Source organism: Pipra filicauda, unplaced genomic scaffold (assembly GCF_003945595.2).
Source record: "Pipra filicauda isolate LSUMZ 115617 unplaced genomic scaffold, ASM394559v2 scaffold3_size10097308_pilon, whole genome shotgun sequence".
Lineage (NCBI taxonomy): Eukaryota > Metazoa > Chordata > Aves > Passeriformes > Pipridae > Pipra > Pipra filicauda.
In genome coordinates, this window is record NW_024104532.1 from 6,704,151 (window position 1) to 6,992,508 (window position 288,358).

The window sequence follows — 288,358 nt, forward strand, 5'->3', positions numbered from 1 at the left end:
GTTTAATTATTAAGGGCTTCTCAGTCCACAAAGCCAAATTATGCTCTTTGATATGCAAGGAGCCCCTCCTCTGAAGCTCGAGCAACCATAGCTAGTCAGCTGTATGTAGATGGCCTTCAGGGACTGCAGTGTTCACAAGCCCAAGAGTGAAGGCAGCCTGTACCTTCAGAGTGGGTGGGCTTTGGGAATTGCAAGGCAACATGTTCCTGCTAGAGGGAAGAGTGGCATTCCAAACCTGTCTGGAGAGCACAGGTGGCCAAGCCTTGCAGGCAGCTTTGAAAGGCACAGCCTCAAGCCCATAAATGTTGGGCATTGTCTGTGCTGGTCTCTGTGTAACTCAGGGCCAGGGGACAGCACGTCACAGGAGGGACAGATGGTGAGAGGAGCCCTTTCCTCCTGCAGAATGTATGGAAGAAGGTTTGGGACCAGAGAGAGGAGATGTAGCTGCTGTCTTGCAGATCACTTATTTTGGTGTGGTTCTGAATTTTATTCCTCTCTGTTTAAAAACGGAAATAGATAATACACAGTGTAAAAAGCAAGATATGTATTGTCAGATAAGTGCATGAGCTGGGTACCAGAGGAGGACATGGAGCAGACATGCAGGCAGTAGTCAAGCATCTGAAGTAGTATTCTGCATCACTGGAGTCTTTCTGATTTTTTTTTTTAACCAAAATGGCACTTTTTGGACTCAAAGTTGACTTAGAAACATTCAATTTATTGAAATTATTTTTAACAGGATATATATACATATATATTTTAAAAGCTATTTTTCACTGGAACCAATTTGACAAGTGAGTACTGTGTGGAGAGAAAGGTTTCAGATCTGTATGGAAAAAATTGCTAGTGGAAAGAAATATTACTCATTCCATGAAAGGAGGTAGGAGATTTCTTTTCAACTTTAGGTAGAAAGCAAGCTGGCTTGGTAAAGTCATTATTTTCTTAAAAATGCATTCAAGATGAAATTATGAGTAAATACTAGTTGAGTTTGTTGATTAGGTTCAGATTCATTAAGAAGGAACATTTTCAATGAATACAATGAAATTATGCTGCAAGCTACATAAGGTCCCTTTATAGATCTTTCATTTCTAATGAAATATTTGAAAATTCTTTACCCTTTGCTGAAAATTTGCCTCCCAAACTGATTTTAGATTGACTAAGAACAGTGTTTTTGTTATTTTATTTAAAAAAAAAATATCACGGTTTAAAATAAACAAATAAATAAAAGAAGGCCCTTTTCCCCTCCCCACCTCTAGAAGAAACCTGTGGTAGCCGTGTAGTTGATTGCATTAGCACACTCATATCCGATTTTCCCACTATTTCCGTGTCTGTACTTTCACATTTGCTCGTGTCTGCTCTGGCTCGAGCTCCGGTGTCGAAGTGGTTTCGGTACAGACAATACTGTGAGTCCTTCTGCTGGAATTTCCAAAGAACAATTTCTTATAGAAGAGTTCTCAAGTAGCAGAGAGGGAATAGGGCAAATTAATCCTGACAGTGTCACCACTATTTTATCACAGAAGAGCTAAGGACAGGGAGAGGGGTAACGTGATGCCAGGTGGAACAGCCCCACCACAATCCTGCAGCCTCTGCCATTCTTTCGAGGCAATTTGTAACGACACTGCTCTGACCAGCACTTGCTGGATGTCTGCACATCCCACTCCCTGGAACAGCAGTTAGGGTTTGATCCCAGCTGGCTCACCCCGAGTGCCTGAGGTGTGTGCACATCATGACTCTGTTGTCTGAAGGCTGTGTGTTCTGTGCAGATCTGTTGGCAAAAGAGAAGTCTTTCTCATCTCATGCTAATTCCTACAGCTGCAACCACAGAGAAGCATCATGCTCTGAGCAGGCAAATCGATCTCTCAGAATGGAGGCAATTTCCCATTTTCAAGAACCTGTAATAAGATTAAGAAAAAAAAAAAGCCCCACACAAATTTAGTAAATTCGCTAAGGAGATTATTGAACTGAAGTCAGACAAGTTTGAAAGTGCATTTCCTGTTTGCCACAGAACTTCTGACTTTAGTTTACCAGGCCTGACCTGGAGGAAGCTTTTCTGCATGTTTGGCACTTCCCTTCTTTAGACAAAAGGTACAAATGTTGACAAATGGAAAGTCATATAGAAATATACGTACAGGTCAAATAGGTGTTTATCTCCTGGAGAAAACAAACTAATCTACTCAAGATACAGCAGATTCCTTAGGTAATGCAAAATATCCTGAATGTACCCCAAGTCTGTGGAATTACACTCAGCTAAACCTCAGCTGTGGCTTTGGCTCTGGCATACAGGCAAAGATTTTCCTGTTAGAAGCATGAAGTCTTCTGGGAAGTTGAGCTTCCCATTAGAGTGGCATCCATGGGACTTTAATTTGAATTCTGAAAGGTGTTGAGGTTGTGATGGAGCAACTCTGTATGGCATCACCATTCCCAGTTCTGAGCAACTCATAATTTCTTCCTTCAAATCCAGTTCCTTTGTAGGTGACATTTTCAAACAACAGCTTTTGAATGATATTTGTATTTGCAGTTACCCAAGCTGAGAAGGTGTAAAGAAGGAGTGAAGGTTTCAAAAATAATGTTGGAAATAGCTAAATAAATAAATAAAGTTTGGAAATAAAGTATTTGCATATGCTAGATATTATGTCAAATGAAATATATACTTTACATTTGGTTTTTTCACAAAGGAAAGCAAAAAAAACCCCACAACACTATATATTGCACACATTTTTTTTTCTGTTAAATTATTTGTCCATTATAGCATAAGTTATACTTAAAACTGTGCACATGCTTATTCTTTTGTCCATGATTTGGTCAGAGCTGCTGTACAGTGAATCCATTCAGGTGTGGAAGGTTGTGGATAATGTGCCAGGTAAGTTGTTACCTGACACATATCATGGAGTTCACATGACACTTGGCCTTACATTCCACACTCCCTGTGCTTCAGCTTCCTGAGAAAGCTGGAAGCACTCCTTCTGACAGGGAGTGTTGAGAGGGCTTGGACCTTTCTGCCTGAGATGACCCTGCAGTACCTGTGGTCTACAGAAATGCTAAATTCCCTTGAGATAAAAGCAGGCTGCTCACAAAACCTTGTCTTTCTTACAGATTTGTACTCAACTTCTACTTTCTTTCCTGAAGTACTTGTAAGGCTTTTTGCACTTTTCCAACTGCACTTGCAGAAGCTTTATGCTGCCTTGCTGGCAGGAATCTCAAAACAGCAGGTGCTTCCAGTGTGGGCTTTGCAGCGGGTGCTGACCTCTGTGCTCCTCTGCTCTTGGCTGAGCTGCCTTAAACCAAGTTTACAGCAAAATGTAAACCACAGAAGTAGATTTTAAATCCATCACACCCTTTCCAGCAAAGCAGCATTTGATTACAGCTTGCTGCAAGTGAGGCGAGCCCAGAGCCCAAGTGGATTGGGAGTGTTTTTTCTGGCTCGCTGTTTCTCTCCTGCGGTATGTGAGGGTTCTCCTAAGATGCTTGGATTGCTGATGAGCTCACCAGTGAATTCTAAGTCTGAAAAAAAATCACCTCAGAATGAGGCAACCATTGTTTGGTTTTGTTTGTTTGAGTTTTTTTAAATTTTTTAATTTATTTCCTCTGGAATAAGGGAAACATTATTTCTACTCAACAGATGTATCCTGTTAGCTCTTATTTTTGACCTTCATTTTGCCAGGCTGAAGCTATGGAGAATTAACCTTTGTCTTGAGAAGGTGGTGAGTTATTCATCAAACAATTATGCATTTCTACCAATACTAAGCATTCCAAGGTGCTAAAAGCCTTTTGGTACTAGGGACAAGCTCCTCTGTAAGGATGACTGGGTAAATCGGTGTTGAGCCTTGTCTGCAGGTGCATCACTGCCTCACTCAACCCAATTTCTCACAATATCCAAGAATTTGTGATGGATCAGAATAATTGTTTAACATCTTGAGGTTTCACTGACTGGTGTGTAGCTGAATCTAAGAGAAACATTTTTAGTGAACAGCGTGAGAACAGAGGGCTACTATTTCAATTTTGTTTACTGAGTTAGTACCTCAGCAAGTCAAAGTACTGTCAAGCCCCCACAAAGATCCAGCTGCTGAGCTCGCCTGGTAGGTTTTCTGTCTGTCACACAACTGTCAGTGTGTTCATTAGGCTTGTTTCAAAGAAAGGGCTCTAAATGTAGAAAGAAAACGATGCCACTGGGCTCAGTCAGTGTGAAAGGTTGGCTGCACTTTTACTAGCTACATGTTTTATTGTGTTACTGACCTACTTTAGTTTTCAGATTTTTTTTTTTAGTAGTAATTTTTAGTTGCCATTAATGCTGCAACTATCCTCCATGGGAGCATTTAACCATGAAAAATGCACATAGAAAATTGCTGGAATTTAAATGAAAGATACAGCATGCAGAAAAGTAATTTGATCAGGAAAATTTTTCATATCCTTTCATGGGTGAAGAATACTGAGTGCCAATGGTATTTCAAAGGTCAGGTTAAATTCACATCACGATGGCAGAGGAATACAGTATATCACTTGAAAGGGAAGATGAGTTATAGCTCAAATGGTGATTGTGTCAGATAAATGGACAGTATCTTGAAGGTTGCTTATAAGTATTTGTAAGTATTTATTGCTATACTTTATCATTAAGAGAAAGTCTGAGTGAATATAGATCCATCTTTACATACTGTGCTCCAGTACCTTCCTATACATAGTACAGGCTGTAAGAAGATTTATTGGCAATAATGACTGGTCTGTTCAGGGGAACAGGGGGAACTCTGAGAGATGAATGACTGAAAAAAATGTAAAAGGGGTATACTGCAGTCTGTCCAGTTATTAGCAAATGCATGCAGAGTTGCTCCATTTAATTCACTTTGCTCTAAGGGGGAGTCACTTCCAAGAAACAGCCCAAAACCTTGTTATAAACCCTTTTGGAACAGCTGCTCAGCCCCTGCAGAGCACGACGAGGCAGCCTCCCCTATTTACAGAGAACAGAGTCCTGCTAGACTCCAATTTGCTCTGCGGTAAGCGCTGACCCCAACACCCACTGGGAGAAGGGAATTTGAAACTCAGTCACTCAGCTCTGTGGAGGATTAAAGGTTCCAGTTTCACTCCATTTAAACGCGTGCTCAAACTTTTTTTGGTACCTTGAATTAGATTATCAAAATGGAATTAAATTTGAGAACACCAAAATTTAATGCGCAATGGAACTCTTTTTTTCTTGCCTGCCTCAATTATACCAAAAAGACCCCTGTGCTTTTTGTACTTTCATGGCAAGTGCCCAATGTGAAGAAGAAAAGACTATAAGGAAAATTAAGAGCTTCCCTTTGCTGGACTCCCCAGTAGCTCTCTAACTTTGAACAAATTGGTATCCAGAGCTCCAGCTTCAAACCCTGAAAGAAAGTGGCTTTGTCTGATAGTTTTATTATATGTTTTTAAACTACGTGCAATGAAAGAAGTGGTGATTTAGTGGTTCTGCAGTGCTTTACTGACTCAAGTTCAGATTATAACAGACTGCTAACCCCTATTTCTCACCTGTAACTCCAACCTATAAATTATAAACACGTTGGCACAATCGTTAGATTATTATTTTTTTATAGCTCTCAATTTACAACTCGGGCTGTCCTTGAGCTGGTTCTTTGTATTTGTTACAGTCTCCTGAGGGAGGATTCATTGACTGGTGACTCCACATTTTAGCTCAGAGAAAATTCAGTCTCATTGCAGTGTCTTCAATTTTTCACAAGGCCCTACTGTTCCTCATTGATTATGTACTGAGGATTAATTATGCTGTCACTTAATGTATTTACATGCTTGGACAATGTATTGGCTCACTTATTCTAGTATGGTCAGCATTTCCCCCTGGTTTGGGGCATGCTTGGGCTATTAATTGCTGGAGGAGCAACATGTTGCCATTAGAATGAATGGAAGGGGTTGGTTAGCAAAGTTGTATTTATTCACTTCATAAATCTATGAAGATATTTTTCTCTTATGACTCTTGAGAACTGGGCTGCCTACATCTTTTGCCTTGAAAGCATCAGAAATATTGGAGTTTCATGAAAGAATATTACTCTCCAGTAGATTGTTTTGCACAGGTCAGTGCACTGTCCAGAGAAATGTGATATTGTGCAAATCTGCTTTTTCAAATACACAATGAATGAAGTGGGATCAAATATGGGAAATGTGTGACATGGATTCTTACTTTTAGTGGTTGGAAATCTCTATCCATTCATCTGGCAGATCTTTAAAGATAGCAAGATAGGTGGATGTTAAATATATAATTTAAAATGTTTCTCAAAGAAGTTCAGAAAGAGAAAGGAAGATTTAAAATAGCAAAGAACTAGGCATTTTGGTGTACTGAGAATACAGTTCAGAGCCTAACTGTTCACACTGTGGCTGTGAGCTCTGAGACACAGCACTTCTTGTGTAGGCCATACTGTGCTGTGCTGCTCCTGGCTGGACATCTCTGGTTTGAGAGTCTTATGCCAGTAGACGGATCTGAGGTCAGTGTTCAGAACCTTTACATTGCTGGCCTGATATCAAGGCAGAAATTTCCTGTGCTTATATGAGGACACACCCTATTTTGACATCACGAAATTAAGATTTCTTATATTCAGAGAAATTCAAGATTTATGTCAAGCCACAGTTCTTTATGAGAGCAGTCTCCACCTTGTTACATGACTGCTGTGAACCATTGGACTTCTAAGGTCTCTGCCTCACAATCTTTCATCCTAATTTGATATCGAGGTGCAAGCCTCTTTTTGTTGTCATTTCTGTAGTAGCTTTAGGACACTGTGCTGATATTAAACCACCAGCTTCAGGAAGAGTTACTGCTCTGTCTCTCCTGTTGCTGTGTGAGTAAGAAGGCAGAAAACTGAGTCATCCTCTCATATAAGATGGGTTGGTGACACAGTGTGAGTGTGGTGCCAGTCTGTCTCACATGAAAACACAAGTGTGTGTGAGGGAACAGCTTCAACAAAAATTAACTATGTGATGGTACTAGTCTTACGTAATTCCTGGGCTAGACCTAATGTGTGATCACACCAGTCACTTGAAGGGGAAATTGCTGAAAAGGAGGATCTTGTATGAACTGCAAGAAAAATTCCTTTTCTTCTTATTTCTAGTGATGGCATTGTCACTGAGTGTGAGAGAATTCTGGTAGGTGAACAAGTTTAAGGAGACATTATCATTTTACCAAGAGTAATACAGTCCAGTTAGAATAGTTCAGAACACTATGATACCTTAAGTATCATGTGACAGTGTTCAAGAAAGAATTGATCTGGAAGAGGAAATGTTTGTCCCCTGGAGAGACCTGAAAAAGGAGGAGGGGCAATCACTCTGAGTAAAAGAGGGAAACCCAGGGACACTGCATGCCTTAGAAGTTTGGGAGAAAGGTGAGAATGGGAAGATTATTTAGATCTTTGTGTAGGAAAAGCAAAGGACAACTGCAGGAAGACAGCTGTAGCATTCTGAAAGCTTATTCCACACAGTAGGATTAGCTCCATGCAGTTCACTGAACAAGAGCAATGCATTGACTGCACGACAAAAGCAGCCTGTGGTTATTCACTGTCTCATGTTTTTTATTCGTTCTTCCCTTTTCTTTTACCTTTTTTTTTTCTTATTTTTTTTCTTCTTTTTTAGTACTTTTCCCCCCTTCGTGGCTTACATTATTTTACTTATCATGTGTGTCCTAAGGGATTTTTAAGGAGGATTGAGAGCTGTGTTTGTGTCAGATGGAGCCTGAATGCTAATTACCAGCTTGACAGGGTATAATAACAATACAAGAGCATCAGTGACAGAAAAAAAATGAGCAGAATATACAATTATTTTATAAAAGAGTTTCTTTCCTTGAGGGAAAAATCTGCACATTTACCATCTGTGACAAAGGAGATGTTGAACTGTGTAAGTGAATTACCCATAGCTCTGAGTACATGTGTGTATGGAACAGGATGAACTTGAAATGACATTAAGCAATTTTGTTATTGCAAGAAAAGACTAGAAAAGGTACTGAACTGCAAAGCTGCATTTTCCTCTTTCAAAAGCCTAATTCAGGTTGATAAATGAAACATGATGTAAAGCAGAAATACTATATAGACTATGGAAATGTTTATTATACCGCACAAAGCTTTCATTTTTCTTCATGCCATGTTCTAGATGGAAACCTACAGTATGTTGGAAGAAAATTGTAGAAGACCTAAGTTGTGTTGCTATTAATGATATGTTTAGATGGAGTTTATTCATGTACAACAAAAGACATTTTAGCAATAATAAGGGATGACTCCCAGCAACAAAATGCTCTTACTCTCAAATAAGTGTATTACCTAAAATTCTTCTCTCAGCTACCTTTATAATATGTGCTGCTCTCTGGTTTTCAGTCTGGTCTTCAGTTTTCACTTAAGTAGCATCAGAAAATTAGGCCATGTGACATTGCACAAATTAAATTCTGGATTTCCTCAGTTAACTTTTTCATGTCCAAGAGAAGGCTTCTTACCTTTGTACCCCTTGTGTATTTGATTAGAAATAGTCCTTCAAAAAAATCTTAGCTCAAGCCCTGTATAATTATGGGTTATCAAATGACAGCTGAATCTGGACCTTTCACTTGTGGTGTTCTTCAGCTTGCAAAAGAAGGTAACAGAAGTATGTTTAATGTCTAAACTGAGAGTCAGGAGACACGTCACAGGCATACCTGGTACAGGCTTTGAAAAGCAGCAAAGGGTTTGGGTCCGGGGTGCATGAGAAAATAACTTCCCTTGGGAGCCTTCCAATAGGGAAACACCTTTCCTCTTATTGATCTTCTCAGGCCACAGGTAATAGCAGTCATGACTGTACTACTAAATACTGCTTTGTAATCAAAGGAGATGAATCAGCCAAAAAAGAACCTAATTTTGTAAGAAACCTGGAAGAAAACCTGGAGAAAAGAATCAAAGAAGAAGCTGTAGCCAGATGGTCTAACTATCAGTCCTGTGGCAAAACCATTCTAAAACAGAGTAGAAGATTTGAGACAACCAAATACAAGCAGATGAAACTTCTGTGGTTCAAAGAAGTGTGTATACACTGCAGACTCAAGCACATTGATAATATCTAAATTTATATATAACCAGATATATAAAATAACATCTATCTGTTCACTTGAGTTGTGTTATTTTCTGTTCTTCCTCAAGAAGGACATCATCAGAACTTTCCTGTACTTCTTGGAATAACTTAGGCAGCTTACAGACTTTAATCAGTAACAAGAACTTTGCCTTGATCATTACAGGAGAAGGAAAATGCTGTTATCACCAGTTCACCACAAAATGATGCTCATGCAAAAATATTTTGATTCTGACTGTAAGGAGCACCTTATTGCATAGAACGGTGGGTGAGCTGTGATCTGCTTGGCATTACACAGCCTTCATTTGGCCAGTGGTTAGTTTTCTTCTCATCATACAGGTACAAGCACATTTTCTATATATGTTATTAAACCAGTGAGGATTTTAACTGAGATAAATAATGACAACCATGAAAAGCAGGTCTTTGATCTATAGCAGAAGTACCTGTAGACAGAGCTGTCATGGCACTAAATTACTGTATTCTTTTTGCTGTATTGAAGGAATATTATATGATCCCACTAGAAAGGCCAGTTGACACAAGGCAGGGAAGTTTAGTGTGGGTCAGCAGTCATCATTAACTATTTGAATACTGAGTCAAATATTTTAATAATGCTTGTCAAATATTTAGTAATGTAATCTGTTTTTTAACTTATATGTCCTTGCAGTTTGCTGTCAGGGAAAATAGAAAGTATGTTATTTGTCTTCCTACATTTCATTCTGCAGTCAGAGTTTGCCAGTAACAGTACTTGCATGATCTAAGGGCTAAAAATGTAAATAATATATATTTCCTATATCTATGGCAGATATATGACAAGCTGGCAGACCATGAATGAAGTACTTCAAATATTTTTGCCTAGAAAAGAGACATTACATAGCCCATGTACCCAGTTGCAGAGACAACTGGTAAAATCTTAGCTCGAAGTTGGCAGGAAAACTCTCACTGGCTGCACTGATGCATTGTTTTACACAATTATTGGAGAAATGCACATAACCAGATTCCTTCTTTATCATGAAACAAATGAATCTAAGCAGTATAGCATCAAGCCTCAGTGGTTAAATCCATCTTACGCCATACCTTTCTGCCTTTTAAAAAAATCATCCTTTCTAAATCGTAACTTCTGGGTATTGCTGTTTCTCTTTCTAGGGGAAAATATGAACTGTTTTTAACATTGCTCTCTTAACAATAGATAACACTTCCATTAAATACTCTAATACAATTAGAAAGCTCTTTTGCTTTAGCTTTATTAGGTAGGTTTATGTGTTCTACAAAAGTGTGTATTTCATGCAGGTTGTGACATGAGCTGCACATGAATATAGCAATTTGCAGGGATTTTTGATCCTTGTGTGGACCAAATTAAAGCATAGTTCTAAGAATTCCATGCCCATGCAATGTTATTTGCAGCTAAATGTGATGAAATACTAATGCCCTGAGCCAGACTGTACATTATTAACAAAAACCAGCCATTCAGACAATAGCAAAGTGTGAATTGTACCTTGATTCATACTGTTGCCCTCTGGTAGTTAAAAAGTTAAAAGGATGATACAAGTTTGAACAAATGGACAGTTAATCTGATCAGTAGTCAAGAGCCCAAACCTGTACCAATTTGAAATGTATGTGATTTCTCAAAGTTGCTGTTACTGTGTCCTTGAAAAACAGTAATTCCTTTATGCATCCCTACAGAGCAACACATTCCAGCAGTGTAGGCTCTTCTTCTACTATTAGGCAATGATTCCATTGAAATGAGCACTTCTTTGAGAAATTAGACAGTAGATGGTAAATTCTCAGATTCCCTCAATGTGGAATGTAGTTGTCAAAATACCGGCCTGACAGGGAGTAGGTTGAGCCTCAGCAAGGGTCCCCAGTGAACTCCCCCCCTGTGTGAGCTCCCCAGTAGAAATGCTGCTTTTTCCAGTTTTCAGTGCTCATCTATAATTTGGAGACTCTAAGCTATCAAAATAGATACCGTATCTCAAAGCTACAAAGTTGACAATTGGCCACGTACCTTTTACAAGCAAATATTTGGGCTTCGGCTTTCAAATTAGTCCATTATTTTCCTGTTAAAGATGACCTTGTGGATTCGTTGCTAAACAGCTCTTAGTGAGAAGCTCTTGCACAAAGATGGGGAAAAAAAAATCAGTTACCAGTGTTTGAAGATGTGATCATCAGCAAGCACATGACGGATTAGGGACAACATTGTGAGCATCTCTCCTGTTTGGGATTGGCTCTTGCTGGAAAGGGCAGGTGCCCCATGTGGAGTGTTCTCCACTAACTGGGAATGATGGTCAGTGTAACATCTGCTCAGTGCAGCACTGGCTGCACTTGTTGGAAAACTGCACCGAGCAGCTCAGGACAAAGTTGCTCTCTTTGTCTTCTCCACAATTTCTACAGAGTTCTAAAGCAAAACAGGAGGAGTCTTCTTAAACTTTTGTGTGAGATGCTCTTTCTCTTGGTTCTCAGCATTTTATGAATCTGATTGCTTTGTAGATCAAGGAGAGGAAAAAAACCCTGCAAGTTAAAATAATACTGTTAACAGTAGTATTAGTAATAAAAACAAAACCACTTTTCTAGTATTCCAATCTGATTTCTAGTATGGTAAATTTAAGAAGTTATTTCATAATTAAAAGACAAAATATTCTTTCATTCTCTGCAAATTTAATTGTCTCTTTTTAATTTTTTTTCTTATATTCGGAGCATATTTTGTTATATTACATTTCATATGCACATAAATAAAACTTAAAGAAAATTATTTGGTTTACAAAATCACACAGTGTAAGTTGGAAAATGTCATAATGGAAGTTGCTCATGCAAGTTAAGTTCATCTGTCCTGTACTTTCATGTTTATACAGCCTTTAATTGCATAACAAATAGGTATGCATTATTAATAAATCAAAATTACATAATGGCATCATCCTTATTTTCTATGTGACACTGTCCTTTTCCCTGCAGTCTCAGGCTGTGTTTGACAACACAAAGCATGATGGTGCAGCATTGTAGAGCTTACATTAACGTAATTTAATTTTTCGTGTCTGAAATATCTAAATTCAAAGTTTAAATAATATTTTGTGAAATGCATATGTACCCACCTTTTGCAACTGGTTTTACTCCACAGCTATACAAGTGTGCTTGTACTTATTGCCAGAGTTTTGTGCTTTATTATAGAGTTTTACCCTAGTCAAATGCTAGGATTACTGTTTAATTTCTTATTTCAAAAGCAGTCACACTTAGCAGCACCCTGGATTCCACGTCCCTGTTGTATTGTGTCTGACAAAGAACATAATGACACACGTCAGAGCTTACACTGTCCACTGGTGGAATTCCTGAGGTTGGATGTTTGGCAGTGGTTGTGTGTGTAGTTTGACTCATTCTCAAATAATCTGTCTGCTCTGGGTGGATAAAAGAGCCTGTGACACATTATATAAGAGCAGTGGTTTGCTGTGCTCCATATTGGCTGGCATGTTCACAGACTCCTCAGGGGGCTGTTACAGTCTAATATTGTTAAAAGCTTCAAAACCTCTCAAGCAGAACTCCCACTGGAGCTGCAGGGAGTTCTTCATGCCCAGAGCTTGCAGGATCATGCCCATGAATGCAGAGCTCTTTAGGATTCCCTGGGAAGAAACTACGACCCTCACAGGAGAAATGCCTTTCCCATTACTGCAGTATTCCAACCCCCTACGTATGCTTAAAGTTTACAAAATACGGCTGGGAAAATATAAATGGAAGACTATTTTTTTCTTCATTTTGTTTAGATTAGCTGTAGAATTAATGAGCAAAATCCTTTCTGATCCTGGGCAGATCCTGTTAGCCTGAGCAACACCAGGCAAGATGTGCAGAGCTGATGGTGTGACATTGAAGTAGATGAGCGAGGTGCTGCCTGGTTGTGCTTCTGTAGCATGAGGGAGAGGACTTGTCCTTCTCCTCCCTTCTTGGAAGAACAGCAGGTACTTTGGAGCATGAAACTTTCCTGTTCAGATGCTGGTTACAGGCTAACAGCACACCTAAAGCAGGCAAAGATAATCTTGTAGAACTCCTTAGGTCCCTGCTCGACCCTGAGCTGTGTGGCTGCTGAGCATCCCCCGTGGCAGAGTGTCCTGGGCAAAGGTGTGTGGGCAGTGCTGGAGCTGATCTGACAGGCAGGGCTGCCCTGGCTGAGCAGTGTGACAGCCACACCCACTGTCCTCCTGCTTTCCCAAACAACCCCTTGCACTGCTTGAGCCAGTTTGCCTCCTTGCACAGCATCAGCCTCACCTGTAAAATGTTTAGATAATATTTACCTTCTCCACAAGGGTGCTGGGAGAGTTAATCATGCCTTTAAAAAGCACTTTGGGAGTTTGTGATTACTGCTAGCAATATCTATAATGCACAAAATAACACAGCAATGGAAGCTCATTTGGTTTTTTTCCTCATTTGTATTTGATTGCCATTTCTGGTTTTCAACTGATAAATGACTTGCGAACTTACTAGCATAAAATCCTGCAAATGTGTGCCATTTATGGTCTTAAATACATGTGAAACTTTGTCTTCCCAATGATAAGCACTGCACTTGAAAAGGGAGCATCCCAATCACATTTGACCTGTTACACAAAGTCGATAGTGTCTGCAATTACTCTGCGATCCAACAATTCAAACCAATCTGTTTTTAAAGACAAATCATGCATAAACTCAAGCTAAGTAGTGGTCTCCAATGATTCTGATTCGTGCTGTGCTGACAAACCCTCATGAAAGCAGATAAGCTGTATCAAGAACTAATTAAGAGCAGAGTGTTTTATGCCTCCTTTGCATGAAATTAAATAGCAGCATTCTGGGAAGAACTAAAGCAACAAAATCCAGCATATTTTTTCTTATTCATACTTAGGACTTTAAAACACATTTCAGATTTTTCTGAAGCTTCAATTACTGTTTGTATCTCTGGGAAGTGAATGCCAAAAATGAGCCACAGGCAGCACAAGAATATTTCTCATTTCACCAAGTGTTTTGGTCTTGGTGGGACTATTTGGAAAAATAAGTCTAAATTATTCCTTATGGATTTAAGAGTAAAATTCTTGGCTTTCCTTAGTGTCATGCTTATTTCACTTTATTGATTTTTCAGTAGAGGCATCTTGTTCCTTCTTTGGGGAAGAACATAGTACCTGATGGACTAATCAAGTAACATTGGGCTTTACAAACTGTCAAAAAGAGAGTTGAAAATAACTTTGTATTAACTTGCCTCTCAATACCTTTACTGATTTAGTCTTTGTCCCAGGTATAGATTGCCCTAGCACTCCATGCCATTTGTTGGAAAAGTAGTTTAGAAACACAGTATGATGCCTGGAGTGAAAATTTGCATAGTGCCAGTAGTGACAGTGATTTGAACAAGTTGAATGTGTCCCAGTATATCAGCATTTTCTCCTATAAATTTGGTTAACAACAGAAATATCTTCCATTCCTAGGAACATTACTGTATTCTCTGAAAATAAAGTTGTCAGAAGATGTTGGAAGGGCATGAAAGTCTGTATAAAATCAGCTTTGATCAGAATCAACCTCCATCTAATTAACACAATGATCTACATAGCACAATAGTGCATTTTAATATTTTGTGAAGTCGAGGTAAGTAAAATAAGAACAGTGGTTCTACCACTTCTGGAAATCACAATTTGAAGATCACACAACACTTACCAAACCTGAGGCTTAACAATACCCTCATGTATTAAAGTTATGCCTATTTACAGAAAGGAAAGAAAGGCAAATGAACTGGGGATTGCTCTGGTGGCTTCATATTCAGAATGTAACTAAATGAGCTTCCACATAGACAGACAGACATATTTTTGTTTATTTTTCCCATATTTTATATTGTAATATGTTTTTTTCGAAATACACTTTACATTTTATGCCGATTCTTTAAAAATGTTTTCCAACTTCTTTACACTTGAAACAGATATTTGCCATGTGTCATGGAAAATAGCTTTTTGCAAAGGAGTACTGCTGCCTTCTTTCTACTTTTATGCCTTCTGTCTCTTTTTTGACATTTATCTAAAACGACTCCAGTGCATCCTGCAGATTTCAGTGTGACAGTTCATGGGGCAAGCAGTGGTCTTGGAGCAGTTTGGCTGCACTCCCAGAGGAGAAATAGGAAGTGGTGGCAGTTCTGAACCAGCCCATTTTAACTGCAGACACCTGTAACCTCAGCCTGCTGAGAGCAGGAGAGCAGGGAGCTCCCTTGAAAAGGATGATTCTGTGGGAAATTCTCTGTTGAAAGGGGTTAGTTGTCAGCTACTGGTGAGATTCATTAAACTAGAAAGTCAAAGCATCTGAATCACCCCAGCCTGAAAAATGTTCGTGGAAGATGATTTGCCAGTGGATCCAGTCATTAATCTTCATTCAAACTGAGTAATTTCTTTGTAAATTTTCATTCATTACTTATTGAGTATCTGCTATTTTAGAAACATAATTAAACATCAAAGTATTTTAGTCTAACCAGAGATTCCATAAAACTGTCCGTTCCATGAAACTGTCCATTCCATAAAACTCTCCATTAAGGACAGTTTTTCTCTAAATACTTTTTTTCCAAATTGTTCTGATGATCTGCTTTGAGCCTTTCATGTGAACACGGGTGATTCTTTTGCCATTATTAAAATTTCCATGAACAGGCAACCCTTTTCTTGAATGTTCCTTAAACCTTTGAGACACTTTTTTTCAGATTAACATCTGAAATTCAAATACATATGTGTGCACAACTTAGAAATGAGTAGTCATATCATTTGATTGGTGTTTTTCTTGTTCCCTGACTGGTATGAATGTTCACAGAAGGCCATATTTAAATGATCTCATCCTGAGATTAAAATGTATTTTCCCTGAACATCTGTGCCTCTAAACTGAATGCTCACGAGAAGTGACTATAAATGGGCTGCTCACATGTGCAATTCAAATGTGGCTCAGTCTAATTCAATTGAAGATTTCAACCAGCATTATTTTTGTTTGTTTTTATTTATTTCTTTTGACTGTATTTATTCAGCTTCAGTAGATCCCAGTTGTAACTAGTAGACCCAACTGCCTGCTCCAAAGACTCATGTGTTTCTAGTGCATATAGAAACAGGGGGAATGTTCTGTGACAGCTGGAGAAAGGTGGTAGGAAGATGGTCCTATAGGCAGAAGTAGACATTGCTAACAAAAAACCTGCTGAAGGAAGAGGTGATGATTTCATCTTCAATTATTTTCACACCTGTGACTGGGTCAATATATAATTTGTTCAATATGTGCCTCCTGCATAATATGGGTTTGTGGCGTGCTGATGTTCTGTACATGTCTGTACACATATAGGTTATGTTCCACGGATTGTCTTCCACTGTAGAGGGGAAAATGCTGATTGCTTTTTTTGGCAAATTCAGAGGAGTTCCCAGTGTTTTGAAAGGCAAAATGACTGACTCTTATTGCTCAGACTGATTTCTGTTAGTTATGCAAATGGAAAGGTGTAGATTTTTTTCTGTAAATGTCAACACCACACAGCTGTTCAGGTGGAAACCACCTTTCCTAAAATATTCTTGCTGCTTAAGCAGATCTTGTCTCCCTACAGTTGCTTTGCAATCTTTATAGAGGCAATCACCAAATAAAATTGTAATGTGTTGATAGGAAAAAGGATATTCCAATGTTCTTAATCTGGAAGCTTTCAACAATATCACATACATCTCCAAACAATTGGCTTAAGGAAAACTACCATGGTAGGGTAAAAGCAGTCAATGGACCTGAAGGTAATAGTTTACAGCTCAGTAGGTGTTACATATGGCATATATTTCAGATTGTTATGTATATTTATTTTATGTTAGTCTTTAGCAGTGATATATTTGATAATGAAAGTTTTAGGCTACAAAATGTATGTACATATTGGCAGTTGTTACAGGATGAGAAAGGGAACATTGATCCTCAAAAATAATAAATACCCATTATATGGTTAGATACAATAACAGTGATATAAAAACCCAAGCCTTTCCAGCTCTGCTTGGCTTTCACATTCTTCATAATTCCCCTTGACACCATCTCTAACTCACTTAACTATTGTTAAGGTGTGTGTATGTAAAGGGTTTTCATGTATGAGCAATAATGCACGTCTGAGGGAATGTGAATTTCAATAAACGTGGATGTGTTTCTGTGTGGTTTTACACACGTAAAAATATAGTCCTACTGCTTTCATTGTTCTCAAATTCCAAATCCCAGGCACTGAGCTGTGAGCACAGATGCTGTTTTCAGTAAGACAGTACTTGTCTATTCTTTGAATGTCACGGCAGATGTTTTACCTCGAGGTTAATATCTGACTTGCTTTAAATTCATGTGGGAAATCTGAAAGTTCCATTTCCTATCTCAAAAATCAATAGAAACTTAATCAGAGCTGCTAAAAACAAGTCCCAGTTCTTTTGTAAGAGAGAAAGTAAACAAGATACAAAATTAAAAGTGACAGAATATTTTACATGAAGGACATGAAGTGCACCACCAACTAAGCTTCAGCTCTGCAAGGCTTGTGTCTTTCAAGCTGAGGTTTGACTAGAGAAAACTCCATCTGGTTTTTTCCTATACCAAGGCACTATAGCACATTCAAGGTACATTTCAATGTTTAGTATCATGTAAACACCTTTTTTTATAGACATTAACTTTATATTGAACAGCTTGTATGGTGACCTGAAAGATATTCTTTATCAGAATCTGGGTGTTTAAGACTCCTCACGTGTGGTTGTTATTCACATGCATATGAAAACAGATCCCAAGTGCTTTATTGGTGCTCCTGCCCCAACAGATTCTGTGCATTGGCTTAATTTAGCTAAAAACTTGTCTTCTCTTTAGCCTAAACTGATTTATGCTCTGTTGCTTCTCTTTTCTTTTATCTGTAAGTGTTGTGCTGACTGGAAGTGTTGCTTCATGTCATTTGTCCTAAGTCTGGAAGGAAGTTGGGGACATATAATTTTAATCTCAGAAACAAAGGGAAGTTGGGGTGGCTGTGTTCAATTTTTGTTATCTGCTCAAGCTGGCTGATTGTGGGACATCCTGGTCACTACATAATGCAAGTGGCTTCAGTCTAGAAACAAGGATTATTCTGTCAAGTAAGATTGCACAGGTAAATAGAGGAAATAGTGTAAACTAAGAAACAATTAGAAAAATATGTCAGTGGGCATCTTATTTACGGCATCCTTTGTTGTTAGAACTTCAAGGGGTGCAGGTACATTTTGAGAGGAACTGTAGCAGTTTCTGAAGTAACCAAACAATTGTAAAGCTGCCAGCAGGGATTTCCGGGCAGTTGAGCCCACAAGATTTTGATACACGTTTATTAATGTACGTGGTCTTTAACAGTGGAAGGTGGTGCAGTGGTTGGCAGCCAACAGAGAGATACAAAGTCTGGGCAGGTCCCAGTCAAACAACAAGTAAGAAGAAAATTATAAGGCTAATGCTTATTGCAGATGGCTACAATAGTACAGGTGATAAGGAGACTGGTGGCAGGGTTGGATTCCAGTAACCATCTTTAGGATTATTGCTACTGTTCCAGTGAAGGACCATAGCTGGATACAACGCCAGAAAGATGTACTGGTTTGAATCTGTGCTTTAAACCTTTTATATGATTAAACCAAAAAGCGACAATTTCTGTTGGATAAAAAATTCCAAAGGAATTAGCGAAGAAAGAGCTTAGTTTGTCAAGTGGATTCAATTTTAAAAATAGAAACATTGTCATTGCTATCTTTCCCATCTTGCTTCTTAAAAACCTCAGAAACTTTAGTGTGTATATGAATTAATAGAATGAAAAAAAGCTGTTAACATTCTTGTCTCATTACTTAATTTAAAAAGTTCTTTTGCTTTCTTTAAAGTTAAATTTAAGAAAACAGAGCATTTATATGTTAATTAATAAGAAATTCAATAGAGAACTAGAAAGTAAGTAGTTAGACTACTTTTTTCTCTAGTAACTCTGTGAAGCTCATTAAAAGCTTCTTGGAACACATATGCATAGGAAAGAAGTACAGAGAAATCTTCTTAAGATGAGCTTGTGAGGAAACCTCCTGTCTTAAGAGACATTGGTATTCTCAAATGTATTGAGTCTACTCTTCTTAGAAAATCACATTAATTATACAAGTGATTTTGTTTAGTCCTTTGGGCAAATACTTGAGACAGTTCTCTTCGGGTCCTAGAGCTGAGTGAAATATTGACTTTTAGATCAGTGGCTGAACTAAAAAGTGCTTTTAAATAAGTATGTATTAGTCCAAGACTTTTAATTTGCCTTTTTTTTTCATCAAAATAAGATTGTTTAAAAGTAGGCTTGAAATTGCTCATATGGAGATAATTTTATTAATTCAATAAAACTTTAATTTTCTTCTCTTCAGTTTTTAAAATTAAATAAATTTCATCTTGTAAAGAGTTTCAGAGACAAGCTTTGAAACATTATTAATTTTGAAATATGTTTCCAAAAGCTCCTCTTTTATTTCCTGTTCGTTGCTGGAAGGGAAGTGTTTCTGGATTTCACCACAGACATCAAAGTCTGCATCAGGATGAGGCTCCATTTTTTTGTGTAACAAACTCTTGAGCAAAAAATCAGCATTGTTGATTCTACACCAAAAAAGAGCTGTGTTCTTGTTCAGAGTATCAGGATTTGGTGTCTTCTTTCTTTCCTCGTGACTCCTATAAATACATGAATCAGCTATAGGGCAAAATGACTCTGGTACCATAATGATGGTGTCATTTTTGTGCAGCTCTTCTTTGCCTTTATCATTTTTCTGAGATCAAATATGACTGTACATATTCAGTCTCTCAAAAGGAGTGTCCTTCCTGCATCCCAGTCTCAGTGTGTAGGAACACCTGGATTCAGGTGGGGCCCCAGTGACCCCAGTTGTCTTCATCCTCTCTGAAAACTATTTGTGCCGGGGGCTGAAACCCCTCCATCAACAGAGCTGTGGCTGGCACTTGGGTTGCTATGCTGTCTCCAAGCCATCTCCATGTCTCACGAGCAGGAGGGGCTCTTCTGTTACCAGCTCTGTTGCCCACAGCATTAGCTGAAAAATCCTGTCTTCTGAAAACACACTTTTGTTGCAAAAGTAAGTGCAAGGCCAGCCCTTGACACCAGTGATGGCAGCAGATGCTTTTAGAGAGGGCTCGCGCATTGTTCAGACCTCTTTTGCTAGCAATTACTGGTAACATGAATTATTTCACTGTGGTTATGAATGTATAACTTTTGGAAGAGCCTGATGTTAAAAGCTCCTTCGGGTCCCTGCAGTCACTGAGGGCACACTGACCTCCCTGGTACGTCAGTGCACACAAAGGCAGAGCAGGCTCCCTGCAGCTCCCGCTGTCCTTGCCTGCCGGCTGGGAAGTGTGGGAAAGGTTTGCAGCTTTGCCTGTTCCATGAAGAGAGGCTGAGCCAGCTTTCCTCTGGTGAGAGCCTGGAATCACCCTGCCACATGGGAAAAACATATTAGAAGTATTAACACTGTATTAGCTGCCCCCTGTCTGTCCTCTCAGAGCCTGGCTGGGGCTGTGGTGATGTGATCCCTCGCAGGTATTTATCGGCACTAGAAAATGTTAAAATGAAGTGTTTCAGTGCTGGCTGATGGGGTTTTGACTTGTGAAGAGCACAAGAAGAGAGGCTGCACTTCAGTGTTTACCCAAACCTGCTATTGAGGGATAGACCCCTCTCTCTTAGGGGGATGAATAAGGCTGAGGATGTCTGAATCTTGTTTGGCTCACTAGTGGTAGCTGAGAAAAATGGAATGATTTGGGAGAAACCTGTCTGCTACTGCATGGGAGTCCCAAATTAGGCTGTGCAGAGAACAGGAGGAAAACAGGTAAAAAATGGGGATTCAGGGGGAAAATAAACTATCCTTCTCCCCCAGTGGATGACATACTGGTCAAATACTGGGATCAGGGTCAGTGATTTGAAATTATTTTCTCAGAAGTCAGGAGAAAATAGCAGAAAACAGTGTTGTTTCTGAACTGTCTTTTGTCATTCCCTGACATATCCCATGTCATAACTGCTTTTAGTTTTAAGGAAGAAAGAATAATGAAAAATTACAAATAGGAAGAATAATGAAATATTATAAATAAAATAATACTAAAATCTGTTAAATAATATTCAGATATATTAAACTGAGTTCTAAATACTCATCTTAAATAGGAACATAAGACTAGAAAGTGATTGTTGTTTCCTTTTGACTTGAATAAAGTCTTTAAATTTCCTCCAATTTTATTTTTTTTCAGTTTGAACAAAAAGAGGGTGGTTTGGTTGTTTTGCAAGTTTACTTCTCAGTGGTTTGAATTCACTTCTTCATTATAAGACTGGCTTGGCTTTAATAAGATTTCAGGTTATTTGCCCAGTTTGTGGTCTTACACATCAGTCTTATTTCCTGTTTCTTGTGTGCACTGATCCTCTCTGTTGTACTTCTACTCATCTTTTCTTTGAGTCTTTACCTTTCTCACCTACACTGTTATTGTGCACAACAGTGCCTGTTCCCTTGTTATTATTGTAATAAAGCAATAATATTTAAGATTGAATTTTATTTAAGATTGAATTTTTTCCTGCTGGGGTGATCAGAACTGTGCTGAATACTTCAGATGACATGCCATGAGTGTCTTGCTCTATCCCTACTGGGAATAACTTTCAGAATCAAATTTCTTGTCACAGACATCTTGTTCACAATTACATTAAAATTAACCAAGACACCTATATCTTATATTGCTAACCCCTTCCTCTAATGAAAAATCTATGTAGAATCATAGAATCAATCAGGTTGGAAAAGACCTGAGATCATCAAGTCCACCCCTTGATGGATAGAATATTCTTTAAATGAATATTTAGAAAATGTCTATTACTGTTGTCAGTTCTGTCACACTGGAGGAGAGATCTTGCTGTCTATGTGAGATTGTCTGTTAGCACGTTTTGTGTAAAGTATTTGGTATTCATCTTTGTTCATTTCCTGTTCCCAACGTTTGCAGTTCTGTCAAGTACCATGTCACAGTCAGTCAAACTTTCCTGACTTTCAGCATTAACAATTCCTGTAGTCATGCACAATTCACACAAACTGCTCGTTACTGAGAGCATAATTAGCCTTCTCTATTGTGTGGGACACGGCGTGACACACAGAGATTAGCAAACAGGGAATGATGAATAGTTGGAGCAAACTCCGAAGAAGTGTGACAAGAGAAATGAGTGCTCCCCTGGCTCTGCCCTGTGCTGAGTACCTGTCTTCTAGGACAGCCAGAAGAGAAACAACATTGCATTTTGTGAGTTTGGATGAATTATTTCAGGAGGTGAGACTGTTTCAACTTTACAGGAGAAGCTTAACATTTGATTTATGTCACACTTCTGTCAGTCATATTTTGCTGTAACCTTATGGATTTCAGCAAAGCTATTTTGGGTTTATTCTACTGTAAATGATACCAGTGTCATGTTCTTAGCTTGAAATACAGAATTTTTATGAACTTCACAAATTAATGTTTCTGGTCTGGGATAGAACTGTGGTGTAGCTTGCAAATACAAGCGTCTGACAAATCAAGATCTCAAAAAAGAATGAGTTTTGCTGGCAGAGTTTTTGTCTTTTGTTCTCCCAAAGGGGTGATTAGTGTAACATGCAAAATAGTTCCAATTAAACTCAGAAAAAAGAAAAATGCCAGCTTTTTATAGAAGCTTTCTCCTGAGGACTCAGACCAATTCTAAGATTTACTAAGGTTGAGAAATATTTCATTTGTATCTGGTTGCTCAGTAAGTTCACAGTGAGACCTCGTGTGAGTGAGCACAAACCTTGAATCTAAAGAACTCTAAAAGCTACATAAAAACGAAGGCTGGTCTCAGCTTAGATACACCCTGACCTGTACCTGCCTTGGTCTTGTGTTGCTTTTCATCTCATTTTGCATTTCTAAGTGTGTGTATACATATAAAAACACACAAACACATATATGAACACACAAAGCACGATTTTAAGCTCTAATCTTTGCACCATGTTGTCATAGTCAAAACAGGAGAAAGGTTAAGAAAAAATCCCTGTTAAATTCTCTGCTCTGTTTGTAATGTCATATTTTATTTCAAGTATTTCCCGCTGGCGTTGAAGACTTCCAGCAATAACAGATAGCCCTAGTTTTCAGAAGATTTACTTATGGAGTGTTCACAAACAACTGTTTGTAAGCAAAATGGATGGTGAGCGAGAGGAAAACAGAATAAAGCACAGCAGCTTGAAGCTCTTTGTGTTTGAAAAGTCAGTTTCTGGGAAGGATCAGGGCTGTGTTCTGAGCGACATTCCAAGCAATGCCTTCTTTCAGCACAAGTTATTGGGAATGTGCAGTATTACCAAACACTCAAGATGGGCCCACAGTGGCTATGAGATCATAGAGACAAGTGAGGAATAATATTATGTGATTCCCAACTTCCCAAGAGGTTCTGTCAACAGGCTGAAGAAAAAAAATCCCCATAGTTCTGGGCTGCATTATAATTGTTGGGGTTTTTCTTTTAAGTAACTATTTTAATTATCTTACTTCTGTCACCTTTCTTTTCTTTCCCACTGTCTTTCATATGGACTTATACTACAAAGTGCAGGGAATCATGTGAGTTGAGGGCTTCAGCTCAGAGAGTTAAGTTATACCCATGGTCATGTACCTTGCTGGTCTGTGGCCACAAAGGTTGAATCTCCTAGACTTCTGTTGTTTCTTAATAATACTTATATGCTGAATTCTTTCTTTTAGTATGCAGTCTAAACTCTTTCAGGTGAAAGCAGGTTTTTTCCTTATTACCCAGTTCTTAAAAAGAGCTTTTGGTACTAATGGTTATTACTTGGTACTACTCTAATATTGCAACTTAATTATAATAATAGTTAACTATTAACTGTATAACTATAGCTAATTTGAAAGTGGAAAGTTGATCTTTTTTTTATTAGCAAGGCACAAAGAACAAAGGTTTTAATGAAAAACTGATTGTCTTACTTGATTTCCTATTTGAACACTGGCCAATTGGCCAGCTAGTCCAAAGGAATATCGGCATATCTTGATTATAGAAAAGGATACATTTTTTTCAGTCTATTTGTAAGTTGATGGCCCTGTTGTATAGAAATGCTGTTCAATATTCCAGGAAATCTAACTAAATAATACCCTTCAATGAAACAAAGAGGAAAGCAAACCCTTCATCTTCTGCAATGAAGATTGTGTGGTTGATAGAGGTGCTTTGTTCCCAGATAACGGCGCTGAGGACAATGAGATCCTTGTCCCTTCCTTGGGTTCCCAAGGGACTGTGCTGATAAAAATAATAACAAATCAAAATACAGCTTATATTAAAAAGCACAGCAGAAATGAACAGTCTCACAATAGGTGCCTATCAGATTGGTGTTCCTCAGCTACAGAGCTGACCCTGACAGGATATGGAGGAGGAAGATCAAAATGAAAGGAAGGTGAGCTCCTCCATGAGGAAGTGTCACAGTGAACACACCTGAAATGCAAATGACTGGCAAATAAAGTGCATTTCCCCCATATGGCCATAATTTGGAACAATATATGAAGGGAAATTAAGACCAAAATGTTACAGAAAAGCAACATAACAATTGGAAATAATTACTTAGTGGAAGTAACACAGGGTTGTGTTCTTAAAGGGTCTTAATTTTCAAAGGTTTATGCTGAAAGATGAACCTCTGTTTTTATGACATCCATTCCTCTCTTAATTCCTATGTGAGCCCATGTTGGCAGTTTAATGGGGTCAAACACTGCTAAACATTATATTCATTAACCTTATACAGAGTGCAGAACATTTATTTTCCTAATAAGTGATATTTGCCAAATAATTCTTTATAAGTTAAAATGGATGGTAAGGGTGTTACTTCATTGAGATCTAACAGAAAACAAAATAGGAACAGAAATGCAATGGTGTTACAATGCCTCTGTCCAAAAATCTAAGAGGTCTTCCCTGGTACACCCACACATCTGTGCAGAGAGTCCATACCTGCCCCTTTGGAGCACATCTGGTCATGTCCAGACTCTCTGGTGTTCTTCTGATGGCCTGCTAGCAGTCAAATGTGGCCTTTCTAAGGGAGGCCTTGTCTTGTTGTGATGTTGTGTATATATATGAAAAAAATTATTATGACAATTATTTTTGCACGTGATATGGTTTCAAGTGTTTGGAGTCTGATTTGAGCAAGGCTGGGACTAGCAAATGGTCCAGTTGTGGGATTAGAAGGTATGTGCTTGGAGCTGTGAGATTAAACACTGAGTAGAGGTCTGATACCTCAGTTTTTGTGGGCACATTTCTCCTCTGCTGAGCACAAAGCCCAGCTCTGCCTCTCTGCAGAAATGGAAAACTTCATAGGAAAGCTTGAGTTTAATATTGACATTATCAGTGGCTTTGTACAAGAGATTGTGTCAGCTCTCTGTAGGATAAGCCACCTTTACCTGATTGCATATTGGATGTACTAGCAATATCATGCTTCAGCAATATCAGTCTTCAGTTTATTTTATGAGGAGAGGTTGTAATAAATCTGTTACACCTTAGACCCCAATTACAGGGGGTATCTAAAATTTGCTGCAATATGTGTAAGTACGAAGTCTAAATTAAGAGAGATTAATTCCATCCACTACTTACACTAACAGGTTTAAGGGCTTGACTTTGCATAGTAACAAGATTATAGAAATGCCTGAAGGACAATTCTTGTATAAAACTAAATGTCCCCAAGTGATTTCAAGTTGCAAAAAAATTTGCCTTTCATCTTATTATTAATTGTATAATTAATGCATCCTGTGTACTGATAACAATAATGCCATGTAATTAATTTTTAAGAATTAAAACCTTGCCTTTATCCGGTCTCATGGTCCACTTTCATGTTTATAGCTGAGAATATAAATCCTCTTATCTAATTATAACATGACTGGTTTCATTGTTCAAAAGGAACTGCTCTTTATTATTTATTATTTCATTATGTTATATTTTACTTTATTATATTAATTATATGCTTTTCTATGTTCTTTAAAGAGACCAAAGACACAAAATTTTAAGACTTCTAAAGCTCATCAGTGCAATTTTGTGCTGGTTTGGATAAGGTGCGATATTTCATTTGTTTTCTGTGTCTGTTTTTGTCTTCCGTGATTACCCATTCTGTTTACAAAAAGGCTCAATTAGCATTTGAATAGTAAGCCAGAGAGCAGACAGGTTGAGAATTCTTATAGAACTAATTTGGCAGGCCTTCTTATCCCCCCCACCTCTCTCGTAGCTTTTTCTTCCTCTCTAATCAAGCTGCAGTTATTAAAGCTCGAATAAAAGAACTGATTTTTCCATTGCATTGACGCATGCTGAACACTGCCTTGCTTTGCTTTTTCTTTCAGCTATGCTAATTGGGCTCAAAGGAAATATTTAGTTTATAATAGCAAATGAAGAATTCATTAAATTCTAGCAAGGAAAAAAGTCAAGCAATGGAACTGGACGTTATTTTTTGAACACATCCTCCCTTTCAAGGTACTTGTCTTAATACTTACAAATGGCAACAATATTATTTAATTTTCAAACATAATTACTTTGGGAAAAGAAAAGTCAGAATCTGGGAAAGGAGGGAGAGATTTCTTTACAGTAATAGATACCCTGCAAAATCAAAAATCACAGAGGACAGTTGACTTCAAGGCAGCTCCTAAGGAAAAAAATGTACTGCTGTGTCTCCAGCTTCTGTCTTACTGCCCCTGGGGTAAATCAGGAGTGACTTCATAGAAATCAAAAGGCTTCCATTGACAAGAAAAGTCTGCAAAGCCTGGAATCGCACAAGAACAATGTTTTACACTAGATTGCCAGAATTTTTGCCTCTGGTCATACCTGAATGTCTCATAAGAATTGTCTTGCTCAGATTCAGACTGACATACAGTGAATTGGGGAAAGTGATTCAGTGTCTTGTGATTCTATTGTTGGCTTTGTGATTTGAAAGTGGAAACAGAACTTCTCAATGTGAGTTAGTTAAATTCAAGATTCTCATGCTAAACAAAACAAAATCCTCTCAGTTATGAAAAAGTAGTCTAAAGCAAGGGTTCTAAAGTAATGGTTTTAAGCAATGTCTTGATTTAGTACCAGTTTAGTAAAATCTAGAAGAACTGGAGTCCTTGGTAGGAAGTAGTGGTTATCTGAATATAACAGAGTCCTTAGAACCTGATCCAGTAAATGCCTCGATACCTGAGTAAACTGGATTAAACTGGGACTACCTGTAAGTAAAGGTTAACCCCAAATTTAGGTTATTTGCTGAACCGAGTTTTTAAAATCATTTGCAACTTCTAGGAATCGGCAGAAAGAGATTTCTGTCTGGATTTCTTTCTTCCAAATGGTATTTAGGTTTTCTAGGCAACTGGAAAGCTAAAAGTCTGCATTATCTTACAGTAGCTGAGTATTGCTGTGATGTCACTGCCTTCACTAGAGGCAGACCTAAATTATAGGGGTGTCAGAGTACTCTGAATGATCTTCAAGATCTGGAGCCTCTGGTTGTTTCTGTGACTGCAGAACTAAGCAGATCATCCTCACTGAACTGGTGATTCATCGGTGTGTTACAGGTTACACATATTGAAACATTTTTGCAGACAATGTATTACCTGAATCATGCTTGGTTAAACTCCAGTTATCCTGTAATTCTCCCAAGAACTCCTCCCAAGGCTACTTTGATTCCGTGAAATCCTTAGTTTTGCTGACAGAACTTTCCAGTCCCAGCTGCTGTCGTTGCAAGGCTGCTGGACTGCAGGTGGGCAGTTTGTGTTCACAGAGGTAGATTTCCTTAAGCAGTGGAAAGCCTGAGTTGTACCAATTTTCAGCAAATCTGTGCCTTTTGCTTGCATAATGTGGGGGCATAGACTAGACCTCAAATCTGCCTGTTCACTCTGAAGCTGAAAGGTCAAGTTTAACATAAGACTGGTTTGTGTGCAGAGGTGTCTCCCACACAGGGATTACTGTCTTTGTTCTAGGGAATATCAAGAGCAACAGTTGGAGTAATGAATTCCAAAACTAAATGAACTGTGTGCTCCATTCCATTAGAACGTCTAGTATGGGGCAGAATCAGCTACCTTTTTTTTTCCTACCTTTTTTTTTTCTTTTTAATTTTTATTCTTCTTTTGCCAGTGAATATTCCTTCCCTTCAAGTGTTTCCTTAATATGCTCACACCGTGTTCGGTTCCCAACCTGGTTCTGGTCACATTCAAGAAAAGGTGCTGCAGGTACTTAGCACCCATAAAATTACATTTGCTTCATTTAGGCAGCTAAATCGTAGATATTCAAATCGTGGTCACTGTCTCAGAAAGAGATTTATTTGTCTCTCATGGAGACACAGCTCTGATGAGTCCAATTTCTCTCGTAATGTATGAATGCCTCACAGAGGTTTAAGATATGCTGGTATCCCCTTGCTTAGTCAGGAAAGTTTTTTTTCCTGTGTGTTGAAATCTGAGGCAGACAGGGTTTTAAGTGGCTTGCTGAAGGTCTGTCTGTTTGTTTGTGACATGGTTCAGAATCAAAGATCTCTGCAGTCCTGAGAAGAAGCCTTGTTTGCATGGCAGTATTAGCACTTGACAGCCAAAATCAATTAAGTCTGAGTATTCTCATATTGCTACTGTGAGCAGGATAAGTCCAGGAGGGAAAGGTCTCTACTCTTGTGATACAACATGTCTGTATGTTGCTGGTGCTAGCACATGCACCATGATACTGTAATAGCAATAAAAGATGGAAGAGGATTGTGGACAGCTGGCCTAAACACTGATAAAAAAAAAAATCATTGGAAGCTTGGAGCTGAGGAATTTCTGAGCCTGCATAGTCACCTTTTTCTTTGTTTTTCCCTTTGGTTTGAACTTAGCTGCTTGTGAACTTCATTTTGACAAATGCTGCTATTTCAGGCTCTCAGTGCCAGTCTTGCATTGGTTTGAGAAGTGTGAGTGTGAGGTGTCTGGGAGTGCATCGCAGCTCACGTGGCATTTGGCTTGACTCAGGCTCATTTTACAGCCTGGAATTGCTGGTAAACAGGAGCACACTGTTGCAATTTCCATGTTTCACTACCTAGTGAAAATAGTGAAAATGGGCCTTTTTCTGCCATGGGGCTGTTTTATAGGACAGGTTGTCCCTTGTAAGGGATGTGTAATTTCATCCCCTCCAACCTGGATCTTTACATTGCAACCTTTTATTAACAAACCAGCAAACAGATCAAAGCTTTAATCATTGTGTAAATAAATGAACAGGCAGATCCCAGCAATGATAAGACAGATCAGACCGGGCACATCCAAACAGGCTGCCAAAATGTCCCCAGCAATAAGCCCTAATGCCTTAGAACAGGAGCACTACTCCTTCTTGCCCCTCTGCCGTGGCTCTGCAGTGGCTGTGTGGTCGCAGCTCCCAGTGGCCCAGGGCAGTGCCAGCAGTGCCAGGGCTGTCCCATTGCCCTTCCCAAAGCTCCCCAGGAGCTCAGGGCCCATCCAGCCTCCAGCTCCTCTCTGCTGTGCTCCTTCAGCTTTCCCTTTGCTCTTGTGCTCTGATGTTCCAGCTCTCTGTGTTCCTCCTCTGACCCGTTCTCCTTCTCCCTTGTGCCACTTATTGCTGTCCTGCTTTCCTGCCGTTGTTCCCTGAGCTCCCAGCACCTTCCAGCTCCAGGCTGCTCATTGTGTCCTTGCAGCTGCCGTGGCACAGGCAGATCATGCCCCAAGCTCTTTTGGAGCCCCTCACATCCCCTGCATCCCTCTGCTGCTGTGCACAGTCCTCATTCCACACACACTGCAGGCGTTGGGTGGCATCTGAGACCAAAAGGCACCAGCTTCTTGTCAGAGGGAGATGCTGAACAATAAATGAAATTAGTAAGAAACTTTCCACCGTTTCCACCTTCAAATATTCCAAATATTTCCATTTCCTGGCTGAGTCAGTAATTACCAATCCCCATAATGAAAATACTTATAAGTTAAAAACCCATAATATTTATATTTACTTTAACGCATATATTGGTAAATATTATAGTATATATATTTTGTATTTAGCATGTGTTCTGTATAATTACAGAATATATAATAGAGATTATATATTTTATATTACATTCACAGGCAAAATGAGGGCTTCACAGAACTGGTCCCAGTCCAGCATCACTTTCATTCAGATCAATTGATATTTTTTAATGTTTAAATGCCATTTTCTAACATGACAGCATTTTATTTTTGCCTGGTTCTGCAGCAGGCAACAGAAAACATGGATGTTTAATACAAATAGATTAATTTAGGAAATGTAGCTGGTCTGTCACTGCTGAAGGTAACCAGCTGCTTGCAAGCAGCACTGTAGCCTGTGTGAGCTTCAGCACAAGAAATAAAGTGACTTCTTTATGGCTGAAGTGTAGCTGTGTAATAGGGTCACTGGTCTACCTTTTGGGATTGAGGTTGTGCACCCTTTTAAATCAGAGCAGGAAAAGAATAAATCCACCTGCAAACCAGTTTTCAGCCATTGTCCTTCAGGGAGGACTTCAGTCCCACAGGACCAGATTTTAAGAAGTGTTTAGGAACCTACAAAGTGTCTGCAGGGTTGTGAAATGTGTCTCAGCCCCAGCAATAGGCGTCTGAATGACCTTCAGAGACTGGACGGGAGGAGGGGACCTGTGTCCTTGTGGAGGAGCAGCTGGAGGCCAGCTGTCTGGAGTGGCACTCGAGCTCTGAAATTTGTCAGAGACACCCAAATCTCTTCAGGCTATTTTTGAACAGTGGTTTTTTTGCATTACGTTGCAGGGAAAGTTGTTTTAAATAGATATATAATTATTCTGATTGCAATTTGCAATCCACTCCATTAAGCAACTCGAACATGCAGACTCTGCCCACAGTTAGCAGAGATGCCACCAGCTGGTCTTCCTGTGCAGTAGGTACAACTCTTACTTTTTAAGCTTAGGAATTTATTTGTACTGCCTGGAATCCCTTGCAGGGTAACCATGATGATAATCATTCTGTGTTTCTCCAAAAATGCATACGAAAATTGACTACTTTTACTTATTGTGTGAAAATGACCTCTGGCTTTATTTAGCTGTCTCCTAAACAAGGGGTGCATTTGCACACTGAAAATGAAAACAGACCCAAATAAACAAAGTGAAGTCTTCCCAGATGTATTTTCTTGAATTTTTATTCAGAGTGAAAATAAGAGATAGAATAATGATATAGCTAAAGAACAGATCCTCTGAAGACTTTATTAAGAATTCAGACCAAACTCAGGTTGGCACCTAAAAATGCTGCATCAAAAATGGGAGGTTGATTTTCTCATTAGCAGTCATTTCTTGCTGCTGTGCACACCTAAAAACTGCAAAAAGGCTTGAAAATTCCCCCTTTTCAAAGAAAGTGGAATTTTTGGCTTTATTTCTGCTCTCTTGAGTGCTAGAAGCAGCTGGAAAATTCATGGCAGCGTGTGTTCATACACGAATTTTATACGGGTTTCAGTTCAGTGAAGACATTCATGAATTGCAATTTTTTAAAAATCATGCCAGCCAGATACAAACACCTGTACTATGAGCAGCCTTTGAGGAGGGATGGAAAACTACATCAGCTGAAGCCTCTGTTTTTCATATCTAGTTCCATCTAATTACCATCCAGATGACAGTAGTTCCTTAGATCTGTCGTTAATTAACTTGAGCTTTTCAGGGCTGAGTTGGACTGAGAGAGTGAGACTTACACTGTAAATACTCAGCCCAGATTTCTGAATCCTTTTTGTATTCAAATGCAACCGATAGAGAGAAATAACCAGAATCACTTCAGCTTAAGCTCTGAATATGCAATAAGGAAATGGTAAACGGATGAAAAACGTGGCATTCTTGTCCTGTTAAGGTATAAGGGGGAGGAGGATTCCTCTTGTAGCAGAGTTTTCAAGATACAGACCAAACTGAAATGTAAGGGGAAGGTATAGCCAAGTATGTGCTATAATGAGATCTCCAGAAGAATATTGTTGAACAATTCAAAATTGCTTTCATTAGAAACCAGCTTTTCAAAATGTAGAGTTTCTTTCTGCAATGAAACACGTGAAATCAGCACTGTGTATATGAGGAAATGTGCTAAATTTAAGAGTAAAACTTGCATTTATATAATTGTTCACATGTCTATACCTGTGACAGGTTTCATCGTGACACTGGCACCTCATGCACGTGGTTCATCTGACTGATGAAGGTGGAGCTAATTGCAGTAGTAACATTAAACATGTGAAATCTTGGCAGTGCTGTGAACTCTGTAATTGAGTTTGTCTCAAAACTTTCATGAGGGATAGAAAATGCAGTCCTTGGCACACAGAACTCCTTTACCAACAGCCAGTAACAGAAGAAAACAAAAATTTTGATTATTTAAGGGAAAAGTGTGCTTAAGTTACATCTGATTGCAAATAGAAGTTTCATTTCCATCAAGTTTGCTTTAGCCTGGGAGGTTTTGTGATTGCTTGTACAAAAATGTTGATTAATGATCATCATTTACAAATAAATGTTTTTTCTGCAGTGCCAGTGGGAAAAATGCTAATATTTATTGCTTTCCAGCAAACGGTTTTCAGCAGGCCTGTCAGCATAACTAAAAATGCTTTACAGTGTTAAGGAAGATTAAGCTGACAGCAGGCCATTTTCTGTTGTCACATGAACAACCTTACATGAGGTTTATTTATTGAGTCGAGTGAAAATTAATTACATATATCAAAGGGGAAAAAAAAAGTGTTGATTTAATTTGAAGATTTGTTTACCTTTATTTGAACAGCCTGAAAGCTCTTTTCAAGATTAAGTATTTTAATTAAGTGAATTAATAAATTAAAGTGATTCAGGGTCATTTTCTAAGCCAGAGTTGTTATAACTTCAGAATAAATATTATTAAAGTGTGTAATTAAGTGACAATTAATTATCAATCCCAAAGCTGACTGTATCACATAAATCTTAACATTGTTTGTTAAAGGGAAACACCGCTGAAATAGTACAGGCAGTAGTCATTATTTTAAAATTTGTGTTCTCTTGAAGTTTGTGAAGAGGGAAGGAGTTATTTTCAATTTTAATGCACGCAGTGTTTCAGCTGCTCTTGCAAACTCTGGCAGATGGTAATTTATTAATATTCAATAGACCATAATAGAAAAGATAAAAGCTAGTAAAAGTTTGTTATAGCAGGTTCTCCTCCAGCAATAGGTATAAAAAGATGCTGGCACTTCATCACAAGCATATAGGAAGGTTTGGTGGCATTGTTCTAAAGAAATTAGCTCTTCTGTCTTAGAGTGAGAAAACAAAATTATTTCTGGCTCTAATTCCTTGTTTTTCAGATAGAAATTCCCAGCTGTACAGGCCAATATTGAATTTGTTTTGGAGATCTCCTTCATCAGGACTCTGCATTCCAATGTCCTTGAATTCTTTGAGATGGTCCTACTACTGGAAAAAATGTGGCTTCTAGACTTGCAGTAGTGTACGTGTGACACAAGCAGTAAAAACAAGGTAAAATCAGACAATATTTTCACAGTCAGAGACATAAGTCACGTTGCCTCACTCTGCCCAGACCACTGAACCTGAAATATTTTGTTCAGCTCTTTCAGAGCTGAGGAAATACATCCTGCCTCCCCTCTCCAGCCTATAACTGTGGCACTCACTCTCCTATGAGGAGAAAAATGTGAATTTTGAATCCCTTTAGGCAGAGCAAGGAACCGCACCCAAATTTCCCCTATTGTGGGTGACTTTTATATAAAAATGAGAGGAGGGATGCCTGTAGGCATAAGACAGATCTATGCTCAGCTGTAGGAGTGTCTCCCTTCTAAACAGGGCTTGTAGTAACACTTCCTGAATACACCCCAGTGTGGTGCTGACAGCTCAGAACACAAATATGGGTTTAGCTGTTGTTTTGGAGAAGGTTATTCTCATTTTTTCTGAGCCTGTGGGTGACTCCACGCTCAGGATTCAGATTGTCCCAAATCTCATTTTGAGGAGCTGATGAATGATCCCCAGGTACTATAAAAAGAGCAGAGGGAAGGGTTTGAATTTCACTCCGGATGTCAGATACCTAAAAATCTCTGTGCGCTTTGATTCTCTCTTAGTAAATTGATATCATAAAAATTGCCTGCATCTGAGGTGTTGTGAGAGCAAAGATAGTGAAAGCTTGTAAGGTGCTCAGGTGCCAAGGTAATGGAGGCTGTAGAGGAGCTGCAGATTGATGTATATTCTGAAAGAAATACTTAAAGGAGCCTGGGGATAACCTGGCTCCATTCAATCTCAAGAAGGAAAAGGAAATAAAAGCTGTAATACAAAGCTGTAAATAACAGAATTGCAATAGTCATATTCTTTTGTCCTCTAGGCTCTCCATATACTGGTACCATTGTTTGCTTATACAAGGCAGAGTTTTTCTCTTGCTGTCAAGTCTGATGGTATCTACTTCAGTAAACTTCACAGCTACTCACTGAGTTAAGTGTATGGTGAAGAGACAGAAAAACAGGTCAACATCGAGTCAGCAACTATTTTACAGACCTCTCAGAAAGACAGGGGAGAAAAAAGAGAGGGGAAAAAAAAGCAGTTTAGAGAAAATCTAGCATAAGTTGTCCTGAGATGATGCAAACCATCTATGAAATGCATAGATAACCTGAAATAATGCTTCAGGTTGTGTTATTTATTAATGGCCATGTGCTAATTTTCAAGAATGAAAAGGTCAGATGGATAGCCAGAAGTCCTTTATGCATTACTGCAGTTAGGAGGAGAAAATACTGACAGAATTGGGCGTCTTGCAATCTTTTAAATCCGAATTGACTTATGTGTGAATTATATATACAAACTAACTACCAGTTAGGTTTTTCATTAATCCAGCTACAAGTCTTGTTCAGCTGCCAACACCCCCAGGTTCCATGACCCCAACCTTCATCTTTGCAAATGCTGTCTGTCTGTGACTTCTTCCATCCTCTCTCCTGCTAAGTACCTTACCTTCCTTCTACCTCCATAGGACCTCGAGCTGTCTGAAATAGGAAAGTTTTTTGCTTTGCTCAGCCAGGAGAGGAGAGGGAAGGACCTGTTTTGACTTTGGGTTTGGTATGCACCATGGTTAGTGTTCCTGCTGTCTGCAGTGTACTTTTGTCATCTTGTTTAATTGTGAGTGCTGATGAACTTCAAATACATAGAAGTAACAACAATCTGAACTAATATTGCAGGAATTTCCTTACCTTTTTCCTAAACATAGAGATTTCCAAGTAATAGAGCATAATACTATTATGTACAGTGATATTTTAACGCTAGAAAACTGTGTTTTGTAACCTGTGGGAGAGGGGAAAGAACAGGCTAAAATTCAGAGATTTCCATGGTAAATACACATAGTAATTGTTTTTAATACACTGTGTGCACCAGGAACATGGAGAAATATGGAGAGAGGAATATTTTGTACGAATTTTATTAACTGTACTGATAGTCAGAAGCTGGAGATTGCAGTGTGGAGCAGAGTGAGAGATTACAGATCAGATGAAAGAGAGTGATATGGTGAAAATAATCCATTTCAGAGAAAGGCTGGTGTTATTTTAACATAGGATTTGTTCTTTGGGCTTCAGAACAGGGGTATGACATAGGATTCCGCAGAGGGAAGGGCGAGCAATGATTTTTAACTTTCCCTTTTGCAATATAACAAGCTCCCCTTTCGATATAGATTCATAATGGGAACTTCTCTTAGCTTCTATTATATAAAGATTTGCAAAGACAAATGAGACAGGAAATTAAAGGATTGAAAAGAAAGCCAAGGTAAGTTACTTACTGAATTCATATAGGAGGGAAGAATAAGAGGCAAGACGGTGAAGAAGGTGCTTTCCAACTTCTGTAGTGCTATCAGAAACTTATTACTCTGCAAAGATAATAGAGGAATCTTATTGTCCTCTGGGATGTTTTCTGGTATTCAGTTTAGAATAGTTCTGTGATAACAAATTCCACTTCTGCTTATGGACAGAGTCACTAATTAGAGAAAGGTTGTTAAAAGTATACATTTCTATGTAGAAGCTGTCTTCCAAACAGGAACATTTTCTAAACATAATGGGGGCAGTAGATTTGAGAGGAGACACTCAGGATATGTTTTCTTCATTCAAATGTGTAAGAAATTCAAATAATAGAGGAAAAGATGCAATATGGAATCTTCCGAAGAGTTTGGTTACTTCATGCCTTTGTTGCTTATAAAACATGTGTCTCCTGTTCTCCAGGGTTTAACTGAAGCAGAAAGCCCATTTCTGTGACTGAAAGTTCATGTGCACAGCTAATCTGGGTCTGACTGCTTCTGAATATTGTGGTGATGAGGACACACAGTCTTCTAAGTGAGCTGTTTCCATATTGTGACCTTTATAGGATTACAGTGTTTCTGAATTTTTAATATCTGAGACAAAAAAAAATAAAAATTATAGACTAGGCCTCAGATCAGCCTTTCTTCATACTTTATAAAATCTTTCATACTATCCATCGTATCTCTTCAGTAAGACAATTCCAAACTCCATTTCCAGAGTGGAAATACGTATTTCCTTGAGGTGAGACACGAAAGTTATTTAGCCAAATGACATATTTTCTCTAATTTAAGATTTAAAAGCACAGGAAGCCGCTTCCTATTAGATTGGTGCTGAATGTAATTGGAACTTTTGTATGCACTTTAGGGACCAAGCAAAATAAAATGTCATAGTCACTTTTTGAGCTCATTTTGTGCTCACAGAATGAACTTCCATAAAAGCTTTTAAGAAATTAGTGCTCATGTGCATCCTTCACTTCTCTGTCTAATATTCATATTGGGAGCGTAAACTGCTTCATATATCCCTTTGAAATGTTGGAGGAGAGCAAACATAGTTGCATTTTTCCACAGTTGGGCAAGCCTTAATCTCTTTAACTGATATTGCCACCCATACTGTAAGTTGAGGTAACGTGTTTTGTAATATGAAATAGTGATTCATTAGTAGCTAGACAAACACTCATTTCATATAGTCATGCAGCAAATGTCAGTACAATGTTATTTAAATGTTATGAAGCTTCTGTAAGTAACCATAGCATGTATAACTTTACAAAGAAAAGAACAAGAAAAAATACCAATATCCAAGTGTTTAAGATTCCCTTTTTTTTTATCTGAACATGGAAATAAAATATATTTTTAATTTTTTTGCATCCCTTAAAAAGTTGTGAGCCTATATAGTTTTGCTGATTTTTTAACCAGAGAATTATATATGAGTTTTTTCTTTTTACTGTGCTCAAGTCTGCTGAACATCTGTTAACATTTAAACCAGCTAAGATATGTGAGAATCTTCAAGAAAAGCAAAACCAAACCAAAACACAGAAAGACTTTTTTTTTCTCCTATAACATAGGGACTAGGGTTTTCTGCCTTCTCTACTCTTTTAAATGTCAGCACATACTCCTCAAAATAGGATAAATAAAATGCTACTGTGCTTATAAGTGAGAGATATTTTCATGTCAGAAACCACAGCTGTCACACCTTCTTCTTAGGCTTTCCTTTAGTAAGCACACTCAGGGACTCTCAAAGGTGACATCAAAAGCTTTTTAAATAGAGAATTAAAAAAGTGTCATCCTGTAGAATATTCCTCTGTCTGAGCACAAATGAAAAATCTTTGTACAGTCCCTTGGAAAATAATCCATTTTCCTTCAGAGTGTACATCTTAAAATTTGAAATAACGTGCACAAGTTCAAGCAACATTTTACCATTGTCCTTGCTGTACTAAACCCAGAAGGTTTGGCATTATTACCTTAAAAGCAAAGCTAAATCACTTACAATTTTAATATCCTGTCTGCATTTTCATGGATGTTCACCATTTGTATGCATATATGCACATCTTGAAAATCAAATTATGCCTTGTGGAAGTAGTATAGTGTGTGGGCATCAGTATAGTTTATTCTGTGTGCTGTATAGAGTGTGAGGTCATAAATAAGCAGTTTAAAGGATTTTTAACATTGATAGTAGTAAGCACCTAAAGGCCCAGGTACTGAACCAGCTGGATTCTAGGAAGCCCTGGTTTACTGTGTGGCTTGTTCTTCTGACCTAGAATGAGAATGAAAGACATTAACAGTCAGTTCAACATAAGTGGTTTCCTTAAATTTTTCTGTTTAAAAATAATCGAGTGCTCAATGACTTGGAGATGTCACACAGTAAATCCTCACTACAGTGAATTTTAAAAAGCAGTAATTCAGTGTGAGCTGTAATCACTGTGTCCTGCAATAAGGTTAGCAGTCATAGTGTGATGTAAAATAGATTTATCTATACATACAGCATGTCTGTAAAGTGCTTGCCAAGGTGTGTTTTTAAGCGAACACTGCCCTCATTCAGAAGTACTGGAAGTCACAACTGGTTAAGGTTCTTCTAAGACAGAGAGATTCCTTTGGCTGAGTTCTCTCACTTGTGTTTTGTTTTGTTTTCTCCTTTTTTAGAAATCCTCACCGCTGTGGGATGTTTTAGACTTTCTTTGGAAATTCAGTAGTTAAGTAGTTCTTTCTTGGGGACTGTAGCAGTGCTCTGAAAGTGTGGGGATATTAAGAAAGTACCAGCCCTTTAGTTGGTTCGAATTCACCTGATTTGAGTTGTCTGTGTAGAAATAGAATGATTACACAGTATAAGATCAATAACTTGTAAGAATAGTTCCTTGTTTTCATGGGTCCTCTGAGGCACCTGATATGCAGCTCCCCAGGATTCAGTCATGCTTTTTTCCCTTTTCTGGTGGTGTGATGTACTCTGTATTCTTGATGCCACCATATGTTTCCCTTCTGTTTCTCAAGGAACATCTCCATGGTTAGTGTGAGTCCCAGTTGGGGCTTTGGAAGCTTTCCTGAGGATCTCTACAAGTTAAAGAGTTGTGGGTTCCACAGCTGTATCTTCCCTGACAGGTTTTGTAGAACAACTACCTCCAGAATATTTCTTTCTTCTTCTTTCTTTATAAACACCTTTTTAAAAATCCTATTCAAAGACTAAGAGAGTCTTCAATCCATGCCAGTACTCTTTTGTTTGTTGAAAGACCATATGAGTTTATTTTCATCTCTTCTTTCATTATCCATTACCTGCAATCGAGAAGAAACTGCCCTTGCTGCTTTCTCTTTAACTACCATTATTCAACTGTAAGAAATATGCCACCAACCCAAACCACGTATTTTTGAAGAACTGGGATCATAGAAAAATCAGAAACATCCTTTTCTCTCTCTCTTCCTTGTCACTGAATCAAGAGAAAATAGCAATGTGCATCTAGCAATATGGATTGAGGGAAAAAAAAGTCTAAAAAAACCTCTCTGAAATGAAGAAAAAAAGATTGAACTTTTTATTTATTGTCAAAGGTACTTTAGGAAAGTTTAATAGCCTTTTTAAAATTCATATTGTAAAAAAGTCATTGATCAATAATTTACAAACAACTGTTACTGCAGGAGTTCTCATTTATGCAGTTTTTTGACCTTACACTTTAACAAATTCATCTTGATTTTGTGGCAATGAACTTAAATCAAAGATAAAAGATCAGTCGCATTTACTGTAGAACTGAAAGTTTCTGTATTAGGAGCACTGGCTGGACTTGACTAGACCACCTCCAGAAGGGGATCTCTTCTGAAATAAGATGAAAAGTCAGACTACTTGCTCTTTCATGTGTCAAGGGGGGTAAGAATTCTAGTGAACTGTGCAGTAACTGTCTATTCCCTACTGTGCACCAAGATTAAAATATCATTTTGACTGTGATCGTTACCAATCTGAAACTTCAATAGTTGTTCCTTAGAAGTGAAGATGCATTCATCTCTCATGCCACACAACATCCATCTCTTTTTCTGTGCTGCTTTTAAAAAGATCACTTACAAAACCTGATGGGAGAAAAGTGTGTATTGGTTTGGATAAAGTCGTGTTTTACATGTCTCTAAATAACGTTTGCAAAAAATTCAGATTTGTGAAGGAAGAAATATTACAGGCTGTTAATGGAGGAGCATTTTTGCAGCACCTATAAATACTTAATGTAACTCAGGAATAGAAAGGAGGAACAGTTAAAGAGATGGAGGTAATCCAGAAACTGTGCTTTTTGGGATTAGTATATTTAATTAAAAATTATAGACAAAAGACAGAGTGTTTTTGCTCTATAAACACAACAGTACTGGGCTGGATTTTGCCACAGTCAGCTATTCACACAACTGGGGTAAAAAGGTGGCCACTGCATTATATCAACTCCATACACTAATTAGTTGGGTCAAAATAAATGTCCAGTGAAGGTCCAAAACAACAGAGAATCATCCTCTTCTTTCTTCAAAATGAAGGTTCCCAATAATTCCATTTAACATGGAGAGTAAACACTGTTTAGTGTATTAGTCTAAAGAGGTGAATTTTTCAAGATGCCTTTTCATATTTTAGAGAGGCATTTGCACAGTAAAAAATAGGAGATGAAATGGAGTCATTATTTTGAGAGCCAAGGAAGGATATCCCACTAATACCTGAGCTGAACTCATCTCATCAGGGCTACTGGTGTTAATCAGCAGGCATCGTAAACTAATGCCATCTTCAGTGTTTGTAATTTCTATTTAGAGAATAACAGCATTCTCTACAAATTGAATTTGTCTTTTTTTTATTCACACTATTTTTTTAAAATGTCACTGAAGTTATCTCAGAGGAGCAGATCTGACAGGTCAATCACTGCAGATGGTAAGTGCTTTGTTAATTATACAGAAATTTAGAAACAATTGTAGAATGTCTTGCCTCAGGAGGAATTTCTCTCTTGCTCTGTTTGAGAGTAGATTTCCTCTACTGAATTAATTTTGTGGTTTTGTGCAGATAACAATCTCTCTGCTGCTTTGTAGGAATAACTCCTTGCTCCTTGTTCAAATATGCAACTGTAAATAAGCAGAGGATATTGCAAATAAACAATGCTTTTCTTTTTAAATAATGCAACGTGTGTAATTAGGACAGCGCAATTACAACAGTATACAGCTCTCAGTGTAACAATTAGTTTTTTGGTAAAATGTAATTTGTTCTAATGTAAATGTTTTCCCTTAACTCAGAAGATTCCCTTGAGTTGTTACAATAATAAGCCTATTTCTACGAATATATGCAGTTGCACTGTACATTCCAATACACAAATCAGAGAGGACAGCTACATTATAATAAGCTATGGGAATTATAAAGTCAGAGCAAAATGATATCAGTCCTATTTTCTGAGGGGAAAATATGCCCAAATATCCTCTTTCCATTTCTATTTTAATCCCAGAGATGTCAAATGCTTTTTTCCAGTTTGATTTGAATTTACTTGGAAAAAAATAGAACCGTTTCCTTGTGTTACACTGCTGCTGTGTTACCCTGTCCTCCTGGTGATGATATCTGACTTCTCTCCAGTCCTTCCACTGTTTATTCTTGGAGATAAGGAAGTGCTGTTATTGTCATTTTGCAGACGAGTAACTCAGCTTCATAGAGCAAAAGAGATCTGCTTTAGATTTCACCAGAAGTTTGTTAGGAAACAGGATTTCAAATCTCGCCCTCTTCTGTTCCTGTCAGCCCTCAAAGCATGACGGCAGCACAGTGCCTTTGCAGTTCTTGGTCATACACAACCAGTGCTCCATCCAGCTCCCTTCATCCAGCTCCACACACTCAATCCCTGAAAAGTATGGGGAAGTCATTTTTTTCATGTTGCCTCTCAGTTTTCCGTGGCTAAATTTAAATAAAGGGTGATGGTTTTGTCTCAATAAGCAGAATATGCCACCATTGTATAAGCAGGCAGTTTTAGGTCAGCTGAATTATTACTCCTGAAAGTGTCTGGGAGGTAAAAGAGACAGAATGAATGTAATTACTCAGCACAGATGGATGGGAGTGCTCAACATGTTCTGTGAAAAGTGAATTGTCTGAACCTGATTTTAGAATTGGCGTTTCATCCTCTTTGTACCAAAGTTTGCAAAATTTGGGTGGTTTTTCTTGCCAAACTGCCCTGTTGTCATTTTGAAGGCTGTAAGTTATTTAATCTAAGCCTGAGCCTGCAGTTTCCCATTGTCAATATTGCAGAGTGCTCAGTGAACAATTGATAAAACCCCACACGACAGTAGTAATGTGCAATGATTATAGGGCTGGGGGCTGCGATAAGCGTTGTCTGCTTTGGTTAAGTCATTGCTAATGAAACATCACAGCTGATTAAACTGGCAATGAGAGCAGTTCCCTATAAACAGGCTCCATTTTCTCGTTGGGTCTTCATCTCTCTTTCTTAAAATGCAAGATTTAAGCAAGACAAACAGAAATACTCTCTTAATTATAAATCACGCTAGAAATCACTTTATATGATCAGTGGCATGTTCTAGAAAGACTTTGTCTTAATTATATGTACATCACTACATTTCGTCCCCTGCATTCTAATAATAGAAAGAGTAGGAAGAAAACACAGGAAAAAAAGTACAACAGTCTCCATAAGTGCAGTGAATCTGAATTGATATTTACATTCATCCTGTAACCAGTCTTGGGCCTCTTCTTGAATAACAGTAATGGTGATCAAAGCAGAGGCGATCTTTGAGCTCTGTGCTTTCAAACTGCTCACTAATCACTATAATTCAGCAGAAAATAGGAAGAAAACTACCCTAACAAACACCACAATCATTGCTCTCTGAATAAAAGGGACTCTCACCAAATAAAGCCCAAGCAAGGTAAAGATTGCTCTATTACACAGTATGTCAAAGTTAAATACAGGTCTAAATCCATTCAAAAATTTAGAACAGTCAGTTCCCAGCATAGGGATGAGCAGAGAGAGGCTGCTTTGTTAAGTGGATAACCCTGCCCAGAGCCTGCTGTGGCATCACCACGAGTGACAGGAGTGTCTGTGTTTCTGCACAGTCCTGTTTCAGCCTTGACTCTGCTAACTGTGGTACTCAGGTGGTGTTTCATTTAATTAAATGCCACTCCTAAGAAGACCCGTGTACCTACAGCACGTGTACCTGGAGGAGCTCTTGGTTCTTCCTCCTCACCAGTTTGGTGTTTTTTCTGTTTATGCATGGAAATGAAGCTGCTTTCAGACACGAAGCTGAACGGTAGCCAGGTGCTTTATAACTGTGTTAGCTTGAAGCCCTCATGAGAAATAATTTTTCCTGGAAAAATAAATTATAACACGGCTAAGTGGTGCCTGACAAAGCTAAACAGGAGCCATGCTGCTCTATTGCAAATTCATCTGCAGTCTCTCGGTAGAAAGACAAATAAAAGCACTTCATCAAAATCAGTCAGAGAAGCACAGGAATACTCATTGGAGACCACTAAACTCTAAATACCAATCAATTTCAGCAACTTTTTTGTCAAACCTGCAGTCCCCTTAAGCACTGTCGTCTGGAACTGCCAGAAGATGCTGCATGATGTGTTGTGGGAATGGAGCAGGCGAGTGGCAGCTGAAAGCCTCTCTCTGACAGCCATAATTAGTGCATGTGATTATGTGTTGGTGTGGGTCAGGATTTATTGGAGTCAATGGGTGGGGCTTAGCCAACATTAAGGTTTTGAAACCAGGCCTAAGGGCTCAGAAACCTTATGCTCCATTTGAGAATTGGGCTCACAATTTCTTCTTACTCCATCGGCTATTTTTCATTGACCTGGGCATGTCCCAGTGGCCAGCAGGCATTTTTGTTGCATTCACTGTGAGTGCAGACAGCAGTCTTTGCACTGCCTTTGAATTCAAAGTCAAGGAAATATATAACATTTAGGGATTTCTGTCAAGGAATTTGCACTGATACTTTTTCCTGCCCAAAGAGATCCCAAAATTGCTTTACAGCCAGTGGGACATTAAATGTTATGACAGTGTTATGTCCCACTCGCCGCTGCCTTTGTCCTGCCATTCTTCTCTGTCAAACACAAAAGTAGTTCTGAGAAAAGAAAAACTTAAAAGTGTAACCTCCTCACCCATTTCTCTAAGCTGTGGTTATGTCTTTGCTATTTTAATGTTTATGTTTTTCAAGTCGGAAATGTACTTTAAAGTTTTGTTTAAACAACATCAGGTCCTGCAAAAGTGGCAAAATGGACAGAAATCAAAATAGCTTCTCTAACACCCCACCACCTACTCTGTCTGTGCCAGCTCCAGTTATTGTTTTGCCTTGAATAAAAAGCAAAGGGAACTCATCAAATGGGCTATGAAGCAAAGCACAGTACAATACCAGTACAGGTATAACTTGACTCTGAATTCTTTATAAAATAATCCAGCTCCGGCTGGGTTTTCTTCCCCCTCCTCCTGAAATTTTTTTGCTTTCCCCCCTATCTCCCCAGTACTCAACTGGTAGGTTCCTTTACTCTCAAGCCTTTTTCTCTGGGATCATTCCTTTGCCTCCATGTTTTTGCTTTCTTAACCAATCTCTATCACTTTTTTTCCCCATCTCACTATCTAGATATTTCTGCATTGCTTCATTTCATGGTTTCTTTATAGTTCCCATCCAAAACAAGACCTTATTTGTTCCTGTCCAAAAGATCTTTTTTGCATCCCTCCACCCCCCGCATTTTTTGGAATTACAAATCAACCCGAGCTCCACGTTTTTCTTCTGGGACAAATCTTGACTCCAGACTTCTTGGAACAAATCTGATTTTACTTGTGGATATAGTTTTCTCAGAAAAACAAGATCGAGTCAACAGAGGTTTCCAGCTATTATCTGCTGAATTCTGAGCCTTCAGTCTCAAGGCTGTGTGCATTGTGCTTTGAATATCCTGGAGAGCACATTTTGTAAGAGGCTTGTGGTTTCTGTGTGTCAACTGAATCGTGAAAAGGTGAGGGAAGCAGGAGAGGAGAAGGTTGTCTTAAGTGTTGAAATACTCACCTGCAGTGCTCTGCAGCCCACAGTTCCTGCACATGCTTTTAAATGTTAGGCATGAGGAGAGATGTATCTTATTTATTTATGTAGGTGCTTTGGTAAGAAAAGCAATACAAAAGCAGTCACTGCAAAATAACAGTGCTTCTGTTTGTTGGACTTACAAAAGGGAAAGTGCTTGGATCGATGTTCTGCTATTGTATAATCAACAATGCGTCACAATTCTGCATTGTTTTCTGTAAAAATTCTGTTGATCTCTATTACAGTTGTCCATAAAATTACAGGAAACGATGCCCACATTTTCTGTCACTTCTAAAGGATAAAAACAATATGTAGCCTCCTCTTAGAAACAAAGCCTTAGTAGATGGAATAGAAGGTTTGATGATTAGCTCTAATGACTTTGGTCCTTCAAATCCTGCTTCAGGTGAGAGTAGTGAGTCCCCTGGTGCTGAATTCTCAGCAGTAAAGAAGTAGAGGAAAACAAATCAGTAGTCTTCTTGCAGAACAGTGGCCTAATCACATCTGACACCAATTAACATCCTTGCTGATGGCCCTTTTTAGGACACAGTTGATGCCTGAATTACATGTCTCAACAGTGCACTGGTCATTTCAATGAGCAAAATTGAACTGGGTGGAAAGCCAAGGACAAAAAAACCCCACCATCTTCAAAAACATCAGCTTAAAACTTGTCCCTGAAACAGGCCTGTATTTTTAAATGTCACCATACGTTCAGCTGAACCATAATCAACACCAATTCAGCTTCATCCTTTGTCAGCAGTGAGTCATTTTCAGAGAAGATGTGAAGTGTGAATCTGCACCACTCAGAATTGAACTCTTAACATCAAATGTGCTTACTAGGGTTAGTCATTGCAAAAGGAAGAACTCCTTGTAGCTGAACATTTCCACCTTGTTTTTGCTGACTGTATAGGTTATTAGAGGTATCCTAGTAAAAAAGATCTGTGATTTTTAAAATGTGTTTAACTGGCAAAATGTGTATTAAAATGTGATAAATTTTATAAATATATCAGGACTTATGATGAAGTGGAGTAAGGGAGAATACTCTATTTTCACCATCTAAGAATGTCACTTTGTATTTTCCATTTCCTGGAATTCCAGGCAAAACCCGCTATGCTAACAAAGATCTACTGGACCTTTTTCAAGAGTAGCTGACTTAAAACGCAAGAATTTCTTGGCCTGTCTTACCTCCTCAGGTCTTAAAACATATCTCTGTACTGAAATGGTGTCAAGAGACACATATTGCTTAATTACAGAGAAGCATTTTAACAAAAAATACGTTTCCCATGCCTTCTTCAGCTCTTAATTGTTCCTGCCAATTCTCCACTACCATCTGTCATCAACTCCCATTTTTCTGTTCAGCTGAAATATGAGTGTAATACTGATTCCAAAATATCATAATAGAGTCTGTGTCCCCTTTGTACTGCATTTGCCTGCAGATAACTGCAGAGGCTTGCAAATCTTCTTCAAGGTTGCCAGTGGGTTTGTCAGTCTTTAGAGTCAAGAAGAAAAGCTCATCTGCTAGAATGGCTCATGACAACCTCATCTTTGATCACTGGGACAGTTTTCAAATAATGCATGTCCCCTCCAGTTCAGGGCAATTTTAGATCCCCTGTTTTACAGTGGGATTTTACCATCCTTCATTTTTTAAAAATACTTTTAATTTTTTTCCTGTTCCTGACCCAGGCATCATCAAATGTGAGAGAAGGTAATTCCCTTTGTCTCAATTTTCTGTTAATGATGACGTTTCCTCAGTGGTTTTTGGTTGCTTATTTTTTTCCAAACAATGAGCCAGAAACAAATGCTGGTGAGTAATAAGCCTAAAATTCAGGATACTTTCTGTAGAAATGGAAATTATATGGTTCACATTAGTTCACTTGTCCTTATAGGAATGTTTTTCCCCTTTTCTTCTTACTTGACATGAACTATGTAATTTTTTTGCTATACAGGTTGACTTGGGAATAAGTAGGAGCTTCACTTGTACATTGTCTCTCTAGAGGAGGGCACATCAGGCACAAGTGCAGCTGGCTTGTAACCAAAGAGATCTCTTGGCCTGCCTTGGCTGATCAGAGATAACTAAATCAAAATGTCAGCTTAAAAGAAATGAGTGGCACATAGAAAACACAGCCCAGGTACATCTGGGACAAGATTTTGAAATGTGGCCAATCAGAAATGACTGAAGTTTGTTCCTGCTTGCTGGCTGCAGACAGTCTTTGGGGAAATAAGTCACATCTCGTCTTTCAATTAGTAGGACAAACTGTGCAGATGTCACACCAAACAAATTCAGCCACATTTCAGAAGAGGTCAGTAGAGTAAAAGAAATCAGTATGTCAATGGTTTAGCAAAATACCCAGGGAGTTTTCTTCTTTGGTTATCCCAAAGTGGTGTGTTCTGCCTGGAGTCACTAAGATGGCTTTTCCAGGACAGCTGGACTGTCCTCACCGCAGCCGAGTCTCTCCTCCCATTCATGACATGCACCGGGACTGCGATAGAACAAAAAGTACAGTTTTAAGCTTTTTCATCCCCAAAATGTCCAGGCTCAGGTATGTGAAGATGGGCAGCTCAGCCTGTGGCCTTTTGCCATCCCAAGTCACAGCAGTGGAACACTCGGGGGCCTGGAATGCCGTGGGTTTGTTTGCCTGCTAATGAGCAGCCCCACACTTTGCTGGTTATAAGGCCCAATTGTGATTGCTACTAAGATAGATTTGAAGTCAAACTGATGCATAGAAATGAAATGATTGATATGTTATTTTTCTGAGCATAGCAGTGTGAACATTTGCTGTAAATTGTATTTGTTACAGACCCAGAGTTTTTTGGCAGTGACTCTGGGTTTGGATGGACTGGCTAAACAACTTGTTAAACAAATGGGTTTCAGTCTACATTTTGCAAATTATTTTGATTATTCAGTATAGTTTGGATGATTAGTGAGTTGCAGTTTGATTATTTCTGTTTTCTGACTGGCCTTATTTATTCAGGGGAATAAGTAACTCATTCCATCAATACTATTGGATTTCAATGTAGAATAACATTGGTCTGATCTTGTTTTCTAGACAGCACTGTGAATTTCTACTTGCAAAGGTACCATGTTGTATTTAATGATTCAGACAAATTATTCCTTACAAGTACTGTTGAAAATTTGGTTGCTAATCAATGCTAACTTAGATAATATGCAATTTTTGGAACAAATATACATGTGCATATGTGCTCACACACCCCTTCCTATCCCTAGATACTGAATCTGATTAGTAAATCAAGCTGCTGACATATCATTATTATCAAAAAACAGTGTTTCCATATAATTAGGCAGCAGCAAGTCAATCATAAAACCTGGCTTTTATTTTCATCTTCTTTGGAGTTTGCAATGAAATGGCAAAGACCAGATATATCTATAGAAACTGGTGATATATATGCCAATAATTTAACTGAAAAATATTTCAGGTAAACTGAACACATCAAAGGAGAAAAAAAAATATTCAGAATACGCTGCAGCAAATATGTGCATAATGTGAATGCAAATTCCTGGAATTTAGTTTTGTTAAAAACGAGTGAAATGAGTTTCTTTTCTTCTGTGCAGAATTTTTCTACCTGTCATTTGTGATCTGTGTCAATCTATGTGAGTGATTCTTTGGGCTGCAGCAAATAAGTCTGCCTGCCAAATCTTAACTGAACCAGCAGCAGTACTGCTTTCCCTGCTCCTGCCCCACCTGATCTCTGCAGAGGTCACTGGCTGCATATCACAAAGGCAAAACAGGGCAGGTGTTTACCCTTCAGATGCTGAGGTTCACAGTCCAGTGGAGCTTAGGGTGTGTACTCTAAATTACACACTTGAGGAGCCAGAATAAGCAGCTGCATAAGACGTGGTAACCCCCATCAGTGGGAGGCAGGAAACCTCTGCAGTTGTCCCAGGAGGATTCAGCAGAGCCTGGATTTTTCAAGTCAGCCATTAGTGACCTGTTACATTCCATGTGTGAGCTTCTATCATTTGGTCATTTAGTGTGAAGATGAGCTGAAACAAGGGTTGGGTTCTATTGTCATGTAGGGATGACAAGATGTGCTTTTCTCTCTGTGTTCATGATTTGCCTCGTGTTTATAATAAATCTATTTGTGCATAAGGCATAAAGAGGTGGGGTTGGGAGCATCACTTTGTCCTACTACCAGCTGGAAAGAAAATGTAAAAAAGATTCATAAGCTACTAGAGGAGAGAGCCAGGTCAGGTCTTCAGCTAACTGTGGTGATCAGCAAAGGGGCACATGTTGAATTTCCCATATCAAACAGCCTTGACAACTGGGATCACACCCTAATTAGTGGGATTAAGAGGAGAATCAAAGTAAAGAGGAGATGGTAGTGTAAAGGATTCTTTATTTGAATACAAACAGAATCATGCCTCTCTGACATGCTTTATAAGCCTAGATTGTGCTGCATGATGTTAATGTACTGCACAAGCCTGGTTGTGGATGAACCAGTCTCTAGATGGGTCTGTCTCTGCACTACAGGATGCCAGAACCACACCCCTCACACACACATCCTCAGTGTAGACTTGCAGGAACAGAAAGCAGAGAATGTTTCAGAATCTGGGGATGCTTCATCTTTCCATTTCTCCCGTTGCTGTTTGAGTCAGAGATCCCAGAACCAGCATTGCAAAGTGTCACTTCATGGTAGCAAATTGTCAGCAGCTGTTCCAGTGGGCCAGGTCGTGACTGAATGGTTTAAAATATTAAAGTCTCCTTGCAGTGCCAGCTATCTCATTGTTTGATACCAAAATGTTTGTGAAATACGCAATACAAACAAGGGAAGGAATGAGATGGGAAGGAATGAGGTGACTTTATTGTTAGTAATGGGAAACACCAATATCAGTATTTGACTGGTAAGTTTGTCCTCGCTCTGATGTACATGTGAGGATACATAGGAAAAAATATATGGGAGGCAAACTGTAGATGGATAAAAAAAAAGGAAGGAAGGAACAAAGTGGATGACAGGAAACTATTGGAGGAAAATTAAAATAAGGGAGTAAAGTGGGAGATATAAAACAAATAGTAATGTATTAGATGCTTAGCTGTACACTGGGGGCATCACAATCATTACTGTGGTGGCTTCACAATTTTTTTGTGATGCAAAGGAAATAATTTCTCATTCTGTGGAACTGGAGCTGATACATAAACAGATTGAATGACTTGATGGATGTCAGTGACAGAGCTGGCATTCATGACTAATAATATGCTGAAACTCTCTAAATTCAAATGTGTGAGCTGGTAAATGCTGAAAGGAAGAACATGTAAAATTATTGTTTACTTTACTGTCTGCTCTGATTTGGGCCTTGGATATTTCAGACCCTGTATCTCTTCTGCTAAATACCCACAAAAGGGAGATGAATACGATTTTTTAGTTCTATATATCTTGTATAACTTAACACTTGACAGTTGAGACCACATTTTCAAAATGACTCGGAACCCAAGATCTTTTTAATATCTTCTCAGGCATTTAATTTAATTAGGCTATATGAGAACTACATTCATTTGCATTCAAATGGGAGTCATACATTCAACACATTTGGGAATTTTCTCTCTCAATTCTTTTGAAAACCTGGAGCGACTATCAAAAAGTTGTATAGACTCAAACATAAATAGCACCAAGCATGAATCAGCAGTTGGCAGAGACAGCTCAGCTGAGTGCAGGATAATGTTGGAACCAAAATCATGGGTCACCACAGCAAACACCACTGCAAGTTATGCCTCACTATTGAATTTACCAGGTCATGTTTGCTTTGTTACAACGCCTCAAACTGGAGTTCCACTGAGTACTGTAAACGTACCTTTAGGCTCCTGTGAGCTAAAATCCCTTGAAAATGGGATCAAGAGACATAACTAGTGGGATTTTCAGCAGGAGGTATCATACATCACAAATTACAGTGACTCTCTACAGGCCCAGAAACATCTTTAACCTGTAAATATTTGATAATTTTACTCTAAGTAACTTCAGCCTTGACTTCTGTGCCTTAAGATAAAGACATTTATAAAGGATTCACACGTGAGCTTATTTATTAGGAAAGTAACAGAAACCTTTCTTTAGAAGACTTTGTAAAGTCTTCAAAACCGAGGGAAGTCACTGATAACACTGTCCTTTTTCAAATACATCTTCAGTAACAGGGCAAGCTACAATTCACTCTCAACATTAAAAAAGGTTTCCTATTGTGATGACAAAATAAAGGTAACATCCCAGACTTCTTTCTGGAGATTTTAAACACAGTAGAATATATGAAAAATACTGAATAGTCAGTAGTGGATGTTAAAATCAGGTATAAACTAAGTCTTTCTAAAAGAAGAATTTTCGCCAAGCATAAACATGAAATAACTTTTAATAAAAATATGATATATGACAATCTCCCTTGTGCAAGGAGCAGCCAGCTTGAAAGTCTCTATTGCCCTTATCTGATAGGAGTCTCAATGACTTTTCAGTGAACAGGGAGGTTTCATACAGGAATGACATTTAAAATAAATCAAGCTAAATTATTAGAGGCCCTAATATATAGAAAGAGTTGGATTTTACTGATAAAGTGCTTAATATTATAAACTGGAGAATGATATAGAGTAATTTGTCAGTTTGAATACATAACAAAATGCAACATGTTGCACCTTTAGTGTGCTTGTAGATTTTTGAGTTCTGAGGCTGAACTAGACCATGGGAAAGGCAGTGAAGTTAATCATATTTTGGTTTGCTTAGGAGACTAGAGTGCAAAAATCTGGGGGTTTTGAGGTAATTTCACACTAACCATAGAGTTAAACATGGAAGTATTGTTTCAGAATATTTTTATGTGGTCTTCCTTTCTCTTATATGCTAAATTTAAAGAAAATCGTAATCAGTTAGAGTTCACTTATAATTTTGTTTCCATTTATCATATGAATCACTTTAATAAAAAACCCCAAACAAACAAAACCATCACCACCAAAAACCAAATCCTTCCCCAGTTTTAATTCTAATCTCATGGGAAGGGGCATTGCTCAGAGCTCACCTGTCAGCATGTCCTGCAACAGGTACATTACGTGTTTCTCACGTCGAGCCCAGAGCCCTGCTACAGCTATCAGGGCTGTTCCTGCAATCTCTGTTTTATATGTAATGGAGTAGATGATACAAAGCAGGAGTTTTCATTTAAATGTTGTTCATTTAAATGGCCCAAGGGTTGCCAACCCCTTACCTCTTAGAAATGTTTTGATTTGATGCCAACTCATGAAGCATCTGTTGGCAGTGCTTGGAAAGTCACTGGCCTCAACTCGTCTTCTTGAAGAAGCATTGCTGTTAAGGAAAGCTACAGAGGAAAATTTTACAGTTGTTTTCTCTGCCAATATGATAAGCAAGTGCCATAAAAAAATCTGGATTAAAACTTCCCAACTGCACACAAACAGAATTAGTTTCTGTCTTTGTGCAAAGCTTGACGTGAGAACAAAAGAGGCCTTTACTCTTTCAGGAAGCTGTAGAAAGGTGATTGTTTTCCTTTTAGTTGTCAGAGATTATTACTGAGTGGCTATAATGCTAATTCCATTTCTAGGGTGAAATCAACTGTATTTAAGATTTAGAGGGAAGAAAATAGCAAGGCAACAGTTGAATGAATAATTTCACAAATAATTTAATTCCCATTCATTTTGGGTTTTGTTTGTACTTCCAAATGTGAATGGATGCCAAATCCTCAAACATAATTATTTTTTGGTTTTTGTTTTTTACATATTTCTCCTGCAGATAATTTCTTGGATTGTTATTTTTTGAAAATATTGCAATTGGTAATGTGGTTAATTACATTTCATATTCCTTTTCTTTCCTGAGTGCCCTACACAAGGAACCAAAAGGGTGTAAGTTAAATACGGAGCAAACAAATAACAGTAACACTTGTATATTATTTTACTAATAAACTAATTAAGCTTCATCTTCTCTATGCTCCAATTGCAAAACCCAACAAAAAGAGCAGAAATCCCATAACCCATAACAGGCACAGCACATGTCTGTGCTCCCTGGTTCACGCAGATTTCTTTCTGGCAAGATCACCTGGGTGAGATTCACAAGTGCTGCAAGTTCCTTGTGTCTCAGTCATACTCTAAACTTAACATCAAACATATTTATTTTGTAAATGTGAGCCTGATATTTTCTTTGGTAAATTACAGTGTTGGAGTGTATCAGTCACACTGAACAGAATGAGTATTACAGACATATTTCCCATATTTCCATAAACAAGGAGAAGGAAGCTTGTGACGGCAGAAAAGCAGAGTTAAATAAAATCAGTCTCAACAAAGGAGGAACAACATCATGGAAATCATATAGAAACTGAACTAACAGGCAAGAGCTGAAGCAGGGAGAGAATGGTAGCAGTGAAACAGGTTCATGCACAGGTTCTCTTTCTAGTGCAGGTATAGCAACCCATCTCATAACTAGAAAAACAAATTATGTCCTTTTCACTGACAGAGTTAGTTGTATTGGTTTAGCTGTTTTTGTTGTGGATTTTGTTGTTTGGTTGGTTTTTTTTATGACTAATGGGATGTATGTAGCTGCGAATTTGACACCTCAGTGTGTTAATAAACGTGGTTGCAGTAACCCAAGGTATAAAGCTGACCAGGTTTGTCACTGCAGTCCTAGCTTTCCTGAATTGGTTCTGACTAGGAAAACAGTCACATTTTTCTCAGGTTTTGGGTTTTGTTTTTCTTAATCCTGATCATTGCAATTAGTTCTCACAGTGTAGTTCTCAGGTAAAATTGGTAAAGCACTTCCTTTCTATTGTTCCTTTTCATTTATTTATTGTTATTTTTCTTCCCCCAGAAAGACTGGAAACAAAATCCTTTTTAATCTTTTGAGTGCATGAAAAATAGGATAATTGTACTTTCACTGCAATTTAAAATGGGGCAAAGCACATCTTGCTTAATCTGGAACTACAACAGCTGGGTTTGGGAAGCAGGAATACACCACGATGGCACTCGGAGCCGAGCAAAGATCTTGAGAGTTCTGTTACATACTGATCAGATTGTTCAGTGTTCTGAGCCTTGCAAACATATGTGTATGCACAGTTGGAGTCAGTGTGACATTTCAGAGTATTATTTTTTTCTTTAATCAACCTTTGAAGGAAAACCAAAGTGTGAAAGAGAAGGGCCATGGGTCTGCTAAAGGAGAAGTTCTACCAGGTGCACTTCAAGTTGTGGGAAGATTATGCTGGATTATGAGAGTTGACAATTTGAGGATTCTGCCTAAATATCACAACTATGTCCTTATGTTTTGCAAGCCCCTTGTTTTCTACTGCTTTATACTAAGGAACAGGATAGTGATGCTTTCAGAATAAATTTGGTGCTGCAGTTGAGCACAGGGGAAGATTTCTCCCTGTTTTTTTCTATTCCATATTGAAAGCTACTTTTCTGTCAGATCTCCTTAAACCAAGTCTGACAAAAAAAAATCTGGGATTAAAAAAATCCCCTACAATTAATTTTTTTTAAACTGGGTTTAGTAATTTCCCTTTCACCAACTTGGAGGAGATGAGAGAGTGCACTCTCAGGTTTCTAGATAACATCAAAATGAGGGAAAGGATTGATATGCTTGAGGAAGAGCTGCTGTGCAGCTAAATGGCCTGGAGGAATGGGCAGCTGAGACCTAAAGAAATTCAGCAAAATTCATCAAGGGCTTCTCAATATAGGAAAGGTGTTGATAAAGCAGAGCAAGTTCAGCAGAGGGCTGCCAAGATGGTCAGGAGGCTGGAGCACTTGCCCTGCAGTGAGGGGCTGAGGGAGCTGGGAGTCTGGACAAGACACAGCTTTGGAGGCAGTCAGTTCTTGATTAGATTGCAGCCTATTGGTGCCTTGGGGACATCAAGAATATGTCACCTTCACAGTGGTGTGTGGTTGGAAGGTCAACAGTGGGCATACATTGAGACAGGAGAGAAAATAAAGACAAACCTTTGGCATCCTGAGGCTGGCCAGGCACTGGAACAGGGAGGTCCAGCAGTCTGTGTTCTTGGAGGTTTTAAAGATGAGGCTGGATAAACCCAGGCTGACCTCAGAGCTGTTCCTGCTTTGAGCAAAGAGGCTGGACTGCAGATCTCCTGAGGTCCCTTCCAGTCTGAAATATTTTGTGATCCTCTGATTTTGACCAAACTAAGCAACTGATCATATCTATGAGGGGGAAAAAAAAAATCAAATCCAAATATGATATGAAATGAGCACATAGGGGCAAAAGCTCATGAGCTTCACTGACCTGAAACCAGAGCATCATATTTGAGTGCAAGTAAACTTATTAAGGATTTAATCTTAACAGTGGTGGTTGGACTCACAGAACAGCGATGTGATATGAAAATCTGTTCACTTTTGAAAGGTCTACTTACAGGACTCTCTGGTACTGAACAATTGTAAAAACGTTAGAAACTTTAGAAAGAGTATCATGTTCTAGTATGCTTAATATGTTCTTAATTACATTAAGTTATTGAATTCTCTAATTATAAGTAAGGGTTGATGGAGTAGACTGAAATCCATCCATTAAAAATGAATTCAGCACATAGGGGGACTTTGCAATTTGTATGTTCCATGTGAATACTGATCTATCACCCACAGACACTGCAAGATAGGGTAAATAGGGCCCATGTGCCAGACTGAGGACCAACAGACATGGCAGTCTGCTCCTACAGTGCATCCATGCTCTATTAATACCCTAGTATTAGGGTATTAATATATATATTAGAAAGAGACCTTGTTTGAAAACTTCCAAAAATTCCGTCTTTAATAATGGCAGAACTGTTGTTTTCCTAACAGGACAGAGCCTAAATATTTAAACAATCCGTGACAGATGTATTTTAAAAATTTTGCTTAATATGATAGGAAAGAAAAAGATCAGATGGAGGTGGTGTGTGGTGTCTACTTCCATGTTTGTAAGGGGCATTTAACTAAACCTGTAGGTTTGCCTTACACTGTGTATCAAAAATTACCCACTCATTTATACTCCTCATGCTCCCATAATACAACAAATAATTTCTAGTTGCTTGCATACAAAGTCGAAGGCAAGACTAATAAAAGGAACTTACTAGAGGTGGCAAAAGGGTTTTTAAATTATTCCATTTTCTTCTCTTTTGACCACATGTCAAAATCTTGCCTAATGACAGCGAGAGCAATTGTTCACCTGTATTTTGTTTGTTATGCTAATTTCTTGAGGCCACAGAGTAAAAGGTAAAATACTGGTAAAACTACTTAGTGAACCTGGTAACTCACACACATCTCGTTGTTATTAAATAAAGAAAGACAGTAAAAAAGCAGGGAGAGACCCTCTACTGAAACAAGGTGATTGGTTGCTTTATCTTGTGCCAGTACAAATATGACTTCAGCATATTTAACAAATCCTTTCTAGAAAGCAAATGCCAACCTTGAATTTACAGTTTTATCCTTTAACCTCTAATTGTATCAAGGATAGAGGCATATTTTACAATTTCTTCTCTGGTCCCAGATAAGTAATAATTGCCACCAGAATCATTAAACAAGTTAAAGCACTTAACTTCATTATAGTAATTCTTGTTAGTCAGGCACGTTGTGCCATTATCAGACCTTTTACATCAGTAGAAACAATTGATAAATCTGTAATAATTCTGTGTCTCCAAGATTGGATAATGATCCCTTGTAATTCTCTGACATGACACACACAAAGTACTACTTTTCAGTGTGTAATTTCTCATTTCAGAGAACGTTAACCAGACTGAAAAAAACCCCTGCTTTCATACAATCTGTTCAGTGGAATGTAAATGAATTTGGGGAACAGTTCCTTAATAAATGAAACACCATTGTGATTATTTTCAGTAACATTTGCTGTACTTAATGGTCCTATCCATCTAAAGATTTCTACATTTATCCTGTTTATAGAATGGTTAAAACCTTTATGGAGGAATCATTAATTTCCTTGCAAATGTCACTGACTTTGAATGCTTTGATCACTGGAAGATTAGCCCAGCCCCTGTCATCAGTTGTCTCTGATGAGTTCAGGCTGATTTACTTTGTACATCAAAGGCATAAAAGGACCACTCTGAGACTCAGTCTTTTTGGTTGCCCTTTTGAAGTCTCCTGAATACACATGAGCCATTTTGTTACAGGAGAATGAAAAGCCGAGGACCATTGCACATATGGTGGACAATGTGCATCTGGATTTATGTGGCCTTTCATCAGAGACACAGACACCTCTGGGATGTCCCCATGGGTGAAGTTAATGGCTCATAACCATAGTGATACTCATCAATATTAAAAAAGGAACAAGCTCCTCAGACATCCCAGTACAGAATAGTCAGAATTGTGCAAGGTGACAAAATACACATAGCTGCAAAGTTGGTATTTTTCACTTGTTGAAGTCTGTGAAGAAATTATGTCTCACACAGAACTGAAAAGAGTCAACCTCTTCATCCCGGGGATATGTATCTAAGTTTTTCATCTTGTTTCATCTTTTAAATTTAACTGTATTTGTATTTCAAAAGTATGTATAGAGCAAAAAATAACAAATGAAACCCTCAGTATTTCATTACACTTACAATAATAGCTATCTTTATGTGAAATGTGTATTGCAAACCTCTTTCAATTACCTGTTTTATCCTTCAAGCCAGCCTATAAATTAGGTATAGTTTTGCTCTAGGTTTTTTCACACAGTATTTATTAAAAAGTTTTTTTAAAAGCTTCCTTTCTCAGCTCAGTGTGTACTCAGTGTGAACTCCTTTCTCAGTGTGTATTGTTCTGCAATTGTAATCTCATGTGTTTATAAAACAAATGTCTGAGTCAAGATTTTCAGAAGAGAGTCTTAGAATTGACATCTTGAAGGCCTATTAGAGGCCCTAATAGGTAGTTTGATTTTCTAGAATTGCTGAGCAGTTTCCTTTAAAGAGGCTTTATTCAATAATGAAGTAATTAAATGGGAGCTTAAAAGGTTTTAAGACACATAAAAAAACAATGACATATTTTGTGTGGTTGATATGTCATAAGGCAACAGTAGTAAGACCATGGTAATCTTCACAGAACTAATCCTTATGGTGATCAGTGAAGGAAAAATATAAAGGGAGGTGCAGAAAAATCAGAACTCTCTAATACTAGAATCTGTAGAAGGCTGAAAGGTTCCGATGGCAGTGGACAAGGATTTTATAAAGCAATGTATCTGAGAAATTTGCTCTGATATTTGTATGGGTACGTGGAGACGTGAAGTGCCAGGCAGGTGAAGCCCCTTCTCTTACACACTACAGTTTGCACTTGGGATGCTCTGCAAAGAGCTGCTGAAAAATCAGTTTGACTCCAGGACTGTGCATGGGCTATTTAACAGGTCTTTAGAGAACCAAAAAACAAGGTAGAGGATTACTGAAAATGGTTAAAAGAGTGTTAATTGGAGTCAATGAGATGAAAGTGAGAAAACAATGCGCACAGTGAATGTAAAATTCCGATAAGGATTACAGCAGGGAATAAGCTGTCACAGTGTTTGAGACCTCCAGAATCCGGTTTCCACGGGCCTGGTCACTGTGATTATTGTATTTGTCACTATTATTATCATCATCCCTGGAGAGCCTATGTGACAGTCAGCCTAAATTTTCAGACGCAGTACAAACATAGACAGTCATGGGTGTCTGTCACCGTGAAGATTTTATGCTTCATGTAAAAGGAGCAAACCTTTGGAGAGAAAGAAGGAAGGAAGGACAGAAAGAGAGGGTGTGATGGGACTGGTACTGTAGAAGGTGTGGAAGGTAAAGCTGGCAAGAGCAGAGAGTCTCTCTAGCTGCTGTCATTTACTGCTGGCAGAAAATCATCTTCTACTGACAGGAAGGTGGATGAAGTTACCTGTATGGCCACTGCCAGCTCTCATTTTAATATTGTTTTCACATTCTCATTTTTACACCATTTTCATTTCCAAACGAAAATAGGGGCTATGAAGAGAGCAATAAATGGGCTCTTTTTTCCCTCAGTAACTAAAGTCTTTTCAGCCAGAGCACAGATGGCCTTCTAGCAGCCTCCTCACAGTGCTCCGCACTTCCACGGGCCAAACGTGCTGCTGGAAAAGACCATTTTCAAAAGGTAGCACATGCATTAGAGTGTAGTAGCTCTCTGGAGTGCCAATACATGTGTTAGATGCTTCATAATAGAGAATTTTTAGGACAATTCCTTTTTTTATTGGTCGAGAATTACAGTGAACTTTGTGCTGCATTTACTGTTTGGTGAAACACTACTCTAAATGCTACAGATGGTTTGGTAATTTTAAGTGCAGTACCTGCCTTTCCCCTTCAGAACCTCCTAATAGCCATTATTCTCTCACACTGAGAAACGTTTACATTTAAGGGAAGTATTTTTTATCCATATTTTCTTTTTCTTTAATTTTTTTGACAAAAAGACATGGCAACTTTCTTTTGTCTCTCTTCTGTCCACATCAACTCACTGCTGGGTCAAAGGAGATGCACATGCATGGATAGACACACACGACTTTCATGCCTGATTTGTGTGAAAAAAATCAATGAGAATCCCATCCTAGAATTATGGTGGGTTAATTTTATAGCAGCAGGCATAAATATCAACTGCTACTAAGAAGTTAATGGATTCAAAGCAAAATTATTACTGTTTTTCATCCCAAAATAGGGGTTTTTTAATGTGTCATAGAGACTTTAATAAATCCCTTTGGAATAAAGATTTGGGAAACTACTTTTGAGTTCTTAAATTTTTTACTTTTAAATATCTAAAGAAGACAAGTGCAGGAAGATTATGAGAGGAAAAATGCCTTTTCTGCCTCCAAGTGCTGTATTTGTGTTGGCATCTTATGTTGTGCCCTGTTGTCACAGCTGAAGTCACACCAAGATGCTGAGCGAGTTCTGTCTACTCAGAGGAAAGTGGCTGCTCTTCACAGTTATTTTAATTTACATCTTTGCCCTGTTACGTAGGATATTTCCATCATTATTTTTTGTGTCTCTGTGCATGTGTGTGTGATCTCTACAGGATGAAAAATGTTGTAAAGCTGTGGGGATTTTCTGGCACAGATGCATTTAGAGAGTGGGTTGCTCTGCATTGTTTAAAGCAAGACAGTTTTTGATTGTTTCCATGATGACTGGATGCATCGTTAACCCCTTTATTGTTGATGTCCTACAGAGACCTGATATGTAGTCTTAATTATTTTAAAAGACATTTCTTTGTTACTTAGCTGGTGATTAAAAGTAAATTAAAAGATGGCAATGGTAGACTATTGTTGTTCATTAGCAGATCTAAAACCCTAATCATCTAGTAAGGGACTAATTTTCACATAATTTTAAAAACAATAAGTACACTGGTGTAGAAATTATTTGTGCTGCTCCTAACAGTTAATTAACCAAATCACCAGAGAGAGAGAGTGTGAAAGTGATTATTTTCTATTAATCGAACTGAGAAATCTAAAGCAGGAGTCCCAGTCAAAGCTCTTAATAATGTTCCTTATAACAATAAGATGAGTTTGAACTTCAAGTGCTGAGCGATATTGAAGATTCTCACAGGGGAGTATGGGAAGGGCAAAGGCAAGAGCAAGGTGACCAAAACACTCATTCATTATTTTGCAGAGACAAAAGATGAACTATGCTGCAGGAGGCAGTGATGGAGTATATACGAGAACCCAGCCATAATTTGCAGAGCTCCTGAAAAGAAAGCATTTCTATAGAAATACTAATTAAACTTGGTTGAAAATTGACCTTTAAGACCAACCTTTCATGAAAATTTCTTGAGTTTAGGAAGAGAAAAAAATCTCAAATTTGTTGATTGAAATAATGTTTCAGTTCTCAGCATTAACTATTGTTAGTACTAATGGACCCCTTTTTTCCTCCATTTTCAGGCTTTTAATTGGGAAATGGTTGTTCATTCGGTGAAGTACAACAGTGATTGTTGAGGCTGAAGTCCTGCACTCTCTCAAACATTTTCAGAGTGGCAGGTAGGACTGATTATTGTTGAGGGTATCAGAGGACTCTCACTCGTGAGGAGGAAATACCTTCTCCTTGAAGGACCTGGTATTATTGCAGAAATGATGGAATAAGGGCATAACAAGACAAGGTTTTAATACACTCTTAAAACTGTGACTAAAATATGGACATTTTAAGAAAAGCAAAGGCACTTTGAATTTTTTAATGGGAAAACACAGCTATAAAAGAGGTTGTTTAGCTGCAGTGACACCTGTGACTCTATCACAAAAATTCTAACACTTCCAACCATGGCCCCCTGATTAAATTCATTAAATTTCTCAATTAAATTCATTAATTTCTCAACCCTTATAAAAATATTGTGTGACTCAGCACTTCAATCAACTTTCTGTGTCAGTTTACACAAGATACAGGTATGTAAATCTTGAAAGCCAGATGCAGAAATACACTTCTGTGCTCCTGGGGCTGAACACAGTGCAGTGTGATGGAGGTTCTCTCATGAATAGTAGCTCTTGTAAAGAAGAGAAGGGCCTTTTTTGAGCTCAGTATCATCTGTTTTCCTGCTTGGGAATGTTCCCTTATTAGCAAAAGTTGCTAAAAGAAATGAACCAAAAGGGGCAAAAATGCAGTGAGAGGAAAGAGATTCCTCCAGTCAAGTGAATAAAAACTGATAGTGTTGGCCCAGTTCTGCTGCTGTGGATGAGGTGAGAGGGAAAAAAAAAAGAGTAGAAAAGAAAAGAAAAAGTATGCTGAGTATTTTACCTGGAGCAGTAGAAAGGAGTCTCTAGTGTGGTCCTCCCTTGTGTGCAATTCCCTAGATGATGCTGTTGACAGTGGATTTAAGTTATAAATATTGTATTGTCTCTTCTACATTACTGTCTCAAATAACTGGATCAGCTTAGTTTCATGTCATTTGTTCTTTATAATTTTCTTGACTAATGATTTGATCATCTTTGTGTAGGTTAAAGTTTGCATATGTAGATTTATCTATATTTTCATATGTCTTATTACTGGATCTCATTTTTTCTTCTTTTTTTTATGAGCATCAAAAATTAATGTGAAGATTTATTAAAGCAAAAAATACTGATTATATTAATCTTGGCTTCTAATACTACTGTAGGGTCTTTAAATACTTTCCTTTGTAATCACAGTTTATTTATTTTTATTTATTTTTATTTATTGAAGCTATTTGAAAGAATTGATTAGTGCTTGGCTTTAAATGACTTTTATATAAAGGTAACAGGCTGAGTCGGTAAAGAAAAAAATGACCAGATGGTAACCTCAGTGTGGGATAGAGATGAATGTGAATCTAAAATGAGGAATGTCCCAAATAATGAGGGTCATTTGAGAGTAAGATGGTGTGTGCACTTTGTGGCCATGAATAATGCATCGATGTACCTCCTTCAGTAATCATGATGCATGAGTTCTCTATAGAAACTAGATCAGTTTTACATGGGAATCAAGTGCTTTAGGTACTTTAATTATTTAGATTATGTATCTGAGAGAAGAAAAATGTTTGAATTTCATATTCCTCCTTTTAGTCTTTGTGTCAAAGAAGGAGAAGGGTGAACTGGGGATAAAATCCTGTGTGACCTTCCCAAGCAAAGATTATTCTCTTGATTCTCCTTTTCCTTTCTACTTGTCTAGATGGCAAACTCTTCAAGTCTGCAAATGCGTGAACTCAAATTCCAATTCATAAGAACATCCTATCCCACCTCAAAGAAGCTGTGAAAGTCAGTTATTCACTGTGTGAAAAGTTACACATGGAATTGACACTGGAGAGTCTCTCTCTAAGAGAACAAATCACAGCATTTCCCCTTCTGTGGTTACCCACTTCTTTTGCCCAGAAAGAAAGCCAAGGCAAGAGATGTTCCTGTCCTTAGTTTTAATTTCTAGCCCAGGTAACAGGGAGAGGTGCTGAAACACAAGGCAGCTGAATCGATGAGAAAGGAAATGCTGGTGCTATCCAAGTGATTTGCCATGGGAGATTTGCTGCAACACGAATGCTGCTCAGAGCTCAGCTTGTGAGGTTGTTGATTCTGCACAAATTTTAGGTACAAGCCTTCCCTGATTGTTCCTCTTACGCTTACTTGAGCCAAACAGCTGAAATCAAGCACTTGCCAACTTTGGTACTTGAAACAATAACTGTCTCAGAGGCACCTTTGCCCCCACGGTCCCCTGTGATCTCTGCACTCTTGTCTTTCCTGTTTTTTGCAGGCAGTTGCAGAAGCAATTGTGTTGTTCTGTTTTCTTATGACGTGCAGAAGGGTAGGAACTGGAGTGGTTTGTAGAATCCTTTGCAGGCTGAGAAAATTATTTATTATCAAAAATGAATGCTCTCATCTTGCTGGGAAGACTCATTCCAAAAGATCTTCACTAAACAAGTCTTTTCTCCAAGGATAATCTCTCACATAGCACCTTAGCAGCATGCTGGTTTTGTCCAAATTATCCAATAAATTTTGTACTGATAGCTACTTCTAACCCACCAAATATCTTCCCTCAAGCTTTCTCTAGTTCTGTTACTTCCAGTATTTCAATCTGCTGGATTATAGAGTTCAGCTGGGTTTAATTCTACTCCCCTGAAATCACAAGTCTTTATTTTTGGTAGTGGTCTTAACAGGTATTTAGGGAAGAACTCTATCTGGCAATTTTTTTCTGGGATTTGAGACCAGACAGTGAGGTGGTGCTGGACAGTGAATGAATTTGCCTCTTTTGAGGCTCTTTGGATTCCTCTTGGTGTTGCAATGAGTTCAGGCTTATCAGTGGACAGGCTCTAACAATAAAAACGCAGTTACTTACAGCACAAATTTACATAATGGAATGCAGTTACAAAAGTTAAAGAACAAATTGCAGCATTAAGATTAAAGTGAGCCATACCAGTGGTATTTGTTGCTATAAAACCCCGGCTAAATTGCAAGGTTGGCTAATTGCCTTGTGCAGCCTCCCCTTTGGCTGGCTCTGCACTGAGAGTTACAACTTCTCTGATCTGACCATTAGCCACGGCTGTTAAACTGTCTGAGGGTTAAATATGAGACCAGCTCAGAGAATCTGCTGTAGGCAGCTTCTTTTTTTTCTGGCCCAGCAGGGTGTGAGGTTTTCCCCCTTCTCTTATGCCCTTCAATGCCTCAGATTGAGTGTGTGACGTAGAATGTTAAAGTGGGAACTACAGCATTTCCTCTTCTCCTGTCCCGTTACCATTTCTATTATGTGTAATAATTAACACTTTCTTTGCTTCAGGCTTCAAACTGTGTTAGCCTGTTGCAGCTTTTGAAGACACATTTTGGTAAAGCTTTATATCTCATATCAAAAGAAATATTAAATATATGCTCTGCTTAATAGATTCTTTTCCTTTCTCTTTGAGCATCGTGTAGAAACAAAACAGATGGCAAAACTGGGAACAGGATGTTTCTCTTCAAATTCACTGTTAATAGTAGGGTCCCTAGTGATGATCCTGCCTTTTTAAGAGTACAAGGACAAGTTATCCTTAGAAATAAGAGCAGGAAAATTACAAAGAGTCTAAGAGGAAAAATTTCTCTGTACGTTTTATTTAAAGCCCGCTGGATTTGTGCCGGGGGGAATAAGTTGCGACTGAAATTTTAAAAAGCCTGGATCACTTCAGGATACTTGCAGTTCCTACTAAAATAACAGTAATAAAATGTCATGGTTCAGAGCCTTCACCGACCACACAAGGATTCAGGAAAGCATTTTCCTCTTATCTACACAATGGCATAATTGGCTCAGGGCATTGGTGGAGATGCATCATCCCCACACAAGACAACAGGTAGCAAACTATTTGCTGAGATGGGACTGAAGGGACCAGTGGGCTGGCCTGACATAGCAGTGTTTGCAGACTTCGTGCTGATGTAGGAATATATTTCTGAAACTCAGATTTCCTGTGCTCTGGAAAACTCAGGACTTCATTCATCTGTCAGAAAGCAGGGAGCAGGAGCAGGGCAGTGCCACTGACTGTGACACACTCCAGGGGCACACACACCTGAGAGTGCACCTAAAGCAAGCCCTGCAGGTAGAATCATCTCAGATAAAGCAACATTTTGCAAGAAACACTGCAGAGAGAAAGCTCACACATTAAAATTAGCTGGTATCTGAATTAAAATGATTCTGAGCACTCACTGTCTTATCCATGGATTCTGTATGGTGGAGAAGTAGGACATTAGAACCTCAGGCTTTTGGGAACATCAGTTACTAGGAAGCTCCCAACTGACTGCTTAGGCAATACTCTTAGGTGTTCCAGGGGAAAGATTTTTTTTTTAATATGGCTGGGGGTGTAAAAAAAACAAGTAAATCTGCTACATCAGCTAATTAAATTCTCTAGATAACATGCAGTTCCATCAAGGAAGCTGTATAATGTATGCAGTAATGCTTTTATGCAAAAAATACCCCAGACATTTTCCTCACTTATCTTGGGCTTATTTCCACCTTATATTACACATTCTTCTTTCTACTTCTCTCAGTTGTTTTGATTTTAGAAGATGTAGTTCACCCAGACAGATATGCCAAACTCCTGTAAGTACAAATGGCTGTGCTGCTTAGCCCTGAAGGTACCACCTGGCACAGAACACCTTCCAGCTGCCCAGAGTGAGCCAGAGCCTCTTGCATCTCCTCTGACTGCTGTCATTCCTCATGTTGGTTCCAAGAGTCACCCTGCCAGCTGTCCCACTGCTGCCTGCCTTCAGGAGCCTGACAGGCAACCGAACTGGTGCACATTTTATGAATGAGCATAAACTTGGACTTGATGGCGCCTGCAAAAGAATTCAAAGGACAGGGAAGACTTTGTTCAAGTGCTGATATGTCTTTGAAAGGGCAGCAAAGCAATTTTCCCTCCCTGTAATGCCATCAACCAAAAAACAATCAAACTAGAACTATAAAACAAACCCACATCTGAAATAAATGTTCCATGGCTTACATACCAATATTTATTTGCTTTTAATTCCAGAGCATGCTTTCAATTAAGTAGGTTGATTTTTTTTTTAAAATATATTTTCAAGACATATTTTTGATAGTCCAGCATTATGGTACAGTAATTTAGAAAAATCCAAAGGGGAGGATGTATTAATGGTTTTAAGGTTAATGACAGCTTTAGTCTATTGGGCTGTGTCACACTGCTGTTAGGACTTTGTCCAGCAGCAGCTGAACACATCCTTCATGCTAAGGACCAAACTCCCAGCCCACTACTGCTTCTGTTGATACTGACAGGTAAAAGGCTTTGCTCAAGATCATACCAGGCTGGTGTGGGAGGCACAAGGAGATGAAAGCTTGACTCGAGGTATATATCACCCAAAATAATGCAGGGAGCAAAGAAAAGTTTAAAAAATACCTGTATTGACCTTGGTTTATAGAGTACACCATAGACACAGGGTTTCTGTTTCAAAGGGATAATAAGTAATACAGTGGCATTAATTTTAGTATATATATAAACTGCCATATCTTCATTTTCTTTTTATCTTCATTCTTAATCTTCTTAACACAATAAGAAATGTCAGGAGTTTCTAATTTAAAATTAAAAATGGGTGTGAAACGTCAGAGGTTAAGAATCTAGTAAGTTTGCTTGACTAAGATGGGTTTGTATGAACCTGTATTAGGTGCTAATGGCACACATCACTAGAGACATTTAGGCATCTGAACCCCTTTGATACATCTATTTGTATATCTTTAAAGTGCTGAGCGTAGATCTCATTAGAATAAGTGACACCATCCAAATAGTGGTTAATTGCCTGTTATTCAGTGCATTCTTAGGGTAGGGTTATTCAGACAATTAGGCTTTAATATAAACTTTTCACCAGCCTCCATAACAGATCTGTTAATTTGTAATGTCATTTCTCCTCTCCTTCTGTCAGTTTTTTGGCTGTAAAGAAAAACTTCAGTGGTACTGTCAGTCTTCCTATCTGCAGCTGAATTCCTTGAATATCCCTGAATCTCTAATACCAGTAACATTTCCCATGTCATAAGCTCATCTTGGTTTTAATTTAAGGCGTATGTCGATAGCAATTCAAAGATTCCTAATTAATTGTTCTTGAGATAAATCTGGAGAGACTATGAAATCTCCATTGTTTTTGCAATTCTTTGGTTTTGAGAATGTCATAATAGCTGGCAGTATAATTAAAAGAGCTGGTTTGTTATCCTGTGAGTCTCCTGAGATCAGTTACACTTGTCACACAAAAGAGTCAACCCACATATGGTGGAATTGAGCTTTGGATTGTGACTTGCAGCTCTATAACATGATGGTTTCTCATATCATGAGCCTTGGGTATCAGTTACAAAATAATAAAGTAGCTTCTTATAGTTGCTCTTTATAAAAAAAAACAACCTGTGGTCTTTCAGGCTTAATCTCATGTCCAAAAACTTGACTGCCTTTTTATGAGCAATTTTCTCTGATTTTAATGATCAGAAGAACTGAAGATTTGCACTAACTTCTCCAAAACATATGTGGTTACCTAATAAGCTGTTCGGTTCCTCTGAAGGGATGTATAGTTATTATGGTGCTGAGGAGAGAGGATAAATAAGCCAATAGAAGGGATAAGGAAAGATGATATTTCCCCTTAGAGGCTAAAGTTAGTCAGGTTCAAATTTGCAAGCAAATGTGCAAGGTTCTGTTCACTAAACCCCTCTGGAGCAGGACTGCAGCTTTCTATTTTGTCACGCCAGAATAGATGTTAGGAAGACTTGCCTGAATACAATGCATGTGTCCTTTCAGATATTCCATCTATCTGTCATTTCAGTTCGAGTTTGGATGGCTGACTTTTGATTATTGTACAGATGTGATGTGTGCTTGTAAGAACTACACAAATAGCCCTTATTCCACCACGTATCGATTGTCAGCTCCCTGTCTAATACATGCTGGTGGGATTCCTGAAGTCAGCGGGCTCCTTTCTATCATGAGACAGCAAAGAGCTCGTTAGGAGTTTTGTAAACTACTGCTGCAAGTTTTAACTCCCACAATCATGACTAATAACGTGACCTGATTATTATTCTGACACAGCTTTCTGCTGCTGGAGAGTGTCTGGTTTCCCAGGCCCTGGGCAATGGGGGATGACATGTGATATGATGCAGCGAGTCCAGACTGCAAAATGCTTCAGCAAAACTTAGTGGGTGATCTATGGAGTGGGACATCTGTGGCAGCTACACTGGAAGCTGCTCATCCATCTTTTCATGTGGTGATAGCGAGCCCAGATAACTAAATCTATGAAAAGAGTCACCGAGGACGTTATGGAAGACAGAGTGATGAGGCCCTGGGCCATTGTTTAGACGTCTTGGGACTCATTCTGCTAAGGGAAAAAGAACACTTTTCAGGTTTGCAGTATGTTACAGTATGTTACAGATTAAAAAACATATCAGCTTCCTTACAATAGCTGAAACCATCACCAAAATTTCTGAGGTGCAGGTAGATCCCAAACAAAAATGAAGTTAGGTGTTTAGATGTCAGAGGAATTGCATACTTTTGCCTAGAATTTCCATGGTGTTGGAGATAATAGGAAGTCTTTTATTATTATCTAGGATCGGATAACAATTCTCTCTAGCCTGTCAGGTAGACTGGAAGGCAGCATGTGTTTTTGCTCTCTCTTCTCCCAGTCAGTCCCTTTTCATTTTCATTTTAGCATCCTGGCATCTTCTACGCACCCAAAATGCATTTTGGCATCCTCTAAGCATCCAAAATGCAAAATGGTATCCTGGCATCCAAAATGCATTTTGGCATCCTCTAGGATGGTACAATTCCCCAAGACTGTTGGATTTCCCGCTGCTCATGTCCACAGACTGTTTGACCTTTTGACTTATTAAAAATGTCTAAATAGTTCTCATGCATTTAGTACTATTTGAGGTATTTAGGTGGAAGAACAACAGAGCAAAGGATCAGTCATATTTCTGAATGAACAGGACTGCATTTGATATGTACACTGTTAATTCACAGGATTAATTTTAGTAACACTATACATTGATGGAATAATTCATACACTATAGTTGTGTAGAATTCTGAGAAAAGTAATACAATAACTTTATGTTTGTTATTTGGAAAACCTTGTCCATTAAAAAATTAAGGCAGAATTCAGCACTCTAGCTGTAAAGCTGGTGTGAGTGTGTGCTTCAGGATTCTCAGTTCAAAGCCCTGAAATGCAAACCATCCGAGAACAGTGTTGCAATAAAGGGAGGCATTACAGCAATATCACTGGCTTTTGTGCCTTCATAGGTTTGCATGAATGTTTTGGACTAAATTTGGTTGTAATTGTTCACTATACACTCAAATTTTCATGCTAAGATATGTTTAGTTTAGTCACTATGTTTAGTGAATGGTCATTTGATGGGTGCTCAGTAATTTTAAATAGTTTGGTGAAGGGCAGGGCAGGAGACTGCCAGAGTAAATAGCCAAAGGGATGAGAAAAAAAAAAGTAATAGGTAGTGAGATGGTGAGAGGTACATGACCTCAGAAATAGCATTGTTCAGAAGGTGTTTTCACTAGGATGGGTCCTCACAGCTGGGCAGCTGCTCGTATTGCTTTTCTGCTCTGGCACAGCAGGGGCTTGTAATTGCCCAATAACCTTCCCTTCCACTGGCCTTTGCTTCTTGCAGATTTGGGCTGGTTTGGGCTGGGGTAGAATTAATTTTCTTCACAGTGGCTGGCATGGGCTGTGTTTTCTATTTGGGCTGGAAATAGCTCTGATAACACAGGGATGTTTTCAGTGTTGCTGAGCAGTGTTCACTCAGTCAAGGCCTGTTCTCTTCCCCCCCCAAGCAGTGAGCAGGCTGGGGGTACACAAGGAGCCAGGAGGGGATTGACCCAAGGGATGTTCCAGATGGGAAGTGGTGAAAGAATTCCTTGTTTTACTTTGCCTGTGTGTGCAGCTTTTGCTTTACCTGTTAAACTCTCTTTATTTTAATCCAATGCTCTTCTGACTCTCTCCAGTCCCACCAGTGAGGAGAGTGAGCAAGGAACTGAGCTGATGGCTGGGGTTGAACAGTGACTTTTTAGTGCACTAAAATAAGCCAGTGGGCAGCTTTCTGCAAGGAAATGCCAAAAGAAAGAGAAGCCTGATGTTGGGTGGGAAAAGGCAGCTGTAGTGATGAGATGTCCAAAACTTTGGCTAATCCAGTGGCATTTTGATGAAAGTAACCTGCTGTCCAGAGGTCAAAGAGCAAGAATGCTGAACATCCAGAGTTTTGCTGCTTTCTTTGCAGTCATCAGAAGTTAAAAACTTAGAGACAGTTATCAAATTTGTTCCTATTATCTGCGGGATTTTTAATAGTAGTTATTTTCATGAAATTAAATTCTGGTATAATAAATGTTTTCCTCAGTAAAATACTACATTTAGTGGGAAAATACCTGTTAGGTTTATGGATTTTTTTGATCGTGATAAGGAATCTTGCCACGTACTTTCTTTTCCTGTGGGAAGAAAGGTAAAAAGAAAGCTGTTCCAAATATTCCACTCTTTCCATCCTACTGAAATATCAGGTGTTTTAAGCTTTGTTTTTAATAACAAATCAAAACTTTAGAAGTTATTATTATAATTGAATGAAAAATTCCAAGATTGCTTCATTGAAAGCATTATAAATTTTCTAGTTAATACCACAGGAATCATAAAAGACACTAATCTTTGCAGTTAGTTGGAGACAGAATAATTTAATGCCCTCATTTTTTCTATGGACTCAGTGAAGGCACTTATCCCACAATAAATTAAGCTATGGTTTCCTGTGCTGCCAACTGCAATAAGATGAAGAGACCATCATGCACCCTGAAGTAATCAGGAGGTTTTTTTGCCTTTTTTTCTGCGTATTACAGGTGAGTTACCTTAATGACTGTAATTTTGGAAGGTTCTCCCAAGAACCAAAATCCCTTCCCTGGTACCTGAATTAAAATTAGGTTGAACAGTGTGGTAAGACGATTAAGGGGGCCTTTTTGTGTATGTTAGTTTTGTGTTTCCAGACACAAACTAATGTAGCCATACACTTGTGTAGCTGGAGTCCTAAAATACACACATCAGGAACGGATCAATGCAGAGTTTACTACACTTCTCCTGGGAACACCTTACTAATAGTAAACTTCATGGCTGAGAGAGGGATGAGAACTTGTGCACTAAATTTGATTTTAAAGTAATGAAGACTAGAAGAGCTATGTATAAGCAATAACAAGAAAAAATTTCATTTTTCTTTAATATATTTTCTTTAATGCAATTATGTTTTTTTCTTATGCATATCCAAGTGCTTGTACAAATTCTTTTTCTTCTGGGTTTTAATCAGAAACATGATGAAGAACAGAGATGTAGCTCTCTAATGATGTTTGTTTCCCTCAGAGCAGCATGAAGCAGTTCCACATTTTATGGAGCTGCTCAGACAACTTTCTTAATTCTGAAGCTTGATAACTTTGAGGGCTGATCACTTGGAGGATTCATTATCTCAGTGTGAAGGGGCAGTTACATCACCAGCTCTGTCACAGCTGGCCCTCACCCAGCAGTGTGTCAGAGGTTTAGTGTTCAGCTGTTTCTTCCTTTGGTCATTGCCGTGTTTATTGTCAGGGAGAGGTCATGACTGGTTCAGTTGTTGCTCATTTTACAGTGTTTTTTATTACAATAAATCCCTGACATAGATTCAGGCTGTAGGTCTCCTAATGTGCTTCAACCTTTGGCACACTAGTTTGAAAATTGTATTACTTGAATACATGTGCACTGAGGGTTGAAAATGTGCCTCAGCTTCTTAATGGCTAAGCATTTTTGAAAATACTGCTATTTGTTTATTGCAAATTTGCAGGATTTGTGAATCATAGTCACACAGCAGACTCTGGGCTGCACTAGTGTGTCTGATTTTAAGCATATGAAGAACAGTGCAGAGTGAAGAACAGTCAGAAGCAACCCAGAGGATGGAAAAAGATATGATATGAGAGAAAATATGATCTCTCAGAAAAGACTGACAGAACTGGGCTTGTTTAGATGGGAAAATACAACTGACATGAGAGAGGATACCAGTCTTAAAAGGAATAAAGGTTATCACCAATAGGAAGGTAATAAATTGTTCTCCATGTCCATTGCAGGTCAGGATACGGGACAGGGCAGCAAGCAATGGGATTCTTTCTCGGTGAGGGAGCTTTACATTGGACATCAGGAAAGAGAAGCAACCAGAACCAGTTTTCTAACTGTAACAATAGTTAAGCACTTGGATGTGTCACCCTGGGATGTTGCAGTCTTTTCCACACACCAGAGATTTTCAAGAACAGATTAAGGAAACAGCTGTCAGAAATCATTTTAGTGTAGCTTATCCTGCTCTGTTGAGGGAGATGGATCTTATGCCCACCTAAGGTTTTGAGGTACCTTCCTGCTCTATACTAGAAGACTTAATGAACTTCATTTTTTTTTTCCACAGAAAAAGAATCTGTCAAATTTACTTTTTCATGGAATATGTGAGTATAGGGATGTATTTATCTTATCCAAAGATATTCCTGAATTATTGCTAAGTCATTGCTAAATTATTTTCCAAACTAATAACTATTTTTCTCTCTCTGCTCTCCATTTTAAAAATCCTGTCATGCTACTTCTTTTAATTTTTGCCTCTGAGAAATGGGAAGCAAGGAGGAAAATGGTAAGCATTAACCCTTCGTTTCTATGTCAACTGCAATTGCTATAAAGAAGTGTCTTGACTGCTTTATGCGGATAAGATTCAAGAAATGAATTAGATTTTTAATTCCAATTCAAGTCAAATATTTCACTTAGTCATAGTTCTACCATTTAGCAAATGTGTCACAACTCAATCTTCATTTTTTAATCAATAACCAATATCCAGACAATGATGGGAGCCAACTCAGCTACTTATTCCAATCTGTACTTTTATTCCTCACATATCTTCTTTAGAGGTGAATTCTATATGTTTTCTTCCTTAGTGCAGGATAGAGACTTTATAAGTAATTCCAATAGTTCTGCATTCCAGATACACCTTCCACTCATGTTTGAGACATTGAGTATGCAACTTCTCTTAACTATATCTTGGTATGTGGGTTAATTATGTCTTTTATGTAGTAATAACATAGAGATACGTTGTGTGTACCTGCATATCAAGAGTGGCATTAATTACCATTCCATCTAAATGGAAAGAAAAAGATGCTCCTTGGTAGGTACTGTTCTGCATAATATGATGTTTTGGAGAATAAAATCCTAATTATCATGATATATTCTATATGGGATGTAGGATTCTGTTTGTACATTTTGATTTGAAGATCGAGAAACCTGTTCTTGAAAGGGTAGGAGGGGACTTCTTCCATGATTACTTTATGAAATATTGCCCAGAAGCTGCCTCTCGATGTATGTGTGCACACACATACACACAAAGCAGGTAAAATTTTGCCCTAAAAAGCACTCTGGCCTTATGTACCAAATTCATTCTTTTTACGTTTGATTCCATCTCTTCCTTCTTTTCACAGCTTTAATGAAAAGGGAAACTAATGAGAAATATTTGCAATCCTGATTATAGAACACTGAGCAGCACCAGCTCTGAGCACATGCAGATATGAATCAGCTCAAATGGATCTTTGATTGCCCACATGCCTTTATACAGGTTGTGATTTGTGATATCAGGGAAGGCTAGAAATAATTTTCAATACATTACATTACAGTGCACTTCAAATCTGCTGTGAAAAAAACAAGTGTTCTGCTAGCCTGTTGCTATCCCTGTTATTATGGAATGCTTTAGGAGGTTTCCTTTTATTCATACCAGTTGTGTGGTTTAATTTAAAAGTCACAGGAAGCATCTAACTTTCTGCCTTCATGTTAAAAGGGTACTTTTTAAAAATGGAGAGAACTCAGTCATTGATTGGGGACACAAACAGAATAAATAAGCCTTGTCATTGCATGTGTGATGATTTCTGATTTAAATAGTTTTTCATTAAATATGAAATGTCCAAATTACCAAATCATTTGTTAGCTGCATTATAAACCATTTTACAGTACGTCTCCAGCATCTTATCTCCTAGCTGCAGGATGTTTGTGGATAATGCTGCCTTCGTGTTAGACAAGCAGACAATAATTTGATTGTTCTGTTTGCTATTTTGTGCAGAGCAGTACTTTAAAACTAAAATTCTTTCATGTTTTGTGCCGTGACAAAGTCTGTTGCTTTTATTTGTTGGTCCATTGGAAAGCTTCGATATTATTGCTGTAGATCTTTTTTTCCTTTAAAGTTTTTCCCAGCAATCAGTTTGATATATGAGCATTGTGTAAGCCTGATAGTCACACACCTGCTAGATCAAGAGTGGGGAATCTTATGTTGCCCAAACGTGCTCCTCAAGCATTCACTAGGATGGCAGCAGATGCAGGAAGATGGTTTCCAGTGTGAGAAAGTAGACAGAAGTAAATCAAGGGCTGTTAGTTCTGTTGTCATTATAGGTATTGATGGATATGATTTTTCTAAGACAAGATATTTGTATTCTTAATGCCTTTTGAGGTGACAAAATATGTTGAAGAAATTTTTTTATATATATTTTCAGTGTCAGCACAAAAGTAATTGAGTAAACATTGTTACGGTTCTGATTTTGGTGAAAAAAATGTCCCCCAAAACACATTTTCAATCAGTGGCTCAAAAGATAATGAGTTTGTTTCCAATTTAAGTGGAGCCAATGCTTTTTTAATTACTAAATGTGGCACAGTTTCCTAATAAAATAAACTTGTTTATAATCTCAGTTCAGAGAGGATATTTGAAACTATGAAACTATTTTGTGATGCTTATGATCCTCACTGCTTCTGTTCATCGTGGGTTACAGTTTTTTCAGGATATGTCACACTCTCTCTGAGTTTTTGCTGGTTCTGCTAGAGAGCCTGGTTTGATTCCATCAAAGCCCAAAGAGTTTCCAGTTGATTTTGGTCAGTGAATTCACTGCAGGTTCATCGCCCTGGAAGGAAAACACGATGCTGCTGGAAGACAGATGAGTGGAGTATATTTTAATTTGCTATTTCAAATCCTCTTATACTGTTGGTGCACAACGCAGTTTGTTATTGATCCCCAAATGGTGACAGTCTTATTGTGCCTCTGGATGTGTGACTGCAAGAGTCCCTCCAGCCACAGCCTCTGTACTGAACACCCTCAAAACCAGAGGCAATGCAGCATCCACCTCCTGCCTTGGAAAGCCTCCCAGAATGGAACCTGGTGGGCAAAGGGATGAACTATCTGATTTTCTGAGTGTGGCAGGTTGTGGTAATGGTGCTTGTCTACTACCTGTTTGTAGCCTGGCAGAGATTTCAGTCCCACCCCATTTCCTAATCTACATATGCTGTGCTGGGCATATACAAGTAGCTGCCCCATCTGTAGTCATGTTTATTTGTTTTAGAGAATTCAACTGGCATTAATTTACAAAAATGAGGAAGGGTTGCCATCTACAATTATTAATTAGCATGCACATCTGCCGAGAAGGTGTTTCCATAAGCCTGTCTGAAGTACTTTATTGTTGTTGTTTTTTTCATTTGAGGGGGATCAATGCTAATTTTCAGTGTTTACCAGCAATCATAGATGACTTGCAGTTAAAAAGCCATCAGCTCTGTCACATTTTTCAGTGAACAGAATCCCTTTCCAGATGGCCCTTCATTTGGATAATGGACAGCCTAAGGGGATAAAAATGTCACCTGTTGTAGCAAGTCAACAATATTAATAAAAACAGAAGAATAGACCATTCATAAAATGGGAAAGAGCCCAAAAATAATTTGTGAATTACATACTGAATGTTTTTTGGTAGCAAGAAATAATTCACAGACATCCTCAAATCTGGTCATTATTGCCTTTGCACTAGCTGTTACCTTGCTTTTAATCATGAACTAATCTAATTTTTCTTAGTGTGTTTTCTGAAAAAAGAAAATTTATGAGTGGTTACATTGTGATTATGATTGCAGAGAAATCATGATTACAAGTAGGTAAAGAATAGATTTCTTGGCTTGTCTCTTCCACTAAATAATTTTGAAAGGGTTTAACAGAACATTGAGATTGATTCAAAATACTGGAATTTATTGGTTTATTTTCCTTTAATAATTCTTTTCTTAAAAATTACGAATTACCAAGTGATATAGCAAATATTTACATTTAAAATAACATTGAGAGTTGAAAAAAATATAAGAACCATCAAGATTTTAAAGTCTCATATAAAAAAAAGTATTTTTAAAAAAACCTCAGTGGTTCCTTCTCCCAGTCCAGCAAAATTTAATGGCTTTCTGAAGCACCCAGCAGTGGCTTAGTATGCCTTTTTGCCAAACAGTGCTTTTATCTGAAAATTTTTGTCCAGCAATTTTGATAATCACAGCTATCTTGTAGTAATAATTATAGCTGGGAATACTCAAAACATATATTTCAATGTTTTCTGATAATTATAGCTAAGTGAAATAGATAAAAGCCCAAGGCAGGAAACCAGATCTCCAAGTAACCAACCCAACCTGCTCTAAGAATACCTGAGTTCTTGCCCCACATTATCCACTGAAGGGTTTCTGAGTTCTCTGTCCACTTACAGAATATTTGCCATGAAACACCCATTATTTTTCTCATACACTCTCCTAATTATGCTTCCCATGAAAGCAAGAGTTAATTTATTCATAATCCATCTCTTCTTTAGCACCTGAGGGCACTCACTGACAAACAGGTGATGTACACGTAGAAAAATAATTAAGTGACTGTCTTGGCAAACTCTCACCTTGAAGGAAAACACCAGAGCAAATGGAAGGAGCTGTGTCCCCCTTGTATTTTTATGTATTTATAGTCTCATAGATATTTGGATGATGATTCCCTGTCTTCCATTCACAGACTTCAGGCTACTCTGCTGCAGGAGGGTTTGTTTTTTTCATCTTTTCAGCAATTCATTCAGATCAGAGATAACGTTTTGGACTAAGGTACCTTACCAGATTACACAATAAGAGGAAATCCCATGTTTCTCTTTAATAATAACACTGATTTCTCTTCTGGAGAGAAAAAAAAAACAGATGTCAGTGACATGATCTTCACATCCAGTCAAGAAATGGGTCTTAGGTGCATAACAGATACCATAGAATTTCCAATCACAAGCACAGAATTTTTAATATTTTTTTTTAAATACTCATGCTGTGCAAAGTGGTTTTACTAATTACCAGTGGCTTTCAAGGGATTCATGCTGGGTATTCAGCCCCGTCCCTCTAAAGGAGGTAAAATTTCTACTGTAAGTATATATTTACTTTTGTAAAATCCTACCAGAATTTTCCAAAAATGCATAGAAGGTAAAAATGTAAAGTGATGAAACCCATGGAGTTACACGGAGTCGTCCTAAATAAGTGAATTAAAGTGGTGCAAGGATCAGTAATAGTGCCTACAGCTGCCAACAGCTGCATCTCTAAAAAGTTGTATATATTTTTTTAAGCTAAAACATGTTAATTGGAAGTCTTCTTTGCAGGTGAACAAATGCTGAACATGTTGCATAGAGACAACCCTCCAACCATCTGGAGAAGAAAGTGTTTTCCCTTGGTATTTAATGACCCCTGGTTAATGTAAAAGCACTGTTTATGGGCCTAACAGAGATCAGTAATTAGCTTTTTGTAGGTAGGAGGTAGATTGAGTTAATGTGAACTCTGATGGTAATGGAAAAATCCAGAGTGAGATCCTCAGAGTGGAAATCATTTGAAGGAATATTCTCGGGAAAAAGGAAAGGAAAGGAAAACCTGTGAGATCCTGATTAACTTAAAACATATTTTGGAGTCATGCTCAAGAATAATTGCTTTACAACTTTTTTTATGGCTACATATTGATTTGAAACCTATCAGGGGCCCACATTTTATTTTTCTGACTATTTTTCTATATGTATTGTTTAAACTGAGTGTAGATTAGACAGCTTATTTTCAGGGTAGAACCAGATGAGTTTGAAAATCTCAGTGTCTGTCAGCTTTACGATCTGAGTAGAAGAACCTACTAAAACTAAGCATTGTCACCACAAGCAGCTGATAATTCCATTCACTTCTTCCCTCCCTCAGTGGTGTTTGTAGCCAGGCAGATGTGGCCTTCTCCCAAAGGCACTGCAGCTGGAAAACTTTGGCACTTCTTCAGGGTCCTTCTTGCCATTGCTTTTATTTGCTCTTTTATGAAGTTCCAGCCCCCAGTCGTGTATATTTGATCATGAGAGGGTCAAAAGAAAATCATGTTTGTCATCTTTTTTTCTTCATCTTGAGCTTCACAGTGGGCAGAGCACTGTGCATGTGATAACAAAACTTTGACTTCCCACAGTAATTATTCTCTTATTATGTGAATGGGATACAAACCTCTCCTTGTGGTACTGAAAAGGTGGTTAGAAACAGGTGGCTTTATAAGTATGTAAAAAATTTATTTCTATTTAAAAATGAGAGAACAACTGAATTCTAATTACCACCTATGGAAGCAGCAAATAGACTCTTCAGCTTTGAATTTATAAGGAATTTAGCAGGGATGTAGACACAGAAAATGTCAAGAAAATGACATAGAATGCAGACATCCAGGGAATCTCCTGTTACTAATTTAGTAAATTATACTTAATTGGGCAATGTTTCAGTCAGACCAGCTTGTATTTTTTATTTACACACAGAGAGTGTATTTGTCAAAAGAGCAAATGCTTTGATATTTTGCTTAAATATTAAGTCCTGTGAAGGACACTCTATCAGCTTCTATATTCAGTGCTTTGGTTTTCCCTGTTATTCTGAGTATCTTTCTCATCTGTGTATGATGTTAAAAAAATCTCTTGCAGAGTATTACAAGGCTATTTTTCCACTTTGAAGTGTATTTTCACTCCAAGATCAGAGTACTGTGAAAATAAATAAATTCAATACACCATCTATATGAGAACATGACAGATTAATTTTGGGTCTCATTATGTGAGTGTCAAAGCCCTACTCGTCCTCTCCAAGGTAGGATTTCACATCATAAGTTCTCAAAAAGCCAATCTCATTTACAAAGAGGCTCTTCTAACATTTACTGTTACTGTCCAATAATTAGCAATATTTTAATGGTGGGTCAGCTGTGAGGTTCCATAAAATATTTAAATAGAAAGAGCAAGTTAAAAATTCCTCTGCACTCCTCCAGCCTTTCCCTGGAGCTTAGGTGTGCATTTGCTGCACAGATGGTGCAGCAGCAATATCACACAGTGCTGTCAGACCCCTGATATACGTGGTGCAGCACCATGAGTGCAAGATAAATGAAAGCCTGAGCTGCACATTTCCCAGTGTTTTAAGGATTAATTCTGCTCTTTATTGATCCACTGCTGCCTCCTGGAAAACTTCAAAAAGATATCTCTGTGAGAATATAATTCTACATCTGTGTTATACTAGGTGGTGTCTTAGTTAACTTTAATCATTTTTCATTAATATTGACATTTCTTTGAATTTGTGTGATATTTTTTTATCCTGAGGAGTTTGTCAGCCGTTGGGTCTGATTCCATCAGATATCATAGTCACGTTTTGAGATGTCAAAGGCTTCCACAATTTATCTCTGCTCTTACAAGGCCATAGTTCAAGTGCTTGATTTTGTAAGGCCTTGTACAGTCTTCAAATTAAATTTTGGGGAATTTTTTTTTTTTTAATTTTTAATGGGTTATATTTATTTAGAAGGTTCATAGGTGTAGTTATTATGTCTGCACATATGTTACAGGTAACTATTAATTTTTTGGCACACAGTATATTGCACCAGGGCTAATACTGACCCAGGGAATGACTATGATTAATGGGTTGAGCTTTGCACTTTTCCAAAGCTGCAGTGCATTAGAGCTATCTGAGCTTTTCTTGCAGGAGAAAATGGACTTTGGGACCTCCTCGTGCATCTGCCCAACCTTTATTGGAACTATTTTTGGACTGTCTGGTCAGTGCTGTTATTTCATTTAGGTTATAGTAGTTTCTAAAAGTATCTCTGCATATTCATAGTGAGGGACCCTCATCTAACCAAGAATTCAAAGTTAAATGGGCAAAGGAAATGAAGTTACTTTCTCTGCCATACAAGGAAGGAACCGAGTTGTAAAAAACCAGGTGATTTGCCCAAATTTTACAATGAATCTCTATATAGCCAGTCTAAATGATTCCTTATCTGCAAAATACAGTGCCAGAGTTCTTCTCTGCTGCTATTAATGAGTATTTATGAATATACAAATATTCATTTTGTGTTATCACCTTGCTGACAGGAAAGACCGGTACCAAACAATTCTGAAGGAAAGGCAACCAAAGCTGAGATTAACAAGAGGCCGTCTCCAAATCAGGACATCCCAGCACCTCTTGTGCATTCCAAAACCACTCTGCTCCTATTACAGAGTGAAACACCTGGTTAGAGCAGGTTATCTGAGGTCATGTCAAATTGCACAACAGAAATTAAAAATAAAGGTTTTCCAAGAGCCAGATGCTGGAAAGAGTAGAATGTTTATCATTCTCATGGGCTGGTGCTCCGCCAGGAGTTATAAAAATCAAATTTATACTTATTGCACATTATGGGTTCAGTAGTGTTTTGCTAGAAGGGAAAGGGGGGTTTTGCAAGCTTTCAGGGAGGAGGTGATGCTGCAGTGTTTCCTACCTAATGCACTGTAATACCACATCCATTTTGCACTCCCTGGTTGATTACTGGAGGGCAGTGTTCAACCTGCCAGAACAGCGTGGCAACCGATGCAGGGGCACAGTTAAAAATAAAGCAGAAGGTGCTGATGAAATATAGTGACTTTGAAGCAGTGAGAAAGCTGTGCCCCCGGATCAATGCTGGACTTGGTCAGAGTTGTGGCAGAGGGCTTTTCTCAAGCAATCACTCTGTTAATTTAAGATCATTGGTCTGGAGAGGCTACAAGAAGCTGAATAGGTATGAAATGCTTTATTGTGTATCACCTGCTCTCTTCTTTCTCCTGTACTGAAGAATTTGAAATGTGCCTATTCTCCTATGAAATCAGACTAGGCATAAAGAAACTCCACAGTTTAAGACTAAAAAACCAAAGTGCTAGTGCAGTAATTTTCAGCCAGTGAGGAATGAAATACTCTTTAGCTTAACTAATTTAGTTCTGGTTTTATCAGTTTAAAACCAGTAAGGATTTTACACTAAGCATTATACAACCGGTTTTGTAACAGTTTTAATGTGGATTACATTTGATCAAATGTCAGTTCTGTGTCATTCAACAGAGTGGTTTTTTATCTCAGAAGGAAGGAGAGGCCCAAATTTGTGCCCATTGTCTTTGCCAGCAGTTTTATGACTCTGACAGATGATGGGGATGGCAGCGCTCTCACCACTCCTCTCTCAGACATTCCTTGTCCAGTGCAGGGAACTCTCAGCTGTTCCTGCATCAGCTACAAGGTATCTTTAGATTCTTAAGCTGATCCAAAGCAAAACTCTTGACATGTGGCACCCTTTTAAATAGCTACAGAGCAACCACATGAGGTACTCAGAGAGGGACCAGGTAGGCAAGTGGGGGTCAGAATTGTGACCTCTGTCTCCAGGTGAACTATTCTACCCTTCAGTTAAAGCAAGGTGGTAAATTAGCTGTTGAAAAATCAGAGTGTATGTGGAATCCTTAAAATCACATGCCCAGAGTGGCAGTCTCTGCACTTCATGTCCCCCTAGACCATTTCCTGCACATCACAGAGCAAACAGGTTGAATGAGAATGTTGTGAAATCCCTTGTACGTGTGGTAATGGTGCTTCACACAGGCATGGGAGAAAATAAAATGGCAATTTGTGCAGGAGCTCAACATTATGTACAATGCTTATTTTTATTCAAAGATATCAAAGATGTTTTCATATCTGAACTCTTTTTCCCTTTTATTCAAATTGGCTTTAGCAGAACAAAATGATTATGAAGCCCATTAATCTTAATTTTTCACACTGAGATTCATTTTGCAGAACTGGAAGCTGCAGAAGTGGAACCATCCGCCTCTTTCTCTGTCACTAGGATATCTAAATACAATGCAGATTGAAAATTAAATACAAGAGACAAGATAGCAGTTCTAATAACCTAGTAATTTCTAAATAAATAGACTTAGATTGATGGAAGAGAAAAAATCTGTTTTCCCTATAATGCATGATCGTAGTACTTGTATAAAAAGTCTCATGTTGATTAGGATTTTCTAAAGCTTTAAATTTATTCCTCCAGTCTATTTAAATGTATTTGAAGTAGAACTGATACTCTACTATCTTATATCTTCTTCAGCTACTCACAGGAAGTTGTAAACTGTGGCAGATTTGAATGGCACTATTTCAAACCTCCTTTGGGGAAAATAATTGAGAACTAGACTTAGTATATTAAAGAAATATTCACTTTTCTTAATGCAGTATGTAACCTCCATGCCGTGCATGCTTCCATCCAGCAATGTAACATTAAATGCTGTGATATTTTAAGAAGATTTTTTTGGATTATGCTTTACTTAGTTGATATCAATTATTATCTAAGAAAATAACAAAGGAATGTTATTTCCACTAACATTTTTATCAGAGAAGAGAAGGGGTAATTTTCCACTACTGAAAGGTTTGTGTTTTGCAGTGGGTGTGCAATAGTAGGATGGAATTCAAAAAATTGTTGGTTCAGAGTTAACCTGTATGCCTTCCTGAAACTGAATGAGTATTATTTTGTATCTCTTACTTTTATAATATAATGTTTCAGTATCCCTAAAAAAACCCAAAAAACCAAAATCAAAAAACTCCCACTTTGCTTGCTTTCATTTAAATTCGAGTGATTCAAACCCATCCATTTCATCTGACATTGGTGGAAAACTGGTCCAAGGTACATTAAAATTTGTCATTTTCACAGTTCAGTTCAGCAACCTTACTACAAAAATTTTAGGATATTCAGGTAATTTTTGAAAGTGTTATTTCTAGGTAAACTTTAGGGGATGGACTACGAACTTCTCACAGGCATTTTTAATCTGTTAGTAATTACCGGGAATGTTCAATAGGAACTTTGTAGCTTTTGCTTTGATTAGGAAAGCATTAACATACTTAACTTACGTGAGTGCCTGGGAGACCTCTGGATATGTCAGCAGCTTTTCAAATTGACTCTGCCACTGGATGACGGCAAAGGTGGATTGGAATCATGTTCAAGTGCTTCTGTTCCTTACTTTCCAAGAGATCCCAGAGGAATGTGCTGGGTAATTGCTCATTCACTCTGAGAGCTCTCTCTTCATTATAAAATAAATAAATGAATAAAAATGAAAGAGGAAATTGCACCATTTGCTAAGTAGACCAGACATTACTTCATAATTGTTCAGCAGAGAAGAGGGGGAACCAAATCCTGTGCTCTAAACCATGCAAGCACAAGAGAAGAAATTAAGAAAGCCTCTGTATCTGTGCTGCAGACAACTGTCTCTGTTTCATCTACCTACTAGGTAAGGAACTTCCCCTTTGTAAAGCCATTTCACTGATCAGCGTTAGACTGGATAAATTTAGAAAGCTGGAACAGAATGGGTCATTTTCCAAATCCCAAACACTGTTGCAGTTCCCTTTTTGTAAATTAGTGCATACATGAGAGGTATTTGTATATGTCAGTTTTATTACGACTCGAGGAATGTATAATAGCCAGCTAAGATGGACATACTACCTAAGTGTAGGGGTAATTTTATCCTACCATTTATGCTTCTTGATTTACCCAGCATACCCCAGCAGAGTAGGATGGAATAACAACCAGCTCTCTGTCATGGTCTGTAAGAGAGTCCCGTAGCCATTAAATCTGAAATGGCACCTGTCAGAAGCAAGGCTGCCCCAGCCATGAAGAGCACAGGCAGCAGCAGAGGAGAAGGCTGAGGTAGAACTGATGTAGCACTTGGTGTTTAGGAAATGAATAACACAGGTTCTTTTGAAGCCTGTGTCAGATGCCTTGTTGTGCAGCAGATGTGGCAGGTGGGCTCTGGGATCTCTTTTCAAGCCAATCAGGACAAGTTTCAGAAGAGAGAGAATAGCTTATAATTTGCTGCCTTCCTAATAAAAAGAACATGTGAAAGAGAAGAGCAATTGTCTGCTGGGCTGTCTGAGGAACAGACATCAGAACTCTGCGGGTGCACGAGAGTGTAGAAAAAACGTCATGTTCGCAGTGTTGCCTGACAGCAGAAACAAGGGTATTGAACCAAGGATTTTGTAGTGGACAAGGTTGGATGGAAACAGTTTAAAAGCCAGCTAGATAAGCCCACTCAGGGCTACAGCCTGCTTTGTGATCCAGGACACAAATAGACACTTTGCTTCACTATTCCTTTGGATTACAACAACAGAGTTAAGTTTGAGGCTGTGTTGTTTCAGGTGCCTTAGTGGTTCGGTGGTTTAAAATTTTATTTCCCCGCTTTCCTATTGTAACATTAACTATTACCAGATTCTAATTTGAAGATCTAGGCAAAGAATCATATGTTTCTGTCTCAAAGTTAGGTTAGACAGCGTGCTGATCAAATTTCCCTGACACAGGCTGGCTTCTGACATTGTGCAGACAGCACTGGGGTTCTGTGCTGGTCTAGGAATCTAATGTCACCTGCAGATTAAACCTGAAACACATAAACAAAAGTCTACTGAGAGACAAGAGTGCTTCTCTGTTTGCACAGTGTTCATAAAATAATATCAGGTTGGCATTGGCTAAAAGGGAGATTTAAGATAACTCACTGAGGATTTGGAAGAAACAGTAAAAGGATATTCAGTTAAAATGTGCTTGCTTTTCAGTGACCTCTCCATCATCTTTTTTACTCTTTTGTTTTTCTAACAAGAACCCAGAGAAGACCGATACAACCCAAATATGTGATACTGTGGGGTTACAACAGACTGCTTTAGAACAAACTTGATAGAGCAATAAGCCTTGCCATTTGAAGCAGTAACAATCTGGCAGTTTCCTCTCCCAAAATCTCCCTTATGTTTCTGATACTTCCAATTGCAATATGTAAATTAAAATAAAGCTAAAATCAGAATAGTCATGTGGCATAGAGAGAGGCCAAAATTACAAGGAGCTACAAAGGTTTAGGATGTTTCTCTCTTGTACATGGAGGTTACCAGGATTGATGGCATGGAAAGCTTGGGAATTCCTCAGCTGCTTCAGCTCAGTCAAGCATTGCTTGACTAATGTGTTGATCCTATGGTTTGGCAGTGTTGCTGTATTGGTGGAATCTTCTGGCATTTTGGGTAGGGCCAGATGAAGGTCTCTGCTCGTGCTCACACACTGCAGGAGATCTTCCCAAGTTTCACATTTAACATCCTCTTTTATGCAGAATGCCCTCAAACTCTAATCATAGGAAGCAGAACTAAATCTTTAAAAGGTACCCATTAAAGATCTAAGTATATATATACACACATATACACATATACATTGTGCTTTATGTGTTCTTACTTCTATGAGAACTGAGTTGTATTTAAGAATAATAAACATGTGGAACCAGATTATTGGCTTGGGGGATTTTTCGTGGCCATCACAGGAAGAGGAAAATGTGGAAGATTATGTCACAAGATGAAATAACCCACATATGGATGGGTTTGTTTTGGTAAAGCCTATGAAAACAAAGGTGTGGCTATCATCTTTTTAGTGGTCAGTTACACAGCATAGGTAAAAACTCTCAAGATAGACTTAAATATTTATAGTTGCATCTGTTCATTTTAACTACACATATAAATACTTGGGAGCAAGTGACATTGTGGTAGACCAAATAATGGATTTTAATATCTTTGAGATGAGTAAGCTGTACCCTGAAATACAGGCATCTGAAACCATGACAAACGTACCTGGAATCATTGGGGTCAAAGTGCTGATCTTAGAAAATTTTGAGGTTCACTGACTTCTATTATGTATTAACCTGTTTATGTGTCTGTGGCCAAAGAAGCCCCTCACAAATACTATGTTACTATGAAAATGCTATGAATATGTTATGTCAATTAAAAGAAAATGAAAAAGAGTTGGAAATGAGTTAGCCATAGCCATGTATGTCTCAAAAGGAATTATATTTTCAAGCTTCAATAAACTAATGTGGAGTGGGGGAAGGCATTCTGCCCGGCATTAAAGAAGCATATCGAGATAGAAAATAAAAAACAAATCCAAGCTTATCCAATTTGAAAATATAAGGCTCACTTAACTCTCATAATTAAGTGTTTTCTGAGTAATGACTTCTGATTTAAGTACTGAATGATCCATATATCATCTTGATCTGGGTGGAGGAAATAAAATCTGACAGAGGTTAGTATATTTTGAAAATATTTGCATTATCTGTTTTCCAGTGAGAAACTGAGCAAGTACAAGCATTAAGGGTAATGAAAAACAAAGTATAAAATGTTCTGAATGTGGCCAGTATGAATACTTGATCAAAAATGTGACAATTAAGGAATCATGAATTTTTTTTGAAACTTTACACAGAATAATTTTTTTAAATTATCATAAGAAACAATGGTAAATGCTTCTGCTCTGCTATTGCTAGTAATATTTGCTAATGAATATTTGAAAATACAGGTATCTCACATATAATTCTACCAGTCTGTGAGGAGTATACTCTTGACAGAAATAAGGTGTTTTGATTCACCAGAAAGAACTTAAAAATACAACAATAACAAAGTAGTGCACAAACGTAAAAAATAGTGGTGATATTTTTATATGTCCATATAGTGAACTTTTTGGAATATATTATGTCAGTCCTCATTTATTTCATCTTGAAATACCCAAACTGTTATTACCTGTATTACATCCAGTCTTGGAACAATCCTAAAACATTATTATTGCCCAACGATGTGAAGTCAAGTGCTTATAAATAAAGCCTCCTAAGCAGAATGTAAAGAAACCCACATCCTAAGAGTTATTTCTGATGGAGTACAGGGCATTAAAATGCTGCTAGATGATATCCCAGCTTGGGTTTAAAGAATTAATGAAGAACAAATGTTCTAAGTGACATGTAAGCATGAAATTCTCTCTGTGGGTTGACCTTCATTCTTCTGCAGTTAGTTAATGAGGATTCTCTTTGTTATCTTTCTTGCTGAAGAACCTCAGGGCCTTGTATCATTATTGAATGAGCACAATGTCACCTCAGCTGGCAGAAATGTTTTGTCTTTTGTCAGGAAAAGAAGTTTCCTCATGTCAGCTGGTGAAAGCACAACACGGCAACAAGCAATTGAGACCAGACATTTCAATTCAGCTACCTTAACCCAGTGGAGATGTTTAACCTGCTGTAGTTGTTTTGATCAAAATATTCAGGCTTCATTATTCTGTGACTTTTGCATCTACTTCTCAAGTTTATGATGCATTGTTATAAATTAATGATAAACAAAAGCATTTTATCTGGAGAACTGCTCTCAATATTCCCCTTTTAGCAGTTAATTACCATTTGTTGCAGAACAGTATGAATTTTTTGAAATGAAAGCTTAAAGAACAGCTGCTTTTTATCTGACTCTAAATGACAAGTGTATTGTTAACTGTCAGTGGATCTTGTGAGGTGGGGATCACATCTGCTCAGAAAACTGGAGCTGGAACTTGGAGCTTTTCTGGGAACTGTATCGGATTATGCAGAGCTATATAAGGGGTAGAATGATAATTGCAAGTTTCATCTCACATAAGTGTATTATTTTGGCACCTATGGCCATTATACACCACAGCAGAGCCCCCCCTGCACTCCTTTCCCCCCCCCCCCAAAAAAAGAGCAACTCTTCTATCTGTATTTAAAAGTGGCACAGGGTGAAAATGCACATGGAAGGGGAGAGAAGGCAGTCATTGAAAACAGTATAAGGAAAAGTTATTCATGAATTATTCATGCAGGTGTATTATATACAAGATATGGGAGCTTATCATGGCCACACAGAAGATCTCTGTTGAAGGAAGGACAAGGTGTGCAGGTAGCAATCGGTAAGAAAGTTTTACAAATAAAAAGGCAAAGACCTTTTTTTCATCCTTTTTGGCCAGTAAGAAAAAAAACTTGACACTGAGGAATGCTTTCCTCAGTTTCCTGTCCTGGGGGGACACATGGAGAAAACCTTTTTTTTTTTTTTCTTTTTATTCTCCCCTCCCAAAAACCCCCACCAAACCAAAAAACCACAACACCCTCAGAGCCCCATCCAACCTGGCCTTGAACACCTCCAGAGATGGGGCATCCACAACTTTTCTGGGCAACCTGTTTGAGTGCCTCACCACCCTCACATTAAAGAGTTTCTTCCTAATATCTAATTAAACCCTACCCTAGGTCAGAGTGAAGCCATTCCCCCTTGTTCTATCACTCCAAAGCCTTGTCCCAAGTTCCTCTTCATCTCTCTTGGAGCCCCATTAGACACTGAAGGGGCTCTGAGCTCTCCACAGAACTTTCTCCAGCCTGAACAACCCCAGCTGTCTCAGCCTTTCTTCATAGCAGGTGCTCCAACCCTCTGAGCATCTTCATGGCCCTCCTGTGATGCCATCAGGCCTCTTTCCCATTCCACAGACATATTCAGATTTTAATAAATCACACCAGGATCAGTCTGCTCTCTGTCAAAGCTTTCTGTGAGAACAATCCTAGCTAAGAAAAAAATTCAGTGATCAGGCTTTCCTTTTCCTTTTCCTTTGGAAAGTGAGAGACATTGGAAAAAATTTTTACTCCAGTTAACATTTGTCTGTTTTCTACTCAGAGACATCTTCTCTCACTCTTGGATTTTGACCAGAATTTTATTTTGCCACTTATTCTTTCAGAAGTGTGGGGGAGCTAGGATATTACAAAATAAATTGGTTGTGATAAAACAGATAGGAAAAAAAATATGGTTGGAAATTTCAGATCACTCCAATCAGCTGAACCTTTGTGTGAGATAACAGTGATTATTTTATTTAAATAGGTTTGCCTACTTTAATACTGTGAAGAGCAATACTCAGTTGTAGTCTGTGACATAAGGTAATGAGCAACCACAAATGAGACCTGAAATTATATGATCTATTTAGAGGTTTTCTTATGTTGCACTTTGCCTTTTAGTCACTTTCCCTTTTTTTAAAAAGGGTATTAGACACATATTTTCATCAATCCTATTTGTTATTAATATATTATGGGAGAGAATGGCATTTGTGAGGTTTGTTATCCCAATATTCAGCTTATCTTCAATCCCATAAACTGCATTTTTGAGCCAACAGGCACATATGTTTTGTTAAAGTCATTAAAATAATGCTGTATTAAATACTTATCTAAAGTAAGACAAGTACAACTGTGTTACCTTCTGGTTATTAGGATACATATGTCTAATATACATTAATTTTGGAGTCCCTTAGGGGACAGCCTTGTTATTAATATAGCAAAGAACAGCTGAGTGAGCATATGGTTTATTAAGACATGCTTATATTAATTATATGTGGATACTGTTCAAAAGGGTCACTGGTCTATAACAGACAGACCCTTTGTGATCACTGCTTTGAACCTCAGAGCTCAATAGGATTACTCTTGATCCAATCTATTTGTCTCTGGCTAGAAAAATCATTATATTTGTGTCTGGGTTGGAAATTAATGAAACACTTCAGAACTTAAGACCGTGAAAACTCAAGCAATTAATGAATATGCAAAACTGAAGGAAATTTTGCAGGCATGATGAAATTGCATAGAGGAAGGTCTAGAGCTCACATATTTCTCTAATACCTTATGCAGCAATCTGATCCATAATGCAGCCTTACAAATGTACATAATAAAGCAGAATAACCCAGTAGTTGCAGGTCAGATTTAAAAATCAGTTACAGTCCTGTCTGCATGGTTTCCATCCTCATGGTGCTCAACTGATTTGCTTTTTGAATATTACAATTCCTGTTCTGTTACCTAAACCCAGTGAAAATTGATGATGATCTGTTATTCTTAAGGCTGTTTTTCATTCCAGGAGATGGCACTTTCCTCACTGTCTCCTGCAGTGCATCGTTGCATCTTTTACTGGAGTGCCAGGCAGAAGACTGTGTAAGCCTGAAAATAAAAGTAACGTGGATTTAAACTTGGAGAAGAAGACCCAGTGTGGAACAAGCTGAGGACCACTCAGTTTTATATTTCTTCCTCTGGCGTTAAAGCTTCTCTGATCCCAGAAAAGGTGCACTTTGGGCCCAACCCCTGGAATCACACGTGCCGCGTCTGCTGGGACTTATGACGAGTTATGGACTCCCAGTGATGCAGCTGGAGCACAGCAGGCTGGGCTTGGCTTTTGCTGTCCCTTGGCTCCTGAGCAGGTGCCTGGTTTGCTGCACAGAGCACAACTACAGGAAAAAAATGCACTGAGAGGAAAGACTGCTCCCTTAATGTTTCTCCTTGTTCTGTGGATACCATAAGAATGCCATGTTGGATCCTTTCCTGTGTTAGCAGAAGCTGACAATTCAAACATAATGAGCTGGGCCCCAGAACTGTGAAAGTAAACCAGTGCAGTAAGAGCAATCTTTTAGTAATATTTTCTACACAGTTCATTTTCTTTACATTTCTTGAAAACTCAGACGTACTTTTCAGTATTACTTCAAGAGCATTAGGGCAGGATCTATTCATAAGTTGCATCTGCAGCCCTGCACCTGTCATGCAGTTAGTTGTGGGGCACTGAGGCATTAATATAAACTCAGCTGTGAGATGTGGAAGAGCAAAAGTTGGTCCGAGTGTATAAAAACAATGTAAACACTTCTGTACTTCTGAGTTTATCACTAGCTTTGTTAAAATTTTCCCAGGATGTTCAGCAGCCTGTGTGGTTGGGTGGTCAGGAAGGCAGTGTGTCCCAGGGTTCCCTGCTGAGGATGAGGGGGCTCTTCCTGACTGGGGGTACCATTCCTGTGACTTGCCTGAGCCTTGGTTTCCCCAGCTGTGAACAGAGAGAGCACCCATACAGCATTGTGGACATAATATAAGAACTGTGGGTCTTGATGTGGAGCATTTCAGTTATCCAAAAAAACCCTGAGGGTCTTTAAGCCTCTAGGATCATTTCTTAGGAAAATATTATAAAAATCTAAACCCTAATGTAGCCCAGCAATGAAATGTAATTCTGATTTATGATTATATGCTTGTTCTCAAAAGTTCTGAAGCTCCACTGTAAAATTATTCACAGAGAAGAAATTACCATCAACATTTTGTTGCAGTGCTTCAGAGACCACAAGAGCAAAGTAAAGGAGCTCTCCCTTGGAGTGGAAAACAAACAAGCCACAGGTGTCCAAGGGGAGGTGCAATTGGAGCAGGGTTTGTTGGCAGGGGCTAGCAGGTGTCCAGAGTTAGGCTGAGCAGTTCCTTACACAACCAGCTGGGTAGAGAGTCAATAAACACGTTCTTGCCTTCAGGTGAGAGGGATTAGTTGGGGCTCAGTTTGCCAGTCCTCCACAGAGGGTGAGGGAAGCACGTGGCAGTGTGGGGTCTGTCCCTGCCCCATGAACCCCCTCTCTCCTGGCAACTGCAGGGGCTCCTTGGGTTCACAGCTTGGGTCTGTCTGAACGTTTGCCACTGCTGAGTTGTGAGGAATAGCCTGGAAAAACATGGGAGTGCTGGAGCTGCTTCTGGGAAAAGAATTTCTTAGGTCCCCCTGGCTCAAAAAAAGGTAAAAATGGCACGTGGATGGTCTTAGTTGATTTGTTTGCATTTGGCTTGGTCTAAAAGCTACTCTCAGTAGATGAGTTGGCATTTTTCTGTGCTGTTTTGGCTTTAATAAACTGTTTCAAGGTGTGTGAGGGAACTACCTGCTGTTTGAGATATGTGGGAAGGTGGTCTCTGCACCATGGCTGAGGTGCAGAGAGGCTGTGGGAGATGGGGATTATCAACAGCCTTTTGGCTGCAGGTCTGGCTAACCAGGTGAGTTTTAATAATGTATTTGGTAGTGCCTGGTTTTTTTGGTGAGTTACTTAAGGAGAAACAACAAAATAGAGATCTTGAGGTTGGAAAGTATGGTAGGAGCAAACCACAGAGGGGCACATGAGACAGCCATGAGGTAACTTGCCTTGACTGGGTGCTGATATCTTGGCAAAGACGAGGGATGATAGTGCAGTGTATTGACCTTGTGGTGTGGATACTCCTAACAGACTTAGAGATGTTGTACCTAACTCTGGGTTTGTCTAGCTCTTTAAATGACTTGCCAACATACAGCTTTTTTTCTTTTTTTTATTACCCTTTAAAACAGGGGAAGCATTTTACAGTGATATTCTGAGAGCAGCCTTTGATAGGGAGCCCTTGAGGGCAGTCTCTCCCCTATGAAGAAGAGGCTTTAATAGTTTTAAAGGTGAATTATATGTAATTTCTTATTTCAGCATTTAGTTTTTAAACCTTTTTAGTTACTGAACCTTGTAGCTGAGCTGAAAAAAATGAGGGGGTTTGTGGGTATTTTTTCAGTCACACAGTGTATGCAAAGAAAAGAAGTAAATGTAAGTATAAAAACAGTAGGGCATAAAACACTTTATTGATCTCCCAAAATATTCTTCATAGTCTTCAAGAGCAAATAAAAAGACCTGCTTTATTCAGTACAGGGAGGCATCCATTGGTTTCATAGGAAGATGCAAACATGTCTTTATAGAATGTTTGGTGTCTGAAATGGAATATGTATCTCTTAAGCTTCAAAGTTCTTTTGTTATGTGAGTTTTTTCTTAACCTAATTAGTAAAGACTTCTGAGTGTTTGGCATATATTAAGTGTCCAGGCAGTTGGAAAACAAAGCTCCTAAACAGTGCTGTGGTTGGTAAAGAACTGCATATTCTGACACTTTCAGACTGAAAATACTTGAAATGTAAGGAGCTGAGCATTTGAAAATTGACATAATTCCATAAAGTTTTAATACAAGAAGAGCCAAATGTTTTACTTTAATCACACTAGAAGAAACAGCTGAGGTATAGTGCAACAGCAATAATTCCAAGCTAGAAACCTACAGATAATCTACCTACAAATTATATTGTCAAGAGAATCTAAATACTTTGTATTGTAGTCTAATACATATTAATTTGAGAGCCCTATAGGGGACAGTCTTATTAATACACAGAGGAACAGATGTGATAGCATATGGTTTACCAACTTGTATTTATGTTAATTCTATGTAAATAGGATTTTAATAAGGTAACATTAGTCTATAGCTTCATTTTCCTAATATATCTTTCTTCTTTTAAAATGATAATGAAATCATCTAAATTGGGGTCTAGGATCATAGTAGGTTAGTGGGAAGAGTCTATTTTATGTAAGACATAAAAGTGGGTAAAAAAGTATCCCCTTTTGAGCATTGTGTCATAATTTCTTCACTGAAAGTATAAATTGGAATTATTTTAATTCACCAAAACTACAATTTCCAAAACCACTGCTTGATACCTACTTTGATACATTTTTGTACCAAACCCTACCTGCTTGATAAGTTTTTAAATTCTTAGCTATTCTGTGCTGATTTTTGGTATTTTGAACTTCCATTCAACTGCCCTGGAGAAGCATGCAAAATCTTGTAAAACCCCAGAAAATTTCCAGCATCACCTTAAATGTGATGTCTGTTGAACTTGCTGTGCAGCTCCTCTCTTGCTGTCAGTTGGGAAAGCTGTGACTGTGTTTCTGAGTGAGCTCAAGCTTCTCAGCAGCTTTCTCTGGGGCACTGTTTTTTTTAATTATGCTCCCAGGCACTGCTTGGAGCCATTTCGGTCTGTGATGAGCCCAGAGTAAGCAATCTGTGTTCCTGCAAGCAGGTGAGGAAGTGAAGTACTAATCAGCACCAGTGCTTCAGAGGACTTTGGAAAACTTTCTGCCTGCTATTAGGAATTTCTGGTGAATCAACTTTTCAAACTATACCAGTGCAGCTCAACAGAATTGTGTCTTTGAGGTAGGGCTAAAGTTCTGTTTCTCTGGCCTAAAAAGCATTCAGTTGCATTTTCTGTAACTTCCTGTTCCTGACTGAAAAATAGAGGTGAGAATTTAGTACTCCTCCTAGTAGTTAAGAGACATGGTCGCTTTGTTCAAGAAAGAAAAAAAAAATTATCTGAAACTTGTTTTTTATTTCTAATACTCTGTGTTTTGGGATGATTTGCAGGATGAGAAGTGGAAATGCAAAACTTGTTTAAGCTTAAATGTGAAAATGCAGTTTATAAAGGAGTCTAACAAAACTGTGCTGTGCAGGTGTGTCAGAAATACATTGTTAATACTGGGTTTTATTTCCCCTCCAAATTTAGGGAGGCTGTTTAGAATATCCTGTGTGTCAGAGTCGTGTGGTTATGTCTTGAGTAAGGAAGCCAGCAGTAGGATTTTGCACTGTAATTGTTTGAAAAATGCAGATGGAAGTAATAATTTAGTGTCAATGCCACAAAAATTTAGGGTGCTCTGCTCCTTTCTGTTCCTCAAGTCTTGGGTGTGATCTAGGACCCAAAAACTAACTCCCCACAAGGTTCAAGTCCTGTGTTGGGCTATTAGAGTCACTTCTACACTGCAAGTGCTGAGCTTCTGGCCATCACTCAGGGCTTTAAGTACAGAGAGATGCTGTGGAACTCCCGGTGGCTGGGTTGGTACTGTGGCATCTGATGGCTGGTTGTGTAGCTGCCTCAGCTGATTGCTGCATTCCTGACTTCGTGCTGGTTGCCTCCTAGCTCAGTAAATGCTCCCCTGGGACAGTTCTTACCATCATCCTGGAGGACTTATGTTTTGCCCTCAAGTTTCCACTGACTGCCCAGGGGCTTTGAAATGCTCTGCCCCACAGTTTGTGGTGCTTTCCACGTGCCTGCACTGCCACTGATCACAGAGGTGGTGGGCTTCCTGACAGCTGAACTGGTTTGTCTGATTGTCTTGCTTAATGGGAAACAGATTGCCATGCTGTGATTGTAAAAGGCACGACACAAAGACAAATTCTGTTCCATTCAATAATCTATTCCATTATCTGTGGGCCATCTAATAACGCACGTGTTGTGACAGGTGAGTCTTTCTTGCAAAACTCTTCTTCAAAGGTCTTGTAAAGAGGAGCAATAATGCACAGAAATCACAGAATGGGTAAGGCTGAAAGGCACCAAAGTTGGTCATCTGGTCCATCCTCCCTGTTCAACCTCTTTAAGAACATATGGAAATAGTAAATACGTGTTTGGGCAACATTATGGAAACAGCACTTAAGAGACGAGAGAATGAAAATGTTTTTACTTTTTGATTCCCTAGACAGATAAGCAAATACCCTGACACAGAGTGAAAACTAAACACAACTGAAAACACTTGTGAGTCTTGTATTCCTTTGTCTATATTTATAATAAAACATGTTTAAAGTGGTCAGCAAGCAATATTTCTTCTCTCCCCGTGAGATACATCTTTTCCCATAGTAAGAAACACTGGAGATTCATAATACATCCAAAGTGAAAGGACAGTTTGTGTCATCAGCAACAGAGGGATATCGGATCGTACATCTTTACCTGACAAGAGGTGGCAATTTAATCTGACAAGTTTGCTGCCAATGAGGACAGCTTTAGGAGTTCAGCTGCCTCGGTAAAGATTTGACATGTCACTGAGGGATGTTGTGCACAAGCTTGACAATAAACTGGGACTTGCTAATGCAGTTTAGGGTTGCTGTGAAAATTTATTAGAAACCAGAGTCTGTAAAATTACTCCAGAAATGTTTTTCTTTCCTTGCTGAATATGTGTGATATTTAATGCACAGCACACGTTTAAAAACTTGTTTCCTGGTCATGTAAAACAAATCTATTGTAATGCACGTGAAATGGCAAGGAATTTTATTAGAGGCATGTGAGAATAAGCAGAATGAGAGAGCTGCCTTCTGGATGCAGAGAAGCCTGTCCAAACTGAAGGTCTGACTGCTGAACGGATCTGTCCTGCTTTGAAATTTTACTCATGTGCCTGGAGAAGGACCTAAGTGGCCTGTGGATTTTAGATGCATGCAAACCCCCAGGTGATGTCTGAGGAGCTCTTGCTGTTGGACCCCAGGATCATATGGGTGCCAGGGCAAAGCTTGCAGGCAGCTTTTCAGCCAAAACTCCTTTTCCAAATGCCCTTTTAGGTCTGGGTACTATCTGAACATAAAGCACAAATAATTTCGCATTTGTTTCACAAAAATAACTAATTCATTTCAATATGAAGTGAGAGGAAATTACTTTATATGCAGCTAATGCTTCAAGTTTGATCTGGGGATTTTTGAGGTGTTTGGGATGGGGCATTCAGAATCCCAAATGGTGAAGCAGAGCTCATAGCAGTTCATCACTCTGGGATGTGTTGACAAATGCCACCTGGAAGGATATTAGTTATGAACTCACAAAATTTGTGAATAAACTTCAGAATGAGAGACGCCTGTGCATAAAAAAAGGCTGTGAAAGCATTGAAGGATCTGCCAGAGTGCATTTTCAATCACAGAGCCTTTTTGAATCGTTTTCTTGTTAGCTCTTGATAGCCCTTGGAGAAAGGCATGTTTAATACTCCTATCTTTCCTAATGTGGATGTCTTTGTAATTTCTAACGAGGCAGCATCCTGAGATTTCATGTTAACACAAAACAGGATCGTTGCTTGAAGATTTCATTGATTGCTGATGCAAGATGAATCATCACACTCTTGCTGCACACTTTGTGACTTCAACTGAGGTGGATGTCTGGGCCCAACTGTCTGTAATAGTGTTTGGATAGACTTTTAGAGTTGTCAATATTAAGGTGGGTTATGATACCAAACTCCTGACTGTTCTTTCTAATGGCTACCTTTAGTCAAAAGGGGAGTAAATGAAATGACAGTCTCTTGCAGTGTAGATATAAATTGGTACATATCAAGGCTGGGAAAGTCTGAGAAGGGTGAAAAGCTGGTTTGGTTTGTCCTGATTTGTTTCTTTTATATTCTGTTAGTACAGAAAGAATGTATTGATCTCACCAGCTAATGAAAAGCTTAAACCCTAAAAACAAAAATCTCCAGAGAGTCTTTCCAATGACTTTAAAACACATTACAACTAATTAGGAAACTGAGGTCAGTGGTGGCCAGAGCCAGTCTAAGAGTGTAAGAGGGAGCTGTACTCAGGGTGGGCTCACACTTTCCACCTGACTTTGCTTTTTCTGCAGGCTCTCTGTAGCTGCAGTTGCTCACTAATTACACACTTTGGCTCTCCCTTTGGCTAATTTCTGGCATGTGGTGACATCAGCATTCTAATATTTTAAATAAGAGTGCTTCATGGACTTTGACAGCGTGCCTTGGCAGCTGGGATCTTAGTGGGGAAAGAGGCTTGAAAGAAGGGCATCCAGTTGTGTAGATTAGTGTTTGCAAGGAGAAGCTCTTTTAATAAAATTCCTTGGACACCAACTAGTATTTTGCAAGTGATAATAAAAGGTTGAAAGTCACTTAGGGAACATGGGCTGTACTTGATTTTATGACATTAGGCCTGATGACTTTGTTTTTATTTTCTCCTAACTTTTGAGACAGCTGCTATAATGCTGTCACGTCTTGACCATTGAACTGCAGAGAGTCATCCCTGTTCAAAATCAAGTCATGCTGGGGGAGAGTGTTAAATTCTGGTAATGAACAAGAATATCCTGCTTTGCTTGTAGTGTAACTGTTAGAACATAATCATAAGAGATCAGAAATTAAACTAGTAAAATCCAGGTGACTTTTTTTTTTTTGTTCAAACAAATACTGTAATAATACCTTTACTACCAGACTCCAGGGGTTTTGCTGAGATGTCAGAACTGTAATTCTTTAGTAATTATTTCGTGGGAGGCAGGTGGGGTATATGTGATCTACCAGAAAGTTCTGGCCTTCTTGGACAGGTCTTGCTGTCATGTTGATTGTTTGTGTCTGTCAGAACTCCACAGCTGCACCAGTGCTGAGCCTGCAGCAGCCCCCCCAGCCTCGAGTAGTGTCTCTGCTAGAGGGGCTGGCAAGCTGCAGTGTGCAGGAGCAGGTTATCCAGAGTCGCTCTGGGAAGTGCATTGCTCAAGCTGTCTTATCCACCTTTGTGCTCTTTATTTGTTTCTCTCCCCTGCTGCTCCGGGGGGATCAGCTGCATGTTGCCAATTAGGCTCATCAGCATTGTCAATAACAGATGTGGAGCTCCTGGTAATCCCCCGCCCTTGTTAGTGGACTGCAAGGGCTTCTGGCTGTTTGTGATGAGATTTAACCCTTATCCCCCTACAGGGAGCCAAGTCACTCTGTAAAAGACCAAGAATAATTTTTTTCTGTTCTGTATTTTAAGGGTTCTTTTACCACTGTCTTAGTCCCAGTTGGTTTGATTAGACTCTAGTTTTTGCTGTGGGTTCCAGCTTGCAGGAAAACGTAATTAATTTCGTCGCAAATCAATGTGAACATGATATTTGAAGAACTCTGCTTCCAGCTAAAGGTAATTGCACAAAGTTTCATTATCTGTCAAGCAGATTATTTGGACATGTCTTGAAATGCAAGCTGCAAGCAAAGCTTTTCAGTTACCAACCAGCATCCCATTACAGGGAAAACCTGGAAATGTGTTTATTAGACAGGGTGCTCAAAGACTTCGACTTTTGCACACTTACTGTCACTTTTGCTGAGGGCAATGCACATTCTTTATTTATTCCAAGATAAGCCAACTTCAGTGCTTGTGCTACAGTGATTTTGCTCCTCCCAGGGGAGTGATTCAGTTTAGGGAGAATGTAGCACTCGGAGACTTTTGCAAACAAGTAGAAATCAAAGCAGTCCAGACTGTAAATTTGTTCCTGTGAAAATCTGTCTTGCAGGGTATACCTTTCTTGGGAGGAAAAGTTATAACTAATCTTGACACTCTTGGCTATCTTACTAATTGGGGAGTGGTTGAATCAGGAACCTAAAGATTTGTTCTCTGACCATTAAATTAGAGTGGCTGAGGGTCTCAGCACAGTGCTTGCATTTTCTCTTTGAGCTCAAGAATAAAATTGGAGGCCTGCCACAATATTGAACCTAAATTACTATCTAATTACTAGTAGTGTTAAGTTAAATATTTAGCATCTGAAGTTACTCTCTCATAAGCAATCTCTACAGAACCAGACATACATGTCCATAATGCTATGGACCCTTGAAACTATAAAACAAACATGTAAACAAAGTCTCAACTGAGTGTTTTGTGAGCCATTTGCTGCTCTGAGCATCAGCCAGTGACAGGATAATGCTACTGAACCTCTACCTTTAGGTGCCAGTGGCAATAAGCTAAGAACATGAAAAAAACATAGCACAAAATTGGAATTTAATTTCAGAAGATATCCTAATCTTAATTAATTTATTTATTTTTAATTTGTCAAAGAGTCTAGGAGAGTCTCAGACACAATTTCTGTCAGGAACATGAACTGGTCTGAAATGAGCTGAGAGTATTTGACTCATCTGAATGGCAGCATTGAGCAATAGTGCTCACCAGTAATAGTCTTGATGCATTTAACTATTGAAATTGTATATCTGTTCTGGGCTACCTTAAAATCTAAACTCAGACTAAACCAAAGCACTTTGCTGGTGCATTTTTTTTTTTCATTGATCAATGCACTTTTTTCAAAGCTGAGCAGAACATCCCAAGCTTTTGTTCAACTTAGAAACTTTAGTAGAAATTTAAATACCAATAACAGCTTTGCCTCACAACACCATGGCTGATGGATTATTGATTCATAACAAAGTTTTAATCCTCTGGATATTGAGTAAATTATGAAGCTATTACACTGATATCACTGCATTTCATCTCATTTGTCATTAGCAAGTTACAAATTATTTAACTTTGCTGCTTTGTCAGCACAACTTTGTTGAAATTAGATTTGCAGAAATTAGCATGTATAACAAAACTTTGAAGTGAGTTATGAATCACTTAAATTGAGTTATCAGTTGGTGAATGCTTGGGAGTTCATACTGGAATTCTAACTGAGAGGAATCCAGGTTTTTTAGAAGGTAACATGTAAGTGTCAGGTCTTAAAAAGGAGTTTAAAATAATATTCTGTACAAGGATGAGTTAATTCTCAATGATTATTTTCCTGTGTATTTTGCTGAGCCCATTGGGACCTGTATGTGAAAAGCATTTTACAGAAAAATGTACACTGGGGTGAATGTGCAGGTGTATTTATGTCACCCTATAGATGGGCAGAACAGAGGGGTTTCTGAAGGATATTAAGTTAAAACAAAAGAAATGCCAGCTGCATATGGGTTGTGCAGACAGAGCTACCATACTCAAAAATCACATACCCTTACCTAAATTAGGATTAAATCACAATTGTTGCATAGCCCTGTGTGTTGGTTTGTACTTTCTTTGTATGTTTGAAAAGTGGATTTTCATTTACTCCTGCTACCAATTCCTCAGTTGATATCTTAGTGTTTCCCATGGCAACAGATTTCTCTGTGACTGAGCAAGTATCATTTTCTTGCTTTGGGTCTTAGGAGTGTTAGCTAAGGTATGAATACAGAGCCTCAAACAAAGGGCTGGGAAAATACAATTTTCAAGGAATTCTTTCTTTGAACCTTAACTGTTGGGTTTTTTAAAGAAAAAAATAATTAAATTGGTGTATGATTTCTTATCCATATAGTGCATCTAAATGCTGCAAGGTTTGATAACAAGAGTAAGCAAAATGGCTTTAATGCTTGGGGTCAGAACTCTTGTGGAAAGTTGAGTGAATAACTCAACTTGGTGGCTTGCTTATTGCTTTTATGCTTGACTTGTGATCACTTTATCACTTGGGAGAGATGGTGTGATGCTCATTACATAAAATACAACATTATTCTTCTCTCTTTGTAGAAATAATCTAATTTTATTTTGACTTTTGTAGGTGGTTTCTGTGGAAAGGCCACTCTTTGCCTGATAAGTCCTGTAATTGTAAGTTTAGCCATGCACACTACTGCTGTCCTGATAGAAGCATTCTTTTTAATCCCCAGGAATTACATTCACAAAATGTGAGATATATCCTAAAGAGCAAAAGGCTTTCTTCCAAGAGACATGATGTTGACAGAAAGGTGTTGTAGTGAGTTCATCTTTACTTTTCCTGGGTTGTTTTATTACGTTTAATAACTCCCCCAGGCAACAAGAGTTAAACTTGCGCCGCTGCAACTCGAAGCATCCACACTAAGGGATGTAAATAAAGCTGAAACAACTGTCTGTCTCACAAACAGCAAGTCAGAAGCCATAGAGCACTGTCATGGATTTCTGCCTTGATGAAAACTTAAATACTGGTGATAGGAATTTCTTCTTGCTGCCACCGTTTGAGTTCTGAAACTTTAGAGTGTCGTGGATAATTTGACTGTGCTGTAGACAGCTACCTGAGTCAAGTTCTGGTTCACTTCCTGTAAGTGGCATGAACTGCCAAGCTGGTCTTTCTTCAGAAAGCCATAGGTGCAAGTTCTTCTCTGTTAATGTGTTCAATTAAACAGAAATAATTTAAAAAAAAAATAATAATGATAAACCAAAAAGCAATCAAGACCCTTGTGCAAATTTTATTCTTAGTAGAAAAAGAGTAGCTCTACCAAAAAGCCAGAAGCAGATAATAATGAAATCACTAGGAAGTGTATTATATGACACTGTTGCAGATAGAGAGCAGCCAATTTTGTGCAGTTTTGCAACCCTGAGTATTGCAAGGGCTTTGCACCTTGACCATCCAGTCACTTGATTTTTATCCTGTAATATCTTCTACCAATCTTAACCCAGCATATGTATGTCGCTAAAAATGGAGTTGTAGCAGAACCTCATTCTGAAAATGTGAGCTTGTTCTTATTTTTGTGTCATACTCTGCCTTTATTGTCACTTGTAATGTAGAGATTGGAAATCAATGAGTTTGACTCTACTTGTTTAAGTGCCAGGATATTTTCCCACTTTTCAAGTGAATGTGCTGTAGCTCTGTGATAAGTAACATCAAAGCACATTTTGTTAATTTATTACTTTCCACAAAGTTTAGTGTTTGCTGCTCTGCAGCTGTGTTTCTTGAGCTTGTCTTACCTCTAACTTTTGATACATGATAAATAGGAACATATAATTTCAGTAAATTAGTTAGTCGTTAAGTAAGATGAATATTGTTTGAATAACCTTGCCAATACTGGTTTATCATTAAAAATGAAGGAGCTGTAGAAAACCTGGTAGAAGAGTAGTAGTGAACTGTAAGTGTATTTATAAAAAGCCATACCTGCTGGTTCAAATGGACAATACTCACCAAGTGCTGGTTTTTGCATGCACAGTGTGGATGGTCATCCAACATGGATAGGATGAATGTTTGAAGTGGCCTGAAATATTATGCTTTAGTCCAAGAGTTAGTTAATGTATTGAATTTTTGTTGTTGTTGTTCTTGATTAAATGGTGATTCACAAAAAGATACATGAAGTCCCTAAAAAAGCCCACTGGAAAGCATAACATTTGTCAGGCAGTAGTCACTGCTGGTGTCTGAAGGATAATATTATTGCAAATGGATCTAGCAATGGTTGAATTAGCACTGAGCAACTCCTAGAGTTTCAAGGCATTTATTCTTCAACAGGATGCAAAAAACTGGAAGGGCATCTCTTCATACAGTAATTTTTTATAGTATATATTAAAAGCTATTTATTAAGGCTGAAACTTGAACACAGCACAAAAGCTCTCATCTACTTTATGTTTAGATAATATTGTATGATTGATAAAGCATGATATTGATAATTCATCACAATAAGAAAAAAAGATTAAAATCTTTGTTTAATAGGATTGTTTTTCATCATGTATTGAATTATGAGAACCCAATATCATAAATCTTTGTTAGAGAGGGAGGATATTTCCTTTGCAGGTCTGCTGATCAGATTTCTGCAAAACTGTTGACATGTCAGAAAATGGTTAAAAGAGTAGAAGTACAAAATACTTGCTTTCAGCATTGTGTAATTAGACCCAGCTTGCTTGGGCTGCCAGCAAACTCCTGCAGAACTATAACTGTGTGTGTGGAATCTGCTTTTAAAAATGTGTAGTTGAGAGGAGAGGACTTCCAAAGCACCAATGGAAAATTGTCCATTCCCAAGGACTTTAATCAGCCATCCTCTAGGTAGTGGTCAATAATGTTTTAAGGACTACTTAAGGAATAATTGCCATTTGACTATTAAAGATGTTCAGTCTTGCTTGTGTAAAAGGGTTTTGGGCAAACTGGAACACTTTCCTTCCAGGTTTGAAGATGGAACCCAATATTACAGCCTTCAAACTGGGCAACAGGCACTGCATGTCTTATATTACTCCTGTGTTTGTGAGCATAAGAGCAAAAGTAGGAAATGTCTTGGAGGTTTTTTGGTTTTATTAGCCCGTAACAGGTTTAAGAAATGCACATCTAAGTATGTCCAACTATTTACACAAACCATTTCCATTATTTTATACAGATTTGCACACAGCTTATTTTTGCCTCTTAAATACGGAGCACTTCTTTATCAAGCAGCAGCAAACTTTATAGTGCTTTGCACCAGTCATTTTAGTGTTACTGTAAAACCTGCTTTCCCCTTGCACCTATAAAACTCAGAATTTGCTGCAAGCTCAGTGGAGCCATTTGTAATATTATTTTAGGTTTAGTCTTTATCATGAGCCCAATGGGCAGATTTACTCTAGAAAATGAGACTTGAGGTTGAATGGGAATTTTTTGAGAGTTTGCTACAGGGACAAAAGTTTTTGCTGTTTGAATATATTTCTACTTGCTACTATGTTTCCAAAGTAATCAGATTTTAAAAATAATTAAGTTTATTAGTCAATCATCAGAGTAGTATTTTGAAGAAGATATTACATTAATTAACATGCAACTTAATCCTCTGTGACTTTGTTTATATGAAGCACTATGATTTATAAAGAAGTATTCATGAGGAATGCTCTTTGAGGTGGCTGAGAAATGCAGATCTACAAAGTGCTCAGGCCTGGATAAGGTATCTTTACACTCATTTCAGAGTAAAAAATTTTGATAGAGCAATTAGAAATAAACTGAATGGTTCTGGTGTACCTGGCAAACTGAAATTAATGTAGTGCATTAATTCATTATAGCTTAAGCTTCACATTTAAATATCAAAAATGCAGTCATTGTATTTGCAGATTAGCTCTGTGTTCTTCTGCTTTCTCTGATATGTGGGCATCTGTCATTGCTAATCTTAGGGAAATGTAATCAGAGAGTTTTATTTCTTTTATTTACAGCATTTGCAGCTTTTTCCCTATGGTGACAAAAGCCTTATGAAGTTTTTTGCCTCTGGATCTCAAAACCATATAGATGAAGACCTACCCTTGAACTGTAGCTATGCAATGAGTTTCAATGGCAAAAAGTTCTTTATTGTTAATGAGTAAACCAACTGAGTTTGTATTTTGACACTTATGAAATGTGAGGGAAGGGGAAAGCACAACTTGGTTCCATTAAAACGTGACAATTCCACTTTAAGTATTGGTTTTGAATAGATTTAGGAACTTAAAGCTCATCTCTCCACCAAAAGCTGTCCCTTAATGGATGTCGATTGCAGGAATGCAGTTCTGGAGGTGACCTGTGGGGGATCAGGCAGAGGCAGTTCTCACCTAGGGCCTGCTCAGTGCTGCAATCTGCATCTGGGCTATGGCCTTTTTTTAACATTCTCTTGTACTCTGTCTTTTACTTGGCTTTTTGTTTGAGTCCATTCAAAGGCTACTTTTAAGCTTTGCAGATTGCACATCACCCTTAATTCTGCTTCCGTGTCCCTGGATTTTGTATTTGTTATCAGTAGGGATTTTTCCTCTGCTGTAATCTGGTTAAACTTGGGGCTCCAGGAAGTGAATAACTGATCAAGTGATTGTGGAAAGTGAGAAGAGGAATTGACTTTTTTTGATTTTTTTTTTTTTTTTTTTTTTTCCTGGGCATCCTGTAAGATAATACTTGCCTTAGTTACTGTGGGGGACAGGACCAGTCTGTCCTGCACTGGAGGGTGCCTGTGGCACCAGGCTGAGCTGGGCTATGCCTGGGCAGGCTGGAACACGGCAGTCTCCACACCAGGATGCCAGCACAGCTGCCCTGCTCCAGTGTCAGGCTGTGCAGCCTGTGGGCTCAGAGCAGTGGCTGTGGCAAGGGCAGGTGTCCGGCTCTGTGAGCAGACGCTCCTGCATCTGGGTGCTGTTTGTCACTATAATGACTTGGCTTCTTACCATCTCATCTCTGAACTCCCTTAATGTGCTTGTAACCACCAGCCCCCATATTGTGGCCACAGATTTGATTTATGGGCTCCTGTCCTGCTGACCACTCTGCTGGAGCTTCTGGTGTGCTGCTAAAGCACATGGAATGTTTGATGTGGCTTTAAAGCACCTGAACAGTCTCAACGTTACGGTGCCCAGATTGGGGCAGTGAATAAGATCCTCTGCCCCCAACATATCCTTATCCATTCCTACCTTGGGTCACATAGCCAAAAATAATACTGACAGTCATAAAAGAACTTCATAATTCCTGAGAGCTATTGGCAAAGACCAGTAGCTGCACATGAAGTTTGCTTCATTTGTTAACAAATGAGTGAAAATAAGCGAGAAGATAAGACTCCAGGTAGTTATTTACTCAGCTCTGCAGCATAAGTATGTGATATGTTATTGGAATGCTTTTCTCTTGACCTTCATCCATAGCACCCCTTCTTAGAGGGGATTTCTGTCTGATTGCCTGAGGATGCAGGATGGTTACATTTACATAACAAAATCTGGCCTCAGATGTTTGTAAAAGTTTATTTTATTAACTACTCCTTGAATAATAGTTTTTACTCCAGCTGGTGTACATCTAAGCTGCTTCTAAATGTGGCCTATACTTTTTTGAAACCAAATAAAATGGACATACAGATATGAACGTTTGTCAGGGAATTTAAATTTTTAACCAGGTTTTCACTTGCCAGGTTCCTTGCCTGGATTTTCCTTAGTGACATTCCCGGGGGAAAAGGCTGAATACTAAGGATGACTGTTCTATACTGAGTTCCTCCAAACACTGTTAACAAAACTGCTGCAAGCAGTATGTTGGAAAGGGCTGGTGCTGTTGAGGCCAGGTGAGGACAGAGTTCCCCAGGCAGCCCTGAAGGGCTGTACAGGTGAGAGCAGGCAGTATCAGCTCGGGCTGATGCTGTGCTGGCAGAGAAAAAAGGACTGGGACTACTTTATTTGGACAAACTCTCTTCTTCCCCATCACATTTTTTTTTTCAAAGAGGGTTTTTCTTCCCACAGGGATTATGGTTACTGAGAAAAAAACTTCCCCAAAAGGTGATGCTTGCATCACGACCAAAACCACACAAACTGCTGAAGCACACAGTTTCCAATTGCCTCACATGAGAGGTGGGATGTGCTGCAGCATGTCTTTTCCATATTTACTTTTTCAGTTTTTATTTCTTGTTTCTGAAATTTCAGCAAAATTCAAGTCCAATTGTCAACCAAAAAAAAAAAAATCTGATTCGAATCTGAATCTGAATTTAGTTTGTTCCCTTCTCTCTAGTCATTGCTGCACTGTTTTATAAAAATTGCTTATTGCTAAGTGCAGTGCAAGCAGGAACAATCTAATTTCTTACTGAAATGGTTTAGAGTTGCCTTTTTTTTTTCAGTGGAAAAAGTGCTAGAGCTGACATAGCAGTATTAAAGGACCAAAATGGAATAGTGCATTCATGGATCAATGAGCTAAGTGGAGAAGATCATGAGGAAACTAATTTATGGAATGTAGCAGATACATTATCATGACTGCACACTATGTGTGTTGTCCTTGGTTATCCTGAATGTTTCAGCCTGTGCAATGCAGTGGGTGTGCAAGTGCACATTTCCCAATACTGTGCACAAATATGGGATGACTTGGTTTGTTTCATAAACATGTCTTTGCAGGGAAGAAAATCCTCCAAACATTTTTGAAGGATAAGTCTGTCCAATGACAAAGAATGACAAAATCACCCTTTTATAGTGCTAATAGAGGTGAGTCATAGGGTTGATTGTTGACAAAAGAATGGTAGCTTAGACTTGCTACAGTAAATTAGTTTATCATTTGTGGAAATGCCATTCAGGGCACTTGAAGAATGCAGGGACCTTGGAGAGATGTTTTCCTCAGTAAAAACTGCAGGTATTTTCAGGAGAAAGTAAAGCTTTGCTGTGGAGAGTTGTAAAACTGCCACAGGGCATAAACAATGTTTGAAATGCATTCAAACACACTAGTCATGAATTATAAATGTCATTGTGACCCTTCCTCAGCAAACTGGCCACTGGGGTTAACTGTCATCTAGTCAGGGTTTATGACCCAATGGAAATGTGCATGTTGGCTTCCTTTATGGTTCTGCAGCCCTGGGGGAGCTGCCAACAGCACAAGGAAATAATTGCAGGCAGGGAGATTTGAAGAGAAGAAAGAGGAAGGAGATCAACTTTCTAACTTTATTTTTTATTACATTATTCCATTAAGGGGGGAAAAAAAATCAGTCCTGTAAATAATAATTAAAAAAACCCAACAGTTTAACCTGTGAACAAAGAAACTGTCATCATTGCTTTTTTTCTTCTTGTTATAGCTTTTGATTCATATGGTGTTTATGTCTTTAATGCTTTGTAAATTAATTATGGCAAAGCAAACTGTAAAGCTTGTGCCCTTTTGTAAAAAAAAAAATAAATTAGTAAATGTGCCTCTAATGTTGAGAACTTTATTTCTGTGATTTTATGCACAGTCAAGAGCCTTTTTCAGGAGAATACAAGTTGAGATAGAAACTATAATGCAAACAACATAATACAGGTTGATAGAAAAGAAGAAAGGCATGTATGTCTGTTTGTGATTGTATGTGATAAATCCCAAAAGAAATGAGGGTATAATATAGAATTGAGGGTGTGATATACTGAGCCTCAGGGGGGTTGCTTTCTGTGTGCTTTACTCCCTAAAGCAATGATGTTTTCCATGCCTTTACTATTCTGAGATAGATCTAAAAGTTGCTTTTGCTAAAACAACTAAAGGTTTCTTTTAAAGTCATCAGCTTTGCTAACATTTACAGCATATAAAGCCCAAACGCAGTTGGGCTGTGCAAATAAGTTGAAAATAGAAACATTTCTGAGCGTGAATGGGATTTGAAAATTGCCTGGTAAAGCCATCAGTGGCTGGTGTTGCTATGAATATAACACACCTCTGGTGGTTCTTGCTGTATAGATCTGAAAATGAGGTGACGTCTGCTGTATCCCAGCAGAAAGCTGGAGTGTTCCACAGATTATACCTGGTAACTAAAGGGTAATTTTTTTTTTTATTTTATTTTTGTTTTCTTTTGATCCTGCAATGTTTGTTCTCAAACCAACCTAACTGTCCTGGACAAATGATTTTACTGTTTTGGAGGGTGTGCTGAGAAACCAAAGCACCTGTAAAGGAATCCCTGTGTTCTGGTTTTTAGATTTGCTCTGCCTTTGGGAGAAATGTCCTTTTTGCAAAGTTACCTTGAAGTTCCCCTTTACTCAAGCCAGATTAAGGTAAAATGCAAATAAAGGATTTATTTTCATAATACCCAGAATACACAGCACAGTTGCAAGTGTTTATATAGAAGATGTAGATGAAGGAATAAATGGGGTGATGGAGAAGTAAAACTGAAAGTTCTGTCTTCAGTGTATCTGTTTTATTTGCTGTAACTGCTTTCCCTTTTTGTGTGTATCTCCTATCTCAGGGAGCATTTATCAGAAAGTGACCTCTTGAATGCTTTGGATTGCTTGTCATGGTTTTCATTTCTGTACAGTAATTTTTTAGGATGCATATGTGACAAATGGTAAAGGTGACTTGGAAGTAGCCAGTTGGTAATAAATTACTACTTCACCCTACTCGTTCTGAATTGAATGGAAAACCACTTAATGTTGTCTGGTATATCTGTAGCAATCAAGTCAATCTGTGTGGAAATCTTGCATTTGCAATTTTAAATTGCACATTTTTGGGGGAGGAGAATCATCAAACTTCTCAGTAGTTTCCTATTCCTGGATAGATCAACCCATGCCCTTCCCACCCCCACCAAAGACAGAGGAGTTTCCTAGTTATTCAACAAATGTGTGTTTAGTTGGCAACAGAAGAATTCTGTGGGGTTTTGTTTGGTATTAATTCAAATATCAAAATTCACTATTTTCTACCTGCAGTAGGTGAACCTGAGTCACACAGTGACTGTGGACCTCAGGCAGTGTGCTGGGAGCTGACCCTTCAGCATCCCCCTGGGCATCAGCAGCAGTTTGTCAGCTGAGGTCTGACTGGGGCTCTTGTCATTGGGGTTGCCCCCAGAGGCCTGTTTTGCCCCCTACAAGGAGTGTTCAGGTTAAATCAGAGGAACAAAATAAGCAAGTTGGTGTTGGGTGCACTGAGGAATGTTCTCTTTGCAGTGCTCTTGTTTGGAGTGCAGCACTGATGGCAGATGGGAGGTAGATGAGTTATTGTCAGATGATTTTTTTTCAGTTAATGATTATGCAGTGCTTTGAAGAGGTAAAGTGCTATATCACTGTTAAGTATTATTATTATTATTATTATTCAGTTCCCAAAAGATTACAGAGCAGATAAGGTTTTTATGGTATTTTTCCCTTTTTTTTTCTTTTTCCAGTGTGGTTGAAAGCAGAATTTGAACAGGGCTCTCTGGCTGTGGTGGTTTAAATGTGTGTGATTTAAAAAAAGATTGGATGTGATGTTTCTAACTATCTCATTCAAACTCATTCCAAAACACTTCATCTTCTGAGTGAAACAGTTCTACTGCCTGAAAATTAATCCAAAACAAGATTCTGTGCTAGCTGTGAAGCGCTGGATTGAGCTAATTCATTTGTTGGGTCCAATCCATCCATACAAATGCCTGTAATACAGATCCCGCTTCTCGTGTCATTGCCTTCTTGAGACTATGCAAACCCTGCACTGTTTTATCATCTTTAATAAAAATTGAGCCAGGGCTAAGCATTCTGCACTGATTTCTGAAGCCAGAAGGAAGACAGGGAGAACAATAAAGCTGTAGAGGCTAGATTACTGATGAATTTCAACACTTGAAAGTCTTTTTTTCCCCCAAAAAAAACAATAACAAGGGTGAAATTGTGCTCTTCTGTAATTCTGCCCATAGCAGGTGTCACATTATACTGCATCTCTCATCAATATGTGTTAACTTTAACCTTGTATTATGACCTTCTTTCCAAGTCCCGTGGCTTCTAGAGGGAGAGCCAAACACAGATAGATTTGGCTTCTTTGTTCCCTTTCTGCAATGCTTTACAGATAGCAATGCACATTCATATATTTTACCTCTTAAGTTTGAAGTAACATAGCTAAAATAAATTTTCAGTGAGAATTGTTGCAGAATTTAGCCAAGAGAAACAGTTGTTTCGACTCTGAGGGAGACTTTGATTCATGATTTTGAGTCAGTGCATGCAGTACACCAAGGATCTAGTATTTAGATACTGAGTACAAGTGAAGTTAATGTTGAATGCGCTGTGATTTTTTGCTAAAAAAATGGTGATGTCCAGCTTCTTACCATGTAATTTGCTGCTAGTTGGAGTGTGCTTGAAAAATCCTGCTTTTCGACATATGTGGTTAAAGTTTAAGTTCTGATGAAGTTTCAATACTTGACAAAATCCTGTCAATTTTGGTGAAATTTTATTTTGAGAGAGGGAAATATTTCAGTGAGGAGAAAGAGTAAAACACCATCTTTGTTATTTTTTTTTGTTTGTTCTGTTGGAGAGTGATAGTTTTAAATTCTGAAATTTATCATATTGAAATTTTAAATGTTAAAAATTCACAGTGAGGGAAAAATTCCCTTGACCTTTTCTTTCCCAGAAAATAATGAAATCTTCATGATCTAGATGTATCTTCTACAAAGCTGTTCTTTTAAAATGAAAACTTGTTACTATCCTACAAAAAAAAAAAAGGGAGATTTCACTTTGAGGATAACAGATTATTTTTTTTCAGTGACAGTTATGATTTCTGCCTTAAATTGATTACAGTTGCATATGTAGGGAGGACTCTTCTGTCAGGTATCCAGTTTCAGAACAAGAGGCAATTTTATATTTAAATATAAAAAATTCTATGTAAGCCTAGGAGAGGTCTTTTCTACTGTCAGGGTGATGGGCCATGGTCAGAGGCAGTTGGGAGAGCTCTTGGGGATGTTCAGAATCAACAGGACCCCCCCTCTGAGTGTCCCATCACAGCTGTCCCTGCTCTGAGATTGGGGTGGAACTCCAAGTACCCTGTCGAACTTCAATTATTTTCTGATTCCATTATGTGGAATATATTCCAATATATATGTATATATTTCATATAATTCTTTTGAGTTTTTTATTTTTGTATTTAAAATATGACACTTGACAGTGTGAAAAGGAGTTGAAAGAGGGAGGCCGTTGCACTTACATTGATTTGGGGTTTGGGCTTTGCTTGTTGTGGATCTTGCTGCATTTCTCATTTTCACACTGTTAAATATCACTGTTAGGTGTGCTGTTGAACTTAATTGAATGTAAGTCTTACATAAATTATCTTTTTGTGCCTCGATTAAAGGATGTGGGTGGATGAAAAGATGACTAGAGATTTAGATCTGGAATAGCCTTAGATCCATTGGACAATGCAGTGGTCAGGTCTGAAGAGGTGGGAGATGAGTACAGTTTGAGGCAAAACTTTCTTGGAAGATGTTGGACTATTTCTTTTCAAAAATGTAGTAGCACAAGCGAATATGCAATTTAAATAAGTTGAACTGCAGATAAAGCAGCAAGGTTCTAAACAGCTCAAATTTGCAAGTGTGTTTCAGTGTATTTTATGCCCTGTGAATCTCAAACTACCAAGCAGCCTAATATGCTAATACTGTGGAGCAAAATTTTTTTTATCTTATTTTACTTGTTCCATAGCCAGTACATTTGCCAGCCAACTTCTGGCATGTGAAGAAAAAAGTGAATTTGTCATTAAAGACTGAAACTTGTCCCTAAATTCTAACAGTAATATAAATGTAGGCAGGTCGAGCTGGATAATGTACAATGCATCCTCTGCTGATTAATTTGTCTAATCTAATTCTGTCTGATCTGGTACCTGACTTATTTAACACTGCAGGCCTGAGTTAATAATGTCTTCAGGGAATTGGACACTGTGCTGGTTTGAAACCATCCTATTTGGAAGAGTAAAAGGGGACAAGGGATGTCTTTATACTTTGGGACCTTAGTAATAAGTTGCAGTAGTCCATGTTCCTACTGTTAGCCTTAATGTAGTTAGTTTTGGTATTATCAAAAGAGCAATTACCACCTGCAGATATGATCAGAGATGGTATCAGAGAAGAGGAACTCAATTTCACACTGAAGTTTAGCTTAGACTTCTGTATCTGAAACATCAGTACAAAATTGGGTACACAGCACAGTTGTGATCTGCTGTTTCTATTTCTAGATGTGACTTGTTAAGTCATGATAAAAGCTGCAATTACTATAAATAATGTTTACATTACAACTCAGTGGGAGTAAATGTGGACTCAGGATAAGGAGAGGGTTCTCCTCCCTGGGAAGGGGTGAGCCAGGCAGATTTGCTCTCAAATATAACAGGATTTAGCAGAAATGATACTGCAGAAAACAGTTGTGAACTTGGAAAAACAAGACCTCTAATGAGTCATAGCTGTGAAAATTTGTGGGAAATCAGATCTGAAGTGCCATTCACTTTATATGTCCCCTGTGTGTCCATTCTGGATGTGTTCCAGCAACAAAATGTGAACACATGAAACATAATGATGGGTAAGGTGAGGGCCCAGCTGCAGTGTTTTGTTGGATACAGATACATTACATGCAAATTCTCAACGTTGGTGTCATTTGTTGGCAACTAATAGATAATTACTTTTAGTCAGTTGAGAAACTGATAACTCCTGTATCACTCACCAGCACCATGTAGAAAGAAGTGTGTTGGAAAGCTGAGAACAGTATTTGAAACTGCTCATGCTTTCCTTTGACTTTTGGCACTTGTTCTGTGTGGAGTTTCATATTTCACCAGGGATCCCTGACATGCTGCTCCTTATCAGGTTTGTACTTTGATGCACAAGCTGTGGTTGGGTCGCTGTTTGGAATGAACTACTGTGCACACAGGATTTGTCACCTTCCCTGTCTCCTCAGGAGTTGTGCATTGCCCTCCTGGTTGGAGGTGAAATACTGAACTCCTGTTTGGAGGAGTCAAGACAAACAAAATGATGGGGGCTTGAGGAAAAGATGTCATGGGTCAAACTGAAGGGAAAATATTTTTGTTTTTCAAATAAATGGGACTCTCCACCATTCCAGGTCAACTTCTCCTGTATTATTGCTGGAAGTAATGTTAAGTCATTCCTTGCTACATATTCTATAGTGTCATGGAGAAAGCAGATTTATCACTGTCCATGGGCTGAGAAACTTGGATGCAACCACAGCTGTGGATTTCTGGAGCTGTGGCATTTAGCATCCCAAAATAACTTGATGTAGAATTTGCTCCTCAAAGCTCCCCTCTCATGCCCACCTGGAAGAAAAGCCTTTGAATACTCTTACATTTGTACTGTGTGAAATTTTTTTGGTTTTCTGTGCCAGCCCAAACAAAGCAATGGGGATGGTACCTTGGATGAAACCCTCTTCTAGAAACTGGGAGTTGCATCCAAGTTGTTTGTGGAAGTGTTGTGTGCATATACCAGCAGTGTGGCAAAATCAACTTGGAGAAGTAAGAATGCAGGATTTTGTAGTGAGTAGTGTGTTTCACAGCTCAGGTTGGCTCCCAGGAGTGCTTTGTCTCCTCTTACATCACATTTTACCCTTGCTGAAGATGATAGGTGGACCATGCTGAAAGAATAAAACTAACAATTGTAGCTCTGGGACAACATTCTAGCTACCTCCTTAGCCCTCAAACATGGAGATGCATGAACTGAGTTGAGACACTTTGATACCTTACACCGGATTCAGAAGTATATATGTTGTCAAGAATAGTGAGTTGGGACAAGTTTACTTTTGTAAAATGACAGAGTAAACTGGGTGCAGTAAATGGTGAACCTTATCTAAATATTGATTTATTTAATTAAATGAATTGAAATTAAAAATTATTATTTATTTAAATGGTTAAAGGACACCTACAAACCCAGACTTTCTTCTCCTGACAGTTGGGATAGGTGTGCACCACCCTCTTGCCGTGGCTGAGAGCTGGCAGGTACCAGCCAAGGCTGACTGAAGCCACGTAGCAGTGCTGCTGAGATGCTGTGTCTGCACTAATGTGCCCTTATCTTTTTGTGATGCTCTCCTGGACTGCAGGGAGCAACAGCCTTTTCTTTTCGAAGTTGAAGCTGTTTTTTGTTACAGTTCCAATTTGGAGCGTTTTTTTGTTTGTTTGTTTGTTTGTTTAAAAAGCAGTGAAGTCTGCTTACAATAACTTTCCCAAGTGGTTTGAAAAGTAAGAGCACCCTTACTTCCTGATAAAATACAGGAATAGTTTTTGGCTCAGATGAGGCCAAAAAAACTGTTTGAAAACAAGGAAGAAACCTCCAAGATGGAAAACTGTTTCCTCTTCCAGCGTGACAAATAATTACAGTGTGCTGATTGTCTGGTTAAAGCCCCGGAGCTCGAGCCCCGGTGCCCTTGATAAGGTAATCCTGCAGGCTCTCTAATGGCCATGGAATAATACCGGGGAGGAGGTGGAAGGACTAAGCTGCTTAGGGCAGGCACTGCCTTTGTTCTGTGTCGGTGTAGCCTCCAGGGCACTGGGCTGTGACCAGAGCTCCTGGGAACTCTGGAATACTGATCCTGTGGCAGTGCAGAGCTTGGAGTGTGTGTGTGTGTGTGTGTGTGAGGGGTGTTTGCTTGCTTGACTTTTTTTAACCCAAGCCAAAACATACAGCCCAGCCCCCCAAACACCCAAACCTGTGTTTTGGAATACCTGTGTTTTTGGTTTTTGTCAAAAACCTGTGTTTTTGAATTTTCACTGTGGAATAGGCACTGATTATTTCCATTTGTACTTTGGATTTTTTTTTTCAGTTTTATTTTAGGAGCTACTGTATTTCATTTTTCCTTCAGTTTAGCTTTTCTATCTACCTGAAATACCTTCTCAATATTTCACTCTGTTTAACGTGGTCAAAGGAATGCTGCCTGAACTCAGTACTGCATACTCTTGAAAATCTCTGAATGGGTTTCCAAGGTAGTCATTAAGGTTAGCTTCATACAAAAACTAAACCACTAAGTGAAATCAAGGATTTAGTAGAACTTTTTCAAGATTTGAAATGTTTCAAGATTGCTACTGGAGACAAAAATAAATGACAAGTAATAAAACATTGGAACAACAGGGTTTCTTAATATATTCATTTGTTGCTTATATAATATTACTGTGCAGATTTAGTATTTGACAGAGTTCCACAGAGACAAAAAAAGCCTCCAGAACACCCCCCCCCAGCAGATAGGAGAGCTCACAAGAAAAAATAAAATATTGCTGCCGTTGACCACTAGGTGATAGCCTTGCTCAATTTATTCATTTTATCAAGGTCATTTATATAAAGATTAAAAATGTTGCACGCTGAAGCTCTTAAAGAATTGGATTCATGAAAAATAAATCTTTTCTTTCATGAACCTCAAACCAAACTTTACTATTTTTCTGGTTTATAAATATTTATGAGTCACAACACAACCTTTTCCATTGCTGTATTGGATTTATTTTACTATGATTAGTCCCCAACAAACATACAACAGTGCACAGTAAATGCACATATACTTATCTTATTAGTCTGCCTCAATGACACCAATGCAATTAGAACTGTTGGGTTTTGGTGTAGACTGAAGCATTGACATTTTAAGTTTGATTTTTATCACTATTAGTCTTTGCAGCCAAAGAGAGACTAAAATATTTTTCCTGATGTTGCTAGCTCATCTCTTGTTTAAAGGGCTAATTTTTAAGAAAAATCATCTTTTTATGTATTGAAACATTGACACAGAGATGTTTTGATTTTGTGAGAGGACTCTCTCAAATCGGGATCATAAAAGTGCAAAATATGTTTAACACTTGAAGCATTGAGTCTTCTCAAAATTGAAATTCTTTCTGAAGAATTTAATAAGACTTGTCAAGACTTGGCCAGCAATAGCCTATGTGGCTTTGTTATTGAGAAATATCCAACATTTATAGTATGGGGGCAAACCCAGTAACTCTGAAGTGTGTTCCTTAGATCCAATAATACATTAACTTTAATTTTTATAGTACTATTTTATTAATTCTTAAGATTACTCTATCTATTTAATGTAGTATTTTTGAGCAGTAATAAAAACTTCTTGATTATTTCTTTTCTAGATCAAGAAAGGGGTAAATACTTGTGAGTACTTTGCATTGCATTCAGTACAGCTTTACTCTCAGTGTCTTTCCTTGGATGTGCTGACAGTCTGACATTGAAAAGTATCTCTCTACATGCCTACCTTTACTTTCATGCTAGAAATCTCATTTGAAGGCAAGTGTGGGAATAGACTAATTCTATGGAAATATTATGCATACCATTGTAGTGTTAGAAGTGAAAGCAGGACTCCAGAGAACATGCTGAAATCCATATTCTATGAAAATGTGTCCTTTGAAAATAGGCATTGTTCGGGTTTCATTTATTTGTAAATCATCTGCTGAATGCTCACACCAGGATCTTCTCAGCTTTGCCAGAATTCAACTGCCCATTTCTAAAATCACTTTCACATTCTTTCCTGTGAAGCTCTGGGCATCTATTGCTCAGGAACTGGGTGGAATTTTCTGAAGGAATTGTTGTGGTCCAGAGTCAATGATCCACTAATGATACCTGCATTCCTGTCCCAGTCCTGGCAGCAGCTACTCTTCCTTCTCCTACCAGCCTTCAGAGTGTGCTTTCTAAAAGGCAACCAAATCTGCTGCTAAGGTTGTGTTTATCACTGGCTTGTGCTTGGGGTGCTGGCTCCTGGTGCATTGTCAAATCGACGTTGAAATCAGAGAAACTTGTCTTACCTATGGCCTTGATGAAAATAAAAAATACATAGCCTTGCTTGCTTTGGGGAAGTGACTTCACTGAGGCCGTGATTCAAAACACAACTAATCCTCTCTGCCTCTGCTCGGTAGAAAACTTTCCTTGTACTCCAGAGGTGAGTGTGTGATGGGTTTTAACCTGTGGTTTATAGCTTCAGGAGATCACTTGCTTTAGACGTACTCAGGTCCCAGTCTTCTGTCAAAAGACTGTTCCCTTTTTCCAGGCAGGACCATTTTAAAGTACAACCATATTATATGACATCTGTCTCATCTGATTCTCCCCTGCCTCATTGCCTCATTGTCCATAGTAGTTCAAAAGAGTAAGTGTAGTATAGCAGATTCATGGGGCTCAGAGCCCCTGGGAGGAAGCAGCTTGAACTGGCCACACCTGCACACCCCATGTTCCACATGGGGAATAAAAGCTACTGAGGAGTCTGAATTAACTGAAAGAGAGGCTCAGAGAAGGTGACTTCAGAGAAAACAAAGAGCACTTTCGTTTTTTAGCTTGAGGAATGTCAGTCTAATGTCAAAGCCATCTAACCCATCAATGTATGCAAGATTCGGCTGAGAGAGGATAGGAAGGCGAAAGCAGCAAAAAGTAAGGAAGAAGGCAAAATATTGCTGTGACACTTTGTGAGGAGTCAGGAAAAATGAACATGTGCAGCCCTGGATGGCTCGGCACTCTGTGATGAGCAGCTGGGAGGAAAGCTAAGTGGCATCTGCAGTTGGGGCTACATTCCCATGTATCACACTCTCCATTTAGAGTACAGCTCATTCAGATACAGGCTGATGACTGATCTCAAACTTGCCCCCCTCTTTTTTTTTTTCCCACCTTTTTTAATTTTTCTTTCCAGTTCCTCCTGCTCGCCCCAGAGCCAGCAGGCACTGGAGAGCACTGACTAATGCTGTGTCAGTAAAACTGCTGGACCTTGGGCTACTCCTGTGATTTCTCACAGTTAGCTGGCTGAAATTCCATTTTCTAATATCAGTGGATGGTTAACTTTACTAGGTTTTGTATTTGGGTCTGAAATAGGCTTTTTTTTTTTTTTTTTTAAATAAGGGGAAAAAAATAAGTGCTGGTACTTGTAGAGAAAATTTGAACTCAAAGGGGGAGATACAAGATGTTTTGCTGTCATCCTCCATAGTTCCATTCATGTTACAGTCCCGTGATTAAGTGAAAATGAATGAACTTTTACTGGTGCCTGTAGAAGTCATGTTTCCATGTGTTTTTCCTGGTCTTGTGCTTCTGTGAGCTGTTCTTTTCTTATTTTGTTAGGTATTGGGAAGATAAGACTAGTAAATGATATCCTGATAAAGCAATATGGCTCAAATCCAAGCCTGATTTAGAATTCATCCTGACTTTGTAGCCATGCAGTGAGTATTTGTGTAATAACTGGAAAAAAAGTCCTAGAAATTAATGACCTTGTGACTGGATCTCTGCTTCTAAGAGAAGATTCAGAGGAGGATCCTATCCCTGTTTTCAATTACTTAAAGGGATTTTACAGAGAAGATGAAGACTTCTGAAGGGTTACAGCAAAAGAGTAGAGGAAAACAGGTACAAGCTACAAGAGAAATTCTAGTTGAATGGAAGGGGGGGATCTCAAAGTGATGGTAGTCAGCCACTGGAGCAGAGTGCCAAGAGATTTTGGATGATTTCCATCCACGGACATGTTCAGAACTCTACTGAATATACAGCAACCTAGTCTGGCTCTGGGTTAAACTTGAGATGATGTCTAGAGCTCCTTTCAAATCTAAATCAGTCTGATTCTAGTGTCCTAGAGAGTGTGGTTGTCTTTGCTCTAGTCATGCCACCTGGAACTGCCAGTGTGAGAAAGCCCATGGCAATCTCCAGTGACTTGCAGTATTCCAGAGTAAAACTGCTTCCTGTTGTCAGGCTGGGGGACAAGTGCATGGTCTGAAGGGCTCAGCAGTGGTATAGCACATGCCTTTTTAGGAAAAACATTCTCAGGTAGTGTGGTACTGGCTGAAAAAGATCTCTTGCAAGATATTTCACTGCTTCTGTGAAATACATTCCCTGTAGAGCTTCCTGCTCTACACAGGTAAAACAAGGAGCAGGGTGGGCTCAGTTCAACCTGAGATCCAGAGACTGGGGCACAGGCTGGCACAAAACCGCTCTGGAGGTGATTTGTAGCACCCTTTAGGGGAGATTGGTGAGTCCTTGAGCTCAGCATGAGCCGGTGGAACTCTGCTATGGCCTTGGGCACAGCGTGGCAGCACAGCACAGCTCCGGGGTTCCCGTTCCGAGGGAGAGCAGTGCCTGGGCAGCTGGCTCCAGCCAAGCGTGGGAGCATTCCTACTGCTTGTCCTTACATCCACCTCCTGAAAGCCATCCTGCAGTGCTGACCCCAGTTCTCTGGCGTGTTTCCTAGAAAAATTGGAAAGTGTTCATCTTCCTGCGGGGTTTGTCTGGGAAGCAGTCACTTTTGTATGGATTCCATGGGAGGTGTGTCCGTATTTTGAAATTCCTTAGGTAACCAACTAGACCTTCAGAAGAGATGCTGTGGCTTCTGGCACTCATTTGTTAGAAAACTTATTAATGACTGTACAGCACATCATATGACACTCTTCATTTTTGGTGCATGTCATGCTGTATTTTCACGTGTATATCACGTCTGGTTTAGATTCTAATTACAGTGTACGTGCAGCTATTAGAAATCTGAAGCTACCAAGTATTTCAGTTTTTTAATTCTTTCCATGTATTCCACTCCACTGAAGCTGCACAGAAGCAAGATTTCCTGTCATTTTTAACTCTAACACAAACAATAGCAATTTCTCTGCTTCAACAGATTAAAAAAAATAATTATACTGTACTTGAATAAAATAATCTATTTCTTCTAAGTAGTGTGTCAAAAGAAGTACTGATCTTTTGTGTTACCCACATCTACCCAAATGTCTGAGGTGTGTCCAAAAGAGCCTTAAAGAACAAAAAAAAGCTTATTTTTAGAGGCCGTATTTCTTATCTAGAGTATTCATTTAGGGATATATGTTATGATCTACCATCCTTGAACTCATGATGGTAATTTAGGAATGCTAATGATTGAAGCATATATGTATTAGTTTCTGGAAGATTTGATGTCTTCTTGAATAATCCAAATTATTTGCCTTCATAGTTGGACCATGAAAACAATTCTGGATTTATTAATAAGTTAGTGAAATATAGACTTTCCCATCTAATTTTTTTCTGGAGAGGTTTTATTTCAAAACTGAGATGTGAATGATATATCAGGTAACATTTACTCTGTAAGTATTGTACCTTCAGTTGTATTTCCATAACTGGTTTAAACAGGCCTTTATATTTCTTAATTTTTAAAGTAAAGATTTGTCCAGGCTATGAAAGCTTTGTGTAAAATGGTTTGCAAATAGATACAGTATCATGAAGTTTTCATGGGTTTGCTGGAAAAGGTTCCCAGAACCAGCTAAAAATCCGCTTCCACTGGTGCCAGATGATAAAATGTGACAGGTTCTGAATCCTACAGAATGCTACATCAGACATGTAGAACTGGAGGTTCTTCAGTGTTTCAGTTTGCATTTAGGAGTATGAATTACTTGAAAAGTATCTCCTTGGAAGTTTCATTCAGAAGCATTATTTCCATGTCAGGAACCTTTCTTACTTTGAATTTCAGTGAAGGGTTTGTGCTGTGAGTTCCTGTACTCCAGTGTCTTGTTTTCTGCAGTGATAACAAAAGCCATCTGCTGTCGCACACAGTTAAAGGCTACTTTTTTTGCTTCAATACATATACCTTGCCTATTATATTGTCATGCAATTTAATGTATGGCACAGCTGGTTGCTTAATAGCATTGGATATGAAAATAAAGTGATTGTGAAGTGGTAAAGGTGTCGCTGCTTCTGTTCAGTGCAATGTAGCACTGGGACAGGGAAGGGCTCCACAAGAGGAACAACATCAACAATTATGATGACCTCATCTGTCTTGATCTTAAATTTCATCTTTATGTATACAGGAGGGAGACATTCGTGAGAGACCAGTGACTGTGTTTCTCTTGTTTAATCAGTAAGGATGGCTTAAGTCAGGAAAGAGAATTAGTAGAAATACAGTGTGAAAGCTTAACAGGTGGTTGAGGTGAGAGTCTGTTAGTTCTGGATCATATCCAAGTGACTTGCATAAAGGTGTGAAAAGTGTATTAGGGTGGGGGAGTTAGAGCAGTCTTAGAAGATGGACTTTAGGAAACCCCAGTTGCTGACTGAAAAATGTAACTGAGACCTGTTACTCCTTTCTCTATTAAAAAAAAATAAATAAAAATTACTCATGCTTTTAGTATGTGGAAGAAAGGTAGTGCCTGATATTGAGCAGAGACTTTCATGTGTGGCTTGTCCCGGACTGTCTGACAGGAGACACGTGTCCTGATGGAGTTAGTGCAGCCATTCAGGTGGGAAAAGGCTCTGGCATGGGAGGAATTGGCTGCTACTGCAGAAGGGAAATATGGACACAAAAGGGCTCATTTCTGGCTTACCTAAGAGAGCAACAGAGCAGCCTCAGTGTTAGTGAGGGCAGCATTTGAACCCTGATATAATGCTTCATTAGTACGTGTGACTGCTTCATTAAACACTCTGGCACAACAGAATAAATGTGCCATCCCACGATGGAAGCTGCTACCTAGTAATGGACACAGGGACAAAAGGGCAATTTCTGATGACTATGAAACAGCCTCGTGCCTGAACCTGCTTTTAGAGCAACTTTTGGGCAAAACAGGTGAAAATTCTGGTAGATTAGTCATGAGTGTGCTCAAAGACACCAACACATCTTGCCAATCACTTGACCATACCATGAGATTTTCTAATTAGAGGTTGACAGAAAAAACCTGTCAAATGAGGTTTTTTTTTTGTTGCACAGCTGCACAGCATGCTAGAACCAGGGTCACAGAAACTCTTACTGCATTAACATGGAATTAAATGTTTCAAACCAGCCATTCGAGTTTAGAATAGGAATATAAATTCTTGTCAGATTAATTTAGGCCAGTAATTTCCACTTCCCACTCTCCTTAGTTCTTCTGCCCTAAAGCCTCTAATGTAAATCATAAGTATTTCATTTTTTAACAAACCTTTTATACCTTCTTATGTCTGTCTGCATGTGTGTAGTATCACAAAGTACTCTCTGCCTGCAGCTGTGTGCCTCCCAGGCACTCTGTAGCAGAAATAGTAAATAAGCAGGCATAATAGCTGCTCTGCCCATGTGAAAATGTCTGTCTTAACATGAACTTGGTGGAAAAAAAAAAACCTGTTCCAGAATAAGGCTGTTATTAAAAAGAATATTGTACTATATTGTTATAACTAAGAATACTTATTCCTGAATGAATCCATTCTAATGCTACATAAACAATCTAAATCATTTCTGTTTTGACAGGGAATTTTCAAGCTGCCTTTTCCTGACATAATTTTCATTTTATGTTCTTTCAGGAGGAAACATAGCTGGTTCTCATCAGAGTGCATCAAATACAGCACTCCTTCTGGTAAGAATATCTGATTATTTAAGTTGTATTATAAAATGTAGTTCTCTGGAATCTGACACATTCAGCTGGTTTTTATTTTCAGTAACTGCATTTAACAGTTCTATCTTCTTTTCAGCAGCACTTTAATTCTTTTTATTCCTTTGTTCCTATCTCCTCTGCTTTCTGAATTTATTCTGCAACTTCATGAACAATGCTGTAAATCTTTTTGCAGTGAGTATTTCAGACAGTCACAAGCAGCATGTGGTATGTGAAATCCAGGCATTCCAAGATTTACTTTTATTTATCCTCTTGTGTTTCTATTCAATTTGTGAAGTTTTTGGCACCATTAGTGGTGTCAAAATTGAGCATGCTGCCCTAGCAAGACAAATATAATAATGAATTTTTACTGGAAAAGGAAAATGTTCAGGAGACACCTAACTGACTCCTCTGTGTTTTGCCATTTTAAAGAACATACTACAGGGATTTTTCATCCTTTCTCTTTTGAAGTGTGTGCTGTGCTTCTAGTTCATTGATCTTTGCACCAACTTTAGTTTTTCTTTTTTATTAAAATTATGCTATTGATATTTAGGATGGTTTTGAAAGCACTGTCTCTCTAGTTCTGTCTTATTTTTCCTTCTGTGTTTTGGATAATACACTTCATGTCCTGGTGTAGAATACTGTTGTTGCACTTAGTCCTGATGCCACAGCAAATATTACTTCTGGATTATGTGGCTCTGGAATTAGTGCTGGTACATAAAGATCTACCATTTTGCCACTTTTCTTGCTCTATAAATCCAGAAGCTGACTGAGCAATGAATTTTGTGTATAATTTTGACAAAAAATTAGCAATGGATTATTATGCAGCTGACTGAGCTCTATTTGTCCACCTTTGCAGGGGTAAGAGTTGTGCTTGTTGTCATTCTGGCACTCATGTTCCCTTTTCTTATTTATTTATTCCCTTTATTTTATTTCCAATCCTAAGAAGGCACTTAGGAAAAAATAAAGTGAATGTATTCTTGAATACCTATGCTAGAGGTCCAACTATTTGAATTATTCCAGGTAAGAGAATGATGTATTTGAGTAGGAGAAACAACTTCTATACACACAAGGCACATCCACAAAACTGCCTTTGAGCATGTAGCCTTCATTCTTATTTGAAAATAAATAAATGATAGCTTCTTACACAGCACAGAACCACTCAGCAGATGTGCTTTGGCTGCTTTGACCTCTTCTGATAATTCCTTGTGCTCCACTCTCTATCTGAGTTTGAACAAAAATTCTTCTGTCTTCTGACTCTTAGAATTGCTTGGCTGTGTTGGATCTGCAGTTATAACAATTCCTTTTTCTTTTCCCTCTGATAAACTGAAGAGGGGAGGAATCTACTGCTTCAGGTTGTTTCAGAAGAGCACAAAGGAATATATTCTAGATCAGACTGTGGAACAGGACATATCTCTTCCTTTTGGCCCTTCTGTGTTTATAAATGGAATGTTGAACTTGAGCATGGGGTGGCCATCAGGGATCACAGAGGCCCAGATATAATAGCTATGAAGCATAGAGGCAATGCTACAGGAAGGGAACAATTCTTAAATGTGTAACTTAAGAGAATTAGGCTTGCAAAGGCGAATTATCCTCTCCTAAATACCTGTCCTCATATTTCAGTGTAAAACATTTAAGGGCATAGTGTATAAAATCATTTTGTGTTTAAAACCAAACAAACAACAAAACCAAAACAATACAACCTTCTGAAAGTTATGTATCAGCCCTTGAAACTGACTCTGAATTAGAGAAAAGTTCTCAAGTCGACAGTGCTTCTGTGACAATGCAAATATTTTTGAGAAATATAATGTTACTACTGAATTGAAAGTGCTGCAAGCAAAATATATGGAGAGGATTAATAGACACAATGCTTGATGTCAAAATGCATTTTTTTTTTTTTTTTTTAGTTTTCTGGATCTATAGAAACTCTTTTCCTCTGTTCAGAAATAGAAAAATTGAATGCTGACCCTAAGCAGACCCAGTCACTTTAGCTGTGTAAGCAAGGGGAGGGGCGAGGGGGGAGGAGGTTTTTCATCTTTTCTTTGCTGGTGATAACAAAAGTTCTATTTCTTTTTAATTTGCCAGTCTAGGAGAAAGGATTTTATTTATTTATTTATTTATTTTCAATGAATGCGTGGGATGACTTGAGTTGCTGAACTCTATTTTTATGCCCCCTTCCTATTACAATCAGACGATTTATTCAAAAAACCCAACCCAATTCTAGTGTCGTAGCTGGTACTGCAATCTGTGGTGAGAGCTGCCTTCTGTTGTCTGTGGAGATGACCTCCTGAAGCCCTTCCAATCTGAATTATTCCATGATTCTCTTGATTCATACCAAAGTGCAGTTCTGTGAGCCTGATTTGTAATGAATGGTTTGCAATCAATCATAGCAGTCTGAATTATGCTCTCTGTGGTTCATAAAAGGTTCAACTCCATCCAATAAGAGCATGCACTGCAAAGGGAAAACATGGCATGTTCCCCCCAAAGTTTAGTAACTCTGGCATTAAAATCTCCTGCTTGAAGTTATGCTTTGTGCCTGACTTAAAGTTTTGGGGAATTATGTTTATGTGTGTGGATAAACATTAAACCTTAAGATTTATGCTCTGTTCTACAAAAAATAGTACAGAACACAGTTGGGTTTATAGTTGGGTATCAACCATAACTGCCTGTAGTCAATCTATTCACAGATCTGTCTGTAAAGTCTAATATACCAAAATACCTACCTAATATACCTAAATCCTTGGGATGAGCAAACAGAAGATTCAGATGAATATGTAGCCACTCAGCAGCCCACCTTCCTTGCTGTCAGGTTCTTATTTGTTTTGTTTTGCCTCTTCTTCTAGGATCCTTATTGTATCCAAAATGCCACCATCTTTGCTCACAGCAGAGGGAGAAGTGGGGAAAGCATTTATGTTTTTCTTATTTGAAATAGTCTGTAGAGGAACCCCTTGTTCATCCAAAATTGCTGAATATGGGCGAATGTTCAGATTGATTGAACTTAAACTGACCTTTTTGCTCTTCCAAAAGAGGTTTTCTTGTGGTTTAGTTCAACAAAACAGTCTTTGTTACCTTTTTTCTCATACAAAGTAAGTAGTCCAGAAAAGCATGTCTTCTACTGCCTTGAGTGAGTTTGTGACAGGGTTTGTATTCACATGTATAAATCTAATCCAGCAATGGGTATTATTCATCCTTGTTGTTAGTACTCCTACACCATCATTCATCCAGTGATCTCCTATTACAAACAATTAATTGACTAAACTGCAAGACATAACAGTTCTGTTCAATGTGTAAGAAATACACAGTGGTCACTTCACACTGCACTGCTGTGCAGTCACTTCATCTGTGTGCCCTCAGATGATCAGTGTATCCAGCTGAAGCTCCACTGAGAATTCAGAGAGCTGAGAATGTAATTATTATAATTGGCATTTGGCCACTGTGCTTGGGTCAAATAACGCTCTCCCAACAGCATGAAATGGGGAAATTTTTGTCTTTCCCAAAAGTTGGGATCCTATTTTCTGCCTTGAAAAAAAACAAGTTGCAGAATAAAACAGCAAGCCCAACTACCCCCAAAGAAACAAACAAACAATAACCCAAAACAACCTGTGGGAAACTTGGAGACTAGACTGTGTCTGAAATGACAAAGTATCACCTGCTAAATGACGGATACACCTTTGCATTACTCAGGTATTGATTTAAGGTTTCTCCAGCGTTGAGTGAAATTAGCTCACAGCATTTACAGAAGTTTATCTCAAGACATATGATAAACTCAAGTGCCTGGGATATTTCAAATACATAAGTTGATATCAGCAGGTGACACTTTATACCACTGTGATTTAAATCCCTCACAAATCATTTGGCATCAGCAGGAAAGAGAAGTAAGTGGAATTATTAATAGGATATTGAATGAGGAAGCACCTGTTTGTCCAGATGTTTGTTTAAATAGATAGGTTTACCCTTCCACTACATAAAACAATTAATGATTGTGTTTACAGTCTTAAACTGAGTATTTTTCAAACTAGAGATATGTAAACCTTAAATTATGAAGATTCAAAGGGCAGAATTAAGAAAAGAAAGATAATTTCAATATTAGATTATCTTCATATTTCTTAAAACGTCTTTGGTTGCAATTCCATTCAACTAAAATCTGTCAATGAAATAACATTTTCAGGAAAGTCCATTTCCCAAAAAGTCCATCAGTTTTGATGCTATTAATTTGACTGTCAACTTCAAGAAATGTTTAACTGGACCAGAGCTAAGATCTTAAAAAGTTCTGTCCTGACATGTACAATCACTGTGGGTTTGCTGTTCCAGAATACCTTGGCGAGGGGCAAGTGCATTCCAGCAGTGGGATATGGGATGTGTCCCATTCCTGCCTGGCTGCAGTTCCTGGGGGAGGTGGGGGGTGTGTCCTGCTGCAGGATGTCTGATAGGGATGGCCTTGGTTCCAGCCCCTGGAATGTAACTCTGTGAATACTCCTGAGATCAGCAGGAGAGTCTGGGACATTTCCTGGTTAGAATCCAGGCTCATATTCCTCCTCTGGTGAACATTTCTTTATCTATGCAGGAAGAGCTGCTCCCAGCAGGAGATCAAGGCAGATTCTTTATGTATCTGTGTCTGACATGCTTGTGTAGGGTTGGGGAAGGGTCAAGGAAGGGGTTGCACCAGTTTTCCCATGTCAGTGCCCTCATTAGTTTTGCTCCCTGCTCTGATTCTGAAGCGCTTCCCTCATTTGTGAGCCATTTGCATTTTAATAACAGGAACAAGGGAATAACCCTGTTATGAGGGAATTTTCACATGTTTACAACCAAGAGAATTGTAAGTATGATTTACATAAAGGTATAGGTGAATCTTTCTTAAACTACAGCATGTGAAACTCAAGTGCTTAATACTTTCTCAGTTCTTTTAATCAGACAGAAAAAAATTTGATTCCTTCCTTTGAGAAAACCTGGCAGCAACCCAGTTTTTCCAGGATAAGGCCAGAAGTAAAACACAGCTGCAACACTTGTCTGCTACTCTTTGTGAGCCAAAAATTTCCCAACACCCTCAGTTTGGGATTCTATGCTTTTACCAGGAAGAACAAGAGATGCAGGTCATACTTATGAAAATAATTTTGAGTTTATCCCATTCACATTTATACTTTGAGCCTTTTTAAGAAGAATCTTGAGAATCTTAAGAAGAACCTGCAGATGGGCAGATTTATAAACTAAACTTGTATTGCTAGAATTAAATCTCTTGAAAATCCCATCTTAAAAAGACTGACAGAATTTCATGATTCTTGATGTAGAATCAAAGATTTCTATTATTTCCAGTGATTAACTTCCATAGAAACGCTGTGAATGATGTGATAATGGCTCGGGATGGGTTGGATCACACCCTCCCTGACCAAGATGAGCAATTATCAGTTAGGTGGTGGGATAATTTCGATTGACTGCAGTGTCATGGAGCTCTAAGAACTGTAGTCCAAAGCCTTCCTAACCCTGCAGCGTGAGGAGGCAGCAGGGCTCTGAAGGGTTGGGAGGCAGCACCAGTGCTGGCACTTGCCCTGAGGACTGGCCTGTTTCTGTAGCTGGTACCTCTGTACCAATTAGGGCACTTATCATGGAAGTATTCTTTTCCATCAGTCAAAAAATTCCTCTTTTCCCTACACAGCTGCCCTGCCCGGATTTTCCTTTGGCTTAATGCAACTCAACAGCATTTTGTTAGAAGAGGGCTTGCTCTCCAGGAGTTGTTTGGTTGGCTGGGTTTGGGGTTTTTTGTCCCCCTGCTTTCCTTCCCAGCTGCTCTAATAATGAATTTTCTCTTGGATTTTTTTTACACGAGATAAATTCATGATCCTCCCTTTGCAGCATCACTGAATAACAGCATCATGCACACACACAGAGCAACCCCTGTCTTAATGAGCTTTTTATTTCTCCAAAAGCCCTTAAAATGCTTGTGGCCCCTCCTTAGGGGAGAACAGTATGAGCCAAAGTGAAACAGTGGTGCAGTTTGTGTGTGGGGCAGAGATTTACAAAGAATTTTGAAAAAGAAAATTAAGCAGTTTGCATTAAACCAGTCATCCCTCAGCTGTTGCCCAAAGCCATAAGAGGCAGGGCCACTGCTCTCAGAATCCAAAGTTGTGGCATTGAACAATTCCCTTGTTTGGCTCTCAGGTGTCCAAAACCCGCAGTGTAAGGGAGAGACTTTGGGTCACTCTCAAACACAAAAACACTTCCTGTGCGTTCCAAGGCAAAGGGACTCAAATTGTGTAAGAGTTTTCATATTAACCCTGGCTTGATTGTGGAACACTGTGATGATCTCCCATTATTTGGGGATTGCTCCATTATGAGGTTGCTTTTTGAAATCTTAAAACTTCAGCTTTTGCATCGATCACATTCCATATCCATTTATGCACTGGATTGTCTTTGCTACATAAGCAATTAGTTGAGAAAATTAAAACTATTCCTGTAAAAGAAAAGAAAAAGGCAAGACGAGTAGTTAAAAGAAATACCATTACAGATGTAGCTTTGCCATTAAACTCTGATTTATTTGCTATTTTGCTACTGAACATAAGATAAAAAGGCATACGAGTAAGAAGTATTTCAGAGGAGAGATAAACCTTAATAGGATTATGAGTTTAATAGCAAAAGAAATAAAATTTAACTCCTCAAAGTGCAGATGAAATTCTAAAATTTCTCCTTTCCCTTGAATTAAAGGTGGGGCAGGGTGGTAGATGGGGAGTTGTTTGAGGATTTTTTTTTTAGTGAATTGCAGTGCAGGTGAAAAAAAATAGGGCTGACTGTTTGGGGATTGAACTTTGAAGCAAGCAACGGAAATAATGCTGTTGTCTCTCTGATCCATAAATTTAAATTACGGTAAAAACAACTGATGCTTGGACAAAGTAGTATTTTCTGATATAAATTTTGAAACAGAAGTCTAGGACAACATTTTTCAATTGAGGTATGAAACAAAAACTTCTGAAGTTCTGGAGAGAAATAATTTAATGAGGAGTGATTTTTTTTTTTTATTTCAGTTTGGCATTTAAATGCAAACAGTTCTTTTTCAATGAATTTAAAGTTAAAATGTCACTTCGTTTTGGTTTGGCGGTTAAAAAAAACCAAAATGACATTTCAAAATGAAATAAAAATATCATTTTGAATCAATGTTAATATGAAAGGTCACTTGGTTTTCATAGCCAAAAAATCCTTCTGGAACAGATTATTTCATAGCGAAGCAGGAATTGCTATTTTTTTCAAAATGTCTTATAGGAAAATGTAAATTATTTTATATGTATGAACAGCAGCTTTGTTCACACTATTTGAAATATAGTGTTTAATATGTTTTCTGGCTGAATCAAAACTATACTTTGTTTGAATTCCATATCTCTACTGTCTTAGAAATACTTTCCTCTGCGCTTGGAGCTTAGTTAACAATGCAGGCATGGGGTTCCTACCTGACACTGGACAGGCTATCCCAACTTTCTGTGCCTCTCAGGTGTTCAGACTCCTGGGAATGCCCTTCCATCTCTCCTGACTTGGAGATGCCAGAACTCCAGGGAACTGCACAAGGGCTGGTGTTACCTCGTGTGGCAAAAGGAACCTCCTTTGCTGTCATTTGATGGTTGAACACGGGGCGATCGGGGCCCCTCGCCTCCTTGGGGTCCCTCTCCTCCTAATCTCAGCGCTACAGTAAATTCACAGCTGTTGGGCTGTGTCTGCACAGAGCTTCAGCCCTCAGCCAGGGAATGTACAAATAGAGATAAGGTTATACTGAAATGTGGAAGAGTTGTTATTTTCCTCACTTCCTTTCCCAAACGAGGCAGCCTCATACCTTGCTTTGCAGCGTGCTCCTGCTTGTACTACAGAAATGTTTACCGTTTTGCTCAGCTTTTGCAAGCAATTACTGAAGATGCAATTTTGTGCTTAATGAGCAGCTGAGCACTGAACCTTTTAAAAAAAAAAAAGCTTCCACTCTCCAAATATTAATTAATCTTTCAAGTTAAAATATCATAACCAAAGCTTCCAATTTTAAACACCCTGACTCTAAATGCTTTTCATTTTCAAATGGTCAGATTATCTATTTTCTTGGAGGGCTCACATGCAGCATAGGCATAAAGAAGCAAATAAGCCCAAGAAGCCTTGCAGGGTTTTCTTATTTGTTTGGTTTTGTGTGGTTCCTTTAGTATCCCCAGTGCCCAGTGGTTTTCCATATTAAGTTGTTATTAGTCCAATTGTAGCTGGAGACTGCCCAGCTCTTCCCCTTCTACAAAGACCATAGAAGGTCTTTGACTGGTGGTGTTTTCCTGCTGTTTGACTTGTTTTCCTGCTGCTTTCACCTCAGACCAGGGCTGGCTGTTGGTCCCTCAAGTTTTTAATACATCCAAAAGCACGGATACCTTCTGCACCTTCCCCTCTGGGGTATAGCAAGTATTAACAGGCAGTAGAGCAGGAAGGAACTTAAAACCTCTAGTGTCTATTTCTAGTTAATTAAAATGGATATTTGGTGGGAATATATTCAGTTTTGGGTTTTGTCAAAGTAGTCAATGAAAGAAGATAAACTACTGTAGTTTTCCACAGTTTGCACTTGAAAAGAGAGAAAAGAAATACTCCAGCTGAGTTCGTAAGTCTTTCGGTTTCTTTAGGAGCTTTTGAGTGCTCTCTGTCCTTTCTTGGTTGTCATTGAACTCAAACAGTAGTTGTACAAAGCCAGTGCTTTAAACATCAGAAGAAAGAAAAAATAGGTGTAGATAAATCGAATTGGTTGATATTTTGCATTCATAAGGTGAATTTTGCAGAGAAAGCAGACCCAGAGCCACGTGGGTGCTCAGGACTGGAAGCTTTGCCAGTAAACCAAGATGTAAATGGAAGAGAGAATGGAATCTCCTTTAGTATAGGCCATAACATTAGAATCAATTTCAAAAAGAAAAATGCAACCCCATATATATATAGTGTGTTTCAACAGGGAAACAAATAGACAAAAGAAATCTTGCAGAGTGCCCACTCACCCCGTTGGGAGGAACAGCAGCTCGTGCTTCTCTGCTGCCAGCTGGGATGGGTCTATCCAGCAGAGAGGGGGAAATCCCCGCTCTGAAATGGCAGCAGGGAGAGGCAGGAGCTTACAGAGTGGCTGTGCTACAGCACGGGGAGCCTACAGGTCAGGAAGAAATGTGCAGGTTTTTGTTGGTACACAAAATTTAGCTGTTTTGGGTACTGTGGCTGTTGGCAAGTGGACCCTTTAAGAAATACCGACTCTCCTCTTGTGATCCAGCTTGCATTAGTGTCTCCAGAGAATGACAAATGGTTTTTCAATTATAGTACGTCGAAGGCAGTGCTATTAGTGATGTCAGCAGCAGGAAAAGTACTGCGAAGGATGTGATTATGGCATGTAGTAATTCTTCACTGACACTGCTGTACCTGTTTTGCAAAGCTAGAAACACACAGTGGGCAAACAGAGTTGCACAGGATCTTGTTTTTCATTTGTTTTCTTTTCAGGATTAGATGCAAAAGTACAACTCAGTGGTTTGGTTTTTTTTTTTCTTACTTTGCTGGAAACACCAAGAGAGAATAATGTGGGGTCTCATGTCCTTGTGGAGGGATGTTTCAGTTTACTTCTAACTAGTTTATTCTGGCAGTCAGTCTTGTATAATTAGGAGAAACGAAAAACATACTAACAGTATTTCAGAGCTGCTTAGTGACACCAATAAACTGAACATGGTATCCACAGGTTTCCAGCTATATACAATGAAGTAAATGTCATGCTCTTTACCTATAAAAAGTGAAAACACACCATAAGATTCAACTAGGCAGGGAGAGATATTAGTAAGATCTTTGAGTTGTTCTGAGCACTTTGAGCCATAAATAAATAAATAAAATACATTCAGCTTGTCAGCCTCTGGGTAAAACTGCTTTCTGTTGTTGCAGCCCTGTAGGTAGAATTACTAAAAAGTGTTAGTAGAAATACAAAAGTGAAAATACTTTAGTATTTGTTTTTCTTTTCTTGCCCTTCTATTGATGCCTAAATTTTGCATTCATTGCATGGCTCTGTTTGAACAAGCCAGAGGGCTGAGATATTGATAAAATGTTGATATGCTCTGTGTGTGTGTGTATATATATATATAAATATATATATATAGGACATATATTTGTACATAGGCTTTTGCTAGGGAACCTGTACATGCTAAAATGTGGTCAAGTAGGGAAAGCCCTTTTTCCAATTCCCTTTTTTGTTCCTTGATGCCTTCTTGAAACAGGGTAGTAGTATAAAAATGCATCTTGAAGATATTAAATTTATAAGCAAGGTAGTGTAATTTTTTTTTTATATTTTATTGGCTACTGCGTTATGCTGTAATAGATTCTCTCAGTGCTATCTAATCTTAGAACTGTACCATGCAGTGATACCTCTATGAATTATTAATTCCTAAAAGGGTCATATCAGAGAACACTTTCAATGGGATGGTTCGAAATGGAAGTGCAGCACTGGGCAGAAAAGTGACTGCTTAAATGGGAGAAAAACTCTTAGCTGGCATAAAGACTATATTGTATTGTGCTGTATTTGCCTTTTTCAGGAGTTGTATGTGTGCATGTTCTGCCCTCAAAGGCTTGGGGTTTTTTACTTTTTCCTTTCTTTCCTTTTTTGCTCTTTTAACTTCTCTGTGTTGCAGGATCTGAGTGTGCTTTCTATTTCAGTCTGTATTGTCAGCTGAATTCTAATCAAAAAGTAATAGCAAAGTCAAAACTAGGAAGATAGATAATACTTTCTTGGTAGTACTTGAGGCTAACAATATCCTGAATTCCAATATTTTTATTATGAGAAAAATTAAAATACTGTTGTGAAACCATCTACAATTGCATACAGTCTTTATTCTATGCACTGGAATTGAGAAGCAGGGAGACTGCTGCCTCATAGAAAGGATCCAACAGCATTTTTCCAGACGACCAACAAGAAAAGGATGTGCCACTGAACTTGCTTTGATGTGTGTGCTGGAGAATGTGGTGTTGGCATTGGCCGTCTGGGGCTGGCCGTGTTCTCAAGCCAGGCATTGATATTTCAGGAGCTTCCCCCAGCAGGTCCAGGTACCTCAGTACCTGCACTGCAGTGGCTGGAAGTGCTCACACAGGGAGGGATCCAGCTCTGGGGAAGGAGCTGGACTGACACTCAGTGCAGAGATTAATTTGCGTCTTTAACTGGTGAGGCTGTTTCTGAAGTGAACATCTGACCACAGCTTCAGATTTATGAGGCCACGTTCTGTGTTGTGTTTAATGCACTGGCTGCAGTCGGGTGAAAGATTCACCTGTGGCTTCCTCTTGGTTGTTTACACAGCCTACGAGATTCTTCAGGAGGGTAATCTTTGGACCTGTTGTGTCTTTATGAGCTACAATTATTTCAAGATTTTTCCTTTATTGTTAAAGGGAGATTATATAAAAAATAAAAGTATATTTTATTTGATCTCTTAGTGTAATATGTGAATTTAGGCCCATGGTGCAGATACTGTAAAACAAATTCAAAAATGTCCTATGTTTCAGTGGCTTTGCTCGTATCTTGGAAGACAGAAATGAGGGTCTTCTGTGTGATGCATGTCTGTGTATTTGTAATGTATGGCCATATGTTGGTAGGGGGTGCCATGCATGTCTTTCAACATGAAATAATGCTGTGGGTTACAACTATATTTGTGTTTTTCTTATTGCCTGTTTCTCTTTGAGCATCTAATAGGTTCTGCATGTTTATCATAGTGATGGTCCTTCATAGCAAGGCAGAAGCTCTAAACTTAGCTTTTCCTTTTATGAGGGGAAGAGCATTTCTCTATTTCACCTATCTTTCAGTCCTGAAGGATCAGGTGAGAGGCTTTCCTACTGGCAAATATGCCAAATAAACAAACTAGTCTTTTTTGTAGCTGCACTATCAGTATTTTTGATACACTGTTCCCAGAGCTAATTCAATTTTCTTGCTGTTAAAAACTGTGTTGGAGTCAATGAGAGCTTTGCCAGGATGAGCAGTAGAGAACATCCCCCACAGCTGCACAGCCCAGCAGGTGTTGCTGCAAAGTGCACAGGCTGCTCCAAACTTGGCCAGGCTTGTGTCTCATGGATGCACACAGAACCCTGGGACCCCTCAGCTTCTCCTGGAAAACCCCCCAGCAATTCAAGTTTTGCACTTCAGATATGCTCAGACGTGAGACTCCCCTTCAGTTGTTGTTCAGGCAAAGTGAAGAGCTTAAACATCATCCTAGGGTTTGTTCATTACTGAATTTACTTATGTATTTTGCTGACTTTTTTTACCAGAAAAAGCTGGTAAGTTCCCCCTGAAGTTATAAAGCCAGTAGATCAGGGGACTATTGAACACTTTTTTATCTTGCAAAGAGACTACTGCTACATTAAGTTCTGAGTTATGTGCTGACACAAATGGATTGCTGGGTTCTTGTAAATTTTTGTTAATGAATATCTGCTATTGTTGGGGAAAAACAGTTTGTGTGAACTCTATTCACCCACCTTATTTTTAAGACTTCTAAGTAAATTTATGCCCGGTCTGAAAGTTACACCTTGCAAAGGAAAACCTCTGAATGTGACACAACAGAAAGTGGCTGCAAAGCCACTGGAGGTGTTTGTCCTCCCTGCAGATTGGCTGCACTCTGTATAGATCAGTAGGATATTTTAGTCATAAACAGATGGAACATGAGTGACGTTTCTGGTCACCTCTACAGACTAATGTTTGACACTGCAAACAGAAGTAGGTTAGAACTTTGTTGATGTAAATGCACAAATAAATCTGCAGCTTCTCACATTGACCTGCAACGATAACAAGCAGATGTTTTTGGCTTAATGTTTGCTTGTGGAGATTATTACCACAGGTTTAGGTAATACATTTATGCTGGCAGAAATAATAAACATGATTAAAAGACCTCCTTCAGCGAGTCTTGTCCCTGCCGAGTGAGTTCATGTTGAAACTTTATTGACAACTTGACCTTGAAAATCAAAGATAATGGTCCTTTCTGACACTTCATTTACCTATCACTTTATTAGCTGAGGGAATCTGGCATGGAAACATTAGCTAGACATAATTAATTTGCATTGATGACATCAATCAACCTCTGTTTAACTAATATAATCAAGTGCTGTAATTTGTTTCCAAAAATGATAAAAGCTTTAGTACTTCGTGCCCAAAGACAAAAAGAAGAAAAAATCGGAGGGGGGGGGGGGTAGTGTTATGGAGAGGAAGGCATATTTTTAACAATTTAATTATTGCAAAAATGCTGTTCTCATTACATTTCCTTTCTATCCACTACTATAAATTCCCCACTCTTTCCATGTGGAGAATATGCAGTGTGTATCCACTCTGCAAATAAAGAATAGTTGTGCCATTGACTACACAATGGATAAAAGTGTGGAGGGAGCAGGAGGGCAAACAAATGTGGCTTCAATAATACAAAATTTAAACAATACAGGCTGAGTAGAGGTCTGTGATAATACACACCAAGCTCTCTTTTGGAAAAGCTTTTTTCTTGTTATAGGGTCGGAAGAGGAGGGCAGCCAAATCTACAATGATAATGTGAATATCTTATTGCTGTAGTTGTGTTAGTTGCTCCTTAAAGGGTCAAAATACTGTAAATAGAAGATACTCTGAAGTGCACCTATAATTATCTAAATGTCTTGCATAGTGATGAAAGACAGCAGGTATCTTCTGAAATGATCTTTTGATAGAGATTATCATGTTAAAGGATTTTTCACAAAACTGTTTTTTCTGTGTAGCTTTCTTTGCCTGAAAAGATCTTGATTAGGAACTCAAGGCAGAGGATGGAGTTGTTCTAAAGACTGGGTTCCTTCTGTAGGGAAATTATTAATCATATTGAGATTAAAAAGTATTTCTTTAAAAATTACTCCATGCTCATGGTTGAAGTAAGTTTTTTTTCCGTGAAAAATACTTGTCTGTAGCTCGAAGCAAATATAGAAAGTGATTAATTCTCCCTAGTTCAGAGATAAAAATGAGACAAAGCAAGTCAGCACAAAACAGCAACCAAACAGAGGCAGGAAAAACCATAACACAAGTTCTTTGTCAACAAATATCAAACATAGAAGCAACACCAACTTTTACGTTTCCTTTATGATATTTTTCTTGGAAATACACACTCGTATGAAAGAAAAGCATCTCAGTAACACAGACGATAAGCAGATATTTTGATAGAAGCAAAAGAAATGACTTAATAGGTAAAGTAGTTTAGATTCAGCTGTTTGTATTTTTTATAATTCTAAAGCTCTTTTTAAAATTTCTTTTGGAAACACATTGTCAAATATTAGAATCTTTTTTTCTTTCTAGAGAGAAACAATGTAGCAATATGAATCTTAGAGTAATCGAAGGGAATGGATCAGAGTGGCTCTGTGATCCTGCTCTCACATGGGGAGTGTTTCATAACTCCCCATGGCTTGAGACAAGTGATGTTAGAGCTCTCCTACTTCTTCGGTATAATTACATTATCACTGATCCTGTTTAGTTCTCTGGCTTGCTTGCTTTGATCTCCCCTCTCTCATTCTGTTCTTATCCAGCTCTTCTTTTTTACTTTCCATGTTTATATCAATGTCCTTATTTGTTATAGTTTGCAATGGCTCCTTGTCCTTGTTCCTGTGTTTTTGTGTGCTGGCCACTGTCTGGTTTAGACAGCAGGCTGCTTATATAAGCAGGTGAATAGCATATTCTTTGTTGAGAGTTCTGTATCTAAAACACTGAGTTTGAGGCCAGGGGCTGTTGGAGTTAGTAGAAGTCTGGATCTAACAACTTTTTTCTTATAATTGATTTGATTTAGGAGAGGTCATTTGTTTATATAGTCGACCTCCCTCTTTTTTTCTATATATACTTACTCTATTTTCCCAACTTTATTAACAACAAACTTTCATCCATATGCTTGTGATCTGGGTAATACATGCCTGGAGCAGGTGATGATTCTGTCACCCTTTGGGGAAAGGAATAAAACAAGGAGTTAATGTATCACTGTGGCTAACTAAGCTGCGAAGCTCTGCAGAGCAGGTTGAAGTCTTTGTGTTCCAATATTCATAACCCTCAGCTTGGTAAATTTGAAGTTATACCATCACTTATCCATTACAGGAGCAAGGAAACTGTTTACTAATCTGCTGCAGAGAAACAAAAGGAGGAAGCATAACCTCTAGCCAATATAATAAATGAATCATTTATACAGGGCAGTATAAACACTTAGCTGTTTCCATTCCTGTTTCTTTTACTGAATTATTTTCCCTCATTTTCTCTCTATTTCTGAATGCTGTTCATATTAAAGGGAAAAAGGTCTCTATCTCCCAACTTTATTTCCTCATTGTTATTCATTGGTCCAAAGAAGCAGAGATGGGCATCTGAGTTTATTTAATCAGTAGCTCTCTGCAAGGGAGGCTTAGGAATCATCTCTGTGTATCAGAACTGATATGTAGCAATGCCCGTCAGAAGAGATTAGTAGGTCCATGTCGAGGTGGAAGCAGCAGGGTAGAATGAAATCTGAAACTGGGTTAAGTAATTGGGTTCTTGTTCAATAAAAGTGCTTGTTTGTGTGTTGTAATGAAAGATCTTTGGTGCAATGGATGTCAGAATCCAAATATCCTTCGGATTTTCTGATGGATAAAGCGATAAGGGTGAAAGGGATTTAATTTAGGACTGTTGAAAAACTTTAAAGAGATTAGAGAAATTCGTAAATGTACTCTCTCCCTCTCTTATCATGGTGGCTTTTGTGACTTACCAGAACCAGGCTGGGTGGGGAGAGGGACCCAAGGTCAGGGTTCTGATTTGGGGTAGGGCTGCTCTGGGGATGATGCTTCTTTTCCTTGCACTTGAGGTGCAAGTGTAGAAAGGCTAATGAAGAAATTTTTGGCTTTGTTTGTGTTGTGTTATTGTAGGATGACTCTATAATATTTTTTTTTTTCCAAATTCATGATCTGCAGTGCTAGCAGTTTTTATTTAAACACTTATTTTTTCATTTCTTCTTTTCTTCATTTGAAGCAAAGATCTGTAGTAAGTGTAGGTCTGTAATAACTCCACTGACCATTTCTCTTAAAGCTAATATTCTTTTTGCGGTATTCTGTGTAGATGTGGTAACTTTCTCTGACTGCTAAATTGTATTCTTGTGAAACTTTAAATTCTCCAGATCATTAGATGTGTTTATATAGAAAAAATTAACAAACATGTAAGAATGGAATGCTGAGGAAACAGGTAATTAAACCTTCCCTGCCTTTGAGGCATTGCTTGTAGTATTATCTCTCTGAATCTTTTTTCTCTGTCTGCATAGAACTACAATATCTAGCTTGGACCTAAGTTTTGTCTGGAACATGACTGTCTATAAGGGTTAATTTTCCCATTACTAAATCAGCTTTGGAAAAGATATAAAACTCCTTGGAAATAGACGGGTGATTTTTTTTTTTCCCACAAAGTTGATTTAATGTACTTATCTAGCCACAGATTCAGAAGAGTTAAAGGGTACACTAAGACCAAAGGTCTCTAGAATTGAAATGTTTGTTTTTTTGAAGCACCAGTCCTTGGAATACTCTCCAATTTGACACACGTGGGCACACATTTGAGGAGAAAAAGCCACATACTTCGAGGAGTGTGAGTGTGAAGCACTTCCCTTGACTTGTTTATGCTAATGCTTATTTTATAATGTTGTTAACCTCAGGCATTCTGACATTGCTCACACCTCTTGTCTATGGCATCCTCTTTTCTTCCCTTTGTTCCTTCGGATTACAGGATGCATTAGGGACAGTTTTTTTCATGGCTTTTGCTGCAATTCCAAAGAGTAGAATCTAGGAATAAATAGAAATCTTTCATGCTTATTTGTTCTAAGGGTTCCTATAGCAAACACTTCCAGCATTGTATTATAAAAATAATCAGACTTGGAATGGTTGTGAGAATGCTCTTTAGGTATCTTTAGTGAAGAGAAGATTTTACTTTTGGTTAAAAAAAGAACAAATCACCACAAAAAACTATTCCTTTCACTCTGGTACTGGAGAATACTCTGCAAAAGATGGCATCCCCTGCCCATGTTGTGATTATCATATTCTGTCTATGCCCTTGTCCACAAGGTCATTGTAGTGGGATAGTCAAGGATTTAATCAAATTTAAGGGTAGATAAGTTGTTAAATGTTTACAATTTCTGCAGAGAAGCACATCTTCTGATCAAGTCTTTAAATCTGACATCTTGCTTTTTCTGAATCGAGCTTTGTCTCAGGTTCTTTGTATTTCAGTTTCCATGTGAGCATAATCGAGTAGCCAGAAGAAGCAGTCTCAAAGTCAGAAACTTTTCTTTGGCTTGTGAGGTCAAGGATGGCTGCAGAGCTCATTAATTTCTGCTGATACTGAGACCAAGTGCTTCACTTAATAACTGTATAACTGTTGCCTTTGCCTGCATGTGTAAAAGGAGATTTTCAATATTTATTTCCCCTCTACCAATGTGAAACTCTACTTCTCAGCTGACAAGTTTAAGTCAGATGATCAGATTGTCTCTGCTTATCTCCATCTCAGAGCTGCAGGAGCCAATATAATTAATGTCCCTGTTATGGAGGAGGGAACACCTCTGCCCCCCAGCTCATGCCAAGGCCATTTTCTCCCAGCCTGGCAGTCAGGTGTGGAGATGAGCTTTTCCTGGTGGGAACTGATACCTTAGGAACAGCCCTGCCCTTACAGCTGTGTACCTGGTTGAATGGTGTTCATTTTGTCACCTGGGGATGGGCAGAAAAAGTAGTTGTCACCCATAGTGTCCAAGGAAAAGAGGTGTCATCAGCAACAGTCTGATTAGTGGAGTAAAGGGCTTCCTGAGCCCAAAGGAGGGAAAAGTGTTTTATTCCTCTCCCTTGGCGTGTACTTTAATTGGTATCTCGTATCTGTGTGCTTAAACCTTGATCAAGTTTTTAGCTTGTACCCTCCAAAGTCCATTCACTGCTTCTGTTGGCAGGGGACACCAGAAGTCCACTGAGCTCTCAAATGGGAAATGCTTTTCTTGCAACCCTCTGGAGTGTCCTCTTGTTTTGGAAGTGACTGCTGGCAGCCTGTAGCAGTAGCTTGTGTGTTTGATGAATGGTGGCTCTCACAACAACATTTGCATTAATATTATACTGACTTTTTTAGTGGGCTGGGTGTATCAGGTACTGCTGATATGTATGACTAGTGTAGCTTTTCCAAGCCATGCTGCTACTTATCTCTGCTTTCCTCTATTAATGCAAACAATTAAAATTAAACACTTTTAGAAAAAGCAGAGCTGATTTTGGCATCTAAGCTTGTATTTTTCAAAGAGAGTGGTTAATAGCTGGTCAAAATAGTTTCAGGTAGAAAAGTGTACTTATTGCTTCTTTTGTGCATTTTTATACATTTAGGATAAGATTGTTTCATGAAGAGAATTATTCCTCTCTTTCATTAGCAGCATATTTTCTAAGCTTTTGTTCACTTGAACGTTACAAAATTACTTGATAAATAACTGCAACTTTTTTTGTTGGGTCAGCTAGTGCAGAAAAAGAAATGCATTTCTCAATACTCTGCTTCCAGAGATAAAAACGTTTATTATTGCAAAAATTGCTTATGTTTATTTTGCTTGTTAAAAAAAAAAAGTATAAAAAATTACCTGCTTCAATTTCATGCAAAAATCCTCTCTGAGGATGAAGTGTAGTTTCTGGTGAAAATAGGATGATTTGCCCTGCATCAATTTCTGTGTTTGTATGTCTGTGACACTTCTACAGCGATGAAAACCCACCCAAACCAGCTTTCAATATGCCACCTCAATAACATTTTTGTGAGGGATTTAACCTACATTTGAGTTTGTTGTCAAAATATGGCCCATGGTAAATTCTATATAGTTCCATTTTTTGAGCTAAAGATTTCACAGGTAGCCAGTTCCAGTCTGACATCCCCACTCAGGCCAGGGACTGCAATCCCACTCACATGAGGAGAAGCACTTCAGTTTGTGTCACTGTGTCCTCCTCCCCTCCCATGGGAGTGGCACTTAGCATTTCAAGTGCTTTCACTCACCTCACTGGGGAAAAGGAAAGTCAATACTTGTGACCAGAGATGTGGGCCTGCTTTGTTCCCTGGAATGAAATTGTTAATGCAGCAAACTCTGTTATAAAGTGTTTTGTTTTTTTTTTTTCCTTACCAGAATATATGGTCTATATTAAAAGCAGCCAAAGTGTTTCTTAGCTGGCCAACCCTGTACATTATTATTTCTAATGATACAGTGCCAAAAGGGTAAAGCAACTTTACAGACCTAATGAGAGGGGGTTTGTCTCTTAAAACTGACATTATTGAACACCTTCGCAAGGCTGGTGCTGATTTAAACCAGCTTATGTTCTCAGCCACAATATTCAGCCTGTGGTGGTTAATCCACAGACTATGAATGAGCTGTCTTTGTAATGAAAGAGATGCTAAGAAAGATTTCTGAGTACCAGGAAAAAAAGTAAACTTTAAAGTAATTGATGTAAAATTCAATATTTATCCTGTGCAAGATTCAGTGCCAACTGTTTGAAAAATATGAATAGAGGAATAGCATGGAAAATAGTGCCTTTTAATACCTGTTCTGCACAACTGTGTAAAGCTTTCTTTGCTCCTTTTCAGTGCAAATTCCTACAGTATTTTACTTCTTCTAACTGCTGTTTCATCAGTGGGATAAGTTATTTTCAGCTTTCTCAGCTTCAATCTCAAATGCTATTAATATTATCAGCTAAGCAACGACTCTAAATTCTGGTGGAAATATGGATGCTTCAGATAACTATAAATGATGGCCCTGCCCAGGAAGAAAAGGGAAGGAAATATTCCTCACAAAGTGAACAAGTAGATGAGAAATCGCTCCCATTCCCTTCCTCTGCACTTGTTGAAAAGAAGGAAATCTTGTTTTAATAACTAAGTATCATACTGAGGAGGAGAGTCACCTGCAGTAGCTCTCCAGGAACCATAAATCATTTGTCAGAAATGTAGCTAACACTCATTTGATTATTCATATTTACAGAAGGTCTGTTAACAGAATGGTGGTGGAAAATAAAACCCGTAGTATTAACATACAACTAGAAATAGAGCTACCTTTTTCTTTTTAGGGAAATAGCACTGTAAAGAATATTTTTCATGACATATTTATCAACACTTTTATTTAGGGAGAAATAATCGGCACAACTAATACTTTTGTGAAGTTAAATGGATAGTTCCTCTACAAGTTGAGTTTCATCATACAGCCCTCGTGGAAATAATTAAATAATGTTTTAGTATTATAAGAAGCTCTTGTTGAAGAAATAGAGGAGCTGATGACTTAACATTATCTTACCTCTGTCATCCCACAGTGCTTAATATTGGATTTTAAGCTGTGCCCCCACTGGGTAGCAGTTTTTATGCTGACCAAGAGGAGATTGCCTGTAAACTGCTGTTCTTTAGGGGTAAAAAAACCAAAAAAGCCTTGAACTTTTCTCTTATTATTGGCAGTAACCACCCAACTCGGTGCCTGCCCTGCAGAACGAGCTGTGCCAGTGGAGCTGATTGAGCCCTTTCTACCAGTGAACACCTTTCTGGCAGAGCTGAAAGGTGCTCTTTGAGGGGTACCACGAGAGGCTCTGTCTGAGGAAACCCTGGAAAAAGAGAACTGTGCAGATGATATATAGAGCAGACAGGGAAGCACTGTTGTCTGTCATTATGGGGCCGGGTCTTTTTTTTTTTTTTTTTGATATTGTTTTTCAAAGCAGCAGAAAGCCCAGCTTAGAGGAATTTGAGAGAAAGAAAATGTAGGAATTCCTACATTGTGTGCTAATCCCAGCAGTTGGTAGTGAGGGTTTGGGCTGTGATCTGATGGTGATTCCAGTGCTACCTTTCTGTCAGGTGCTGGTGCCAGGTCTGGAGCACGACTGTGATCATGGCACTGCACTTGGTGCAACATTTCAGTCCACAGCATTTCTGCAGGTGCACTGACTTTGCTGAAACTCCTGGGTACTGTTGTTCATGATTTTATAGACCTGAGAGACAAGAGAGGCTGAGCTGGGAGGTAGTAATGTACAACTGACACTTGTATCAGGGCTCTTTGTGAGTTGTGCTTTTCCCCAGTACCATCAGACCAGGGCTAATGTGGAGGAAAGCACATGAGCAGAGCTTTTATACCAAGGAATTTAAGGGTGATTAAGACTGGATCATAGAAAGCAATGAAGATAAAATAAATGTCTTCAGGAAATGTTGCAAGTTTCTGCTTATGTACCACCACTACAAAAGCTGATGGCATATCAGTTCAAGCCTTTAAAATTCTGCTAATCCAAACCTTGTCTGCTCTTTTCTCTCCCCTTTTTCTTCATTATACTGGTCAATCATCCAAGCCATAGTCTTTCTTGCTCTGGAAATTTCAAATAAGATGAAAAGAGAAAAAAAACTGTAATCAGGACAAGTTTGAAGGAAAAAAAAAAAAGAAAATTCCAGCTAGGGGAGAGAGAACAGGGTATCATACAAGCACTCAAATCAAAGAAACAGTGAATCAAGGGATGCCTGTCTGAATGCATGACACAGGAATTTTTGTGATGTGTAATTTACACAAAGGCACAATTTATATAATGTAGTAGCTGAGAGCATGCAGTTGTGTGCTATCAGATGAATAATTGGGTTTCCACAAATCATGTGTCAGGAGCTCTGGATGGCAGCTAGGAAGAAAAGAGAAGATAGATGAATAGTCTGGTAAAGAGAGAATTTTATTTATAAGCAGCATATGAAACAGTTTTGACTGCATTTTCCACTACAAATTGATGTCTGAAAACTTTCTTTTAAGGTTTTTCTTTATAGGAGAAAAACTTATGTGCAGGAGGAAGCCGTAGTTGAAGGGAGTTCAAAGATTGTTCTCATTTAATCTGGATAAAAATCAGAACACAGGGAAATGTTTGTCCACATCTTAAGTTTTTTGAATGCTTTAACAGAGGACATATCCAAGCTTCTTTAAGCTAAGGATTAAGTAATTGGTGTGATTATCAGTGCACTGGAGGGAAGCTGCTTTGTGTTGTCTGCTTAGTTGATTCAGGAAGGCAGCTGCCCTGGATTGTATAACAACTTGGGAAAATAAAACTATGTTAAGCTGAAAAAATCACCTCTCATTTAAGTATTGCTTGAGAGAGCTATGCTATGACATGGTACATTATAAACTGCACAAGACCCCTAATATTGAATAAAAAGTGCAGTAAAATGGCTCTGCTCCAGCTGAAATCTCAGGCTGTGCCATGAGCACAATGTCTCTGCCTTTGCAAGTTTTAAAACTGTGCAGAGCCTCTCCCTGGTGGCTCTGGCTGTCCCACAGGGCAGGGAGGGCCCTTTCTGCAGCTTGTTCTTAAAGCAAAGTGTGGGCAAACTCCCTTCCATTCCTTTGGCACTAATGCAAATATCAGCTGAATCTGTGGGTAATTTAATTTATAGAGAGGAAATTCCCATCTGAACTTTGGGTCTCGGATGTATTCCTGATTTTTTGTTTGGTTTGGTTTTGATTTTTTTGTTTGTTTGTTTGTTTGTTTGTGGCTGGGGGGAGAAATGAGGGAAGGGGAGAGAAGAAAGTGTTTTTGAGAGACCATTGACCGTGGGATGAGCTCAGCTGGTCAGAGTGTGATGCTAATAACACTGAGGTGGTGGGTTTGATCTCTGTATGGCTCATTCACTAAAGAGTTGAACTCAATGATCCTTGTCCATCCCTTGTAGTTTAGAAGATTCTGTGATCTGTTTGCTCCTTCTTTTTCTGGAGCTGTAAAGGTAGAAATTGTAGAGAACACTACAGCAATGATTTTTTTTTTAACTTGTTTGACTCATCATAATATTCTACAGTCTTCTTTAATTTGTTGTTCTGATAACTATTAAATGATTTTGTTTGGCTTCACTAAATCTTGCGAATGAAACACCAGTAGTGACTTTCATGGTCAGAGTCGTGTGTGAAGGTTAGTGGAAACCTGCAGTACAGAAGAAAACCGAGTTACACTCAGTTCTGGTTTGTTAGCTTTCCTCATTTTTAGAGAGAAAAGGGGAGGAGGAGATGAGACTGCAGGAGCAATAGGTATGATATAAGGCCCAAGAAAGCATAGTGATTTGGAAAGTCTGAGTGACATTGACCCAAATATAATCTTGCTAGTAGCTTTCTGGATAGGAAAAAAAAAATTGATTTTTTTTCCTAAGCTGCTGCTGTATGATTTCTTAACTCTTGAGGTTTTGCTTTTGGTGTATTGATCTCTACTGATGCTTATCTCTCAGAGTCTGCATGAAGTCTATCCCAAAGACTTATCTGGACAACCCTTGAGTCCACCCCGTGCTGCTTCCAGTTGACCTCAGTTAACCCTCCTGGCTTTGTCAAACACCAAGTGCTGGTAGGAGAAGTCAGCCCTTCCCCCTGGAATTATGATCATGACTGTTGTGTACAAGACTTTGCTGTCCATGGAAACTTTTGCTTAGGAAGGCATTATTGTAGCCCAGATCGTTGAGGCACTTTGGGGGCCGGTTGGTATTCCTGTCCAAATATAAGGACTTAATCCCAGGTTTAGTCAAGGTAGGTTTTCTTTTGGCTTTTCTTTGCATTTTCAGAATGCAGAGGTGCAGATTGTAAATCAGGAATAGCTCTTCTGAACATAATGCACCAATATCAATATAAAACCAGTATAAAAGTGATCAGAGTCTATTCCTCAAAATGCTAATTTTATAAGGTGAAATCCATATCTTGTGACAGTTTTAAGACAAAAATATATTAACTGATTTATTTAGTAGCTTTTTAAGGTCAGAATGGGTTTTTTAGCATTTTTACTTGGGATAAGGGTTATAGGTCCCAATTAATAATGAAAGCAGAAGGTAATTGGAGTAGACTGTATATATATATATATGTTAAATATTTATGGTATTCCATGTATTAATATGTAAAATTTGGAGGCAGAGGAGCAAGAGAGACTGAAGTATTATTCCTTTTATTATGGTTATCTGAAATAGGTAGTATCTGACTCTACAGCTTGTTCATGTCATCCGACATTCTGTAGTAGATATGAAAAATCAATGACAGAAGTAGAAGTGTGTAAATACATATAAGACAGTATAAACAACCAGCAAAAACATATTTCACAGAGAGCTCGTGCTGTAGTGTTTTGTAAAAGGCATGGCTGGACACTGAGATCCAAGAAGGTGCAATTGCACAATGATAAAATTCTTAGTACTGGCCCATTCAATCACTCTCCAAGGTATAAGTATTGTCTGTGACCTAAAATCTGTTCCCTGCCTCCACAGTAGGACAGAAAGAGATTGGTACCTTCGCATTAAGTAAAGTAAATGACCTTAAACTCCTTGTTTATACCCTTTGCTGAGATAAATCAGAATTCAGGGAGGAAAAAAAAAAGTATTTTAAGGTTGGATTTTCAAAATGTAGTAATGAATTTGAGGTGTTTTCCAAAGTCTAAACTTCTTCAGAATTGTTGACTTTGCTACAACTTCCACTATCCCTATTAGTCATATAACAAAGAACTGCTCTGAAACACTTTTTGTGCCCTTAGTCAAGCCTCAGTCCTTCTATGAGAATTCATGAGAATTAATGTAGATCCTCTGAAATCTTTCTCAAGAGGGTACATTTGTGCCTTGATGCTCACAGTGTGTGAAACAAGTGCGGGATTTGGATTAATATTTTGGAACTCTGAAAGACACTTGTTGTTTTTCAATATGCAAGCTTTGTGGATGCTGTTTATCTGTACAGTGGCTGCAGAGATCTGTGTGAATGGAAGCTGAAATGAGTTTACTGAACTGGATGGGGAAAGGGGCCTTCTGAGGGTATTTTTAGTTTCTGGTGTTTTGTGGGATAAGAAGAGACACACATTAATCAGTGCATCAGTCACTGCTATATGCACACAGGACAATATATTATTCATAACTGTGGCCTGAAGATAACAAAACTGATCTCAGTTTCCATAGAGCTGAGCCTTCATAATGTCTTCTCATCATATACAAATGACATTTGATTAGCACTCACAGATAGAATCATCTTTATGTAAACTTCGTGCTGCAGTAGGAAACTGCTCAGTTGCCCTCTTTGAGATAAGGCTAAAAATACATTTCCTTTAAGAGACTGGGCTTTTAATGTGGAAAAAAAAGAGCAGGTTTAGATTTTTCACACTAAGTGCAGATGCTGTTTGATGCTCTCAGACAGGTTTTGGTGGTACCCTTTCTGCCAGAGATAACATTACTGAGTGTGCCTCTATAGCTTTAAAATGATTTGGGACAAGTTATCATTTTCTGGGGCAGTCAGCTGACTATTGTGAAGCTGGACAAGTAGAACTGGGCTAATTTTGTTGATTCTACAGCTTCCTCTGCTTCCAAACAACATCCATGCTCAAAATGCAGCAAGTTACCAGCACAACGGCTTTTATTTTGAATTGTGTGACATGCATGATTTATTTTAGTTTAGGAAGTTGTAAAAAATTTCTTTATATGCAGGAGATGTAAGTGGACAGAGGATTAAAAAATAAGTATTGCTTGTGTATAAAATCTAAATGTGAACTTTTAGAGAATTGATTTCATTAAGCATTTGTAATGCCGAAGATGTTGTGTGCATGCCATAGTCAGACTGCTAAATGCATGATGAAGCATTATCACTTCCCTTAGGATTCAGAGAATTAGCTTGAATGATTCTGGATTATTCCATTTTAAAAAATGTGTCACCTAGAGTCATAAAATTCCACTGTAACTTAGTCTGAATGAACTCTTGCTTGAAAGTGTTAATAACTACTGCTTTATTGAAACGGTGTTAAAAAAAGAACTTAGGAAAACATTATATCAAATATAAATTAAAATGGGGTTTTATGATAGTGTCAAACTGCATCAAGGTTGTTTTTTATTGTTTGCTTTCAAATTTTTAATTTAGAAATGACCTTTCAACAAATAAGCACTTGGCAGTGAAAAATGATGTCACAGGAGCACATTCCCTTTTCCAGTGCTAGTTGAACTACATGTATAGAGTGCAAGCAAAGTGTAAAATCAATAAAGGAAGTTGATTGTTTTGTAATATCCCTCTATTTCCCCAGCAAGTCATAATGACTTGTTCTGCCTTTTGCAGTACAGAGTGCATTCCTGCTGTTATAGGTAAGAAAAGGTGTTTGCACAATACTTTTCAAATGTGTCGATGGAAAAAATTGACTACTTGAAGGTCATTAGATTTTCTGTTTGCTTTCTTTTACTGGTGTTTACAATTCAGGAGTGAAAATAAACTTCTTAATCTGCTTACATAACAGGGATATTTAAAAAAAAAATCCGTAGGAAAAATTTCCCCTAAAATATTTGACAAATCTTAACCACTCACATAAATAAAACAAAAAGATCAACTCTAAAACAGTTGTGTGGGAAGAGCTCTCTTTTATGATGTACCAAGCTGAATTTAAGGATATAAGTCTATTATCTGGTAGAAAGTTCTTTGCAAACTTGCACATATTAGTAGTATTGAGCTTGGTGTGGGTATAGATGCACTGCATGTGTGAACATGAGAGCTCATTTATTACCTTCTCTTTAAATCCTAAGGTCTAAACTTTGGTGTCTCAATGGAGGACCTTCTGTACTGGGGTCTTTAGGGTCAGCCTGCAGGAGAAATTGGAGGAAGATTGATCCTGCTGTGGGAATGATGAACTTAGCTGGCATCTTCTGAGTGCTTGTTCCATAAAGCTGTGTGGAAGCACATGAGGAAACAGACTGGTGAAAAGCAATGTGAATGTATAAAAAAGGAAATCAGCTTAAACCTTTCTACCTTTTTGCTGTGATGGAGGGGAAATTTTTAGCAAGTCACAGTCCCTATTGAGGAATCCTGATATTGTGTGTGAGTTCCCTAGGGTGTGTTCTAATCATGCCTCTGCTCAGTCTTTTCATACATGGTCTGCATAGTGAAATAGAAACTATGAATGGTACATGTGCAGGTGAACAGGGAGGAATTATCGCTGTATTTAAGGATACCATTGGATTTCAGGGAAGCCTTGATGAGCTTGAGAACAATTTTATGTTGTTTTTTGGGAGAAAGAAAAACAACCAACCAAGGATTTTTTGGTGAGGATGTTGACCATATTAGTTTTGAGGATAAAAAGGTATGTAATTAGGAAACATAAACTCTGGAAAGAATCTGAGTGCATAAGAGGGATCAGATACTCAGTGGTTCCCAGAAAAGACAAAGATACACAAACACAACCATAGTGATGCCTCATGAGTAGAAGCATAAAGTTAAATCGTATGAAATAAACCTTTTGTAAAGTGCACTTTATTCAGTTTTGGGCATCAGACTTGGAAAAGTAAGACTGGTATTACTTGGAGAAGGTCTGGGGAGAATTAAGAATAATCATAAGCATCAAACTCAGTATTTTCCAAGAGGAGAGGAACTGGCACTTTTGGGTTAGCATAGTGGAAACTGTGTAGACTCATCAAAACTCAGATATGTGGTCTGCCACTGCATAGAAAAATGAAGATCTATTCTGATATTTATTTGGAAAAAGCAGAGAATATATCTTGGAGGAAAATTTGTATTAGTCATGTGAAATCCTTTTCTAACAGTAAGAGCTGAAGCATTAAAATATTGCTTTGGGAAACTGAGGAAGCATCATTATATAGAAAACCTTTTAGAGCAGGTTATGCAAATTTCTTTCTGAGTCATAAGCTACAATGAATGGATTAAATGGTCTAACACTCTTTCCACCTTACATTTTTTTTTCATATTCTGTGATTATTGTATCTTTATGCATAAGGATATGGTATGGGTAATAAGTCTTTTTGGAACCAATCTCTGTCTCCCTGAAATCGCCAGAAAGAAACTCTAATCCACAAATGACTGGAATACATTTATGTCAGTCATGATTTTGAGCTTCTTGCATTATCCTTCAGCAAAGTTAAGTGAATAATTTGTCCTGGTAAAAATGTTAATGGAAAATGATTGCTCACTCTGCAACTCCAGAAGTAGGCACAATCCTAGGGAATGTATCTGGCCAAAAATAACTGAGGAGTGCTTGTACAGTTTGGTTAGAAAAGTACATCAGACTTTGAGATTACTCTGTCATTAGTGTGTGGGGGATTTATTTATTTATACTCTTGTTATATTTTTCCTGCATTGGCTCTTGCTTTTCATTTTATTGGGTTTAAAGGATGCCAAGTTTAACATTTTTAACTCCCTTCGAACTACAGAATGTGGGAATAAATTCCTTTTTATTGCCTTACTCTTCAGTTTGCTTTCTCTGCTCAAAATTACAGTATGAACCGATGCAGGTCAAAAGTTTTGTTTAATGAGAGTTGAACATTCTCGCCAATGAATACAAGAGGAAGAAAATGAGTTTTTCTTATTTATAGGGATGTTCTGCAGCAGGCAATCCAAATACATTTTGATTCAGTTCAGATTGGAATGAAACTAGAGAAATTAAAGATCTAGTATTTGGTATAATGTTTAGGGCTTAGCTATGCCCCATATCAACCCTGCAATATCTGTTACTTCTGTTCTTTTTAAAAAAAACCTGTAAAACCAAAACAACTTTTAAGCTTCATGTTGGAAGCGGATTTCGCAATGAATAAAAAGCTTAGTAGAAGTTGAAGTCTGAAATTCTCCAAAAAGCAACTTTATGCAGATTTGTAAAATCACAGGCATATGATAATGCAATACTATTTCAAATTACTTTGCTCTCCCTGCTGGAAATGTAGGATCCTCTAAATAATGAGCAAAGTGTGGTGTGAAAAATTAGGTGTTTTGGAAACATTAAGCAAAAGAGATTTGCAGAGTGAATGAAGTATCCTGCCAGGATGCAAAATTATTTCAGGCCAAGAAAACTGAGTCCAAGCTGTTAGACATACTGTGGGTATCCTGTTTGGGCAAAGGAATGAAATGCTAGATTGGAACATTCTCTAAAGCTTTCAAACCCAGCTGGTATTCGATTTCACTTTGTGGTTGCTAGCACAGTCACACTGACAGAAGTTTTCAGCTACACTTGGCAACTTCCAGAATGCTGTTCTCCTGAGGGTGATGAAATTTGCTCCCAGAATCAAGTCTTGAAAGGTCACGGAGCCAAACATGTCAATAGAGTCTGCCTGAAAGTGTTAGGCCTGAGAATCTGATCTGATCAGTGCTCTTAATGTAACTCTCTGAATGTCTTAGTGAGCTGCTAATTGCATGTTAGAGAAGAAATGTGCAGTTGTTTCTCTTTTCTTGGCCAGGTCCTGCCTGATCTCACCTCAGAAACTGTAGAGGAAACAGGTCCATAGTGTGGATGACCAGCTACTCCTGGTCAAACCCAGCAGTGCAAGATGTATTGCATGAAAAAGAGATATAAACCATATAAAATCTATGTAGGTCTGTGAAACTCCTCTTTAAATGCCAGTAATACTATGTGTGTAAGAAATAGTGCATGCCTAGCATTTTAAATAATGGGGATCATGTTTTAATTATTGTGTTAGATTGAAGTAATCTCTGGTGTTGTGCAGCTTTGTGGTCGTAAATTCTGACAAAGATATTGTGCTGAGTGGTCAGACTTGTTACTGCATTTTAAAATGCTGCAGGCAGGAGAAAAAGTGGAAGTCACAATTTATAGGCTCAAAAATCATAATTTGTCAGAAAACAGTAAATTTAAAGATAGTCTGTTGATGTTTAAAACCTGGGAGACAAAGTTTGTTACGTATGCAGAAATTTTATTTCAGCAGAGATGAAGTTGTTAATTAAACTGAGGTAGTGAGAAATATTACCTAATACAAATTACTTTTGGAAACTGAACAAGATGTCAAGAACAGTTATCATGATGTGCACTCATAAAGCCATTATAAACTTGGTTGACCACAGCAAACATTTTAGACTTTTCACTTACACGTGTATGGTTGAGTTTCATCAAAAACTGATTTTAAGGACGAGCAATATCAAATCATTGCACACATTTGTGCAACTTGACTTTGTTCTTGGCCATGGAGGTTTTGATTCAGACTTTGAATGGACAGAGAATGTGCATGGAGAACGTCTGACTCGCAGAGTAAAAGGGTAACACCTGAGCTCCAACTGCAGCTGAAGCTGCCAAGATGGTCCCTCTCAAGCACACAGAGGGCAAAGGGAATGAAGCTTGACATCTGTGGCTCCAGACACTGTTTGAAAGTGCAAGATAATTTCCCACTTCCTGCCTGCCCTCCCTATTCCTCTGCCTGCTGTTGTGGTTATTGGTTGAAACCTGAGAGACCTGACAGGGCCTGACTAGGTGTGTGGCCGTGCTGTTGAAATGGAAAGGAGCTCTGGGGCAGTGGGGTCTTCACGCTGGAAACAGAGAGCAGATAAAGCACATCCCTTAGTTACAGCTGCATCCTATGGGATTCTGCAGCTTTATTAACACTAGACAAATTTGATACCCGGTGGCACAAAACATATTGTTTTGTTAAGGAAGCTTTCACCTGCCTGAACTGCAAAAGCCATGTTCAAACCCAAAGGATTCCTTAACTAAAACTTCTATGGCAGTTTTTGTATATGAAAACTAGAAAGCTTTTATGGACACAGTGTGTCACAGGTTTCCTCTAAAGAAGGGTATTGGTACTGTCCCTCTTTGCTTTTGGAAAACATTGAAGTACGTAAGACTTGGCTAATTCCTGAAGAGAGGTTTTTCAAGGAGTTTTTTCATCCAAAGAGGTTTGGATACTTCTGATTAGGATCTAGGTGTTCAGGGCTCTGGAGTACTGTGTCCAGCCCTGGGGCTTCCAACATAAGGACATCGATCTGTTGGAGTGATTCCAGAGGAGGCCATGAAGATGACGGGGGGCTGGAGCACCTTTGCTGTGGAGACAGGCTGAGAGCTCAGTTGTTCAACCTGGAGAAGAAAAGGTTCCTTGGAGACTGTAGAGCCCCTTCCAATACCTAAAGGGGATCTGAGAGAGCTGGAGAGGGACTTTGGACCAGGGTAAGCAGTGGCAGGACAATGGGGAATGGCTTTAAACTGACAAAGGGCAGGGCTAGGTTAGATATTAGGAAGAAATTCTTCCCTGTGAGGGTGATGAGGCACTGGCACAGGTTGCCCAGAGAGGTTTTGGGTGCTCTAACCCTGGAAGTGTCCATGGCCAGGTTGGACAGGACTTGGAGCAACCCAGTCTACTGGAAGGTGTCCCTGCCTATGGCAGTGGGTTGGAACAAGATGAGCTTTAGGGTCCCTTTCAACTCAAACCATTCCACAAGTCTATGTAATTTTTACATGGTGTAGAGTGTACTCTGAGGTTGTTGATCACCTTCTAAATAGAAACTTACTGCTTAAGGAATGGCTGAAAAAGAATGAAATGCTAGTGAAAGTGGGTAAGGGCTAAAAATCTGTATTTCAATAACTGTATAAGGCTTTAGGGGCCCATTTCTTATGAATTTAAATATTTGTTCTATCAGTGATTGAAAGAAAATTCTGGATGATCTTAGGTGGATAACTATGGCTATGACATGCAAGCTTAATGAGCTTTGTTACTCAGTACATAAATATCAGTTAATTCATGCCTAAGCTGATTATAACTGTATTAAAAAATTCCCTTCTGTGCTGAAACAATTAAAGATGCATCTGTACTTCCTTGGATGTGTATTAAAATGCATTTCTATTTAGACATGAAGTCAGCACAGAAGTGCATGAGTGTTATGGAAGGCAGCAGCAATAGCTGTTACTGAAACTTGATACTTGAGGATAAATAACAAGCATTTAAACTGAAAGATTCTTTTTTTTCTGAAAATCTGGCAGGTTGCATCATGGTTTTCCTTGGTTTTGGGAAAAAAAAAAAGGAAATATTACACAAAAGCTGTGTTTATTTCAGAGTTGTGTACTCTGGGGAAGTAATCCTTTGCAATAACCAATCCTGTTATTTTACTCCTTTTGCTGTGCTCTGCAGTGTCTACATGTAGACCATCCTTTTGCTAAACTGAATCTGTTATTCAGAAACATTTCATTTCGTATACCAACGTCTTAGAATGTCTTTTCAATTTCATGTGTTAACGGCAAATTGGTTAAACAAACATTTCATTTGTATAGGCACCGTCAAGGCTGTAGTTTTAGCTATGGTTGGTTACATGTATTATATTGCTCCTGATTGCAGGGTAAATGAACACTTAAAACACTTCTACTGTGAACAAACTTCATTATGAATGTAAAATTAATTGCCCACAAGTTTTTTTGTCTCATAACATCTTTTGATGTTCAATTTCTATGGCTGGGCACTGAGCAGGCTCCCCAGGGCAGTGGTCATGGCCCCAAGCACGACAGAATTCAAGAAGTGTTTGGATGATACTCTGAGGCACAGGGTGTGACTCTTGGGGATGGTCCTGTGCAGGGCCACGAGCTGAACTCGATGATCCTTGTGGGATCATTCCAACTCAGCATATTCTGTGATTCTGTAATTAAAATCACTCACTCAACAAAAGCAGAAGAGGCCAAACATTACCAAAGCAAGTTTGTTGAAAAAGTCATCCTTGCAAACTTAGAACAATTCTTGGCACGTTAATTTGAGTCTAATTTACAGCTAGTGTTGAAAATATTGCTGTTTCAAAGCTGTCTTTGTTAGCATATTTTTGAGATATCAGAAATTAATAATTAGCAACACTGATGCTAAAAATGAATCAAAGCCTCCCTCTCACTTTAATAAAGCACTGCTTTGCTGACATCTTGAGAGACCTCAGTGTTCTCAAATACCTTTGTTTGCTGTGAAAATAGAGGGTGGTGTGTGTGGTTAGTCAGTGGGCAGTGAATAAAAAGTTACCAAAGGAGTTCCTCAGAAACTTTAGCAGCAGAATTTTTAAGGTGGTCTGCACTTTCCCTATTTTTTCTTAGGCAGAACCCCAAGGGGCTGACAGTGCAGACCAATGGTAGGATTAAGGCATTGAAAATAAAAGGTCTGCAGTAATTTGCTTTCTCCCTGGCTTGACCTGCTAGCAGAGGTGAACTGCTGGCTCTTCTCGCTGAGGCTCCCAGCTGAGGTGGCTTAAACAGTCGGCAGGGCAAGTGATTGAGGCCACAGTGTCAGGAAAATGATCGAGGAGGGGAGGACTTGCTCTCTGTAGAAGGAATGTGGTGTTTCCCTGACAGAAACAGTGAACAGGACCTAAGGCTGTCACTGGTGTCACTTGGTTGACCTTGCTGGACCTGCAGTTTCCCTAAGATGGAGTTGTGCTGAATATGATTACGTTTTTCTCGCCTTGCTGTCCTACAGTGTCCATACGGCTGCTGTACAGCATGCACAATCTTTCCTCAGTGTTGTGTAGCTCACAGGGTCACTGTAACTGATCCTCATTTATCCTAAATTACTTTTTATCAAAAAAAGGGTCTTGTCCTCTGACACATCCCCTACTTACACTAAAAATTGCTTTGGTCATCAACACGTGTTAAACATCCATTCCTCTTTAAGTTTCCCCCTGGGGCACCTGCTGTAGTCCAGGTCCCCTTCTACTGTGCTCAGGTACAAAGTTCTGCAAGTTAAATTTTATATGTATATATATATATTTAGCACTATAGGTTGCTGAACAGGCTTGCTGAATAAACAATCAAGCTTGTCCTACAGGAACCCACTACAATAGTGAATGTGTTATTTTTAAAGTTCTGCATAAACCTTGCTCTGATTGGTGTCTGGAGGACTCGAGCTATACTTTTCTGTAAATATTATTTGACTCAAAAGGCATAAGAAAATACTAAATGAATTTTGTCTAGTGTATGTAACCCAAAAACCAATGTGAATTTCACATATCTAGTACAGCAAAACATTTCAATCAATTCATACAGTCCAAATCTCACAGAAAATGATGGAAATCAGGAATTTAAAGCAAGAAATCCAGAGAAAGTGTCATTAGTTTAGAGAACATCTTCTGAGCAAAGTATCAGGTAAATTATTCATTCTGATTTATTTGCTCAACTTGAAAACCTTCTGTGATGTTACATTTCGGCTCTACAAATGTAATAATTTGACTTTTAGGAATATCAACTTATGTTCCTTATTACATCATTGCACTTTCACAAAATCCCTCTGCTTGTTATACCAAGTAATTGTTTCTATCAGCATTATCTACTCCCTTCTTATCCATCATCTCTCTGAGAACATTTATTTCTTTGCCAACTCTGTTTTATGGTGTCTGCATCATATTAATAATGGCACAGATGGAAAAGTTCTGTGAGGTCACTCAGTACAATCCATTTCCTGATGCAATGTTGGGCTTTTATATATTTTCCAATATGTGAAGCCTGATGGTAAATGAGTCAAGTGACTGGATTTTCACAATCTCATTCAAGTCTTAATGCAGTATTTTTTTTTCTTCTATCTTTCTCCCCTTCTACCTTCTTACATTTCTTGCAGTAGCTAAAAAGTGCTTCTTGACAGATAAGAAATTGCATAGGCTTATGAAATCTGTGGCACAGTGTCAAGCACATCACATCCTTAACAGCATTATTAATATGTTAACAGGTGGCAGCTTATTATTGTTCAGTGCTTTAAGTGTAAAATATCTCATACTCTTTTTTTTTCTTTTAATTCACCTTTGTAGTTTCCAGTTAATTTGATTAACAGCTTTGGCTGATAGCTTCTTAAATTGTTTTATTTCACAAAGGCAAAATACAGTAGTTTGAAATTCTTTTGGTTTTGATTCAGCTGCAGCACTCGGTTTGGCTTTTAGTATGTACAAAAATCTAAATTGAATGATTTTTGTTTATCAGTTTCAAATAACTCTTTAATCTTGATTGCCTAATAAAAGTGGCAGAAAACAAGGAAATGAAAAAGGTAGGGAATGTCAGAGCAACTGAAGCTTTTGCTTGCTCCAATTGTAAAAAGTAGCTTCCTGTATCTTGTCAGCAGGCATTGCATCAAAATAAGAGATTTTAACAATTTACTGACTGATGTAGCCACTTTTATGCTTTTTACAAGCCAGCTGTTTAGAGTGGTGAAAATTGCCACAATAGAGATCTGGAATAAAGCAGGAGATAAACTGCTCTGTTCAGACCAGCCTATGCATTTGCTCTCCATATCATCTCTTTGAATATTTGCCTTCTGTTAGTTATTCTGTTAGTGTTATACTGATTTTTCTACCCCAACCACCTGATTTACATATAAAATATATAATGATCAAAAAATTATAATTTAAAACGTTCCAAAACTATGAAAGGAAAAGGCCATAGGAGGCTCAGAGATGACCTTTTCAAACATGAAGAGACTTTCCTCCCTCTTGATGAGGGGAACAGATTTCTCAACTTGATCCCGTGACCTGGTAACTTGGTTTTATGCCTTAAATGCTGAGCTGCTCCTCAGTCCCTTCCTGCTCACCAGGACAGTTGTCTGTACCAGCCCCACACTGCTGGCTTTGCTCAGGTGGTGCTTACACTGCAAGTCTGACTGTTCCCTGCACTTTTCCTTCTCCCACTACAGGCAGCAGGTCACAGACACACGTCTGTGGTTTGTGTGTCAGGGGGATGCTCTGTATCCTGATTTTCTCTTTTTGCTCATATAACTGATTTTTCATTTTGAGTATCCTGTGGAATCGCTAATTCTTTAGCAAGGGCTTAGAGTTAAAATAATGTTAGTATTAATATACTCAATAAATTAAGCATTCAAATCCACAGACATACTTCTGTTCAGAGTCGGTCTAATAATGCCAAAAATTGTTGTGGTCTGGCAACTGTCCTTTCAAGTTGTATTGGCCAAGTGACTTAAAGTATTATGGCTGTTTCTTTTCTCATGTTTCATCTAAATAAGATCTACAGGAGAAAAATTCTCTCCTACACAGTGTTTGCAGAGTACCTATGGAACAGAGCATTGTTCTGTTTTCTTCTGGAATATAAATTTCTTTTGCAAATATATAACAAGGAACCTATAACTATTGTACACAGAATTCCCTAGTAAGCTTCCTTCTTAGAATGATCTTCATTTGTGCATCTCAAATACACTGGCAGAGAGCCAGTATTAATCCCTCACCCTCTTCTTTTCACACACACAATGTACCCCTGAAAATGCAGGCCAAGACAACCCAGATGGGTAGTCTCGATTTTTAGTAGAAATTCTCCTCCTATTAGAAATTCTGCCTCATAGAAATGTTAGTCCAATTTTATTTTAATAAGGCTTCTCTATGAGCAAATTGGCTCACTGCAATAATATATTTCCAGGGTAAATGTGTTAACATGATTGTACTGATACCTCTATTTTATTTAGGAACTAGCAAAACCTCTATCTGTGGAATCAACTGTTTTACCAACATAGTGTTGTACCTAGAGCAGACATGATGATAGTTATACTCGGTGACATTTTTAGGGTTTATTATAATTTGCAGAAGACACCTATTCAAACTATTTGAAATGTTAAGTATATGTTATAGTTCCACAAGCACTTAAAGGTAATCTAATCCTGCCTCTGGAGGAAGCTTTTCCTTCCCTTCCATCCGTTTGAGCTGACTCTGAAATGAGCCAAATGAAATGTTGCTATGGTTTAAGCTGCCTTTCTTCCTCGTTCCCTGGTTTGATTTGAAACCCATCGATTCCCTGTGTGGGTCGTTTCAGGATGGTTTGAGGGCTGGCACAAGGGAGACTGCAAAGAGGGGAAGTGAGATAAGAGTAGCTAAGCATGAAAAGGGCACCTTTTGCATCCGTGCAATTTCCACCAGGTTAAACTACTTGCAAAACTTAGTGTTACTTATGATGTGCTCATACGGTGTTCAGGGGATGAAGTGGGGCACAGGGTTATGTTTAGGGATCCTCCAGCTGTCTCATTAAAGTTTCTAATACATTTCAAGGGTATTAGAGTATCATCCAAACACTTCTTGAGCTCTGCCAGGCTTGGTGCTGTGCCCACTGCCCTGGGGAGCCTGTTCCAGTGCCCAACCACCCTCTGGGGGAAGAACCTTTTTCTGACATCCAACCTAAACCTCCCCTGACACAACTTCAGGCCATTTCCTCAGGTCCTGTCACTGGTCCCCACAGGGAAGAGATCAGTGCCTGTCCCTCTTCTCCTCACAAGGAAGTTGTAACTGCAATGAGGTCTCCCCTCAGTCTCCTCCAGGCTGAACAGACCCGAGTGCCCTCAGCAAGGAAAGGGGTTTCAATCTCCAGTTACTGGGGAGAGAGGTCGGGGATTTTAGTTTATAAAGACAAAGCCCCCTAGCATGTGCTTAGGGGGCAGAGGAGAGAGGATTTGGAGGAGAATCCTGATGAATGCAGGTAGTTTTGGTAGCCTGCACACCGGGCAGTGCAGATCCAGCTCGGTGGTGGGAGCCCTGGCACACCCAGGGGTTGCTATGGCTACTGGCACTCCACAGGCCGGGTGTGGAAATCGGGGAAGAAAAATGTAGCTGCTGCATTCGAAGTTATGACACTTGCTATTTTTCTGTTCTTTCTTTTAAAGGTTGTTAACTGTCATTTTTCACCCAAAATTGGCTCTTTTGGCGAGACTCAGTGTGGAATTTAGACACTCCCGTGCCTTTTGTGTGAATTCCTAGTTTGATGTCATTGGTTTTTTGCCTTGGGTTTTTCTTGGAAGGATTTGAAGAGAGGAGAGGACAGTGAAAAAAGAAAGAGATTTTACTGCAGGACTGATCCTTTTCTTGCATGTGTTTTCTTTCTGAAACAGTATAGGTAGTGTTCGTATTTAAAGACTAAATATCCCTCTTTTTAATCCAAATTAATATGGCTCAGGCTTTTATTTTGATATCCAGTATACTGAGTTAAATATTAATTATGATTTGGACCCAAAAATATTAAATAAGTGTTTGAAGAGCACCTAACAGCCCACTTTGTATCAGCACTCACCTGAATGCTGGATCAGATTCTGATGGATTCCTCAGATAGCTACAAGAGTACTGTAATATAATACATGGAACATGATGTGACTGAAAACCTTTCACCTGTCCTAGACTGTGAAATAAGTAATTTCTTGCAATTACCCTGGAAGTGGCAGTTTTATTCACAAACAGAATTTTTCTAAAATTCAGTGAAAGATGTATATAAAAACAATTGTCGTGACTCTCACAGTTGATGTTTAAGCCACAGTGGCCTTACACATGAATGCTTAGTGATTATTTGAGTGACATCCTTTATTTAAAGAATATAATGCCCTTTCTCAAATGCAATGTATTGAAATTCTTGCTCATAGGGAGAGAAAACAAAGGCAAACAGTCTTCCAATTAAGTGAAAATGTGAGTGTTTGCTAAATGCAACAAATGGAGCTGATGATTTGTTTTGTGTGGGTTCCATTTGGTTCAAATAAAATAATTGTTGAGAACTATTTTGATGAATATTGTGAAATGTTTAGGAAAAAAGTGAGTAATTTTTATTTTGAAAAATATGTGCTCAAACATACATAGATGTATAACATACATATCACATATATATGTGTGTTCACACATGTGTGTAAATGAAAAAGTTTTATGTCTTTGTAAAAGATTTTAGATTCAAGAAAGTTCAAACAATCCTTGTATTCTACCCTTGTGCCTACTGGCCATTCCTTAGGATAGATCACGTGTAGTAACTTTCTGGATGCCTGGAAATATTCCTCCAGAGATCTATTTTGTTCTCTTTAGCCATCATTGTCCAGGAAAATATAATTAAGATCACAGGAAAGCTCAGGAATTTTTCTCTAGTGCCTCAATGCAGTAACTCTGCAGCTGAAAACTCTTGTGCAGTAAATGTGTAACAGGCTGTGAAGTTTTGTGTGTGATTTCTGACTTGAGATCCCTGTATAGGAATCTGAAAAAACACATTATGTCTAAGTATTTGTGGTGTTTTGAAATAAAAATCCCCAAAACACTGTAGAAAGGATTCTATTATCTAGTCTTGTATTTGTGATTTCAACAATATTTTAGTTGGGTTTATACGTGGTTTTCATTACTAAATTCGGTAGTACCTTTAAGTAATAAAATGATAGGTGTTAAATAAAAAGTCCAAACACACCTGTAACAGGCAGGATTGAGAACTGTGCTGGGTGTTTTGGGTGTTTGTACGTGCATAGCTAAGGATGTGCTTCTCAGGGTTTGACTGAAATTGCTAACAGGGTCAGATCACCATTTTGTCTTCAGGCAATAGTTGGTTTTAAAATGTGTCTCCTCTATTATTTTCTCCCTGTGATGTCAAGAGAAAATAATCATCTTGATAAGATCAACTAAGTAGTGCTTCTGAGATGGTGCTGAAGTCCAGCACCACGATTTACCCACAGCATTTGAGCTGCAGTTACTCTGCAAACACCATCTCTTCGGAGAGCACGAGCAGGAGTCTGAGTAGTTTCTTGGGCTAGTGAAAAATTATATGGGTACATTCATTTCCTTTATTGAATGTGCTGTTCTGTGCATTTTGGGCCTGAGATTTTCAGCAATATACCTGGGAACTGTAGTAGTAACTGAACCTTAAATCCTTTCCAAAGCCCGGCATATGGTACAGTTTATATTTTCTCTACAAAGCCCTTGGTGGAAATAACCAAAAAAATTTTGTTCCATGTCAAAATTGTCCTCGTAAATATCTTGCTGACTTTTGTCAGGCAATGCTGTCATCCTCTCTTATCCTTTTATTGATACTTTACAAAATACTCTCTTTCCCTCTTAACCACACAAAGCTCCATAGAAATTACTCAAAACCCCCTATCCTGCACAAGGGTTTTATGTTCCTCCTCTCCAATGTTTTGAAGTGCTATTGCAGTGCACAGAAATTATTTGAGGTTTATGTTCCACTGATATTACAGAAGCGTGGCTGTCGACAGCAAGGTGGGAGAGGGTTGTGCAAGGAGAGTGGTGTGGATGTGGGATGGGAACCAGCAAAACTCTCAGCAGGACATCAGTTTATTCTGCCCCTTACGTGTTGTTATAATTTTTCTTGCTCAACTGACAGTTGACTCTATGCCAGAGTCTTCCTTGCACTAAAATTCTTTTGCTTCTTTCAATTCCCTGTTAATTTCTTTATGTTGGTGCATTGAATAAAATAGAAGTAATGCATGACCACATAACTAAAGAATGGATTCTAATTTTGCTGGGAATCCTGGGTAATAGGAACACCCATGATTGTCTGAGTAGTGTAAAAATAATCCTAAATATATGAACAGACAACAGCGTCAAAATTGTAGCTCAAACCACGATGACTAAAGAATGCACAAAATAAGCAGTGTTAAAGGGTATAATCTACAAGCATTGGTGCAATTACAATAACAAGATTTTTTTTTTCCTAGATTTAAAATCTGTAGAGCTAAATTGCCTCTAGATGTAAAGTAGCTTGCTGATGTATGGAGTTTGAGGTACAAATTGGTCTTCGAGTGTACCTGTGAAAAAGTCCTTACTCTGAACTTGGTAGAACTGCCTGATGATGTGTGAGTTCACCCTCCTCGCTTCTCTGCATCTCTTTAGTCAGCTTGTCACTTCCAGCTCATGCATCTCCTGTAGCCACAGGTTTGACAGTTTTTGTCCTTGTGGTGCATTCAGTTTTCTCTAAAGTCTCTTCCTTGTTTATAGCTGCAGTTCATCAGGCCTGTGTACAAGCATGTAGACAGTATTTCTTTCCATGTATTTTCAAACCTGTTTATTATTTCATGCAAATATACAACTTCCCTAGTTTGCCCTTTGAAAGAACTGTGGCATTCCAGAACGTTTCTTCACATGGTGTGTTTTCAGTGAATTAACAATTAGGACATATGTAAATTAATTTTAGCTCATAGGACAGTAGAGTTCTAAGGACTGACTGGGATCTCTGAAATCTTTCCAAATTAATCCTTGCCTCCTCTGATATGCTAAATAGATTGTTACCCAGTCATGCAAAATATATTTTACACAAAGTTAGAAAATTGTATACAGTGATTAATTTAATTATGGGTGGACAGCCAAGGGCTTACCTCATCTCGGTTAAATCCAGTGCACTGAAATTAGATCTGTGCATAGTTCTAAGAAGTTAATTTATGGTCATAACAGAGACTGAAGGCTTAGTGGAATTGTGCATTATTCAGAAACTTTGTTTATTAAAAGTATGTAGATGTGGTAATTTCTGACATTTTATATATTTTTGGAAAATTATAAGAAGAAATTTAACCAAGGAGATATAGCCCATCCCAAAATATAAATATCCCTTGATTCACTTTTTCTGGATCAAAGGGATAGGTGCTTAGAAGACAGAATCATATGGCAGCTAGCCAAGACCTTCCAGCGTGATATGACTAAATTATCAGTCTGTTTAATCAATGCCCCATATCCTCCTGCTGTAATAAAAATATAGTTGTGACTCAGTTTAAAAAGTTGCACTTAGTTTGCCATATCTTTCTATTTGGTATTTTTCTCTCCTTTTAAGTTACTGCTCAAGTGATTTATTATGGGTGTCTTTTATTTTTCTCATCAAGGTTAGAGACGGTTGGTGAAACCTGGAATTTATTATTCAAATTGTAATTTGTTGATTGCAGCACATTAATCTTTCCCAGGTCATAGAAATACAAATCTGCTTTGCACAGAGTAACAGAGTGAAATTGCCAACATCTGGTTAGAAGCTCTTGGGGAGTTATCTCCATTTTCCTCAGATCTTTTCAGGGGTCTCTCCAGTTCCTCTTCACTGGCTTTCTTATTTATTGCCGTATCCTACTTCCAGACTAGGGCAATATTTTAATATATTTTAGATTGATGACATCCAAATGTCATCATTGACATTTCATCATTGAAATGTGGTTTCTCTGTTTTTCCTGAATGTGCAAGAGAGACTGCACTACCTCACCTAGATTTAATGTGAACTTCTGTTCACACTTTGTCCAGTGATCCTCCTGTTATTGGAGTGCTTATGTGGAGGATAAAGAAATTACATGACAAAAGCCTTTGGGATAAGTTAATTAGAGCAATTCAACATAAGATGTTGTTGCAACATATACTGTGCATAAACTACATATCAGTTACACAGCATTTTAGCTGTCCTTGGATGTCAGTAAAATGCTGAAAGCAAAGCCTTCAGCTGGTGGCCTTGACAAGGTTTCATGCTTTATAACCTCCCCCAACCTTCATGTTTTATGAACAGTCAGGTTTCCATCTCTGTGTGTGTTGGACCCTCCTGGCTCCTGCAGTTCTCCCTGTGCCTGTCACTGAGCTGCACTGCCCAGTACTGCTGCAATTTGATATCTGGTCCCCAGTCAATATTCAAATTATCATTGCTGAGTGTCATTAGGTCTCTCGAGAAGCTTATTCTGGCTCTGGCTGAACCTCAAGTTCATTCAAAACCAGCTGAAAGACCACTTGATTTCAGCTTGGTTTGGGATGTACCTCTCGACCACGTTGAAGGATGTACAAGCTGCGTGTAGGATTTTCTCTTGTTTTCTTTCTTCTGGGACTGTTTAAATCTTAAATATATATTATGGAATAAAATAAAATCCCACTATTTCAGTTTGTCTCACAAACCTGATTTTCTGCTGGGACTCTTGCTTTGGTGACTATCAGCATAAAAAATAACAATGAAATTTGACACATGGGCCAGCAGCTGCTTTAGTCGAAGAATGATCTGTGCAAGAAATAGTCAGGAGCCTTTGGTGAAATATGCTGATGTAGCTGTTACTCTTAGGAATAGATACAATAAGGTTCAATTACCAAAACTTCACTTTTACAAGCAGTGTTTTCTTTCTTGAGTAATTTACATCTGAATCTATGTGGTCTCCAAGCACCAAAAGATGCTTCCTTTATCTTCCTTTTTTCCTGTTTGTTTTTTTTGGATAGGAAAGCTGTATGTTTGGCTCCAATACTTACTCAGATATGAAAGGTGATGCCAGTGAGCACAAGCAGTTATCCTCCAGAGTAGAAAATATTTCTCTGGGGTGTCATGATTTCTTAAACCTCATAGAAATTTGTGTGCTGTAATCACTGCAAATACCCAAACACTGCCTTTCTCCTGAGCTGTTTCTAGCCCGTGCAGTGCAGTGAGTCCTGAGCACCACTGATAACTCCTGTGAGAGTCAGGGTGGTGGGCAAGGACAGCCCAGGTTTGCAGCTATGATGTTTATGCTGGGGCACAAGGCTTATCAAGGCATGCATTTATGTGCTTAGATAGAATCTGGAGTAGATGCTCTGTAACAACTAAAGCCTGCAAGAAAACCAAGATTTTGAAGCGGTTCAATTTTTTTAATAAGCCAAGATCCCTTATTTATGAATGTTTAGATTTTTCCCAGTGTGAGAGAGGCTACATGTCATGTTTCCAGATAAATTGTTGACTGATGATTTTTTTTCCAAGAAATACTGGCTTAAGAAGAGTGATTATTATGCACAGTAGGTATAAATGAATTATTTATCAAACATGTTTCTGTTCTCAGTGAAAACACTGCTGATCTGTTTTTCTAAGTGCTTTATTGTAGTCGTCATTTGCACACAAAGCAAGTCTTTACTTAAGTAAATGCTTATCACCATTTTTATGAAAAATGAAAGATAAATTACAAACAGAATTGATCATGCTGTTTTGATCATGTGCCTTTTTTTCAGTAAAAAAGTATACTTTAAAAAAGAACCAACCAGAATCAAAGAAAGAAAACCAGCTGTGGAATAGATATTTTAAAAAAAAAATTCAAAAAAGTTGTCCAGATGGTGGGTGAGTAGCAGCAGTTGCTGGCCTTGCTTCAGTTGAGAGCTTGCTTTTGGGTCATCCAGATTTCACTGAAGTATCCTGTCCAGTTTTGCATTCTCCTGGGTGGAAACCTTTCTGCCTCTCATATTGGAACCTTTTCTTTCTTTATAAAAAGTGACTATTAACGATCAATTTTTTATCTCTGGAACTTCTGTGCGCAACATGCTTAGCCAGTCTATCTCTCTGACCTAGTTAATAATTTAATTTTAAGTGAAAAAGCTGAAGTGCAACACACTGAAAAAAAAAAAAAAGAAAAAGAAAAAGAAATTTTCTTTACCTTCCTTGTCTCAAAGACTAAGAAATACTTTATTCTGTGGCTCTGTCATCCCGACTGATTTCCCTGCTCACTGACTGTTAGCTGTTCAGAGGCATAAAGTGCAGTTGTGAAGAATTTTGAAAGGTTTCAGTTTGTCTTTGCTTTGAATGGAAAAGACCTTTTGCTGCCCCGCTCATCATGAAATATTTTGAATGCATAAAAAGAGTAGTTGGTGAATAATCACACCACTTCATACAGACAAATAATTCTTAGTGTACAGCACTAAAGCAGTATTTTAACTCTGAAACAACACATTAGAGTTTCAGCTTTTGGGGGACTCCTGGAATCAGATTCTCCTTTAGGCTGGAAACACCTCTCAGGTCATTGAGTCCAGCTGTTAACCCAGCACTGCCAGACTCGCCTGGTGTGTGTTGATCTCAGTGTTTTTATATGGAAATAATTCAGATAATGTCATAAGCGCTAAAGGAAGAGATTGGAAGCATTAAAAGGAACTGGGCAAATAGACTTTCACATGTAAGAAGTTTACCTAGAATGAATAGTTGAAATTTAGTTGCCTGCCTCCAGGTTGGCTCAGGCAGGGAGTATGCTGTATCCATGCTGGCTGTACACGCCTCTCCAGCTGAATTTGTGGCAGGATTTTGGTGTATTTCTGGGTAAATTAGATGAGAATGAGGGGAATCAGGTAGGAAAGGCAATATGTGAGTCTAGATGTGCAACATCATAAGCACTCAAACACAACGTTCAAGTTAACAGCCATTTCCCTTGCTTTTTCACTGAATTTTGGACTCTGAAGAACAAAATACAGTCCTGTAGGAGTAACAAGAAAGCAGCATGTTTTTAGTCCTTAATACTGATGCATTCTGGGTGGCTGCTACTGCATGTTACCAACTAAGGTGCAACTTAATCCTCTAGAGATCAGCAGAGATCAAAACTGTGATCTATGCTTGTTAAGTCAGGGGAAAAAGGTACATAGCAAAGAAAGTCAGTTTTGGTTTTAGTGCAATCAGAAAGAATCAACACGATTGTAGGGGCTGCACAAACCTTCTAAAAGTGAATGAAGGCAAACCTTTAAGTCTATAAAAAATAAAAAAATGAAACCTATCACTTTTCTCTGAATAATTCTAAATTACGGAGGCGAATGTGCTCCTAATGCTCTTAGAACGTTCACTTCCAGAGAAATGGGTGCCATTTTTGCTATTTGGAGGCACTGCTTTTATTAAGGCAAGGAGAAAACTTGGCTTTTCAGTGGGAAAGGGGAGGATGTTCAGCTACCCCTGTCCCAGCTGTCCCTGTACTCTGGGGCCAGGGGATTTTGAGGAGGGGGGCTCTCTCAGGAGCCTGGGTTTGGGCCGGAGGTTGGTGCTGGGGGGTCAGAGCCCAGTGCCCAGGTGTAGAAGACTCTCACATGTGGGCATGTGCTTTAACAGAGGGGATTAAAACTAACCTTTTCTTTTCAAAAAATTTAGTAGCCCAAAGGTCAGAACATAGTAATGGGGAACTGCTTACATTTCAATTTGAGGTGTTACATGGTGCCTTAAAGGATAAAAGCTAGGTGACAACCATAAAAACGTTTACAGCTACACTAATTGACCCCTGCTGTGATTTGTAGTTCTACTAAACAGCAATGTAAAAAAAAAAAAAAACACAGTAAACAAAACCTCCCACATTCTAGAAAACTGTCAGTTGCTAAACATACATGAAGGGATTGTTTAGCCAGTTTTTTTTACAAGCTGTCAGGCTATAATAAGGAGTTTGGAAAGACAGATAACCCTTCCTCTGCAAAGTTGATTTTGACTATCAGCTTTAATGAAACAATTTGCCTCCTGGGCATTTGCAAATCTCTTTTCAGCTGGAGTACTTAGTCGATAGGCACAGACACATAGAGTGATCTCTGAGGCTGAAGGAGTTAACTGCAAACATGGACCCAGTTTTTAAAGCATAGCGTGCTGCCATTTTTTTCTTGCAGGAAACTTATCCAAGCACAGTAACAAAACTGGACGTTATGGAAAGAATATTTTTGTTTCTGTGAATTGTAATGAGAAGTGTAAGGAATAACTTCAGAATGAGGAGGAAAGAGGCATCGCCTTTGATCGGTTCAGAAGGAGCAGTGGGTTTCTGAGCTCGTGTGTGTCATGCAAGGAGGAATGAGATGCAATCAGATGCTCTGATCTATGAACTAGTCAGGACAAGGAATGAGCATAAAAGAACTTTTTTTTTTTTTCCTTGGAGTATGATATTCCAGTTGTGATGTAAATGGTGATTTGTAAAGCTGCCGAAATAAGTGACAAATGGTACAATGTGGTTGTCAAGGTGTTCGTTAGTACATGTGTGTCAGCTGTGGTAAAAAGATCAGAGTGCCTTGTTCTAATAGGGAAGACTTCCAAGAACAACTGTCAGCTGATTTCTGACACCTGCAAGAAGACAATTAAGCTAAATTGAGGACATTGTTGGGAGGTTTAAAAAGCTGACATTATGCACTATAGAAAAAAATTTCAAGAGAAACTTGACACAAGTTGAAACCTGACACCAGCAACATGACTTGGAGAGAGCAAACCTTACAGTCATAGATAGGCATTCCTAGAATAATGAAATTTGTAGTATCCCTCAGGAGTAAAAATAACATAACAGGGGTCTGCATGTCAGCAACTCACCTGCAATCTTTTTCCTAAAAGTTTTTTTCATCATCTTTTTCCTCAAGAACCATTTTTTCCTTGTTATAAAAACAATCCGTGTGAATCACATGCACAAAGGAATATACCACAAGAGAACATACGGCAAGAGGAAATCAGCAAAGATTTATCCATGGTAAAAAGGAAACTTAAACAACCAAAAAATAATGAAGGCTTAGTGCCAAGAGAGTTTACATGTCCAGAAAAATACAGCAACCATGGGCATTTCAGAATGTTGCACAGCTAAACACTGTGTGACTTCTGAGAACATGTGGATTGAGGTGGTCTGGAATGAGACTGCACAACTTCTGCCTTCACTGGGTGTGAATGTCTGAGGTATGAACAAGAGAAGTCCAGGCATGCACGGTGCCAGACATCTTTTTTTTTTTTTTGGGGGGGGGGTGGGAAATCAGGACACTGTCTGTTCCAAATATGAAGGGCTGAATGTAGTTTGGAAGTACTGGAGGTTATGGAAGGAGGCTTCATGGTGTTTCTTTTGTCCCTGCCCAGCATTTGTGCAGTCCTTGTTCGAATGAAATTCCTTTCCCCTGTGTAGCTCTGTAAATGTGAAAACACCAAGAGAGTTCAAGTCATTCACTAAAGGAGTACAGGCTGAAATACGAAGCTTTGCTTTTGCCAGACAGGAACACGTAATAACTCTGAGGAAACTGTTTTCACCGAGGGTCAAAAATGATAATGAACCTTTTTCTCCCGCTGTCTCTGGAAATCTTATACCTTAACGCAGATGCGATGCCTGGAGATTTTCCCAGAAAGGCTTAAGTAAAATTATTTATTGCCAATAAAAGCAACAAAGTGTTATCTACCTGCTGGTGATAAATTTAGGATTGATGGGATGAATAAACTGAGGGTGATATAAACTTCCTATGCCAAGATGAAAACTGAAGGAAGAGTTAATTCCAAACCAGACTGTAGATTTAATGGTCTAAGAAAATGATGTAACTACTGTAATCTTCAGTAAGTTTCTCTGAAACAAATAGAGAATAATACACAATAATCTGAAACAGGACAACTTAAATATTTGCATTCAGGAGACTATTTTGGAAGGCAGGCTCTCTGTAGACATCTTTTATACCTGCAAATATAGCATAAATCCATTAAAGGATTTTCACACAACAGAATGTGTCTTAAAAGGAGAGTTGTTTGTTTGTTGGACTCAATTCCCAGATCTCAATATATGGCAACAGTAATAAAAATAGAGAGATTGAAGTCATCAAAAAGTACTGTTTCATTGAATCTTTACCATTTGTATTGTGGATCATTCTCTGCTTTTCTTAGCTTTTTACCTATTATTTCTAGCCAATTTTCTTTCAACTTTTCCCTACAAAGCATAATTTTTATTGTTAGAAGGGTGTCTCTTGATAGTAGGGAACTTCTGCAATAGTTACACTGGAATGCATTTATTGAGCTTCATAGGTGTGAAGAAGGTAGGCACATATTGTAATCTTACTGTGTCAATAGGTTGAGTAATATAAAATGTTAATATATATTCTGAGTGGTTCTTCATTTTCTCTCATTATTAGATACCATTGTACAAATGCCTACAAATGTATGGGAATTGGTATTCATTCCTTCACTGACATGCTTTATAATTTCTGAAATCAGTTCTTCCTTGTTGCAAGGAAATAAGCACTTCTTATGATCATCTTTTGTGGGGTACATGTGATGTTTATTCTGAAATTGATACTTGCAATTTATTATAAATATTTTTAGAAAACAGAAACTGTTTCAAGGAATTAGAACAAATCAAAGCTGGTATTTCCCACTTTTTTTTCTCTACTACTTTAGACTTGCTTTACAGTGTGTCAGTTTTTGAGGTGTCTGGACAGAAGAGCCTTTGTAAAACTGCCAGTCAGCTTAACATCTGGAGTCACCAGATATCTGGCTTAGAACCATGAAGGGTTAGTATCTCTCAATACTGAGGGCACTCAGATGGTACATTCATAAATACAAAGTGGTATACATTGCAAAAAAAAAAAAATCCTTATTTTAATCTTTTGATAGTGGGCTCTGAGTTTACTGTGCTACATAGGAATCATAAGAAAAATTCTGTGATTACATTAGTGCAGAATTTAACAACTCTCAGATGAGTTATTTGAAGGTAGGAATTAGGAAGGAATAGAGATGATACCATCATTATTGCATGATAAACTTCCATACTACACCTGCATCCAGAATGCCTTGTAAAGGCATGGATAAAGTAAAGTTTGTTAATAAGAATATAGTGATTACTGAAAAGGAATAGAGCAGAGCAGCAAGGAAATACAAAATCAACTAAGGTGAGGGTTCTTCAGTCTGCAGGAGAGATGGGCCCTATCAGAGAGATTCGTGCAACCAAGAGTGTTTCTGAGGAACCAAAGGCACCAAAGCAGTTGCAGTAGACAAGCAGCTAATTCAAAATTTACCAGAAGTTGTTTTCTTACTGAATTACATTAATTTTAGAACTGTCAGCATTTAATGATAGCTTCAAATGGACATTATATATTAGTGCCAACACCCTTTCTTCTCTCAGTGAAAAACTGTGAAACTTGCACATGAGGTTTCTGGTTTTCCTTTCAGAATGATTCTATGGAGAAGCACTCCTGTGGCTGCATTTTATAGGACTTTTTATGCACAATAGGAAAGCTAAAACTGACTTTTCAGGAAATCACAGATTCACTTAAGCCCAACTCTGTTCTTTGCAAAAGCTGGAAGAGCACAGTCTGGAGTCTTTGGTTCACTTGCTCATGAGCTCTGCTGCTTTCAGTTAAGCCCTTCCTCAAATTCAGATTCACTGTTATTCATCTCCTACCTTGTTTTCCAAAATCATATAGGAAGTTTGTGATTCCTCCTTTAACTTAAACAGCAACACCTACAATGAAGTGAGGAAGCACATACCTACCTGTTACACTGGTTTAACAGCTTGTCTTGCCCACATTGCTATTGATTTTAAAGTAGGATATGGGTTGCTATAGCAATCCTGTACTTTAACATTCAAAGGAGGATACCACTAAACCTATTGTTTAATAAATATGAGAAACTGAAATTCTTAGGCTCAAACTTTCAAATATGTTCTAAAGTGTATTTTCAGTGATGATTCATTTCGGTTGTTGAGAAGTTGATGATAAATTTGTAAAATTAGTGTCTTGTGCATTTTGTGCATGTGTCTGACCCGAGACGCTTTTCTCCCTGACTGGGTTGCTCATAACAAAGAGAAAAAGGATCAATTTCCTGTATGTAGTCTCAGGGCAAACTTGTCACTTGTGGAATAACAACCCGAAATGGGTGACAGCGCTCACACGAGCTGCTTGACATCCAGGCAGGTGCAGGAGCCCTAGGAAATGTCACACCGTCAGATGCAGCTTCAGAAGGCACAACTGGCTAAAAAGCTTTTAGCTGCAGCTCTCACCCCAGGCCATGGCCAACACCCCAGGCCACGCCATCCCCTGGTTGAAACCACTGCTGAGCTGTCACTTTAATAAGTGAGTAGCCACTTTGTTTTGATCAGCATTGTCAGGGTTTATTTCAGAAGTGATTCTGATTCCATCTCACAGCCTGGCCCGGCCAAAGTCACTTGGTACAATTTCAAGGTGAATTTATTCCCTCTTTATAAAAGTTCTATGCATGCATATATCAAGACAGTTGAATAAATTGAAATAAATAGACTTGGAGTTGCATAGTCTCCTAGTAATTGAAATAGTTTCCCCTCAGTATATTTGTAGTAATAATGCTACCTTTATGAAGACTGGACTGTCTGCGGATGGGAAAGTGTGGAATTATCATATTGATAACATATTTGGAAAATGGAATTGGGCCTAATATGTTGAAAAGGGCAGCTGAAAGTTGTCCTTGCCTTCAGCTTAGCACTGAGGATAAAGTTAGATGAAAGCCTACCATCAAATGATGCTGCATAATTAATTCCTTCTTCCAACTCTAAGTTTTCCTCTGTTTTTAATGCAGATGTTAACTTTCAGAATGGAAAATCTAATAGATAATACATGTAAAGCTGATTTCTCCTTAACCCGTTTTATACAATCTTAGGATAGGACAAAGTGAAAGATGTCAAGCCTGTATTGTTCTGTTTTTTTCTTGTTTAGTTGGTGCATTTATTGGTAGATCGGATTAGAATGAGTGTTGCAGTGTCAAATGTCCATGAGTTCCAGTCTTCCTCTTTGTTTCATTTAAAAAAAAAAAGAAACTTTCAATGTTGAAAATATTTTTGTTTATTCAGAAAAGAACTTAAGCTGAAAAAAGGCATAAAATGTTCTTACTTTTCTATTGGGAGAAAAATGAACAGAAGTGAGGGAAACAGAAGGCATCAATTAGAAAGCAACAGTTCATTACTCAGGTGGCTTTTCAAAGTTGGCAAGTTCATCAGCTGTCAGAAGTGCAATTCTGATTTGAGTCTGTTTTCCAAGTACTCTCAGCAGATGTTGCCAGGGCAGTGGAGGTTTTGAAAACTTTTCAAAAGTAGAGTTTTGCTGTTTCTTTATTATGCATGTAAAACAAAGCCCCCAAAACCCCAGAGTAATTATCATGGCCATAAGAGATGAAGACACTCTCTCCTTCCTCCTTGGCCTGCTTTAGTGTCTTCAGGTGTCCACCACTGACTTTGATTCAGGAAGAGCTGTAATCATGATGAGCTTCCTCTTCCGCATGAGGATCCCTTCCCTATGTCCTGGTAGGCAGGAACTTGGAAAACCTTGCCTGCTGAGGGGTGGATCAGGATTTATTCCTTGCATTCTTTCCCCAAGGAGGAAGGACTGTGTGACTGGTCCAGGCTGTAGCTGCTGCTCAGGCTCTCTGGCCTTGTCACAGGGGGCTTGGATGCAGTTTGAGTCACTTGAATGCAGCGTGGAGAAAACCCTTCTTCTCACCCAGTGGAGAGTATGGGAAGGGCAGGGGAAGAGGAGGGATCTACAGCAGAGTCCCAGGAAGGGAAAAAGCTAATTAGTCTGGCAGCATAAGAAAGGAGGCAATTTAGCAAGTGAAACTTAGTAATGAGCATGCACTTCAATGAGTCAGGGAAGACAATGAAATGCTCAGTTTTCTTTTTTGTTGTTTTTACTTTTCATTTTCACTAATCTTCATACAGTCTTAGTTACTGTGTTAAGAATTAGCACAGGAGTGGTTTGAGTGCTGATGTAGAATTGTCAAGATTGGGAATTATTAAAAAAAGTGGAATTCCAAGTTTTCCACAGAAGTCAGGGAAAAAAGAACTGTCTGAAATGTCATCTCCAAAAGGCCATTTGTTTTATGTCTTTTCAAATCATACCATTTGAAGGGGAAGAAAAGATTCTTGACAATAACCTTGCACAGTAAGTTTTGTTCTAGGGCAAAATTTTATAGGTAACTTTAATATCCCCTTAAAAACTGAAGTTTTTATAGTGGCATCAGCTCCTTAACTGGAATAAACTGTGTTGCTGTGATAGGAAAGAAATATATGTTTGACTTTGGGAGATTCATCTTTTTCCCAAATCTTGATTAGTAGGTGGCAGGACAATATAGCATTGAACTGTATGCAAAGATAACCAAGATTTGCAATATGAATCTATTACCAGCATAAAAGATGAAGATGACAGTTGTAATCTCTTCAATCTCATAATTTACTTGAGTTCTGGGAGAGTTTGAAGTGACTGAAGTCTCTAGGCAGGGCTTAGTGATTTGAAAAGCATTATACGCAAATGTGAAATCTAAAAGTTTTAGTCCCTCCTTATCTGGAACTTGTACAGCTCAGGGGAACTGATCTGCTTTGGGAATGTAAAGGAAAAATTATGGAGTAACTACAGTAAATCTACTGTAACTTTTTTCTTTTTTATATCACTTCTGTATAGCAAGCCATACTTACTGAACTGCACAGCTCCAAGAGGCCAAAACCAGCAGTCATGGCAAGCTTGGGTTAAACTCATTCCATAACATTTGTTATCACATGATAACAGTGCAAGTAACACATGGACCCAAAATATTTACGGGTTGGAATGCATTGGGATAGCGTATCTTGAGAGGTTTAAATGAAGTAGTTCACTGTTAATTATTTCTAAATACTTACATGAAAACAAGGGAATTCACTAAACTTCAGTGCAAGGGAAGTATGTATTACATCACAGCTGTAAAAGGTGATGGGTGGATGCTTTTTTCCAAATTAAACAAGGCTTCAGCTTGTGACATTTGTTTGATCCATCTTCTCTAGTGACTAATTCTCTTGACTGCTGCAATCCTAAACAGTTAGAGAACTAATTCTGAGCAGCCAGGAGTGTCTCTGTCAGTATTTCTTTATAAAATTCTGTAAAACAACATCGATTTTTCACCATTCACTCATGTGATGCTGCAATTTCATTCTCTTCAGCATAGCTAATATAGATTTACTTGTGATCAAAATCAGCCTCTATAAGTGCTGAAGTATTTCACTAAAGGTTAAACAGATCCTTCAGAAGTTTTATTTCCCCATCACAATGTAAACATTTTGATCCCCCGAAAAGTCTCTTTGGAAACAAAATGCATGCAGGATTTGGGAAATTGAACAGATGGTTCCAAAATTAAAAGAAAAAAATGAATTCAAAAAATTTGAGAGATGTTTTGTTTATTTAAACTTTTTTTCCTACTTCTCTCAACAAAACTCACCAAACACTGAAAAAGCTTGAAGACGTTTTCTTGAGGCTATTTTAGAATTGAACTATTTGATGTAGTAGTTCCGATGTTCTATTTTGATTTGATCTGTTTTCCTGAGCACACCTTGGATTGCTCGATGCTCTTAGGCAGCTTCCTTGGGTTGGGAACACTGCTGGATGTGTGGCTTTGTGGTGTGAACTGAACCATGAAAATAACACTGTACCCCAAAACTGTGTTTGGAAACCATTCTGAAGCTTTCCTTCTGCTTAACTCCAGATCTGTTTGAAGCCTTATGGGAACTGTGCAGAATTGACTTTTGTTGCTGTTTCATTATTTCTTTAATCAGTCATCAGCAAGTATTAGAAAAACCTCATTTAGGCAATAGCAAGCAGAAATACAAGGAAGGTGCCTATTAGTAATACACAAAATCCAACAAATTTTATATAATAGCCTGAGCAATCAGATAAATTAATTTTTAAAACTAGTTGAAGAGAAAAATTAAATAGATGCATTTATTCAACCATGACCATTCTGAGTTTCATGTCTGCTGGAGTGTCAGTCCTGACACATTATTAAAAAGATCAGATTAAAATAGGAAGAAATTTAGCTAATGAAACTGCAGGGAAAAAATTCTGTAATGTAATTGCTTGTTACAATTTTCAGCCTCCTGTCTGCCACCTGCCATGCTCTAGTAAACTGTATTTTAGGAAAGGCCATTATATAATAACTTTTTATATTATAACAAGATTATGTTTTCTTGCATTGACATTCAAGCACAAACATTTATAATTAACTGTGGGAATACGCCTAAGCTGTACCTTGTTATGAGTGATATAGCTGTTTTCAGAATGTGTACTGTACCATTGCCCTTTCTAGCTCTATCTCTGGCATGAATAAATGTAAAATTTTTGACGGTGTACAGACAACAAAGCAATCAAAAGAATGAGAAGATATGAAAGAGGATTTGCCAGAACTTGGGTTTCCTAATTGAGAACTCATTATCAATTAATGTTCTCTCTGATATTGTCCTTGTGAAAAGGTGATTATAAAAATAATGCCATTTACTGGTTTCATCCACTGCATTCTAAAGGGATGAGTAGATTTTTCTTGTTGTTGGTTGCTGTAGTTGTGCTGCCTTACCAAGAGGACGAGTGGTTCTGAAGCTGCCCCACATGGCCACCTGTGCCTTGACACTTGTTAAGAGACTGATGATTTGAGTAGTTTTCTCATCAATTGGTATTGCTGCCAAAAATCATGACAGTTGGGAAACAAGGTTTTTAAATACAGGATCAAAACCAGGAATTGGAGAAAAGCTGACTCCATCATTGTCCTGAATTGAGACACACACTGTTCCTCATTCCTTCCATCCTTCACCTTCTTCATTGCAGCATCAGAGCTTTTGCATTTCCAGTGCATAGAGGATCCTAGACAGGATAAGAATGAGAGAGAGATCACAGCACTGCTGAAACTAAGGGTGGATGGAGCATAACACTGTAAAAAAGAAATCTTCCAGGAATATACGGTGGTTTGTGCAATTCCTTGTAACCAAGTTAAATATCACATTGCACAGGACACCACAACTTGTTTGAGCTGCAAGAGCAAAGATATCTTATGAAAGATGTTCTGAAGGACTTTAACCCCTTGTCAAACAATGTACAGGCCAAGAAAAACCTAGATAGGTTTTTTAAATTTATTTAGGATTAACTGGAAGACCTCTATTTTTCTGCTTAATGCTGTGCAATAATTATAAATTTAAAGGCACTAAGCAGCACTACACAGGCACTTGTTGAAAAATTTGATGAACTATCTGATATCTAAAGCTGTTTCTTTGATTTGAAACTGATATTGTGGGAAATTAGGTTATAAACTCCTTCTTTAAGCCTGCTTCATGCTATCAGGACAATTTACTTGAAATTCTGGAGTCAGTTGGCCAACTACAAGGCCAAGTGATGAGCCAACGTGATGATTGTCTGACAGCTCTTCAGGAGTTCCTCACGCTTGTATTTTTGGGTGGGTAGCGTGGTTTCAGCGAATACAAGTAATCTGGTCAGTGACACTGGAATTGGGTGTGGTGCCAAAGGTGAACTGCAAAAATAAGTATTATGTGAAGTGGGACCTGGTTTAAAGAGGACAAGTCTGCTTTTCTTTCCAGGTCAGTGAGAGAATGGTCTTCTCAAATCAAAATATCCTTCCTTCAGCACATTGACTGTTCTCTGAAGCTTTTCTTCTACTGTTAAAGGTCTCTAGCATTGTGGGTTTTAACATCATCATTATCCAACTTCTGAATCTCACAGGTCTGCCAATCAAAACATTTCTGCATCAGGCACTGCACAGATACTTTATAGACAACTACTTAGCTGATTTTTTGTGACTGTGCCTTTACTTGGTGGAGTTTTGGTGGTTTTTTTTTGTTGATTTGTTTGGTTTTGGTTGAGTTTGTTGTTTTCTTTTTTAATTGATAAAACCATTTGAAACTTGTTATATGCAACCTGTTATGAACAGTATAGAAGGAAGGAAGCAACTGTCAGGCTTCAGTGAAAGCAGTCGATGCCCTAACATCACTTATCTCATGAGACCATTGCTCAGCTGTTTGAATCCTGCTGTGGCAACATCACAGCTTTTAAGGCAGTGACCCAAAGGAAGGTGGTCCTGCTCTCAGGAAGGGTCTATTTTTAGTGGCAGTGAGGGGAGAAGGAGGACAAGGAGATGGGAGAACTGCTAGAGGGCAGTAAACAACAGATGATTCAAGTTGGATGTTCTTTCCATTATTTCTGGCACAAAGCAGTGGGATAAATTTAGAATCTTCATTTCTATACCCCTGACTGTCTTTAAGGTGAAAAATTACGGAACTGTTGAAATGTTGACACTTTCCATAGGAAATAAAAAGTCATTTATTGACAAAGCGTGTCCGTGTTGCTTCCCCAGCAATGCAACCCTTCGGCAGCACAGTTTTGTGCATGTTTATGAGGCAGGTCCTTCTCCCATAAGTGAAATACTTCAGTGTTGCTGTTAATCTTCAACAGTTATATAACCATGTGTCTGATCAGCATATCTTCTTTATGTTGTACCTTGCAATATTGTAATATCACATTGTTATAAGAATTCCACAGTACTTAGTCAAGTTATAGCTACATGAGATGAAAATGTAGTGGAGATTCACTGCAGGCATAGCTTAGACAGATATTTTTATGTTGAAATGTAAATTTCTTTGGTGTAAACTTACGCTGCTGTAGAAACAAAACTAAACTTTAGTTATATTCAGATGCTAAATCATTCACAAGAGAAAAAATATTCTAGTTTAAGACTTGGTGTGATTAATTCTGTATGTCAAGAGTAAAATGGTGTATTTCTCTTTTCACAGGAAAAACAAATGACCATTAGTTCTAGCACTGACTTCTGATTACAATTTTTCATCTTTGTTTATTTCACAATTAGTGTACATAGATTAACAATTACAATTCCTGAACCTGATAATTTATGCATTAGTATTTAGCCCCTGTCATGTCTTTAATTTTTGCAATTAATTGTTTTAATAATGGAAAGGTTAATTGCACTATTCATCAGAACTGCTCGCTGTGAAATGGTAGACAAATAAGAATCTTTAAAGATAAAGGGCATGCTGAGTGCTCTGAGCTGTCATTCCAGCCCAGGGAAAATCGGGGAAAGAGCCAAACAGGTTCACTCAGTTGCTGAGATTTCAGGCATCAGAACTGATTCCATTAAGGCAAAAAGAATTGTACCACATTACAGGTCACTAAAAAAAAAAAAATCTTCATTGAACAATATCTGATGTTCTGCTGCCTGCACTGTGGCAGGGTCCATAGACATGCACTGCTCCTCAGCTCGCTTTGAAAGCTGCTGTTTAAAGTGCGTTTTCAAATATCTTTAGGACTCCTGTCAGAACCTGAGTGCTGCTTATGTCCTGATTAATCCTTTTTACTACAAGGCCAAATTGTGTTGCTGCCTGAACCTGTCAGCCAGCTGCTGCTCAGCCATTAGAGCTGGGGTAAAGCAAATGCATAATTAGTGTGTACCTCTGGTTATACAGATACAAAGTGCTTAATGACCCCTTATTCTAAACATGAATGAAATATGCAGGTGTAAATAACTGCAAAAATGACCAGACTGGGATTTTCAAGTCCATTTTAGTTTTGATTTATTGAAATATTTACCTGAGGAATTGGTTCATTAAGGTGAGAAGTGGTTTGTCCTGCTATAAAGGTGCGAACTTTTCATCTTTTTATATGTGTGTAGTAAAGTCAGGGGCAGCGTGTCCTTAAAGGAGAAGACAAATTATAATTCTGGAGCCAATCTGAGACATTTTAACACAGCCCCTTGGTAATCTTCATTCATGCTATTGACAAACCATACCCATTTTGGGCACAGAAAAATCAAATAGTGTTTAGTGATCAGAGCTGTCGGTCAGTCAATGAAAATTGTGTTTTATAAAGTCGATGTAACAATATTAACAAGACAAGTGTCACTTTTTCTACAAACAGGATTATAAAATGGCAGAGTTTATTGAAATTTACACCTTAGCATCTGATTTTCACTTTATGTGTATGAGTGTCCCAATTTGCAACTGGCCATAGGATTGCTACCAGTGGTAGACTTACTGAGAGAAACTCAAGACAATTCCCACCTTCAGTTAGACAGACATAAGCTTATATTAGTGCAGACTTTTCTCAGGACATGTGCAAAAAATAATTTTCATTCCCTTTAAATGAATTATCACTATTAAGTTGTGCAATAGATTCTAATTTTATTTTCTGTGTAAGAAAGTAGCTAAAGGACCTCTGAAAAGCACCAGACTGATTTCTAATCCAACTATGAACACCATAAACCATAAATCTCCAATAAGAGTATGTTTTCATGATCCAGATATTTGATAGGATCCTCTCAGGAAATACACATTTTCTCTATCCCTCAATATACTTTTCCTTTCTATATTGGGCTAAATCAGTAGTATTGTGCAGAAAATGAAAGTGAGGGACAAAAAAGACACACTGAAATATGTGTGTTAGAAAATAAACTTGATGATAAATAGCCACTAATTAGTTTTTGTTAGATGACAACCTTTTAACTTTCCTTTTCTAAGCTGTATTTCATAATGCTCCATGTGATTACATCTGGACTGCAGAGATGCTTTCCTTAACATAGCTGTAATTAAGGGTCTCTCCATGTAAACAATTTTGCTGCAATCTTTGTTCCATTGGCATCAACGTAAAATATTTTATTTATTTTTCTGGGCGTGAAAATTATATCTGTCTTTTCTAATTGCACCACTTGTTTCATTTCTCTTCTCTCAGCCCACAGCCTGACTGCCATTTGCAGCTGACCAGCGCTTTTCATTCCAAACACAAAACATACTCCAAGAAAAGAAATCAAATGCTTTTATTAGGTAGTTTTCTGAATTCCAGTACAAATACTTTTTACAAACTGTGTATGTGTGTACATATATATTTAATATATAGTTCTGCGGGTTTTTCTTTCCGATCTTTTGCACAATTTTTATTCTTCCTGTGACCTCACAGAAGCTGATATTCAATATCAAGGACTCTGACAAATGCAGGACACCAGCTATTCAGTCACACTTTCCTCTGGATGTGATGAAAAACAGGTTTCTCAGCTCTTGATGGATATTGGCTGAGAAATTCTCAAGTCTGCACTGAGAAGTTCCAAAGCAGAAGGGTCGGGAGGCTGCTCTGGGCTGGAGGCTCCATTCCACGCTTAGATGGCACTGCTGGGCACGTGTCTGCTTTAAATAACAGTGTCTGGAGAGATGGGTGCAAAGGGACACAGATGTGATCCATCTGAGGCACTGGAATTGTGCAGGAACAGGAAGGGATAGTCAGGATGGTGTAAAGGCACAGGCTTGCCCTGCAGTGATGGACCCCAGCTGAGGGAGATCTGCCCACCCTCCCCCTAAGGAAGCAAACTATGAGAGTTTTGTTAAATCTCCACCAAATCTGTGAGTTACTGGTGTATTGCTGGGTTTGGTTATAACCTGAAAATAGGCTCAGCCTGATAACAGTGACCCTCTGTATAAACAGGAGCTGCACTCACAACAACAGTCCAGTTGCAGTATCATGACCTTATCATGAAGTCTTTGAGGAAAAAACAGTTTCTTTGTGTGTACTAGAGGTTAACTTATGGATCCTCTCACTAATGTAGGGTGGAGCTATTCTGTAAGACCCAAATGTTTCTTCAGTCCATTCTGCTTCAAGGGAAGCTCAAGTCTTGCTTTACATCCCGTGTGGCACTTTGTGAGCAGGGCTGCCCTCAGCCTGCTTTCCTTGCAGGGCACTGGGCTGTGGCTTTTGCAGGGGTTTATCTCAGTGGTCACTAATGCCCAGCTATGGTCCAGCCTGGCCCCCTCCACGGAAATGTCTGTATCACCCGTTGTGGAGCAGCATAACTTGAGCAAGAGGAATTACTTGCCTGCACATTGCTCTAATCAGCTGTCCAGTGATGGAATAGTGAGAAAAAATGTGCTTTTAGGTCATTGTTGATCTTGCCTGTTATGAAGAATTTTGGTGTAGCCATAGATGTTACTCTAATTAAAGAACACAAGTACTAACATAAATTTAGCATCTGTTTTCCAAAGAGAAATAGTACTCGGGGGTTTTTTTACCTAGAGATGAGCTATTTCCTATGATAGATTTTTTCCTAGGACTATAAGCTGCCTTTACAGGCATCCAATGAAAAACTTAACACCACTTAAAAATAAACCTTGCATTAAGTATTTCTGGCTGAAATGCTGTTTATAACAGTATAGTGCTAATTATGCCTGCTTTTCTTCCTCTGATGTAGTGTGATTCCAGATCATATGTCAGAAATTGAACTTTCTGATATTTATTAATACATTTAAGTGATAAGCAGAAATTACCTATTGGAAAACATAATAACTACTTATATATAGCAACTGATCTCCACCACAAAGATGGATTTTAAGCACCAAACAGAAGGTTTTGTACTTTGACTGTGCTGATGCTGAAGGCATCAGTTAAATTAGAATCCTTTGATATGTTAATTATTTATTGTTGTAAATTATGCATCCTCTAAAATCAAAGAGACACATAACCTATAATTTATTATTCATTTAGCATGAAAACTTGTCTTCATATAACAATTTCTCTGTTAGGTATGGAGTTCTGATATGAAATAAAAGCTTTTAATATGGGCTACAGTTGAAACATAAAAGAGGTTGAGGTTTTTCTGAACATGTGAAAATGATCTCTCTGACACAGTTTAACCCCTACAACTTTGCTAAGCTTTTAAGTTCACTGGATGATGTACAGTTATGGATTCATTAGATGTGGGCTAAAAGTGACTGGAGTTTCATTTGTGTACCTGTTGTTAGAAGATGGCTAGGTGGAACTGGGCTTTGTTAGTGCAAGAACTCTGGAGAGCAGCTACATGTGTTTTCATTTGCAACAAATTTTGCAAATCTTGATTGATTTTTTTACATTGAGAAGGAGGTTGTGAAATTGTAGGACTGTGTCTGACTTGGTCTTTGCATTTGTTTTATTCTGTTTCAAAGTTTAGAACAAAATTACAGGTTTTGAATTCCAGACAAACCAAAAGAACAGATCTGCACTGCAGGATTAGAAACTGGGGATATTTGTGCAGCTGTAACAAAATTGTAAGCTTTCTCAAACCACAATTTCATGTCTTCATCCTCCTCTGTGCACTGGGCATTCTCTTGGTGTTGGAGCAAGATGTAAAGTAAATGCTAAGTCTTACTAAGATCTTGGAATTTCTTAGAGACTTTTTTGTTCCAGAAGAGAATAGAAGGGGATAGGCAAGATATGGTTCTCTTTCTGACTAAATGGAACAGGAAGTGGTTATGCATATGTCATACTCATGTACACAGCATGTACTGAACACACCATAAAGTCTTGGGGTCAGCAGAGAAAGAGAGGTCCTATTGAGTTCTTAATTCTAAGATTTTGTTGTAGAAGAAGAAATGCTACGTTGCAAAATAGTTTAGCAGAATGAGTTTTAATGTGAACGAAAAACTATGAATAGAAATGCAGGAGAATACAAGTAATGACTATGTTCTTTAATTTTTTCAGCAGAATTGCTTTAATTTTCTTATGATATTAAATGCCTAGGGAAATTTCAGACTTGTACATTTAGAACTTGTATATAGCATTTATAGTAACATATTTAGAATTACTCTATATGGAAGTGTGTATACCAAATGTAAAATCTTCATAGAAAGAGGTAAGAAATCTGTGTAAGAACAGGTTTTGGAGAAGTGCCCAATTCAGCAAGTCTGTGGCATCCTCCCTTGATCAGCCAGTAGATTTTTCTTCATCTGAGCTGTAACAAAGTTGTAGCACAGTAAGAGTGGGAGCGAAATGTGAATGCTAAATCCATCATGTGATCTGATGAGATTAAGATTAAACTGGGCTAAAGAATATGAGATGAGGAAAAAGTCCCTAGAGCATGTTTAAGCACTTAAATTTATTTTCTATACCTCTGTTCTGGCCAAAAACAGTGGACAAAAACATTGTCATCTCTAAGAGTATCTTCTGAAGAGTTCTTCCATGGGTGAGGATGTCCCTTCTCTTATGTTAAGCATGCAAGACTCGTGCACATTTGTACATGAAAATGAAGGAAATGTTTGTTAACAATTTCCACTGACAATGGAAAACTGTCAGATTAAGAGAAAAAGAAACATAAGGTGATAACAGTAAAGTTCTTGTAACAAACCCTACATTCCATGTCATTTTGCCTTTTAGATGAAGCAGTGCCTTTCCTTCTCTACCCTAAAACTCTTTAAAGCTGCTTGTGTTCACACTGATTTTTTTTGAAGAGAAAAATGATCTAAAATAAGGAGGAGTTTTTCAATAGTTCTTGCAAACTCAGCAGGGAAGCCAGGGGCTGTCAGCTCTGTTCTGCATGTGAAGTATTTTGAAGAGCTCCAGAGCGCAGCTAATGTTTCTGAGGCTTCCTTAAGGAAAGGTCAGTGCAAACTACAAGAAGCTGTAGGCAGCAAGTCAAAATAAGAGACAAAATGTATATTCTTCCATCTTTTTGGTCATGTTAACAAGCTCAGCTATTCAGTGCTTTTAATGGTCAGTGTCAAAATAAGAACATCGTCAACCATCTTGTAGAGATAATGCCAGTTGTTATTTGCATAAATGTAAGCGCTCTGTATATGTGTACACAGAAGTTCTGGTGTAGTTGCCTACTTCTGTTCTTTTGTTTCAATAAGCAGTTGTTTTTCCTCTCCCTTCAGTCAGTTTTCCTGTTTGCTAGTTGACCTTAAAACAAGCTTGTTTTCTATGAACTGAAATCTTTGTTAATACACTTCTCTGTAAGAGATGAATGGATGTGTGTTAACAATTTCTGTTGTTCCTGGTGTTCTGTTTGGTTAATTACTATTAAGACAACTGTTTAAGATTGGTACATACTCCCAATTTTTTTATTGACTTCAGATCTCCCCCAGTATAATGATGCAGAAAGACATCCCTGTCATCAAAGGGTTTTTCCTATAATTTCATATAACAAAAGATGATAATGTTATTTTATAATCTAGGACTATATTCTGTGTAGTATAAGTCTTTATAATGTTAAACCCCCATATTTATTACATGTTCCATCTTGCTGCTGGCATTCCTATTAATGCTTCACTTAGCAAGGCAGAAATGGTACTTCTGCTCTTTACAGTGCTAGAAAAGATTGAAAAAACTCTTTGTGCGCAAATCACAAGAAAGCATAACTTATCTGTTACATAGCAAGGAGATTAAATACATGGCCATAAACTCCTTGCAATCATGGTGACTGAGTAGAGGCCTCTTCTGATTGCTTTAATAAATCCTTTAAGTATGCTTTCAATCTCCCAACGATTCCTGACAGAGCTTGTGTGCTGTTGTTGTGCATCTGCCGACATCTGAAGTTCCGGTTATGAATATTTTATGTGGCTTATCACTGCACTCGTGTCCCTAGTTTGGGAGATGCTGCTGTGCCATTTGTTAGTGCTTGTTAATGCTGTACTAGGCAGAAAAGAAAGGAGGGATATTTAGTTTTGTAATCTACCCTTTCATTTCCTTTTATAGGAGATATAAAAAATAATGATGGTGAATGATTGATGAGGTGATTGCATTTCACAGATTTTGAGACCTTGGGGCATTAGCAAAATCGTTTTGAGGACTTGTCTTGGCTTCCTGTGTGCAGTGTATGAGGGGTAGGTCAATGGAATTGCAGCGGTGGGGGATGAAATGGGATACTGGAAAATCTGCTGTACCTGGGAAATCTGCTGCACCTGTAACTGCTCAGTTACTCTTTTCTAGTGTGGGAAACCAAAGCTGAACACACGAGTGTCCTTGTGAGAGCAGTTGTGTTTACATCTAAGTTTCTTTTTTTAGTTAGTTAAAGATAGGTAGACACTTAAAGATATTTAGATCCCATCTGTAAGAGTACATGGAATGATTCCCACATGCATTTGGACCCAGCAAGCTCCTTTCCATGCCTACCAAACACACCTCTATAGGAGCACTCCTGTACTCACAGGGGGTGTGTTTTGGTGGAAGGTAAGACAAGCTAGTATGCTGTCCTGTACTGAATTGTACTTCTTATTTGGGATTGAGAGGCGTATGACAATGATGTAACCACAGCAATTTTTGAGTACTCTTTTTTTTTGTCCCACCAGGCAGGAAGTATTACTTGTATGACACTGTGTTGGAAAGCTGCCAATGTTAAGTACAAATGAGTAATGAAATAAAACAGGATTTGGTTTGGTACCTATTTGGGATTCCTTTTCAGAAAGACCTCATCTGACAGAGTTGATAGCCAGTGTTGTTTGCAGAATAACATATTTTAAGTTAATACTAGTAAATACAGAACGCGAATTTTGGACTACTCAGGAGACTGTTTTCAAAACTTATTTGGTGTGTTAAGATCTCTGGGGACAACATAATTACATATTTTTTTCCATATAGATCCTGCAGTATATTCCTGTAAAACAATTCCAGTTGTGGCACTAAACCATGTAATTTGGGTTAAGAAATTTTGCAAATGAAGTAATAAATGTTAAAGCAGACTCAACAGTGTAATGCCACGTAGAGGAGAAACCACTGCATGAAAAGTGCAAATGTGTCTGAGTTCAATAGTTCAATGAGAGCATTACCTGACTATCTACATTTGAGGATATAATTATATTGGCTGATGCCTGCTTTCAGCACATGTAGACAGCAGATCTATGTAACTATACATAAAATTAAAGGCAATTTACTGCCACTCACCTTTAGGTTTTTCTTTTTACCTGTCATTATTTGTCTTGGCAGGAAACGGTTTCCAGAAGAAACCTGACTGGAGATTTCATAAGCTTGTAAAAAAGATGATGATGCATTTGGACATTAGGGCTAGAACAAGCCTACTTCTTTTCAGTACCTGAGAGAAATTCCCTTGCAGAGTTGTCAGGGACTATATTAATTTCTCAGGTCTGTGTTTTATGACCATTCCTGCTAAAATGTGAACCAGGTTCTTCACTGCAGTTTAATTTGTTGAGGCGTTTGTCCAGAATGTGTTTATTCTCTTCTTTCAGAGATTTAGTGTATATTCAAATATTCAAAATTGTCACATAAATAAGCTATTAGCTTTCTGTACCTTCTGTATCCTCAGAAATGAGTTATTACTGCATCAAAAACAGATGGAGAATTGTCTATTTTAACTTGGCTCTGGTTTTAGCAACTGGGATAGCACTTAGATGGACAAGAATACTTATACAAATATCATCTTAGGAACACTAAATTTGTATTTCCTTCCTGCAAAAAAGAAAGAACATGTATGTAGTACTCAAATAATACCAAATGTGCCCAAAGATTTTGGTGAATATCAGCAAATCACTGAAGCTTTGGGGGAATACAGAACCATGAAGGTGATACTTTCTGATCTTCACTACAGAATGAAGTGTCTGGGATAACGTATAAGATAAAAAGAGTGTATAGGTCCCAGGGATTTCTGTTAGTAAAAACTAAGAATAATGGTAGCTAAAATGTCACAATTTTTCAAGAAATTAATAGTATAGGTCAAAATAGTTTTCTTTATAATTATTCTTTAGTTCTTTTGAAATACATTGGCTTATAAAAGGTATAAACTATTTTGCAAGACCATGCCAGGGGACTAAATGTTTGTGGGGTGTTGGTTGGTTTTATTGTTTGCTTGTTTTCTGTTCTACTGGCAGTTTAAAATTCAACAGGAAGACACATAAGATGTTTCACATGTTTAGATTCTTGGAAATAGTTACTCTTGAAACCGAGAAATGCAGAAATTATCAAAGTCAATTACTAATCAAGACAATTACTGGAATAAAGTCATAACTATTAAAATGCATTGTCTCAGCCCCTGATTGTTATCTCCAAGTTTTAATATAATTTCGTGACCAGTTCTAAATCCACAATTAAGTGTTGGATGTGTCTTCTCAACCAAAAACTGATTGGGGGGCAAACTATCTCACCTCAAGGATCTTAATAAAGTGAGAAAATTGGTGTGAAATTAACTCTTTGTGATCACTCCCCTGAAGAGGAGAGGGCCAGCTGATAGCAGTTCTAGTGTCCAGAGGGCTCTGTTCTTTCTGAAGGGTCTGTTCTTTGAAAACTCTGCCAGTCTGCACTTGCACCCTGATGCTCCAAGACTTTATTGCTCTGGATAAGATTTGCCTTTTCCCTTCTCACTGGAACAAAATTTCCCCCTGTATCTTCCTCATCCTGCTCCTTCAGTATTTCTGCTGAGCCCAGGATTCCCATAGGTCTAGCTGATTGATTTCCTTCCCACATTTCTTCCTAAGGCTGTTGCACACATTTGAAGACTCTCCTTTTCATCCCCGGGCCCTCTTTGCTTCCAGTCAGGCTGGTCAGGGGCTGTCTGTCCACATTCCCTGATCCCTCCAGCTGGCAACTTTCAGACTCGTTTCTCCATAGTAAAGCCTAGGATTTTTCACCAGGATACTGACAGCTGTTATTATTTATTTCCTGTTACTAAGAAATTAGTCTTTGACTACTGTGCCGAAATTGGCTTTGGGGGGGGTCACAGTTTAGTTGGAAGTGCATTTTTTTAGAGGCATTATTTTTTAGTGGCAATAAAAGCTGAATTTAATGTGCTGTGCTCTAAATTTTATCAGTTGGATGAATGTGTGCATGTTGTGATACTCATAAGCATTCTCCAAAGAGAAACATATTAATTCTGATGTATCCAAGTATGTTCATAAATACTAGTTGGCTTAAATTTTTTTCTTAAAATTTTCTGTGTTACTTAACTTTTTGACTGATATTGATGGGGTGCTTTGCGAAGTGAATACTTATGAAGATAGAAACAACCTAAACCATGTTTTTCTGCTTTTTAAAAATAATATAATATGAGCATATAAGGAGAATGATGCATATTGAATGAAACTCCATGACAGTGTTCAGGACAAGAATCTCTCAATTATTTTCTTATCAGAAGAGCATCTATGGAGTGATTGGGAATACTGCTGCTACTAACAAAAAAGCCCCCAAAATATTCCTATTTGTTAATTCATTATTTTATTATGGAACTTTCAATACTTGAGGTCTTGTAACCACAGTTCTTGGCTGGAGTAAGGGAACACTTGAGATCTGTGCCAGCAGGGCTGGAAAAGTTTGAAATCATTGACATTAAAAGCTCCAAACCTAGAAATCAACAGAAAGAAAAGAAATGAGCCTAATATTTGTATCCTCAAATCTGTTTTGGCATTATAGAAATTCTCTTCTCACTCTGCTTGGTAGGTAGCCAAAGGCAGGGCATTAGGACAGCTATTCTGGTGTTTTCTCTCCACTATTTATTTCTCCTAGAAAGAAAATAACTGGACCAATGTAACTTTGTGTTTGCTTTATAAGTTATTTTAGGAGCTGGAAATACCTCACAGTATGCAGTGAGATGATTTTTCTTTTCCTACCATTTCTTCCCCACTTCAGCCTTGCTCTTTTGCCATCATGACTTGAATTTAGTTTGGGTCTGGTTTCTATAGTAGGTCCAAATCAACCAATAGTAATAATAATAACAGTGGACAATTATTTTTGTAATTTATAATTGGAAACTCAGTAATAGTTTGATGTGGTGCTGCTGCCCTAACTGAAACATACCCCTGTTTTAAAATATTCAGAATGGAGCTTTTGGGAGAAATAGTTTGTTTTGTTACTAGTTTGACTCAAATATAAGTGTAAGATTCCTTTACCTGAGAGCAGAATTTAAATCTCTTAGGGATTGAAATTTTGAGAAAAGGTACAGAAAATAGTGCTAAAGTTAATATAACTAGGAATTTAAAAATATTTTCCAACAATAAGGTGTAATCCATCTGAAGTTGTTGAAATCTGTGTGAATAAGAAAAAAAAAGTTTAGCAGAACCAGGATTTATTTATTGATCGAAACTGGAGAATGGGGATACAAAGCAGAGCTCAGAGTAGTCTTGTATCAGTGCATTCCACAGAGCTGTAGGAGAGTCCCAAACTCTCATGCCATGAGGAATGAAGATGTCCCTGTCAGGAGCTAAGCATGGAGAGTGACTCTCATGGAATAGCCCCTGGAACGAGCGTGTGCTCTGCTGCCCTGGGGGAACTGGGGAGGCACCTGAGCCTTCAGTGCCACCACCAAACCCATCCCCAAGCCTGTTGTGGGCAGGTGCCTAAAACAAACAGCTGGGGCAGTTCATGGGGCAGCTCCTCCTCCCTGCCTTTTGTCCCGGTGTGTCCCCAGCTCCGTGCACTCCACTCTGCCACAGCAGCACTTCCCTGGAGGGGAAACCAGGCTTTGAGCAAACTCCTAAAGCTGCATGCAAGACAGAGGTCCTGCAGGTGGTCTGTTCTGAAGGGTTTCTTGTGTGACTTGAGGTCACTTTATGTGCCAATTTTAAAAGATGAAACAACTCACATTCACTTCTAATACTTAAAGTTCCTTACATTAAATAATACTGAAAAGACTTAATTCAATTCCCAGTGTTAATGAGTATACAACAATTAACTCCTGCACTGCAGTGAAATGTTTCCATTGATTTTTTTAAAAAGTTATCATTTACTGTACTGATAGCTAAGGTATCATTTTCCCAAATAAATTTAGCAGTTATTCCATTGTCTAGGCTTCCACTTACGAAAGTTGACTCCTGTTAGCCACCCCTCTGTGATGGCTTGTGGGGAGATTGAACAGAAAACCAAACTAATGCAGACATTTTTGTCTCACAAAATGATTAAAGACGATGTAAAAAGAATCATTAGAATTGAAAACATCAGGATCATTAAAAAGCCATTAAATCACCTCACTCCTCTGATTTATTTAACAATAACCTTATTTGGTCTCTGTTTTAAAGTCAGAGAATCCCATCTTTTGTCTCTAATTATTGGCAGTCACCCACCACGCAGTAGGAGGACGTGTTCATCATGAATTTCTTCTTTTTATGTCTTCTTTTAAGTTAATTCTTCAGCCTCTGCAGATCTTGCAGCCACTTTGGCCACATGCTTAAACTCAAACATAAATAGATCAATTGATATCTGTACAACTGGTTGCCTACTTAAAGACTAATGTTCAGGCTATCAGGACCTATTAAAATAACCCACACTGAACTCTACTATTACCTTAATGGATCATATTTAATTCCAAGTGCTTTGCTTACAAATGACATCAGAATTTTAAGCAGTGTTTGCTGTAAAAGCTATAACTGAGGTTCTCTGAAACATACTTTAGCTCCTGTAAAAACCCCAATTTTTTTTTAACCCAGCATAGCAGTGGAAATCCCAGACCATGATGAAAAAAAGAGACCTTTGTCACAGTTCTCATTTGATGCTGGCTCTTGTCACTTAATGACTTGTACAGATGATTGACTTTAAATATATCTGCTGTCCCATGGAGATCAGGGAAGCTATTCATGTACTTAATAAGCAAGCATATTGAAAGGTTTTATGTGGAGAACTAGAATTTTCAAAAGGGCTTATTATCTTTATGGAAGGGCTCTTAATTTCAGTAAACAAGAATAAAAATAAAATCATTCTTGTTTCTTTTCTCAAAGGAGACTACAAGTACTTTTGAAAAAATGCTGAAAATAGGTGAAAAATAATCATTTTGGAAAGACTGTGCTCAAACTACTGATGGAGCTGTTGGACATACTGAGAGAAACAAACCCAAGATTTTTATAAACATCTTCAGATAAACTTGTACATCAGCTGTTAATTCTGAAAAGCACATACTCAGAAAACAAGAGTGACTTAAGAAACAGTGAGAGGAGTTTCACAAAATATTATCTGACAAAAACCCTCATGAAAACTTATGTCTAATGTATACCTGTAATTTAAAAAGCCATAAGTAAAACACACATTTCAGGAATATCCCTAGTTTGCCTCCCAGGATACTCCACTGAATGTACTATGCTGACTTTTTGTCATAAGAATAACCAGGAGCAGGTTCTAATATGGGACAGCCACAGTTATGGGTTCTTGTCTGGGTGTAGCAGGGAACTGCTCTCCATAGTTTGTGACTGTTTGTAGAAGGTGAATTGACATCCAGCCTCATTTTGCCAAAAGTCCAAGGTTCATAAGAACATAATTCCCCTGGGGGTCAATTTGGAGTGTACATCTCAGGCTTTAGGAACAAGATACTTGTTTTTCAGAACAGGTTGACGGATAGTTAGGCCCATTCTGTAGGTGTCTAATCTTAAGCACATGAATAGGTGTCTAATCCTTTCACTCTTAAGACCACCATTTTTTTATATTTATATAATATATATTGCACTGGTGCTGTATATTAGTGTTTATTTCTACACTAGTTTCCATCTTACCAACATTAATCACTGTTGTTTTGACACTACTTCCAAAGTTTTTTGCTTTGTGACTGTTAAAGCATCAAAATTGATCAGTCACATTAAAACTAACTCACTATTTTGAATCTTACATTATATTATGGACTGAGTTTTATACTCTGAATGCTTTCCTGACAATTCCTCTGACAATTGTTTTCAAAAAAAAAGAGGAGTGGATGTGGTCATGCTTTAAATGATTTAAATGTTTTAAATTTTAAATTCAGTGCAAGTGAGGTGCTTGTCTAATATGGTTGAAGGGAGAGAAAATAGTTCTCAGAGAAGAATGTAGATATTGAACTATCAGCTGTTAACTGCAATTTTCAATCCAAGTGTCTCTAGATGAATGTTCCCAGAAGTATATCTGGAAATCAAAAAGTAACTTGGAGGCTGTAACTCCAGTATTCAATAGCAGAAGGAAGTCTTTTCATTTTTGAGAGGGATGTCCCAGAGGAGCTGCATTTGGGGAATGTTTGATGGGAGGTCTGCTTCCCTTGTTCTGTAAAGAAAGTAGCGGGAGTTTAATAGAAAGTTTTTCTTTTATGTGCTCCAAACACCATGATCCTAATAGGACCAAGAACATAATTCCTGGTGCTTCTCTAACATTCCTCAAATCCTTTAGAAAAACTAGATAAAAAAATAGGATTTGAGGCTCATTGTTAATGCGGGAGTTCTGTAAGATTTCACTCATGTATAGATCAGATCTCAAATCTGGGGACTGTACCAGATGACTTATCAAACCTAAAGCTGGTCCCTGGCAGTTTCTGTACTATCTGCTTTACTTTCTGTAAAACAGTCAAGCACACTCTTGCTTTTTCTTCCTGGTATTACGCCCGTGCATAATTTTTCTCTTCTCTTCTCTTCCTGCAGGTCATTTGGCTTGACCTGTAAGTCTGCAGCAGGCAATGAGATAGGAAGATAACTGCCATAGGTAAGTGCTTCTTAAAACAAAAGGTACATGTCAATCATTTACTACCAGGAAATGGAACAGACTTTTTTTGTCTAGTGTTGCTATGGTGAGAATTGATGCCATGCTACTGATAAAGCTGTCATTTCACTATGAACTGCTTCTGGCTGGAGCTGTGGTTAAAGCATGGTTCATTAGAATATTGAAAATGTATGTATATTAATACCACTTCTTTCACGTGCTCACATTTTTTCATCACTGAATGGCGTGGTAATTAATGTCCCAATTAACTGAATGGCAACTGCTGGTTGGGCTTATTGTGTTAACATCACAAATTCTCTTCTAGTTGTCATTGTCCTCCCATTGACTGTACTGCTCAGAACTGGGATGGCCTGAGGCTGTATCCGTGTTCAGCAAAGGAAATTCTCAGACATTCAAATCTGAGATTTGCAAGGGCAGAAATTAAACCAAAATACAAGACAGGACTGTACCTGAACCTGTCTGATCAGTGCTAGTACATGTCCTTCTTTAAAGCTACTGAAGTTTTATAATATAAGAATGAGTGAGTAAAAAGTACCGGTGTGGTGACACCCTGGTAACATCCCCACTGTGTGTGTCTGAGATGCCCATGGAAAAGACAGGTATCTTACAAAGATTAAACTTTGTAAAGATTAAACCTGCTAAAAAGAAGCATGATGATATGTAGAAAACCAGCCTGAATGTCCTTTCAGCTGGTGACCCAGCAATATAAAGCCTTGCAGCCCTTTGGAGAGAGGTTCCTCTCTGGAGAGCAATCAGCAAATGCTGTGCTTCCTTTTAGAACTGTTACCAACTATACAGAAATAGTTGGCAAACTGTCTGCTTTTCCTATGGATTTTACTTGTAGCACATTGGAATAATGCATAATATTTTGTCAGCTTCATGTACAGTGTTGGAGTAAAGTGTTTAATTTTGAGAAGAAAGCTAGAGCATCATTTCTGCAAGAGTTTTGCCCTCCTCCATTCTGCAAAATAGTCGCTGGGTCTTACCATTAATGGTGTTTGTTATAATAAATTAGAGAGAAAAAGAGAGATCAGAGTGTCTTTGCACTGGGCATGTTAGTTGTACATTTGACTGATAAGGCTAATGGATTATTTTTTTTGCAAGACTGCCACATGAAAAATTGATGCACTTTGTAACAATTGATATTAAGCACCTCTTCTGCTCTTTGTGAAAATTAAAGTAGCTGCTTTTTCTGTGCCCAGCTCGATGCAAGATGGACAAATTGAAAGATTTATTTTTATGCTAACTTGTGTCAGTGTACTTCAGGAGTAGATGCAGGATCAAAATTACGCAGCCATAAAGGTGAGATCCTAATTTACTTCCCAGTTTTATTTCAGCTTACTTTTCCATTGCCAGGAGGCATAAAAGTTCCTGAGTTATACTACATTCACCTCACGCTGGTCTCCTATCAAACAGAATATCAGTGGAACACCTCCACAGAGCTCTCTACATGAAATTGTCCTTTTGTATGTCTCATAATCGGCTGCAATGTGACCAAGCATCTGGTGGTGACAAGCAGATGTCTTTGATTTATTGGCTAATATCACTGCTTGTTAGTGGATGGTTGAGCAGGAGACTAAAAGAGCATAAAATCAGAGAGAATAAATTATGAAGGCACCGAACTGTGGCATTATAAACTCCTCCTTGTCACAGCTGTGACATCTCCCAGGAAATGTGGAATGAGAGAGACATCCCCTCTTCAAAGACAGTGGCCACTGTTCAATGATTTTGAATAAAATAAAAAACCCCAAACAAACAGCTCAAATCCACCAATGTCTTGCCTACAGGGGTAATTTTCTCCTGTTTCAAAGCAGTTCATCTGCTTGGAAATGGAGTTGATTAGCATCTGATTTAGAAGTTTGGGGAATCTGAAGGATGCTGGGTGTAAGAGGGATATCTCTGCTGTGACTGGAGATATGTGGTTTTCTTAAGGGGCTGTCTAAGAATTGGATCAGAACCCACGCTAGAAAATATAAGCTGAAGGTTCTGCCTCTCACTTTCAGCCTTAGTAGTCTTGCTGAGCAGGAGAGTGTGCTTGGTCCTGTTGTGCAGAATGGTTCCCATGCCTTGTCCCAGCTAATGCATGGATAAGATGGGAATTAGCTCTCCAGGCTGTGGTGTGTTCTGTTTTACAAACAGCATATAGGTCACTAAGACATTCAGGTCTGTTCTGCATTGCAGATTCTTTGTGGGCTTAACAGGAGCATCTTGATGGGCTGGGTGTGCAAATACATGACAAAAGTCCCAAAATGGGGGATCTGCAGAATCTGAAATGCACTTGCCATTTTTTATCCCCTTTTAAATAGTGAGTACCTACCAAACTATACAATGTATGTGACTAAATACCTCTGACAGTCCCTCAGGACAGAAATGCAATAGATCTCAGCTATTATTCATTGCTGACAATTATTTTGAGCTGCAGAGCAGTGATAATTCTGACTACTTACAATGTCAAATAAACATTAGGTATATGTTTATTTAATAAATCAAGTTGAAGTATGAAAGGAAGAAGGTACTCACTATTTCACTCCTGTGCAGTGATGAGAAGTTAAACTGACTCATGGCAACAAGCCATGAAATGATTCAGTAGGAAGCAATTTAAAAGTTATGATACCTTTCAAGGAATAACTATGGACATTACATATGTAATTGACAAGTTTGTGTTAAAATATTTATGTAAGTATTTTTCTCCTCAAGTGATGACTAAGAACCAATTCAAATGGGTAAGTCAAAGTCTGTGCACGGTTCCAGTGACAAGTTTAATTTTATTATTTCAATTACAATCCAGTGGAAGTTCTTGCAAAGTTTCCTTTTACCTATTCGATGTTAGATAAGCTGTAGCCATAACGAGGAGATATTCCTTGTACTTTTAATGAGCAACACCAGTAACTGGTTACGACTGACTGAGGAGTGAAAGGAAACTTTTAAGGGTGCCCATTGGAACTATTTTGCTGCTGCGGTTATCTGAGGGTATTAGCCTTGAGCAGATTCTGGGAGCTGCAGAAAGAGGCTGCACAATTAAAAAGGCAGGAAGGAGCTGAGTGGTAGCTCTTAGTGCAGGGAAAGAGGAGCCCAGGCTAATGACATGAGACCCTCAGGCAGAAGGAGCCAGGGCGGGACTACAGAGCAGTTACATGGCAGTGCCCTAAACCCATTTGTTCAAGGATTTCAGCTGGCAAGTGGAAAACCCAGGAATTTTCTGAAGGTGGCATTTGCGCTTGCTTTTATTTATTTATTTGTTTAATTTCCAAATATTCAGGAAGAAAGTCTTCATAATAGTTATAATCAAAAATATAATCAAAAGAGACTTGATGTATAACATCACAAAAAATAAAATTAATCTCCTACTAAGGGAAATGTAGACTGAGGGCTTGATAAGACACAGTTGCAAAGGGTGTAGTCGTGATGCTTAGTGTTTCAGTATATTTCTCTGAGTAGCCTTTTTTAATTTTAAATTATTTTTTTTCATGTGAGAGCTGTTCTGTCTAATGGATTTGAATGTACTGAATAGATTTGAAAGGATTTCCTTCATGTTCACTTTATTTCTGAAGCAGTTCAGCCTGTTTCAGCTTGGAGTTACAAAATGGAACAAAGAGGAAAATCTCCATAAAATATGCATACAATTTTTAATAATGAGTTCCAAAAATCTCTCCTATAAATAAGAATGACTGATCAAATCCTTGTGTGGATTTTCTGTAAGAAGAAAAAGAGACACCTTAAGACAGAATTCTGTTGTTTTTCAGACAGTGGCTGTGTGTCAGTCAAAGCATTTCTGACAGTGAAAGACATTAAAAAGCCACAAACACACAGACTCTTGAAAGACAAATGAGATGGAAGATAGTCTATTAATAGAAAACATAAAAATAAATACCAGCCAAAACAACTACTTCATTCAGAGTGTTCAAAAAATCAACTTGTCAAAAATGTCATAGGCATCATGATCTTAGTGAACAGACTTCACTTTCTCTGGGGTGTTGCTTCTCTAAATAAGAAAAATAGAAGAAAAAAAAAACCTAAAAATAACTTGGGTGTAGGAAAAGTAAAATATCTAAGAGGTGAGACTTTAATTTCCAAGATGTGCTGCTTCAAAAATAAGGGAGGTCTTTCATTTAAGAATATGGAACTCAGGAAATGTGAACTTATTGCACAGTCCCACCAAAGGCTGCAGATAACCAGGGCAGGGCACTTACCTATTTCTTGGTTCACCAACCATACAATGGGAATTTTAACTGCATTGTCACTTGATGCAAATTTATTTTTGGTTTTACCATCTCTACAGCTGTTTGCTGGAAATGTGATTCATGAACAAAATAGAGCTCCACTTGTATTCTGCAGCTGGTTTAGGTCCTATAAATGCTTTCTGATTTAGCACTTTTAAAGATAAATGGTTTGAAATGTACATTCAATGAAAGGCCTTTCAACAATTCCAAGGAGCAATAGTTGATTTTACACAAAATGTATACTTTACTTAGATATCTAGTTCGGGGTTTTTTTTGAAGTATTAGAAAGAAATTCTCCCTATTTATAGGAAGTAAATAGAATGTGTGTTTCTGAATTCACACCCAATATTTACTTTAACTTGAAAATTCTAATGTGCTTTGTGCTCTGGGGATAATAATTTTGTTTTATCCAGACAACTAGCATTCATTATCTGTTCCTGATGAGATTGTATTTTCCAAAGGTGTCCATAAAGAGGTGGATACAAACAGCTACAAAGAGCAGGTTGTTATTAAATTTTTTATTTAATCACCTAGAACATGTTGGAGAGCCTGAGTTGAGCTGTCTGAGTGCCTGAGCTGAAAATAGAATATGGACCTTGGTTTCCAGTACCCATTGTCTTGTGCTGTAGATATTCACTTTTACATAAAGACTTAGTTTTAAGGGGTCAGAAAGAAACTGTAAATATGTTTGTTTTAATGCATAACTAGGAGGTGGAAAACTCCTGCAGTCCTTGCCTGAGTGGATTTCTAGTCAAAACCATAAAGAAATTCATGCTATATTAGCCAATACTTTGGGTATTCAATTACTTGTTATTGTAGGAGGTCTCATAAAATGTTATAGTTAGTTCCTGATTTCAAGCAGAGGAATTCTCAGCTTGCTTTATTTTTTCCCCCTCTTTCTTACTGCAGTTGTATCTATGCTTTCCAAGTGATGTGTGCATGTATCTGCTGCTCATGGGAAAAACATCCCATGAGAAATGAGAGACCTCTTAATAGCTGTGTAGACAGCCCTCAAGGCCTGTATTTTTAAGAATCTGTTAGTCTCCCTCTCAGTATCACTCTCATATTGTTTTTACTTTTTGGTTTTAATTATTCTTTTCGTAAATCACGAATAAAAAGTTCCCAGTGTAGCTAATGGAGAGGTGCTTTTCCAATAGACACTTCGAAGCAGAAGTCTGATTCAGGGTGCTCTAAATTGTCCTCTGAAGCAGTGTATCTCCACAGACTGCCTCGTGTGTCCAGTGCCTATACTTCCTCTCCTCTGACATGTCCCTTGGTGCACAACACTGTCAATACTCCCTGGCTAAATGTTAGTATTATACGTGATGTTTTTCTTCACAGTTACTCTAAGTGGATGAAGCATTCTACCAAATTCTACCATTTTATGCTGTAACACTGAAAGGGCTGCTCTTATGCCTAATAATTATGGGTTTGGAGAAAGTACTTTCACTCAGTTTGGCCCAGACGGTTTGCCAGCAGAACTGTGATTGCATCTGCCCAGAGCAAGCTCCCCCCTGAAGTGCTGGCTGATATGATTCATTAGTAGTTCAGCATCCATTCAACTGCACATACAAGAGGAAACAAATCCCAGAAGTGTAAAGACCTACATCAGAGGGGAAAAGTGTTTCTATGCTGCCAATCCCCTTAAATACGTGCAGGGTTGTTGGAGAGACTGTTTAACTCTACAGCATACCTTTAGCTTGCTTTTCAAACCATAGAAAAGGCTCCATACTACGAGAAAACTTTCACCATCAGGTATTAGTCCCTCTTGAGCATCTTTGCAATTAAAACATTACTACTGCAAAGTCCTAGAGGCTTAGGAATAGACATTTCTTGTATACTTGAGTGAATGTGAGTGTAACCATGTGCAGCCGTGTGTGGTGAATCTGTCAGAACTAACAGCAGGAACTTTGATAAGAGTTCTCCATCAGTAAACCTGCTTGATAGCTCAAGGTCTTTGAATTGTTATTGTAAGTGGCATCCAGTAGGGCTGCTGCAGTTAAGGGTCTGTCAGATTTTCCCTCACACACACTTCCCTAGGGTTTTATTATGTTTCAACTTTTCCAAGTTGTGTTGGGCCTAAAACTGTAGCCAAGAACTTGTCAGCACAGGCATGATTTTATCTTTCTCCCCTGAATGATCCAATGACTTAGTCTAAGAACTAGAGAGCTTGAGGATCAGGACAATATATGTCCTTTGGGGTACCCTGGGGTGAGAATAGTTAGCAGCAATTAAGAAGAATGAACATTGCTCTTCCTTGAGAAGGGAAGCAGAACAGCAGATGAACAGGAGATGCTGAGGGGCAGCAAAACTAGAACAGATTACATGAAGGAATTAAATCCTTCAGAGAAATTATACTTTTGGAAAGTTACTTCTGTATGACTCCGTATTTGGAAGATGGCAGAACTATTGTTTTTGAACTTTCATGTCCCCCCCCCCAAAATTTTACTATTATCATATTTACCAGCTTTTTCATCAATAATAAGCAGAGACTGGAAGTAGGTACAAGATCATACAGTTCTCATTTATATCTGGAACTTAAAAGTCCCACATTGGCAAAGTTTAGGGCTTTCTCTCTTAAGACTGGTCTCAGAGGAAGTCAGTGAAAGGGCCTGGAGATCAGGCAGCCAAAAAGCACTGGTGGTCAGGCTGCTGAGCTGGCACATGGTCGGGCAGGGGAAATATGGATCCCCTTTTCTGAGATCAGGAATAGCAGCAAGGTCATGTTTGTGTGCTGTAGGTGGCACATGTAGCTGTTTGTGCTGTTTGCACTGGGCAGAGCAGGCCTGGGAATGTTTCTGCTGTAACCGCAGAATGACTTTGTAAGTACAACTTCTGCAGTTGTACAAAAATTAAGATAAATGTTTCACGGTTTTCTTGTAATCACTCTGTTTCATAGATTCATACCAAAATGTGCTGAGTACTGTAGACTGCTGAAATAAGTAAATGGATGTATAGAGGTTTTCAGTCATGTGGTCCTCATAAGGTACAGATTCTGTCAAGTATAGAGAACCCTGTGACATTAGGTGAAGTTTCCAGCTTTCAGTGATTAAGAAACTGTTTTACTGACTCACTATAGGGTATTAAATCATGTTACTACTTTGGGAACAAAGACAACCATGAAGGGTTTTATTCCTCTGGTGTCCTTCTCACCTGCAAATAAGTGCTGCATACCAGTTTCTCTGTGCTGTAATGGGCACTCAGGAAAAAAAAAAGATCCACCTAAGAAAGCCTAAGCACTATTGGTGTTATGTAAGGGTTGTCCCAAGTCCTGCAGAGTAAATAGGTGTTCAATTCAGCGTAAAGGCCTTTAGTCATATTTTGTTTTACTGATACACTGTTGGTTGAGGACCCTTGAGGAAAAACATCTTACCCGAGTGCAAAACAGGATCAACTGTTCCTTGTCATGTCTTTCTTTATGGGGCAAGATCCCCATTCATAACTCTTGTTATCTATCCATTTAATTTGGCTTCTTGTACTTCTTCAACAGCATTTTAAAATTTATTTCTTATTTTTTAATTCCTGTCAGTTTGATCTGTCCTACTACAACTGCTGCAGCTATGGATACATGTCCTGCATGCTTTCTTGGGAGAGGGAACTGTGTGATGCTGGCAGGATGTGGGCTCTCTGTGTAGGAACTTGGCTTATTCCTATTAAGTCAGAATGGTAAAGGGACCCTAAGCCTGAGACAGTCCCTACATCAAATTAAGCCTATGACAGGATACAGATATAGTCCAAACAGATCAAAGGTTTGCTTTTGACCTTCCCTGCCCAAGACAAGCTCTCACCACACAAATAAATCCCAGATGAAAGCATTTATTCTGCTCTCTAAATCAGGCTTCTTTAAATCCATAGTTTCCAACCTTAAATAGTGCAACCTTTCTATCTCCTTGCAGGAGGCAAAACTTGTATTTCAGCATTACTATCGACAATGCAGATGGTTCAGTTTTTGTATGACAGGGGCAGCGTGTCCCAGAGAGGCTGTGAATTCAGCGTATGGGCTCTGGTGGCCTTTGGTTTGAGTTCAGTTGGTTTGTTTCTGGTGTAGATCAGAGGGGTTGTTTGATAGCCTTAATAAACAAAGGGTGACCTGTGAGTCAATGTGAAGAACTATTCTTATCCTCTATGATTTCTAGAGCACGTTTTAAAATTGTCAGAACATGAAATCATCACTGTCTCGGTACTTTATTTCCAAAGTAGTCTGGTCATAAAATAACAAATGGTAAAATAGCCTTGACTAAGCAGCTTGCTGACACTGTTAAGCCTTTTCAACACCATATTTAAGTTTTGTTTATGTGTATTTAAATCACACTGTAATCAACACAGTATATGCAATCTCCTCTGGAGCCAGTGAGGTTACCCCAAGAATAATTCCCTATCCAGAGCAATCCATTCTTGTACATGGAAACCTTCCAAGCTCAGATCTTGGCTTAGGCTTTCATTCTGGTGGAAGAACTTTGAGCCCAAAGCACAGTCTCTGAAATAATCCCACGTATTCCTTTACCACTGTCATTCTTTTCCTTTTGCTGGGCCTTAGGCAGAGGCCCCTCCAGCTCCTTTTCCCTCCAGTTTAATGTGTGATTTTTCTCCAGATTTCTAAGCTCTGTCTAGGTCTGGAACTGGAAAAGCTAAAATGTTTTGAGGGAAAGTATTCTTCTTTAATTAGTGCCAGAAAAAGAAAAAAAGAAAGAAATACTCTGAAAGACTTCTGTTATTTTTACATCAAAATTGAAATGTTTTATGAAGTTGATTTAATTTCTGTGAAAGGCTTGGAGTAAGCCTTCCTTTTCAAAAGGCTCTGTTGCAGGGCATTGAGAGCAAATATTGCACATCTCATCTCTGAAATGTTTTATCAGCATTTTACCCTGTTTCACTGTGAAAAATATTTCTGCAAACAAAATGTGTAGTGGAACTAAAATGTAGTTTTTCAAACAGTTGAGGCATTTTTATGGCAGTTATACCATGAAATGTGGGCGTTGTCCCTTAGTTTAGCATTGCACAAATGTAAAAGAGTTTAGAACTGCAGTTGGTCAATGTATGCTCTACTGATTAAAAATAAAAAATAATCTGAGCCCTTGAGGATATGATCTGAATTTGGACATTTATTTTTTTCCAAATCAAGAAGATTTTCAGGACATTGCAAACACTTTTAAGAGTTTAGGTTTGGAAAGAATGTAAAATTTATTTTTTTTTCCATGTAGGTGGTTAGTGTGGTGTTTTATAACAGCTTTACCAAATAGTTATCAGCTGCAGCTGAGCAGTACATTTTGTATGTACTTAAAATTGTAGGGTGGGCAATGTGCAATGGCTGGAGAATCTTCAGCTTTATTTAATCACTTCACTTTGCATTTGAAAAGTAATTCATCATGGAAAGTCAGTGGGGTATAGAGAGCACTAATTGCAGCAAAATATCAAGGACAGTTTTCCTCTGTCTTAATTAAACATTAATGAGTAAAGTTATTTGCAAATGCATGCTGCAGGGATGGACTTGTCTATCCAAGTTTTGTAAATACTGACACCGGGTGTCAAAATAAAACACCTTAATTGATTTATACAGAAATAGTTTAAAAGAGTGCACCTGGAGTGACATTTCTCCAGCTTTTTATAGAGTAGTTTCCTGATGAATTATTTATAAAGAAACTTGGCCTGACCTATCTTAATTACACAAGTGATTGTTTCCAAACTAATCAATTTTGCAAGTGAAGTGAATTCTCTCCACTGTCAGGCCTTACTATGGCAAGAAGGAGATGGAAGAAGAAATGCACCTTTTGACAACAGTTCCTACTGTATTTATCAGTGCACTGCCAATAGCATCCTTAAATTTACTCATGACAGCAAAGGACTACTTCTAATCTCAATTTATCTGTGTGAGGAACATAAGTAAGAAAGACTGTGAAAAATCCAGTATCAGTACCTAATTTTTGGTGTCAAGCCACAGGGCATATCAAGTAAACAGAGATAACAGAGAAGGAAGAGGCCAGATTGTTTAGTATTTAAGGGGTTGTTGGAATTAAAATGCTCTGTAGCAGGTATTCAGGATTTCAGAAACATTGCTAATAAGACAAGAAATGGTTCAAATTAAATAATTTTCTCCCGTTCTGTAAGAGGATATCCCCGTTTACTTCCTAAATATTTTGTATTCACATAACTTTCTGTATATTTATTGCGATCATTTCTTAAAACTAAAACAAACAAAGGAGCCAATGGCACCTGAAGCTTATGAGTTAGCAGAGGAAAGGTGTAATGAATGAGAACTGCTGTGCAGATGGAGGGAAGCACCTGTCCAAGAGTGGAAATGTGAATACCCCCTTGCTTAGCTGTAGTAGAGTAGAATGTTGAATAGAAGAATTACAGAAATGCTTATTCTGAACTTCTGCGAAATCATGTTCTCAGTGAGAAAACATGAACAGAGACATAAGGGAAGAACTGATTCAGATAAGAGGAAAAAAAAGGAAAAGGAAATTTAAGCTCTGCTTGAGGAAAGCTTTGCACTCTATGGAGCTTTCTATTAATTTTTTGTAAGAGTTAGTCTCTTTCTTCTGTCAGACATTTCTTGCTACTACATATTCCTGAAGTTAATATTGCTAAAATTATTTTCGTGTGTGTCCTACGTTCACTACATTCAGCCCATGTAGTTTAATTCCTAAACATTCCAAGTATACTTTGAAATTTTTCTCAACTTTGGAGGAAAAAACCCATCATCATGATTGACAAATTGTTTGACAAAACAATTCTCAGAGCAATTTTCAGTGGTTCACTGTCAGATTAGAAAAATGTATTAGGGACAGTTCCAAAGAGAGAGGTGGCACAACTGAACATTTCCATTAGACACAGACAATAGAATTAAGAGTGACTATATTGCATTTACATGTGACAGATGCATACTTGGGGATGTGCTCAGAATTCAGAGGGATCTTGAGATGCTTGGAAACAGCTCCCCCAGATTATTCCAAATTTGAAATTTGAAATGCTGTACACCCAAGCCCAGGGAATCAGCCTCACAAATGGATGTTGCAGAACAACAGGCCAAGGAGTGGGTCAGTAGTAAAGGGTATGGGATCAGGAGTGTGTTTAGCAGATCAAGATGGCTTACTGGGAAATTTTTCTGGAAGAAGTTCATGTCGTAGAGGCATATATTAACAGGAAATGATCTGTAATATAAATAAATATATAAACCCACAACAAAAAATAATAATTAAAAAAACCCAATCAAACCCGTAAATTGGTGAGCAGGAGCAGAATCTGGAGAATTAGCATTACTAAGAAGATCTGTATGTCTGAGATCATAAGTTTCTCACCTCAAACTATTCTACCATTAGGAAAACCTCAGTGCATATTATACTTTAATGTTTTGGGGTTTGTTAAGGGGTTTTCATTCTGTTGCATGCTCACAAGGAACAAATCTAATAGTTATGTCACAGGCCTTACAGGTTTCTGGTCCTTTTAATTTATTTATCTGTTGAGTTTATTTGGTTTTCAGTGATAACAGTAAAGGCCTCCCCCTTTATCAGTGCTATAGCTCTTGCCAGGCTTTCACAAGAAACCCACAATGATACTGTCTTCTGTGTCATACTAAACTTTTTTTCTTCAATTAAAAAAGAAAAATGACCCAAGCCTCTTAATTGGCTATTGCTATAGGCAAGATCATCTTACATTCCTGTGGGGCCTGGACTGTCTCACAGTTTGTCTGAGCATGGCCCAGGGATTTGTTTAAAATGTTACACAGAAAAAATTTAGAATAATCAAATGGTCAAGGTCTATTCACATAGGTTTGTGCAGTGTGCACTCAAGCAAACCGAGCCATTGCTCCTGGGCAACATGGCAGCATTTATTTTGTAGTTTTGCTCGTGGCGCTACTTGCTTCATGTCTCACTTGATTATTACAAAATAGGGCACCTTTGTGTAATTATATGAGAACCATCACTGCCTGGGGCTCTCTGAGGTGTGGACAGACGTTTTACCACTCAGCTCTAGGAAACACACTTCACCACCCTCCCTTTTTCCATGGGCTGGAGCCACTTGCCATATTCATTTAATGTGAGCAAGCAGAAGACAAGCTGACTTGTCCTTTTTCCTGCAGCTGCAGTCCTACCCTTGTACAGAACATTTACATGGCTCTCATGTTACAAATAGGCTTGTGCAGTTACAAGAGGGTAAAAGGTTCTGCTTGAGCTTGGGTGGGAAGGGGGAAAGGCAGTCCCTGTGGGGATTTTTTATACTTGGAGCATTCAGGACTAGACTGTGGAAAGGTGGTGTGAAAACAATATTCCCTCCTCTAAATTAAAACATTTTAAGAGCCATTTGGAAATGGAGAAACACAAATGGTGTCTGCTGCTCTCACTGGTTCAATGAAATACATTACTCTGCTGTTGTTTCCCTGCTAATAAGGAGCTCACAGTCCATTCTGTTTTATCGCTGCTGTTTTGCATATACCTCCTTCTCTGTCATTCACTGGTTATTGTGACCTTAACTGCCTTGTGGATATTGGGGCAGATGGATAATAGTGATCACAGGATCTTATGGCTCAACAAGTCCTGGCATTGGCAATAACTCTGCAGAGCACGATAAGACTGTTGTAGGAAGGAAATCACGTATGCTTGATCAGCTTGTGCCAGTGCAGTAGATTTTCTGTGAAGCTGCCATTAAACATGCAGTAATTTTAGAAAATAGAATAATATGGAAAAATGGAGGTTATAATGGGGAATGAATGTGCGGATTGCCATCATGTGCAACTAATGGAGCTAAAATCTGATATTCATCATCAGAATTGTCCAGGAAGGAAGTACAAAAAGAGGGTCAAAGTCTTAGCCTGCTGCTGTCCCTTTTCCTGTTCTCTGCACCAGCTCACACTGATTAGAACAGAACAATTTCTAATTCACAGCTATAATTTGCCCAGGCTGTGGTTTAGAGATGACTATTCAGTGCTTCTGCATATATACCAGAGCTTTCATTTACACATTTTAGACACATTTGCATGTTGTTTTCTATTTCAGTCAGGTTTGGGTTGAAAACCTTCCCACATAATTGTTGTTTGAGACTACTTTCCTACATTGTGTTGAACAGATTTATTTTTTTCCCCATAGTTTTTCAGTCTATCATAGCTCAAGACTGTTTGGTTTCCTAGATTTTCAGCTTTGCAGTGTGATTCCTTCAAGCTTTTGCCATGTGATAATAGGTATAAGTGAAATGAGATATCCCCTTCTCAGTTTTTTAGGAATCTCCCTCTTAATTAAAATCTCCAGCTGCACAGTACTGTAAAACCTACAAACATTGACAGCATTGTTGCTTACTACTACTATGGCATTTCTAATTGACAGTAGATATGGTTGAATACAAGAACAGGTGTTAATTGAATAGTGATTAATGCTTATGGCCATTTATGCTGCCTGTTTAAGCATTTGCATCAAGATGGGAATGGCAGCAAAAAAATTCATTTTCAAAAACAATTGAAGAAGCTCCAATTTTTCATTTCCTCATGTATTATGCAAATAACAGCCCATGGTGACATTTACCCTTCAGGAGAGAAGTTCACAGACACTACCTAATCTCCCTGATAAACGTGTCATTCAAGATGCTGTCTCTATCAATATCGGTAGAATAATAAGTGGTTTGGAGAGAAATGGAATTAAGGGTGAAATTTGTCAGATTTAATCCAGCACTCTGCCCTTGGCCATGCAAGAAGTGAGCTTTGGAATTTGTTTACCCCCAATTATTTTTTGTGTTTTAGTTCTACTTAGCACTTAGCTATGCAGTTCATGTTTTGCAGATGAACAAAGTCCTATTTTAATAAAGGAAATCCGACTCAAGGAGTAGCCATTTGACAGACAGGAGAAGCTGAATATCTATTAACTGTACTGAGAACCTCTGCGTAACAGAGCTACCATAAAATTAGATATATTGGAAGTAGCATTTCTCTACTGACATTCTTTTTAAGTACTATGGTGCAAGCCCACAATCTGAATGCTTTTTTTTTTTTTAAATAATATAGTTTTTTTTTAGTTATGGCCATCACTTGGGCACTTAATATTCTCATTTCTGTCCATAGTGTCTGTAGATATATTCATATATTCATAATAAAGATTTAATCAGGAAAGGCCAATGCTATTTGCAGACGTGTCTCTGTTGTGAAATGAATGAAACTAAGTCTGGAGTTTCCCTAAGCCAACAGTGACATGGATCTAGTAGTCCTGGCTGTGAGGTGCATCTTACACAGCACAGCATCTTCAACTCTTACTCAGGTTCAGTTGCTGCCACCAAAATTCTCGAGTTTCAAGTCAATACATTGTACAAGAGAATAGCATATAAATAAATAAAATACTGAGTAATAGGTTAATACCAGTTAGCCTGGGGAACTTTGCTGTTTCTCTTCTCTGCATGTAGACTTTCTGAGTCTTGATTAATCACTCTCCAACATAAATGTATATTTTTCTGTTTCAGAGAGCCATCCTTACAGTATTTTCATTACTTTTGCGTCCTACCTATTTAACATTTCCATATATGTTTATATATATTTGATATAAGGAAAAAATTCTTCCTTGTGAGGGTGGTGAGGGCCTGGCACAGGTTGCCCAGAGAAGCTGTGGCTGCCCCGTCCCTGGAAGTGTCCAAGGCCAGGTTGGACAGGGCTTGGAGCAACCTGGGATAGTGGAAGGTGACCCTGCCCTTGGCAGAGGGGTTGGAAAGAGATGGTACTTAAGGCCCCATCCAATCCAACTGTTCTATGACCAGTCATTAATGAGTGAGAATGGCTTAGCAAGAGTTAATGGACTCTGATTTCACCTGGTCCAAGGCTGCAAAACTCTCCTCAAGGAGAGACGAGAAATTTGAGGGTTCCCTGTGCTTGGGGTCTGACCTACCCTCAACCATTACATAGAGAAACAGCCCTTATTAGTAAGAAAGCCTTATTAGTAAAAAATTGAACACTTGTGTAGAGCAATTTTATCATCTCCCTAAATGCTTTAATATCATTCTACCCTGCCAGCGTCGCAGGGGAACCCAGCGTGTGACACGTTTGGGAATCTGCAGCAAGTGGGATTATTCTGAGTGTCTGCATGGCAGATGTTACTCCTGACAATATTCATGTTATTTTTCAGCTGTAAGACAAATATGAATAATGGTGTCAGCAGCTTTAACTTCGAAGACATTTTTATGTTTGCTATACGAGTATTTAGTTACAAAATGCAAGTTTTTATTTCAAAATTTGTCTCCCAAATATTGGACCCTTAGGTAACAAACTGTCATAAAAGACAATGTACACTTTATCTTGTGTCTCAGTTGTGTTTCATAGCAGGTTATGCCCTGTCTGTCAAATTAAAGTCTTCAAAGAAGAAATCTCCAATTTAAGGGAATTCAGGAAACAATTATTGTGCCTTGTCAGTACTCCAGTCTTTATTAACTGATAGTATTTATGTTTCATTTCTTGTTTAATTCCAGTTTTGGTTTATTTTGTTTGCATATGTGTTGTGTGGTGGTACCAAACCTGATGTTAAAAATACATGAGAAGGAGCTTCATCTCACAGACAGCTGCACTGGAAAGGTGGGATGTCTTTATGCCAAGCTGTCCAATTTCCTGTCCTTTCCCAATGCTCCCTTGAGAGACTTCTTGTAAGCACTAATCTCTTACATGACTGATGGTACAATGAGAGCTGGAGGTTAAGGTGCAGGAACAGGACAGAGCTGGGAAAATTATCCCTCCCTTTAGTATCAATATTTAAAGATCAAGATGTGTTTATATTGTTTATACAGTACATTTGCCAGACAGAGCCAAGGCTGTAATACCCACAGTACCTCTTACACCTTTACACTTGACTTAGTGGCAATCTGCAGTGGTTATTGTCACTTGTATTTTAGTGACAGAAGGCTGTGCTGCTACTCTTGTTCCTGTTCTGTTTTCCTAATTGCATTATTCTAACTTTGAGGGCTTAATTTAGCAAGAGCTTACTAAAAAGACTGTATGAAGACAGTGTATTAAATGAGGTCCTTCTGCTACTTGGAAAACACACACTGAGCACCAAAGAAATTGAGTTTCTTGAATGAATAAATGATAAATGAATGTCTAGAACATGCCTTTTTAACTTCCAGTTTTATAGGCTTCATATAGTCTCTAATCTCCACAAAATTTAGAGAATGTAATCCAACAGATAAATTGTAATGGGCTCTGGTAAGCTTATGAGAAAATTTTGAATTAAAATCCTTGTGTTTCTCATGTTAAACTAATTCTTAAAATTAAGATTACAAAACGGGTTTGTAATTTGCCTAATGTCCCAATTCACATTTCTCTTTCTTGCAGTCAATTTGAGCAGTTTCTATTATCTCCCAGTTTCAAATGAATCAATCAGCACCTGACACAGCCTTGTGGATCCTCAGCCATGTTTGCCCAAGGCAATGGAACTGAAATCAAAAGCTACCTCTATGAGTAGGGGGTTACAGCTCAACACAGCAAAATAATGTTCTATTCTGTTGAATACAATAAAATACACCATGAATAAATTAGACTAGCTCTATTTTCTGCTGGTTGTGAATTGGGATTTTTAAGCTTATGCAAGGATTTAATCTATCTAGTCCTTTAGGATCTGATTTTTAAAGATGTCTTTCATTCTGGTCTGAAGGGATGTTTGTCCCTTTCAGTTTTATAGCCTGAAGTTTATACTCTTAATTGAAATTTAATAGATTCCCTCAGGTTATGATAACTCCTTATTACCATTTCTGTACACCAGCTTTGTTCATTTCTGAGACCAAAAGAAAAATAAAAATCATTCCTCGTTCTGTTTCCTCCATTTGGAGGTAAACATTGTATGCCACCTAAGAGCATCTTAGGAAATGCTAATGGTTTTTCAAGTGTATTGTGTTTATAATACATTTTGTACTCATTTACATGAGTACAAATAATCAGGGACAACTGCCTCTGACCAATGTGTCTTGATACCCAATTTGCCCTTGATTATAACAAGTACTGAAAGAAGTTCTGTTTTGACCTAATTAAATAGATGAAGGCAAAGAGACTCTTCAATGATAGGACTCGGGGGAATCCATCTGCCCAAGTTTTTGAAGCTGTCAAGGAAAGTTAAAATGCTGAGAACTTGTGTAGTTGACTGAAGCACAGGTAAAATAGAAATGGCAGGACCCCACTAAACAGGGGAGTAGTGGGAAACCTGAATCAATTTAGATCTAAGCAAGGCATAGAAAAAAATGAAAGGACTAATAATGCATATGAAAACTTTAAGTTCATCTCATTTAACTTAAAAATTACCACCTCTTTGTCATACAAGGATGCAGCCATTCCCTGGTATCTAAATAGACTATACCTTGTGTTTAACTGTGTCTTTTGATAAGAGCTATAGATTCCATGTACTGAGAAATCAGCAGTGAGAACATATGGTATGTTTACAGCACAACAATTTAACAAGGCTTGTCCTTTTACTGTGGCTACTTGACAGACACGAAAAGCTTCTGGTTTATACCTGAGGGAACCGATGTTTTCTTAATTTCCAACATTTAATTCAAGACTAAAAGAGTAACACTGGAAGACAGGCATGCTTATTTGACTTTCTTGTAGACCAGCTGTATCTTTCTGTGAATAAACTGAAAAGAAATCTGCAGATTTCATTTGCATTTTGTATTCAGAAGACTTCAAAGCTACCCAGAGTAATGGGAATTCTTTTAATATTATTAATTGTTATTTTCCTGAATATTTGAAAATCTGAGGAATACAATGAGTCTGTTGAAAAAAACCTGCAGTACAGTAATGGCAGCAATGTGGTTTCTCAGTCCTGTGTGTCATTGCTCTTGAGTCTGCGTGACAAAGAGTAAAGCATCATCTGGGCCAGAAATGGAAGGTAAAAGGCATCCTAGTTAGAACCTTTTTGAATCAATTTGGGTGTTTCTGTGACCGGAGTTATATATGAGGTTGTGTTTTTCTCTCTCTCTAACCATGTCAGTTAATGCCTTTTACTTAATATTTAGGGGTTGTGTGTTGTCCAGGTGCAATTGTAAGTTTGTGTGTGGTTACACAGGTTAAATATTTGCTGTAAGAAACAAGGTGGGTGTGAAACAAGGGAGATGTGTCGTCAGCAAGAAGTCTGTCAGAGATGCTGTCAAACCTTGCACAGAGAGTACAGCCAGGATGTAATAAATAAGCAGTTGCTAATGGCAGTCAGGCAGATGTGTGAACCATAATAGTTTAAGATCACTTGTGGGTAAATATTTAAGAGACTGCTTTAGCTATTTTGTGCAGTCACAAAAGGAAGGGCGCTCCAGCTGATATTCCTGGTTCTATGTTTACTGAGAAGAGGAATTCGAGTTGTATCACTCTTTTTTTCAGTCCACCTGAATTTTGAGTTTTAATTTTAATTAGGAGTTTTATAACCTGAAACCCCAAATATATATTAAAGTTGAGTAACAGGGCATTGGTGAGAAAGGCTTGTATTTTTACAATAAACTGAAATCAGCTGACATTGGTTCGAGAGTACCAGGCAGTATCACTTCACTGGAATTGCAAAACTGATAAATGGCAAAATGCACAATGGTTCACCAGCCACTGCATTTCTTGCCCCCTGCAGTGGAGGGCAGTTGTATCTGCTCTGTGTTCTGCTCTGAGTGTGGTGAGACAGGGTCTGTCCATGTGTGCACTGCTGGGTTCCTGCCCCGTGCTGGCAGCTCAGACAGGGAGAGAGGGAACAGCCTCTGGCAGCAGCAGCACAGCTGGGGATGGAGCTGCTGGGGGAGCACAGCACTGGAAATCACTGGAAACATATTTCTGGAAGCAGTGCTGCAGCATTGGGCAGGGAATGGGCTGCACGAATCTGCCTCCCTACCTGGCATAGCATGGAAGTTGTAGAAATAACAAAAAACAAAGGCTGGTGACAAGAACCACCCACCGGTGCTGGAAAGTTCAGCACAAGTGTTTCATTTTTGTCAAAGTTATAAATAGTCAAAACCATATTAAAAAACAGTGGCCATCAGAAACTGCAACATCAACTCTTTTTTTCAGCTGAGCTGCTCTGGCTTGCAGAGCAACTCGGTCACTTTTAGCTCTGTCATTTCTCAGAGTTTATGATTTCTTCACATTTGGGTTTTTTTGTTTTTTGGGTTTTTTTTAAGTTAAAAATGTGTAGGATCTGTGTGTACACTAAGGGAAGGTAGACAAATAAAAACCTGATAATCAGACCCTGAAACAAGAAAAGTGCCTTGTGGGAATCAGAGAGAAGGTGCAGGAGCAGAACTTTTTGCTTGTGTGTTGATGCTGCAGCAGTGAAGGGAACTGATTCCTGCATTTGACTTTTTAGAGAACATTTACTTACACCATTTCCCTCTGTACATTAACTCAGTCCCTGTCAGCATTTCCCTTCTTTTTCTCTAGGATTAAGAAGGGGGGGGATGCAGCTGTTGGCAGGAAAGGGGAACAAAAGACTATTTGTTGAGCAAAATAATTTAGATTTTAGGCTCTTATGAAAATTGAAAAGTTGAATTTTAAACATTTAAAGAAAAAAAATTTTATCAAATCTGAAAGTCTTTGTGTTTTCTTTTTAAAATGTTTGCGTGAGTTACATCTATAAAAGAGGATTAAGGTAGATATTAATGCTAAATAAATGGGTTTTTTGAACCAAAATGAAATTCTTTTCACTTTAGAGGACTGAGAAAATTTATTTTGGTGTATTTGCTTTGTATAAGCCTCCAAAATGCATTCCTTAGATTCCATTGTCACTAACTGTGTTGGAAGCTATTGATTTCAGACAAGAGGTAATTCCATGTCCTGTGAAACTGCTTCAATGCAAATAAATAGACCCCGGTTTTAGAATGCTTATTTTGTCAACTGATTACATCACCAAGTGCTGGTACTATTGCACTGGCAGATTGCTGCCTAGTATATTATACTGTCTTGTAAAATGCATATCCTTAAAGTCAGTGGTGACACAGTTTAAGGGAAAGCACCAAAAAATGTGGGCCATGATTTTGATTTTGGAAGCCTTTGCCTATAAATGTGTCCCTCTATGACTGCTGCTTACCTTCAGAAATTCTGTAGTATCCTAATCTGACACGATTTGTTGCTTGCTATTTCCTTTGTATTCTTATTTTCAGAAAATATTTAAGAAATAAGTAAATGAAAATTTTTGATGGAATCCGTTTTGAAGTACATAGTTCCTCAGGTGAGGGATAACAACAGCATCAGAGACAATAAGCCACCATAACCGAGATAATAATAGATATTTAGGGTTTCCACAGACTATCCATATGAAGTGAGTGTGAGTTTAACAAGCCAAGGCTGTTAAAAATATTCTCAGAGGTAACAGAGGATGTATAGTGAGACTATCCTTTACTAAAATGCTTGATCCTCCTGAATAGCCAGGATATTAACTTAACTAATGATCCTTTAAATGGGTATGTAAAATATAATTTAAGCTACTTGCAACATGCAAAAGAGAGGCATCATTTGTTACTGCCAAGCTCACTGGCATGTGGAAATCAGAAAATCATTAGCCTTGGTAGAAATAGTTTAATACAGCAGGGAAGAGAACACATTATTTAGAGCAGTTAAATGACAATTGATGCAACTGCTGGCAAAATGCAGAAAAATGAGTGTGATTTAGCAAATGATAAATACTGCACTTAGAATTTATGCATGCAAAAAATGAAAATCTTTCCTCATTACACTGCATATTTTGCCTAGGAGACAAACTTTTCCAAAATGCAGCATTCACCAACCCTGATTTTTACAACTTTATGTCTAGACAAGCCTCATTCTTTCTTTGTCCATTGAGTGCCCTATATCCCCATAAAGAGTAATGTACGGGTTCCATCCCTCATTCCGTAACTGTGGAAACACATTAAGAAGGAAGGTTTTCACATTGTTTTAACACTTGCTGGTAGCAGCCTAGTCTTGTTCCAGGTGACATCAGCTGGCTCTGGTGTGAGGTTCACCTGTGAACAAACCAGCTCTCATTCCTACACATGTGAAAATTATTTTATGAATCTGCGGAAGAGATTTCACAGTGAACATAAATGTAACTTCAACTTTCTTAAAGGCCTCTTTTTGCGGTGATTGTAGTGTGAAGTGACATTAGGATAACTGAGGAGCAACTGGAGTCTGCTCCCCAGAGCAGGGCTGTGTGTACTGCTCAAGGCAAGCTGAAGCAACAAACGCCTTGTTCAGTACTGGGGGAATGCAGCTGACTGAAAATTTAGATTAGAAAGGGAGAAATTGCATCAGTATGCACTCATCACCTCTCTACCTATTTATCTTTCTAAAGATACAAAGGAAAAAAGCATGCCCCTAAAGAAAGAAAGGAACTCAGACATCACACACACACGCAGAGCTGTGCATTTCTTGGCAGAACTCACAGTGTACTTGTCAAATATGCTTCTCTGTGTCACTGGATTTCCTCACAAAGGCAGGTTACAGTGTCAGGTTTGTTACTGTGCCTGTCTCCTTTAGAACCTGTAATGGACACAGCTATGTGGTTTTAGGGACATCTGCCTGAACTTTCAGGAGCTTTCCCTACACTGTTGGTTTTGGAGTGACATTCCTGCATTGCCCTGGCACAGGAGATCAACACTTGGCCTGTTGCTCTCAGTCTCTATTTTTATCTTTAATTAAACAGTGCCAAATCTTCTTAGAAAGAGAAAGAAAAAGGTGAAAGGTTTTAAACACATGTGAGTACTTGCCTGGGCATCTGGGGAGATTTGTGTGTTGTGTGATCTTCTGTCACCCCTGAGTGAAATATGACAGTAGGTTTTTGACTGGCAGGTTTGCACATGTAAAGTCACTCTCCTGTGTAATACTTACATTATTTTATTGCACTAATACATATGGTAACATTGAATTGACACCATGTTTACAGTAGCCAGGGATTTATATATTTTACAGGAAGACTGCTTAGTAAAGTGAAAGGTGTTTACACCAATACATCAGCATATTGTTTATGACTAAAAGCATCTTCTCCTCTAAGATATCACTTGAAGTAAAGCTGTTGAATATAAAGAAAAGTTAATAAAGACAATGAAAAACCTTTTATCACTGAGAAATATTTCTGGTCATCTATACACAAAATATTCTGATGTTTTGTTGTTTTGGTTTGGTTGATTGGTTTGTTGTTTTTTTTTTCCCCTCTTATTGCATGCATTTGTGATCTTAGAAGCCCTTGGAGAAAATAATTTGAAGTTTCTTTAGAGCTGCTGTGGGAGTGTGAAAGTGAGCTCAGTTTTTGCTCCATACCCTCTAGACCCCCCCTTTTCTCCCATGAATTTTTTAAAAGCAAGATGAATAAATAACTTTCTAAACTGTGGGTTTTGTGAAAACAAGAGACCATGAAAAATCGGAATTTAAAGCTTTTTCTGGAAATCAAGGAACAAAAAAATCAATACAAATAATGGATAAAAGCATACTTCTGTGTCCTTGATATTTTGAGGCATTTAAGTAACTATTGTAAATCCAACCCAAGTACATGTAAAAGATCCAATGCTCTTCACATCTGCAGAAGAATATATCACTCATTCTGACTCTATAATCTATTTAATGGATGGAATCAGAAAAGATTGAAAAAAGGCTCTTGACCTGTACATATTTAAACTGTACCTCCTTGCCACCACAATGGGCTGCAGTTACCAGGATGTGTCAGTAAGGTTCTTATTACCTTGTCTGCAGCTTTGTGGGTGTGATTGAGGTGCATGTCATTGTGTTTAGACATCTGACTGCTCATCACAATTTGGAAGCTCTGGGTAAGAGCCTGTAAATCAGACAGTTCATGCTAAAGATTTTTTTCTCTAAACATGTAAGTAGTTTAGAGCTCAAGTAATTTTAAAAGTTAATGGGCTCATAGAGCATTTCTTTTGAGGATCCCTCCCTCAATGGCTAAACCTGTTGTGATTTTTTATTTTTTTTTCCCATCTGAAAGCATTACCTGCCAGAATTTTCTGCAGCCATTGTGGCTTGGCATTGACAATATCCAAGAAATTTGTCACTTTTTATGGTATAAATCATCTGTCTCTTTACATTTTTTGGAGAATGGTATGCAGGGGAAGTGAGCAATGTTCTGGTTCAAAATGTGCTGATCAAGTGCTTGATCTGAGCAAGTGAAGCAATATAAAACCTTAACACATTTGTTCTCAGGCACAAATGGTGACTATCAGAGAAGTAAAGAAGATAGACAAAGGTTTCAGGACCTTTTTAGCAATCAGATTACAGATGTAGAAATATATTTTTATTGCATCAGTACATAGTGTCATTTACTTTACAAGTCCAGCTTAGAAAAGGCTGAAGTATAAGGTGTTGTGTGCATGTATATTCATCTGCAGAGACGAGGCTGTGCTGCTGAATTTGTCAGGATGTTGCCTGCAGCTTTCCTGTAAATTGGATCAGACCAAAATGAACTGAGAGCGGTGTCTGATTGCACCACAGCACAAATCTGCAAGACAGAACAGTATTCAGGAATACATTACTCATGTTTTAATCTCTTGTTCTGCTGTAAACACTGGGTTTGATCACAGTGTTTTCAATATCAGTGCCTGCCTGACTTCTGGTTCTCCCTCTCTTAAGCCCTCCCAAGTAATTTTGAATTTGTTCTTGCAAGCCTCCTGAAAATAAATGCCAGCTGGGAGAATTCTGTGTGCCAACACAGAGGGGAGACTGCATTTAAACCATGAGGATCAGCTGTCACTGAAACATCCCTCAGTTGGGTGATCCTTTTTTGGATAATAATGATCAAGTGGTGCAGTGAGAAAAGGATGGATAAGGGGAAAGAAAGAGGTGGGAAGAAAACTGCAAGAATATGTGTAATCTTACAGTTCATGCTTATGGTTATTCTTTTGTTTTCTTCTCTTCTTTGAAGGCTTTTTGTGTCTCAGAAGTATTTTGACCTAGAGTTTGAAAAAAATATGTCAAATGGTTTCATTATTGTTGCTTCTTTCTTTTCATAACAGTGCTTTTATCAAAATATCCCTGCTAGAAGCTTGGAGTTTGCTAATTCCTATTGTTATAGAAAAATGACATTGACATTTGTGATTGTTTCTCTAAAATGGAATAGTGGGAAAATGGTTTAGAAGTCAGAACTAATATAAACATTACAATTAAAATGATGTTTACATTGAGACTGGTTTTGATGTCAGGTTCTACTGCTGCCTCCCTTATTTAGTCAAATTTACTTTTCAAGCTGTACAAGTGGAAAGTGGTAAAAGGTGGCTGTAGTGCTAGAGAAATCTGCAAACCTTTTTTAAATTGTTCCTTAATGGAGAATAATATATAATCTAGGTTATTTTCTTATCTTCTCTCGTGCTTTACAACAAAATGCGTCATATATTGCTCACGTAAGTTCATGGTTAAGTTAAATGCAGATTCAAGTAGAATTTTTGAGTGTTTCTGTGGTTGTGGATAAAAGCATCAACAGGTGATTGAGGCTAAACCAGAACAGCAGTAGAACAGAGTCCCTCATGTTTAAGCACTGACAATCCCCATCATCACATGGATTTCTCTCCCATCCGAATGAAAACTGTAGGTTTTGTCATGGACAAAATATATTTTAATGAAATTTCTTCTGACAAAGGTAGTGAATGTGTGAAAACTGGGTCCATTTTAGGAAAGTGCATACTCTTATAACCATTTCAAGGCACCTTTTTAATAATAAAAATGTTAAGCATCTTGCTTGCTTTAAATAAAATGAAGGGTCTGCTTGGTCCTTAAGCAAATCATAGTTATAGTGTGCATGAAAATTCAGTTCTCCTTTAATACAGTATGAACCTGTCAGAAAGCAGTGATTCAGAATACAAAGGGTGGAAATTACAGGAGATATGCTTTCCCTTGAATCTCTGTTCCTCACATGTCGGGTTTTTTTGGTGATCTGAACAAAAATAAGCCCTAGGACTTAAAGCTATCTTTTTTTTTTTTATGCCTTCACAACTGAACTCTCTTGAGGAGTAAGTGTGTGCTAGAGCAATTGTCAGTCTTATTTAGTACTGTAAGTCTGTTGGGTGGGAGGGAAGCTGACTGTCTTTAGCTTATGAAGGGTGTGGGGGGTTATTGAGCTCATCTCTCATTATTTTCTGGCAAACATGACACCTGTTTGTGCCATAACAGTGCATCAAACTGAAGCTGCTTATTTGATACAACTTCATCTTGTTATGATATATTGAATTTAAGTGAATGTTTTCCTGACCAAGCTGAGGAAGGTGCCAGAGCACCATGTGCACTGGGGATGAGGTGAGGGCTGTCTGGGAAGAATCCTTCTCTGGGAATGGGACTTGACAATTTTTTCACATAAATTCTTATGGGCAAAGTCAGACTTCAGGTATGGGGTGGGGTTTTGAGTTATGTGGTTATTTTTTTCCTTTTAGGCTTTCTTGTATGCATCTGGAATTTGGTCCTTGAAACAGTCCTGCTGCTTAGTCAGAGGCTGGAGCATGTGTGGGTGCTTCATTTTACGGCACCCCAAACCTTTCCAGCTCTGGTTGTGAGCCTAAATGAAAGGACCAGATATAGATTTACTGCATTAGACTGAGTTTTTGAAAGGTGAGCAGCTGAGGGAAACTCAGACAAGCAAGGAGGTAAGATAAGATACTGCAAGAAAACGGATGATAAAAAAGGAAACACAGTGGCAAACAACTCACAGCCAACCTGAGGTTCAGTCCAGCTATTCAGTCACTGTCAACTGTTACTTTATAATTAAATTATAAATTTAGGGTTTAGAATTCTTTCTTTATTTGTAACTTTTTTTGCAATTAGTGGAAGGTTATCTAACTCATTAGGATTTGTTCTGGGTTGGCATTTGAAAGTTGATTTCTATTTATCTCTATATAAATATGCACAGATGTGTATTTAGATGAAGGCTGTTACATATATTCCGTAGTTAAATAATGAAACATTGAAATACTCGACCAGCTTTTGGTATTCATTGTAACTCATGAAGGTAAGAGCGGGTGTAGCAAAGGGAAAAAAGGCATTCCAAGTTCTCCTACAGTTAACAGAATTCCCAAGTCAATGCTGCTTCTGGCCTCTGCTCTCCTGAGTCTGTCTGCAGGCTGCTGAGTAACTGGACACTAGACAAGACCATAAGTGCGATATTCCTTTCCCACAAACACGTGGGAAATGTGACTCATGCACTTAAGAATCCTGTCTCCAAAATGAAAAGCCTCTGTGCCTTTCCAGAGAAGCCTCTTCCCTCCAAGCCAGTGCCCTTGTTTCTACAGCAGCTGTGAGCCTGGTTCTGGAGAGAAGATGGAAAGACAAAGCTGACACTTAAATTGTGTGCTGGGTGGTGAGGCACTGGGACAGTGACAGTGACAGCAGGCAACACCTGCTGCTTGGGGAAACGTAAGGATTTTCTTTGGAATGTGTCTGGTTTATTGGTTCCCAAACTACCTGTCCCTGCATAAATACTGTATCGCCTCCTACATAAGTACTGATGAGTAATTATTTACTTTGTAAGTACTTACCCTGCTTACTCTAATTAGAGTTCCTTACAAAGTATCATCTCTATAGGACAAGGTACTGTTTTTTCTTACTGTATATCTTTTCTATTTCCATCTATTTTATTGTGAAAACCTTCATTTACTTCAACACCAGCTGCAAGAAAGTGCTGCAGTGGCAATGAACAAGTACAGTTTCAGAGTGAGTATCTATAGTAATAGAAGAATACTTTTTGTAGAGAGTTGCCAATCAATTAGAGTTCTTTTTCCTCCCTACTTTCTCACAGTTAGTTGCATATTTCGTATTTCCTTCTCAATAAATTGCAGAGGGAACCAGCATAGTGAATATTCTTTCCTCTGAAGATAAATAGAATATACTTTCCCATTACTTGCAATTAAAAAGATAAGTGAGGATGTTCTATGTGGAAAACTTTATTTAGATCACACACTATGGCATACATTATCTACAAAATGGGTCTTTATTCCTTCTGTGCTCATGGAACTACTCTTAAGGGTAGGCAAGGTGGGTTACTAAATCAAAGTATATTAGCTAATGGTGAATAAAGAAAGATAAAGAGAATGGTGTAAAAATTGCATATGCTCAATCAAACCAGAAAATCTAACATCCAATGACACATGCCCTTAAAATATTATGCATGTGGTGGAGATGCTTGAAACTTTATTAGGTTAGAAATCCCTATTTTTCATACTGCATTTAGAAGTGTTTGGGATTTTTTTTCTACTTCTGTGACCCTTGAAATCCTGTATTTACATGAGTGACTTCATTAGAGTTTCAGGTATTGGCATAGTATATATAAAGATGATAACTATTTCTTTTAGCATCCTATAGAAGTTTCTCTGAAGCAACTTTCCAGCACAATGTCACATAGTTATGACAATAATTTTGTCATACAAACTTGGTTGTGAAAGCTGAGAAAAGGACAATAATAACTTACATCTCTAAATTTCCTTTAGAGGCACCCTGCAGTGGAAAACAAAAGCTTTTTACTTATTATGTATGAAATGAGTTAAATAAATTAGGATTTCTCTCATTTTCTCTTACTTCTGATGCCTTGGGGTATTTATTTTTTTTGGTCCTCCGCTGACATGAATAGGATTTGCCACAGAACCTGGACAGTAAGTACAAAGATCAAATGTTTGCAGTAGTTAATACACAGTGCTGCTGTTTAATAATTGAATTGGAAAACCATTTACGGTCATGACGGGCACAAATAAACTGTTGGATTGACCCTGCAGTGAAATAATAACAGAAGTGTGGTTAAACCCATTTGAAGTGCCAGGTCTGAAAGTCTAAATTCAATGAGTAACCCTGACAAAAATAGCAAAAAAAGTGTACTTGAGAGTTTGAGAAAGGGTGAGAATACTGTTGGTAAAACTGGAGCTGCTACTGCTGCTGCAGTGAGCTGTTCAGCTTTTCCAGCTTCTGAGATTCCCAGTAGGATTCTGTAGACATCAGACTGGAGATTGGAAGGCAATACAGGATGACAGTACAAGAATATAAAAAAATTACTAGTGAGTTTCTGAGAACATCTTTAAACCACATGAGCCATTTTAGGGTCTTGGGTTTTTTGTTCTTTTTTTTTTTTTTTTTTTTTTTTTTTTTTTTTTTTTTTTTTTTTTTTTTTTTTTTTTTTTTTTTTTTTATTTCCATCAGTGGGTGACAGATTTTGTGTTATAGGAATGGTTCAAAATATGCCCATCAGGTCGATTAAATTTTGACATGTCTTTTCACATGGGTAGTGTGAAATCTTGGCTTTCAGAGCTGAAGAGCTGATCATATAGCCTTTGTGTAGGCAGGGAAATTAAAACTAAACATATTCTTATCACCCCCAGCAAATATTTATTGTTTAGTTAAGGATTAGAAAATGGACACATTGAATCTGTCCCTGGAGTCTGGCTTTGGAAATAGGCAGTTGTTTTATTCTAATCAAAATGGTCTGCTTTAGGGAAGATCAATTAAGAGTCACCTTCCTCCAAGAGTCTGGAGGCAGTTTTTGTAAATTAATCAAGTTTCCAAATACCGCTGTGAAATAGGTGGAATAACACCTCTTGTACAAATGAGGAGAGTGACACACTTCACTCACATGCCTTGCTCAAGGTCACACAGTTACACTGGTGGAAGAGCTCATTAAAACATTCCCAGTTCCTTTTTACTGCATCCATTGGATCGCAAAGCCTCCAACAATTTCCTCAGCACCCAGTGAAAGCCTAATATTCTTTATTTAAAGATTCTTCTTTCTGTAGGTGGCCACTGCTTCCATTAATGTCAGTGGTCTGGTTTTCAGCTGTTCTGGGTTTTCTTTACTGTTGGCTCGTTCAGCCTGACTGTTTGGTGTTTTAAAGCTCTGCTTTGAGAATTTACCCTCTCCAAGCTCTGGGAAACATTTTGCCATTTGAATGACACCGAGTTAGTAACTCACCTGTCAAAGCTTTAAGAGGGTTTTTCCCAGCAAACCAATAAAAATCAAAAAGACTTTATGGTCCTATAATTGTTCTTTTCAGTTTTAATTCCTGACAGAAAATCTGGCCATTGAATTGGCTAATATAGAAGAGAGAAATTCCAAGCCATGCTTGTTTTCTGCTGTTGACAGTTAACTCTGCCCTCATTTTGGCACTATTTATTAGTGGTATTTTTTTTGTTTTCCTTATTTTTGTCATCCTTTCATTTCTTTGCTTGATGCTCTTTCAAAAGTGTGACACCCTGTCTCTGGCTGACAGGACAGGTGAGTTGCAGTCCTTGAGGAATATTCCTTCCTGCCTCAACAGAGGAGCATGGATAGAAATCCTCCTCTGGAGAGACTGAACATATCATTTCTTTGACGTGCTTAGCCTTTACTGACCAGACAGACACCCAGGAGCCAAGGTGTGCATATGGGTGACAGAATATTACCCTCTCATTGCTCTCTCCCCACCCCCAGTCTGTTGTCCCTTTTTTGGAAGAAGCAGAGTTTTACTTCCATATATCAAGAATCGACGCTATGTCTGAGGTGCTCTACTGAAAAATCTAATTATTTAAAATATCATTCGAGCAGTTGGTTTTATAAATTTCACAGAATCACCTACTGCAACTGCAGTTGTTGCATCAGGATTTATGAAAACTAAGCTCAGTCCCTGCCTGAGTATACTTTCTGTAGATTGATTGGCCATATTGTTATTTAGCATCTGACAGAGCACGGAAGAATATTAGGCATGAAACATTAATCAGGAAATTATGCATTGCTTTCACAATTAATGTGCAACTGGACTTTACTTTGTAATATTGTATTAGCTCTTAACATGCAAATCATTGTAGGTAATTACCTCATTTTTCAGTGGCCATTTGATGGATTGAAGTTTCATGCAGAATGTTCAGTGTAATTTAAAGTCTTGCAATGATTTTCTTCTTTACTTTTTCATAAGAATCTTAGTTTTCCTTTATCATACATCAGGCATGAAGAGCCTACAGCGCTGTAAAATCTAATGTATAAAGTTCAATTTTTCAATCCTTTTAACTCTAGAGCTGGCAATTTGGTCAAGTGTTGCAGTAAAGATGCCTCTTGCTGCAGTATGTTAAAAAAAAAAAAAAGGAATTGCCCATGATTCTATTTATAGCACACAAGTCAAGCTGCCTTTGTAGCATCTGCTTAAAACAAAAGTGAAACAGTAGTCTAACATATTATCCTTTTTATTCCCTAATATGTGAATGTATTGCATTCAATAATCTGTAATAATGCTTCAAAAGGAATAATAGAATTATACGATTAAATATTAAAACGCTTCAGCAGTTTTAAATTTAACAGTCCTGGGTGCTTGGGTTTTTGTGTGTCTCTAAGATGTATATGGTTTCTACATTGCTACATGTCAGGAAGGCATTATCATAACAAATACAATCTATTAGAAAGTCTCTGGCCTATGGAAATATTTTGATGTATGTGAATAACTCTGAAAATTCAGGTACTTCTTTCTTCATGTCTTCTGATCTTAACATGTCAAAGTCACAAGTATTTATTGTGATCTTTCCTATTCAAAATCCTGCTCTGGTAAAACAGCTCCTCCATAAAAGTCAAGCAATATAAAATTGAAGGCCTATATTTAAATAGATTTTAACAGATAATAAAACTCTTGAGATTAAAATGGTTTCATTCACCAAGACAGACATTTTCCTCTGCAGTGTGCAATTTGTGTCATATTATGTAAAATACAATTTCAGAAAAGAGATTTAAAATAAAAGCAGAAATAAAAAGTATCTTATAAAATGAAACCAGAGATGTTGCCTAAGTCAAGTAGAGAATGAAAGGATATGAGATCCCGTCTTTATACACTGAATTTCTATGACTTGATTTGTTTTCTTTCCTGCTTGTAAAGCTTTGAGAATCAAATTTCCAGCCCTACTACCAGAATTTCACCTCCCCAACATCTTCTAATAGGTTTGTTCATTGTTTTGGGTTGGATTTTTTTTTTTTTAATTTGAAGAGAAAACTAAAGAATTAGAGTATGTCAAGTGCATGAGAGAACTGCTTTTGCATCTGTGTCTAAGTTTGGCATTTCAAAATATGGGGTTTACATCACAGTTGGTTTACCAGCACAAAGGTTTGTACCATGTCTGTTGTGATAAGAGCTACTGACTGTCATTTGCTCAGAAAATATTTAAATGGGCATGTGAAATTGGGCATTTGAAAAATGTGTTTCTCCCGTCTAATGGCAATGTCAAACCTTCTGTTACGTGGGATTTAGTACCTTGAGAGCAATTTTTATATACAGGCTCTGAGCTGGTGGACTGATGAAAACACCATTTCTTACCCAGGGCTTAATAAGTGATGGCAGGAAAATAGATGAGAGTCATGATCCCTAAATGACCTGCTAATTAACAATGCATGGATAATTCGGGTTCGTGCCTTTATCAAGCAAGGTTGGTTGATTTTTAGTGATGGGTGCACCTTGTAGAGGTGGATAATTTGGAAGACTTCCCTTTAGGATGGTGCTTCTGAGGGAATTTGGCATTTATTTGCCAGCTAGACCCACGTTTGTATTCTGAGAAGGGCAGGGGCACACCAGATGTGTCAGTGTGTACAGTGCTGGAGTGCAGCTTCTGAAAAAAAATTGAGAAAGAGCTCATTACAGTTAACTTTTTCTCCCTTCCTGCTTTCCCCAGCCCAAAGGTACACTGTGTACAGATAATACTAATGATATTGCACTCTTCACCTAAATAAAAATGGAATTCATTTTTAATAACAAAAGAACAGCAAGAATGAAAAAGTTCAGGCTCTATAGCCTGTAGTGTGGGTGTGAGGAGTAGATAAATAGGTAGGTAGCCATTCAAAATACTTTACTTTGCTCTCATTAACAATCCACTGCACTGTATGTGAGCTATTAATATTTCAGACCTAAATGGAAAAGAAGCAAAACAATCTTGCCAATGATCCTTTTTCTCAGAGCAGTAGGGACTGGTTTAAATGTCTCTGCTGATCACAGCTGAAGACTGGCAATGACAATGGGGGGTGAGTTGTGCAATGCCAGGCAGTGGTGCATGACATTACCTATGCTGAGATCTTTGCACACTGCCATAAAGTGCCAGGCAGAGACACTTTCCGGGTCCAGAAAGTGCCACTGAATGGTAGTTCCTGTTGTTTCTCATCTAGGAGAGCCTCCATAACATTTTCTGCCTTAATATAAAGTACCTTTAGCACTGTCTGAAATCAGCAAGGAATTATTTCAATTTTTGTTATTTCTACTTCAGGGGTATGACTTGGTAATTGTACCTGTTCATACACTAAATGTGGTAAGAGATTGGATTCTTGGAATATGTTTTAATAGTAGAAATGTTGAGTGCTTCAGCCAAGCAATGATATCCTCCCAGGCAACCAGTGCATATTGAAACTCCTGTTTTAATAGTTAACTGGGGGAAACTGCAGAGAGGAAATGTAAACCGTGGTCTTTGATAAGTGCTGCCTCTGTTGTTTGCATTTTCTTCAGAATCTTAGGAGGCATCTGTAGCTTTGGACATGTGGCAGTGACATGTTCTTCTGTGACCTATTGGAAAATAATGTCGTTAGCAGGTTGCGGAGGATCTACCTGAGCTGTCTGTTCCCTTTTGTTTGCTGCTTTTTTCCCTAGAGTAAGTTCTTTCCTCCCTGTAAAACCATAAGTAATGTCCTCATGTTGCTAAGAATGGGAAACAAAATTTGTCACCATAGCTAATAATTAAGGAATGAGCTCTGGGGAAAAATAAGACAAAGGAAAAAAAAATTAAAATCTGATACAGAGGTAAGAATAATCCATACATTTTACTTTAAAAAGTCTTTTGCTTAATTAAGTTCTTTTTTTCCCTGTTCTGATCCCAGAAGTTATTAATAATATTTACTTCAGAATCTGTAACTTTCATCCTTCTTTCTCTTTATTACAAGTTCCTCTATTGCAAATCAAATTGCTATATTAATAAGTAATCTTGTAGAAATTAATTTTAAACAAATTAAAGACAACCTGAAAGAAACAGAATTTTGGAATAAAAAATGCAGACCATAGAGCTTTGATGTTGACTTCAATAATTTAGGTAATTCACAGGAATCAATCGCACCAGTAGCCAAAATGATTTGAACTGATGGCTTTTCCATTTTGTCAATATTAGAAATACTTGCATCTTTTTCAACTCAGAATCATTTAAACAAACTTGAATTATTGTCTCTTGCTGGAGTCCTTATGAAGACCAAATACCTCAAATGTTGCATAGATGCCAATGATTCAATGATATTGCATAAATCTGTTTCCTATCAGAGAGCAAAATAATCTGCACAGACCCATGGAGCACTGAACTCTAACTGGAAATGGATTTCATGAAATCCCCTGCACTCTACACAGTGCTTAGGTGTGTTTTCCATAATACCAAAGTAGATTGATACAACATGGATGGAAAATAAAGCAATACAAGGATTAACTGGAAGCTGAACAGTTTGTCACAACAATTACCATAGTCTCTAGTCTGAGTAATGGGTGTGTGAGATAACAGAGGTCGTTACATTCAGTCACAGAATAGCTTTCAGGATCACTGTCATTTTTTACTTGTTGTATCAAAAATAATTCAATCATATGTTTTGAATCGTTTGTAAAAATGAGGCAGGTTTTTATGCAACCTTCATTGTCTTCTCTGCTCTACCCACAATTTCTTTTTGGGTTTGGATTGACATTTTTCTATCTCTTGGAAAGTTCAGGACTGCCAAAATCAAACAAACTGATTGCTGCAGCAATGCTGCGAGGGAATAGCTCAGTCTTTTATGCTCAGCGGGAACTCTTCCCTGGAAAGGCTCTGGGAGATCATATAATACAACAGAGATGATATTGCAGGAAGGAAGGCCAACCCCATACTGTGCCACATTACCAAGAGTGCAGCCAGCAACTTCAGCGATCTTCCTCCTCTATTTTGCACGTTTGAGGCCACAGTTCAAGTGCTGTGTCTTGTTTGGGCTCCCCAGGACACGGAAGACATGGGCATACTGGAGAGAGACTGGTGGAGGGCTGTTGGATAATTTGACTTCAGCAGGTCTCCACTGTGGTCTCCTATAAGCTTAACCAGTTCTGGGCGATGCACAGTGCTTAAGTGGATGGAAAAAAATAGGTGGAAAATTGCCTGGTCTCACAGGGCTGTGATCAGAAGCACAAATCCAGCTGGTGCCAGGTACGAGCAGTGTCATTCAGGGATCAATGGTGTTAAATGTCTTTATTAAGAATCTGGAGCACACATGGTACAAGGAGAGAGAGAATGTTGAGTTTAAGGCTGAAATCTTAAGAGGAGAAGGGGAAGGGGAGATATTAATGCAGTCTATAATGTTTGATGGGAGGGTATAGAGAAGAAAAAATGATAGTCTTGGAGTCTTACAGTGAGAGGATGAGAGCCAATTCTAGTTAGACGTAAGAATGGTTTCATCACGAGTGTGGTTAAAATTAGAAGATCTGTTCAACAGCAGAAGGTCCCTTCCAACCTAAATTATTCTGTGATTCTCTCAAATTACATACATTATCTTAATTTATAAAGATAGACTCAAATGCACTGTCAATAATTACATTCTTTATATAAAAAGTAGTATACAAATATTTCCATTTGCTTTTAAAAAAACCTTGTATTGCCTGCTGATTTCAGTGTATTGTCAGTGCAGCAGAATTCAGTTCCTTCTGTGCAGAAGTGAAGAGTTAAGATATGCAAATGATGTCCTTCATTTAGACTCTATTAATTTTTTGGCAAATGAACAAAACCAAGAAAATAAAAGCTAAAGGGAATGAACTGAATTTCTCTCCATGAGGTTCCTTCACCCTCTAGTCCTCTTGACCATCTGTCCAAACAATTCTCATAACTGATGATGGGACTGTTGAGTTTAGTTGGCTGTCCAAGTCTGCTGGCCCCCACTCTCTTGTCAGCAGGTGCACCAGGGAGTTCTGTACTATCATGAAGCTCACTGTAATCCATCAGGTATCCAGGAGCTTTAGGAACATACAGTAGGATCTGAGCCCAACAGAAGCATCCATTCAAGTAGTATGTGTAATTACATGAACAAGAGAATATTCTATGTTAAATCACTACAGAAATGTGAACTTTTCTGGTAGCTAATGTCAGGAGTTAAAGCAAAAACGGATATTTCAACAAATTTTTACAAGTCACTAAGGAAGAGGGATGAAGGCACAAGAAAATACAGTAGGAAGTTAAAAGTAATTATATAATTGATAAAGGATAATTATAGTATCTGTTTAAGGATCCATGAAATGCTATTGCATTGCTGCATCTTTTTTAGCTGATATAAAATGCTATTGAGTTTAAAAACCCCACAGAATTGGGAACCAATTTTCACAATCTGTGGAAGTTTTCAAGATTTAATTCTGTGTGTGTTTATTCTAAATTAGGATAAAAGCTGCTGAAAAATACATGCTAACATGTTGGTAGCCAACAGCCAATATCTTTCCTCCCTACTGTTATTTTTTTTAAATCAAAAATAGTGAATATTGAAAATGCTGACTTCCACACCAGTCAGTGTATGATGACAGCTCCCGTTTTGCACGTGTTAAATTTTCAAGCAGGCACCTTCATGCTGTGTTTCAGTCACCAAAGATTCACATAAACAACAAAAAATATATTCTATTAGAGATAGAGAACCGAACTTTTCTGAGCTGTTGAAAACTTGAGATTCAAGGCCATCTCTGAATAAAACTTTTCAACCTCACGTGCGCCGACTTAATTCTCTCCCTTTTGTGCTTGGGGTTCTCTGGGTCATAGAAGAGAGCTGAGGTGCCAGAGTTCTATTCTTCTGCTCATGTGTGCTGCTTAAAGTAGTATTTCATGTACTTATGGTGATTAGTGCTCAAGTTGATGAGTTTGAATTCTGTATTTTCTCTCTCTATCCAAACTGGCTGCACTTGTTTCGACTTCTCTCCATGATGTCACGGTTAAATAAATGTCAGTCAAATGAAGTACAACAGTTCACTCAAGTGTGTAAGGCTGAGTGGTGCCATTCTTTGTGGGTTCTGTGGTCTCTGTGTGGATTATAAATTTCTGCTTTTCCAGAGTCCTGGTTACTGCTTTTCCGTGCCAGTGAAGAAGGTGCATAAGCACAGAACCTTATTGGGTGCTGGCCAGTTATCTCAAACACACTGGAGATGCCCCAGAAGTTACAGAAATAAACTGCTGGTCTGGAAAAGGCAAGTTCTTTGCTTCGGAAATAATTTTTCTCAGATTGTTCTTAGGAAAGAGATTGGCTTTAATTCATTAAAAAAGAGATCAGCTTTAATTCGTTGACCTGTAATATTCTCTTTAAACTGCTCGAAGACCTCAGCAGTCAACACTTACCTAAATGTTGGGATTATGAGTTTTGTGTTTCCTCAGAAAGGTTAAACTGGTTTCGAGTAGCACACACAGTGTGTCCTCTAAGTACTGATTATCTTGGAATGAGATATTTTGCAGGTGTAGACTTTGAGTTTTCAGTGTGCAGATGTGTTTTGATGGATGTTACCCAGATCCCCTCTTCTGTTTTATTCCTATAATCTTTTACTTTGCTTGTCCTAAATTAGCTTTAGAGATTTTTAAAATTCAAAAAAGGTCTTTGAAAAATACAGGGTTTTTGCATATCCCCCTCAAGACCTTCGGCATTATGAAATGTTGTACATAGTCTTTTGTGTTAGCAATTATATTTCTGAACTAGAAAATATTGAATATTTAATTTTCCCTGCAATTTCAGGAAATAGATAAAAGTCATTATTAATGAAATTACACAGATAGTGTATCACAAATAACACAAACAGTAAGTTAGCATTTCTGTCTATGGAATAACCATAAACAGGACAGTATTGTTTAAGTTTTAGTTTTAAACTCCATGAAAGGATTGTAGGTGGTTTGTAGATATTTTTTTTTATTCCCAGTGTTTCTTCATTGTCTTCAAATAAGCATCATGGTATTGATTATCTGTTTTTGTTGAAAATGGTAGGTAAGGATGCTGAGTAGAACCATACACATAAATAAATAAATGAAATCAATGTACAAGTATAGAAGAGGTTTTGAATATAGTAAGAATGTTTAATCCTTTAAATTTTTGTGCAATTTTTTGCTAATTTAATTTAATTCTGTTCTTTTCGTGAGCTAATCATCAATGGCCATTGCTATTTATTCCAAAGTAATCTAGGACTGTAAGACTTAAACTGCAGAGATTGTGACCTACTTCTGCAGCCTTTGCATATCTGTAAAATGTCCTCTCTTCATGTGGTATTTGTTTGTGACATGGTTCAGATAGTTGTGTCCTGCAGTGAGAGTAGCAGCATCTCTCATCTGACTAAAACTCACAAGCTCATCTACTTGGATCAAATTGCACTTTGGCATTTTGCTAGCACAGTGTAGAGACAGGGATACACATACAGGTACAAAATGTGAAGTGGAATAGAAGGGACACGGTAGAAATGTGAGGTGAATAGAATAAATGTCAGTAGAACTTTGTATTAAAATAGTTCAGGCTTATTGCTGGAAGGAAGCACTAGTAGGTGAGGCAGCAGTTGTTCTACCACCCAAGTGTGTGCCTCTGGGAATTATTTGAGAGGAATTCCAGAGATCAGAAGAACTAAACTCATTGGGAGGCAACACTGTTCTTTCTTTAACAGTTTCCATCAGCAAAACTCTGTACTTTGTGCTGTGTTTAACTGAGCTTAAGTTCTTGTGTAAAAGCACCTCAAAGGGAGAAAGAGCTTCTGGATCTCTAGATTGAGATAGGACCAAGCAGATAATTTCTTCAGCACCCAGAAAGGTTCCCTTGAAGCCAAGTATTGTGTACTTTAAAGCTCTGAGAAAAATTTTTTTTGGAGATAGTAAGAATTTCCTACTCCATGATTATTTTATCATTGCAATCCTTATGTAGAGAACAATGTCCTGCATTGCCTGGTTCCTAATTTGGGACATTACTCTTCCATTCATGGGCTGTTTCCAGAATTTAAATGCCCAGGGCTGTGAATATTATTTAGTTGGGTTTGTGCCTAAAATCTTCCTGTCTACTCTTTAGAGAGAGGATTTTATTGTTACTGAATTAGGTTGGGAAATGAAGACTTCGTCCCAAATTATAATTATTTTTCTGCATCTGCTCCAATCATTTACATGGTTTATGCTTGTAAATTAGGTGTTAATGGAATCCAAGTGGGGTAACAGTGTGGAACATCAGAACTTCAATTGACTGGAGAAGTAGAGAACATTCAAATATCTCTGAGGAGATCACTTGAGCAATAAATCTGGGGTGTTTACATGACATGCACAGAAACATCATTCTATTACAGAAATTATCTCAAATACAAAGAGAAAAGAAAATACACCTTATACAAGAGGTGTGCTTGTGCTTTTTATGTTTTCCAGAGAATGGGTATTTGTCTTCCTGAAGTTGTTTGGGTTGTGAGTTGTTTGGTTTTTTTTTTCCCCCTTGTAGCAAAATTACTCAGCCTTTACATTCCAGATAAGCCGCTGTTGCACAAGTGTTTTGTACCTCCCTGAAAGCACCAAATTGAAGTGATCCCTCCAGTGCTTCTCATTTTAGGTATATTTGATATAAAGTTGTCTTGTGCTATGAATACCTATTATGAATGTTATAAGCCACTGGTGTTAATGTTAGTAATTTTAGGAAACTGAATCATAAAATGTTACTGGTAGAATTATAGGGAACCTTGACATTGTTTTAAATTTTTACACAGTTAACATCTGGGTGGTATTTGCCTGAAATGTGCAGGAAAATGTTACTGATTATGTGCTATTGTGTAAAATGCAAACAGAATATAATGTCTCAGTTCTGAAGCTGTATATTTGTGACACTCTAAATATAGCTGCCCTTTTATCATTATTTACTTGACAGTGACATTCAAATTCTTAAGAGAATATTCATCATCTCAGGCTGATGAAAGAATGAGCTAGGGCTGATTTAGTGTGTGGAAGGTATCTTCAGTGCAGGTACCTCCTTGAGTCACACTGTCACTGTGATACTCTGTCTAGATCTTAGGGATGGCCTTTTTCTGATTAGGATTTACCAGAGGAAAATGAAGGGGGAAACAGGTGAACCGGTCTGGAGTGTGTTTAAATGTTGATGTAGACTGAAAAATTATTTTTTTCGTGGTTCTAATACTCCTGACCAGACAGATACAAGAAACTTTACAAAGGTGTCACCCTAAACTGTTTGAGATTGAGAGTTTAGAGTAAATGAAGAATAAAGTGATTTAAAAATATAGAAATTAGTATAGTTAGGGCACAAAAAATACCTTACTCTGGGTGATAGTCTGTGAAAGTAAAATAAGACTTGGTTCCTCTGCTGGGAACTGGCTGATCCAGAACAGCAGCTCTGTTGTTAACCAGATTCTTGTGCAGATTCTTCCTAAAACCAAGCAGAACTGACCACCTTGTGTTTTAGGAGTGAGAAGGCAAGTAGAGTACTGAAGACAATAATTCTTTCTTCTTCACTAAGATCTCTGTGCCTCCAATTATTCAAGTGTCATTAAACAGCCAAAGAGTGTGTCCATCAATATTACTCTCACAGGATCAGATCATGGATTAGAGCATTTAGTGCTAAGAGCTGAATGCTGGGATGCTACAGGATAACCACATTTTGAACTGGAGACTTGTATTTGGCTGTAAGTGTAAAATATTTGGGTATTTCACCTGTAATCTGCATAATTACAAAGTCATTAATTAACTTGGTAAGGTCTAAGTCATAGAATTTAAGTTTGTATGTAAAATAGATTATAGTTGTTTACTGAAAACCAGTTGTGTTAGGACTGAGATCTCTTGAAATGTCTCTTAATATCCATTACTGCAGACATTAATTGTGGTGACAAAACACTTAATTTTAAAGGAAAATTGTGGAGCAAAAAATGAAACAAATGAAGGCAGAAATGTAGAAGAATAGTTTTAGTGTCTGTTACAGTTATGGCCATTTTAGTGCCTAAGATCTCCAGGTATTATCTCCAGGGGTGCTTTGGGTGGAAGATGAGGGGAGAAGCAGCCCATGGCAGCACCACCCCAGAGCAGCTCCCAGCAGCAGGTGGTTCTGGGACTTGCTGAGCCTCTTTTAGTGGACCTTCCTACCTTTTATATCTATGAATCTGTGTCTTTGGCTTTAGAGCTCATGCAAATTTTAGCATCCTGGGACAGGAACATGCCCAGTATTCAGCAGGCAAGCTCTGACATGCTTGAAAAAGGGCTTAATGATACCTTAATGATACTGACCTTTCTAAGGTTTTCTTTTTACTCCCCTTAGAGAAAGTTCTCTCTGGTTTTTTTTTTCTTTGCTTTGTTGTGGGTTTTTCCTATTTCAGTTGCCAGAGTATATTGCCCTTATTTCCTTCACTTGGACAGCATGTGAATGCTCCTTCCCACTTCCCACAGCCTCCCTTCCCAGGCTGTTTGGGGCATGCTGATCACCTTGTGGTTTGGCAAGTCTTTCTGAGAGGTTGAATATGGTCAGTGTTAAATGATAATCTCTTTTCCCCAAACAAGTCTGTTAATCCCCAGACTGAAGGAACTGAAATTACCAGGGATGTTTTTTTGGTTTTGGCTTCATTTTTAAATCCAGACCTATGGAAGCAGTAGGAAGAATATTATCTCATCGTATGCAAAGCAAAAATGTTAAATGTTCAAAATGCGGAAGCTGATAGCCTTGATTCTAATCTTTAGGAATAACAAATATCACCCTGGACCACGTTGGGAAAAAAATACACCTGTAAGAATATCTTCCTCAAGGTTATTCTTTCAGAACTCAACAAAATTTTTAGAAAACTTGCAAAAGGTTTATTACTTCACTTCGTAGGCAGCAGGGAAAAAAACACTATATAACATTTTTTGTTTTCTTTTCTTCTTCTTAAGAATGCATTTTTATACATAAAACTGTTTTTAAAACTCTAATGAAAACAATATATCACTTATAGAGAATTCTACCTGAGATCGTGGGAATCTTATATCTCTGTGATTGTTTAATTTGTCAAACTGTTTGTGAAAAATTCAGCCTCAGAAATGTATCTCATACATCTTCTCTCTGGACATATCAAAGCAATGGAAGGTAATAAGGGATACATTGCATTCATTTTTATTTTTTTTTCCTCCTTAAAGCATATGCTATGACTGGTACATAGGTCAAACAATCCTATTTTGGTTTCTTTCTGATCGTTTTCTCAGACTGGGAATATAAATCAGTTTTTGTTAGTTGACATAGATTACTTTTTGCTTATTCCCCTTTCCTCAGCAACCTGTTTTCCTCCCTTTATTCATGCTCAAACCCAAAACACTTGGTTTTATTTCTATCTGCTTTACTGTGAATATTAAACAGATTTATGAAGCATTTTGCTTGGAATAAGTAGAGCGTATCTTGCTATTCAGGAACATTTTTCTAACACTTAAATGCTTCTTTGCCAAACTCTTGTTTTAGACTCATTAGTTTATAATTATGACTTGAGTGTTTTTGTTTGATTTAGAACCTAATGATTGAGGTAATAACCTGGTTCGTTTAATTATGAAAAATTGTTTGGTATTGAAAAATAAAAAATCAGAGAGGGAAGAGGAATTCTTTGGCCAAACATTATGTAGCATTTTTCCATGGTCATGTGCACTTTGAATTTGAATAGTCTTTAGATAGTGAATTAGACAGCAATACATTCAGCTGAAAATTATTTGTTTCTTTCATGAAGTAACAACTTCAGTGAGTATTTCTGGCAGCAGCGTTTAAGTCCTGCCTGGGGAGCTTAGAAAGATGGAAAGTCAGTACTTGAAGAGTGTTTTCTTGGGAAAGGAACTTCCTGGGCCAGTCTCTGCTTAAAGGGGCACAGTTTAGAAAGATGCCCAAGAACTCTTGGACACGTTTTAGAAAGCATATCTTTGGGTGCAAATCAGTGAACTGTGGTGATTCAAGAAATTGTTATCCCCACTTGCCTCTTCCTATTTGCAGTAATTTGTAGTATTTTGCAGTAATTGGTCTTTACTGGACTTTAGGTAAGACCAGGAACAGAAGGAGCTGATGCACAGGCTCTCGTTTAAAACCTGTAAAGTTGTGTTTTGAATTCCAGGTTGCAGCATATTCTATAACAGTCTTAAATGACTATAAAATTTGGACATCTCAGTGCCCCGTTGAACAAATGCTGATATGGCATTAAGAGGGTCAAGGGGTGTCTCAGCCATATTTAGGTTACCGTAAGATATTAATGTTCACTATAGTTGCTATTTTTAAGCTTTTTTTTAAAGAGTACTGTAACCAGGGCTTGATTCTTGCAGGGATGGGAACTATTAGTAAGAGTCTGTTGGTTGCAGACAGTATTCTCTTCCTATTCTCACTGTGAAGTGAGCAAGTGGTATCACTGGAACAAGCTGATTTTCTCAGCTTTGTTTTTTTAGTATTGTTTATACTGTAATATAAAGAGTCTTGTATATACTTCTACCCTGGAAAAGACCTTTTCTACCTAACTCTAGGTATAAAACTAGATATACATTAGGTCTGAGTCATACATGGACAAATGCGACTCTGAAAATCCTCCTCCTGCTAAATCTGCATCATGCAAGTGCAAGTGACAGGTAGAGGAGAATTTTTAAATGAAGTTTATTTAACCTGCTGATAGGCAGTGCTGATACACACAGTGAAAGTGATCAGCCATGGTTTGGTATGAATTGTTAATCCTGGATATTTTTGTTTCAGAAAGGAAAGACACTTTCGCTTACTTCATTATGTTGCATATAAATGAAAAGTAGGCAGCAGATAAATATCTGTTGTCATGACAAAGAAAGCAGTTGTAGATTTACAAGGAATTCTGATAACTTGTGTTTACTATTTTATTATTGCTTTCACATCTCGAGCAGAGCAAAATTATTCATTGCGGATTATATCGTTTGTTTCCATTAGCACATGAATCAAAGGAAGTTCAGCTCAGTCAAAGAAAGGGAAGAAAATGGATGTCGGTATCTGCCCAAGATTAATTTAAACAATAAGTTGTTGAGTGTCCAAAAATACATTTTAATGTCGAACATGAAGAGAGGTAAATGAGTAATACCCCAATCTTCAAACAACGGCAGTCGCTCTGAGATTGCTCGTAGCACCAAATGAAAATGTTGCAGCTGTTTGAGAAGAGGTCGAGGTTGCAGTTCAGTGGGGGAGGGCAGGGAAGAAAATGATACATGGCAAGGGCACATCAATGATTGATTCCAGCCACATGAAATCAGGTGTCACAGGGATCAGGTGGTGTCTGTCTCTAGCAGAAAGGTTTCACACATTGGTTTTACGAATAAATCACTGGTGAAACAGCAACTGTTTAGAAGCATGCACATTATCCAGACTGCGCTTTAACTGTGCTGTGGGTGTAGAGAAACCAGGGTTTCTTATGGAAGGGGTTATTAGCAGAGTGGGGAGCACTGTGGCAGTGCATCTGTCCGACTACTGGAGCAAAGTCACTTCTTGCACAAAATGCCATCATATTTATCTTGTCCCCTATGCAGGCTAATACATCCCTGTGCAAATCACAATTCTGGAAACCACTCTACTGTCAAACCCAGACCTCTGCAAGTATGTGCAGGCTCACAGCTGCATCTGGCTCCAGGGTCAGCACATGGGGCTTGGGGACTAAATGCATATTGTGCTGCCCAGTGTGACCTGCACTTGTGTTTTATTGGTAAGATCTTCCCATTACTCAAGGTACCCAGACCCCTCAGTTTGTTCACTCAACAAAATTCACAGTTTTTGAAGAAACAGAACTTTCTGTTGGCTTGCTTTCTCCTCTTGTGCATTATGCTTTCCAAAAACCAGATTTTCTTTTGGAAAAAAGGTATTTCAAGTAGAAGAAGGCTCAGATCATATCTAATTTCAATCCATTTTCCTCAGCCTTACATATGTTTTGGAGCCACTTTTAAGTCACTGGAAAAATCTTTTGACTGGAGTAAATAAAAAAAAAAAAATAGTTGTATGTGATTTCATCACGACCTGGAAGTGAACAAACACTGCTTCTAGTTGTGACTGGTCAGAAATGTCACTTGTTAAGGCAAGTGAAAGTGCCCCGTGCATGTAGACTGGAAAGTCCTTTGCCCTTGGCACCAGTTATTGCAGTAGCATCAGGAGCCTGAGGACAGTGGGATGTATGTGAAGACTTGCTACTCTTCTGGACAGAATTGAAGTCTCCCCTCATCACAGAAAGCTCATATGCCTCAGTTAGGTTGTTTTTAGTGTTTATGTTACCTCATCTCAGAGATTCCAGCCTGTGTGACCACTGAGGACAAGGCCAGCACAGGGTTGTGTTCAGGACACCCCAGTCCTCGCTGCACTGGTTTCTCCTCTCCCCTGCAGTCCTGCCTTGCAGTGGGAGATGGGGAAGCTGAACACACTCTGCAGGCTGCAGCCTGGCCTCCCAGAGTGGGGATCAGGAATTGCCAACTCCTCTTCAAAGGCACCAGGCTGCTCTTCTGGTGTGAGCTCCTCAGCAGAGAGGGTCACCAGCCCAGGGGCACCATCCCAGCCCTCGGCAGAGAGCTTCTCTAAACTGGACCCGTGAAGCGCTCAGTGCTTTTAGAAAAGAGTGTTCTTGAGGTTTATCATTTGACATGCTCATTTAGCTGAGCGAGCAGCCAGGAGGGTATATAATTTCCCATGGATGAGGCTGTCTGGAGAATGTACCTCCAGGGTATTTGGAGCAGGCTAAAACTGTACCTGCAACTGAGATGAGACTCCAAACCCATCCCTGTTTGATTGTGTACCCTCAATTTCTGTAATTATACATGTTTGCATATAGACATTTATATGTACATATATGCATTTCTGAATTGCATATATTCTATCTATAGCTTTTATAAAATGAAGTAATGATATGGTTTTGCAGGTTTTTTTTCACCTGGAGACATGTAGGATTAAATCATATTATAACTAATTGAAGCACTGAACTCGAAAGGGAATTAGACTTTATTGTAATTTGGGTTGGTTGCAGTATTTTTTAATATTTAGAATAGCCCAAGGTCAAAATATATCCAAGTGGCTCTGGGTAAAACTGAACTGACAACTTGTTGTTTCAGCGTTCTGCCAGGTGAGTGAACAGGATGCAAACTTCTGGAAGTCTGTCCAGAGAAAGGCTCATTACCTGGTGTTGTCAGTCTTGCTGCTCTTTTTATATAAGAATCCTGGGCCTCAGTCCTTTCTGCTCTGCATCCTGTGTGATTAATTTTTACCAGTGATAAATAGATGTGACATGCTACTAAATAATTATGGTAGTATATTCTATTTAACTGTAGTCTAGGGTATAATTTTGAAAGACAGAGCTTTAAAAAGGTTCATTACATTCTTTCACTTATTTCAAAATAAAATTTTGTATCAAAATATTTTTTTTCAAACTTTAAAATTAATAATAAAAATTGTTCAAAAATGTAGTTTTTAAAATTCTGCTGCAATATCTGCTGGCAAACTTATAGGAGGGCAAAGCTTTTTGTTTCATTAGCTTTGAATTTTGCCCTAGAGAGGGAATCTTCTTTCATCAGTGTTTCTGTAGCCTTTGGCTGTGATCTTATCTCTCTCTCCATTCTGTGTAGTAATGTTGTCCTTGGCACTGTGGTATTTGAGCATAATAAAGGAAACAATTCCTGCTATTGTAATTGAGGCTGGTATTACCCATCACTTCTTGTAGTCTATCCATGTGTAATTATGTACCACTCTTAAAAACATTAAGGCTTACAGAGTCAAGTACCCAAATATTTACAAGGGAAAAAATAGGCTGAGACCAAACCAGTCATCTGCTCTGGTTCTTTCTATGCAACATTTATGAAGCCTTTTAATTAGATGAAAATTGAGTCACTTTCTTAAGTCTTTGCCTTCCCCGTGAATGCTCAGCCTAAAAAGACAATAATTATTCTTAAAACTTTAGTTGCAATAAATAAATAAATACTGAAATATTCACTGTGCTCGCACCTGCTCTTTTTATCAATAGCACTCTAAGTACTATTCGTGGGAAGTAATAAGTACTCTGGTTTTCTGACTGGTTTTCTGACTGATTTTTCATTCAAGTAAGTTGGATATAGCAGGGGATCTACAGCCCCACTGCCACCACTGTAATTTAACCGAGGAAAACCATTATGAGAATGAAATTAAAAAAAAATTGTCCTCAGTTCCTTTAACATTAAGGATATTTCTTCTGTCCTATTGGAATATGCTGCTGCAATAAAAGGAGGAGCTTGGATATTTCCAGGAAAACACACTTTGTATTTAGTTGTCACTGTTAGTGGAGAAGGTTATCTCCAGAAGCTGCAGGAGGTAGGACAAACAATGGATTTGACATTTAGTCACATTTTCTTTGCTGATTCTTTTTTGAGACTTCATAAAATTTTGAGTTAAACACTCTTGTATTTTCTTGCTGGATGTGTAGCGAGTGTTGAAGGGACTATATCATATCTAGGTAGATAATCAGATATTTAGCAAAGTAAGATTTCAGAAGAAACCAACTGTCTTCTATCAGCTTCATAAAGAACCTTTTCTTTTGACTAGTGATATGTTTTACTGAAAAAAATATGGTGAGATATCTTCATCCAGAGAGGTTTAAAATCTCTAATATAACACTTGTAGGGAGTCATTTTGCACCTGAACATGGTGGATGGCAAAATGAAGTACACTCGGGTTTTAAGCATTGCCAGTAAATGAAACTGTCTCTGATGATTTTTAAGGATCGTTTCAGTGCCCTTTCACTTCTAGAAAACCTCAGTGAATGGAAACTGGCTTTACATTTTCTAAATAGGTAAATTAATACCAGAAAAGGTGTGTATGCTTTGATAAATTCAGGATTCCATCTGGTCAGTGATAAGAGGTCTTAGTCTGTTAAGCAGAGATTTACCTAAACATTACACAAATATTTATCTCAGATGGTGGCTTGAAATCTTATGTATTTATTCACACAGTTGTATTTAAACTACTGTGGTTATTTTACAATGTGATCAAGAGAAAGCAGAGGAGGGCAAGGATGTTAGCTAAATTTGTTATGCAGAAAATGTAATACAGAATAATCCTTGAAAACAGTGGGATGTAAATTTCAAAAGCCCTGCCTAAGTTTAGGAAACCGTAAATGTTTTGAAATTCATGAATTTCCAGCCATGGTGTTCTGTAATTTAAATACAAGCAGCTGTACCAGGATAGTAATGGAGATACACAAAATGCTACTGGGTACATGAAAGACAGACACCTCTGCTGTGCCATTTACAGGCATTGCTGTCTTTGAATCAGCCCTCAAATTCCTGTCATAAATTAAGGGGTTGTTTCCTACACATAGTTGTGTTTGAATAGCAGTAAACCTCCAACTCTAGAATAAGTTTGTTCACCACTATAAAATAATCCCTGAAATGGGAAAAATTACACATATGTTTGTATAGCAAAATAGACTATACAGTGTAGAACTTGGAGTAGGTGGTGCTGCTTTTCTTAATTTGTAGTGTCCATTCAGCTCTTAAAAGTGAAGGACATGTGGAGTTTTAGAGTAATTTGTCCAAATTCTGTACCACTGCACAAGTGTGCTTTTATTACATCATGCAGCCCCTATTTAAGAAGTCCATGGAATCAGTTCCATAGATAAAATAAAAGTTATAATCCATCTCGTGAAATTTTATTCAAGATCAAGTAATGTTGAAGTTCTGGACTTTCCTGAGTGCACTGTCACAGGGCTGAGCACTTCTCTGGTTTGTAGTTATGAAATAAGTATTTATGCAATTTGTGGCATTTACTTTTATAGGTTACCTACTCAAATATCTTAGAAAACTTTTCAGTCAGTCATCAGAATTAAACGTACCATAAACTGCAGTATTCTAAATAAGAACCATCATTTTTTAAAGAAAAATAGCAATTCAGTAATAATATTCCAACAATTTATAATAACCAAAAAATAGCAGAACTTGATTGTAGATACATGTATTTTCCACTTGTATTCCCAAACAAAAAAATTTAAGGTGGGATTCTTTTTCTGATTTCTTCACTTCTATTTTTCTTTATTTTATTTTCGTCTGTTCTACCACATCTGACAACAAATTTACAGAAAATTGATGTAATATAGAACGAAAAAGCCCCACAGGGTTATCTGATGGAATTATTCAAACTCTTACTAATTTTGATGTGTTCCCCTGTGATTCAATACCTGTCTTAGATCTCTCCATGATAGACTTGAAAAATATTTGCCTGTAACACTTTACTGTATTAGCACGAACTTTCTCTGCTATTAATTTTATTTATTATTATACAGTGCATTCTGTTTAATGCTAAACTTTAGTAGCAGCCTCCAGCTCCTAAGTTCTCCTTACTGCACTAACTGCTGTTTATTGCTCCCTTTTCTCTCCACATTCTTACATCTCTTACAGTTCTTATGGCAGTGTCTGTCTTTTGCACAGCAGCTTATTATTTCCCAAGACACATAGTATGAGATCTCTCTTTGTATCAGATTGATTCCATTTTCATCACACCAATCTGGATATCTTAGTTAAATAAAATTACTCTATTCGACCACTAGAAAATTGGCAAATCCATGTAGTATTTTAATCCATTTTTTCATTTACTCCTGCACATTTATTCTTTTATTTTCTTATAAAGGTAGTGTTGTGATGAAAGAAATAGACCTGTAATTGGCCAGGTCTCATTTTCATCTTTTAGTATAGGGGACAGTTACTTATTAACATCAGATGTGTACAAACTTTTGGGTCACCTTCATGTGAGATGAGCTGCCCCTGAAAGTGAAATTGTGAATGTGGTGTAGAGTTAGTCCAGTGAGCTCTGAGAGCAGCATTGCCAACTACACACAATATGCACCAAAAATGGCTAAACTCTGGATTTTCATTGTAAGATATTTCCAGTAGTGCCTTCCTTTGCACTCTGATATAGCAGCTTTAGTTGGAGGAGTTAATTAGTCCTAAAATGGTATCTCGTTTGGGAGCTTTCATACAAGGATTTCTTTGCACCCTTGACATTTCATATACTTTTCTATTTCTTTTCTAAAGTACACTGCAGCTTAGAGTGAGTTCTTCAAGTTTTGCTTGCATTCCTGATGAAGAGTTTTCACTATCTTTGCCCACTTTCTCTTCACATATTCCATGTTTTCTATAAAGTCTACAAGAGACTTCACTACCTTCTTTATTAAGAAGTGACTTCTGCAGATGAAGAGCAGCTTTAGCCCATCACCAGTTCCCTGAGTTATACATTCTTCATCCTTTTGCCCTCTTTTTATTAAATTAAACTGGTAAATTTATGAGTCAAAGGATGGCTTGAATGTTCTGTTCTTTGCTTGATATCAGGGAATGTCATCTCCTATTCTCTGTCAGGCCTACAAATCTTTTCTCACTTTTGTCCAATTGACCTCTTCGAGTTTGCATTATCTAAGCTGAACAAGAGAATCATTTAAAGTCCATGAGCTAAAGCACTGAGAGAATTATGTCACTGTTCTTTTTTCTAACAATGCTGTGTCAGAACATTTTAACAAAATGTGAAAAGTGGTCACAAGGCATTTTAGTCTTGAGTTTTTGTCTGCTGCCAACCTCCCACATGTATGGCAAGGTGAATACAATGTGCATGATATTTACTGAAAGCATCAGCCCAAACCCGCATCTTAGTAAGGATGAGATCATTTAAACTTATAAGATACAGAAAACCAGAGAGGCTAAAAGAGTTTTTTGTAAACTGACCACATGGGAAGATGTAGAGCTAGTACATTTTTCTATGCTTTTCATAAAATTCAAAGGTTATTTTTACTGTGGCTTGTTTGTACTTCTGGCTAAACTCTAAATTGAAAACTATTTGAAGATAGAAAATGTGTTAGCCAATATATCCTACTAACTTTATGTTACAAAATAGGGTATCTATTGATATACATATACAGATTGTTCTTCTTCCAGGTTATAAAGAATTAGAAGGGTCAGAGTGAGGCTACATGGATTTTGATGTATAGTGTAAACACCCATCTCTGAGAGAAGAAATGCACATATGGTAGATGTTTTTGCTTTCTGTATTGAAACTCTACTTCTCAGTACAAAGGATTTCAGTGTTACAGGTCAAGATCAGAATGTAGGAAAAATGGAATAATTCTGTTCCTCATTTGATGAAGTTTTTTCCTTTTAGCTTGACACAGTCACCATGTTGCTTTCTTTAAAGCTTCACAAATACAATTTTCGGTGTCAATATAACCACTCTGCAATATTACATTGATGCTAATTTATAAAAGTACTTACTGTGGGCTTATTTTAAATGCAATGTATAATTTTGTGGCAAACCTTTTAGCGGGACTGTAAATTGACATCTCCCGCAATCAGCAGCTCAGAAACAATAGTTTTCAATCAATCAGTGAAAAAACCCCTCTTGTAATACACATACAGTTCTCCAGAGAATGACTGAGCTTCATAATTCAAACCTGCACTTTTCCCTTGTGAGTCATAATAGAACAGCGACCATTTGGAGCCCTTTAAAACAGCAAAATAAAAGGAGTTCAACACTGAAAAGAAAAATCTGCCAGTTAAAAGCTGGAAACAATTTCAAAATGATGCTTTTTCCATGCAATAAATACTCAAACTTCAACTCAGACCTTTCTATTAAGCAGATGTTGTTACTGGCACGGCTTGCTACTTCTCTCTAAAAGAATCTGTGCACTTACAACAAGATTTGTACCTTGTAACTACAATAAGTGCATTAGTGGGAAAAGATGGCCGAATTTATCATGTCCAATAATAATGCCCTACATTTGTATAACCATTGCAGGGGTATTTGCTTCAAAGGCAGTGTTGGAATTTTTTTTCTTGAATTTCTCTGTTGGTGTGTTTTTCTCCTTTGCATTGTTCCTCTATAGGATTTCCACATCCAGTGCCAGTTTCATATTTCTAACATTACCTTTGGAAGAGGAGTTTAATATAAGACTCATGAAATTACGGATAATCAGACAAAAAGAAATATTCTTTTTCAGTGTCTGACTTATATGTCTATACTTCATCTTTGGTAAAGATATTCCCTGGAGACAGTGCAGTAATAATTACTTATGCAATAGTTCAAGTAGAAATGACTGCCTTTTCATCCCTTAGCATTCAACAGCCTAACAACACAAAAGTTAGAGATGAATTCCTATTGCTCAGGGAAGGGACTTGCCTAACACAGCAGTGTGTGTATAGATGGACTTTCATTACATGTAGCAGTTTCATTTTTTAATCTGTTGCACTGACAATTGAAGTAGTTTTTCTTGAACAGCAGAATAGAACAGTTAATCTTTGTGTTGTGACTAAAGGATAGTTTGCTGACAATAATTTCTCCTTACAATATATGCTAACAACTACCTTGAATTTGCAGTATGCAGTCTGGGATGTTGCATAAATGCCTTAGGAGCAATCAGATTTCAGTTTATCTTGTCCAGGACCAAGGAATGTTTTCAAGCTGCAGAATGACCCCAGTGTTTTTAAAATGCGGCCAAATTTCTTCTATAGTTTTTTTATTCCAGGAATGATCAGCTGTTAAGGGCACAGGTTGGGGGAGAGAAATGTGCTTGTTATACACTTAGGGCTTAGGCCATTCAAGTCAATGAAAAGGCATTTATTATCCTTAGAAGCCTTCTCTGAGTTAGATTGTAATGCTCTTTCAACCTTGGTACAGCATGATGAGTAAAGCTGCTCGGGCAAAGGCAGTGAAAAGGAGTGTTAAACTTTCCCTCATGGTAACACCAAAAGAATAAATAGAAAGTCAATGAGGTGAGAAGTAAATATTTATAGAGTTGAACTGTTGGCTTGTCTTGGTAGAATTAATTGCACAAATATTGGTGCACAATGATCCACACAAAGCATTAAGATTGTGTCCTTTATCAGGAACAAAGTGCAATCTGACACACAGGGGCTTGGATGGGTAACCATGGGTGTCATTCACAAGTCTGTTCCTTTTATCTTGGCCTCGGCAACAGCATTCTCTACAATTCAACCCAAGGATGCGAGTGAGCTGCTGTCGTGTCTGACACTTTATATTCCAAGAGTGTTTTGCATATAATCACAGTGTTAAAAGGCAAAGCAGAGCAGTGTCATTCAGGACCACGCTGAGCTGTGGCCCAGAACTCCCAAAGCAGCCCATGGGTACCCTGCTCTGCAGGTGTCGTTGGGCTGATTTAACCCGAGTCATCCAAACCATCTCTAGGGTTAGGGGTTTTTTTTATTTTATTTTTACTGCTTAGTCTATAATCCAATGTATTTCCCCTTCTGACACCATAGTAGGTTTTCTTACTATAATTTCCTAAGTCTGTGATGGCTTACACCTAAGAAAGTACAGCCTAGGATCATAACTGTATTTTTATAGCTGGTAATAAAAAAGGGTGTTTCTGCAGGTTCAAAATATTTTATCAGATTTCTCATTAGTTTTTTAGAGAGTGAATACTTGCATTAAGGGCATTTAACTAACTATTTGTACTCTGGTTCATGTAGTAGTTGTTCTAATCCATCTTAAGTTTCCAAAATGTCTGAAGTCAAATGTTAAAGACTCAAAAAATACAAAGCCAAAGAAAAACTATTATTTTTACATACCTCACAATTTAGAGTTATGCGAATTTCATGTGCTGACTTTTTACTTCAAAAGTTCTTGGTGACACAGCTAATGAGTTCACACACTCAACTCATCTGAGCAGGATTTTCAGAATGAGAAAAAGGGATTAATAGTCTGACTTGTAAAAATTTTATTCATTTACTGCCAGACTCTATTACGAGATATATATTTTGAAACGGGAGGATCTACCTGGCAAAATTAACCTTTCACTTCTGCTTTCAAGTGCCTCTATGAAGGACACTGCTAACAAGATACCTATTTAAAACAAATCTTGGGAGCAACTGTCTTTTTTTTTTTTAAATCCTCATTTTAGAGCACCTGTTTTTGTATTGTGTGCTAGATGGACCTTCTCTAACAGTGCCCTTGTTTTCCTTTCACTTAACTGAAGAGGAAAACATAACACATGAAGGCATATGTTCTGCAGAGTTCTCTAGAACAGCAGACTACTACAGTTTGTAGAAGTGACAAGCTGCTCTGAATTTTGGGGGAGAATCTCAGGCAGTTGTGCTGACCACCAGGATAAGGAGGCTGATAAAACCAAACTGTCCTTATACTGCTTAACATCATGTGTTTGGATTACACCGTATAGGATTTTTTTCTTTGGGTTCTGTTCCTCCTACAACAGTATACTTTGAAGCTTATTTGGTCATTTATTTATTAACCTTTGATTTTGATTTTTTTTGGAAAGAATAATAGGGAAGACACAGGGCTCTGTGTCCTCACTGCACTGAGATCATAATGGCATAGCCAGAGATCTGCCAAAGGAATCAGTTATGATTTGGGAAATGGCAAGCCCTGGGTCCCTGCCAATCTGCAAACAGACTGGGCAGTTTGCTATTTCTGACACCATGTGTACAATTTTAAATGTTTTTTTTTTCCTCAGTGTTTTTTGCAACAGCAGGTGACATGTTGGCATTAGAAACAGCAGACGAGGCAATTCCTGGGACAGTGCTCTGGAGCATTGGCCAAATTCTTCATTACCAGTGACAAAGAGATCCATTCTCTAAGATTTGTATGTTTGCACCAATGCTTCCATATTATATTATTTTTCAATAGGCTATTTTAATAAGGTCATATTTGGATATAAATATCATATGTTCATATTTTTCCTACTGATGGTTTTGCAAACCATTTATGATGAGTGTATCAATAATGAGACAGTATTTTCAATTAATGCAACAATTTACACAAAGCGTAATTCCTGCCTCTGTACAACTGGATAACTCCGCATTTAGATAGGCAAAACTTCAAAAACTTCTCTCTACCCTCCCTCTCTTTTTTTTTTTTTTTTTTTTTTTTTTTTTTTTATTTATTTTTATTTTTTTCTAGTAGTCAAGTCAGGCAACCAGCAGTAGGACAAGAGGGCACGGTCTTAAGCTGTGCCAGGGAAGATTTAGGTTGGATATTAGGAAGAAATTTTTTACAGAGATAATAATCAGCCATTGGAATGGGCTGCCCAGGGAGGGGGTGGAGTCACCATCCCAGGAAGTTTTTAAGATGAGACTGGATGTGGCATCAGTGCCATGGTCTGGTAACCACAGTGGGGTTGGATCAAGGGTTGGACTTGATCTTTGAGGTCTTTTCCAACCCAGCTGATTCAATGATTCCATGATTCTATGAAGATGAACAGTTCATTAAGAATTTCTCTACTTAGAATATAAACACAGAAAAAGAATGAGAGGTCTGAGTAGTCCATTCAGCTGAAGCCTTAGTTAAACTAGTTTAATGAATTAGCTGACACCTGTGAAAGAGAGGAAGAAGTTCTTCAGTGGTGGGTCCCAGTCTCAAACTTTCCTAAGGAGAACCTGTACCTGTGTCAGGTTTCCTGATGGGTTTCCATAACTCATGTTAAGAGTAGGGACTATGTGCTTTGGATACCTGGGGGCTGGGATTTCATGTATGGTAACCATCCTACCTTTCAGCAAACAGCTGCGCCTTCAAAATGAGGGGACATTTTGCTGAGGAGACTAGAGCACAGTGAATACCTGGGCTTCAAAAGCCTGAGATCGAGTTGCCAACTTGCTTTGTAACTACTAATTCACACCTAGAAAAGCTGTGTGTTGCTGTCATAGTTTAGCAAAGGCAGAGGTATCACCATCTGCAGTTTCCCTAATGCCTGCAGAGGTTTCATGTACAGTGTCTGCATTTAGAGAGCTCCTCTTGTGTTTCATCCTTGCAGGCTGTTTGTAAATAAAATAAGGGAAAACTGTTATACTGTGGAACACTAATCCTTTTATTTTGAGACCAATGAAGATAATAACTGAGCAAAACAGTTGCTATTTGAGTTCTGAGCAAGTGGTTTTTAAAGAAGATAATTTGTACCCTTTTAATTACGAAAAGTTTGCGTTAAGCAATGGTATCCAGGGGCTTGAGAAGTTAAAAACAACAAAATAATCTTAAGACTCAGCAAATACTCCTTGCATTCCAATTGGCACAGTTCGAGTTTTAAAGCAATTATATAAATGACAGCAGTTTTGTTTAAAAACAATAGTTATATGTACAATGATTTCTAAGTTTATGGTCTATAGAATCTGAGGTCTATTCCTCAGCTCTTACCACTCACTTTGAAGGAAATAGCTTCTTAACATGCTACAAATTTACAGATGGAAAATGGTAATAAAACTGCTGATAAAATTTGGTAAGCTGAGAAGCTTATTAAACAATGTAGTTAGGCTTATTTGCTCTTAGAGAACTTAATTGTCAATTGCACAAATACAATTTTGATGACTAGGAAGCTTTGAGCTTGTAGAGTTAATCCATTGATTTTGCTGTGGTATCCTGAATGCTTTAGTATTTTCATTTTGATTATAAAATGAGGTTTGAAAGATCTCCTCAAGAAATTGTACTCCTGAATTACAACACACCAGTTTTTCCTCATAGATATTTGTCCTGTCCTTTGTCTTATGGGAAGGCTTTAGAGCTATTTAATCAGTTCCACTGCAAAATAATGTGCTTCTAATATCTGACCTGGATCCTTAATTGCCCGAACTGATACCCTCAAAGTGGGACAAACATGTTGCTTTATGCTATATTTTTGTTGCATGTAAATGTGATCTAATTCATCAATATTTGTAATAGATATTTCTTTGCTGTTTGGAATTGGAGCACAATGTCTGTTCCACCAGTAGGTTGTAGATAAAGGACTTTTTCTATACTATTAGTTATCTTTTGGTTCTTGGTGAATGATTTCATGCATATTAAGTTCTTTTTACCCAGGAATATTTGAGTGTCTGAAGTTGTCAGGAATGATATTTCAAACCATATGATGAAGTAAGAGGTGTATCTTGCAGCCTGTTGCTCTCTGTTGATGGCAGTACTGATTCATTATCTATTTTTTTCTGATCCATGAGGAATTCCTGGAGTATCCAAACAGTACAGTTGAGTGTCCCACCTTTTGACCCGAATGTGCTTTCAAATCTTCAAAAATCTTCAAATCTTCAAGAGCCCTTTTATCCCCTGTGTTTATATAAAAAAAATCTTCAACCTAAATTCCAAGGGTAGTATTTAAAAAACATCTAGATAATTTGGATGCATAAACTTCACTGCCATCAAATTTTAAGTTCTGGAACATAGCATAGCTGATTTTTTGAGCTTATTTTACCTTTATAAGGAAAGGGAACTTATGTGTTCTTATTTTCACACAGCAGCACAAGTGTCCAGCTCGATAAATATGCTGCAGTGTGAAAAGAAATTGGAATTGTATTTTATTACAGTGAATTTTTGAAAGATGCAGGGAAAGTACTCAGAAACCAGCAAGTATAACAGCAAAATGTTCTCTATTAATCTCAAATAACTGATCAGTACTTTTACCCAGCTCCAGGAAGGTCTGCTTATTTCCAAGGAAAATTCTTATGTCTTAGCACTGGGTCACACAAGTGCTTTTCTATTCTTGAGGGAAGCCTTCTGCCTCTGGAGTTCCTCATATTACCTTAAGTGTCATGAATGGTGAAAAGGCTTTTGTTATTAATCCTTAGGTATGGCATAGACAATATTTGGCAAACTCCAGATATTTTTATGTGCTGGAACTCTGTGGCCTCTGGAGCTGTCTTTACTTAAAAGTTGTCACATGAGAAGGCTGTCATCAGACTCTGAGCGAGGCTCTCACTTGCTGTCTTAAGTGAAGCTTGGTATAATTGTAAATAATTCTTTTATTCTTTCTCTGTTCTCCCTCAGTACATTCTCTCTGCCTGTCTCTTCTGTATTTCTATCAAGTGGTAGAAAATGAACTGTGTTAGAAAACAAGTGGAGGCTGACAGATAGCAGTGAATGCCAGACAAGTACTCTATTTTTGTGTTATAGCTAAGCTTCAAAACCAATCAAGACTGTGCTGGTCTTTTCTAGGAATGAAACATTAACTAGTTTAGAAAGTTTAGACATAGTTGTAGGAGCACACCTGCACTCACAAATGCTGAAAGATTGTTAGAACTTCAAAGATAAGAAATACATGTGAAAGATTATTTAAGTGGCCTTTTGTGTAACTGCAATGTCATTGGAAACTGTGATGATGATTTTTTTTAACACATTCCTGGTATTAAACCAATTTGTAATGACAATGATTCTTATCAGTACAACACTGACCTCTGGTATTGTAAAAGTTTAATGCTGAAGAAAGTAAAGAAGGGAGTAGTAAACAGCAAAAAAAAAAAAAAAAATGGTTTCTTAGTTCAGGGCTGAAATAGAGTTCCTGTGTATTTTTAATTCATTTAAAATCAAATTATCCCCAACTGCCCATTAATTTTCTGGTTTGCTTTGCTTATTTTTTGTCTGCCTGACTTGAAATGCTTGGATATGATTTCCAGAGTTGGTCCAGCTTTAAAAAACAAAATCCACTATTCAGAAGTTGTGTTTTGAAAACACAGGTGACTGAGTGCTCTGATTAACTGCTGGTTTAAGCTGAGCAGCCAGGCCTTCTCTGAAAGGAAAAAGTCTGAAAATCCAGGAGGTGAGTCACTGAGCACTTTGGGGTATGACCATCTTGGAAAAAGCAGACCAAATAATTTCAACCAGGGTTTCATGGTGTTTTAACACCCGACTGAGAAAGCTACTCTGTCAAATCTTCTTACCCTAAAGACACATCTTCTAATGTCTTCCCTACATTATGAACAATTTGCAAAGGCAAAGGGCATTTTGTTACCCTTCCTAGCTTGCTCATAGTTTCAAAAAATGACTGTGAAATGCAAGTTCTGGCAGGCCAGGCACCTTCCCTGATATTATTGGTCTCCTTTGATTTGCATTGAATGCAGTTCTAACAACAGCTGCTTCATCACTATGGTATTCTGATCTTTGAAACCTAATAATGAAATAAGAATCTTGAAAACTTCAACTCTGAAGGACTGTAAAAGGAGAGTTACAACTCACAGTTTACTTTTCATTTGCACTGTAGTGAAAAACGTCTTTAGTGCTCACCCACTGGGGCCCACATGCCACCCCAGTTGAGTGTCTGGGCCACATATGTCTTCAAAATTAACCCAAACTGTGACAAGTTTGCTCTTGTCAGGGACTAGGCCATCATCATTTCCAGTGGTCTGCAGCATTCAGGGTCAAACGCACAATTTACTGGTTGAGTCTGGGACCAGGTGCAGTGATGGATTTTCTGGAGAGAGAAAAAAATGTGAAGTGGAGGCATTTGCTGTTCCTGAACATACAGAGTGAGGAAATGTAGAACCAAGGCAGGACAACCATTATTACAGGCAGTAAAGGTGGTAAGTGGAACAGAAAACCAAATAAATACTGTCAAGAAGCCAAATATTGCTGAAGAACTCACGGCTGCTCTGACAGTAATAGTGATGATTTGTGTACATAAAGTTGAGGATAAGTAACTAAACTAGAAGGGGGATTTTGATGAATGGCTTTTGACACTGATTTTTAAATTATTATGGAGAGACTTCCTCTCCAAAATGGCTAATGGAATAGCATCTTAATCAGATAGAGCACCTATGTGTAGTTTTCTCTGGGAGAGCTGGATCTCTGTTAGATGCTGTTCCTTTACTGTTCCTTAGGTCATTGCTAAGGACATTAGGACTAACAAGATTATTTTATTAATATAATTTTTTCATTTAAAAACAGATTAAAAATGGAGCAAGTTTATAGACATAAGAGATGTAACAGCAGTTTTAATGGCTAAAAGAATACAGTTAACATCTCCTGTAGTTCAAGTAGACCAAAAATCAGATGTTTCTCTTTTTTAAATTGGGATTTAATTACACTTCTTCCATTTAAAAACATCATTAAAATAAGAGTGATATTTTACTCAAAAATAAATTCCTGGGAATTATTCAGTCTATGACTTATTTTTCATTAAATGGTGTTAGAAAAAGGAGGTGAAGGGATTCTGAAAAAGAGATCCACATGTTCCTGAAAAATCTAAACAAAAAGCTTTGCCTTTCCAATTGTTTTTTCCTGTGCAATTTTGTCGGAATCATCCTGTCCATGGGCATTTGCTTTGGACAAACAGGTATTTTCCAAGAGAAGGATGTCTGCACTTTGTCCGTATCAGTTTAAGTGCTTTTTCTTGTTTTAAAGATGTTTGAGTTCAGTGCTACTGAAAACTGGGGAGGGTTTCTCTGTGCTCTGCTTGCCCTGTGGAGTATTTTCTTTTCCTCAGCAACCAGCACAGCTCAGAGTCAGAATCCTGGCCTGCATGGACAACCAGCTCATCTTGTCACTCACAGTTTTGTGCAGCTGTTTTTAAGGGACGAAATTTTCCTGAGAAGACTTAACTAGGCTCATTCTAGTGAGGTTTGTAGTGGATATTGGATAGATTTTAAGGCAAATTCACTGTATTCTCTATGATTCTACATTACCATTGTCTTTCACAATCTAATCTATCCTAGTAGCAGGATTTGTAGTAGAGCATCTGGAGCCCTATTATTTTTTCCTCTTTGAAATGAAGTCTCTACTCGTGGGTGGGGGTTGATAATGATTGGATAGTGGTAAGAGCGTTGCATTGGAAGGGATCGTGGCAGGAAGGGTTTCATAGAGAGAGAGATTTTGCACCATTTACAGAAAACAATTACACTGCAATTTTCTAGAAAATCTTTCCCTAGCTATAGCTCCCCACAGTTCTTAGCCCATTTTGGATCTTTCTTATCACAGAATCTCTATTATAATATTATACAACTTAAGATTTGTTTCTGATGAATCTGGGTTTGATTTATGAGCTGATTTCAGCGTTTGAATCAAGCCTTTGACTGGTATGAAGTCAAGCTCTAGGGGAAGAATGTAAATATGTTCCTACTGCAGCCTAATCCTGCATGGAGAAGGAAGAGATACATTCTTTATTAACAGGTGCCGTGCCTTGTGTCTGGGTTGAACAAATATCTTAAGCCTAGAGATAGGACCATTCTTGTATAAAGAAAGCAAATAAAACTGAGCATAAAACTAGAATAATTTTTATTTTTATTTTTTTTAAAGTGGATGGTTAGTTCTTAATCAGACTTTTTTCATTTATAATACCTATTTAAAATGTGCATTTATATTATATTTAATTTGTCTCCTGCTTGCATGCATGTAATGATCTAGTACTTAGTAACAGTGTGTGGGGGGTTTACCGTGGCTGGATGCCTCCCTGCCTCCCTCAACTACACAGTGGGAGAAAATATAATGAAAGATTTATGGGTTGAGATAAGGACAGGGAGAGATCACTCACCCATTACCATCACAGGCAAAAGAGTTGACTTGGTGACAAATGAATTTAGTTTATTGCCAATCACATCAGAGTAGAATAATGAGAAATAAAGCCAAATCTTAAAATGCCTTCCCACCACCCCTACCTTTTTTCTGGCCTCAATTTTATTCCCAGTTTTCCATCCCTGCTCCTCCCTGTCAGCACAGGGGGACAGGGAATGGGGGCTGCAGTCAGTTCATCAGTTCATCATACACTGTCTCTGCTGTTCCTTCCTCCTCAGGGGGAGGACTCCTTATACTCTTCCCCTGCTCCAGCCTGGGGGCCATGCAATGGGAGACATTCCATGAACTTCTCCCACATGGGTCTTTCCATGGGGTCAGTCCCTCAGGAACATGTTCCAGCATGGGTCAAAAGTCCTTCCAGCAAACTTGCTCCAGAGTGGGCTCCTCTCTCCATGGGACCACACTGGAGTTTAGGGTTGTACAGATCTAACCATTGCAAAATAGATCTTGTGTGGTGTTGTCCCATACAAATCATGTCAATGCAATGACAAATGCCATTGAGCTGAGGTTGAAATAAAGGAATTAACAAAGTAAGAACCTCAGTATCTTCTATTTTACATCTCACTGATCTGGAAGAATCTTTGCTGTAGCAAGATGTGCTTAGGGGCATGAGACTAAGCATGTGGCACCATCATTGCAGTAATTACTCATCAGTTATGAATATAATGTAATTCAAGCTTTTTTCTCAATTGTGTCACTGAATAGCTGTGCATTAATACCTCATCTCTCTGTGTTTCTGTATCTCCATCTTTTATAATACAATTACTTTCTCTAACAAAATATTCTGAGATCCTCTAAAAAATGCCGCGTGTAAGGTGCCGAGCGCTGCTGCAGCGCTCGGTAAACTGGATCCGCAGCAAACAGTATGAAATACGCCTTGGAGAATCCTAATTAATTTAGAACCACAGTAAACAAATGGCTTGTCACTTTCAGTTTATATAAGTATAAAAAAAAGTGGAGGTTGGGGTTAGAAACACTCGCAAGAACATATGCTTAACAAACCACAGTAAGCAGAACAAACCAGAGAAAGTCTAAGCAGAAGCAGAGATAACCCTGGCACCATCAGCAGATTGTATGGCTACGGTCCAGAATGCAAACAGAAGATTGTTCAAACAAGTCATTCATATATTTAATTAACTGTGGCACAGTGTTCCAATCATGAGAGGTTATTTTAATATTGTGCAAATGCCATACTAACCACATGCTCGCCCCTGCTCTTCTGAGATAACAGCAAAACTCCCACTGACTAAAACAGGAGCAAGACAGGACATTGAATATTGAAAATTGGGGGTTATAGTGGGTGCCATTAAATCTTCAAATCTGTGAAAACAGCAGACTGAACAGAGCAGAATATGTACTATTTAAATAGAAATTGTAGCAACTTATTATCTTTTTATACCCTGAACTCCTAACAAAAACATTTGGGTAACTGGGAAATTTTGTAATTTCGATCTTCAAAGGGGTGTGTCTATTTCTGTAGAATACATGAGGTGTGTATATATTGTGTGTACACAAACACACACAAGTGTTTGTGCTGAGGGGAAAGTCAGCGTGGTCTGTTTTCTGTTCTGGCCACCAGGCTGTGGTTGAACAGGCATGGCTGGGAATGGCACAGCCCCTGTGACTGCACACGGGAGCTCTGCTGCTCCCGTGCCTTGGAGAGGGAACAGGAGGAGACTGTGGTTTGTTTGTTGGTTTAGTGTAAAGCAGAGGTAGGACTGAAAAGAGGCACATATCTGTATGGTGTCTCCAGCAAACTCAACTGGAGCTGGGCTGGATCAGGGGATTTTGTTTTGTTTGTTTGTTGGTTTTAGTGTAAAGCAGAGGTAGGACTGAGAAGAGGCACACATCTGTATGGAGTCTCCAGCAAACTCAACTGGAGCTGGGCTGGATCAGGGGATTTTGTTTTGTTTGTTTGTTGGTTTTAGTGTAAAGCAGAGGTAGGACTGAGAAGAGGCACACATCTGTATGGTGTCTCCAGCAAACTCAGCTGGAGGGGCTGGTGATGGGACACACGGGGAGAAAAGCTGATCAGAGCAAGCCAGACCTGCTTAGTCCAGGGTGTAGTTTTGCAGCCCACTAGACCCAGGCTGTGGGTTAGCACCAGTAAGGCTGAAAGCTAACCCATCCCCAAAAAAAATAGTTTTGAGCCCTATAAGTGAAACTAGACAGATGAGAGAACTTCCAGGGCTCAAAACTAATTTTGAGCCCTTTGGAGTGCTGGTACAGGAACTGGGGGAACCCAGGACAGCAGAGCCAATTTTTTTGGAGGCTGTGTGGTTTGAATCAGTGACAAAGCCATGCTGGCAGTCTCACAGCGGTGGTAGAGCCAGACTGGGAGCAGGCAGGAGGAGCTGAAGAGAAGGAGGGGAGAAGGGGATAGTGGCAGTCCCAGGAAGTGAGAGGCCAAAAGTTGGGCAAGTGAAGTCAAGTGCTGAATCCAGTGACTGTCAAACACTGCCAGTTTTCTAAAACAAAGGTGCAATTGTTAAAATGTTGGAAAGAGTTGGTCTGTACAGCTCCATTGAATCATTAGGCTAAAGGTCAACTCTATTGCTTAATGCTGTAGACAAGAGGAATTCTGAGATAGATTTGAATGTCTTAGCCCTGCTTAAGTGTTGTTTGCCATTTCTCCCTCTTCAAGGACAGAGTTCAATTGCCTAATTTAAGGTACTTAAAGTTGTCAGCTTTGGTAAAACCTTATTTAAATAAGAAAGATGTTGTCATAATTCCTTATTCTGAAAAAAAAACAGTCAGACTTTTTCCTCAATCAAAAATAAGTAGATTGTTTGAAGTGGAGTTTAAATCTCTGGTATTCCAAGGTGAAGAGGCAAATTTACACTCCTGTCTATGTGCAAAACTATGCAAGATGTGTGAATCTGTGGCTACTTTGAAATAATTGCATTGATAATTCTACCTGTAAAAATTTATGTGTGCTTAAGGTAGTCACCCATCAGAAGCAAGAATATATATGTGTTGGTGTATATATATATATGTCTATAAATTAATTATTAGTAGTATTTTTCAAATATATACATGATTAGACAAGACTTATGTGTAAATTTACCAAAAAACCCCCTATCATTTTATCCTTCTAAGGCAATATTTGCATTCTCTGACTCAGCCAGGGAATGAACCTGAATTTTTGTCTAAGCTTGGTGAAATTTTCAGGATACAGGCTGCCTCCCTCCTGTTGGTTGAAGGTATAACTATTCCACATCAAATAGCACAGGTCTGTCAGGAAGGAATGCGAGGCAACATGCCCAACCAAATTACAGAGGCTGATTTAGGTGGTAGAGAGGTGACCTGAGTCCTGATTGTCATCATGCATCACAGAAAGAAGTAACTGCTCAACCATGAATCTCTGCCATGAACTCTCTCAGAAGAAAGAGTGTTCACCTGTTCAGAAACTTGGTTATTAGAACATTTTTGGGAGGCAGGACATAGGTGTCTAAGCAAGAAAGGGAATTAAACCCAGGTCATGTTAATAAAGATTAGTTTATTGTGCGGGGGAAAAAAAGCATGGATTAATTTCTTCTCTTTGGGAAAGAAACAAGTTATTCTGTGCTTTAACAACAGACTTGGGCAGGAAATATTTCTGCTTGGGTTTCCTTACATGTTTTGGCTTAGCCACCAAACCGAAAAAGCAATTATTTGTACAACATCAGTCATCACTGTTATGGGAATAGATATGTCACATTTTATAAGAAACAGATAATATTTTCTGGTTCTTCAAGGAAAGGGAGGCAGAAAGCAAGCAGTTCCTTGCAGGTGCTCAGAGGTCAGGAATGCTGCAACAATTACAGGCAGCGAGTAACTCACGGGCAGAGTGGGGGGACTGTCAAATACTCCAAGAGGGTTTTTGGAATGACCTGAGGAGTGGGAATCTTGTGGTGCCACAGCAAACTGGATGAACTTGGCTTGCCTAAAGTAGCATAAGGTGGGGGGGCTGAGATGGAGAATGATTTTCTGTCTGTAAATATATCACAGGAATAAACACAGTGAATGGCAAAGAGGTGTTTAGTGAGAAGGATGATGATGGCATAGTGGCAGATAACTATCATCAGACTTGAAGAAAAGTAGGGCAGAAATTAGAGGATTTCTGACCATAAGAATGATGATTTCTGGAATAGTCTTTCAGGTGGAACAGTGGGCAGAACCAGATTAGTTTTATGATGAACTTTGAAAACTTTGTGGTTGATCTTATGTAATGAAAATGTCTGTAACAGTCTGTGATTGGACTCGATGACCAAGATTCCACTTTCATTCCTTTATTTTTGCATCAGATGTTTGAATTTATGCAAAATAAATGTAAATGTAATGAGCAGTTTGTCAGGTCACCTTGTGACTTCTTCCCAGCTTTGATGGACTCTGTAAAAGTCAGTGAACCAATGTTAATCAACAGATTCAATAGCATCCAAATATTGTTGTTTTCATTCCAGTCTTTTAATTTTAGCTACTTTTAATCTTATCACTGCTTTATTTCCCAATGTCTATACCCAGACTTTTACATTACTATATTCTTAAGCACCACAATTCTACACTATTTTCTGTAAATCAGTCATTTTACTGTATTTTCCCAGAGCAAATACTATCACTTAGACATCTTTGCAGACTTTTTTTAGCTGCAGCTATTTAAAATACTACATTTTTCCTCAAACTTTGGTCTCCCCAACCTCTTATATCTCTTCCAAATGATTATACTAGAAACAAATACACAGTACAATCTTCCCCAGGCATAACTAATGCTTGATGGGAGTTGGAAGGACTCATCCTTCAGAAGGCACCACCGTGTTATCTGAAGATAGAAAAATGTAGATTTTCTCAAAATCAGTGTCTATATGTACATTTAAAGATTAAAATAATCCAGACATCTTAAATTAGTCACAGCTTTTTTAAACAGTGCTAAACACAAGAGATTTTCATGGTCATTAGGGGGGCAATTGCCACATACACAGATTCAATTACAGCTCCTTCATGAATGACCATGAATATTGGAGATAGAGAGAGCATGACTGATGGGTTTCTAACCCCAGGCAAAGTTTCAGGGCCAAATCTAGAATGTTTCCCTGGAAATTTTTTTCCCTCATTAACACTGTAAATCAATTAGAGATTGAGGGATTGGCTTTCCTCTGTAAACTGTGTACAGTCATGGGTTTGTGTGCACATATTGGCAGTTCCTTCTGTAATGTATCATCATTGTTGATTCAGATTGGAATTATATTTTTCTGGTGCTCAGATCACTTCAGTAATCTCAATTCTGACTCCCTCTCCTTGCCATGATGACTAACTAGGTCTTTAGAAAGCTTTATTTCTCTGTTTGAAGCAAGTCATTAACTTTCAGTAGGCAGGCAAACTGCTTTCTGCACCGAAGGCAGAACTGTTGGACAGTATCTTTCTGAAGAGAACAGCAAAGCACAGTATGTGAGGACACATTGTTTATATGTATTTAAAGGTTATCACATCCTATTCACTATATGAATAGCCCCAACTGACATTTTCTGTCTCTTCTCAAGCGATGCATGTCTTGTTCATTGTGCTATGCAGAGTCAGCTGTCAGGCACTGCATCAAGGGACCAAAAGCTATTTTCTTTCACTGTTTTGTTTGCACTTCAACTAAAAAGCTTTGGATCTTATGATTTCTTTGCAATACAAAAAATAATATACAACCAAGGATAGCAACTTTTAGCAGGCGAAAAAATTCCACAGTGCTTTATTTCACATTTCAACCGTGCCATTATAGAATAGTAAATGCAAAAGGAGAGCTGGATTTGGAAGAAGGCAATTATTTTAAAAAGCCTTTTGTTAGCAAACAGTGTCTAAGTTATCCAATTAAAGTTATATCCAACTAAAATTAATTTAAAGTTATAAAGAACTTTATAAAGGAAAGATGAAGATATGTTTGATTTTATGCTTACATTGTTGCTGTAAAAGACCTGTCCAAGTCAGCCTTGCTGGACCAAGTGGCAAAGTCCCACTGTGTGCAGATTGTTGACTCGGGGTGGCAGCAGTGCCCAACAGTCTCAATTTCAATTAGGAAATATGGCAGTGGGAACAAGAGTTGCACTTTAAACACACGTTGTAAGTGTTCATTTACAGAGTAAAAACCTCTGAGAGAAATGCCAACCAGGAAAAAGTGAGGTGTCCTGTTAATCCATTAAGTACCTGTTCAACAGCTGATGGATGCTAATTTAATTAAAATGCTTCATATTTTTAATGTAATACAATTACAAGGTATTCCATGAGGTAAAGCGAGTCAGTAGATGACAGAAAGTTTTAGTAAAAAAAAAATTTTCAGAACAGAATTGCAATTTTTCCGAACGTACATTGATTTTATAATTAGTATTCATTTTGTATCAGTGAAACACATAATATAGATATTTCCATGCTGCTCTTTCCCAAATGCATTTGTTTTGCTTAGGAAAGTGATATAAGCATTATTTAGCTAAGAACATTTGTGGTACTAACAGAGCTTTTCCTAGTTTAAGCTAAAACTGGACAGTAATGGTTCTAAAGGCTTTTTTCCTCAGACCTGGAACTAAATGAATATCTTTTTTCCCTTTCTTTGCACGGCCAGAGTTGAGCTCTGCATGTGTAGCTGTGAACACACAGAATATTCTGTTTCAGATAGCGATCCTAATGTAGTGGCTGAATTCTTAATGCCTTTCCTTGTTTCAGTAGCTTTAGTTCCAAAAGCTGCAGAATTTGATCTATCCAGCAGCTTGACAGCTTTTAACCGTTTGTCTAATGAGCACATCAAGAAAGGGAACTGTATATCAGATGGAGCAGCTATAAAATAACTGCCTTGTTCAAAAGGTGAATTTTATCTATCCATTTTTATAGAGTTTCTGTTCTAACAGAAAGGGAGTGATAGGAATTTCCAGTTTTAATGAATAGGAAGGAGATGTGAGGTGATTTAAAAGAAAAAAAAAAGGTACTGCAAAGGAACTTTAGCAAAAGTCCCCCAAACCTTTTATCGTAATAAGACATGTTGCATTCAGTGCCATCAAAAGGGTTACATGCATTTTTAGCTGATTTTTTAAAGTTCTGGTTTGGAAAACATACAGTAAGCAAGCACATCAGCTGCTGAGGAAAAATCAAAGCTATTCACTGCAAATTGGATAAGGCCAAACTAGAGGGTGTCTTATTAATGACGTAAATTATCTTCTTTATATTTAATCTGCTTAGAAGAAAAAATAACTCAATAAGTTTAAACTTTTTTAAAAGGTATTTCTTTCAGACATTTTATTGCATGAATGCTGAGGATTTCTAATCATACCTAAACTGATCACCTGAGATAGCAAGGTCACCTCAGTCCTTGCTGTTTTTTCTGGTGGGGCATTCTTCAAATCATTGTTTTCCCTGAGTGAGAGTTGCAGAAACATCCTAAAACATTTACAGGAGCATTATGATAAGAAATTACAGAATTGCAGTATGTTGCTATTATTAAGTTTGATTTTTTTGAACACAAAAGGTTCCCATCATGTGATTCAGCTTAAGTTCTGAAAAGGTGCCTGTTCATTTCTACTTCTGAAATGATTTTAGGCAAAGCAAATTCTTTAGACTGTGATATGGATGCAACACAGACACACACATGCCCTGAGTTATCACCTCAGAAAAACAAAAATCTTTAGACAGCCTCATTCCTTGAGATATAAAACTGAAATGCAGAATAAGGACTGTTCAGGAGTGTGAAAGGAAGAGGCAACTGAGGGGTCTGATTAAGCAGCCTTTTGAATTCTCTTTTTCTAATGGGGGTGATGAAAGCACACTTTCTGTAGAGTTTTGTTGCGACTCAGCCTGCCAGGAAGCTGTTTGGATTTAGGATTATGCCCACATTATTCATATTGCCAAAAACATCAAAACAGGAACAAAGGGAAAGCTAACCTTGAATTTTCAGCATGTATTTCAGTCCTTGTAAACAAGTTACCATGGAGATAGAAGCCATGTGAACTGCTGTCTTCCTCGTAACTGCTGTAGACTTTGGACTGGCAAGAAAATGTGACATGGCATTGGTGCCATGTGTGACAAAAAAAAAACTTATTTCAAATGCTGCACTTAAGCATTTCCTTGCAACACTACTAAGTGAAAGCTTAGAAATTGCTTAAAAGCATTGAATTGCTTAAAAAATAGGCAAGATAAGTGAGAGGCAAAGCTTTACCTGTTTCACTTTTCCAAATTAAATAATATTCTATCAGAAAAGAGGATGCAAGGTCACAATGCCTGTCTTGCTGGCAAGATGAGTCTGCAAAGACAGATTGCAGTTTAAAGTAGTTTTCACTAGGAAATGGCTTCAAAGAAACTGAAGTTATGACACAAAAAGAGTTCTTAAAAAGGAACAAAAATATCCTTGTCATTGATTCTGTTGTTGCTGTTCATATATTTTGAATAGAGCTGCAATTGTCATGTCAGAAATCAGCCATCATACTCACTGGCTTACTTATATGGACAGAAAAGGATAAATACAAAGAAATTTGTAGCTTTTACTCATCCTTCAGATTTCCAGATTTTGCTCAAGAAAGTCTTTTGTTTGCTAGCTGAGTAGATTTATTGTTAAAACCACGAGTTCTGATCATCATCATCAATAATCCTCTCTCTACACAGCTACTAATTGCTTAAATCACATTATTCCTTTATATCCTGTAGATAAAAAAGGATAAACACATCCAGCCTCTAGAACAATAGCTATGACACAAGAAGCTTGTGAGCAAAACCATATTGCAGGTGTCAAAAATGGGATGGATTCTAATACTGTAGTCATTAGTGCAAATAAATAGTGATAACATAAAAGCTGTGGTCTAGTCTCTAATTTTCCTTTTGTTGCTCCAGTTTGAAGTCATTATTTCCTTTCACAGCATTGAAGAGTAGAAATTAGAACTTCTGTGACATGTCCTGGGATTCTGCTGTTAAGCTGATAAAACAGATGCTTGAGGACAGGAATTGTCTTTTAATCCATACTTTTTTTCTCTTAGTTTTCTTTCCTTTTGCAAATGTTGTTTTCTAACAATGTAATTATCCAGTTTTCTTCCTTTTCTGACTTTTATTCTCTTTTTCCTGATTTAACTCTTTTAATTCCTTCCTTTTCCCATTAGTTCCTTCTGCTGTCTCTCCTTTATTATTTTTTTTCTTAGATGTCATCTATTTTAATTAGTTTGCTTCTTATCTCCTGCCATAAGTCCTGATCCTAAGGCCACTGAAATCCATGGCAACATTCCCTGATTACAGTAACAGTTGGCCCTTATTTCTTTTATTGATGGCACTTTCAGAAATCATCAGTTCTGCTTGAACAGTTTAGGCAGCGGAACCAAATTGTCACTGTAAGATAAACGAGTAGGAAAATATTCTGTTACAAATGCCCAGAGTTTATAGTTTTATAGAATCAAGTAGACATAGAACAAACCAATATTCTGGATCAAAGCAGTTTCTTATAGAATAAAAAGATAGCACATTAAAATCAAATGTCTTCATAAACAGAAGTCAATGAAAAATGTATATTTCTGTAAAAAAATAAAATCAACCATTACATGACATACTGTTAATAATTCTAGGTAATTTGCTTGTAAGGCTCTGAGAATCTTGCTGCCAAAGAAACTGTCTGGCCGTGTTTACTGACAGCTCCCCTGTGTTATAATGCAAGCAATATTTTTCCTACCCAAAACAAAGCGATTAAAATTATATTTTCCCAAGCTGTATGGAAATACACTAATTTGTAACTTTCTAAAGCTAACACATTTATGCTTCAGAGATACATAATTTAGTAACAAACAGCAGACTGAATTTTGATCAGGTTTAAAAAATGTGTACAATAGCCTTCAGACTTCAAATGAGCTGAAAAGGCTCCCTTGGTATTTTCTTCAATCTGAAATTTAAGGGGTAACTTTTTTTCTTGAAGATTTCTTTAAAAGGTAATGAACAACTCAAAAAAGCCTGTTTATTATTGCTGCTACCCAGATACCTTGTTAATGAAGCTTTCTATTTCAGTCCAAGGGCTGGCTTCCATAATGGTTTCTTGCATAAGTGATGCAAACTGTTCCACTTGTCTTACGCTGCTCTCGTTTACATAATGGAGGAGTTGAATAAATTAGAAACAGACCTCAATCAAGTATTCTATAAAAGTCTATCAGCTTCTTGGTTAGGAATTTGCTGTAGCATTTTCAAGTCTTGGAGGAATGAGGAAGGTACAATTCAAAAAATTAAGAAGTTTTGCCATTAATGGATCAGAGGCTGTACAAAGCAGGCAGTTGCCTAAATATCAGCCTGATGCCTACAGTGGACTTCGTATGTTTTAGATATGAAAAGCTTCTGAATTATGAGGTACTTTTACAAGTAAAAGCTCAGATGTGGTGAATCCCATACCTTATTAGCTGTAACACAGGAAAAGGGAATAATGTGCATTGTGTTCTAAACAAGAGGTATTGTGGGAACTGCTCTGCAGACGGGAAATTTTTACATGAACAAGTCTGGCAAAACTGTGTGACTGATTGTGGGTCAAATCTTATTTTTAGAAGCTCTAAACCTAATGCCCATGGGTTGGCAAAGCAGGCATTTGCTAATAAAAATGGATTTCATATCCAATACCATCAGGAGTGCTGCAGGTGTCTTTGTATAGGAACACAGAACCCCTGTTCTGCTCAGATTGGACTGTTTCAAGTTTGACTCCCTTTCCAGCCTCCCCAAATTCTTTTGTGGAATTCTGGTCTGTCTTCTCTCCTGTAGGTCAGTTATTAATCCAAATAAAAACAGTAATAATAACTTTGTATGCACTTTTGTTGCTTGCATGCCTGATAACTTCAGGAGGTTCAGGAATTTGTTGTGCAAGTGTGTAGGCAGTGCCAGGACATACATGTCATGAGGGAAGCAGAGAAATGACAGCCCATCATAACTGTTCAAATTACTGTCTTACCCCATGTCTGTGATTTCAGTAGCTAAATATTTCCTTTCTAAATTTATTTTATAAAGAAGTGGTTCCTCTCCTGTTTCTTTCTTTTTTCTTTTTTTTTTTCTTCTTCTTTTTTCTTTTTTTTTTTTTTTTTAATAATGCTGTCGACTCATCCCTTAACATTAAGCAGCTACGTTGGTGCCAAAATTAGTTCTTAGTCACCCTGACTGTACTTGAAGAGAAGTTTGGATCATGAATTATTATGTCTCAGCACATGAAACTAGCAGGGCACTTAAATGCAGAGCAGTTAAGAGGCAGGAATTCAGGCAATATTTATTCAAAATGAAGTATGCAGTCTCATGCCAGCTTTAAGCTGTTGACTGTAGCTGTTTTTCTCACAGAAAAGCTTAAGAGGAATCAGGGAACATGCCTGTGCCTGTATGGATGATTAGGATTTGGCCTTAAGTTCACACATAAGGCATACCTTTAGTTGTCTGTACAATATCCCCCAATAACTTCTGGACCTTTTGTAGGTCACATATCTTCCTTCTTTCTAATGTCCCCTAATTAAGAACAAAAGAAAGGACGATATTCTGTGGACTGATTCCCACAGAAAGAACCTACTTCCAAGCAAGAAGCCTAAAAGTGGAACGTAATTATCAGTCTAGACACAGGCATGCTGCTGAAGGCAGGTGACAACTTTTGAACTACCTGAGGAAAATATTTTGTCCACCTCACTGTTAGAAGCAGCACTTTTGCATCCCTGACATCTATGGCTGTTGCCACCTGACACACCAGGTATTGACAATGAAAGCAGAAACTACAGAAGGTCTGGAGATCAATTTTGCCAGGACACTTCTTATCAGATGTGTGCTCAGTAATGGTCTTCACAAGAATACAGCAGAAATGAAAATTTGTAGATTATTAGGGATGTTTCATTTGATGTGCTGGACAGTGTAGCTCTTTCTTTTAGGCATTGTAATCACAAGTATTGGGTTTATAGTCTTATGATAGAAAGGGCAAGGACTGATCCTTTAGAGATCATCTTATGAGAATCTGGTGCTCTTTCCTTGATACAGTGAAAATCTCAGTTTTATAGAGCTGCTATTATGAATATTATTGAGATCTTAGTCAAAAATAGTATGTTTTCTTCATATCCTTCAATAATTTTTTCATAAGATTCAAGTTCTCACGCTGCATTATTTGCTTATTATTTTTCTCATAGAAGTTACAAGTCTAGATCATACAGCACATCTAGGGTTTGGTATTTGAAAACTGGGTAAGTAATTACAAAAGCAGAGCAATTTTTCACTCTTTCTAGTCACATTGCATGAATAAGTCTGTATTTCTTTATAATTCAAATGTTAATGCATTAAATAACACAATTCAAAGAAAATAATTTACTTCTCTACTTCCACTGGCTAAGAATGGCAGTCACACGACACATGACTACATAGCAAATGCAGAGTAATTTCAGGTTGGATTTCTTTTCACCCACTTTTCCTATGAGCTGTTACAGGTAGGGCAGAAGTGTTGTGTTTCTAGTGCATGTCCCTATGTGAGTGAGAAGAAGGAATATCAGAGGAGCAGGAAACCTGCTTAAAAAGAAATTAAATCAGCTTTATTATAAACAGAAATATCTCTTGCATTCTTTGTTGCTCAAGTTTAAATTAGGGTGGAGATTTAGGTATTACTCTGGGACTTACAGCATGGATGATTCTCTCTTCTATGCATTTCTGACTCTTTAATACTATATCAATTTCTATATGCTATAAGGTGAAGAAAACTGTCCGTTGTAGATCTGAGAATGGAAATTTCAAATGCTTTCAGGCTCCATCTCTTATCAAGGGATGGGTTGAAAATTCCAGACTTGAGATTCGTTTATAATTAAAATCGGAATATTGCAGGTTTCCCTTTAACCATTAATGGAGGTTGAAATACCATGTTTGCAAAACCTTTAGAAATAATTGAATAAACCAGATGTGTTTATTTTTAACAGGATGTTATGGTACCTGCATACAGCAAGAGGGCTAACATAACTCAGACACTGAATCTGGAATACTGTCTGTCTTCCAGCAGTAAATACTAAAGTACAGTGTGTTTTATGGTCAGATATATTCACACATATCTGACCATAAATCGGTGCCTCAAGCTTCCCTCAAGGAAAGTTGAAAGAGTGCATCTCACAAGAGAGAAAAATGCATTTAAAATTACTGCAGCTATAAAACAAACTGACATAACCCAAAGCAACAAATATGGGGGAGGAAATCTTCTGGGGCCACATCAGTACTCTGAGACGATTTCCACTTTTTTGGTTTTATTTCCTATCAGTGATCCAGTGTGGCTTACAAATGGAATAAAATCTATTCATTATTTCCCTGATATTCAAACAGTTGCATCCCTTCTTTGGAGTCATTCTCTTACAGAAGCAGTATAACACAGAGCTCAAAGAAAAGGACACTTGATTCCTTTCCTTGAAGATTTTTTTCTTTTGCATTCAGACATGTGTCCAATTCAGTTTGCTGTAGGTACTCTCTCATTTGCAGGTGCTTCACAAATTTTGGGAGCATGAAGGAAGAAGGTGGAGAAGCTAGAATGGTTTTGCTATAAACAAAGTGGGATTGTAAATCCTCATTTGAGGTAAAAGAACTGAGCCAGTTTTATCTAGATTATGCTCGAAATCTCTCCCAGCACCATTTCCTCATTTGAAGCTCCATCTGCAACAGTTTGCGCTGCTCAAATTACATTATAATACAGCTTATTTCATTATAACTGCATTTAATTGATGCTACTCACTTAAGATTTTATCACTTCTACTGATTCTCAGTGGCATTAAGCGAGAAGGCTGGGCAATTTGGATGTAATTCAGTTTTTTACTACATGTTTTAGACCCATTTATCATTTATTGCTGTTGCCAAGATGGTGGTGCATGTAACTGTAGAAGGCTAAATCATGAATGAAGCAGAAATGCTTTGAAATTATGCTGAAATTAAAAAAAAAAATATTCTAAAGTCACATGATGCTAACTTGTGGCCATACTTAATACCTTAATGTGATTTTTTAATCATCACTGAATTTTTGAACCCTAGGAATCAGCTTTCTGTCTTGAAGATATTGCTTCCTAATAGGACCAATACCAAGCTAACACATTCTAGTAGGAGCTAGAAAAGAAGAAGCAGTTTTGTAAAGAAGCTATCCTTGAAACCAATATTTAGTAGTACTCACAAAAGGGGTAGGTGTGTGTGGATAGTGAGAATTTAGAGCCAATACCTCAAATAATTAAACTCTTGTCACAGTATGGTGCTGGTGATTGAATAAGATTGTGAGAAAACTGTGTACTCTATCTTGCCTTGATATTGTGTTGTAAAATTCACCTTTGAAGCACAGGGATTTTAGACATTAATGAGCCATTGTCATCAAGGTGGACATATTTACACCTGCAAAGGAGTAGGAATATCACCCAGTAAAGTAGAGAATAAAAGCATGTAGCTGAGTTACAGGAGCTTCTTTGTTGCACTGGTTGCTTTTCTGCTTATTTTGGTTGTGTTGGTTGTTTTTCTGATTAAGACATTCTGTTTATTCTGATTACTTCTAAGTGGCAGCTGGCTCTCTCTTCCACCTGAAACCTGAAGGTAGAATTCCTGCTTTGCTTTCTAAATGGAAGAGCACTTTCCTACCAGTCGTCTTCTCATGTGGGTGGGTCTAACTTAAGAAAGCATCGCTTGCTTTTTGTGCTCATAATTTAAGTAAATTGAAAGGTCAGGTTACGGGATATCAAATAGTTCTAATATTTTTTAATTTTTCCTCCCATTTTAAACATGCTTTTTTTGAATGCAGGAGTGAAAAAAAGAGCTAATTCAGGTCTATAGCCTTGCATAATGGCTACTAATGGAAATACATCTCTTAATTAGATATTCGTCTTCAGTCATATAGTAAAATATACATTGATGTTTTTAATGCACATCATTGCATTTTCAGAAAACACATGTAGGAAACAAGCCTTGTCTTTCCTAACTTTCTTCCTCCACGCTGTGTGAACCTTTGTGAGCTCAAAGGCTCTGTGAGTGCTAAGTCATGTTGTGTGCCCAGGAGAAGGCACAGAAGGAAAACCCCACCCAAACCCAAAGCTTTACTCTTACATTATTTCTCTCTCTGCACCACTGCAATCTGACCCTTGTGAAAGTTCAAACAGCAGCTGCCCACGGGATTTCTGGCATCCAGACAACTTCAGAGCTGCTGAGAGAATCTATCCATCACCCAGCATCTCCTGAAAATATCAATGGGTAGACTCAGACTAGGCTTGGTGAAGACATTAGAGTTCAATAATGTCTTTTCATTTCCATGACAGGCTAGTTTATATAAGATTAGGTTCAGCTTTATTTGTTAAAATTCTGCCCAAAATGGAGAGGCTCTCATTGATTTTTCTGTTCAGCCAATACTGTTGTTGCTAAGTTCTTTCCATCTTAATTGTCATTTTAAAAAATTGGTTATGACTTCAGACAGTCCCATGTCTTCCTGAGAGATGTTGTTGTTATATTTAATGGCAGGCTGTTAAGAGTGTAATGGCTTTGGATTGTGGCTGAGTTATTCAGCAACAAATGGAGATAAAATATGCAGTGAAATAGCAAAAATTACCTGCTGCTGTAAAAGCTGGTCTTAAAGTGTTTCTTCCTTTTCCCAAAATGTAATGAGTCACTTCAGCACTTCAAGAAGTGAGCAAGTGGCTCTGACCTGCATCAGACAGAGCATAAGCGCATGACCCATAAACTTGCTCAAGTGAAAATCTACTGCAACCTGTGCAGTCCTCTGAGAGTTGCATTATATTTTCAGGTCATCAAACAGATGCTGGAACACCATATACATTTCTGTGTGGGCTTTTAAAGATCTTTAGGAATAGAAAGAAGTAGTTTTCTTTTTTTTTTTTTTTTAACTTAATCCGAAATTGTTTTTCCAAATCAGGAGTTCAATGCAGCACATAAGTTCCTGCTACTTAAGCTTGACCCCAAGAGATATTCAGCAGTCCTTTTGAATACCCATGTTCCAAAAAAAAAATGTGTTTTAAAGGTGCAGTTTACTCTCCTGAACATCGAATGCCTTTGAAATCAGAGCTTCCTAAAAGCAAGGAAAATATTTTGTTACCTCCACGGTCGCTTTACTGAGTCAGTGTGGTTGGCTCAGAGGAGGGAACTGCCAGACTTAGCAAAGTCCTTGGCAAAAGAAATGAGACTTGGCAAATGAGACAGCAGGAGACGAAAAGGACTTGCTCTCAGCAGGCAGCAAAGATGAGGAGCATCAAAAAATTGATTGTGTTTGAAGAGACATTAAGTTGGGAGTTAAGAGGAAGAGTTTGGTTGGGAAGGAGACCTGGAAGAAATGAGGTTTAAATGCTTCTCAGGAGTGGCAAAGTTTTAAAGATTTAACCTAAATGATCATGCTCCCAAAGCCCAGGGACATATCTTAGCAGGTTTATGTTGAGATTTGACAGCTTGAAATCATTGTACAGAAATCACTGACCATGGGCTTGTGTGCTCAGTCAGGGTTAGAACCACAGTAGTGGGCTGTGAGGCAGAAAAGAAATAATTTTCAGAGTTAGTTCAAAGCCTAAGAAAAGTTAACATCTTCAGGTCAAGAGATATTTAACCTGAACTGGACTGGTGTAGGAGAGCAGGGAAAAATATTCATCTAATTCTTTAAAAGGTTATAGGTTTTTTCTGGTGGAAATTGTCAATTACTGAAATATATGAGTTCTCATAAAGACATATCTGTTTCTCTTTCATTAAGACAGTTCTTTTAGGTCCAAAATAGAATCTGTGAGCAAGTTTTATGATTTCTTGGTCCAACTCCATTACTGGCTTTTTCTGATACAATTATGGGGTTTATGCACGCATATGTATGTGACTCTTTTTTACTGTTTTTTTTTTTTTAAGAACTTTATTAATATTTCAAACTATGAAAAATCACTTTCCCTTCGAAATGTTTCTAGATGACAGATTTACTTTGTCTTTCCCCTTAATACAAGGAGTTAAATACAGCAAAAATTATATTTAACAGTAGTAGCATAACTAGAAGCAATATTATTTTATCTGCAATTGTGACTGTGAAGAAATAAGTCCTAATTATGGTAAAGCTCTAACCCTAAAAGTCAAGAGTTTCCTGTGTAATAGCATAGTATTGCTGTGGCTCATCTGGACCCCGTGCAGCTTTATCTCTACTAAATATCTCTAAATATATGTTTCCCATTTTGACCTGTCATTGGAATATTGGCAAGATAACAGAGAATAAAATGTATTTGATGCTTCTTTCACTCGGGGGTCAATCTCAGTGGTTTATTTTGCCAGATAATTCTGAAGAACTGCATAATGTATAGCTGTTGTAGAAAACGTTTTTATAGGCACTTACTGATACCATTGAATGCATCTCCTCTTTCTGCTCATGCACATTTGTATAAATATCTATTAATTCACATTTTGAGAGAGGTGTGCAAAAAGCTGGTTTTGCACAGGAAAGCTGCTTTGACTAATTTGATATCTGCAATTTGACAGCAGGTTTTTTCTGTACTGGAAAAGGAAGAAGATTGACAAAGTTAATAAGGATCCTAGAGAAGAAAATGGACACTATGTATGAAAACCAGTGAAAAACAACAACCCAAACCCCTTGAGTGTATAGGTTTGGTATATCATCTGCTAAACTACTTGAGCACCTACATGAATTACTATGCCTAGCACACCCTCCCAAATCAGACCCTAAATACATCTGAATCACTGTGGTAAATTGAGTTTCCCGCTGCTTTACAGCAAATAAAAATGTGCAAAGCCTCTGATCTGCTGAATGCTGCGCTCAATTTACAAGCTCGTATAATTAAAAATATTTCCATTATCCTTTAAAATTTATGCTGGTTTCAAACCGCAAAGTTAATTTAAGATGGTCCCATCAAAAATTGCAAAGAACAGAAACTTTCCTAGTGCAAAGTTAGTGTATCTTGTGTGAAATACAGTGTCAGATTGGTAATGAGATGAGTCCTACTGAAATTTTCCTCTGAAGATTATAATAATTTTAGATATCCCATCAGGACCTAGTAACTTGAAATATCCTTTTGCTTCTGTGTGGTTTTCCTTGCAAAGGTGAGGTAATTATGAGTCAGGAGAAATACAGAAATAACAGCGCAGGTGTTCAGCAAGATGAATTTTCCAGCAGGTTTTTAGAAATGAACTAAAGCCTGTTCCAGTCACAATGTCTTTGGATGAATTCTACAGTGTGGTGCAAAGGAGTTGAAATATAAAATCTGTTGGATTTACAGAATAAATATAAACTATGAATTATAACTTGTATATCCTATCAGCAAAGGTTTGGGAGATATTTTAAATGATATAGTAAATGGTAAAGTATTTGTTTAGTTATCCAAACACTGCAAGACTCTGGACTTGGGGCATCCAAAAAAGCTTCTGGCACAATTAGGTTTGGATCTAAGGGTGCCAACTCTTGTCCTGATTTTCAGTGTAGTTGCTGAAGTGAACAAGCAGAAGACTTGGAAATCCCCAAGTGACTTTCTAATCTATATGACATCCAGAGCTCTCTGACTTGCTTAGGAGGGGTCAAGGTGAACCTCCTACACAGCAGACTCTAAGATGGAACTAGAGGTGCTCTGCTTTCCACACTTGTGAAGCTCAGTGCAGCCCATGGTGGTCACCTCTGCCATCACAACATTCTGAGGAAACCTCAATATTTGTGGCTGGGCATTTGTATTTGTCCTACTGGGCTTACTCTGACCTGTTTGCTTCTTCATGGTGGTTGTGTCTCTGGTTTTGGTCGGGAACACTGAACGGGGAGGTGCAGCTACAGCTACATCTCCACCTGCCTGCCCTGAGCTCTCCCGCTGGGTCTCAGGAATCCTTCAGGTATTAAAAAAAGACAGAACATGTAAGCTCCAAAGCTGTGCCTCACCTCAGCAAGAGGAAAACTGTCTCCACAAAGCTCTTTCTAATTTTGCTTGACCTGAACTTTTTTGCGCTGTAAAGAGACTCAGAGAGTAATTCTGTGGTTTGGATTTAGTCCCACTGAAATGGGTCAGGAAGGGAAGAGGAAAAGGAGTAGAGCTGGGGTGGGAGATTGTGCTCCTCTGTCTGAGCAAGTTGCAAGGCAGTATTAAAAGCTTTTAAGGTGTTAGACAAAATTTAGTTTCAGCCCAGGGCTGCTCCTAAAGGTGAGCTATGTTTGAGGCTTTGTTATTTCAGGAGAGGGTTTACATGAAGTACATGGGTGAAAACAATGGGGAAGGCAATAAGAACGTGCCAGAGCACTGGCATTGTGGCTCTGAGGAAAGAAATCAGGGGGTTTAAACCTCTGAGGTAAAAAAAATCTGTCTTGTGAATGAATTTCCCCTGTCTGATTACAGGACTTTGCGTGTTTTTTTAAGAGAAGGTTGCTGGAGTAAAGGCATTATTGTTTGAGAACTGTATTTATCCTAACAATCTTAGCATCCTGCATCTGGGATGAAACAGGGCAACAGTGCTCACAAAGTAAAAGTGAATGATCTTTGCTGGATCTGCCAATTCCCAGCTCAGCCCTAGATTCCCCCAGATACTCCAACAGCAGTTTTCCCTTAACATCCCCAGCACTCTGACAAAGTAACTCATTAATCAGTTTGTCCACTAATCTAGTGTATCATTGATTTCTTCTATAGCACTGTCTATCACCACAGCTCCATTTTTGGATTCTGCCTCTTTCCTGTCATCCACTGGAACTGGGGAGCTGCAATACAATGAAACAAAACCCCAATAGCCATAAATCCAAGTCAAATGTATTTAAATTTTTTGATCAATTAACTTCGTATGAGGATTCTTTGGAGATAAGATGTCTTCTGTGCATGTCACTAGCTTTATTTTGGATTAAGTTTTGTCTTCTGTAGGATTTAAACTATTTCCACATTATTTTCACTTTCTTAATGTTTTTCTCCAGTGTCCTCTTGCCTTCAGAAAGCTGTTGAAAATCCTTCTCTGAATTGCTACTTAATTATTGTTCACTCATCCCCACTTTTTGGTTCCTAATGAATAACAAGGTTCCTGGTGTCGCTTTCAAAGGAGTGAGTTTTCTAAGAGGCACTAAAAAAAAATATTCTTTGTTTAAGTTTAAGCTTATGGTCTACTTGAAAATTTGGAGAACAATTTGCTTTTATGTTACTAATTTCAGGTTGTCATTTCATGCTTCTTGTTCAAATCTAATTTATTAGATCACTCTATGCAGACTTTTTCTTTCAGTCTAAGTCAGTACCTGTAATTAAAGCTGTCTGTAACTAATAATGACTAATTTATTGCACAAAAATATTTCTTTAAAAAACTCCGCAACTTAAAATGTGCATGGTGAAGATTTCTAAGCTTCTAAACCACTGTCTAAAATATGTTGCTGTTTTTGATGGTAGACTGGTTCCAATCATCACTAAAAGTGTGTATTTTGGTGAAAATACCCTGCCTTTCATAGGTGCCTTATACTGGAAGAAAAGTTGCTTGAAGAAAAATGGGGATACTGGGAGGGTAAAGATGAAAGTTGGTGAAAGGCTAATTTTAAAATACAATAATTTAGAAGAAATGCACAAAGGGAAATAACTTATTCAGTAAAATTAGGTATTACAAAGGAAAGAGAATTTATGAGGAGCAGAAGATATAAAGGGAATTTTGTTCTATGGTTGAACCAAAGGTAGTAAATTTGTAGAAGTGCAATGTCTGACACAATTGGAAGGAATGTTGTGTGTTCTACTGAAGTTGAAATCTGTTGTTCTTTAAAGCATTCTTTTTTTAAGCACATTTAATTTTTCTCTGTCCTTAAACAATTTCAATGTATGCAAAATATTATTGCTTCCCTCTAATTTATATACACATTTTCTTCTCCAGGTTTTTTTGATATTAACTTATTAGGCGATGCATTTTTTTACCATTGACCTTCCAGCTCAACAAAGTGAAATGAACAAACTTGGAAAATGGACCAAAAAATGAAAAGTTATTAGCTAACAAAGAATTCTATTAATTCTTTGAATTATTGTTCTTGAATAACTGTATTCAATATTTGCTTAGTTCTGGCTATAGAACCTATTTGCTTTTATAGGGGTGTGGATGTGTGTATTATGCCAGATTTATGAGAAAAGCGAATTTGATTTTTGTAATAGTTGACTGAATAGAATAAATACAGCATCTGCTTCCACAGGACATAAAGCTTGCTGTATATTTATAATTTGGCAATAGGTGTATGGAAAAAGGCCAATATTTTTTTTTCTTTTTTGGATGAATGTTAAGGTGTATTGTTGTTTAGAATACAGAACCCTCCCGCTCTTGAACACTGTGTTACAATTTCAACTGTAAATACAACACAGTATCCTATTTATGAATTCCAGTCTCAAAAGCTAATTTAATTGGTATATTCCAACTACTATTGCTTATTTCACACTTCAATAGGTAAAGATGCATTAATAATCGAAGTTTCAAACTGTAATTAACGTTAGCTTTAGGCTCCTGACAATGAAATGATTGCATTTTTATGTATGTCTTGATACACAGAGTTAATCTAACCTGTGAATGAAGAACGAAAGAAATGCACATTTACTCTCTAATGCAAATCACTACTTGTAATTATGTGTTCCCTGCAACTGCCAGGAAGGAGAAAAGTAAGATACTGGAGGCTGTAAAACCTGTATGGATGTCCCTCATTCATCTCCCTCATCTCTGGCGGTGATTACAGTGAGCTGGGGATGATGTGTTTCATCTCATTTGTTTCCACACTGTTGCTTCATGTGCTATTCAGTTACAGAACAGCCTTCTTTGTTTCTCTTGCGGGGCTTTGGGGGAAAGGTGACAGGGTGGCTCTCTAACGAGGAAAGGTGGGATTTTTCCACCGTGCCACGGAGGTTTACTGCACAAAACCCTACCACTACCCCTCCAGCGAAAGAGGCTTTCAGAATGCCTTTTATTACCTTTCCCTTGAAGCTACAGAATAGGCTTCCAATTACTGTTATGATTCTGGAAGTAGTTAGTCATCTCTCTCTCTTTTAATATAGGCCAGGGAACATGCCAGCTATAAATCACCAGCAAGCAGGATCTAAACACAGGACAGTGAGGTCACTGGATCAGCAATTCTGCTCTTTGCTGTGGTCTAGTGTTGATTAAACCACGGTAAACATTAGTAACAGATTTTATTGCCTGTTATGGTCATTTCAAGGAACAAGTAAGCTAAAAGCAAAATATTGCCCTAATGCACTTTGCTCCACTAAGTGTTTGTAATAAAATTACGGTGGTGAAGTTTATAAGCAGGAGTTTTTAACAACAAAACCTCAAGGAGGTGGAAGTGAAAGAGCAAGCGTGCCCTTGCCAGGCCTAAGTCTGGGGAACTGGGGTCTGGGCTTGGCTCTGGATGTGGAAGAGCAGCCAGGAAAATTTGGCACTGCCAGAGCACCCACCTCTCCCTCTGCTCCTGAGGCCGCTCTCTTCAGTTTGCATTTAAAAGGGAAAAGGGTGCAAAGCTGCTGAATACATTTTTCAATGAGGAATGGAAGCAAATATAACTGAAAAATATTTGGATTAATTGTTACTCGTGCAAGAGCTATTTATCTACTTTTTAATAAAAGCTAGAAGTCAGATTTGACTCTTTCAGTGGGAAATGGGGAAAAAGTATTTTGAGGAGCTCCATATTCTCTGGAAAGGGCATATATGGATAGGAGGGCAGTTAATATTTATTCTTTCATGCTTAGTCTTTGTTCTTTTCAGTTCCTGCCTGTTTTCATCTATATTCCCACAGATACCTTTTGTCTTCCCTTTAACTCCTCACCCAATCTTTGTACTCCCACAGACTTTCTCCCTTAACAATTTTTCTGTAGGGAGCACTGGACACAAATGCTTTCATTTAGAAATTCCATCTGGGACCTTCTCAGTTCGTGACAGGAAGAAAAGGAAAAAATAAAAGGGAAGTCAGGCAGGATAATAAGCTGGGAAATTAGCATATCTCCTGTGCCTCTAAATTCTCTTCACAAATCAAGTGGTGCCTGCCTGAGATACTAAAGTACAGCTCACAAAAGGCTGAGCAGATATTCAAAATAAGATGATGCTAATGCTTTGGATTTTTCTCCTTTTAAGTGACACAGCACTGGATAGACTAGTTTGACTCACAGGTACATTTGATTTGTACTTTTTAATCCAGGATCCCCAAACCAAATAATTAGCAGATGAGTCACAGAAGTCCTTACAGAATGGTTTTTGAACTCCACAGTCGTGCAGTGAAGTTTGGTGAAGACAGTTTGGTGAATGTGGATGAAATGGTGTCTCCAGAAGCTTCCAGCAGAGCAAACCCACCCTATGTGCTGGTCCTGCTGTGCTGGGGATCAGCCTGGGCAACTCCTTCCACCAGGAGCTTTGCCTTGTCCTCCTCATGGTCTTTTTTCTCATTAGCCCGTTCTCAGTATTTGGTTCCTTTTGTTAAACCTACAGGAACTATGGCTTCAGTGTATATATTACACCAGAGAGTTCACTGGGAAGTGGGGAGCAGCTCTGGGAACAGACTGCTGAGGTGATGATGCTCTTCCAAGGGTGGTGGGTGTTCCAGCTCAGCATGCAGATAAACCCCTGATAGCTGGTGTCTCGTTTGCAGCAGCCAGGCCTCCTCATAAAAGCCTCTGCCTCCATCAGCTCAGACCTCTGCAGACACAGGACACAGCCCAGGCACGAGACCTGCTGCTGGATTTCTGGAGAGCCAGAGGAAATTCATCACTAGGCCCCCTGAGCTATTGCATGAACAGATCAATACTCTGACATTTGTTTAACTGGGGGGAATCTGGTTAGATGGTATTTGGTAACATGCATCACTTTATCTCTCATTATTTACTTTTACAGCTAAAACTCCATTTCACCCTGTTTTGCAGGTTTTCAATTACATCTAATTCAAAACTATGGTACTTCAAATAGGATAAATTAACTGATGTTGGTAGAAAAGGGAACCTTCTCTTTCCCTTGTGTTGGTAGGGGTAGTGGAGGACTGATTCTCTGATGGGTTGTGATAATATGCAAATATGTTCTTCCATTACAGCCCAAGCACAGCCAAAGTTAGACTAAAATGGATGCTACTGACAATATGCTATGTCAGTCTCTAACTTCACTTTCTCCTTTATTCTGTGCTTTGAAGGATAAGCAAAAGAAATAATTAATACAAATATTATCATATTATGCCCTACAGATTCTCAATAGGTTGCATTCACACCCAGGAAGAAAACTATTCTCTGTCCTGTGCAAATATAAATGTGGTATCAATTCATCAATCATTTTTTATTTCTTATTTTAAAAGGACTTTCTTTTTCTTGTAAACCCTATGACTAAGGACTTTTACTTCTATTGAAAGGTGGAGAGCAGAAAGAAATGTACATATAGAAGGCAAGAAAACCTCAGGTTTGCTGTTTCTGATAGACCAGGGTAGCATTTAGTTCCTTATGCTGCAATAAGTATTGAGGAACGCTCTTGACATATTGCTGTATTCTAAGGTGTATATATATATATATATATGTATATATATATATATATATAAAGGTGTGATATTTAAGGTTATTCCAGGGGACATTTTTCTATCATGATATTTATATCTTCAAAATTAAGGAGATTTCTTTATCAGTAACAATTTGGGGAAGCATATGATAAATTTCTGTGATTCTGTGAATTTTTACTGTGAGTCTGGTCACATCTACCTGTATTTGGGAGAATTCTGTCTTTGGGGGATCAATCAAGCAGAAAAGTCCACTCATTTTTCCAAGACTATTGTGGTTTGCAAGTTACTGGTTTCTGCTTACTTTGTAGTAAAATAACCTAGATTGTGACAAAAAACAGTGCTGTATTTCATTTAAAAAAAGGGGTGAAGCTTGGATGGACAAAAAGTAAATATTTTTGCCCATATATTTTCACATCCTATCTGTATGGAGATATTCAGGAGAAATAACAGTAATTATTGCTGTCATTCTGATTTTACTTATTTGCATTTGAATAAACAAGAAAGGGTTTTTACAAATTGATTCCAGTTCTGTCAGTGTGACCTGAACCACTTTTGACCAAAAATAGATAAATACAATTAATATGTCTCTCCTTCGTCTCTTGACCTGGTCATGGACTTTGATAATGTGAGGCCCATTTGTAGAAATGGAGGAACCATTTCAGATGGAAATTAAATTAATACTGAAAAATGCAAAATTAGTTTTGAATTACAGTAAAATTTAATGGGAAAGAATGTGTGTGTATCTCAAAATGATGCTGCTATTTTCAAATGTGCTGGTATGTAAAAGGAAAGAGAGAAGGCTTATGAAAACTAAACCAACTGTGATTTTTCCCCCCGTTTCTGCCCTTTTTTCCCCAAAAGAAATCAAGTAATAATTGCCTGGCTAATTGCTCACTGCAGATGTAAAATATTATATTTCCTGACATTTTTATGTCTCCGTATTTCAGTCCAGATCTGACAAGTGACAGATATTCCATGCCTCATTTGTACATTGAGCCCTTGTTTTCTAATCATAAGATTGTCTTAAAATACAAATATGGAAATCAATATACAGATGCTTTTAACAAAGAGAGCATTGTAAAGTATCTGCTGAATTACCTTCCGTGGAATCATCTGTCACATTACTGACAGCCCAGCTTTTAACAATGATGGTATAATCTAAAGTGTTCAGTCTAAAGTTGTGTTAGATTTGTAATGTTTTAATTGTGATCTACTTTGTTATCTTTTGAGTGAGTCAGACCAGATGGTATGAGGAATATATTAATTAAATTAGGGGGATATTATAAAGATACATGAGCTCTTTCCATTTTCAGAAAGATTGAGCATTCCTTTCTATTCTTGAATTTATATTTAATCTTTCCAAATGTCATGAACAATTGTATTTTACTAAGAACAGTAAAGAAAAAAACCCTGTTCTGGTGCTTTTCAAAAAAAAATACTATTGATAATTTTTAATCAGACACTTTTCACTTGCTTTGGTTAATGGAGATATTTGGAAAATGAACTTCAAATGATAGATTAAATTATTCTGAATAGACCTATGGAATGCTAACAATGGATTCCTAGTCAAACAATTAAAAATTATACTGGTGAATATTTTGGGAGTGGAAGTCTTCTATTTTAAAATTAATGTGGGATGGAGGGTCATTATAACAAACTGTTGCTTCTGTGGCTGTAAAATCCTCACAGCTGTTGGTATTAATTAGCACTATCTGTCTGTCCTTCCCACTGAGCAGAGGCTGTAGCACAGACACTTTCTAGGGAATTCCATAGCTATAAATTTTGGCTTTAACATCCTAGAAGGAGCTCTGTGTGTGTATGAACAATATCCTTCACTTGATGTCTAGCAATGGTCACATCAGAGTCACCTGGATGGTTTACATCCGTGGAATGCTCAAGTTTTGTTATTTGTAGATCCTGCTGAAAGAAGGGATCTCTATGAACCCTTTGCTTCTGCGGTATCTGTGTGTCTAAAATGATTTCTGTGTGTCTAAAATGATTGCTGCCTTTCCAGTACTGCCATCCCAGCATATTTTGCAGATGCTTCTTTCCCAGCTGTGTCATTCCAGTGAGACTTTGTTCTCCTCCTTTGAGCCAGGAGTAGGAGTCAAGGAGATAAGCAAGAGGATAAGGGCAAAAAGTTCCACAGTGAGCACAACAGAGAAGTTTAGTGTAAATATTTCTCACCTTTCTTACAGTAGCTTCTCTTTTTCACTGTTGTGATCATGTGGGGTTTTTTTCCGTGCCCTTTCTGCATTGTTAGCAGAGACATCTCTGGGCCTGTGTTGTTGCTTAGATATACTGGCATAAAAATGTATTTATAAATTGCATAATTCAGAACCAAGGCACAAACTGGAAGGTCAAGAGGCTAGAAATGCAATTGAGACAGAGGGGATGGAGTATTTAGTGTGGTGTTTGTTTGCATTTGGCTTGTGTTTGTTAGACTAACTAAATTAGCCTGTGTTTGGAGTATACACATTTATTTTTTTTTCTAAGACTCATAGCTATTATGAGAGTGGTAACCCCTACCATAACATTATGTCAACATTTCTGTACCTAATGACTGAAAACTAATCCTCTGGATTTGACACTTGTCCATGGTAAATGCCCACCCCCCCCCAAATGCTATGTTTTTATACTTGTACCATGGAGTATGCATTTATTGCTTCACCTAATCGAAAGTAACACGTGTATACCACCCAGAATAATACATTTCTGAAATGATAAATATTAAATGAACATCATAAATCTGTCCTCTTAAAAAATAAGAAAAGAGACTAGAAAATGGCACAGAAGATAGCCATTTTTATTATGGCTTTTAGACTATAATAGCCTCAGCCTGTTCTAAAGCCAGAGTATGAATGATGAGCAGTTGAAATCCAATTTGAATTCATAATACCACATTTCGTTTACACTACCACCTGTCATAGGAAACAGACTGAGACATATCTCCTGAGATATCCACAAGGAATGCTCATTTATAATTAACCTTCCTTTTTTTTTTAAAAAACCCCACCAACTTAATCTCAGTCAATGTATTGTTTGTGCTGTTTCCCATTTTTTTTTTAACAGTCCTTCACTAAAAAGTAATTGAATGTCTATCTGATATCCTCTATGAAATTTAACAGAAATTGTTTCCTGTAATCTCTCCTGTAGTTTACTGTCCACCCCATTCTCCCTTTTTTACTGTGCCCACATTAACACCTCACCCACAATACAAGGGGAATGGCCTCACCAAAGTCTTGAAAGCTCTAAGTAATATCATGCAGGTTTAGGTCACAATATCCAGTATAAAACGTAACTAGTGTAGGTCTGTTTTTTGAAAGAGGATGTCACAAACAGATGAAATGATGATAAAAATGGGCATTGGCACAGATTTAACCCAGTCATTATTCTCATTAGACTGTAATTTTGGGTTCCTCTTTAGATGACAGCACATGATGAGAGCTGACATCCACTTTGAATTCATATTATCATGCTTAACGTGTTCAACTAATATTTTCCAACAGCTGAAAGTGCAAATGCATTTCTTCTAAGATGTTCATATAAACACTGTTCATATCTATCTATCCACAAATACTGTGGGTAATACAGATGGCTGGTACTTAAAATTTGAGAGATAAAAATAAGAGTTCTTCTGAATATGAACATTTGAGATTGATGGGAAAAAGAACACACAAAATCAAACAATTTAATGATTTTTTTCCCCATTCAACTTTATACTTCTTAATTCCAGAAGCAATAAAATTTATTTCAGTGTTGGCACATCTAAGAGGATTATACTAGTTTGACAAAGCTCCTGAGTCTTTCAAAATCTTTCTTGAAAAGTCATATTCAACTGATGTTTTGTCACTTAATAACATATGGTGAGGAAATAATGTAGCTTCATCAATAATTTCTTATGGCTTCTGTGATGTTTTCCTCTTAATATGAGACTCAAAAGTAAAAGTCTCTCTAGAGAAAATTACTTGCCTTTTTCCCTATAAATCTTGGAAAAAAAATGAAGCCCAAATGATATGCAAAGTATCTTGGCACTGGTCTCAGTTTGCAGGCTCCCTCTCAGCCCATCCTCTGAAGAAAACTGCATTTTACTCTTTTGTGTGTTTTCATTTGAAATGCAATGTGACTCTTGGGTTTTTTGTGTGGTTTTTGTTTTGTTTTCTTTTCCCCAAATCCATAAATCCTTCCAGTTAAGACTCACTGTTAAGGTAATCACTGTCCCAGCTCACTAGATATTCTTGACCTGAATTTCAGTGTTTTAGCAAAATCTCCATGCAGCTTTTCTGATCTTGGTGATGGTTTGATTATGACCAGTGAAGATGGATTTTGGTTTTTGTATTTTTTGTTTGTCTGTGAACTGTGATTAGTGGCCAACAATGTGGATTTATTGGAGTCTTATGATCTTGAGTGAGTTTTCCATTATGTTTTGATTGACTGTTCTGTGTTAAATAGCGAAAATGTTTACTCTTCATGTTATATAATTTTGAGAACAAAGGGGAATGTGTTTGTGTTGGGCATCTGAATAATTTATTGTATCTCTGTTTAAAATGATCTGATATGCATAGAATTTCAAAAATTCAAAATGAAACCATACACACTTCAAAAATATTCCCATCTGGAGTCCTGTTGGTTACCAAAGCACTAGAGGAACTGGTTTCTTTCCTCAATTCTCACACATCTGTTTTACACTCAGCAAAGCAGAGGGACATGAAATTGTACTAAACGGCACAGAAATGAAGCCAAAACCAAACTTTTCCCCCTTCTCTGCTTTATCCTAAATCCTGGAATAGTTGGCATTTGCATTATTTAAAAGGCCCTTGAAAACTGTAATCCTGTTAACAGTGCAGCGTTATAGTCTATAGAAAGCAAAGTATCAAGTGAAAGGCAGTACATCCTTACAGTTTCCTGTGGGGAAATTATCTTCCTCGGAGGAAATTTCAATGAAGTCATCTTTTAGGACCTAAAAGGTATGGATTTGAAAATTATAGATTGCCTTACTAAAATATGGTAGCTCAACTTCTCACATAGTTGATCTTACATTGAACAAGGGTCAAAGATACTTGCCCAAATTCAATTATTCTTAATTTTGAAAGTCACGTTCACTCAGGTGTTCTTGTTCCTCCTTCCTGGTACTGACATTGCACTTTGTAGAACTATCCCACACTGACTATTTTGCATATTCTATATATACCTGTTCTACCATGTGGCTTTCATCTTTGGAATTGATGGATGAAGCCATTATCCTCACATAAATCCAGATTCACGTGTGGGACTAGCTGAGCACATATTTTTGTCCTACTGTTCTGCCTTTTCAAAGTTCAAAAAATGCTCATAACACTTATTTTGAACCAAGCCACCAAAATAACAGGAAAGTTACTTATTGTATATGTTTGCTTTAAATCACAGCAGACTGAAGCAGTGCTTGTGGGGTTAAACTTAACTGGAAAAAACAGAAACAAACAAATTCAGAATAAGTCAGTGATATTTTGTGTGAAAAGAAAAGTTTGCTGATTTACAACTTCTTTGACAAAACTGTAGCATGAACTTATCTACCTGTGGCTACATATGGCTATGCATGGGATTGCCATGTTTTAGCAGCTGTTAGAATTTTCCAGTGAAATCTGAGTAGTTCTGTATACACACGCATACTTACATTCCTACTACCGTTGTCTCTTGGGAATCTGATAAGCCTGAAAAACAGAAAAATGCAGCCCGTTTAAAGCAGAACTTCCTCCTTTGCACCATTTCATGACTAATGTGTATGTATGATTTTCTGCTGGCTGAAGAAAGCACAAACAACTTTACTAGATGATCAGCAAATGCATTTTCCTCTTGATGTTTGTTATTATGAAAGAGAAGAAAGATGCCCATCCTGTGTAGGCTGAGATCAGCAAATCTGCTGTGACCCAGAAGTTGATTTTCCTCAGGAAGTGCTTTTACCCTGAAATATCACATTTATTATGATTAAATAAGAGGTGAATTTCTCTCCTTGATATCAGCACTATCAAGGATATAGCTTGCAGTAGTGAGGACAGAGATCTCTGGGAGTATGTAATGGACCTAATGCATCAAATGTAATGGTGTGAGTGATCTCATACAATTATTTCCAAGGGGTGTTGAGTCCACATGCTATCAGCATTAGTGTGCAGATGCCACAAGAAACCTGAGACTATAATTTCCACATCCAATTCACATAATGGATATGGAAATAGAGGTAATTTCAGATAGTAGATAGATATCCCAAGCCAATAAAAAACATATAGAGCTCAATTTCCTCCTCAGCACTGTAACAGAAGGTAAACAGCCGTTCAGATACCGTGCAGTGCTCACATTGCTCTGGCCACGTGCAGGGTTATACCTCTGAAAGAATTAGGGAATGTGCCATGTGAAAGGGATTTTTTAAATTTAACCTCCCTCCCCACTCCCTCCCCCCCCAAAAAAAAAAAACAAACCAACCAAGCCTGGCTTTTTATGTAGTGTTATGATCTCAAATTTCCCTGTGTCCCCAGAGAGGGGGGCACTTTGACAAGATATTTTATTTTGGGCTCGCACACTCAGTGGTATCTGAACCGTTTTCAACAAAAGCAGAACAAAAACCATGGAAAGAAATCTTCTGACTTGTACAACCAAGAAAGATCTTGTTTATCGAAGCAAAGAAGTTTCAATTTATATGTTTACTTGACCAAAGAACGTAAAGTCTTATTTTCTGAGGATATAAAATAGTGTCTCTGCTTTACTTGTTACTGCTGAGTGCAGTTCTGTATCTCTTCAGCAGAAGGGTTGGGGCTTTTGTGTGTGTTGTGCAGAGGAATGTTAATATCTGGGTATTTTCTTTATGCTGGAAGTTGGGAATAATGATGAAATTCTACACCTATGGATGGATTTTTAATGAGTTAGTACAATGTGCAGGAGGGATTTAGCTCCCGTATACTCTGTGAGCATAAAAAGGTTCCAGTTTCCTGCCTACATTTATCTTTCTGCTGCTGTTTGTCTCTCTTGGCCAAACATTATAGATTGCAAATTGCTTGGGGCAGGCATGGAGCAGGGAGGCACAATTTTTGGTCTGTCAGTATGTCCACAATAAATATAGTTAATGAGAGCAGCACAAATGTTCAAAGACTTCAACTTGTGTTTCAAATGAATATATACACAGGGAACATGTGTCATGTTCTTAGCAAAGCTCTATGTTCAAGTGTTAAATAAATGTTTACAAAATTAAGAAGTGTTATTTTATAACCAGCTAGTGAGTTCTTACTGAGATTTGAACAGTAACTGAAACTGTGAGGACATTTTCCTTTGGAAAAATATAATCATTTGTAATGATAATGATAGTTGTTTCTTACTTTTATAATAATCAATATTAGATTTGGAAAATCATAATAATTTCAACTGAATTAGTACAGTGCAGGTTCCTGGTTTATGCTACTGGTAACTTGAACATGCATTTTACACAAAAACCCTTTGATTAGAAAATGGACGTTTTCATATGTTTATGAGAAAATCATGACAGTTGAGTTTGATCACTGATATCTTCCAACTTTGTGTATAAATACAGCAACTATAAGTGACTAAATAGCACAGAGTGAAGTTTGCAACTCACTCTTAAATTGTGGAACTTGTTGCTTTCTTGTTGACTCACTGGCAGTTGGATTCTCATAAAGATGAGGAGAGGACTTTTTTATGTGTGTTTGTTTCTTTGAAAAACAGTGATCAAAAACTTATGATACAAATCCGTTATTTTTGATAAAAATTTAAGTCCAGGATGTGATATTTATTTAAAATACAGTAGTCAAAAGAAAGACAAAGAAAATCCGAGATCCAGGAGGAGCTATGTCAATGACCATCCTCTTCCTTTGCAACCATCATCTTTTAGGTTACTTGATCAGAAATATTTGATTTCTTCTCTAAATTGGAACTCATTCCTAAAAAAAGCAAAATTCCCACTTTCACACTGTTAACGTTCCTAAATTCATACTCTATGGGGCATTCTCTTCCTCTTGTGTATTTGGGTTTTGTTGTTGGTTGTTTTGAGTATTTTGATCCTTTTCTTCCTAGTGTAGTGTCTCTAAGAAATTTGGCTTAGGGAAAATAGAAGAGTCTCAATTTTTAACACAGGAGAAAATTCAGAACAGATTGTCAACATCTTCTTCTTCCAGATAGTCTGTGCAAAAAGATATTCTGATGATATTTCAGAAATTTGATTTCTGGAAATGATTAAGCCTTAAAGTCTTGAAGTTCATATTGGTTAGGATGAAAGATTCCCATGTTCCTTGAACTTGTGGACTAGAATGAAAGTTCTGTGTTCTCTATGTTTACAGTTGGCACTGGGGATGAGCAAGTTAGAAAGACTTATTATCAACTTGTTCTGAGGCTGTGAAATTTTGTTCTACTTTCTGTAATTTGCAGAGTTTTGAAGAGTTATTGAACATAAATCTCTAATATTTTAAAATATGGTTTGGAAATTCACACATGCAGATTTATTTATGTCCAGTCTTTGAAATTTAGAACCTTACTTAAAATATTAAGTCAAGAAACAAACCAGCTTTCCCCTCATCCATCTCTGTGGAGCAATGCAATAGGGAATTATGCATTTCCTTCTGATTTTCATAGCTGTATATTTTGGATCAAGGAAAAGCATGCACCATGTGACAGCTTCATTACAAGCAGTGCAAATGAATAATAAGACTTTTTTCTGTATCATGCAAAGCTAAACTCTACTTGATCACACAAGTATAAATTACTTCTTAAAACAACTGTATTCCAGTTCAAAACAGGTGCAATAGATTGAGCACTGACTGGTTTAGGTCCATTGCATGCATAAAGCTGTACAGAAGTATTTTCATACATTTCATCTGGAGTAATGTTCATGTCATCCTTTTTGTGTGAAATAAATACTGTTATCACTGTACTAGTTATTTTACTGAAGTGAACCTGGATTTTCCATTGCTTGAAAAGGAACTATGATGAAGAAAGGAGACAAAATTCTTTCCTTCTTCTGTCTTTAGCTTGCTGCTGAGAGGCTGAACACACAGTGTTTTTGCCATGGGGAAATAAAGTCTTCCTCACTGCAGAAGTGCACTACTTGATCTTATGGGCGTTCAGTATTTTATGACTTCATCTCAGCTTCTTCATTACTTATAAATCACTGACACTTCATACTTAAGCAATTAAAACAAGTAACAATTAGCTTATTACCCCCATGATCCACTGCAAAATAATTGCACTAGAGAATTCATTTAACATAATAAAATGAAGAACATTAGAAATCATTTTGTGCAGAGCCAGCACTAGTTTGACAATAAGCTTTATGGTGGTTGAGTACCTTGTGCTCTCCTAAAAGCAAATAGATTTTCCATTACTGCAAGCCACTCACATAAAGCCAGCAGGGCAAACTGTGATTCTAAGTAAAGAGTAAATAATCACACTGGCTGAATGTCTCCCTTCAAGTTAGAAAAGTAAAACTAGTTATGTTTTTTTCCTTTCTTGAACATCTATGGAGATAGAGATTTATTAGAAGTACTAGAAGTACATCTAGCTGTACTAAGAGGATGTATTTATGTTTTTAAAGTAGATCAGCATTGTTAACATTCATAAAAATTGTTATGAGTCAGGCCTGTACACAGTAATAAATCGAAGGTCATGAGAATGAGAAGTCGGGGTTATATCAATGTCTGACTTCACGCAGCTATTAAAACCTTTTCTTAGGTACTGTAAAAACATGCAGATGAAATCTTGCCATATTTCACCTGAATTAAGACCTGAATCAAATCCTAGTGAAGTGATTAATATCTGTCTCAGTGGCTTTGGTGAGCAATATCTTCTCCCATCTTGAATCCAATGCTTTGCTCAATATTTTGTCATGGGAAACCATTAGTCAAGTGTCCTATGAGACAGAGTTAACAGCCTGTAGTGGCTGTGAGTTCTACTCCCCTCTACATTCTCCTAAGTGCTTTTTATTCTGTCAGATCTAATACCTTTTATTTCTTCAAATATTACTACTATAGCATTTTCTATGTCTTTTCAGATACTTCACTGAAATAGTTTTATAATTTCCATTTCTTCTTCTTCTCCCATTATTTTATTCACTTCTCCATACCAATGACAATGTATTTTATTCCAGAGCTAACAATTACAAATTACTTCCTAGAGATGGTGTTCTCAGAGACCTTGGACACTGGCAATCCATTTTTAAATCCACCATTTTCTTTACTCACTTCCATGGGAGTGATACACTTGGAAGCAGAATCCTGGTCACCAGATCTCCTTGCAGTTCCTTCCCAAAAATGTGTGCATCTTGGAATTGATTGCCTTGTTAAATGATATATTTAACATTAAGGCTGCTTGATATGGAATTTAAGTTCTCATTACCAGGCATATGGGAACTGTTTCTGCCAACTCCTTCGGGGACGGAAGACATCAGATGCCCTTTGCATCTATTCACATGCAGTGACTTGGCTGGGGCAGACACTGCTGCTGTTTTACTTCCAACAAAAGTGCACAGAGTAATGCACTAAGAAAAGGCGAATGTGTGGCTGAGCTAATATGGAGATGAAAATAAACTAATCCAAGAAAAATGCCAGTAGAGTTCACTGCTTTCTCTAGTGACTCACAAGGAGTCAGAGGCTGAATTGTGATTCTCATTCAGCAAAAGTACAGTAACAGTTTAGGAGACAGGGGAGATTCCATGTGACGTGGCACCAGGTTGGAACTCTCTTCTGGTGTATCCCTCCCTTCCTAAACACAGAGTTCCCAAAATGTTTGAATGTTAGTTTTCTGAAAATTTTGTTTCAAATCTCTTAATTGCTTTCAATTTCTGTTGTTTTATTCCCCCCACCAGACAACTAAAATTAGTTTGAGAGAAAATTTAAATCAGGGCTCTGCCCTACACTGCCCTGATATAGGAAGTGACATTACCAGGGCAGAAGTGACAATAAGAAAGAATTATAAAAGCATGATTGGAATTAGTGGAGGATTTATTGTAAAGCCTGTATTAAAGCATGTTGTGTGAAGTGTGTTTTGAATGGTTGCATTCTGAATGTTTATATCTTGAAGAAAAACACATCAAGCTATTATTCAAGAACCAAGACATTTAAATTAATTTAGTAATTATTACTGACATCAAGACAAAAAAGTATAAATGCAGAATTTAAATATGTATTTCTGTTAGAATCATTGGTTCAGCTTATTAGAATACATTAAGTAAATTACTCAACAATACTGGAAAGT